Source organism: Grus americana, chromosome Z (genome assembly GCF_028858705.1).
Source record: "Grus americana isolate bGruAme1 chromosome Z, bGruAme1.mat, whole genome shotgun sequence".
NCBI classification, from domain to species: domain Eukaryota; kingdom Metazoa; phylum Chordata; class Aves; order Gruiformes; family Gruidae; genus Grus; species Grus americana.
This window is the reverse complement of record NC_072891.1, coordinates 45,103,872-45,392,229: the sequence shown is the minus strand read 5'-3', so window position 1 is coordinate 45,392,229 and position 288,358 is coordinate 45,103,872. Positions and strand designations below refer to the sequence as shown.

General features: G+C 40.9%; 1 protein-coding gene across 2 annotated transcripts; it reads right to left on the bottom strand.

Annotated features, from left to right (window-relative positions):
- Positions 1-67,465: 67,465 nt before the first annotated feature.
- NTRK2 (neurotrophic receptor tyrosine kinase 2) lies at positions 67,466-277,705 on the bottom strand. 2 transcript variants are annotated; one of them, XM_054809979.1, is made up of 17 exons: positions 276,905-277,705; positions 259,674-259,748; positions 259,365-259,436; positions 252,241-252,309; positions 250,309-250,463; positions 233,803-233,939; positions 230,679-230,811; positions 228,851-229,150; positions 223,838-223,870; positions 218,533-218,633; positions 217,543-217,642; positions 159,269-159,457; positions 122,211-122,341; positions 115,908-116,080; positions 112,055-112,289; positions 73,683-73,841; positions 67,466-72,830 (listed from the first exon to the last, which is right to left on the bottom strand). In XM_054809979.1, the coding sequence occupies exons 1-17, from the start codon at positions 277,111-277,113 to the stop codon at positions 72,645-72,647; spliced, it is 2,457 nt and encodes an 818-aa protein (XP_054665954.1). In that variant the 5' UTR covers positions 277,114-277,705; the 3' UTR covers positions 67,466-72,644. The 2 variants fall into 2 exon arrangements, with proteins under 2 accessions (XP_054665954.1, XP_054665955.1); XM_054809980.1 differs by lacking the exons at positions 67,466-72,830; positions 73,683-73,841; positions 112,055-112,289; positions 115,908-116,080; positions 122,211-122,341 and adding an exon at positions 134,703-136,867 and having other exon boundaries at positions 276,905-277,700.
- Positions 277,706-288,358: the final 10,653 nt, after the last annotated feature.

Here is a 288,358-nt window from a genome sequence, read left to right as displayed (position 1 = left end):
AGGTTCACAGTGAAAAACAGGTTCAATACTGAAGAACTTTTTTATTTTCTTGTTACATTCTCAGTTGCTTAAAGGCTCAGACATAGCCTTGGAAGGCACAATGGGCTAGCTGAAAGGTGGCAGACAATTAGAAATGGATGCCAATTGGAGTTGGTAGAGGAATTTTCTCTGAAGTAGCAAGGCAGCACAGAAGATAGGGTAGCCTCTCTATATGCAGGTTTCGCCTATTCCTGTGCCTATGTATGTATGTATATGTACATGGAAACACATAAAGTTAAGGGAAGTAGAGGTAAAACACTTCATATGGAACATAACTGTAGATGCAGAGAGGGAGTATCCATACTGAGGAGAAAAGTGGATGTTTGAAAATCAGATGAAAAGCCCATGCATTATTTTCACTGTAACGCAATTAAATTTTGCTGCAAGGCCAGTTGCTCCCCTTTCTCTTCCTCTCTGCCCAAACTGCAAGGTCTTCTGTGATCTCAGCTCAATTGCTCACATGTCACCCAATATAAGTAATACTGAATGAAAAGAAAGTACCAGTTCCCCATCTCCCTCTGGGAAGGCCAATTCTTTAGACTAACATCCTCTTGAGGAACCTCATGAAGAAACCAACAGGAAACACTATAGTCATTTGTTTTTGAGGAAGCTATAGCTACGTGGTTGTTTTGAAACAAAAGTCATTCCTCTCAAAAGAAAGATGTCTGTCAAATAGAGTTGATGGATTACCTACACTGCAGGAAACCTCAGCAGAAAGGGATATGTTCCACATGCTGCCATTTAGAAAATACATTAATTTAATCAGAAAACAAACTGCCCCTGAAAGGCTCAGCGGATCAGCTCCCTGAATCAGCCTTGCCTCACTGCTTGAAAAAGTCGCCCATCATTTCAGAAAAGCTGTGATGTTACCCCTTCCAACTCTAAGTCCGACAACCCACCACACTGGGGCAAGCTGCTGTTTTGGATGCACAGTTTTCCAGGCAAAATGTCAGCTCTCATATTTGTCAATAATGTCCTGTGCTGCTTTTAGGGAGATGCTGACCTAAAGTCATATCACCTCCTACCCATCTGAAGTAAACCTACATATCTGACTCCCACTAAGACTTTAGGCAGATGTGATGCTCTCACACTTGTAAGAATGTGATATTTTCTGGTAGTCCTTATTAAAAACCTTTTGGGAGATGCAGCTGTGTTTTAGTGCCAGTGAAGTGATTTGTGTTAGTGTCAGTCTTGAGAAAGGTGGGACACACAACAGAAAATACAGCTGTCTGCATGACCTATCCCCAACCAGAGCAGACGAGGGCAGTACTACAACCTGGCTTTGGAGCAGATGCCATTTATCTAAGCCCCTGGATTGTGTTTTGCATAAACCCTTTCTTTTTTCCTGCTTTTTTCCTTAGACGAACATAACCAAATTAACAAAATCTGTGTGGGATCTTGCATTTCAGCCAGGATCCTCAGGCACTGCTAATCTTGGCTCTCTGCTTATGCGGGAGGCAGATGTGTTCCCCTTGTCTCTAAACTCTTGTCCTAGAAAATGCAAATGAGACCCCAAATCAGGTGTCCAGGCCCATCTGCTTGGTTTTCGCCTCTGACTATTGCTTTTCTAAATTAAACTTTCAGTCCCCAGGCAGAAATGTTCTGTCAAAGAAACAGCAGAGGGTCTGAGTGCAGGGAGTGGGGGGAGCAGCTGGGGCAAGGCCAAGGGATGAAGACCCTCCTGGGACCACACTTCTTCCCCCACGCAGGGTTGGTGGTTCTGACCCTGCACAGGAGAAGGGTAGTCAGAGGGACACCCCTACCAAAACACAGCCCTTGCTCAAGAAGCAGAAGCAAAAAGCAAACAATTTGTGAGGCAGTTTGCAAAGGCCAGTTTGGGACCCAACTGAAACATTTAACCACTGAACTATTTTCTCTGGGTCATGGTGCCTTCAGCTTAGCTCATCATCCTCGTGCTGGTGACTAGGGCCAGTGTCCTCACTGATCAAATTTTCTCCTTATATTGCTGCGGAGAAAAGTTCGGGTAAAGTTGCATTTTCCAGTGCAGGGCCTTCTGAAATAGTTAACCTCTCATTTTAACCACTCTCCCCAACCAGTGAGTGGGAGAGCTGCTGCAATGAGCTTTGCTCTGCCCCTGTAGCATGAGTTATCCTATTCACTCAATCAACAAAACACATGTAAATTGTCAGGGCACAACTATTAAATTACAAGGACTATGATGCCCCAGTTAGGGCAATTTCTTGCTTTTCCTGGAGCTCTGCCACATAGGTGTTAATTACATAACCCTCCACCCCATTACCCACATCTGAGTTCCTACTGCATTACTTCTGTTACGACCATGGGAAGGTAACCCATGCCAACAAAAAATGCCAGTCAATTTTCTTCTTTCAGAAGCAACTCTTCTCCTGCCTGCCCAACATTGCTCTCTACAGATAATGAGGGGGTTACAAAGAAAAATAGAGCCAGACTTCTCAAAAACGCATGGTGAGATGGCAGAGGCTCAAAGTGGACAATGGGATATTCTGATTAGATGCAAGGAAAATCTTTTTCACCATACAGCTAGCCAAACACAGGACCAGGTGCCCAAAAGGGCTGTGGAGTTTCCATCCTTGGAGGCAAGAAAGTCAAAACTCAGCTGAACATGGCCATGAGCACCCTGCTCTATCTGGACATCTTTCAAGGTGGAAGGTTGGACTGGATGACCTCCACAATTCCCATTCAAACTAAATTATTCTACAATTCTACCATTCCATATTTTTTTCCCAAGTTTCTTTGGTAGTCAGTGTACACTTCAACATGGATTTCAGACATAAGTTTCAGAAGATTTAGCTGTTAAACTATGGTAAAGAATGTGCACAGATAGTATCGTTCCCTTCTTAAAGGTGATTTATTTCCATTTAACTTTACTTCATCAGGAAAAGATCAGTGTTGAAATTAAATGAACTGTCTTTGAGCTGAAATGCATATACACACAAGGATTTGTAGTAGTTTAGTCTTATATATACACAGACTTCCAGATACACATCCTGACTGAACTCACAGACGTCGCTATTTCATTGCATAATAATCAAAAAACTTTGGTATCTCCTGTAGTCTTTTTAAGGCATCCTGTAGGTTTTGTATCTTTTAATCTTTCAGGTTTTTTACAGGCAAGTGTTTTATGGCCTTGTCGTTTGGACTTTATGGGGATGACCCTCGCTGTAGCTACAGAAAACAGCCAAGAATCCCACATTTGTGGGGTGAATTGTATTTGCAGACCTGGTGTCTTCCAGGTCCAGGTTCCTGTTCTGAAAAAAACCCCAGACGTCTGTTTTCAATATTGCTTATATCTGTTACAAACCGCAAACAAATAACAGATTGACCTAAAATGAATCAACACAGGGCATTTTCAGTCCACAGTGTGACCATACTTTTATGGGTCTATTGTAAAGCAATTTTTTCTTGGGTATGTTTGCAGTAGAACCTCTGGCTATATTGCTACAAGGGGGCAAAACATTGCACTTTTTGTAAAGGCCGCAGGTGAAACACTGTATTAGATAAGGAAGGTGAAGAAAACTATGGAATTACAGGAAGACCTTTCAAAAACCTGAAAACCTGGTATTCTCCTTTCGTGCCTCAGAATAGAAACACTAACATGTACTACAGCTAAAAGAAGGATTTTTATGCAAATATGTCTAAGACAACACAGAAAGAGATAGATGTCACTCAATTGTATGTTACAACAGCAACATGGAAAATGCAAATAGTTCTAATTATTATAATTATATGATTACTCATACACCTAAAATTTTATTGACTTATAATGCTACTGTAAAACACTGTGCAACATGGAACCTTTGTTGCTTTAACAACATGTATAAATTGTTCCACTGAACTGATATTTGAGAAGCTGTAATCTGGACAATTTTGAGAAGAATTTCTTGACATTTGGGGATAACACCCCTGTTCGGATAATGGGGTATCTTAGACAGTTGAAATTCAGCTCGATGAAATTTCAGAGTAAAAGTGTCCAAATCAAATCTGTATCTGAGGACTTAAATAGTAACATTATTATCAATCTTGTTGTTGTGTGTGTCTGTGTTTTCTGTTGGAGAAGCTCCTGTTTCTCTGTAAAGCTGCAAATCTTACGTAGGTGGCTATACATGCCTTTAGGTATTAGACTTGAACAATCTTAGTTGAAAGTAATTGTCACAGCACTATAGTAAGGCATCTGAAAGTAGACTTGTGATGTTACACAATGCTTGGGGGGACATTGTTGTAAACAAGTGCAATATTTTTATAAGAAGGCTTTTGTCCATGCCAAAGAGCTTTTCCTAAAACCAGGCACTGGCTAAGAGACCATTTAGATTGTGAAAGGCCTTCTCCTTTAGCAAATGCACAGTGAAGTGACCTCCGCTCCAGGGCCTGATTTAATGCAGCAGTTCAGCTCATGCCTTACCCTAAACACAGCAATCCAACGGAAGTCAGAGTGACCAGAATATGTGCTTAAAAGTAGGTAGTCTTAAGTACATTGCTGGAGTCCGAAAGCCTTCAGCTGCTGAAGAATTACATTGGAGAGATGTAGTCATTTAAGGAGCAAGTCCCTGGACACTTGGAAGCTGTTTGTAAATAAACTTTTCCCAACTATAATTTATTTTATTATTCCTCCTAAATAATTTGTACTATTAGAAAATAACTGCGGTTTACCAGTACCTGAAGGGGCCTACAGGAAAGATGGAGAGGGACTGTTTATCAGGGAGTGTAGTGACAGGACAAGGGGTAATGGGTTTAAGCTGAAGGAGGGTCGATTTAGATGAGAAGTTAGAAAGAAATTATTCACTGTGAGGGTGGTGAGGCACTGGAACAGGTTGCCCAGAGAGGTTGTGGATGCCCCATCCCTGGAAGTGTCCAAGGCCAGGTTGGATGGGGCAACCTGATCTAGTGGAGGGTGTCCCTGCCCACAGCAGGGGGGTTGGATCTAGATGATCTTTAAGGTCCCTTCCAACCCAAACCATTCTATGATTCTATGATTGATTCTATAACTTCTATTTATTCAAAGCAGAGGTCAGCTGGAATGCTTTTTGTTGGCATGAGTATTCAGAGAACAACTGTTTCTTATCTTTTCATAAATATAGTGGAAACCATTCAAAATATTGTTTTGCAATTTTTTGCCTTGCAAGGTAGCAAACCCTTGAAAAAAATTGCTAATAGGTATCTCACACAGAAAATTGTGAGCCCTGTCCTGGGGGCAGGGCAGTGGGGAGGTACAAGGAAAGACAGTCGATAGAGTCTGGGACTAATGTCAGGGTTCAACTCTACTTCATTAATGGTCAGCCAGGCATGAGAGCAGAGTTGTGAAAAAAGGGCAGATCGCAGGGTAAATGCCACAGGGTGTGATTTGTAAAAGAGTTGCTGCTTCTGCTGCCTTTAAAAAGCAATGGAGAGCTCTGTAGAACAGTGTGCGAATTTTTGTGGTATCACAAAAATCTTGATTCTTTATCAGTCTTCCTGCTTCTTCTTCTACCTCCTTCTCCTAGCCTTTCAGCTCCGCTGCTGTGTGGGCTTTGGGTGAGTGATCTTTGAGGGAAACAAGACACCAGACTGGAAATAAAAGGCCCACAGCAATCTGATGTGCTCTTGACCTTCTGTTAAAGTTGTTTAAATAGGTGCCATAAATAAGCGAAGAGTTCAGAGTAAGGCTTTTCAGTCAAAAAAGGTTTTGAAATGGATCTGCAGAGAAATAAATTGTTCTTTCTGTATCCATTGCCTTTCCTTCTTTGTTGTTCACTTGTGTATTGTTTTCTTCCTTGCTCTTTTGGCACTGGCACTCAGTCGTCACCCCAGCCTGCCCGTGGAGCTGGCTGAAAGGACACGTTACTGCGTCCACCCTGCTCCTCCCCACCAGAACCTTGACACTCATGGCTTCAGGGGACGCCCCCACGCCAAAACTGCTGACCCTCTGCCGAGAATCCTCCTGGTTAGTTTAGATCAGTGTGTTAAACAGACACTGCACCACAAGTGTAAAATCAAATGGTTTTGCCCCTGAAAGGAGCCATGTAAAGCTTGCTTCCTTTCCCTGCTTTCTTCCATGCCGAATGAAATCTAACTTTAACAATAAGCGATATAATTTTGTCATGGAAATCGTGCCCACTACTCTCATAGTCTTCACTGTGAAGACTGAGAATGATTATAAAGTAAAAAACCAAACAATGGATTGACTAGAAATCTATCGCAAGTGAGATTATAAATACAGGTGATTTGTCAAACGGGAGACCCTCCAAACTGATTATTGGTTTATATTTGTCTTTAATACATTCCTGCACAGTTTCTACCATTTGTTCACTTTATGAACTGCTCGGCATTTCAAGGATAGTTTGTGGTAGAAAGACGTAAACAATCTGATATATGATCAGCATTACAAGGGCCAGTAACATTTGTTTCCTTCTTTGTAGCGAAGTATACAACCTAAAAGCCAAAGACCTGGTACTAATCTGGGTAGCTCTAGCAGCCCTTGCAGTTTTCTCAGGGCTGGGGAGGAAAAGTGATTTTTAACAGTGACTATGTACCAGCTACCAGGAACCTGCACGTGCCGATTCCCAAATCTGGTCATCTGTCCCTGTGAGGGTTGGGATGGTGGTTGAGGATGGACGTAGTTACTCATGTGGAGGGACACACACTCCAAAATTTTTTGGTTCTGCAAGCTCTTCTGATTTTACTGTGATTCACAGACTAATTTACTTTTTCGTGCTCAGAGGTCTGAGAAATGATGGTAATAGCAGGGTCTCCGCTTTGCAAATTGTTTTGAGACCCAGCCAAGGTGTAGAGAAAGAGCCAATGTTTATTTTTAAAATCTCACAGATTTTAAACAAATCTCATGATATTTAGGGGGCTCTGGAGCTTCCTCATTTTTAAGTTTTTTTGGTTGGCTGGGCTCCTCCATTTTGTTTCTTCCTTCTAGTTTGGGTTTTTTTCCCCTTCAGTCTGTAGAAGTCATCCCACTCAAAGCTGTCTTTTGTTCTTTGTATAAGGCGCTATAATGGAAAATCCACACTTGCCAGCAGTGATCTTATTTTAATTTTGGAGACAGATACTGCAATGGCTTAGTATACACACTGTGCGCTTAGCAGTTAAGGAACAGCCCTTGTGGGAGACATATGCCTGGGAAACACACACGTTGTGGTGAAATGTACAGTTGGCTGTTAGCAAGTGAGTTAAAAAGTCCTTGACCTTGACATTTGTATCCTGAGCTAAAGGTTGATAAATAGAGATTTATTTTCCATTGGAATTTCCATGATTGCAATCTGCTAGGGGAGCAAAACTTAACTGAATGCATTTAATTAAATGCAGATTCATAGCGAACTTTTCCTCCTTCTGAAACTCTCCAGCCTGCCTCTGCCTGTGGGGTGAGTGCAGGCAAGGTGATGGGCTGCACAGCTTCACCACAAGCGGTCCCATGCATTGTTATAGGAGTTTATAGGTAGGAATTTTGGACAGCCCTGCTGTGTGAAGGCCAGTGGGTAGGTACCACTTGCATGTATATGTGTGCTGGTTAGCATCCTGAGCAGAGAGCCCGGCCATCCAGCAATGCCCCGGGCATTTCCCGCTGCAGGACTCACCAAACTGCACATGATTTTAAGTAGTCAGTAGAATCTGGTCCTGCAGGTGCAGGAATGGTCATGTAGGGCAGTGTTTTGTTCATTGTTAAGAGAATTACGATATGCTTTTTATGTAGTTTAAGATAAACAACAACAAGGAACCACACGCTCAGGTGAGACCAGTGCTCAGCTGAAGTACGAGAATTCACAGCCCTGTCCAGGACCTTTGCAAGGGCAACTCCCATCACTGTCTGGACACTGACTGACAGTCCTGTTCAAGAGCTTCAATTCCTCATGAGAGCACATGCAAAACATCCCAATAAATCAAGTGGGGGTTTTTTTGTTTGTTTGCTTGTTTTTTAGCAAGCTCTCTTTCCATGAATGTCTGGGTAACACATCCAGGTTGGCTAGATCCTCCTGTTGCTCCCTGTGTTTTATAACTCTGAGTTCCCAGTGCGTACACAGGTTTACCAAAGAAGCCAATGCATTGTACATAAAGAGACAAGTCATCCTAAAGTCTGTGCAATATTTAGTACTTTACATCTCAGTTATAACGGCCCCAAGTAATGCATCTTATGTTGTATATGCCTATTATACAAACACCTTTCTTATTTGCTGTGGATGTCATTAAATGTAATTTGTGGTTTTTTTCCCTACATTCGCATCACTATGCAAAGTGAAGAGCTACAAAATGAAAAGTTAAACAAGTTTACGCAGTCAGCAAGAATTTGTTTTTGCAAGTCCTGCTAAAATGTTCTGTTCAGTGTTTCTGAAGCTCTGTAGATTACCTGCATCTCATAAAGTCTTCCAGACAAGACTGCAAAGATCAAATAAGTTCTCAGACAAGCTTCTTGTTCTGTCTGATCTCTCCCTCTTTCCTCTCCTCATTGAAGGACCCTGACTTCAATGAGCGAAAGAGCAGACCCAGACAGTTTTCTGTCTGGCAGTACTTGAATTGCTTAGGCAATTTGCCTAAGTAAGTGGTTTACCCTCACGATAATGTATTTTCATGTAGAGACTGAAATGAGAGGACTTGAGGAACATGCTATACATTAAATGCATGAAGGGCAAAGCCATATTTCTTTGTGAGACAGAGTGCTCCCTGATTATGAGGAGTCTGTATTAAAAACACATTAAAGAAATAACTTCTGTCTGGCTGGTGAACATTACAGAACTGTTAGACTTTTCTAGGGATTTGTTTTATTAATTTTTATTGGCAGAAACATGAGAAAACAAAATTAGTTATATTGCTTTCAAACTTGGTTTCACAGACTTTACCCACTGTTGGTTATTTTAAAGATTCTCAAACCTAAACAAAATTAGAGTGTGAATTATGTCATGCTGTCAAAAACAGAGCATCTTTCCCTATTTTGAAAATGCCCCTAAGAACCTGCCATGGCTCATATATCTTTTAGTGAGACTTAGGCTAACATACAAGAATTATGCTATACAGTAAAGTTGAATGTCTACATGGGGAATAAAAGTTATGCAGTTAACTGTGGATATCTATGTAAACCAAGAAGATTCTTAATTGTCAACCATTAGCCATGCTAAACACATGCAACTTCAAATCTGGCATACTTGCTAGCTTAAATGTTACCAGACTGCTTTCATGGAGGTGCTTAAATGTAGATATGGGTGCTTAAAAATCAGCAGCCACATCTGAAAATGTGACCCTTTTTGAACAGGGCAAAATAGAACACAGTGACTTCTGCCCTCTGAGGAAAAGCACATAAAAGAACCACAACCATATGCCTCAGCCATAGCCTCTTGATCTTTCTTTTTCTTGAGATGCTCTGGATAATACGCTACCTTTCAAAACCATACATGCAGCTAGAGGCATTGCTTCAGAAAGGGTTTGCCATGCCTCACTTCAGTGACAGGTCAAGATTAGGTATTTTTTTATACAAGTAATCCTGAAGTGACATGCTAACTAGGAAGGGAGAGAGATGCTTGACACTATGATCAGAAAGATTGGATGGAAATAGCCCTTCTCTAGGAGCTGGAGTCCTAAATATCTCCAACTTTTTCTACTCTGTCTGTCTGAGAGAGACGGGAATTGGAGAATTTCTGGCAAAGTTAAATTAGGGCTGTCCAGACTTTCTCCCTGCATTTCTCTATCCACAGCTTTCAAATACTAGTTTAGCTGCAAATTATTGCTGTTGTTTTTAAAACATATGAACAGCTAAAACATTTCCAAACTGGCATGCAATCTGTTCACCAGTGGCTGATGTGCTATAGAGGGCCATGTGGAAAGGACACTGTTCTGATTTTTAAAAATTATGTTTCAACAAGTATTCCTTGGTAGGACCTGGTCTACATATCTAAGGAATGAAAGAGGACTTCCAGTCTGGAAGGAAATGCCAGATCCTTTACATCTCTTGCCTCTCTGAGATTTCTGATATGCCCCTCAAAATAATTTAGAAAGCTCTGTGAACCTGTTCAGTCTAAGACTCGCTTTTCTTTGCTGTCTATAGGTGGCAATGCCATGCTGTTGGCAGTGTTATCACTAGTGATCAAGTCTTCAATACAAATAGTCTTGCAGCTATCCAATTCAGTGGAATGGGACTGAAATACAATATGTGACAGAAGTTTGGTTGTTTTTTGGGTTTTTTTTTTTTTTTTGAGTACTTGGCTCTTTCCTTAGAAGCAAGGGCACATCCTTGGCTGCCCTTCTGTAATTCTGCACTACAGAGCAGCAGTGATGCACAAACCTGTCCTACAAAAGAAGTTGCTTGTGCAATCACCTGCAGAGAAAGCGTAACAGATTTGTGTTGCCTTGTGTTTCAGCTTTCCACACAAGGGACATTTCTGGAGTATACAGAGAGCAGCCAATATGCATCAGTCTTTTCTGCTGGCATGACTCCTTGAAGCCTCACTGCTGTGTCCAGTGGAGACTTGAAGGACTGAAGAGGATACAGGCATCTTATGTACCTCAAAATGCCTTAGAGGGGAGCTCTGAAGAGCATTCAAGCCAAATTTTATTACCTGGACACTGAGTTCTGTTCTAACACACAGAAACATGTGGCCCAGAAACACACCAACATCCTTTTACATTTATATTTTCTAATTTCCAAGTTGGGCACAAAATGGAGAAAAGCTTAAACAGAACATGCAGCATCTCCTATTTCCTACAGCATTGTAACACAATATGGGATTACATACTGCACACATTGCGTATTGCAATTCTGTCTGTGCCGAAGGATCTGACTATACGCTGAAATAGCCAGCGATACAGCACGCTGTGCAAGGTCACCTCACTACAAGTGCTTAGATAAAAAAGTGACACTAGGATAAGTAAGTGTTCTCTTTAAGAGTGTGTGTCTAACATCACACCGGTGTGTTTGCATGTTAGAATAAACTTCCTATGGGTCTGTGACTCATGGCGACTCTACTGCAACTCAAGAGTCAACTTTTTGCCCCTTAATTCCAGTGCCCTCCAGTTGCATGAATATTTTAGTCTGAGTTACAGACAAATTGCAGACAAAATACCTGATGAGCGACCTCAAAAACATTTTGACAGAAGTCAATGCAGTGGAAATTACTATGGGTTAAGATTACTGATTACCCAGCTTTTTCTAGCCTGTTGATCACAGCGGGCTAGACCTTTCTGGTCCCAGCCTAAATTACAAAAGGACCAAAATGGTTAAAGCCAAGCAGTCACAGGGGGCTTCCTGATGACATTAATCTTGAAATGTTAGCATAGTTTGGAGTGATTGCAGATTTCTTTCCAATTTCCTCTAAGGCTGACATGGCACAGTGTGAGCCTCTAAAGTGTACTTTCTGAAAAGTTTTATTAGAAAATGTACCAAATTTTTGTAGTACTGTGTTCCCTGTGTGCTCTTTAGAGAGTATCCAAACTTAAATATGAGACTGACCTCTTCCACTTCAGAGATTTTGGAAGAACATTACATAACTGACCATCAAAAAAGAACTCTGTATTCTTGTTTTGAGGGAACAGTAATAATTATTTCCATAACAGAGCCTTTCCTCAACTTTAATTTGATGTCACTATATCAGAAATGGTTTATCCAGTAGTTATCTCTCAAAGAGAATTATGCTGTCCCCCAGACAGCATATGGATTTCTCCGGGGTATCATAGCATCATTTTACATTTTATGTAACACCATGCACCAATCTCCTTCAAGGCAAAGATTTATTCTAACCCCTACTCAGTTTCTTCTTGAAATGCTTAATTTTACAGTCCATAAGAAAAAGCCCTGTGTATTGACTGACAAATGACAAAACATATTTTGGGAAACTCTACCATGAGTAGCAAATGGAGCCATTAGAAACGCATAGCTCTAAAAAGAGAAAACTGTCTGACAGTATCAAAATTTTGTTTTTAAATTCTTCATGCCCCTCATAGGCAGAGAAGTTGGAGCTCTAATGGCATTCAAGCACTGCTAATCATTTTTGTAATTATTCACGTCATTATGGACTGTGATCTTGGGTCATTGGGTCTGAGTGGAGAAGATAAGGCAAAAAAATAATCTCTCTTGTCCCCTCTTTCCTTAGGTTGTAGCTCTTCTCTAAATATAACTCTCAACCATCTGTAGCCTGATGTTGGTATCTCTTTTCCGAAGTACACTGAGTACTTCTTGGAAGTGAAGGACCCCTTACATCAAAAAAACAAACCAAACCAAAAACCTACAGTGGTTGCAACCAATCTGATATGGAGTGAAAACAAGATAAGGAAATCAACACCCCAAGTAACCTTAACCTGGGAAAAATGCTGGCAGTTCAATGTGGCTTTTGGCAGAACTCTTTCTTTCTTCACAGAAGAAAAACGTGAACAAGGAAATGAAATGACCTGCTGTTTCCTTTGTCTCACTCTGTGCCTACCGCTTCCCTGGAGGATGTTCACCAGGGATACAGTTTGAAAGTGGATGTGGAGGAGATGTTCTGACAGAGGAAACGGGGCTCCTGGCAAACATGAAGATGTCTCCCTATTAACTGACAGCTGCGGTCTGAGACCGAGCTTGCTGAAAGGAGCCATTGAAACAGGTCTATGCTGTCAATCTGTGTCTCTGAATATGACATCGCTGACTCCCTCACGATGGAAAATTACTGAGACTATAATTTGTATGTTCAGTCTTTACGAAGAATTGACAGAAAAGATGAGTGTAGCGCGAGCCTGCATCTGTGCTATTACGCCAGCTGTATGTGTTTATCCCATGCACTTATGTACTAAAGTTCTTGCAAAAGGCGTAAATACAATGAAAGTAAAAATAATGATCTCTGATTCATCATGCTTCATCCTGACTGAATCAGAGCAAGAATACGCAGTTGCTTCTATCCTCATCTTAAATTATATCTTTTGAGCTTAGACAACAACCTTTACAAGGCCGAAACTGCCATTTAGGGCTTCATTGAACAAATGTACCTAAAAAATGCCAGTAACAGTAGCAATGGCAACAAAACTTAAGGAAATATGACCGAGGAGCCCATCCGGAACAATGCCTGGCCACTGCGGCCCCAGAGCCGTGGGAGTAGAATGAGATGGGACTCCGCATTCCCCTTCTGCTCTCCCTGTGTGGGCGCAGAGCTGGTTTTCTGCCTGAGAAAACCAGGCACTCTGACTTGCAGTGTCCCTGCACAATCGTGCAAGCCCAAAGCTTGTAACACACTGAATGTTGCACTTGTTGCTAAGTCTAGTCAAAGACTCAAGGCAAATCAGAGGGTTTTTTGTGTCCCCAGACAGCTGCTTTAAAGTGGTATTTACCAATAGCAGATGCTAAGCATTAACATTTGCATCTGCATTACAGAATAAGCATCCCCTTCAAAAGCTGTAGAAATTCTAAGTGAGTTTGAATTTTCACTGTCGTTATCTAAAAAAATATAGGTGTAGCTATGTTACATACAGTTTAAGAAAACTTGTCTACTTGGAGGAAATGAATACCAACAGGACTTGAAGCCATGGTAAAGTTACTGCAAGTACTGACAAGTCATAGAAAACAGTCTCATATTTTGATATATTTAAATCTTAACTAATGTCTAAACGATGGTCATAAATTATTTCCCCATTTCTTTTGTTTTCAAATCCTAAACTTAGCAGAGTGCCATTCACATAAGCAAACCATAAAATTTTTCTAGGATGACTGCAAGGTATGGGTTAAGAGACAGACAGCTGTTACCAGTGATTTATCACCAGACTGTAAGGTTGTATTGAGTGAGGTACCACAGAGGATTTGTCCCAGATCATGGATTTGCAATTAATGACCAACATGATGGAAGAGAAAGCATGTCTGCAAACATGCAACATGCAAGCAAACTGGGAGGCACTGCCACCAGCTGGGGGAACAGGATAAGAATAAAAAACAAACTGGAGAAATTGAGGAAATTACTTCAGAAAAAAAGAGAGGATGGAATATAGAAGAGTGCAAGGCAGCTTCACAAAAACAGGAGGGAGATGGAACAGCTAGGTAATATAGCTGAAATGGCATAGGAGTTACAATGGATGGGAAATCAAATACGAGTCAGTAGTGTTGTGTTATTGTGAATGAGGCAGACACCATAGAAAGTAATTTTAGTAGGCTTGTGGCAAAACGTGTGAAAGAATCCTTCCACTCCATACAGCCTTAATTGGGGCACTGTGTCTTCTTTGCACATGGCACTTCCAGAAAGTTGTGGCCTAATTAGAATGAGGCAAGAAGAGAACAACAAAAATGTTCAGAGCTTTCAGAAAAAAAAAAAAAAAAAGAAAAAAAAAGAAAAAAAGAAAGAAAGAAAAAGCTATATGCAAGAACTTGGAAGAAATTGAGATTTTTAGCTTCAAGAGATGGGGTGAATGCAGGGCCATTACAAGTCTTAAAAGATACTAAATGTTCCCCCAAAGCAGAAGCAAATTTTTTTCTCTGAGGACAGTAACACAGTGGAATCAACTGTTTGAAAGGGTTGTGTTGTGTCTGCCCAGTGGTGGTTTTTAAGCATAGAGCAGATAAACACCTCTCAAGGATGAGAAACAAGTGCTGATCCTGCTTTGGGTCAAGTGCATGGACAAGATAACCTCTTGAGAGCTTCTTCATGTCTATTTTCTAACATTCACAGACAATTTGGAGTGTGTAGCTGTGATCTCATGGAAATGGAGAGGAGCAACATGCTTATCTTCTTTGCACTTAGAGTTGGGTGTACAGTTCTTTCTGATTCCTTTCACATTTCAACCTCTTTGTTGTGGTGATTTGAATTACTGTTAGGCAAGAAAAAATATTATTTTTCTACCCTCACTAGAATTTGTCAGATTTGAATAGGGGGGAAAAAAAGTACAATGTAGGTCACAGAAAACCTTCACTCGTCTGTGAAAGAGAATGTTTTCCAGTTACCAACATAGGAATTCGTGGCGTTATAGCAAGAGTACAGATTAAGCTTCTGCTAAGTGTTCTTTTTAGAATTGTTAGGATAAAAATCATTGATCCTAGAAAATAAAGGACTAACAGATAAGAGGATAAACTATACAGTTAGGACTTTTATAAATGGAGGAGTGTTTTGTGATAAAGTGCTTTATGCTAATTCCATGTAAACTGATATAAAAGAAAACATTCATACACAAATAGGTTTACCAAGGCAAGCTAAGAAGACTGGCAAGGGTGTGCACATTGAATTTAATCCTCTGTCCCATGATTCACTGAGATATGGTTCCCTGTTTTACTACGAGCTAGCAGGTAGACATGTACCATACCACTTTGCTTACTCCTCTCCCTCACCTGCCATTTTACTTCTTTCCTCTCAGTAAGCTCTTTTCATGCCTATCCCACAGTCACTCTACTGTTCCCTTTAGACACCTGAGCTTGCCAAGCCTTGCTGGAGGTAGTGAGGAGTGAGGGTGAAGAAATGCTCCAGTGCTGCTTCTTTCCAGAACCTGCCACATTTTTGGTTTGCTTGTCTTCAGGTCAGAGGATTGTCTGGAGCAGGGTGTCATGAAATGACCATACCACAGGGATGAACCAGCTCCTTTGTGCTTCTGCTACCCTCTCTAAGGTAGCAAGGCCACCAAAAGGGAAAGGATAGCACTCAATTTGCAGAGCCGCATGGTACAGCTCCATTTTCCCTGCACTGTGCCTCCTGCTCCATCCTTTTCCCTTGGAAAAGACTGGTACCTTTTCAGGGTCCTTTTTCCTCTGAAATGAACATATTGGAAGTGAATGAGCTATTCATGAAGGCAGGGCTCATGTCACTTAAGGACACATCCAGAAGAATGGCTGTAGAGGACTAAGGTATGACAAGGTAGGCTTTCATTTGCATAACACCTCCCCATTTACTTATGGCTTTTGAAGCCTCTGCTTTCTGGAGGGGTCAGCCTAGACCATTTTATTTTATTTAAACAATGGTCTGACTTTGCTGTATTTTTGTTAAAACTGCATAACAATTAAAATGAATTATTTTTTCAGATGATCTACTCAAGTGTGCCCAGTGAGGCCAAGGCAGTGCTATGTAAAAGATGTTTGTTTGATGTGATTCATGGTTGAAGGCAAGATGTGAGCAATATCCTTAATGAGACATTACAGACACCTTCATTTCCACAAGAAGAGCTTCAGATTATCTAGTCTATCAGAGAAAACCACAAGCAAATCAATGGTATTTATGTTTTCTGGCTTGTAAATATAAGGACATGTCTCCATGTAACATCACAGTTTCCTAACGAAGGATGAGTACTGGGTCCCCATCCATTATGTCACTGTTGCTATTAATATTGTTCTTGCTAACACTAGGTTGGAAATGTTTATAGTCATTTAGGATATATATATGATTCCTCTAGCACGAGTTGATGTCAGTGTTCATTATGTTTCATAGCTCATTGCTTCTGAATCAATGTTTCTATTGCATACAAAATCATATGCTTTGCACTGGACCCACTGCACCAAAACCATGCAGGTGTCGGTAAGGAATCTCAGTGCTCCATTGATTTAGATTTGCTTGCTACCTGGCTTCTTCAGACTTTGGTGAGGTCCTCATCGCACATGGGATGCCCAAGCTGCATCACAGGAAGAAATCTCCCGCGTGTGAGGAGAGGGGAGCTATCCAGGTCCACAGACTGTGCTCAGCTGTACAACTCTCCAGGCTAAATGCAACCATTCTCACGCAGGTGCAAATCTGTATCATCTGAAACCATACCTCTTAGTAAATTTCATCAGGAAGTCCTGTAGACTTTAGCCTCCCCATCCAGCTCCTGCTGGTTCCCCACCTCCTGGTAAACCTCCTCAGTGACTTCTGTGTGGCTCCTTTTTTGCCTGTTTTACAGAGTTTTTCTACTTTACCTATGAGGGCACCAACCAAATTAAACCATGAGATTACAGCACTAGGGGGCATGTCTTGATGCCAAAATGTAGCTCCAGGGGTCCCTGGTAGATCTTCTCAGCCCACAGCGTGTTGTGCAAAGCCCAAGCCGGTGGAAACGAGCAATTGCTCTGACCTGTGCTTGTCTATCAGTACTGCAAAATTGAATCACAGGATGAACATATGTCAAGACTACAAAGGGAGACAGTGATATTCAGAAAGTAGGTTATCAGCTTGTTCTCCACAGTGGTATGGAGCAGACCTCCTCTCCAAATCCACAGCAGCTCTGCCTTTACTTATACAAGAAAGAACTAACCATCCCCTGCACCGAGGACATTCCTGAACCACCTAGAACTCTTGAAAAGATCCCCTTTTTCCAAGATTTCCTTTCCCTGATTCACCAGCCATCTCTCAGTCCCCTCTGGGGACATGCTTTTCACGTCTTTTTCACTCTAGTCTGTGCTGAAGAAAGATATTGTATTTCCTGTGAGCCCTCATGCCATCCATCCACCACAGCCTGTATACACAGGCAAGGTAATTGCTAACAGAAGGCCACATCCGTGACGGGCGCTACATTCACAAAGGTGGGGCTTTGATTTCCATTCCCTTTCTTAATTGTCAGTGTTTGGTAACTACAGAAATTAATGCTGCCATCCAAAGAGTGCTCTTGGGATTGCTCTGGGCAGACTCCGACTGTCTTACCTCCCAAAGACCTTTCATTACTTAGCCCTGGAGTGGTTGTCTCCCAGCATTGATTTTTTTGTGTGCCCCCACTAAATGCAATTGCAGCTAAATTACAGGATTTTAATGAATGCATAATGGGAGCTTGTTCTTTTGTTCCTATGTGTGTGTATGTGTGCATGGAAGCAACAGAGAAAGATGGAATGGGAGAGAGCAAGTGTGAAGCTTGTGTTATTAAACAAAAAGCATGTAAAAATCAGCGCTGCTGCTTTCATGAACCAAGTGCATGGATGAGGAAACACACACAATGCTCTGCCCTCCTTGTATCTACACCAGAACTCAGATTTATGTTCAATTTGTTGTAGGCCTTCAGCCCAGCTACATGGCAGGGACCAAAATCAACAGTGGTAGACACAGCTATACCTCCAAAGCTCAGGAGCTCTGGTTTTACTTTAGTTTTTTTCTACGTAAGAAAATGACTATAGGCTAGATGTGCTCTTCTGGGTAGAAAAGGCCAGAACACCAGCCAGTGACCCTCATGTGATAACCCACGGTATGGTGCTGGTACCTGCAGACTGTCCTCAGTCCTTAAACAAAGATGTAAGCGTCTGAAGTCTGATATCAGCTACTTGCACATACAAAGAAAAAGCAAACACTTTTGCATTCAGTCTGTCAGAACAAAGCAAGACAAAGGGTTTTCAATGCATCCTCCAGGCCAGATGGGACCCTTACCATCCGTTCCACCTGAAGCGGTGGGGAAGCCCTCAGCAGCCATCCTGGGGAGAGACCCAGACGCTTGCGAACTCAACTTCATCACTTGCGCTCACCTGTTGAGCACTGGGCTGGAAGCATCTGCACTAGAAAGGAGAGCACTACAGCCTCACACTTTGACACCTACATGCGATCCCCTAAAAGCCTATCATTTAGGATTTATGTGAGTGAAGTGAAATTCATCCCATGTGGAACATTAGCCAAATCCTCATTGCTTTCTCTCCAAGTTTTACATAAATCCAGATGTTCCGACACACTGAGAAGAACAGGCTCAGTCTGTTGTACAGCACATATGTGCACCCTCTTTATTCCTTTGAAACTTCAGAGGTAAGACTGGATTTTAGACTAGCATGATATGGATCTGTACAGAGATAAGGGCATGCAAGAAATCCTACTTTCCTCTCTCGTTTGTGCTGTTGGCTCATCTGAGCCACCTGCCTTGCACTGTGAGAGCCCCCAAACTCCTCCTGGGAGGTCTGGCTCCTCGGGCATTTCTACAGCGAGCTGCAGCTCATCCACCGGACTGTCTTGAAACTAAATTACTATGTGGCTTAGATTGCAAGATATTCCAGTGAAGAGGGAATCTGGTTTTGACTTTTAGGTAAGCACATAGATTACATTCATTAAAGCATTATGAGGCAACTTAGACGAAATGCCTTGGAGGTCAGTGTGGACTCTTTCTCTCTGGCTGTTGTGTTGTGACTAGAAGTGGATTACACCATTTCCTACTGAGCTAAAAGGTACAGAAATAATGGTGGGATAATCAGAGCAATTTGGCTTTAGCAGAGTCAGAGCCTTAGTCAGACATGAAAATTACAAGGCAAGAAATTGCCTCTATGGGAGTTCAGTCTCCCAGTGGTATCTGTCAAACAATGTCACTGCCCACCCGTCTTTCCAACCACACTCCCTGCTTCAGATGCCCTGCCGCTGACCACGGAGGTCACACCATACCTTCCAGACAGCCTCGTAAGTTGTCTGCACAGCTGGGGACACCTCACAAAGCTTGACTTGAAGCCTGTCGTCAGTCCAGATAGCTCAGGATGATAGGAAACAAAAGATATATTTTTTTAACCTCTTCCTTGAAAATTTGCAATTCAAAATTGGATCCAGATTCTAAAGTATGAGCCTTGTTGCCTATTTTCTGTGTGCCCTACCAGAGTGAAACAGGGATGCAGTTGTAGAGAAGTAAATAGAAGCCTAAGGAATCATTTGAGCTTTTGTTATCATTGCCTGTCACAAGTCTTTTCTTCCTGAGGATTTGGGGGATTTTTCCCCATTCGCTTTCATCTCAAGTCAGTCCATCAAAAGCATTCTCCCTCACTCTACTAAAGCATTAATGCTGAAAACATCATCAAATATATACAGTTTTTTGTATGTTTCACATGTAAACATTTCATAAAGGCATTTATGAAGAAAAGCTAATCACACCTCAAATGCAGACCACAGACTGAAGTACATCCATGTGCTTTGGAAAGGTCCTAAACCTTTAAGAAGGATCCCAGAAACCTCTGTAATCAGACCAAGACCTCTGGATTATATTCTCAGAATACATGGGGAAGAGCATGATTTAGATTTGAAGCCATAGTTTCAGAGTTTCTCTAGGAGATGCATCACAGTCAGCAATAGTTACACATTTATCATAGGCTGAATATAGTTCTTTGAATCATCCTTGTATGTGAATTACCTTTGGCAGGTCACTGTATCTCACAAGAAGGCCGTTGGTGAGGTTATTCCATGGTTAGTGAGAGTTTGTCCTGCTGGGTCCGAACAAAATTCAACACAATTTAGCTGTTTTGCATACATGCATCCCAAACATTTTCACAACAATCTCCATGTAAGGAATAGAAGCCATACGGGGATAACTGCAACGTAATTTTCCCTGACCTGGATTTCCTTATTCTCTATTAAAACCCAAAATGCTGCTTCTGGATGCTCCTCCTTGAGTCTGTCCTCAGACCCCTACCCCAAAAGCATCACTGTGACTGCTGGGACTGCTGTCCCCAGGGTACAAGTACTGCCCTCTTTGTCACAGCTGACAGCTCCGGAGTCTGCTTCTAAGCCCACTGCTCGAGGACTGGACACTCTCAGCTGGGCTCAGGCATCCAAAAAGATGCTGCACAGGTTCATCACACAGGTTTCTTTGTCCATACCTAGTTTCAGACATGGTCCATGTACTCCCCCAAAAGCTGAAGACAGAGTCCGGTTCTTGCTGACACCCTCCTGCAGCATCACAAGTCTTGCCTAGCCCTGGTTAATCCTTCGATGGATTACAGACTTCCTGTTCATTAGTCTATGCTCAATTAAACTCTCACGCTACTCATTAGTGTGATTGTCCAGCTACAGCAATTAAATTTCATATTTTTTAGACTTTTGTAGCACTGCTTTAATTTACAATTGCAATGAAATTTGTGGAGCAAGGACAAGAGACAGAGAGAGAAAATGAACTGTTTTCTCTGTAAATGCTACTGTTAGCTGCTCTCCTGGTAGCTGGAAGGAGTAGAGATAAGTGCTCCAATGATTTTTAAGGCTTTTAGTGTCCTGGACAGAATTTCATCTACCTTTAACACTGTCACATGTCTTACTAGAAAGTTTTGCTTTTTGTGATCCATAAAGTAAAATAGCTTATGTGTTTGAAAGTTCAACCGCAATACCTCTGATTTAAACATGTTAATATCTGTATAATGTAATAACAGTGGGGAAAAGTTACCAGCTATGCAAGAATAACAATAATCTGTTTCTGAGCAATTTCAGATGCTGTTTGTGAATTGTTATGAAAGTCATGAGGACATGACGATGACAGCTTAAATGCTGAACTCTTTATACCCTTTTCTGTCCTTTCGAAGTTAAATCAAAATTAAATTATACAAATGAATCTCAGAAATCAGCAACATAAAAGTGGATATTTCTCATCTCTGGGACTGACTTCTCAAGTTAGTCCATCAGCCCCAGGCAGCAGATAATATGTTCTGCCTGAGTGCATGTAAGTGAGCAAATGTTTTGGGTTTAAAATCTTTTTATTTTCAGACACATGATTTTTAGGAAAAAATAATCCTGGTTCCTACAAACTGTCTTTGACCAGGTCTGCTGAGAGAGACGACAATGCAAGCAGCCAAACTATATCTTGTCTGCAAGGAGAAGAGTGATTACTCTTAAGCAAGTCTATGATTGAGAGATCTCTCCAGCCTAGATGATGTTATTATGTAAGTTTAATTTCGCCTCACTTGGTTGTGTGAAGTCCTTAAGTGATAATTGTGTATGAGAAGTCCTCTCATTATATTCTGTACAGAAATTCTGACTGTGAAAGAATATTTGAGGATAAATCACTGCAAAAGATCCCATTACTCTTTGGAACAGTATGAATAAGAGGCTGATAACTGTGCTCTAATGCCATCAGTATAGATTTCTCATAGTTACATTATCATCAAGGGAACAATTTTGAGACTGTTTTCCCGATCAAAAGGAAAATTTTAAATTGCAAAAATATTATAGCTCGTTAAATAAGAATGTGAATGTCACTTTAATATAACCAAACTTAGTTCATTTTAAAGCCACAGTTGTCATTTGGTGTACAATCCTCTCAAAATGGTAATAATACATGACAAGAATTAGCAAAACCATCTTGAAAGCCCTTTATCTATGTCCTTTTTCTCTCAATCCTGCAAGTGAACCATTACAAGCACATGCCAAACTTATATATATGCAAATAAGGAAGGTACCAATAGATGACACTTGATAAGAGTTGGTATCATTTTTAGGTTTTGTAAGACCAATGCATATAGCAGCTGTGCACAGCAAACAGCATCCTCCAGCTGCTCTTTGCATTAACATTTAACAGTATACTCTGATTTTTGGCTCCAGTCCTGCAAGTTGCTGCATATACATGTTGAGTGAGTGAGTGAGTGTGTTCATTTGTGCTTGCTTTTGCACGAGTCCATCAGACCGAAATTGGAAGATATCTGTGCAGTGCTATCAAATTTAGAAAGTGAATGTGGTGGCACAGTTCCTACCTAAAACAAAAAATAGCATACATTTCAACCAAAAGGCCTCTGTCACTAATAATATTCCGTTGCACAAGTCTATGCCTTTTTATTCAGAGGATCAAAATAATTTTTCAAATAAAATAAACCAATGGCTGTTTTCCATGGGCCCTTGTGTATATAGCTATGACACATCAAGGGGTTTCAAAAGAGAGGAAGAGCGCCTCAAGATCTTGCTGTAAAGACACAGAGAATTAGACAATCTTAATAATTGTCTTAAATAGCCAGCTTCATTTTGGAATAGACCTCCATTTGCTAAGACAGAAAACTTGAACATAGAGGAGTTCTTTCCTGTCACAAATCTTAGGGATGTTCCTGTGGTTTAATTGTCCACTGCCCCCATGCTAACTAGGTTTATACTTTGGTATGCTAACAGTTTGCCTATTGTTACTATCTCACTTTGTTTGCCAGTTTTTCCTCTCATATATTGAACCTTTATTCTCCACAAATAGTTTATGGTACACACTCCAAGCGATGCAGTTACAGAAGATTTGCAGAAAACCCCCAAACCCTTTGAATGGACATTTTATCCCTTGCCACACTGGCTGGCACACCTGCCTAATCAGGGCACAATCCTTTTCTGAGTGGAGGAATTGAGAGTCTCACAGGTTGGAACTAGAAATATCAATACGCCTGTATCTATGTCTTTCATGTCTATGATATGCTGTAACTATACGTTTATATACTACAAATATTTCTGTTTATCCAATATGCATTTATTCAATGTATTTATATCTATTTTATGTTTATCCTAAATATTTTTCTATTTACGTACAAGATTTTTCTTTCTTCTCATCCAGTTATTGCTCCCAGTTTTGACCACTGGTAGTATGGATTACTGGAACTGGCAGAACTATTTGGTTATAACAATTGATACAAGTAAAGAAGAAGCAGGGACATTCTTCTTGATTATTAGAACAAGCTGCACCTTCAATTTCATAGCTATTTTTAATTTCAGCCTCTTTCCCTTCATTTTGCTGCCTTTATTCTAGTTCCTCCCTGCTGCATGGCTGGTACACTGATGCCTGTGATTCTATCACAGCTCCCATCCTATTGCATGCTTATCTTTCAGGAAGAGCAGATGTTCCTGTATGTGTCCTATCTTTATCCTCTGGTGCTTTTGCTTTGCAGACAGAAGATTGTATTTCCATTGCCCTCTGTGTCTGGAGAAAAAGATACAGCACTACGGAGTTTTTCTGTGTTCCTAATCGATGGGGTTTGTAGGCAACCAGGCTGATCCCTTTCCTACCTTGTCCCCATTACTGCTATTCCCAGGTATTTTTCCTTGGCATTTGTTCTTTATCTCCTCTCCCCTCCTCTCCTCTTCTTACCCCCTGGTTTTTCCTTTCAGCTTCTCAGTGTGATGAAGTAACAACAACTTGCAAAGGTGCACAAAAGTTATGACCCACTTTCCCCTTTTTTTCCCCTTTTTTCCCCCCGCCTTTTCGGCATTGCCTCCTACCAACACCTGCTGCTGCAGGAAAGCTCTGGGCAGAACCTTGTGGATAAGCTGCAGGTGCCACATGGGATTAACTCCTGCCTGATCTCCACACAGGCAGATCCGTGGCTGGGGAGTGTGGAACTGTGTGCCACAGTTTTTTGGAGGTGAATATAAGCACGACTCCTTTGGGATGCACCTGCAGTCAAGATGTGACTCAGTGCTCAGTGTTTGGTGGTCCAGTGTTCCCTGTATCCAAAAACAGTCCCTGCCCCTCCTTGTGCTCCTCAAAACCATTCCCAGCACTGCTCTGCACTGAAGCCTTGTCAGCAGAAATCCAGAGTTTGTTCCTAAGCAAGCTTAGATTAAACCTTTACTTCCACATCCCAGGTATCTCTTCTCCTTCGGCACATGGGAGCTAAGCTCTGAAAGATCTCCTGATACAGACTATCTCTATGACAACACGTTTCCTCACCTGTTAGTAGAGACAGTGTTGGGAGACATTTTCATGTGAGTAAAGTTGATCATAATTGTAAGTTATGGGATGTTTTGGGCCTTTGGTTCAGCTACTTGAATGCATTGGCCATCTGACAGTGGCAAGGAGTACAGCACAACAGGACTGTGTCTGCAGAGGACCTGAAGTCCACACTTCGTACATTACAGTGGTTTTATTTTGTACTAGCTGCAGTCTGGGGCCGTGGGCCGGACACCCATTAGTGGCTGAGACTTCTTGCTTCATGTGCTTGATGAGAATGCCCTGCCATGAGAATAAAACTGGGGTAAATAGGGGCAAACAGGAAACTCACTTCAAAGCACACGCACCAGCTGAAATATTATGAGAATACAGACTCATTTAGCAACTTACAGCAACCAAAGGTTTCTCTTGGACTGTATGGGAGTTTGAGGTCTAAACATTCTTCCAGATCTATCTTTAGCTTCTATTTCTCACTGGCATTATTTACTATAGAATCCTTTTGTTCTGATATTTATTCCATAAAGCATTTCCAGATACAGCTGGCATCAGGAATGCTGCACAAAATAAAGTCGTATTGGAGATTTCTTTCATAAATAGAACACAAGCCCAATATTATTCCTGCCTAGACCATTATGAAAAGTTAGGCCTTTTATGAAATTTCCATAACATAACAGCTTAAAATGACTTCTGCTCTTTGTGTACGGCAGGGAATACACATAGATGGCAGGGCCTCATCTGGTATTCAACTACTGCACCCAGCACCCCCTCCCACAAAGGATATTGCAGAATTAGACAGGGGTCAGGCTAGGGCACTGAAAATTATTAAGCACATGAGAAAACTGTTTAGGAAGATAGATTAGAAAGACTGGGATTGTTTATTTGTGAAAGGCTGTGAATAAGAGGAGACATGATAAGAGCATACAAAATAATGAATGTTGCAGAGAAAGCAGAGCAGAAACCTCTGTCCTTCTTATCTCATAACTCATGTGACAATGAAGCATTCAAAGAAATCAAAAGGTGGCAAATTCAGACCTGATAAAAGGAAATATTATCCCATACAAAACATAATTAGACTGTGGAAGATATTACCACTGACTGCCCTGCTGGCCATGAATGTAGTTCAAAGTTAAAGTTCAAAAAGAAAAGACAATATGTTCTTTGTATAATAAGTATATAATAGTAATGCAAAAGGGGTAAAAAAAAAGGTGTCAGAAAATCTGAAGTATTTCAGAGATGCACACCACTCAGTAACTAATAGGACTAGGATGAGACGGGCTATACTGTTTCCTATCTGCTTTTCACTGGATTTCGTTAGCCTTCCTCAAAGCACATGGATTGGCCTCTCTCACAGTGCATCCATCTGGCATCACATATGGAAAACAAAACACAGGGCACCTGAAATTAATACATCAGGCTGTGAACTTCAGTGCTAAGGAACCTGTGGTTACTACTGTCTTTGACTGCTTATCCGCAGTGAGGGTAACTGCCAGCACGCCAAGCACAGCATCTTAAATTGCCTTGGCTCGATTTACCACAGCTTATCTGTACACACTCTGAGACAATATGAGGCAAAATGCTGTCATACTTATCTGGTTGTCGCTTCATGCATATTTCATGGTCACGGAAAAGGTCTTTTCTGCTCTTCCTGCAGATATCTGTTGGAGAAGAAACAGATCTGGTTTTTACAGCTTGAGATTCTTCATTACAAGGAACCCTGTAACAGCCTCTCCAACATCAGGTCGTAGCCTTCCACACCTCGCAGACATGCAACAGTAGTTACAAGTAAGAAAAACAAGGCCCTAAAGCTATAGCAGAAGACAAAAGTTGCAGTTATTTTGGCATGGAACTTAAAGATTTTTATCAATTCAGAATCCTGAAGGCAGGATGTTACAATTTAGCTATCCCTATAGTTTGCTTTGTACACAGGAATTTGTTCCATTATCACCTTAAATAAACCTTTTATTTAATACCATGCAATGCTGATGGTCTTTCAGCTCTTCCAATATTTCTCTGGTTTTCTTATTCACTGGTTGCCTGATTTCTAGGCAGAGAACCAGCCTCAGGAGGATGTGTGGAAAGAGACAGATGTGCCTTGGGAGAAGGGAGGAAAACTTTTGTGGTTTAGAAAAGAAAGAGTAAGAATGAGAGCAAGTGTCCTATGGGGACAACTCAGCTCCTTGGGAAGATTCCCCATTGTTGAGATGAAGACTCCCTTGAGATCAATATAGGCCTATATATGAACAAGAATCACACATTTCTCTTATGTGTGAAAAAGGCATTTATGATCCGAACTATGGATTTTGGATGAGACAGCAACTCAATGGTGATCTTGACGCAGTGCTTTGGGAAAAGATAGGGACGTAAGCAATGACTTGTGCCTGCACAGTGTACGTTAAAGCTAGAGTCAGCAGGACTCTATCAAACAATTTCATTGATGTCAGCATGCAGATTGCCTGGTGACCACAGTGCAATTAAATATGTGTCTGGGAACAGAGGAGCGGAATAATAAGGTAAATAATCCTTTGCTTCTTCCACCATGGATGCATGAAACAGCTTGAGACAACTAAAGCTACTTGAGACTACTGAGTCTTTCCCTCAATCATTGTTGAGGGATTATTCATTTTAGAAAAATACAGTGGAGGCCCTTGATATATTTTAGATCATTCCATATATTATATTTATGTACGTTATACATTAGTGATAACTTCAGTACAATTTATTTTGATCTGTAGCAGAATAATTAAGAGTTACTGAGCTACTTAAACTTTTTTTCTAAATATGGTTCATTTTTTTAACCTGCCTCTCACTTTGGAGCATGTTTTAGTGATTATTAAGTATTTAGTTTATAGGTTTTGTAAATGAAAAACTCCAGGAAGTCATGATTGCTTTTATAAGAGAAATCAGTATATATTTAAAAAATCATAACATAGACAATATGAGCACTATTTGATTTAGAATATTTAGAATTACTTGTTTTCAACTCCAATTTTAACTGGAATTTCTTTTTCATGTCAGAAACAAAAATGCCACTTTAATCTTTGGACTGGCGCTGAATGAAAGACAAGTAGACATGGAAAATTGGTTTAAATCAACCATATGGTACAGTTGAAATAGAGTAATTTTCCAAATCAGCCTAAGAATCTTGGGCTGAAATTCAGGAGCTGTCAAAGTACAGGATCAAATGAGGATGTGAGCATGTTAGACAAATGCTTCTTACAATCTCTGTTCCTCCTTTTTATTATAGAACAGAACAGAACAGAATAGAAGGGAATAGAATAGAATATTTCACTTGGAAGGTACCTACAATGGTCCTCTAGTCCAACTGCCTGACCACTTCAAGACTGACCAAGTTAAAGCATGGTATTAAGGGCATTGTCCAAATGCCTTTTGAACACTGACAGGCTTGGGGCATCAACCATCTCCCTAGGAAGCCTGTTCCAGTGTTTGACCACTCTATTGGTAAAGAAGTGCTTCCTAATGTCCAACCCAGAGTCCTCAGCTGCTCGTCACAGTCCTCAGCCGCTCCTCACAGGACATGCCTTCCAGCCCTTCCACCAGCTGTGTTGCCCTCCTCTGGATGTGTTCAAGGACCTTCACATCCTTCTTAATTGGTGGGGCCCAGAACCGCACACAGTACTCGAGGTGAGGCCGCACCAACATTGAATACAGCAGGACAATCCCCTCTTTTGACCTGCTGGTCACGCTGTGTTTGGTGTACCCCAGGATGCGATTTGCCCTCCTGGCTGCCAGGGCACACTGCTGACTCTCACTGAGCTGCTGCCACCAGCACCCCCAGATCCCTTTCTGCAGGGCTGCTCTCCAGCCATTTGTCTTCCAATTTGTATTTGTGCCTGGCATTACTCCTTCCCAGGTGCAGAATCCAGCATTTGGGCTTGTTAAATTTCATCCCATTAATCATTGCCCAATGGCCCAATCTGTCTAGATCCCTCTGCAAGGCCCTCAGGAGAGTAAACAGCACCTCCCAGTTTGGTGCCATCAGCAAATTTGCTAACAGTGCATTCAACTCCTGCATTCAGATTATTGATAAATATATTGAACAGAACTGTCCCTAGAATTGAGCCCTGAGGAACACTGCTGGTGACTGGTCACCAGCCAGATGCAGCCCCATTCACCACAACAATTTGAGCTCTGCTCCTCAGCCAGTTCTTCAGTGTGTATCTGCTCATCTCACAGTTGGACAACTTGTCCAGAAGGATGCTGTGAGGGACAGTATCAAAAGCCTTACTAAAATCCAGGAAAACTACGTCCACCACCTTCCCTTCATCCACTAGGCAGGTGACCTTATCATAGAAGGATAACAAATTGGTTAGACAGGACTTTCCCTTTGTGAACCCATGTTGACTGTGCCTGATGACTGCATTATTCTTTAAATAATATTCTCCATAATTTTACCTGGAACTGAGGTTAGACTAACAGGTAATAATTTATTTTTTAAAAATGTTCAAATAAGTGAGGAGAGAATGTACTTACAGTCTATCATTTATGATAAGTAGATATCACAGACTGTTTCCAAGAGTGGCATTGACATGTTTTCTTACCAGTGAATGATAAGCTCTTCTACAGAAGTGGACTCCACATAATGTTGGTGGAAAAACTAAATGACTGTTGCTTATTTCAAATGAATCAGGGAAGGCTTCTGCGTGCTGTATGCTGGGTAGTCTGCTCTGCCTTTCCATCTGAATTAAACTGAGCTCCACCATCCCTATCCAAATTAGTATTTGTTGCAATTAATGAGTAGAACTTCATATATGGGGTTATTTTTTCTCCTGATTCACAGAAAGGTTCATTTTATTAGAATATCATATCCCATATAAATGAACACAATGATATTCTGTTCTTTAAAGCCAACACTTTAACTATCATCTCTTGAAAGAAGAGAGAGAGGGAGAGAGGGAGAATTCCCATTCATAGCAGTTTTTTTCACACTCAGCTCTTTCTAAAACAAAATCAAATTGTTGATCTCAAGCCACCTGGTAGTATTCTTTAAAGAAATCTTCTCAGTATATTTTCATACCCACCCAGAGAGATGGAGTTCCTGGAACACTTTATCAGTTCAATGGGAACTGGGAGGCTATGGAATATAAAAGACACAGTGTTCTTTCAGTCAAATTCTTCCTGTTTTGATAACACCATCCTTTACGAAAATAAAAGGTCTTCAGTTTCTGCTGATTCAGATTCTTCGTCTGGCTGTGTAATTCAGACTCCAGTTTGAAAGAGACATCTCCACCTGCGTACACAGACAGTGAAAATATATGGGAAGAGGGGCTGGTTCTTATATATCGTGTAAACATTTTGATAACTTTGGGGAAAGTTAGTCTTGAATTAAGTCAGGAAGTGACATGAAAAGCAGCTCAGATCTTGCTGTATGTCTCTGATTTATTTATATATGGGGTTGCCAAAGCTAGTAAAATAATGTCAAGCATGTAATGATAAGCTTTAATAAGATATCTCTGACAAAGGAATAGCGCCTAAAACAATGAAATATCATAGTTAAGTGCATTATGTGCTATAATGCACCATTAACAGCTGTTATATGCCAGCTACACAAAGAGATGCTATGGATTATCAAAGCAATGCTTTCAAGCACTCAAGAGGACTGCTTCACCTCAGACTTGTACCAGTCAGCCGCTTCAGGGACAGCCAGGCATTTTCATCACACCAGATGATTACCTCCTGGGGCGAGGGATAAGGGATGGGAGTAAACTCTTGTTATATGAAAATTTCATCTGGAAATGTGGCTTTTTCCTTACAGATCTGGCTCAGGACTTTATTTATATATCTTTTTGTATGTAGCAAGCACTGAAGTTATCTGAAGCACCTGGACACTTGCTTTACTGCAGAGTAAGATTTCAATACCACTGAAACAAGAGTGCATATATCTTTTCTGTCTATCTGAAATGTGTGACTTACAAGATTTTTTTTTAATATACTAGGTTTAGCACATAATCAGAAAAAAGCTGAAAGCCACTGGCCCCATTCTTATATGACTCTCACTTCCACCTTCCTGGTGAACAGCTTCGATCTCTTGCAGATCTCCTCATCATATATATAAAGTATGGATTATCTTATGTCAGATCTCTGCCTTAGGGGGGGGAAAAAAACCCCAGCAACTTGCTTTTGGAAGTACCTGAGATAGCAACAAGTACTGCAAATATGAATCTTAGAATCTGAACAGCAGGTCTTCAATTTAGCTTAAAAAGGATTAAAAGTGTCATTGAGGCAGTATATGCCCTTTACTGATAATGCATTTGGAAATTAGACCAAGCTAGGCATTCTTCACAGCAAGTTCCCTCCTCCTCCTCTCCAAAGCCCTCCATGATTCTGCCCTGTCCACCTATGAGGTGTTGTTCTTGCCCAAATCCTTTCCCATGCCAGAGCTGACATCCCTACTTGGTCACCTGAAGGTCCACAAGCCCTGTTTGCTCCGGTGACCCCCATGCAGCACTGCTTCGTCACCAAGGGGGTCTCTGAGCTCAACTTCTTCATGGCTCTCCTCATCCCCCTGCCTACATCAGTGGAGAGACCCACCTATGAGGGAAGAACATTGCTGGCACTATGCAGTACTGAAAAGTTTGCACATAAACCTATACGCAGAAAGTCTGTACGCAGTGGATTGCAACCTTCCCTCCCTCCTGTGACAGCATTTATTTCCCAAAGCTTTGCAAAGTGCTTGGCACAGCAAGCTCCCATCCTTCAGGGCAGCTGTAAATACAAAGGGGGGTGGAGGGAAATTTTCATAAGAATTTAGGATTGGATTAATTAGTATGTAATGAAAGATGAGGGCAAGCTCAATTATTCATGTCTCATTTTACTGCACCATTTTTTCCTGCCCATGTCTGATCTCCATGAAGGCGGAGGCCCTTTCCAGAGTGCAGAATGCTCTCCAGATTTGCCCTACACCTCCTGGGTTCAGGGTCTTGCCGTACCTCATGCGGGAATAAGACCAAGGTTGGCAAGAAAGTGCACTCAAGGAAGCCATTGGGGTTCTTCTGTTACTTGCTTTGAAAGATAATTTGGCTGACTGGCCTTCCAGCACTAGAGATATTTAATTTGATTCACATACAATTCCAGTATTTCTATTTCCCATACACAGTGTGGTTCAAGTGCCAGTATAGTCAGTGCTACCTCCTAGAAGATGATGATATGCGTGGGAGCAAGTGGATTAAATCCTTTGAAGGCAACCGTGATAAACACAGCCAGGGTTTATAAGTGAAATAAGTCTGTGGGGTTAGCTTAGTCTCATTAAAGGAGCAGTCACATCCGAAAAACATCTCTTGGAATGATCTGTAGTCTCTAATCATGAAAGCCCAAGGGAAGGAAGATTGACAAAAACTGAAAGATTCAGAGAATTTGAGCAGTAAGAATTGCCCAGCATCTGGTCTCATTCTAGCTAGCTTCATCAGTCCCTAATCCATACAAGCAGCAGAGCTGAACCTAAATTTTGAACCGACAGTGTTTCTCTTAAGAGAAAAGAAAAAGCCATATAGCACTTAACAGCTATTCAGATCAACTGTGTAAGTGCATTTTCTTCAAATGTGGCCAAATAGCAAAGCAGTGACGTTTGTTAATAGAAACATGTTTTAAACTCTACAAAGAATGTAAATAATCACAAGGGTGAATTTGCCATAAACGACATACTATAGTCACACAGTAAGTGGGCCTTTGAACAATAGGGTATTAACGTTTAGGTCTAAAATACTATGTCCCAGATTTCCCTTGAAGGTACAGGATATACCACGTAATTTGTTTTTCTGAAGTACTTGATCTTATCAAACAGGTGGCATTTTGCACTCCTGTTGTCTTATAATGTGCTTTTGAGTTTTGGTAACCATCATGTGAAACATAAGAACATAGGCTTCAGAAACCATCTTGTTTTAAATAAAAATCAAGGCAAGAATGGATGGTTGAAGTGAAAGTTTCATTTCACCCTAAATATGCAATCTGAGGAGTTGAAGCTTCATTTGCTAATTTTTTTTGTTTCACTGTAGCTCATTCACATATGATGCTACATTAAGTAGTTCAATCTGTCATGACAATACTGGGAATAAATGGCAGCTAAAAAGGAAAAGTTGGGTTATTCTTTCCTCATGGGAACAAAGGTGCTCAGGGAAGAAACGAGGGTGAAAAAGCATGTCTGCAGACATTCCTGTTTCTTAGGTCAGATTTGCAAAAGGTCTTCCCAGCACTTTTAGAAGCCTCAGCACTGTTTTTATGGAGAGGTATGGGATTATCCCAATGTAAGACAGTAATGTCAGGGATTTGGCATAAAACTTCCTGCAGTTCTCTCACCCCACACACTTCTAAGTTACTGTCACAAAAACTGTCCAGATTTCCCTCCAGCTTTCCCTTAAGGCAAGGAAAAATTCCCCAACTGCATACCTCTGTGATTGTCAGGGGACAAGCTAGCTACCCATGGCCTGCAGGAGTAACATCATGGAAATAACTGATATTTTAAGGATAAAGGATTGTGAATTGAACAAGGAGCTTTTCTTGACCTGAAACAAAATGTTTAGCTCAATCCTGGGTATTTGAATGTTTTTCAAGTATCATTGCTAGATAAGTTTTGAAACAAAATGTTGTTCTAGAGTGAAAAATCGAAACATCTCACTTTGAAAATGTCAAAACACTGTGTTCCAGAAAAGATTTCTTTCAGCTTGAGCTACTTGACAAACTAGACACAAATTCAAGAATTATTTTGGACATTCCAAACCTTCATTTTTTTGGCAGACCTAATTCCAACCCTAATATTTCACATAACCAGAGACAGCAGTATAAGCACAGCAACATTTGAGTTTATAAGCTTTGAGCTCCCCTGAGTGCCCCTCAAATTTTGGGGCCAGATTTTCTGATGCCAGCAGACATATTTAAATTATCTTTTCCTATTTTTTTTTTTTTTCTCGTTGGACAAGTGAAAGAATGTAAGGTAATGTAATTTAAATGTCAATTAATGTACTCAGGCTGGAAATTGCTTCATGTCTTCAACAATTAGATTAAATAGCTCTTGTCAGCACTATGAGGGAAGAGCTTTCTTGTTCTAAATATGGCTCGGCAAAAACTGCTGGAAGTAAAAGTTCTCAGCCTAACTCTTTTGTTTTCCCTCACCAAGCTCACTTGTGTTTCTCTGAAGAGGAACAACCCCATCCCCCTCAACGAAACAGTCCCAAACAGCCGGTTCCCTGACGGTATCTTTGGATGCAGCAGCTATCTGGCAGCTCCAGCGCTGGTATGGGCAGCAGAAACTTTTCACGCTTGTTCACAGCACTGGCAGTTTCCCCGGGACGCCTCCGGCAGCACCAACTAGTCTCCTCCCTGCCTGTGCAAGACGGTCAGAAGATCCAGCGCGGATCCCACAAAATCTAATGCATCTGCTTGAATTCTTTCAGGAGAAAACTCCGATTCACCAGTAATTAACTTTTTGGAAGCTGTAAGAAGGACCCTGCAGACATGTATTCTTAATGACTATTTCAAGAATTAATTTGCTAAAATCATCCATGAAATACCAAAGCTTTGCTACTTCCAGTCATGAGTTCTTGTTAGTCACATGTTTTAGGCTTGCCTTCTGTAACTCATGCATTTCTTTAGAAATTATTCCACTTCTAAACTGTCAAAGGTGAAGGCTTATATGTGTGCTTGATTTTGTAGTTCATCAAGCCCATTGAAAGTGAGAGGCATAGAAGTAAACTCTGGCAATTCTTTGGAGGATGAAGGCGTGCAGAAATAAAACACAGTCCAGTAGCTCCAATCTTAACTGAGATTCAGAAAGTTCCAGTTTCAACTTTCTGATCCTTTGTGGACTTTCCCTTTGGCGAGGGAGAAGTTATGATAGCCCAGACTCCAACAGTATTGGCCTGTGTCTTTTTTCTGGTAGCCGTGTCTTTGAATGACATGACAGTAAGAGTAGGTCTCGATTTACAAGGGTTTTGTGAAGATGAGTGGATAAAAATGTGTGAAATGTTCCAACACTAAAATAGAGAGAATTACACAAAAACCTAAGATGGGTGGCTATGCAGGTCTGGCAGATTTGCATGACTTCTACCAGCTGCAACCTGCTTCAGCAGCTACACCTATTCCGACACCTTATGTGAGTCTGGCAGATGTGGAAATCATTACAAACCCACAGGAATACGCAAACAAATCTGAACAAGCATGATGCTTACAGTGACCCTTGCATATGAGCTTTGCTTCCTTCTGACATTAAGAACTGATTTAATAAATGTAAAACATTGCTCTGATTTTAGTTTTCAGGTCCCCTAATGCCACAGAAGTTATTAAAGCTACTTCTTGGGAATTTTATTCTTGGATCAGTTTGCAAATTATTTTGTTGTCTGGGGTTTTTTCTATCGATTGGGAAATACCTGCATGCCTTCATTGTTGCTTTCTCATAGCTGACATGATATAAATGTAAAGTTACAATCCATTTAATGAATAATATCAACAGGAAATGAAAAATACACTTGCTGATGCTATTCCAGATATATGCACTGCAGCCAGGAGGCACAGATTGCACTTAGTCTTCATGCTTCACAAAGAGTGAAAAAACTCCTTCCATATATTTGTCTTTTGGAACAGAAATTTGACATCATCTTCTACTCATTATTCCTGATGTGAGAAAAGCCATTATTTTCCTTTCAGAACACAAAGAAAGTACAGAGCTGGCGCTAGAGAAGCTGGGACTTTTGAAATTCACACAAAGGGGACATAGTTTCACCCAATATCTTAAAGATAATTCTCTGGAAAGAACAGCAGCTTTTCTTCAAAGTCTTTTGTGCAAACCATTGAAGGTATTTAATTACAAGCATATTGTGAATGCAGTTACATACACATATATAAGTTCACACCACAGACACATAAAACTTGTGCTTTTATGTATTTGAAATCATACTCAACTGTACTGTTGGAACATATCTACTTCACTCTACTAATATTTCCATGACTGCAGGCTTAAAAGTGAATTTCTGAGAAGAGAATATGTGCCATTGTAATGACAATGTTTATCTTCTGAAGTACATTTTTGTGTCCCCTTCAAAATAGTTAGGACTTTGCCATGCCTTTGCAGCACTTGGCTAAAACCACTGCAGCTTGTTAGGACGCCAAACACAGTTAGACACAGATTTTCCTGGAGGTGGTAGGTGTCTAGCCTACAACTGGGGACAGCAAAAATATTAATTAACCTCCATGAAGCTAGCTGCTTTGTTTATAAACAATAAGTTTTTACGTTGGGTGGGCTAGCTGATCTGCTTCATCAACTTGTTTCTTTAATTGTAGTGATATGTCAGTATTTGCCATCACACTAATCCTTGTCGGAACTAATGCTTATATGGAAGTTGCAATTTTTACTAGAACAGAAGCCACATAGTTCTGTCTATACTATTCCACATAATTGTGAATAATGCATTTTCCTATCACTCTCTGTCCTTTCCTCTCCCCCCACCTCCCATTCTGGTCTCTTACTTTGCTTCACCCCCTGCCCCCACATGTTACGTACACAGAATAACAGTAATTTCTGTGTAGAGGAGAGCCCTGGATACTCTATGTATATCATATACACATAGTGAAGTAAAAGTGAAACATCTTAAAAGTGTTTTGCTGTTTCTTAGTACACGGGTGAATTTTCAGACATTGGCCATTTCTTATGTAGCTGAAGACCAACCAAAAAATAGTTACCCAGACTGTTCTTTATGACAGGTATTTTCTCTGATCCTGGCACATCTTCCTCCTCCTGTTACCACAAAACATGAAAATCCCATTTTCCCTATCTTTGGAGCCCAGTCCAAAGCTACAGTGGGTCCTGATGCAGCAAATGTAGTTAATCACTGGCCAGACTTTGGACAGGAGTAGCCTCGCTGAAATCAGTGGCGCTGCTCACACGCCACAGGTGGGCACGTAACTCGGTGTAATGCCTTGGGCCGCTGCAAGCGCGTTTTGTGTCAGGAAGCTGCATACAGCAATGTACCACTCTAAGACAGTTCTGTGCTAACCACCTCTGAAACCTAGGCTTCACATCAGGACAGGAAAGCTGGAAGTTTCAAGAAAGTCCTCTGGTAATTTTTTCAAAATTTATTTTCAATCTCCAGTTAATAACTGTATTCTGGAAGAAAACACAGACGGGTTCCTTTCCTGCTTCAAAATACTGTATGCCTCTAATCCTAGAAATACAGTTGACTGGAGCAGATAATATCAAGACTGAAATTAAGTTGAATTGTCTCCTTCCAGCTTGGTCCATTTACTTAATATATCCCAGGTACAGGTTTGAGTGTAGTTGAAAGACACATTTTTTGAAGACAAAATGCACTCCTTCCTGCAATTACATGGAGTGCTTTTTGATTAAAGTAAAGAAGTGGGAAGGAAGGTCTCTTGCCACATTGTCCTTGTTTTAGTTAGGAACATTATTTACTGAGTACTTGTTCACATTTTTAGAGAGGCGGTCTTCCTCCTATGCTTATTACCAAACATTGCTTTAGCACTACAGTGATAGAGTGAGACAGATGCTAGATTGCAATGGTCTTCAACACTGTGATCAGCTGTGTAATGGCAATATTGGGGTACCCTTAGAGCATTAGCATTCACTATTATATTCAGGTTATAACTTGAAGTCCCTTTGTTTTCTGGGAATGGGAAATTTCCGGTAGAAAATCTGTTTTTAAATTGCTAATCAAAGTGGAGAAAAAAAATTAGGAATGGATTGTGGATTTGCACTGGTTTAAGAATCATCAGAAACTCATTAGGATGACTTACAGGTGCTCATTTTAGTGAATTATGTATGTGTGTGTGCATCTATGTGTGTCTATAAATATGTACATAAAATACATAACATGAAAATGTTCACATATATATGTACATACATATATATGTCTGTATAGACATATATACATAAATAATGAGAATGTCTACTGACAGATGTAAAGGAGGTGCTGTACTCTAAGTGCTTCACTACAGTTGGCATTTAGGAGTTGTTGGGCATCTATGCATCCTAGCCCACTCTTTAGTTCCAAAGAGAACTACTAGGATTTTCAGAGGTTCACCTAAGGTAGAACATTATAAACTCATACACAAGATGACCAGGTTTAATTTCCGTACTTGACAGAAATACAACAAATTGTGCTTGAAATGGGTGTCATCACAGTCTGATGGTGACCCACTTCTCTCTTGGTAAAAAGAAGTCAGTTGAGTCACCAAGATGTGCCAAGTGCTCCAAGTGAACAGCTGCCAAGAAGTGTCAACCTGCATGAAATCACCATGAGACGGTCTCTCTCCAAAGGAGTTGTTAGACTCAAAGGCTGAAGCTGCTGGAAGGGACTGCAGGGGGCTGCCTGGACCCCAGGGGTTGAGGACTCAGGGCTTTTAGTCATTCACTAACAAGAAGAAGGGCTTAGGGGAGCTTATTGATGGGGATTTCACCTTCCAAAGATGCCTGCCTTTCCCTGTCTCCCTGAAGACGGCAATGTTTCTGGAACATATTTAACATTTTCAAACACGGTTGCATACAGACACATGCATGCATATGTTAAGACAAAGTGTTCCTCTGGGGCTCATAACTTTGGTATTAGACATATAGATCATTAAGAGAAATTTTTGTTTGTTTGGGGTTTTTTTATTGCTGGTAATAGGGCCAAATTTCATAGATTTGCTTTTACATATTATAGTTGTCCAAAACTGTAATTTCTTATTATTGTTCCCTGTGTTATGCAGATCAGAGGACTACCCTATATCAGATCTCGCTTCCATTACCATATAACTTCTAGAAATTAATCTCAACACTAGTTTAACTTACCAGCAATCAAGAATCTACTTCAGCTTTTCACAGATTCTTTCAATTCTGTCAATAACATTCAGTGGACTAATTTTCCTTTTCATTTTTAACGTTGGCTTGGCCAGTTAGCTTCCAGGCATTGAGACATACACTTTTCTCCAAAGGACCAAACCCATCAAATGCACATTCCTCACGCGGGCAGTCAGCGGTTCCGTAGCAGGTCAATCCTCAACCTTCTTTTCAATACAGTAAATAGATGACAGTCCTCGATGTTTCTGCTGTCTTTGATCACACCATTAGCTCATCTCTGATCCCTTCCAGAGCTGGATGTAGTATTGCAGGAATGACTTTATGGGAGTCAAACACAAAGGCTGAACCGTTTGTCTACTGTGGCTGCTGAAACATTTCCCCTGATCTGCCCCCACCTGCAGGCTCAGGCTGGGTTTTGGCTCTGTGACTATGAATTTGGCTCTGCTTAAATGCATTTGTTTGGATGAACAAGTTTACCGAGTGAGTAAGCTCGCTCCCTCTCTCAGTGATTTGTCTTCTACACTATTTAGTTCTCCCCAATATTTGTGTCATCTGCTGTCTCTGTTGGTAAAGATTTTCATTTTTCTTCCAAGTAATTAATAAATAGTATAGCTAGCTTTTAATTCACTTAATGTGGGCCATGTTGATTTTGTATTGTTCTAATTTCTTAATCAAAATGTCATGTGGTATCAGACCAATTGTTTTACAGAAGTCTAAATACATTACATTAACATTATTACCTTTAACAGTCAAACCTGTAACCCCAGCAGAAAAGATATCAAGCTAGCTTTACATGTATTTTTTTAAATAAGCTTACGTTGATTGTACTACAGCCCTCTACTCCTCTGGATGCCCACACCAATGATTTCCACATGTATAAGTGACCCTAAATAATGTAATTGTGGTTTTGCTAGCACATAAAAGGAAAACTGAGAAAAATGTATTTCCTACAGATATCATTTTAATGCATGTATCTCTTTCCCACATTAGTTGCTTTATTACATGAGGTTTTAAGAAGCTTATTTTTAAATGGACTATAATTTAGCCCAGAGGGATTTGGGGATGGGGAGTGGTGGGGGCTCATGTAGAATAGCTAGAGATCTATGTGCCAGCATTTGTATTTACAAATTAATGTACTTTCAGTGTTTTAAAAAGAAATCAAATCTAGAATTCAATTTTTCTTTTTTTTTTTTTAATGCACAAGATAGTTTGAATAGATTTTTTGATATCTAGATAACTTTGGAGGCTGATCTGTACACATTCACAAAGAAGGTATGTGACAGGGTAAGTTTGTCCCATTGTAGGACAGTAGAACATTCTCAACACCACAAGAGAGTATTTTCATAGCAACATGATGCATAGGCTACTACAGCCAAGGAATAAGCAACTATTTATAATCAAAGGAAGTTAAGGATTTGTATTTTCCATACAATCTTTCCTGAAGGAATCATAATAAGAACGTAACACTTACAAACAAGGGCACAGTTAAGACATTCATTATTAGTTGTGAACAAGATTCATTTTAATGATAATTCCACTTGCCCACATAGTGTTCTTAGATGTGAAAAAAAGCCATGGGATTAGGCCAAATATTGTCATGGTAACAGAAAGAAAGGGAAATAATTCTAAAAGGGTTTCCAATAAGCAAGAGCAGCTAGCATTCAGTAAGTAGCCTTCAATAGAAGTTGACATCTGTTATTCATTTGTTGTTTCTAGGTTTGAAGAAAAGCAGGATAATTGGAAATAGTACAGTGTTCTGGGAACATATTGAGTGAAAGGGCTCTTAGTGCTTTTTAAATATTGGTCTATTTATCCTTAAAACATTTAGTACGTACGTTCTTTGTCCATTTATAAATTGGACAAGCTAGTTGGAAGGTTGTCTAGACTCAATTATGCTTAAGCCGTAGAAGATCAAAGCAAGCTTCTTGCTTTTAATAAAAGGAACTACCCTTTCAGCTGAGCAGGGAACACCTATTTTTGGAAACTGAGAAGATGAGAATGAATAAATTGTATAAATTTATGTGTTTACCTCATATTGAGGATATACTGGGAGGCATATTAACCTGCACAAGAAACATGCACCTGTACTGGTGTTTTCCACTTCTTTTGTTCAAGCACACCACTGTGTCTTACACACCAATGTAAGATAATCCTCACGACTCTACTGGTAAGAAAGAAGCAGATCAAAATCCAGTTGTGGAACTTGAAGGAAAAAAGTAGAAATCAAAAGTCAGCCATGTTGTTAGCACCGAGGGTGGTTACCAGTGAAAAAGTGTACCACTGGATTTTCCCATACTTGGAGTTTTTCAGATGCTCTTTTCAACATTTCTAAGAGGTTGATCATGGGCCATTGAAGATGCTCCAACATCAGAAACCTTGTTTGCTCACCTAGACTAGACAATGAATCAAAAAAAGCACCCTTTTGTCCAATGAATCCATGAGACATTTATACACCAACTTCCTGGGGAAGTTGTTGATTTGAGGCAAACACAGCTTTTGCAGGAGCTTGCAAGTTAGTTTATGGTTAAAACCCCAAATATTTGGTAGGAGTGAAAGAAAGGCAAGCATCAATGATTTTATTTTATTTATCCTGAATATTATCTCCTTACCTATTCATAACAATGGGGCGGGGGGGGGGGGGGCGGGGAGGAGGCAATAATATAAGATTAACTCTTACCTGATGCTACCTAAACCAGAAGTCTGGAAGGGTACTGCTGTACAAATTATTTGTTGATATATTCTTAGAGAAATACAGTCTAGTTAAACTTCATACACTTCTGCCTGTACTAGAAGTATTTTGGAGTTTTCAAGGTAAGTAAAAATACTTATGTTGAACAAAGTAATTAATGAGTACTTCAGAAATGGCTGTGCAATCTGATATTTTAATAATTTGATGTTAAGATTACCTTTTCTGTCCTCAGGGATAGATACTGTGTAAACACAAGAGAAGACACATAGACAGATTTGTAAAATGTACCTAAGCGTCTGTGGAAGCACCCTGGCACCCAGTGTTGCCAGAAAGGCTTTTAGTACCCACCAGAATGACTAATTTTTAATTATCTTGGCATTGTGGCCAAAAGTTCTTTCAGTAAAGAATCTAAAATCAATACTGACTGAGCTTTTGTTATTTTAATTATTTTTACAACTTGCAAACAATCATAAATTTTTCTGGCAAAATGAATATGTTCGTTACTGTCTCACAAACCAGTGCTACTAAACTAGTGCTACTAAATTAGCCGTGAAATCAAGCAATAAAAGGTGCCAATAAATGCATGTAACCACCTGACCAAACTTCTATTATTCATCCCTTTTCATGCTTTCTACACAACGTGCAGGGGTCTCAGAGGTCCAAGGTCATGTGATGGAGTGATGGATCTGTACAGAAGACATCAGATTGCTTGGATTATTTTTTTATTTTTTTATTTTTTTAATTTGGTTGGCTCTGCTAATAAAATCAACAAGTACCTGTGACAGCTGATAAGCCAGACAATGTGTGCCTGCAAAATAGCTCCAACAGCTCTCTACTATGTGATAGCGTGTGTACACATACACATAGAGTTGTACTCCCACACACCCATTGAAAAGCCCCAAACCAAAGAATTAAATGTATAGTGGCCATATAAAATAAGATGCAAGCCTAGAAAGGTAGTGAAGTTCTGCTTCAAAGCTATAAGTATTTTTTTCAATGTGTATTCAGAGAAATAGGTTTCTGACTCAGGGCTGCAACGCACTGCCTGCCCTGAAGCTCTGATTATCTCTGCAACAGTCTGAACCACCACGTTTCAGGCTCTGTTAAGGATCAGTACAATAGGTGTCACTTCACTTGTTTGTTATTTTCCCTAAGAAGGCAACAGAACATAAAACACTCAAGTCAAGAACCAACAAAGAGCCATAAACAAACACCTTTCAGTTTATAAGATTAAAACAAACCAAAACACAAAAAGAATAAAAAAACCCCCAACAACCGAGCACCCAGATAAAAACGCACATGGACCATTTCCAAAACTATTTAAACTAAAAGATAACTGCAGCGTGGCCCCAGTTTCACCTGCAATGTGCCACTCATACTGGTTTTTTCTCTCCAGACTGGCAAAATGCATCTATAAATTATTGTTAATATCAACTTTCCCGATCCTACTCATTCAGGCAACCTCTGGGGCAACACTAAGATGGCAAATAGCCATGATAATGTGCTAGATGCAGTTTCCAATTTAAAAGCAGATGGTTGGAGCACTTTTCCAAAAAGCACCTGAGTTTCACAGCCATTTCATTTCAGGCTGCACCCTGTGTACGCAATTATATGCAATTATATTGCCTTATGCACGCTTCGGCACCTTATTTCAGTGTTACAATAGTGTGTCCCGATACCTTTGACCTAGCCTCCAGCTGAATTGTGCATGACACGGCTCATGTTTTTTGCATTCCCTGCCTCAAGATCAGGTTGCCCACGTGTGTAATTCATGTTGTCCCCAGATCTTCTCCAGCTAGGGATGACAGGGAAGATCTGTGCTGCTCAGCCCAGAGTCACCGTCCTGCCCGGCTGCCGAGGAGCTACATTTACTGGCTTTTCAGCAGCTGGGAAATCCTTGACATTAGGGCAGTTTGGGTACAGTCGTGTCTTATTTGTGTGCTTAAGAGCAAAAAACCCCCACAAAACATAAAAATGATTGAGTGTGGGGGTCTTTGTTTATGGAGACATTTTGAAAATACAGCTCCTACTTATTCTTGTGACTATTTGTCACAGCAAGGCCAGCCTTCTTTTTTTCTTTTTTTTTTCTTTTTCTTTTTCTTTTTTCTTTTTCTTTTTCTTTTTCTTTTTCTTTTTCTTTTTCTTTTTCTTTTTCTTTTTCTTTTTCTTTTTCTTTTTCTTTTTCTTTTTCTTTTTCTTTTTCTTTTTCTTTTTCTTTTTCTACTTTTCCTTTTCTTTTTCTTTTTCTACTTTTCCTTTTCCTTTTCCTTTTCCTTTTTTCTTTTTTCTTTGCTTTTGCTTTTCCTTTTTTCTTTTTTCTTTCCTTTTCCTTTTCCTTTTCCTTTTCCTTTTCCTTTTCCTTTTCCTTTTCCTTTTCCTTTTCCTTTTCCTTTTCCTTTTCCTTTCTCTTTCTCTTTCTCTTTCTCTTTCTCTTTCTCTTTCTCTTTCTCTTTCTCTTTCTCTTTCTCTCTTTCTCTTTCTTTCTTCTCTTTCTCTTTCTCTTTCTCTTTCTCTTTCTCTTTCTCTTTCTCTTTCTCTTTCTCTTTCTCTTTCTCTTTCTCTTTCTCTTTCTCTTTCTCTTTCTCTTTCTCTTTCTCTTTCCCTTTCCCTTTCCCTTTCCCTTTTCCTTTTCCTTTTTTTCTTTTGCTTTTCCTTTTCCTTTTGCTTTTCCTTTTCCTTTTGCTTTTGCTTTTGCTTTTGCTTTTCCTTTTCCTTTTCCTTTTCCTTTTCATTGCCTGCATAGCAATTTCATACACTGAAAAGACTGCTATGAAGCAGTGACCATTACAAATGAAGGGCAAACCCTGAGGAATTTCATTCTTGCTGATTCACCCTCAGGGACGTATGGTTTTGCGACCTCACGCTAATGTCAGACTCCATGAGTCTGACCCACTTGGCTGAGAGCAGGTGGGAATTAGTCAGGACGTGGCAGCCTGCAAATGGGTCAGGTTCCTGATGGAACTCTGTCCCATCGCCCCTCTCGCAGCTCCCATCGCTCACCATTGGAGCAACCACATTGTCTCCAGGGGTCAGAAACGGGGATGGGGAAAGCAGATGGACCTTCTCAAGGACTGCTGCTTCAGCTCCCGGGGCTGCTGGTGCTGGGTTTGCTGTGGAAAGGGAGGGCAGGGTTTCAGAGAGCAGAAGCCACTGATGTTGCAGTAGCCTTTACTGCTGTGTTGAAGAGATTACCAACTTCAATACATAACCAGGGGTAATCACTGTAGTCTGCCAGCTGTGGAAATCACCTCAGATAGCTGGAGATTATATAATAGGGCTCGAAATGAAATAGGAAACTGATTTATTCTCATTGTCCATTACTGCAATTCAGTGCAATTTATTTAAGGCCACTATCTCTCACTCTAAGGGAAAATGCAAACATTAATCTTCATAGACTGTATCTTGGATACCAGTGGTCTGGATAATTAGTTTGTTACCCTCTGTGCATGTGCGTCTTTTCATGTTCAGCAAGAAAGATAGCGGTCTAATCAAGCTCTGGTGTAGATGTCGGCTTGTGTACACATCACAGCTTAAGCAAACAGGAGGTGGCTGTTACCTTCAAATCAGCAGTGCCCTCAGTATTCATTTAGAGCCAGTTTTTATTTCTTTTGAACAGTATTTACATTCTTACATCTAAAACCTCAATGGTTCTACAGAAATCTCGTTTCTCTTGCTTGGGTTATCCAGAAATCTTTGTGGCAGGAGCAAGATGGAGATGACTACAGGCTAAAGTATCAGTGTTTGCCTTGGTTTCAGGACAGATTCTGCTCTTAATTGGTGCACCCCTAGCTTACCTGTCCCATGCAACACCCTTCTGGTGCATTTCAAGGTGCAGCCACATTTATGACTATGGTGTGCATATCCCATGTACTATGACCCTGAACACCCAACCATTGCTTTATGAAGACATATAGATTCAACCAGCAGGAGCCCATCCTACTTTACATGGAACTAAAATAAACACCACCAGTGGGCAAATGCTCAGGGACAGTGAGGTAAGCAAAACCCACTGAATTCTGATTTCCTCTTGACCCTATGAAAATATCTGTCCTCCTAATACTGGCTGGGGGGGGGGTGTGGTATCAATCTGTGTGAACTCTCACACTGTCAAAGACAAAGCTATGAGAAGAGAAGACATCCTGCAATACAAAGACAGACAAAAAGCTCAGGTTTTGCCAGTTCTGCTGAAACTGGAGGAAGTCACCAATATTTTCAACTTGTTGGACTGTGAGATTTTGCCTCCTTTATATTATTCACAGTTCCTCCTTAACTGCCTTAGGGCTAGGATGAGAGGAAGTTGGTTTTGATCTGCTGGAGATGGTGTAATGGGAAGGGGAAGTCAAGCCACCCAAGGGCAGAGACTTTGCTCAAATAGGATGATGACACTAGCATGATTGTCTCCTTGCCTTTAACAGTCTCCAGCCTTGTGCAAAGCCAGGCCTGATCACACCAATGGTGTCAGAGGAGGGCCCCCCATGGGCAGCCAGCATTTGTAACAACGAGTTAACTACCCCCAGTCACTGTAAGCAGCATCTTTATGAGTATCCCTTATCCAAATATTTATAAAAGGCTGAACTTTGAGCAACCCTTTGTAAGTGTAAGTGAAACTGTCCCATAGACAGCAATGGCCCCGGACTTGTGTAGATTAGGACTGCTGGAGAATCCCAGGAGACCTTGACAGCTGCAGTAAGATACATGCAGCTTGGATCAATTTAGGATTACTCTCTGTCCTCTCTTAACATTTAACTATAGCCAGGCAAAAGAGCTCACTCTCAACTTTTGGATGACAGAAGTGAAAGTCTGTGCCTGGCCTGCCTCTACGCTTTCCTGCACAGAGCTACTACCCACAGAAAACTAAGTCCAGGGCCATGTTGGCTTTGCCTTGTGGCACCCACTTGGCATGTGCAAATAGGACCAGGGAAATAGCAGGAACCAGACCATAAAGCTGACGTCTACCCCCATTGGCTGTTGACTTAAATGGAGGGTCAGTGATTGATACCAACTGGAGATTTGGCCACTGGTCTGCTTCATGTAGCACTGCACAGATTAACTTTTGGATCAGCCAAAGTGACTTGTGAAGTTAGGTCTATTTTGTTGAGCGATGCTGGCTGAAGAAAAAGAAAATAAAGAAACGTTTCTGGAAGCACAAAAATGCTTTGTTTTGCATTTGGACTTAAAAATCACAAGAACAGGCAGGATCTGCATGCAGTGAGAATTTTATAGGCTTTGCACTTGTCTCTAATCCAAGCTCTGAATGTTGTTGAGATGGGACTTCAGGCCAGGTCTCCTGCATCCAAGCATGCTATTTAATCCCTGGCTCAGCAGCAGGAGACCACCAGCGCTTTCTCCTCACCATCTTTGTGAGTGGCAGCTGAAAACAGAAGAGAAACGTCAGTCTGTGCCAGTTGACAGGACTTGCGTGCCCTTTTATGGTTTGGGTTTGGGTTTTTTTTCTTGACAAATCAAAGAGAACAAGCAGGATGATCCAGAAGGATGAGTAATTATTCAGGTAGAGTTTCCATAGGTGCCCATAGGGAGGCATCAAGAGGCATAAGAACAAGCTGCCAAGCAACAAACAAGGTGAAAGGCTGCAGGGAACCAGGAGGAGGTTGGAGGGCAGCATTCCTCCCTTGCACTCTGCTCCCCCACACCTCCCGGTACTTCTCTGTGGCAGGAAATCAGACGGTATCAGCCCTCATGTGCACTGTCTAGACGTGGTTCCCTGTCACAGCGCTTTTCTTAAGTTGTTCACCAAATGTATCTTTGTTATGGGTTGGGGGCAGAGGTTTCCTTCTTGCACGTATAAAGATTTTTGCAGCTTTTTTTGATGCCAAAACCTTGAGAGAACAGCCTGTCTGCAGTAGGTGTGCATAACCATGGGGTATTCAGAGTAATGCACATTGGTAGTAGTGGTTTTTACCCCAAAGTACATGGGGTACATCTACCCAATTGACAGCACGTGCATCAATCACTCTTGCTCCATCCCTTTGTCTGGCATCATGAGTTTCTCTGGTGATGTGTCCTGGGAGCAGTGCACTGAGGAAAGCATCCATCCATCACAGAAAAAAGCTGTTCTGCTGCCTCTGCTTTGCCAAGGCCTCGCACGCTGGGGCAGAAAGCAGGCTGACCCCGTACCTGCACCCTCCATCCCAGGCCCATCACCTGGAGAGGTGAAAGAGAAACTTGGTGGGAGTGGGGAAAAGAGATTTCTCTTGAGAAGGAGAACTGAAAGAGTTCAGGAAATGCTGCCCTGCGGTCTGTTAGCTAAACACCAGGATTTATTACCAAGTATGGGAGTGCAGCTTGTAACTAGCCCTAAGAGAGACACTGAAGATTGCGAGAAGATGACAATTATTTGGATGCGTCTCAATTAATTTGTTGCTTTGCAGACTGAAGGCTGGTGAGCCGACAACCTGGGAAAACATGCGAGGCACAGACTAATCTCTCCAACACTCACATTAGAAAGCAAAGCAAAGCCATCACTTCTGTGAAGTCAATGGGAGTTTTTCCACTGACTCCAATGGAGCCAGGATTTCACCCTGAGTTTTCCATAATGAAGGCCAGATTGTCCCCTTGATTTATGAAGCATGGGATTTTTCCAGCTTCAGTGCACATTGTCTCTTGTTTTCCAGCAATGCATTCAAAAGCTGATGTACACCTCTGTGAAACAAAGGGGGATACACAAATGCATTGAAATAAAATAAGCTTTATAGCAATGGGACATGATGTTGACTGAGTTTGCTAATTCCACTTTGTGACCAATATAAATGCAAACTACAGCATCTCTTGTTTTCACAGGAGAGTGCTGTAGTCTTAGAAAAAGGAGGATCGTGGCATTGACCTTATGTTCAGGATGAACAAACTGACATGGACAAAGAAATCCCACAGTGCCTATCTTCAGTTAACTGTTTGTTTATCATGTTGGCCTTGCTAACTGTACTTGAGAAAATAGTAGCTTTTAAGAAAAAGCATTTCATTAACTTTTTGTAGTTCTGCTGACTTCTGCGAGTCCATCAAGGTCTGCAATTCAATAGGGTAGTAGTTTCATTATTAAGAACTTCTAATTTGAATAAGCAGTTGTTGTCTTTTTCTCCTTTGCATGTTTTCAGTCTTAATGGAAATAGCATGGAAAATGTGATCTCACAGACCTGGAGGATTCAAAATTAAGAATGGTAATAACACTTCTTAGGATCTTGATTTTTGTGTCCAGCCTTAAGCTTTGCAATGCAAATGCTTGAGGTCGCCAAGACCACGCACACAAATAGGTCTTGAATTGAGGGAACTCAGAGTTACTTTGCGTGTGCATTAGCACTTTCATTTTTAATGTGATCGTCAGGTTTCATGAGGCTGAAAGATGCCATTTATGGGAGGGGTCTATACAGTTTGATAGTTTGCTCACCAGGGAAAGGAGTGAAGTGATAAAAAAAAATAAAAATCCATACAGCAGGGCCCTGGACCTATTAAACAAAATGTATGGTAAGTGCTGGATTGCATGCTTAGGAGCAAAGAAGGCAGGCAGTCCTGAGAGCATGTGGAAACATATCCTTGGGCTCAGTGGCCCTGAATGGGCATTAGGGCAGACTATGCAAAAAGCAATTGAACATGAGAAATTCCACTGATGTGATAACAAAGTTAGTAAGAGCATTGAGTGTAGGAACAAGGAGGAAGTGAATAGGAGAGGAGATTAAGGTAATTTTACCTCTCCGTACAGTACAAAGCTGACTACTAGGAGAATCCTGCACAATTGTAAAATGATGCTGAAAAAACCCAAAGAAACACAAAACTGATCCTAGGGCTGAAACAAGTAGGGCATTTTCCAGACAGAAAAGTAATAAATTCAGCTTATCTTATCAGAAAACAACTGAAGCGAATAAACAAGAAATAATCTGATGATGGAAGGAAAACAGGTATTGCTCACAGGATCTTTAATTTAGTGCAGAAAGGCACAACAAAGCCAGAACCTAGAAGAAGGTCTGATATATTTAGATGAAAACTGAGAATACACCTTTCCTTACTTGATCCAAGAGGGACCAGCTGTTAGACACACTTCCAAGGGAAGTGACAAGTATCCACCTCTCCCTGCCCCGACTTTAAGTCTAGCTGCCTTACAGGAAAGCACACATAAATAAAACAAAGTTAATGGAGCACAATACAGCCATAACTAGATGAAATGTAATGGCCTGTGATGTACAGAAGGTCAAACTAGATGATCTAATGGTCCCTTCTGGACTTAAACTTCATAAATCGTTTCTCACAAGCTGCCCTAATGAGCTGGCTCCCTGTTTAGACCAGAGTGGGCTCTGTGTTTCCCGCTCCAGTTTCGCTGCCATGGCAGTGTCCAGGACACTTGCAGGGCCAGGAGCAGTGCAGGTGGCTGGGAAGAAGAGGTTCATACCTGTCATCCCACGCATGTCAGGAGCAGCACAATGCAGCGGCTTTCAGGCTTTTTGTTTGTTTGTTTCTGGAGCTGGTCTTTGAGATTTCAGTATCCTGGCTAGCTTATCCCAAAAAAGTGCATCGGCCAAAGGACCTTATTTTCCAAACTCAGTGTTAGAAAAGCCCGTAAGCTGGTACCCACATCTGTGGAGCCACACATGGACCCGAGTGTGGCATTGCTCCAGCTCCATGCTGAATGGGCCACAAGTTCCTGTTGAACCCCTATGGAACAATACTGGAAAAATAGGCATTTCGGGTAGAAGGACACTCTGCCTGAAGGCTGTTTGTGTCATTTGAAAATCGTTTGGTTCATCAGAGGCTACTCCTTGCTTCAGGGGCTTTGCGCAATGGAGAATATGCTTTTCTTCTTCATCCTGCCAAGCTCTCCCATGTATTAGCATTTCTGTATAGAGTTGATTGACTTGTTAAGAGATTCAATTTCTGTAGGCATCACAACAAAGACAGACGTCCATCAAGTTTGTTAGAAATTAGCGATCTCCTTTCATTCAAATTTAATCACAAGTGAAGTTTAACTTGTGTTTGTGAAGGATGAGGCATTCCGATATGGCTTTATGGTTACAAAAAAACATAATGATTTTGATACTGGAGCCAAAAGGAGATCATCAGACAGGAAGAAAAGTGTCTCCTTGGTAATATTTAAAATACTTTCAGAACCAAGTGCCTTGAATTGATGCTTTCCCAGCTCTTGAAGGGCATAGTAAATTCTCTAATGTATTGGAAATTATATCTAAATGTAATCAGCAAAAGCACTGGTTCAGTTTATTTCCAGATGAGACCTTGAAATTCTGCCCTATTGTTCAGATATCTTTGTTACACTTTCATCCTGTTAATTAATTATTTAAAGCAATTATCCTTTCTTGCTCTCCATTTGAGTAAGTAGGTGACTTCTTAGTTATATTCAAAATCACAGTCCAATGCAGTGTGCAGACCACAAAAGTCACTGCTAGAGTGTTGTATTTATACGTGTAGAAGTACATACATGCAGACATAGTTGCTCATATATTATAGCTGATAAATTATCTTTCACTTAAAAAGAAATTAACTTGTTATTTTAGCCTTCACATGCCATTACATTGAATGCATGCTGAACGCAACAAGGAGCAGAAAAATTTCAGTAGTACTTATTTATACACACTTATAGAGTACATGTGTATATGTGTGTGTGGTTACCTGTGCTGGTACAAAATGCACCTTTCCCCCCCCCCCCCAATTGACAAAATTTACTGCAACTAAAAATTTAAAGTATTAAAATGAAGCAAAAGTAAAATAATGGTTATTTTCTTTCATGAGTGATTGGAAAAATATTTAGTTCTAAATTTATGTGACATAGCACCATTCCAAAATACTTATATGTATATAATGTAACCACTAAACCATCCTTAAATACCTTTTTGATTACTAATGTCTCATTTGATTTGAGGCTTGACTTCAGGCCAGTCAGCTAATTGCAAATACTCCTATGGAATTCCCTGGGCTTTGGACAAATTAACACTGTTTAATACAAAAAAGAAACATCTTAGGCTTTGGCATAAACTCTGCACCATAGCAGAATGAGACAACAGACTTAAGTCTAGTTTTGTTCTGCTTTCTTCTCCCTACAGTATGAAAGCATGTACGAATGGAAGTAAGACTGTGTTAGTTGTCTCCAAGTTTTTTGAATGGTGTGCAGTAGCAATTGAATTGCACCCTAAAATGTTGATGAGCTTTTCACTAGAAGAAAGTGGATCTTCCTTAAATGTATCCTTTGCCATCAACAAAATACAATTTTAAAAAATCTAATCAGGGAAATGCACCACATTTCAGAAGCTCTTCACATCCTTTTGAAAATCATAGTCCTGCACTTGAATCCACATGTATGGAGTCCTGTTCTTGAGCAAAAGTGGGTGAAATTGATTGGTTTACCATTACTAGATGCACTTCTTTCAATCAACCTGGAATATTTTTGGAAAATAAAAGCAAGGAAGAAACTTATTTCGTTGTGAATTATGCTGCTGGAAAAATTACACATCTCTGCAAAATTTGTTATTAGTCCATTTTTAAGCGAATGATATAAAACCAACTGGAAATTCAATCTGTTCTGTTTTATGGATTTAATTACTCTTTAAATAGTTACTTTCCAGTGGCTTTAATAATTTGCAAATATTGAGAAGGAATTATTATATGCTCAGAATAATTTTGCTGTTTTTCTTAAATCAGTATTTTCCATTAGCAATGTTCTTTTCCCTCTGCTCTGTACAGAGACATTTCTGACTGACATGAAGCAGATGAACTCAGCAGGCTGTTCCTACATCCTCAGGAGCAAACAAAAACAAAAGGCCAAAACAGAGAAGAAGAAGAAGAAAAAAAAAAAAAAAAGATTTCAAACTGTCTTAAAACAAAATGAAGCTCTTGGCAAGAATTTATGTAATGTGTCTAGCAGAGACCTCTCAAGATTACCAATCAAACTTAGATGCTTCTGCTAATCTAGTATTAACCTTTGTCTTTTTGGTGAGACTTTTTCAGATTCTGCGAACAAAGCATTGAGATTTTAATGAGGGCCAGTGTCCTCTTGAAGATGATTACACAGATTGTTACAGCCTTATTGTTAATTAGAGGGAGCCAACGGATAAAGATTAAAATACGGTTATTGCTTGGAAAATGAGTGGTTTTCTCAGTGTACCAAATATTTTGGTAGGAAATTTTCACTTGCTGCAGGTACAACTGATGTTTTCTCTTCAGTTCAGTTTTCATTTCATTTTCTTCTACAGTGTTTCCGGTAATGTTCTAAACTGTTATTTTGATGACAGATGAATGACATCTAAGAAAAATTAGTTGGCACTACAACATTTTTAAATGTGCTTATTTTTTTCATCTACCTCCCACCTCCCCTCTCCCCATTTAAAAGCAGTGTTCTAAACCCTAGGCCCCTTCTGGGCTGGGCAAAAGATAAAATTGGCAGGAAAGGCTGTAGACAGCTTTGTGATTATTTTGACAAAAGATGCTCCAAAAGATGCAGTATGATTTGGGAGTCAATGTGCTAACTGGTTCCAGATGTTTGTGTTGTATTGCTGTTGAAGAATGGGTGTACAGCTGTGCATGATATCCCCATTTCCCTGCTCCTACTGGTGTCGTTCTGCCTCTACATCAATCTGTCCTTATTTTCTGGTGATAGCTAGGAGAGGCAAATCAACACATACACCACAACAAATGATAGCATGCAAAACACAGGAATAAATATATAAGGGTTTAAAGGAAGCATTAGTTTAAAAAAGTGTGTCAAATGTGAAGCTGTCCTGCTCATAGCTTCAGAGGCGTGTCACCATTTTTTCTGTTTTAGGTACTGTGGGTACCGGCATTTAGAAAAGCTGTTAATTCTAGTTATTAAGTAATTTTGCTCTAGCACCCTTGCCACCCAGTAAAGAGGGCTATTGCTGAGTATGAATGACAAAGGAATCTGGATATGCTTCACTTTGTAATGGCAGTGCAGTCCTGAACTGCAGCACCATCTCACTGTGCTGAAAAAGTTTCTAGGGACGGTCTTGGAAGATTACGGGCTGGTTACTTGTTGGTGATTGCTACGGCCAATACCCCACCCGGCAGCATTTCCGCATGGAGCTCTGCTTATGGGAAGGGGAGTCAATGCTCACGTGCTTGGGATGAATTACAGCTTCCCAAACTCAAGTGGGAATGAATTAGTTGTCTGCCACATACGATGTAGGTGGCATGTAATACATGTGTAGTGCACAGCATAAGGAAACTCTTAGCACAATTATCTCCCTATTCAGAGCATTATCACTGTATAAATAGCTTAACAGGGGGAATTGTGGCTTTTTAAAATAGGGAACATACAAGCTGGTTGTCTTATGCCTGTGTCAGATTGCCTCTGTTAGTGCTATCTACAAATACTCTTGATCCCTTGCTGCCTTGAACACAGGTGACCTGCACAGTGTAGAACATCCTGCAACTTTCCAGTCACTTAATCAAGTGCCTCTTCACAGAAACATGATTTCTGACATTACTGGTCATTTTTTTTCCTCAGGCTTTTTCTCACCCTTTCTGCCTGATTCACCCTTTAAGTCCTGCTAAGATGGACTATCCCATCTGCAATCCTCTGCATCTACATCCTCCAGTTCTTCTGAATCTTCATGCACTCTTACACGTGCTTTTTTGTTTCCTCAGAGCTCCTCCCCGACTTCAGAGCTCAACACAAGTGAACAGAGAAGCAAAAGGGCAAATTAGAAGAACAGAAGACCACAAAAGCATCAAGAATAAACAATGCTCTTGCTCAACAGTGTTTCTGAAGAGAAACAGACAAACATCAGGCTACATGAGCATCAGACTCCATCTTCCTTAGAAAGAAGATACATGTTTTGCAGACAGAACTAGTGGGATTTACTGTTCATTTGTGTTGACCCAATCCTTTAAATAATTTCTTGTAAATAGGTGATTTTAAAATGTTCTTCAGTAGCATAAGGCTCACTAGCCCTCACTCTCTTCTATTATTTATTAATTACATTATCCCAAATAAGCAGTCTAGGATCCATTACAGGCTAAAATCTTTGCTCATTTATAAAGTGTGTTTGTTTCTGTCTGATGCACTGAGATAAACATCATCCTCACCAGAGGAGCAACTATCCTCAATGTAAACCTCTGCTTGAAGTTCTTATCCAAAGAACATCTTCAGAAACACCAGTGAAGTGGCTGTTATATATTACTTGGGGATTTTTCAGTTTTATTTTCATTTTTAAAGATGATTATGAGTATTTTTTACTCACTGTGGTTTGTACTGCATGGCAGAAATACCCAGGCAAGAAACAGAAGCAAATTTGTTTTGTTTTGTTCTTGGGTGGGGTGTTTTTGGTTTTGGTTTGGTTTTTTTTTTTAGTTTTCCCCCTTTTCTTTATTGTTTCTCTAAACCCTTAACTATTTAATAATTGGGAAGATAATTTACTTTGGAATTAATGTCTCAAATATTTCTTTCTATTCCAGACTTATCAGCTTTCAGGCAAAGACAGTGTTTTGTTTATTTTGGTGTAGAGATGAACACGCAGTGGCATACAAAACACATGAATAAACATGTAAGAGTTTAAAAGAAACCTTAGTTCTAGTTAAAATGTCACAAGGGAAGAAGATGGTGAGTTGTCCTGCTCATTGCTTCAGAGGAACATCACCGTTTTCCCATTTTACATACTACGGAGACAGGCATATAGAGTATGTTAGCAACCAGCTCCCCACACATAATCTACAGGTTTGAAAGCTTTGGGACGTGATCCCCTGGCTGCGTAAGAGGTCTGGGATGGTATTGACGGTAACCACCTGGAGCAGAGACCATTTCCTGCTCCCTGCAGCCTCGGAGGTTCAGGGGACTGCAGCCAAGCAGCACAGGGATCTGAATGGAGATCACACAATGTGCAGCTTTTTTTTTCACTTGGCTTTTAATAGGGGAAATATTCACTCGATGTCACTTCCATCTGAGGACTTTAACCTGTCATTGGTACAACAAACACCTGGCTGAGATTTTTTTTTAAGTCACCTAGGGGATAAGACTTCAGTGTCTGGGTAATCTCAGGGAAAATGAATAGATGATAACTGAAAAGCATATGAGCAAAAATTTTTCTCTTCCATCACTTTGTTTCCTTTGTGTACACTTGTTGGTAATTTACATATTGCTACAGCCACTTTCACTACAGATTCCAGTTGCTGCTAAGCACGTTTCACATGAGAAAAACAAGTAGAAAATAGGAAAACAGTTATATAAAAATCATTAAAAATGTAAAGAATGCTCATGAGCAAGAGAAAGAAGTAAAAATATGGACTCTGTTTTAATGAGGTTGTGTACTTACTGTGTCTGAGGACATTTCACATTTAAGATTGAGTTTGCTGGAATACAGAGGCATTGTTTTGTAATTAGTCAACCTGAAATTTCAGTGTCGGATCTCTTTGATTCATCACCAAAATTATGTTTAAAAAAAAAAATAAATCTAATTTCACTTCAGAAACAGTATTGTCAAATATCAATGACGTTAAGGAATATTGTTAGTATTGCAACTCATACTTTGTAATTCATGCAAAACTCCTATTGTCAGAAATTATACTGCTGAAAGCCATGGCTGCAGTCATTCCAACACACCTCTTTCTTAGAAATTAGCTCAGGAAGTGTGGGTTGGATGAGTGGACAGTGAGGTGGGTTGAGAACTGACTGAATGGCAGAGCTCAGAGGGTTGTGGTAAGTGGCACAGAGTTTAGTTGGAGGCCTGCAGCTAGTGGTGTGTCCCAGGGGTCAGTACTGGGTCCTGTCTTCAACATATTCATCAATGACCCAGACGAGGGGGCAGAGCGTACCCTCAGCAAGTTCACTGACGATACAAAACTGGGAGGAGTGGGCGACACACCAGAAGGCTGTGCTGCCATTCAGCAAGACCTGGACAGGCTGGAGAGGTGGGCAGAGAGGAACCTGATGAAATTCAACAAGGGCAAGTGCAGAGTCCTGCACCTAGAGAGGAATAACCCCAAGCACCAGCACAGGTTAGGGGTTGACCTGCTGGGAAGCAGCTCTGCAGAGAAGGACCTGGGAGTCCTGGCGGACAACAAGCTCTCCATGAGCCAGCAATGTGCCCACGTGGCCAAGAAGGCCAATGGTACCCTGGGGTGCATTAAGAAGAGCATGGCCAGCAGGTCGAGGGAGGTTCTCCTCCCCCTCTGCTCTGCCCTGGTGAGGCCACGCCTGGAGTTCTGTGTCCAGTTCTGGGGTCCCCAGTTCAATAAAGACAGGGAACTACTGGAGAGAGTCCAGTGGAGGGCTACAAGGATGATTGGGGGACTGCAGCATCTGTCCTGTGAGGAAAGGCTGTGAGAGCTGGGTCTGTTTAGTCTGGAGAAGAGAAGGCTGAGAGGGGATCTCATCAATACTTATAAATATCTAAAGAGTGGATGTCAAGAGGATGGGGCCAGACTCTTTTCAGTGGTGCCCAGTGACAGGACAGGGGGCAATGGGCACAAACTGGAACACAGGAAGTTCCATCTGAACATGAGGGAAAACTTCTTCACTTTCAGAGCACCAGAGCACTGGAAGAGGCTGCCCAGAGAGGTTGTGGGGTGTCCTTCTCTGGAGATATCAACACCTGCCTGGACGCGATCCTGTGCAACCTGCTCTAGGTGATCCTGCTTTAGCAGGGGGGTTGGACTAGATGATCTCCAGAGGTCCCTTCCAACCCCTACCTGTCTGAGATTCTGTGATAATCAGGTGAGAGTGGTTGTACCCTGACAGACCGACAGCCTCCCCGTCCCAGGAGCTGCTTGTGGCAGGTGCCTGGAGAAGGATACAGGGACAGGAGGAACACACAGTGATAAGTAGAATCTTTCCCCAGTCTCATGTGGGCTGTAAACTGATCACTGTGGGACCTCCCCAGTCAGAAATGATGTCTTACTTAAAGTTTTTTGGTAGATTTTTTTCCAATTAATTTGTCCAGTAACCTTTGAACACTCTTTCATTCCTGGTGCCCATAAGAAGCTTTGGCCATGTTACGCAGCTAAACTGCAGATGTGGAGGGGTATCTTCTCTTGTTGCCTCCAGAATATCCTCTTATTTGTTTTTTTATGGCTCTCAGCACTAGTATCTGAAAAAAAGGATGAATAATCGTGCTGTACTCCCCCATGCCACTTGGGATTTGACAATTTTTCACTGTAACGTCCCTCAAAGTCTGAAGACTTAGGACTGTATTAGGATGGTACTGAGGCATTTCTTGCATATTAACTGCTGACATAAGCTGAATTTGCTCTGTGGGCCTTTTTTGAATTGTCTCCAGTCCTACAGCACTGTTTAAGATACAAGCAGCATTTAAGAAGTAAAGATTTACTCAGGGACACAATGATATTTTCTGTTCATTCTCTATTCTTCTCATATTAATTCCTATCTACATTGGTGCTAACATGGCTGATGAAGTGGGCAACAAAACGGTCATTATCTCAGATTTAGAGAGAAACATATGTTTATCTCCAGAGCATCTCAGAATTTCTCTCTGGTGGAAGACTTGTATTGATTGGGAGCTTTTTGCAGGCATAGGGTATGTGAAAGCATCATATTCACAATAGTCAGATTAAGAGCCCTCTGAAATCAACAGGAAGATTTCCACTGCAGAATTAAATTAAAGCTCTGCCAGGCCTTAAGGCACTGCCTGGACACCACTTTAATCATCAGAAAACACCAGTGGATGGTTCACTTTTCTTGAAGACTAAGCACAGGCTATGAACTTTCACTGGTAGAATAAAAGTAACTATTCCACAACTAAACAGCTCTGCAAGCAGTTTTTCATCTTGAATACCAGATTCTCTTTCATCCTGTATTGTCTTCATCAAGTCAATGGCCAAAGTAGAGGGAAAAGTCAACTATGTCCACATTGTTTTTATTCTTTTATGACCGAGATACCTCGAGGCAACTGTGTTGTAGCTTTTGTTTGTTGTTTGGTTTTTTTTTTTTAATTCTGAAAGTATAAAGATTTCGCACCGTTATACTTTCCTGCATATTTCATCTTTCCACCTCCCTTCTTCTCTCCCCCATACTTCCCTGACCTTGCTTGTTTTATTTTTCCATAGAGCTACTGGATGGCACCCATTGCAGATTTATCTGTACTCTTTACAGTGCTCAGTCATCCCAAGCACCCAGAAGTGTCTGCTACTTGGAGGTCTCTCCCATGCACTTCCTACCTCCACTATCAGAGCTTTTCCAAATTCAGGAAGATTTGAAAAAGTGCAGAACAGAAGCTAAAAAAAAGAGGTGATCAAAAAAATAAATTATGCATGTGCATATATCAATATATAGAGAGAAACTAAAGTAACAATTACACTTTTAAAAGAGATTTCTTGTAGATACACACACACACACACATATATATGTATGTTTTTAGGAGTATTAGTCCTGAAGAAATTCTGTATCTCAACAGAGAAATGTTAATGAACAACTAGCCAATTTTGCTTCTAGACTGTGATTGGTTTCTTGTATGAGGACTTTCACCAGAACATATTTTAGGTGTTAAAAAAAAAAAAAATTAAATTGCCCTTAAGAGCTGGACAGTCTGTAATAAAGAACAAGAAATAGTCTGTCACTAGTAAGTTCAAATCATGTTATGAAATGTTACAAAGGCAACATGGATTCTTCTATCCACTTTTTTGTGAATAACGTTGAAACAATTCACTTGTGTTTTGTTGAAACTTGTTTTGTTGTTCTTAGAGTAAGCCTGTATTTTGCTATATTTCATAGAGCTGCATTTTTTTTCTGTTATACAAACACATGGAAGTGACTTATTTTTTCTCAGAAATAATGCATTTTTTAACACCAGCAAATGCTGTCTTGATGTCGAGATGCAATTTAACAGCAGCACTAATACTTCTTTTTCACATATTAATTTATTTAAAATCCTCTTCATAATTCATTGGTTTTTTACAGAATATCATTACTATGTTGCAGCAGTTCAAAAATGTAACTACCAAACTCCAGTCGTAACTGCATGAACTGTTAGAATAATGGGAGGAACGAGCACATGAGAAGACAATCTTTTCCCGAGCATGCTGCTGTGGCAGGTATCAGTGGGGATGCAAGAGGCAGAGGTCCTTGTGGTCCTTGTGGTCCTGGCTCACCGACCTCCTTCAGTGGCACCACATGCAACAGTAAATGCTATTCACTGTGAATATAGCAGAAAGAATTGGGTTCAAAAGTACTGCCAGGAAAATTGCCCTGCCTTCAGGATTACAAGTTTATATGAGTGTGTTAGTATCAGTGCAACAGTTGCTTAGATGAAGAATGAGGAAATGAATGGAAAATTTGTTGAACAGCACCCCCACGTTCATTCAATCAAATCATTCAGGCTGGCATCGGAGAGTCTGAACATAAATTCACCTCTTACAAGTCTCACCCACTGCATCAAAGGAAGTTTTACCACTTATTTCTGGAGGGAGGGAAAAGGTTTCCCATTACAGACCTTCCACTGTTCGCAGTCAACTAGAGCAGCAAACCACTTGAACCATAAAGACAGTTTATCAGGATTTCTAAAAGTATCAAAGTATGATACAAAGAAGATGACACAAAGTCTTCTTTACAAAAAAAAAAAATTAAAAAAAATTAAAATTATAACACTCAACTAAGCAAAGCAATGTAGCAGCTTGGTCTGGACTGGCTTGCGAAGATCACTTTGAATGTGAAAGCCTCATGGTGTCAGAGGCAATCGAGCACGGAATAACAAGGCTGGAAGACCCCGCACTGCGTCACATACTCCAGCCTGAGGCACCCGTGCAGAACAGTTATTCCCTTGCTCTAGGAGAAATCCAAACCTGGACATTTTCTGTGAGCTTTTCTTGGCAGCCCAGCATGGCTGTGGCATGTGCAGCCCAAACCAGGACGACCCACGCCTTGGTGGGAAACACATCACGTCACAGCCTTCGTCTCACACCTGCACAGACGTAGGCAGCGTTGCAGCTGCCTTTGAATGCCTCCCGTCGCAGGGCAGGGAACCTGGCTGAGCTCCCTCTGCCTCTGCCGGGCTTACGGCCGTCTGTCCTGACCCGCTGAGATCTTTGCCCCAGCCTGCAGCGATCGGGAATACCAACCACGATCCCTTGCAAAACAAAACACAGCCTTGTTAAAAACCCTTAAAAGCCTGCACTTCTCTGAGAGTATGGGCCTGATCCAGCACCCTGTATGGTCAAGGGGAGATAGATCAGCCTCTCCATGAAGAACAACCTTGTTAGCGGCTCTAATTTAGCAGCCGGAGCTCTGTCGTTTTAATCACTCGGCGGTTCTGCTTTGTTCCTTCCCAAGCACAGAGCATTTCCGATTTGAAGAGTTGCTTTCCCATAATTAAATGAAAAAGAGTTAGTTGCAGCCCTCTGCACAAATTACTACCCAGTGAATGCAAAATAATGCATTATAAGTAGCACTTTATTCTATTTATTGTACAGGTATTGATGTGTGTTGGATTTGTTCTATTTTAGAGGCACTGCCATGGTAACTCATCTCTCTTGACAAAGGCTCTATGTCAGAGCAGAAGTGGAAGACGCAGAAACTGAACTTCGGGTAGCCAGTGAGATGAAGGCTGCCAGAATTAACCTCAACAAAGCATCACTAGAAAACAAGCTGGTGTGTCCGTCTGCTGTTGAGTGACCCTCTCACCAGGGATTTACTGACTGCAGGGCAAGAACGGAGGCAAGGTAGTAGCTGGCAGCGTCTTTTTAAGGTAAAACACAACAAATCCGTGCTGCATTAGTTTCCGAGATGCCAGCTGCCCACATAGATTTAATCACTGGCATGTTTTTAAAGAGAAAATAACAACACGGAAGGGTTACCTTCATCCGACACTGTTAGTCATTGCCGTCAGTAATTCGGCAGGTAACCAAACAGTTGGAAAGATGAATGTATCTCCAGGTGCACTTTGCTGCTTTTCACCACTACTGTTAGTCTCACTTTGCATGTAACAGCTTTGTTACCATTTCAACGTACTGCTACAGACTGTCAATTTTAGGGGTTTGGGGCTGGCCCTGGCTTGATTTTTTAGTCTGGCATGAGATTACCTAAACCCTTCCCAAGTCCTTTCTCATCACACCCACTCCCCCGAGCACCCCAGGTTTTGACCTCTCAAAGGCAAAACAGCAGCAGGGTTTGATCCATGGGCAGGGTCACAGAAGACATCCCTGTTGCTCACGCTGCAGCCCACGCTCTCTGATGGTTTGGGTTTTACAGCCCCCACCACCAGCAGCTCTGCAGTTGTATGCTACTGTCGTGGTTTTACCCCAGCCAGCAGCTGAGCCCCATGCAGCTGGTCGCTCGCTCTCCTCACAGTAGGATGGGGGAGAGAATCAGAAGAGTAGAAGTGAGAAAACTCCTGGGTTGAGATGGAGTTTAATAGGTAAGGGAAAAGCCATGCACACAAGCAAAGCAAGACAAGGAATTCCTTCCCCACTGCCCACGGGCAGGCAGGTGTTCAGCCATCTCCAGGGCAGCAGGGCTCCATCACGCATAACGGTGACTTGGGAACACAAACACCACCACTCCAAAAGTCCCCCCACGCTTCCTCTTTCCCCAGCTTTATATGCTGAGCATGACATCGTATGGTATGGGATATCCCTTTGGTCAGTTGGGGTCAGCTGTCCCAGTGGTGTCCCCTCCCAACTTCTTGTGCACCCCCAGCCTCCTCACTGGTGGGGCGGTGTGAGGAGCAGAAAAGGCCTCAATGCCATGTAAGCACTGCTCAGCAATAATGAAAATATCTGTATAACAAAACCATTTCTGTATCGTCAACACTGGTTTTGGCACAAATGCAAACCATAGCCCCATACCAGCCACTGTGAAGAAAATGAACTCTACCCCAGCCAAAACCAGCACAGCTGCTAATGGTGGTGAAAGCCAGGTTGGGCATGTTGGTGCCATAGACTCGAAATCAAGAATTTTCATGTCCATTGGTTGTATTTTTGGCTTTCTAAAAATAACATTGACTTTGTCCAAAAAGAGCTGACAGCTGAGCTCGCCTCATGTACCATTCTGGCTTGGGAAAGCCATCTTTGAACCCTGCTCTGAGTCACATTCACAAGTAGGTGTTTAGTAGCAAATCTAGTCTGAAAATAACCACTAAGTGATATGTATGGCAGTGTGATGGGATTTTGCACACCTTGGGAAAACAGCGTCACCTGTGGTTTATATTGCAAACTTCGCTGATCCCCAGCTGGTTGCCTAGAATGGAAGTCAGTGAGGTTGTACAACACAAGGCGAGCCAAAAGAGCACTGGAACAGCTTGCAGAGCACCTAGCTCTTGCCAGAGTTATTAATCCCCCACTGGTAAAAAAACCTAACAACATTTACTGCCAATAGGTGTTATTTTAACCAAGCAAAGTGCATGTCTGTTTAGTGGCCTCTGTGGTATCAGAGGCACCATCTTTATGCTCCGTATGCTTCCCCTCATCCAAGGCTCTTTAGATTCTGGGTTGCTAAAAACAACTGGTGCTAATGACATTTGTCAACATAACTCCCCAAATCACAAAGCAGTGCAAAAAGAACCCCGTAAGTGGAAAGAGATGACCCAAGTTTACAATGGATTGCTTGCAGACACTTTTATTCTTGTGTAACAGCTTGGAGGAACTGGAAGACAAACAGACTCTGAGCCGAAACCCCTGTGTTTGGGGACGAGGGGGAAGAGGTGAGCAGGGATATGAGATCCATATGTTTGTCTTATTTTGTCTCCTAAAGACTTGCTGTTCCTGGCTGTGATTTTTCTTGAAACATTAATTATAGGAGCTGGGGATGTCAGCAGTGCTCTTAATAGACTAACTTAAGTGCTGAAAAAAAATTGCCTGATGAACAAAAAGCCAGTTTTAGAAATAGCGATCAGCTGCAGCAACAGCAAAATGCACCAGTGACTCACGTGAGGAGCGCAGGACTGCACCTCTGCCTGCCCTGCGCTGTGCTGGCTGGAGCACCCGGCTCAGCAGTGGGTTTGTCCATGTGCCTGCGTGCTTGCTCCCAAAACTGACCTCTGCAAGAGCGGTGGGAACGCGTGGGGCCAAGGAGGGTGCGCCCAGAGCCAGCAGTGGTGAGGCACACAGGTGCAAATACTGCTGGTGCCATCCAGGGATGAAACACCTTGATGAGACAAATGAGTGAAAGGTGATGTGACTACTGTGTGCCTCCAAGGACTGCTCAAATAGGCTCTGGGACAAGGTAAATCAGTTCTCCTTTTGTGAGCAGATTTAATTGGTGCAATAAACCCGGGAAAGGTATTTCGGTGTTTCAATCTCAAGATCATTAAAGCTACAAAGCTACGCTGCTGGGTGATTTTATCAGCTGCTGTGCCATGGAGAAGCTGGCCAGTGCCTCAGGGAGAGAGGATGAGTGGCTGGGGCCAGGGGAGCTGGTACCCTCCTGGCGCAGGGCTGCGACACAGCCGGTTCTCTGCTACCAGACCCTTGGCCGGGGGCAAGGCAAGCAGGTGCACAAGGCAACCAAAAAATGGCCAAGACCAAGATACAAGGCCAAGTCCAGTCACCAGCGCTCTGCGTGGCAAACAACACAGGGCTGCCCAAGCGGCAATGAGTGGCATCCCCCAGCCAGCTGGTCCACCCAAAACAGAGTGTGTATTCCTGAGGAGATGCGCCACAGTCACAACACCAGCCTATACCAAGAAAGGGGAGCTCTGCAGCCCTCGCAGCCACTTGCACGCTCAGCCCTTTGCCTGTCTTGGTGAAACTGTGGTCCCTCTCTCCTCCTCTCCAGTGTCGGCCCTGGGATGCTCCAGAGGCCACAGGAAAGAGTCGAGTAGGATTACAGGCTGCAGGCTGTCCACAGCGACATGTACCCTGCTCACACTGGAGATATGCCACGCTACCTCCACAAGCATCCCGTGGGACCGCACCAACTCACCGCAAATGGACCGGAGGCTTGTTGTCAGCATCGGACCCAGCATTTGCCAGCAAATGGCAATCATGCCCGTCACCTCTATCAGGATGTGGACACGCAGAAACCAAATCAGTGCAGGCACCTGGGGACAGGGACTTTTTGATTACCAGGACTCTCCCCAAAGCCCACATGAGCCTGAGGGCCAAGGCTGTGCTCTTTCCTGTGGGGATACCCATGCTGTGGCTGGTATATTCCTGCCGTACCACGGGGTATGAGGGAAACATTTGTGTTGGGGGGGGGGGGGTTAAGACATTAAGACACAAGCATGCTGAGAAGAAACCTTCCCATGTTGCTCCTTGGTAGATACCACTGACCTCTTGGCACTGCTTAGGGACTGGAGGCCACAAGTTCAGCTTCTGTCAGCTTTGCAGGCTGGGCTGGTTCCCACTTACACGTTTTTTCTCCTCTCTGTTGCATGGACAATAAATACTGTTCACCTACCCTTACACATATTGAGAGCATCTGCTATCTCCACAGTGTCAGGGCACAGAAATTAAAGGACACTTACAGGTGTGAAGACCAACTGGCAAGGAACCATCTGCTTTGAGGGTGAAGTTGATCGCCTCTGCCAAATTTGAATGGTCTCCTGTGGTAGTGCATGCTGGGCAAGAAAAAAGGTTCAGTTTAAATTTTACCCAGGATCAAGGCTGGTAGCGCCAGCTAGAAGGGCATACAGAAAGGTGCTCTAGTAAGGAGATTTTGTTCCCTTTGATCAGCTACCACAAACCACTTGTAAATTGATTTCAGACTGTGAATGAGAAGGTGCTAAATGCCTTGTCATTCCTGTTGCAGCCCCAGCCTTCCAGAGAAGGTCCTGGTTACCCCGAGCAGGAGCCTGACCTGGGAATTATGTGTGTCAATATTCACATTCTCTGCTAATCACCAATAAATTACTTAGTCATTCCCAACAGGCTTGCTGGCAAACTCAGATTAATTAACCCTGGAGCTGGCTCTGCCCATGCTGTGACACCCTGAACAGCAGTATCAGTTTTTATGAATTTAAACAAACTGTTTCAGGAAAGAAAAAAAAAAATATGCAAAAATCAGGATGATAGGGTGGCAGATCTGGACCTTCTATGAGATTTTTCATAACAAAGCACTGCTAGGCCTGGAAATGTCTTCGGTATTGGAAGTGCTCAAAATATGTGTAGATAATTTCTCAAGTGTCTGTTTTACTTGTCTTTAAGGTCAGACATTGGGACAGCAAAACTACATGTCTAATATTTACATCACATTTCAAGCAATGGTTTGCTCACTCATTCTCTGATCTTCTCCCATCCATCTCTTCTCTCCTTGCGTACCATTTAATACAGACACCAGCCAGAAAGAGCACAAGCTCTTCTGTTCTGAGCATCCTTATTAATCCCTGGTCTAGGCTGAGTTTTAGCTCAAATTGTGATAATTTGTGGTAGTACATATTTTTTGCATGATTTGACTATCAGCTCAAGAAAGTAAAGCAATTGTTTTTCCACACCTCTCTTGTTCTGCTTATGGTCTTTTTTATTAGCATTCTTCACTGCAGCACTGATAAAAATAGACCCAAACGCTAAAATCTTCAACTCTCAAAAGGTAGGAGCTGCTGAAGGAACTCATGTTGTGAAGATCAAACCATCCTCAAGAAATTGAAGCACAGGGCTCTTAATGTAAAAATGAGTTGGGTGATTGTTCAGATGATGACTTCAAATATTTTTATTTCTTGCATGAAGTTTTGCCTGTCAGAACCTGTGGTTTATGACAAATATTAATAAGCTGCTTTGGTAAGCTAACTTGTGAGCTGGTTTAGTAGAGTCTGTCTGACTCTGTCCTAATGACATCCAAGGGTTTGTTTGTTTTTGTTTTTTTTTTTTTTTGTCCTTTCCAGGGCCATCACTCTTCTTTGTAACATAAACTTCCTCACTGATTTAAAAATAAATTATTATAGCCATTAAAAAATACTAATGGAAGTAATCAACAGGCACCATGAATGACTTTTAAAATAATACAGCGATCAAGATGATTGATTTTCCAGTTATATGAAGCATTTAGCACAAAGACTTGTTCATCATGAAATCAGCTGTGGAAGTTTGTTGAGCCGTGGCAGAAGCAGGCGCGGGAGTTGCGTTGCCTGTCCCCTCCTGGCCTGTTGGGGATTGCACAACTCTCTGTGCATTTTATGCGGAAGGCAGGCGTGGGGCGAGCTGGCTGATCTTGGGCTGCTGCGAGGCTGTGTAAGGCTGTCGTGAGCAGCAAACGGGAGCGTGCTCGGCTGGCGGTGCACCTTGCAGCAGAAACCCGTGGCCTAAAACAAGCTACCAAGTCTGACACGTTTTGGAGCATCGGAAAGCTCGTCAGCCTCATTAAAGGTCTTCTGCAAGCCCCTTGTGCAGCCTGAACTAGTACCTTTCCCCTTAGAGTACCAGTGAACAGAAGGCAATAAAAATGGCACCAGTCATTACTTTTAAGTTGAGCCTGTGCTCTGTGACACGGTGCACGCTGTGGGGCAAGACGTGCCCAGGTAGGGAAGACGGGAAAACACACAAAACTCTTCCTCCCTTACCCAGAGACGAGCAAGGGTATCAATGTATCGACACCTCCTGCCTGCCCGAGGGCCCACCCGGGAAGGCTGGGAAGAGCTGGGAAGGAGCTATGGGACGCCGTGGGTAGGCAGGAGGGCTGCTGGGGAGAAGAACCGCTAACCTGCCCTGTTGCAGTGCTGCAAAGTTACTGAGTGTCCTGCTGAGGCTGTCCGTGGGCCCTGCCGGCTCCTCTGGCTTTGGGTCTGGTGACGGAGCGTAGCCATGAGGAGTGGCAATCTCCAGCCCTGCTGCTGCTACGTGCTCCTGGCCTTGAAAATCCCCGGAGAAAGGGAACGGTGGGGAAGGTGTTTGGGGTGTCTTGCCGGTGCTGCTGGGGCTGCAGGGCGATGCTGGGAGTTTCTGCAGCTCTCGCTGCTGCCAAACACACTTCATTGCAACCAGTTGTCTGCAGCGAGGTGTTTCATTTCGGGATGGCAACACAACCCACTGACTCTGGAAGGCATCCGGATTTTTCCACAAAAGCAGGTAAGGCATTTCTAAGTCACTGGATGAATACGAACTGCCAACAAATCTTTTTAGTGTTGTTCAAGGATATTTTCACAGCTTTGGACAAACTTTATGCTGAGGCTTCTTGACCTTTTGAATGCTTGTAGTCAACTCGTCTAATCTCAGAGAGGTCTCTTCGCAGAGGGAAGCAGATGCCGCCATAAAGTGGCTTTCATATTGTTTTACTCTAGCTTTGAAGGGCTTGGTTTAGATCAATAGCTTTTGGAGGGATCTTTAATCAAGCTGCTGAACCCTCCTTTGGATGTCTAAGTACTCTGTGTTCTGAATCTTAATTATGTTCTTCAAGGACTTGGATTTAAGGCTATACTTGTTCACAATATATTCATTCCAGACTGACATGAGTTAAAAAGAACAAACTACATTTTTAACGGGGCTGTGGTTTGGGAGACACTTTTAGCAAAAAGCCAGAAAATATCTGAAGGCCTGTTTCTACTAGAAGATAAACAAGTATTGGCTAAGCCAGGTCCCCAAATGAACAAGCATTCAAATTGGATCTTCATATGGAAAACAAAGAATTAAAAAAGAGTCTCTCATCACATTCAGATTGGATATTCCTTTTCCTTATTACTATGGGTCTCCTCTTTCATCAACTACGACTTCAGTTACCTGTTTTTTATTCAGGGTTTTAGAGTGCATATATAATCATAGAATGATATGTTTGTAAGCATACCAAACTGTTCCTTAATTTCATCCTTTTAAAAAAGAATGGAGGTAAACAAAGGCATTCAAACAAAAGAAAATAGCACACAACACTTCGTGAAACTTTTAGGGTTTTTAAAGTAATCATTTTATCTTTCTTATGGATGACATTGTTTATTGTAAGACATCATTTTTATTAAATACACTGTAATACAAGAGACTTTCCATGTCATGTTGAGAGAAGCTGGTCACATGATTCACAAACAAAACTTTAACACTGATACCTAGGCGTCACTTTGAAATCAGCCAAGATGCAATGAAAGTTTTAAAGCAATGACTTGTTATAACAAACTGCAAAACAAGAACCACTAAATATTTCCACGGAGACATCACATTAAAAAAAAAAAAAAGAAAAAGAAAAAAGAAAGGAGAAAGATAGCTCTACACACCAGGTCACAGTTTGGTGACAATATAGAGATTTATATTTATATGTAGATATCTTCCTCTTTATCTTAACTGACAAAGAGAGGGATATCTAGAAATATATACATACATAAAATATAGGTGGAGAGCAGGGCCGGGACAAATATTTCATAATTAATTGATTCTCTCTCTATTGGTGATGCAATCAAACATCAATGTTGAATTAAATTACTGTATATAAAACATTCTTAGCTGCTTTTCTTTAAGTTACAGAAAGATACATATAAGCTGCAAGATATAGGCCTCCGGAAAGATTTGATTTGACCTTTGTTTTCTCACATATTCCAATCAAACGGCCTCACTACTAGCAGCTTCTATTATCCTTGCCCAAAGTATTCAGTGTTTATAAAATCACTCAGAACCTTCTACAAGCAAACAAAAAAACCCCCCACAGACCTGGTCTAAAATGCATAGACAGTAAAATAACACACCCATCGTCTCCCATTTCTTCTCCTGAGACATATGTTTAAAAGATGGCAAAATAGTCACTTGGTTGCTATTGTGAAATTCACAGTGTTTTCCCTGCAACATGTAGACTTTTTTTTTTTTTTTGCTTCATATTTGTGATTAATGTAGCCTATCCCCCCACCCAAATACAGGTATTTTAACTAAGGCTGTAAAGGACTTCTTGATTCAAAGCAGCAGTGGTTCATCCCAGCCACCACAACAAGAAAATACAACTTCCTGTGCTATCAAAACCTTCATCTTTGATTAGAAACCCCGATCTGTTCCCCAGCCCCTCCCCACCCCCCTCTCTCACATTTTACAGCAGTATTTGAAATTCAGTTACAGGCTGCAACAACCCAGACACAGACTTGTTCTAACACATGTGCACTGTACCTTAGTCATCCAGTGACCTAATCATTTTATTGGGTTATTTAATTTCTTTTTAAAGTGTTTTTTCATAAAAGTCTACATCAACCACAACAAAAACAATCTCTCACACAGGTGGGGAAAGGGGTACAGAGAGAGAAAGAGAGGGAAAGAGAAAAAGGAAGAGGAAAGTAGAAGGAAAGGAGAAAAGGAAAGAAAGGAAAAGAGAAAGAAGGAAAGTGACAAAGAAATAGCAAGAAAGGATGAAAAAGAAAGAAAAAGAGAAAAATAGGCAGTTACTTATTAAACTGTAGACAATATATATTGTGTTACAAATCAAAATGAATGAAGTCCTTCTAAAAAGGGCACAGTCCATCATGCATCATGGGGTGCTGTTGCTTTACAAGTATCTGTTCTCCACGGCCAGCTCCAAGTTCTGCAGATCTATTGAGAGTGAAGGACCTAGTGTGGCGAGTGCTGCTGTTATTACTGCTGAATTTTGACGTTTGCATTGTCCGACAAGTTGTGTTGCAGTCTGAATAGTCCAGCTCCTTCCTGGAATTATTTTGTTACTGCAGACGAGTATAAAATGCGAATGGAGCTGCACTGTTATTCTAGGACAATAAAACAATAGCACAAACCCAGAAATGACAGTAAAACAAACTGTTTTCTGAGCTTGGAAGCTTGTCTGTTCATTTCATTGTGAGAAATCAACAAGTGAGATGGGAATGGAAGAAATGTTTTTATGCAATCATCTGGGGGAAAATAGTGCTTGTTGTTATATCTCTGGCATTCTAGCACTGCCTCTGCTGCACACCAGTTAAAAAGTTGAATCTTACAAACATAGAAAAAGAAATATCAAAAGAAAAAAAAATTTTGGTTACTCAGCAGACTTTATCAATTTATTAATAGCACTCTAATCATCATTTGTAATAACGTAGGTGTATGTAAATTTATACATATACACACAGCCCATACATAATGTGCATGCATGTCTGCACATATATAAATAAAATACAACAGACATAGGCATACATGTATATGCTATGTGTGTGTATATATATATGCCATATGCAAACACACATATATAATATATATTATATATATGATCAGTTCATAGCACAGTCCAGAACGACTTTTTAAATGAGCCTGATTGTCATATTTACTCAGTGTACACCATTTAGCTGACAGTGCAAGCATGATGAATATGCACATATACTCACCCTTCATTGTAATTTGAACACATTTCTTCCTCTTCTCTGCTCATTCTGCTACTCTTACCCACCTTTTCATGAACAAACACAAACTATGTATAGCTACAGGTTATAGCTTGTCTACTGTGATTATACATTTTATGCACTATCAAGAACATTAATGATATAGGTCAAGGTTATCCATATCAGTGGCTCTGTAGAACATTTGGTCCTTTAGAAGTTTAACATACTGCTATGTTATTGCACAATGCATTGTAACACTATTTATTCTCTGAAATGACTCTAATAGTCTCACGAGTAAATCAAAAAGAAGATGCCACTAAGTACATTTTCAGGGTTTTGTGGTTCTTTTTGGTATACATTCTTTCAGTGCTTGCAAAACCCACCTTTTTGCTTTCAGGCTGGAGCCTGCTTTCCAATAGAAGAAGCATCTCAGATGCCTTTTTCTTCAGCTCATAAGAAACTAAGACAGAATACAGCAGGTAGAAACTTAGCACCCCCTCCACCACATGCAGCCTCCTCCCACTGCACAGTAAGAGAGGACTCTGACGCCTTTCTTTCCCACCACTGTTATTTTGAAAATCAATTTCAATTTCCTTTAAAACACAACATTCAGATTCTCAAGAGAATGGGTTTCACCGGATGCTTAGTCTTTATCTAGCTTTCTGTGTGAACCTCCAAGACAGTCTAGATAAAATCTTAAGGCCCATTTTGTAGGAATCTTCCTCTGGCTTTTTGTGTGTTTCCAGTTCAGTAGTGGTTAAGAAATAACATCTAGTTTATTAAAGAAATACTGAGTATGGCTTTATAGTTACACTGTCATGTTTATTTGTAATGCTGCCTTTTCAATGACATTGAGAAGGGTAAAATTTCATCACTGTCCAGTGAACTGTTTTCTTTTGAAAATGTTCAGAATCTTTATGAGCTAGCTCTAAAAGCTTCTGAAGGAAAAACCTAAAGTGCCTCAATAAATAATATATGCGAGCAAATTATATATTAAATGTGCTATGGGAACACTTACAAAAATAAAATGCTTAATTTATTAAATAAAATATCCCCAACACAAAGATGAAGGCCTATTTTGATCTGGCTCATATCAATAAGAAATAACAAAAAGAGAAAATGGAAAGAAAAATCACTTTTTTGCAGTAACGCCCCCTCACAGAGGGAGGCAAAAGTCTTGAGGAACAAGTAAGGTAGGTTTTCATTTGTAAGAATTCATATTAAAAATAAACCTAACTCTAAATTTGAAATCGTCACTTCTGGTTTGAAAAATAACAGGTATCCTCATGCAGCTGTCATCAACACAGTGGCCATGCAGATGTAGTACACATACAATGCCTATCCAACTAAAAATAAATTATTTAAGAAAGTGTGGATGTTAGTAATGACAGCACTAGCACCAAACATGGTGCTGAGCTCAGGCTTTTTGTACTCTGAATACTAAGCCATAACCTCAGAGTAATTAATTTTCTCTAGAGATCTCTATCCCCTGCCATGGCTCAAACATAACCAGTGATCTCCGTGCTTTAGATTATTCATGTTATGTCAGCCTATTGTATAACATTGTAAAGACATTTTAACATGGCTAATGTCCGCCATTAGCCCCTTCTAATGAAATATAAGTTACATTGTTATGAGTTCGCTATGCCTACTACGGTGTACTACAAGATGAGTGATAGTTTCTGCACAAAGGGCATTAACCGACAAAGACCATGCACAGTTTTGCTTGCACGGTTAAAAAAAAAGAAAAAGGATTGAGGAAGGAAGGAATACGCTGCTGGACAAGCACAGTATAGGATACACCTGCCCCAGCATCTATAGCTTGTCCTATCTTATCAAAATCCTTAGATTCAACATGTGATCCTGAAATTAATACTGTACATTAATAAGCCTAGCTTCAGCCTTTAATAAAAAGACTAGCTGGAGAACATTTTTATACCAGTGGCATGACAACATCCTTCCAGAAGACAAAATAAGGGCATGTGTTTAGTTTATCATACTGTAACGTAATTGTGTGCAGTGCAGGCAGCATCTTCTTCCCTTTTACTTGTATCTGGCAATGAAAGGTGCTGGCAAAGCACCTCCTTGAACAATCCCTTTAGTCCTCAGAAAGACTCTTCAGGGAAAGTGCTATACTCCCTCTTGCCTTCCATCAAATCATTTCAGTTTTTTTTTTTCTTTTGTGGGGTTGGATGCCATCTGATCCCCTAGTTCCTCCAGATAGTGTATCACACAAGACTGTCTTCTTTCCATCTGGCTTTATCTCCACAAGGAATATGCTTCATATAGAGAACACCAGTCTTCTTTTTCCACCCACATGCCGAAGCAAAAAAATTGAGGTGAATCCATAGAAACTCCCCGTAGCTGTACAGTGAAATCACAAAGTTCGAGTCAAATATATTTTTCCCTTTTTTTCATCCACATCAAAGGCATGAATACAACAAGGCATTGTTAGTTGTGGTGGGCAAACTGAAGAGTCTGCTGATATAACACATCAGATTTTTAAGGCCTTTGTCTATGCAGAGTTACAATGATGCAGAAGCCAAATTGATTAGAAAGACAGGAGAGAAGAAAAAAATGATAGAAACTGAAAGAGAGAGAGAGAGAAGATACGTCTCAGTAATGTCTAAAAAGTCAATACTGTGTCTACAGATGGAGAAGTGCACATTGCTTGCCCTTTGAAAGCTTCTCCGCAACTCTGTCATTAATACTGTCAAAGTTAAGAATACATTTTAATGGAGTTCAGCGGCAGTTGAACACATTCATTCCCACAGCCCATAAGAAGAAATGCTAGGAGACTTTAGCCTAAAATATCCAAGTAGACTGGAGATGCCTTGGCCAAGTTCTGGAGGAGGGAATAGATATCTTTGATGTTGAGCCTCATGTGAGGCTCCCGTTGCCAACAGCCCAGCATCAAGTCATACACTTCCTTGGGGCATGTGCGAGGTCGCTGCAGGACTCGGCCCTGAGTGATGCACTCAATCACCTACGAGAAATCACAAGGAAAGGATCAGCTGTGCCAACTATGTGGGCGTCATCCATGGAAGAGTTAACTGCTAATTGCCACAGCAGCCTCACTGGTGGCAGTCACCCAGCCAACTCTGCCAAGGGCTGTGTTTCTAGGTAGATGCATGAGCAGCAGGATGCAATCTGGAAAAATCACTGTAATGTAAGTTGTGAAGGAACAATAACTTCACTGATGTTAAGTTCACCCATGTTGCCACTTCCACTCATGAAGGAATGATGGCCAGGAAGTAATCCCATACCTCCCCTCTCTACTCGTCTATCAATCTCACGTCATCTTAGAAGGATGCTAAGTTTTCACCCTGCTCACGCAGAGCATCAGTGCCTCTCCCTCCCTCCTTAAACTTACGAGTATCCCTGTGGCTAATCTCTGGAAAGGGGTTACTTGTGACTGCCTGGAAGTCAGGAGATCTCCAGATTACTTCAATCTATTCAAGAATGGTTTTTGACAACCACTCTGCAGCAATGGCATGTACGATATGGAATTGATATCACCCAAAGCCTGTTCAGGAGATAGCTAAGCTCCTTTTCATTGTTTCATGGTCTTTCTCAATACCCAGATCAGACTCTATCCTATCCAAAGGAAAAATTCCAACTGGTATAGTTCTGCTTGGACAACTTCCATCCATCCTGGCTAGAAAAGGGTGAAAAGGAAGAAATTCACCTACAAAGTTCATGACAATACCATAAATGCCTGATATCAGGAGGTTTGCCTTTACTAAATAAATTCGTTGCTGTCCCTTCTCCAGATAAGCTATAGCAACAGTTAATGTGCCAGCCTTCCCATTACAGTTTGAGAATGTATTACACACACCTCATTGTTTGAGAGCTGATACCATGGCTGTTTGCCATAGGTAAAGATTTCCCACAATACAACCCCCAGGCTCCAGACATCGCTTTCTGTGGTGAACTTCCTGTACATGATACTCTCTGGAGGCATCCAACGAATGGGCAGCATGGTGTGACCCCCAACCTGAGAAAAAGAATTAAAGAGTCAGAGACAATTCCTCCAGACCCTCACAAGGAAGACTGTCAAGAAGTTAAATAAGGAGAATCCATGGTTTCTTTTTTTCCCATCTTATACCATTCACTTTGAGGAGCTTTTAAGAACTAGGGATTCATGATCCAAACTCCTTTCCCCCCAACAATGACTACCATGATAGGTTTCTCAACAGAATCTCCAAAGACGTTGTTTCTGAAATGTAAACTCATCTTTAACATTTAGTTGGCTCACCCTAGCCAAGGAACAGGAAGTTCTATAAAATCATTAATTAATTTAGCCTACCAACCCACTTTAAATTAGGCCAGTTTTACTCTCCATTTTGACACTCAGGAAACTAGAAAAGATTTATGAAATGAAATCTGCACCCATGATTCTCCTAGAAACTGAGTGATATCAACTGAAATCCATGAAGACACAATGGTCTGACTGCATGACACTTGCGGATCACGATCTGTATGGTTTAATATCCTAATTTTGAGTGAATTAAAGCAATGCTATTTTCTGTTGATAATTTCCAAAGTTAATGCATCAAATTATTTTGTTCCACATGAACTACTCAGTCCTACATAGCTTTAAAAAAATTTTCAGTCCTTTGGATATATTCCCTTGATAATAAACTTGTAAGACACGGACTCCCATCCCAAATCAACTCATGTTGAATGGGATCTTTCACTAAATTAATGCCTTTCTGAAAGCCTATTAGAATATTTTTCATTTCCTGCAGAATGCTATACTTCCTTAAAACTAGGTTTCCTAACCTTAATATAAATTTTTAAAAAGTTATTTCCAGTTTCTAAACAATTTATTGTTCCTGATATGTCCCATTCTAACAGGATCACACCAATAAAGAGATCCACTCAAGTACATTTACAATAGTGTAACTGCTGAGATGCTGTGATACAGATATATAGATATTCTGATTTCTTTTGCATCAAGACAGCTGCAAATATTTTGAATGAAGTTTAGAAAAAAAGGGGGGGGAAGCTTTTTTTAAGGACATCTAACTTTTGGTTAACTCTCATTTTCCTGTCTGAAAATGTATTTAGTTATGAAACCACATTTGCACTTTCAAGATTTTGTCAATTCAAAGTATCATTTCTCCTTGTGGGACTTTACATTTGCTGTTATAAATAATGCCCTGCTTGTTCTCATGTTTAAACAGCAAATGGAAGGAAAGCCCAATAGAAGGTCAGTCAGGGTTCACATTATTTCTAAATCACTCAGAACATCTATTTCCAGCTATTTGTCAGTAATTCAGTGTTAGCGCAGCATAGCAAAAACACAGCTATGGCTGTGAGAGCTCAACCCTGTTCTGTGCATCACCACAAGTCAACACTTGCTACTGACTCCATAAAAACAGAAAGTCATGCTAAAAGTTTCACAAACTTGGTCTATTACTAGGCTTTCCTTCTCCTCTCCCTACATGAGATGTCATGCAAGCGATGGAGGAACATTTTTTGTCAGGATGCTGAATGAAAGGCAGGGGTCCCGAGTTCAGTTCCTGGCTACATTGCAGATTTGCTTCTGACTCAATGCAGGTTGCTGTGCACAGGTTTCAGAAAAGGGGACCAATTCCTGCGGCTTTCCGCCTAACTTAAAAACATACACGTGAGCACTCCATGGACAGAGGATGGATACACATTTTTAAGTGCTTTGCTCAATTCAGCCTATTTGTGTTACAGTTTACCCCTCTGGCAGGGAGACTGGCTGTAAGGCTCTGTACATCAGTATTTTTAATCATCTTTGATTAAGAAGTCACTCAATGATGTGGAGAGCTTGAAGTAAGGCACACACATGCTGATATGCAAATGAAGATTCAGTTTCCTACCTCAGTTTCATAACCTAAACTAACACAGCAACCAAACAGCTCCAAACCACCACTTTCACCCCTATCTCGAGAGGTATTTTATTAGAAAGTCAAAAAAGTCAGTCCCTTTGAAACATGCTGCCACATACACCTGGACAACGAGCAAGTGCCATTAAAAGATGGTTAGTGATGAGAACCTTTTGTCTCATCAAATATTAAAATGGCTCTTAGATCTGTTCATCATACAGCTTCTGCTACTGGTTGTTTTCAGCAATTTATTTGCCTCATTCCTTAAAAATTAATGAAAGCTATAAACAATAAAATATATGTCTCTATTTTTTCATATTTGTCACATCTTACATCAAGAGATTTTGAGAAAGCAATTCAAAAACCCCTACTCTCAAAATCTACTTTTCCCATGGTTCCTTGCTGCCCAACCACAGTGTATTTGTGGTAGCACTCTGTGCTGAGTTTCCAGAGTCATTCAGTAAAATGAATGACACACCTCTAGAGTGATGATGATAAATTGCTACCAAATGATGGCTCTGTGATGAACTGATCTGTAACATCACAGACCTAGCTGTCTCTCTTTGCAGTCATAGCAAAACTGACTCATCAGTATGGACATCAAGAATTCAATTTACAGATAAGCATGAGCCACAGGGCTCTTTGGTGTTCTTCCTGTATCATCCTGCCTGGAGCTGTGTCCATTTCTGTCCCTGAAGGCAGAAGACTTCACTGGGCAGAGTACTTACCCAGGACTGAGAAGTCCTGAGGTCTCTCCATCTCTATCATTGCCAATATCAATCATTTTAGGCAAAGTTACTTCCAATGCCTCAGCATTATCTTTGTGAAGATATTATTTAATGCCTTGCAAAGTATCAACAGACTTATAAGGGGTGCTTTTCTTGCCAGACAGGATTGCATTGAAGGCAGGGTACCTGTGCAACACTGAGCATCACCTGTGCCAGGCTGAGCATCTACCTGTGGTCCAAGAGCACCTTCAATTCCAACTCAGATTTCAGTTCAGCCACATCAAAATTACAGTTCAGAGCCTGCCCAACGGCACTTTTTCTAAATGCACATTTTCTTCTCTACTAATGATCAGTGGTTAGTGAGTCAACACTCACTCAGCTCAGAAAAGCATTAAGGGCAGTGTTACGTATATACTTAAAATGAAGCACATGCTTCAGAGCTTTCTTAAACTGACGCCTGGGACTTGACAGCACTGTTCGCAGGATGCCTGAAAAAAATTGCCAGTCAGTTGTGAGCTGCTTTCGACCTTTATTGGACTGTGGAGTCCAAGCACCCACAGTTGTGCCATAATAGCAGTGGAGTGCCTTTTTGCTGTTGTTGCCAAACTCTCAGCAAGGCTAAGAGGTGTTTTCCAAGAAGGACCAAAGAAGGAAAACATGACTACACTGACCAGACCTTAAAGGTGCTGAGTGCTTCAAAGGAATGCCTTCCGTGTATTCTTTAATAAGACACGCAACTATTACACAGCTCTCAGATATCATCAGCATTCTGCAGGATGAAGTCCCTGCAATGCACACTGTAATTGCAGTGCTGCTCGATACACATAATTTTAAAATGGTTGTGTGCTAAGCAGACTAAATAACACAGGTAAATAGCACCTCTATATTCAGTCTAGCTAAGGTTATGACAGGTTTAAAAACATTACAGTTTTAACTTAATATGCTATCACTTTAAAATCCATGCTTTAGCTGTAAAAATGACCGCTTTGTGGCTATAAATCAGGGTATACTTTCTTGATGTTTACCTGAAAGCATTATGATGGTTCATTTTTATTTAGAATTGCACTTCTCCAGATCCCTTCTGGGACTTAAGTACAGGCTTCCAAATGTCAGTTTATGGAAGCATACACTCCCTAGCCAAGTTGTAGCCTACTATTATGTTCAAAGTTCCTTTTACTAGCAATATTGGCCTAGAATCTAAACCAGAAAGCCTGGACAATTAGCTTCTGCAATGTCTAAACTATCCACAGGGAGGAGACTACTATGCCAGATCCGTGAACTATGATGCTTTCCAAAGAGCCACTTCCAAGGGGAAACCCCCACACTGTTCCACGTATGAAATGTTGCACTTTACACAATACAGTATCATTCCACTTGTCACCACTTTCAGCACTCATCAGTTAAATGAATTTAGCACTTTGAAAGGTGCCAGATAAGCCAACCTTGAACATTGTTTTCATCTACTTGCAAACATCAATCTGCAAGGATTGCTAGAGAAGCACCAAGTCTTAGCCTTAAAGCAGGGCATCTAATTCTAGAGTTTGCTAAAGTTTGTTCACTTTCTGGCTGTTCCATATCCTGCCTCACAGGCACTAGGAAATGGTGAGGCTTGTCTAATGCAGAAATTTCAGTTTTAAGAAGGAACCTAGGCCTGTAGTACAACATTCTGTGGAAGGTGATTTTTGTTGTCCAAGGGTCTGCATCCATCCATCCATCCATCCATCCATCCAATGTAAACCCAGTTTTCTTGCACATTAATATTACTGCTACAGAGAAGAGCCCTCAGCTGATTGTTGTCCAGCTAAAGGCAGGCAATCACTGCAATTTCCCTATGCCAATTAAAAATGCATCTGTTGATACCCTGTCCTGCTCACTGTGTCAACTTCTACTGCCCAACTGCCATGGGAACTCAAAGCCCTGTTACCTGATGTTTGTGAGCAAATGGCTATGCTGTCTTACAAAGAATGAGCGAATGAAGCCTTGTGCTCCTGCTGGGAACAGGAGGCTGTGGGCAGAGCTGGGGGAAGCCAACCTACAGAGATATGGAAGAAATAGGCTGCATGCGGGGCTGCACAGATGAGGCACAAGCCACAGGCTGGGAAAGACACAAGAAATAATGCTGCTAAGATGACCACTCAATAATTTCACACCAGGTCTACACCTTACTCATTTGTACCATGAAGAGGGAGGGCTGAATGGATTTGCCATACTTTTGCAATGCATGCCAGCTGCAACCTGGTCTTACCATAGCAGCACTGGGGGCTGTGCTGCTGCGGGTATGACAGAGGGCTTTGGCACTCCAGAGCCATGCCTCGGGTGCTCCACGGGCTAACCAAAGGACAGGACAGGGACTAGCTGGAACAGGGAGCAATCTCTTTTCCCACTAAATGCTGGTTGCCATATTTGGAGAGGCTCCAGCACTGCTGGAGAGGACGTCAAATCCAACCCCCAGTTTTTGCAGGCATTGTATTACATAACCCTTTCCCCACTTTTTTAAACTTCTGGCTTTAAGTAGTTGATTACTCTGAATTCATGCAGTAAAAAGCACAGCAACCAATTGCATAGCCTTGGAAAACAGACTTCCTCATTTACGTTCAGCGTTCCCCAGTTCCCACGATTCCCACAGAGTGACATTGCAGTAATGCGTCACAGCGCTTTGTATATTCTCTAAAGACTAGTGATGCTTTTTCTGCCAACAGGATAAAAGTAATCTTTTTACTTTGTGAGGCCAATGAACCTGAATGACTAACCCACGGGCTTCAGCCCTGATCCTGCCGAATGCCCCGTCTGGCTTGACTGCTGCATCTTTCCAGAGCCCTGCTGATCTCAGACCTTTTGCAGTTCAGGGTGGTAGTCTTGAAAACAGCAACATAGTTCAGCATATGATTAAATTAAATGTCATGTGACAAGTATATACTCTGTCTCTAACGCAACTGGATCTTAGTTCGTCAAACTGGAACCAAGCTATACCTTTTGATTCATTTGTTCACTCCCTCCTAAAAAAGCATTCTATATACTTGAGGAACTACAGCATTTCAAGGTAGTTTTTGCTATTTATGTTTTGATCTTCGGACTTGTTTCCCCATCGCGGGATGATATAACTGCAAAGAAATGTTCTCTGCAAAAATTATCATGTCTTATTGCTAAAACTGAAAACCTCTCCTCTCTTGGTGAACATCTGCTCTTTCCCCCTCATAAAATGCTGGCAAATGTTTCAGCACAAGAAAAAAATCAATAATTGTTATTTTCATTTCTTCCATGCCCTGGCCTTGCAGACAAAGTCAATGTCTCTTCTTAAAATATCAGTCCTGCCATGTCCACTTGCAGAAAAGCAATATGTTATTTTCACAGTCATAACAAGCCATACCACTCCAGCACATGAGGTTACTGAATTATGAAATAAGACAGATTATTATTAGCCAATAGCTAAAGACGTGGCCTTTCATTTTCACTTTTAGCCCTGCTTTAGTTCATCTCTATTCAAAAGGGGCTTATATCTGAAGTTCTTAATTAATTCTACCAGTGGTCTTGTCAGAGAACTGAAATAATGTCTAGAACAACATTTATTACACTGTAAATTCCCTCTTCAGCTGTGCAACATCAGTTCAAAATTGTGTGTCAACTTTGTGTGGCTGGAGATAAAATTCTTCTCATCAGTCTCCACGAAACCATGAGCAGTATGGAGAAGATGAGGAAAGACCCATTACTCAGGGCATCACATAATGCAAGAACCAGAAATGAAATTTGTAAATGGCAGGTTCATAACAAAGAAAAAAGAAGCAACCTGTCACATAACATACAGTTGCTTGTGGAACTCATTGCTGCAAGATACCGCCAACCCCCAAGGCATGCCTGGGATCAAAAAGTGATTAAACACACCCATGGAGGATAAAATCTGACAAGGCCTATCAAACACAAAGATACCATCTCTGGCCCAGGAAGTGCCTGAGCAGCAGAGTGCTGGAGGATATGAGAGTACATGAGGGAAATATTAATATAAGCTTAACCTGTTTTCATACTATTCCGCAGGCACTGGTTACTCACAGTGACAGGATACTGGACTAGAGGGGGCCTGTGGAGAAGCGATTTCTATGTTCCCATGTTGACAGGCCACACATTGCAATATGCAGTGCTTATCAAACTTCTTAGCAATGCTTGTGGAGGGCTAGAAACAATTCTGCCAAAAGGGTGGAATGAAGGAGAGACACCACATGGAATTAAAATATGTGAATGACCTACCATATCTTACAATTCGGCATCTTCCAAAGACCTTTTCAAATGCTAAGTTGAAAGGATATAGAAACTGTATCTATTATTGTATTTCATAAAACACAATATCATATTGTGTCAGCCAAATATACAGGATAATTAATAAACTGTAGTAGTTACTGCATTACAGAGCACCTACTCTTCCAAGAAAGGAAGATGAGGTGCCCTGGAGGTAAGATCAGATGAGTGTTATGAAGAAGATGACATGATTCACATCTCTGATTAGAAGAAATGTCCCCTATCAGAGGGACAAAAGGAAAGTTAACTGAGTAGAAATCTGCAGCACTGACAAGTAATGGATTACAGCTCTTCGGCATCCCAGGATGAAGTGTGTATGAATGAAATTAAGAACTCTATTCCTTTAAAGTATCATTTCTTTTACTTTAAAATGAGAAAAATTTCTAGTGTTAAACGATAAATGATAATCTAAGTGAACAAAAAGGCAGGTGTACTGTGGTAAATTGAAAAGAAAGATAACTTGAACGGTGTACTTCAATTAATTCAGTGGACATCTAGATTTGTTTCTGAAGATGGGAATTCAGGAAGCTGGTGAAAGAGCATGGAGATGGGATTACTACAAATCAGAGAAGACTTGGCACATTGAACCACATGGCCTCTCCTTTCTAAACCACCTTGTAGTCTCCTAATCTGTCATATCAAGTTATGCCATAGCATACGGTTACTGATCACTCCAGTGGCACAACTTGCAACTCAGAATACTGAGCTCATGTGAAGTCTTGGGTTTTCCTTTACAAAAAGTTGTTGCTATATCACTTGTAACCTATCCCTATTTCCACACCTGAATGTCTGCTGGTTGTACCAGTGGATGAAGAGATGTATCAGGTACCAGCAGACAAGCAGCTGCAACAACTCATGTTAAAATCCTCACAGGCTCTGGGATGATCATCTAATGTGTCCAAGCCAACAGCAAAACAATTTTGCAATGCAATATTAACGAACTACAGCTACTGCCTTCCTGAATTCTGATGCAAACAGTTTACAAAATATCAAATTCCACTTTTATATTAATCCCAAGTAGTCTGGGCTACCAGGGCCTAGGTGGTTTTTAAAATAACCTTTAATATGCATTGGAAAACTGGCTTCTGTAAGTCTGTACTATAGTTGAAATCCCAATTTCTGTTTGCTTTTTAAAAAGGGGGTTTGAGGTGTAATGTGATGAGATGTTAGCTGAACTGCACAGTCAATATCAACAAGTAGCAGTTACTCGAGGGCAGACTCTGAAAGCCAAGTATCATACCACATAAGCCAGTTTGGGTTCACTAGGAAACCTCGACTCCTGATGTCAAGTCTGAAAGCTGTTTCTCAAGTACTAGAGATCACAACCTTTTCCCATACTTCTTTTACTGAAAACCATTTTTTTTTCCAAATTTACTGTAGGTTAACACAGCATGTCTGGCTCTATAGGTCATGTCAAATTACATCACAGGAGAAGAGGGGAGCAACACAACTTGGTTTGTAGCTTTACTTCTCTCGTGAGCCATGAAAGTGTTTCTATAATGCACATCGCATGGGAGCACCAAAACTTTTAGTTGAAATGTCTCAGATGTTACAGTTCTTTGAATTTTGTTAGATAGTCTCTTCCCCTTTCCCTGGGTGGTTAATTTATCAAATGGCTTACAAATAGCAAGATTAACAAACTGCCATACATATGTGAGGCAACAAAATGAGTAGAGTTTTTAGTTTCACAAATCCTAAGAATATGGGCAAATCTACTGAGTTCCTGCATCTTTCCCACAAGTGAAAGAGGTTGCTTTGAACCATCAGTGCAAAAGAGAAATAAGCCAACCATTTTACGTCAACTCTTTTGGCTTGTTCACAGACTACCTGTATGATGCTGGGCAAGTCACGTCAGATCAAATCTGTCAACTACTGACTGCCTGAAGAGAGTTCAGAGATGTACTCTCTCTAGCCAGAAGCATCACCAAGGCAGAGCAAGGTTTCATGAATTCAAAGGAAGACCAATAATCTTACTATTTCAGAGAATTAGCAATTGCTCTTTTCTGTGAAGACTTATGTCTACTTACCTAAAGAGCAAAGGAGAAGTATAATCACAATCCTTATCTGTCTTCAGTGCTCGCACTGGGAATGTCTACACTGATAGCATAAACAGGCTAATCTAAGTCTATGCACATAGACAGTCACATTGGCAGGGACCTGAGAGAGCCTAAATTACACTGGTCCTCAGCCAGATGCTAATAAACAAGGCGATGGTGAGGTCCTTGTGCTCATTTTCCTTCTCTTCTGCAGTCTTAATGATGTTGTCTGCTTCTCACTTTCTCTGGGCCATAATTTGTTTACATTAAGTGGAAACACAAGATAAAAGTTTCACTAAAATAGAAAAAATTCTAAAATTCTCTGTTGTTTTCCTTCCATGAATTCTAGTTTTTGTCTCCTCACTTGTACCATGACACCATTCTGTGAGTTGAAACTGGCATTTCCTCTGAAATGAGGCATCCATCAAACAACACGCAAAATGGTCATTAAAAATATCAGTAACTGCTATTACAAAAACAAAACAACAAAAAAAATTACTCATTCCTATGGAGCTTTCAAAATTCTAAATTGTTCTTATCAAATTCATATGCTGAATTATTCCTCAAGCCATGCTTAAAATATTGTTCTTGGACACAAGAGCCAAAGTGTAGCCCAAGCAGTGATGAAATCATTTTAGAGCTCTTGGCTGAATTTCTACACTAGAGTAAAGGGAGAATTTACACCAGCCGAGGGCTTGGAACTACAAATTTGGGTTTTGGTTTTGTATTTGGGTTTGAGTTTTTTTCTTAATTCTTTTCAGTGTCTGTCTCTACCCACAGCACTGTCATTTTCCATTTGGGAAACATTATACTGCATTGTGTATACAATGGCTCTTGGAATTCACATGACTGCATTTGTTTAACACCAACACTGAGCTGTAAATTCTGCCTGTGATACTGAAGCATCTTTCCTTCTGCCTCTAAAATGAGGCCAGACAATCTCCTGATGTGCAAGCATTCACAGAAGGTGTCAGTCTACTAAGAAATGCCCCCTAAAATTTCCCTGGATGGGCCCATTCCCTGATGGCATATCATTAGGTTGGAGAATTGGCTTTCTGACATAAAGCCTGTTGAACTTGCTCATTACTAGGTGATCCTGGGGAATACAGGAAGATCACAGAGATCTTCGAAAGGATTTAGGTCTCTGCACCAGCATTGCTGCATGTCAGGTAAGGGCTCTCTGAAGATTTAACACATACGGATTTCCACGCCACACGATGGATTGTGCAACGTACTCCTCACACCCTTCACCAAATGCTAGTGGCGTGTGGACAAAGGAGAAGAGGTGGGTGGGAAAGAAACCCACAACTACACCTACTCTCTCTGCTTTTCCCTCATGCATTTTGAAGTGCCCCAAGGGAGCATTCTGGAAAATTTTCTACCTCCTCCTAGGATGAAGCTTCTCGTTACTGTAACGATGCAGCACTGAGGTGGTTCCTTCCTCATGCATGCTCACCTTCCTCTATGGATGAATAAGAATCCTATTAAACATTTAGTCCTCTGGTTGCTGCACTACTGTAATACTATAATTAATCCAAAATCAACGCATAAATGTGATTTTAGTTTCACTGCCTAAATAGAAGTGGGATCTGAAGTAAAACTGAGAGGTCAAAGGTTGGAAGCCCCATTTTTTTAAAACAAAAGGCTGCAATTTTACACCAAAGTAGTTAGGACAGTAATTTCATTTTTTGAGATCTCTGGTTTTAAAAGTGCATGTCACTTGTACGACCTTCAATATAGATGTTACATGCAGCATTCCCAGCCTCCAGAGTTGCCTAGATTCAAGGAGGTCAGAGAGACATTCAAAATAATCCAAGTGGGAAATGAATGTCTCATATTGTTAAGACAACATATTTCAATTTGTTTGGGGTTTTCTGAGATTGTCTACAGTTCAGGAATACTTTGGTCTAGGACTCCCAAATCAACCTCTCTGAAAATCTGGTACTAAACCAAGAAATTTTTAAATTAGGCTGGCACTAGTTTTTTGACCTATGTTTGTATAATGCCTAGGTCAATGAAGTCCTGACCTACATGAGGTTCCTACACACCCTTGCAATACATGTCATACATAATAATAACGACATTCTTTTTTAGCCACTCAAATGGGCTCACCATAGCAGCTGCATTTTAACTTGGTTATATGGTAGTAGGTTACTATAGCCCTAATACTGTTTGTGAGTCTTTGTACTTCAGAATATTTTTCATCTGCTTCAGATGAAAACTTTTGAAATATTGTTCTATAAAGCCTGCATTTCCTTTTAAAGTCATGCTACTTTATAATACTCTTTGGACATGTTTAGGATGATCCACACAGAGTATTATCAAATGCACTCAATGATGTTCTTATTAAAATGTTATGTGCTTCAGGCCTTACTGTATAGTTTTCTTTGTTTTCTTGCCAGGCAAATCTATTATTCCTTCTGTGTATTAGGCTGTCACCCTCACCTAACCCTGCATCCTGGCCTCTGTAGTTATTTCCTTTGAAAATGTCCCTGGATCTTGTATCCATCAGGATATTTTCATTTTATGGTTCACCGTGGCCTACAGGAAGGGGGTGGTTCTGGGGTTCCCATTAGCCTTGACCCCATACTTAGGCTGCAGCCCCATTTTATTTTCCTTCCTTCTCTGCCAGACAGGAGTTCCTCTTCAAGATACTTCAGTCATTGAGCTTTTGTTAACAAAAAGCAGACGCACCACTAAGTTTTCTCCTGAAAGGATCTTCCTCCTACCATAATGATTTGAGTTTGGAAACCCACTGTACAAGATCTATCCTGTATGAATGCTCCAGCCTTCCAGGACATCCGAAATGAGTGTTATACAAATCTCATGTTCATTTTATCAGTTGACTTATCACTGACTAACTAACACTGACAAAGGAGGGTGACTTTCTAGCATGGCAATTGCATGTGAATACTGACATTTTAAATTAATTTCCTCGAATACACAGTTCATATTTGGTCTGTTTTAATTTGCTTTTCCATTCTTTTGAACACTTTGCATAGTTATTCCTGTATGAGTGACTGGGTGCTCTGTTGCTCAGAACCATGAACTAGGTAGTGGAAGAACAGGATTAATGCAATGTCATGAAGACTCCATCACAATATGTATGCCACTTAATTTTGACACGTTACTTACATCTAGTTATACAGGATAGTATTTATAGCATGATAGTAAATGCACTACAGTGTATTTGGTAAGGGTACTTAAGTCTTACTGAGATCTCACTGTTATGGTCAATATGACACCTTTGCTGGGAAGTAAGAGGTGGCTCCAGTTTTCTGTGAGAATTGTCGAGCTAGGGAAACAGCCAACTGGGAGTTTAGCCATTTGAAACCCAAAAATAATGCTACATGTACTTTCTTTGCCTGTTTTGAAGTGACAGCAATGAGTATTATATGTGAGCCAATACAGACCATGCTTCTATCAGGTAGGAATTAAGTCTGACAATTCCTGAACAAAATTCAATCCAACTTCTTAATGTCTAAGGACAGACAGCTTCCCAGCATCCATATCCTCCTGTGACAGGCCTGACACAGTAACGGCAGAAGGAAGTTACTGTCTTCCAAGGCTGTCTTGGCTCTAGAAAAAGCAGGGGAGAACTTTCCCTGTTAAATGAACCTAATACGTGTTACTCCCCCTGATGGGCACTTACTCAAGTAAGGGCCTATTTATGGTCAGCCAGGGCACTTAAATGAAGAAGCATCTACTAAATGAAGCCAACAACTCAACAGCCTAGTCCTGGGAAATGGGGAAAGGAATCAAGATGAATACCAACAGAAAAGAGGGTGTGGGGATGGGAGGAACACAGAGGGTGAACAGGAGCTGGGAAAAGCAAAAAGGTCACAACCATAGACCAGGGCATGCACAAACAGATGACCATTCAGCCTTCTATTGCAAAGCGTCTCCAATAAGCAAACACACAAGCAGTCATCAGTGAGCACTGATGTCCCCTTATGGATGGGCTGAAGCTTGGGAAGACCCTTTCAGCCCTCATCTTGCATATGCCTTTCAATTATCTCAGTAAGTACCCAATAACGTTAACAGCCTGCTGCATAAGGTGAACTATGGTCAAAACACTGCCAAGTTATGAGAAGCCTCAACCGCTTTCTGCTTCAGCGAAAGGAATGCAATATTCAGAATGAACAGTGCTGATAATAACACAATATTCAGAATAAGTATAATAAATATAATTGCACCTCTCCAGCATGTAGGACAAAACCTGCTGTGTCCTTCCTCATTTGTTTTTCCTCCACAAGAGAGGGTTAGGGAATAAAAGAGAGTAAGGCAGAACCAGTACCTTCTCTAAGAGAACACAGAGACAGCTTTCCACTGCCCTGCAGGACCCCACAGGCCCTTACTGGCAGGAGACAAGGCAACTTCCATTGGGTCCTGGGGGATTTCACAGGTTGTGCACGGCTGTCAGAAAGTGACTGATGAAACTGTGCTTTGCAGCTGTCACCACCAGAAATAGGGCTTTTCCCTGAGTCAGGGAGCACAGCCTCTTGGGGCAAGCCTCTGGGCTCTCCCTAGGTGAAGCTTAGGCAGAGGTTTGGGGAAAGAACCACAACATGCAGACTGACCCCAAATTTCTAGGGGTCTTGGGATTATGTCTGCCACCACAGGGAGTTATCCCCTCCAGAACAGTTTAGAGGGTGCATTTAGAAGATAAGTACAGCTTTTGGTTATTCTGCATTTGCACCAGGAATTTCTTCTGCAATGTCTAACACCAGGCCAATGGTCCTTTATCATTACTACCAATGTCCTTGTTCTCTGAGAAGTCTACGTTGAAATACACAACTGGCAAGTTCAGCACCTGTAAATAGCTTTATTATTTCTGTCCAAGACTTACATTCTGTGATTAAGCTTTAGCACTAAGGCTGAAATTAATCTCTGTGGGGCCATGCCAAGACCATGCCATGCAAGTCGCTCACGATGCTCTCAGCTGGAGGGCAAGAGAAGAACTACTATACAGTTTCTGCTGATTATTAGCACTGGGATGGATGCCAATCACTACAACGTATCTGCCACAAATTCATCTCCACAATAATTAATTTTAACATGATATAATAATGGAAAAATCTTCTTATCATTAATATTGTCAAGATTGTTAATGTTTAAAGGTATTTAAAATTTAATATTTGATGTTAATAATATGCTATGTATTGCATTGAGCTGCAACTTCATGCCTCTGCCAGCCTCTCACCATGCCAAACTGCCCGGGGCCTGAGATACCCTGGGAATTCCCTGGATACTGGGCTCCCTTATGCTCAAGGAGGGGCCACTGTCTGCCCGAAGTTGCCCTCCCAAAGCATAATGTTCCCCTCCCAAAGCATAATGTTCCCTTACACCTCCTGGTGCTCCAGCCGCAGTAACAGCTGAGATTTTTATTAACAGACCTCTGTAGGTCTTTGCTTCACTTCAGAACCAATTTAAAGGATGCACAATGTCAAAAATCATGCTGTAGAACATGTGACCTAAATTGAGTATCAGTCACATTTTATTTTTAATTATCTAAGTACATTTTGTTTTAAACTTCCGCTCAAACTGAAATCTTTTGGGAGCATCTGGCTGTTTTACTGGAAAACACCAACATTTTTCATTTCAAAATTTCTTGCTCAAAACTGTTCCAAGTACTTCATTTTGTGAAAATGTTCAGTACTTTTGCCTGATACAGAATCAAAGGCATTTCAAAACATCAGTGATTCTCACAAAGAGCAGACTTGTTCAATAGACTAATAAGGTGACTGTAAGTAGCCTAAGAAGTTCATGTAAATCAGTTTGGATTTCTTGGGAAAAAGAAGCTTAAGGGGAGACGTTCTCAGGTCAGGAGAAGTAAAAGGTGAACTTTGCTACTGCCTTGTTGAATCTTACTCTCTTTATCCCATCCTCACACTCCACTGCTTCTGATACTTCTGAATCACAGTGTATTAACATGATAGTAAAAAGTTATTGTGATTATTCTATCAATTAGTCCTTATACAACCATTTCTTACTTTACAGAGATAATCTAAATTATTTCCATTATCACTTCCAGGAGGAATTCCTAGAGGAATTCCTCCCCTGCTCAAATCTGCTCCATGTACAACTCAGATACTCAAGATCTGCACTGAAGGAAGGCACATTTTACAGAGATTCACCGGAAAAACCAAACAAACAAAACTTCAGACAAGATCAATAAACCATGTCTTAAAACAACTGGATTCCAGATAAAGCACTAAAACATAGTATAGGGAAAAACATATATTGGAAAGGGAATAGATTATCTTATGGCCTAAAAAAACCCAAGCAACAACAAAATTATTATTTAATAGGCAAATCTTTCTGAAATTTCTCTAGGCAGATTCCTTCCATGAAAGTGAAATGATGAGAGAAAGTGATCAGCAGTTGTTAAAAAGAAAATCAAAATCCAAAATAGCACTAGTCAATGTGCTATTAAGATACTTAGAATGTTTTCCTTTTAGACATTAAATATTTTAGCATGTCTGTATCACAACAGAATTAATCCCTCTAACAATCTCCAACTGTCACATTCCATTGTTTATTCAGAAACATCGCAAAACATTTACAGCTCCTGTACAAATGCATAAAATACATGCAGCTCTGAAATACTGTCAACCCAGGACAAAATATTGCAACCATTTAACAGAACCGAGAAAGCTAAAAAAAAAAACCTCAAACAGACTAGGCCAAGAAATGAAGAAAAAGACCACAGCCACCGGAACCTGGATGCTTTATAGGAGGGGGCAGCATGTTGCTCGGCATCACAACTGGAATCTAGCAGACCCTGTTGTCTGTTCCCATGAAAATTAACTCTGGTCTCCAAGCTGCAGCTTTTCTAAAAAAGTCTAAAAGTCACATCCTGCCATGCGCTACAAGCTAAGTGGCAGCACAGCAAATATTCTATCCTCATATGAGTTAAGCTCCCCTTCTCCTTCCCCTCTCTGCAGTTCTCCAGCTGAATGTCACCATGATATCTGACTGGTTATCAAATGCACAAATTTCAGAATGCTGCTGCCTGCTGTAGCCAAATGCCTGTGACTCTATCTTCCCCTGGTCCGCCGTGCAGCCAGGGCACCCCTATGGCTGCCCGGCTTTTTGTGAGCACTGCCTGCCACGGCAGCCCTGGCCCTGCATACTAATTGGCACAATTAATGACTTTCTCTTGCTCTTCCTCCTGTCTCCTCCTGAGCGGCTGTCTGGGAGCAGAGGATCCTGCTGCCATGGAAACCGATGTACCAACCTTTGGAGGAGATTCCGGTGGTGAAGCTCAAAAAAGTGGATGCTTGAGGGGGTGTAAAGGCGGAGGACTGAGAAGGGGTAATGCTGACCTTGGCGAGAGCGGGTCTGGGTTGTTCTGCCAAGGCATTGCACAAGCTGAGTGTATACTGGGCATAAGAAAGCAGACATTCAGGGGAAAAGCAGATTAACTCTCTATTACCTACATTTTTCTTTAAAATGTTTCAAATGCTTCTTAACCCCCTCCCTCCCATCCACTTACAGTCTGGATCAGATACCCCTATTGCATGCACAGGCCATGCAATTCAAAGGGGTTTTGACAATCCCAAATGTGACTGACAAAGCCGAGGAGCTGTTTGTACCCAGAAAAAGTGCTGATCATGGCGAGCAGAAGGTTCAAGGGGACCTCAGGCCCTCCACAGCACAAGTCGGCAGAGGACGAACACCTGCCAAGGCAATAAGGCTCTGATCCCGTGCCCAGCCTTTCAGTCCTGCCTCCCTTTCCCAGGCTAGCCGCAGGACTGCAGTCGCATGGAAACGCAGCCTTTGTGGCACCGTCTGTGTGTGCTGATGCCTTTTCTGGGCAGGCACCTCATTCAACTCCAGCTCAGTGTCCAAAAACATTCTGGACCCCACTCCAGGCCATGTGGCAATGGGAACTGCACTTTTGTCCTCAGTTCTGCCTCCTGAGGATTTCTGGGCATATAATGGGAGTAAGATGAGTGTACACTTAAATCTGACTTAGCACCCAAATTTCAGCCTTTGAAGGACGCCATCACTTACAGTCAATATCCTTGTAAGCTTTCAGGCCAGCAATGGACAATCTCCTTGGGTGTCTTTTTCCTAAGCAAAGTTCCCCATGATATGATTTATTCATGCAGGGAGCCCTCAGAAGGTCAATAAAACTGGCGTGCTCCCAAAAATACACAAACAAACAAAACAAGGAAGAAAAAAGCCCCACTGTTCTTTTAGTGGAACATTCACAAAATTTTAGACTGGGTCAGCACTTTTCTGAAGACTAGATGGAGCTGATTATGTCCCAGGCAGACCTTCTCATACAAGGGACATAACAAATGTTTCCACTCTCATTCTCTGTCCCAACCACTCAAACAACCAGCTTAATGCAGGGACTTTACTTCAGATGCAAGTCAGAATGTGTTGTGCCGTGAAGCGGTGCAGGGTTTTGGAGCTGAAGTACCCAAAACACCCAACAAAGGCCCTGCTTGGTATTCCCGTGAGGCAGGGGGATCTACTGCAGCACAGGCTGGGGAGCACAGCGAGACAGGTCTTAGGCATGACAACTAAGGAGAGCGCAACCTGCTCCCACAGGGATACTGCCTCTTTAGCTAAGACTAGCAAAAGGAGACTTCTGCTTGGATTTCTTCTTTCAGGGACTTTATGTTGTTTTGCACCCTATTGTGCCATTAAGGAGACAGAATTCCCACTGACTTGAAAAGGAAGAGAACTGTCCCATTATAAATTTCAATACACTACGTCTGTCACACATGAGTTGCTACTACAGCACAAATTGGTGCATAAAAGATGAAGTAGTGAAGAAGGAGTGTTTGCACGTGTCCCAGTTTTTGGCTGGGATAGAGTTAATTTTCACAAGAAGCTGGGAGGGGGCACAGCCAGGGCAGGTGACCCTAACTAGCCAAAAGGGTATTCCATACCATAGGATGTCATGCTCTGTATATAAAGGGAGAAGCTGGCCAGGGATCAGGGATGGGATGGGCATCGGGTTCTGGGCAGTAAGCAAATTGCATTGCCTATCACCCATTTTGTATATTCATTTATTAGTACTATTGTTGTTATTTTCCTCTTCCTCTGCTGTCCTAGTAAACTGTCCTTAGCCCAGCCCATGAGTTTTACCTCTTTCTTCCAGTTCTCTTCCCCATCCCACCGGGGGAGGGAGGAGTGAGCACGGAGCTGCATGTGGTGCTCGGTTGCCAGCTGAGTTTAAACCACAACAGCAAGTCACTTACAAGAATGCCCAGCCTAAGAGAGAAAACTGTTTTACAGGGTTTGTGGCATTTGTGTAAGCCTCCACTCTCACATAACAGAGTGATTTTATTAAAGAAGAAATAATGTTTGAAACAGAAAATGTTAGAGGATTACACGAAGGGAAAACCAGGTTTTTTTCAAGCAAAAAGAGAAGTTGGTTGTTAATGTTACGAGGACCAAATGGCATTCATCTGAGTCTGAAGGTATGCAGGTGGGAAACCGCAGGTGTATGACTATCATTAAAAAGAGCAACTATGCCAGAGAGCTGATTCATGGATAAAAACTGTCTGTCTGTATCTGAGCAGAGTGGGAAATAAAAGCCTCTGTAGAAAGGGATCCCACTCCACCAGTCTAGTGGTGGCCCACAGGGGAGTCAGGATGAATGTGAACACAGGTGATCCAGCAGACGAAGCATATGTGGATTTTCAAAACACCTTTGATAAGGCCCTACATCAAAGGTTATTAAAAAACCTAAGCTGCTACAACGTTTAGGAAAGGCCTTTTTATGGACTGAAGGCTGGTTAAAGGACAAGAAGCAGCAAGTAGGACTTCAGGATCGCTTCTCAAGATAGACAGAAGGCAGTTGTGGAGTCCCTAGAGGTCAGTTTCAGGACCAGCTACATTCAACATCTTCATCAACAGCCTGGAGATGGGAAGACATTGTCAATTACTCCAAGTGTGGGAGTGATACTAAGCTCTTGAAGAGGCTTTTGGAGAAGGATCTCACAAAACAGACAGAGTGGGCAGCAGCTGAGCGCCAATGCAGTTAACTACATGCATGATAAATAGGTGTAATAAGCTAGTAACCTATGTTTACACCCAGCAACCTATGTTTACACACAGCACTTGCAGCTACAACTTGGGGAGAAAGATTTTGGAGCTATCTCTGACACCAATAGCTCAGTGAGCAGCAGCAGCCAGAAAAACTCAAGACATTGAGCATCAGCAGCACAGGTACTAACAACATGGCACAGAGCATAATTTTGCCACTTTACACAGCCATGGGTGCCCACGTGCCTTTAGTGCTGTGTACAGTTCTGGGCTCCACAGCTCAGGGAAGATGTAATGTAATTGGAGAGGCAAAGAAAAGGAGAACTAAAATGCTTAAGTTGTGGCTTACAAAATCATTAAAGTAATGGACAAAATGAGGTCAATCAGCAACAACTGCAGAACTGTTACTAGCAAAGTCTGATATACTGTCACAAGAGGACACTCAATGAAATTAGTAGGAGGTAAGTTCAGAACAGATAAAAGTAATTTTTTTTACATAATGGGTATTAAACTTCTGGAACTTGCTGCCACAGTCATGAAAGTAGATGCTATCAGTAGGTACAAACAAGGATTAGACAAATTCATGAACAACTGGTTCAGAAACAGATAGTAATGGTAACTGGCAGGAATGCAGCCTAACATCCCTCACCCACAGATTATAGATTCTGGAACAGCATAAGAAAATGCCCACAAAAAATGGCCAGAGATAGGGCAGATAGGTTACAAGCAAATGTGATTTACACTTAAGAACAGGCTCAGTCATTTCTTAGAAAGGCTGAAGAGTCACATGCATATTGACCTTGCTTGGGCAAGTCAGGACAATCAGGACAGTATCTGCTTTGTCAGAGAGAATTAGGCCAGAATGGACCAGTGTATCTATGAGATGTCTAATTTTGAAGATGGGCGCAGTTTGCACCTCACTTTATTGCTTATTGTCATGTAGCATGTGCACTTCACATCAGAAGGACTGGTTTAAACCTTCCATTTGGTAGGTAAATGAAAAATCACCTTTGCCTGTTGAATTAAAATGTAATGAAATGTTAAAAGATCTTTGGCATTTTACAACAAGTGCTGGGGAGCTGGGTTTCTGAACGGGCAAGCATGATTATGGGTATGGGATAAAGGCAGAAGCATTTGTGAATGTACTTAATCAGTGCACCTGATCACATGTTTACATCTGTACAATTTCTGTATATTTTTTTATATCACATATATGATATATAAGGGGTATTTTTGTTCTGGAGTGAAAGATTCCAGTGCCACTAGCAATCTAAATATGCATTATGGTAAACAATTTTAATTACAGGATCTAATAATGTTTTTCCATAGAACCTCTGTTTAATTCTGTACATTTGCTAGATTCTGCTCAGCAAATGAGGCAACTGTTGAATATTTCTTAATGTCACCACTCAGTGTGTGGCCAGCTGCCTAACTCCTTCCACATCTAACTTTATGCAAACATAACAGTTCCCCGCAATGTGTCAGCAACAGGATTTGACCATGGAAGGTTCAAATTGCAGCAGACACACCTGGCTCCTCATCTACTGGAGTAACTATGCTGTCTCTGAACTGCTATACTAGAAGAATGTAGGTCAGCACTGGCACCAAGCGTTGGCATAACGGTTACAGCAAACCTGTTGCCTCTTTGCTGACTTAAAGAACAGATGCTCATCTCACTTGTGGGATGCCCAGGAGGAGGATACTCTGCAGGTAGGAATACAATGGGAGAGCTGTGGCAGGAGGGAACATAGCCCATGTTTCTCCAGATACTAATGTGGCAGCCAAACCCGTCTCAGCAGTGCGCTGGAGTGGCTTGGGCAGTCACACAAACCCAATCTTAAGCAATGCAGTGCAGAAGGCTGTGAGGACCTTTTATGTTGCAAAGTGTTTAACAACCCACCCCATGAAAACCACAACAATGTACAGATTCGGGTATGCACACCCCCCTGCTCTTTCATGCACATGAAAGAACACATTTTAGCATTTACATATCAAAACCTACTGAAACCAAATGAGTACCTGTGTCTTTTAATTTCAGAACCTTAGTCTGACATACTGGAAACTATAATGATTAGGTTTTTTTCTACAAAGCAGAAGAAAGTATTCAGGTGGCGGGCTGGAAATTGCAAGTTAGGAGTTGAATGCCAGAAGAATTCTGGAAGGACAAGTAAACTTTTTGTTTTGTTTGTGTTTCACAGGGGTGGGGGATTTGCTATTCAGAGGGTAGTAATCTTGAAATAGCTGCCTGGTAATAACTGTAATTTAACCTGCCTGTCCCCAGAAGTCTCCAGACTCCTTTTAAATTCTGAGTACAGTTGCTCTGTAAAAGGCAGAGGATCATCCTATATAATTAAAATTACAGCTGCAGAAAGATACTCTCTGGGATTTCAATGTGGAGCAAAAGCTCCACTGCTATCCTGGGACTTGTGGTTCCTGCTACTCAAGGCTCCCAATGCTTGCAACGAAGAGCAAGACCAGAACAATGCACCCAGATATCTGCTGGAAATCAAGCAACTGATCTTGATGCTATTCAGACTGGGCAAAGCCTCAGCAACAGAAGAAAGGATGAACCATTAAGTGAACTTTAAGGTAACTTCCATTGGACCCTTTCTAACACAATACTTTTTTCTAGGTGTTGTAGGGAAAGATGGAGTCAGACAAAAATACCATTCACCTTCTGAGAATAACAGGTATAGGTTTGCCTTGTGACATCTTCTGCTATTATATCTGAGAAGAAAATTAGCCTTTGACCATTTCTCCATCTCCACCATGCAAGACTCAGGAAGACTGCCATAGGGGTGTCCTGTTTGTCATATCAGTGTTAGACTGCTGCTCCCCTCATCATCATATTGGCGATCTCCAGGAGGTTGCAATGGCTTCATGCTCTCAGTGAAAGAATGGAGCAGGGCATATAATATGTAATAATGAATGTGATGAATCTGCTATACGTTAAACTCCAGTGAGAACCTAGCATAGTCCAGCATGAAAGCCCCTATCCTGTTACTATTTTGCATGTGAAAATGTAGCTTTTTGACCTAAGGGGCAGCTTGCACGTTGCTGAACCAGCAAGAGTCATAATAAACCTTGTCACAAATAGAAACCACTCATGTTTTTGAGATGGGCATGGGCTGAAAAGGTAAGTTCAAATTGCCACCCTCCTTGAAAACAAATGAAAGCATGAGGAAAATAGAAGGGAGATACAGATGAAGCAGAAGAAAAACTATTTACATGTTTTCATCCTTTAAAATCTCCTTCTGAATTTACCTAATAACAAATGGAGGACACTGGGAAACAACAAGGTCAAAGCAATATTTGCTCTGCCTATGGTCAGACAGAAGCATCTGTAAAACTAGAACCCAACCTGCCTGGAATGTGCAGGGTTAAAGTCTAATTAAACCTAATCAAAGTCAAGGGAGGGGAGACTGCATGCAGAATTAAAGAATAGATTATTCCAAAGTGATAGAGAGGATACAAAGTCAGGCCTGATTTTCTGTCGTGTGTGTGGTTTCGTAAACAGTGAGAGAAGCTAAGAAGTTACAAGTGAGAGTTGCAGAGCTATGGCAAGTATTTTCATAAATTAGAGATATTTGGTCTCAAAACTTTTTCCTTGCCATGAAAAATCAGCCACCTTAAGCTGTCTTTCACAAATGCCAGTAACTCTATTTTGAATATTCCATGCAAACTAAAGATGGGGTGAACTGATCCAGACAAAATGAAGTATCTATGCTTCAAACTGCTACTCATGTTGGCACTCTGGTGAACCAGATACTTCTGACACAATCAGTAGTTTTGGTTATGTGCTTCAAGCTACAGCTAAGAATTGTGAGTGGCACGCTGAGTCCTCTGGTTCTCTTGCACCCTGTCACATAGTTCCCCTACATCACATCATTCTCTTCATAAATTACACAGTACCACCTTAAAATGAGACAGTTTTCTTCCCAGTTCACAGGCCTCCAAGAACCTCATTCCTCTGATGGTTAGAAACCTTTTTCTAGTCTCTTGCTTAAATTCTTTCATTGCCAGCTTGTACTCATTTGTTCTTATGGAAACACTGTCCTTTATTTTAAATAGTACTTTTCCTTCCCCGATGGTTTTTTTCAATCTTCCTTCAACAAAGACTTCAAGCTGGAATGCCCTGGTACTGTACTTCGGTTTGGAAAAGTATTCTGTCTTCCCCACAACCAGGAAAAAAAGTGCTTGTTTTTCAGCTGGATTGATTCATCAATACAGTTTGTCCAGTGGCTGCAGAAACATCTGTGCTGGTGCAGAAAAGCAGATGATGCAGGAATTAGCTGTTGAGACTAGCAGGAGGGCAGGACCTTTTCTTTAGGCAGCAGGGCTGGCTTATGCTGCTTAAAGAGTTTGCTGAACTCTTTGTCTCCCATCATAAAACAGGTTGTCCATGTCCTATATTGCTTGACAATCTCTCCTCTATGCCTGTTCCAGGTTTAGCCTTCATGTTCTCAATCCCATTAGCCACTTTGCCTATATCTTCATATTCATGTTAAAAATTAATTTTGCTTCCAGGCCAAACTAACTCTCCTTCCCATACCATCATGTCTGCAGTGGGTACACTTTCCTCCTCATTCTCTTTACGTGTAAACAGCCAAGAGACCTTCTCTTGTTTATTTTAATATTCTTTTCAAAGCCAATCTCAAATGCTTTTTGACACTTTTCACTGTATCCCTCTTTGTCCATTAGCCTTTCCTTCTTGCATGGTTTTGCTTACTCCCACTGTGCTTTATGAGATGAAATCACAGATAGTTCTGCAACCTATTGCTCCCCATCTTCTCCTGTGATTTAAAACCACAATTTCCAACTACTTTCTACACCTTTATTTAAAGAAAATCCACATTTCCCCAATACTTAAGCTGATCCTAACAGCTAGTTCCCTCCGTTTCTCAGAGTTGACCCTCTGAAACAGCAGTAGAAGGGCAGCAGAAAACAGGTACTCCTAAAATTTTGAGGTCACAATCATTCCAAAGCTAGGAGTTCTGAGGATCCCGGGGAGTTTTCAAATCTATCACTACTCCTGTGAACTTTACTTACAACAGGAAATTATTCAACTACAGGTGCAAAGTAATTGTCTACTTTATGTAATCTGAAGGCTAAACAGATCCAGATCTATTCCTTTTTAGTTTTCTACTTTTGATGCCTTTTATCTTGAAGAAATTTATGAAGATGATGTAAAATACTGTAAAATTAAAAGGCAGAGAAAGGAAAGAAGCATTATTTACTTTTTTCCTGATTAGTTGTGTTAATTAACACAATGCTGTTTTCCATATCCCTAAGAACATGACTGAGAACATATAAACACAGGCTACCTTTTAAAGCACCTAGCCTGGACTTCGTAAGTAGCACAGAGATAGAAGTGTATGCCCCAGAAAAGGAGCATTGGCCCTGCTTCTGAATAGTTTAGCAGTTTGCATCAAGCTCGTGTCACATTTTTAGAGCTAGCAGTGCCTGCAGCCTAGACATACATTCAGTCTCACATTGTACAGTGGAGCGGCATAAACCTCTCTGTGAAATTCCTTTGTATTTCCTAGTTTATGCCATTTTAGCTGTGCTTAAAGCTGTATTTGAACGGCTTCTTACTGTGTGTAGTACACACATTGCCTTCAGTTCCCTCCTTTTCTATTTGGTGTTTTATTCTACTAACTAAAGCTGATCGGGACAGGAAACAAGAAGGTTAATATTGCATAATATGTAGGCATGTACAAGCTGGCTCAGCTCCAAACCCACCATTTAGTCCCCCTCTAAACTGCCATGGAAACGTTTGTTGGTCAAAACTGTATGTTCCTCTAAGCATGACTGATGTAAAAAAATCACAACTGTGTGTCTCTAAGCAAACAGGTAGGAGTTGTGTAAGATGGATCTTTCGATTGCTTTCAACAGAATTCCCCTCTGCAGAAAATGGCAATATTGGGCCTGTATATCTTAAACAATATATAAGCTTTACTTTCTATATTCAAGTAGTATCTATCAGCTTTCTGCTGAGGGGCACATTCCACTCACTGTGTACTGGCATTGAGCTGTATTTTAATGCAGTTATGCTTTTCCCACACAAGTACTCAACACTAAATTCTTTTCTCTAAAAAAAGGCTGATATGTCATGAGAGGCCAGGCCTAGAATATGTGAGGATTCTCAAGGAGCACGGAAAAGTCACTCGACTGAAAACTGCAGAATTCCCTTTTTCATTGGTGCTTTCAATGTAGAAGACAAGATGAGGCGTGCTGCCAAAATTATGACATGAAATATTCAGCTCTATTTTGATCTCTCTTTTTTCTCTGTGTCTTGTTTTGCTAAAGATGATTTAAAACTCTGCTTGCTGAATCCAAAAAACAAACAGCTCATGCATATGACAGGCTGCCAAGAATGCAGGACCCTGCCCTTCGCTTAGCTCACGAGCAAGAAAAATCTCCTACAAGGATACTGCCAGCCAGCTATGCTGCACTAAATCTTACTGTCAGAAAATAACACTGGCAGCATAATCAGCTGCAAAAGGACTGCATGCAGAGCAGTAACTTGCAAAGAGCCCAGCCTATCAGTTAGCTTTTCAAAGTGACTTGGTGGTGACAGGCATCTGGTAAATCACTCTGGAAAGAATCTATATTCTCCAGATAACAACACATTTTTATTTTGTGGGACTGGGCTGAGGCAGTATGAGGAAGGTAGATGACAAAAACATTAGGACAAATTATTTGTAATTGTCATGACTGTCATTCACGTTGACTCTTGGTTTTTTCCCCTTCATATTTACACTGGCAGTGAAACAATTGTAACACTGATATGTTATTAAAGAGTATCTGGCAATAAATTTAATGAACAGTTCTTTATCTTCCTAAAATTCTATGATCCAAAAAAAAAAAAAAAGAGAAAGAAAAAGAAAAAGAAAAGGAGAAGGGAAATGAGAAAATTATTTGCCCTGATAAGATTTCTCCCTTTCTGTGTACACCATTAAAAACAGATTTATAGACACATAATCTTGCAGTTCATAAAATAATTTGAAGGACTCCCTTCACACACACAAACCTTGGAATGGGCTAAATGATGTTATAAAATAATCTCCTAAGTGAGGCTCAGACTGCATCACAATTTCCATGTCAGTTATAAAAAAAACCCACTTACATTTCCAGCAAAACATTGGTTTGCTTCATGGTGTGGCATGCAAGGATTGGATCTCAGGCTGATGTGATTTTTTTTTTCACCCTTTAGATGCAGCAGTGAACACAGAAGTGAAAACAGATGTAAAGCCATTAAAATTTGCAGTTAATGAGGATAAAGGTAAAAATACTGTCCCCAGTGATGTCAATGCCAGTTTGCTCATAGGTCTGGAAGCTAGACAAGTTTTCATTCTTTGAATATGTCTGTCTTCTATAAAAATTGTATAGGCTACAAAACTAACTGCTTAGATCATATTAATTTTCAATAGCAACAGAAAAAGCTTTTTTTTGTGCTTTAAAGTATCACAATCTCTGTCTCTAGATAGAGATCCTTTATCTCTAAATGGTTTTTAATCTATTTTATTTTCACTGTGTACTCCTTTATTACAATGGCTCATTATTTTTTGTAGATGTAGATTTGCAGCCTTTTACACTATTCTCAAAAGTCTCGCACTATAGCTTTTCCTTAAAGTCATGGCTTCTAGGCCTGTGATAATGTGAATAGTTGAAATGACATTCATTTTAAAATGTTCACTTCCAGGACTCGCAGTTGTGGAGAAAAGCATGAACACAGCTATGTGGAACAGAGGACTGAAGTAGGGTTTGATGAGCCTCAAGTATCATGGGTGACTATCATTTAAACTTCTTCCAAAGTGTATCCATCTCTACCTTGAAAGTAGTTGGGCTTCTCTGTGCTCCGTGTTGCTCCTGCTGAAAGGGCTTTTCCAGACTTCTTATATTCTAAAAATTCTCACTTACACTCTCAATTATGCCAGTGCATACACATTTGTTTCTGAGACAGTAATAACCTTTTGCTTGAATAGCTCTTTAGCCTCCTGATTATATACATCTTGCCACATTATATTTCTTGTCCACAATTCTTGCCCTTAGAAAAAGGGCCCAGGAAGGAAAAGACAATTTACAGAATCCAGCATTTGTTCAAGTGTAAGATTTAAGCTGTTTTTCTGAGTTGGTGCACAGGGAAGTGATTAAACTAATGATTTTTTTTAATAATTAGAGCTAGCAATGTTGTAGCATTCCTGGTGTGGAAAAAAATGGCAGCGCATGTATTTTCTGTGATATTGCTGAAAATGGTTCAGTCTCGTGTACATCAGCAAGGGTACAGATTCTTGAAAATCTTTGCTGTTCATTCATTAGTTGCCCGTCTAACCTGTGGCCTACCACATTACTATTCGTCATGATTCAACTCTGAACAAAGCAATTTAGCCAAATTCCTCAGAAGTTAAATTAATGACAAAAAGCACTCTGATTTCAATACGTTTTGCTACCTATTCAGATCAGTTTCAAGCAATTTTGCAGAGTTTCTGGTCACATAATGCATATGGGAATGTAGCTCCACAAACAAAACCAAACTCAAGCAATCTCTCCTCATAATTGTCACAAAGGAAAAAATGCCACAGCAAATTAAAAACATGATTATTCCAGGTCAAATCAAGAGTTAAAATACAATTTAAAAGGTAACTACATCGATCAGCAAAGACAGAAGATGTAACTTGAGCAAAGTTAAGCTTCCTTAGGCTTTAAACTAAGGCTTATCTACTCAGCGTGTTAAACTTTTGACAAACATAAATATGCATTGGGGAATAGCTTGAAAACAGACAAGATATAAGACTAAATAAAACTCCATAGTTTTGAAACTTCATTTGCATCACCTCTCAGGGTTGGTACCTGTGTCTGACGTTCTGACTGCTCCCAAACCAAAGACTTGAGACATCACTATTGCAGTATCAAGCCCTGGATGAGATGAACTGGAGGAGAGAGGTGGAACTGATCGTGTATCAAATTTAATTCAAGCCCTTCAAATCCTCAAGGGCTGAACAGCAGCTTTGCAAGGGTACTGTTAAGAGACAAATAAATAGTAACTTCTGAAAGTAAATTAAAGAGTATAAAGCTAGGTATGCTTATTGAAAGCATTTCAGTACATTGGGCAGAACAAAGTTACTTCCCACTTGTGGGTTTTCTTCTGCAGTTTTGTTTACTCACCTGATGGAGACAGAGGCATTTGGTCACCATGATATTTTCTGATTTTTTTATCCGTCCTTGATATCAGATACATATTCCCTCACTCACCTTAAGTCAGGCCTTCATTGCTTCCTAAAGTCAGGCCACAGCTAGAAGTTTGACACCATTTTGTAAGTGTTTTGGCTCCGTTTTATGTAAGATTAGATTAATGCAAAGCCAAGTTATCTCTGAAGTCTAGTTGTAAAGCTCCTGAGCCTGCAAGATGCTAAATCATCCTAATTCTGGGGTCCTCACCTTTTGGGAAGCTTGGAGAGCTGTTCCTGACAACTTGTCAAAAACTTCAATACTGTTCATGATGTCTGATACTGAAAAGGCTTCACAAAGGCATATGCATTACAACTGCATAGGTAACCTAAAGCATGTCCAAGTTCTCTGTCACCAATGCCAACAGGCTCAGATTGCCCCAAGTCTTTGCTAATGACTTCCCTTCCATATTGGAGTGGTCCCATTCAAGGTGCCTGGCTGGCCAGGTGCTCCATCAGACAGCCGAAGGACCCAGAGAGCAGTGAAGATCTAAATGACCTGCTCGTTCCCCATTTCCATTCACCGTCAGTAGTTCTTTGCTACGCACATACCAATCTACAGAGCCAGATTTGTAGGCTCTGCTCTATTACAAGCTGAAGCTGTCCTCTCATCCTCTTGATCCATCCTGTTACACATAGCACTTCATAGTCTAGTTGTCTAGTTCTTCCTTTCTGTGCTTCCTGAGTTCTGTGAGCCAAAAGAGTGCCCATTGTTCTTAGGGCCCAGGAAAAAAAATGCATATTTAGGAAAACTCCCTAGCAACTGCTTTCCTTATGGCAAGGAGAGAGGCCATTTGCATAAGAAAACCTTCCAGCTAGAAGCCTGCAAAGACACTAGTGGGAGCTGATTCTGTGACCAGTCCTCAAAGGAGAACTCCTGTTTAGTCCTGCTCCCTCTGGGTGGCCTTTCTGTGCTGTCCCCACCATCAGTGGGGCGGCGGTGTGGTCACACAAGGTGCACCAGTGCTCTGCAGCAGACAGGAGCTGCCGCTCCAGTTTCTGACTGTGCTCACAGTGGTCCCAGAGATCCTTTTCTCATTTTGTTCTCACATCATCTTTTCCTCACACTGCGCGCATCGCAAAGGCAACGGCTTCAGCTGCTAACCTTTGGAATTATGTCACTTGCTTTGCAGATTTCCTGCCAAAAGTGACAATCTGTAGCACTACAGTACAGTATCTCTCTCTCCAGATATTTACACACGGCTCCTCCCCACAATTACTAAATGGCATTAATGGTCTGCACAGAGACCTGGCCCAGGAAGAAAAACTACAGAAATCACTTCATTTGTCTTGCCATTCTGTGCCTGGTCTCTAGAAAATGTTGCCTGTAAACTTTTCACTTTCTAAAGCCCTGGACAAAACATTGACTCTAGTAAAGTCAAGGGAAGAAGACTCCATCAATACTGCAACTACAATCCAGCAAATTGTGAACAGGGTTGGGATTGAGGACATGGTCCTCTTATGTGCTAAACATCTAAACAGTGGTCAAATCCTTTCAGCACCTACAAAAATGGCTTTGTAGGACTGTGCTGCTACTTAACGGATGCACCGATTTCAATCGGAGTTCTGCAAAGCTCTCCAAATTGCAGTTCGTAAAACTAATTTCAATGTGTGAATCATTGCTTTCCTGCAATTTATATCCATATGTGTGGTTATTTTTGAGAATGATTCACTTTTGTATATATAATTTTAAAAGGACTTTTAAAGTTAATGAACATCTGTGCTAAAAACCCCTCAACAGAAAAGCTTGTGTCAGCCACCAGTGATGCTGACTGTGTAAACTTCCTGCTATTCTATAGGTATGCATATGGATCCTAGGGCTCTTACCGACTGCATACAGCAGGAGTAACCCCGCTGAAAACTACACCATTAAAATGCCTTAAAAATGGAGTGGGAACCCCAAAATTTCCATCCATTTGAAAACTGTAATATCTGTTTTATAACCAAAATGGGACCAAACAGTAAATTCTCAAAGCTCTTAACAGAAGCAAACAGAGGGAAAATTTCCATTTGAAAATTTCCAAACACTATGATTAAGTTTTTGATTGACATACATTCAGAGCTTTTAGCTATAGTGTTGTTTAACAGGATTTCTGCATTTGCTGGTATATATTTCTACATGCTGCTTCCTCACTGAACTTATTTTCTCCAGATGAACCATTTTCTTTACATCCTGCATGAGAACCACGCTGGTGTAAATCTAGTGGTGGTGGATTTACAAAGGAATAATTAGACACCCAAATTCAGTGGGTAATCAAGTAACTGGTGACAGAAGCAAGGTGACTCTGCTCTAGTTTGTCTTTTAAGTAACTCCATTTTTCAACCTAGTCATGATGCTTTTCTGTTTTTGCCCTCTCTACACTCTTTGATCTCACAGACTGAAGGAGAATGTGCTCCAGGAGCTGTGGAGCTGGCTTCCCACTTGTGCATATCATGTGAGAGGGGGCTTAAATCTGACAAAACAAATTATGCCATAATCTCCTAGTTAAAAATCTCATTTGCTGTATTACTGTCTCATCATTAACCCTGCAAGATGGAGTTTTGTAAGAACTCACTGTTAAATGCAGCACACTACACATGCTGGGCATCGGATGTTCCTTCTACTAGCACTAATATGAAAACTTCCTTGGACTCCTCTCATAGGTTCTGTGTCAGTGAAAACTGATGGAAACAAAACTGTAAGATGAATGACCCTGGTGTGAAGATGATGAGAAAACGTCACTTGGGAAGTGACTACATCTATAGCCATGCTAAAAAAGTTGGAACTGTACTTGCTTGAGACAAAGCTGAATTTGGCCTCTTCGTGTAGCACTGAGCAGGTTAGAAAACTGCAATTCCAGCCAAAACACCAGCCGTCAGGGATGTGTAAGTAAGAGCTGGGGAAAGAGCATGCTACCTGCACACAACAGAATATACTCTGGCATAGGCAGGTAGTAACAGGCATCAAACCATGCTGCTAATTGTTTAGCATCTGGATAATGCCATGTCCTGGTGCATGCAGGTTTCTAAATTGCTGACATTGTGGTGACCTTTAGGAAGCTCCTAAAAGCCCTCTAAAATCATTAGGCCTATTCTACTTGTGATTATGTTACTTTAAGTTCAGAGTTACTGTGCTGCCTTCAAGGCAGCGAGTTCGGATGTACGTCTCTCTAGCTGGCCCATTATTTCCTGTATTGTTTCCAGTTGCATGAAATCATCTGTGCACGTCCTCCAGGGCTGCTGGAACCCTCTGTCCTCCCCAGCACTACACATGATGCAATCAGCCTCTGACGGAGGAGGAGAGCCGAGAAGTCCATGTAGGGAAGCAGATAATTTCCTTTTGAGCAATGGATGCAAAAATAGCAGCTAATAAAAAGCCTTCAAACTGTGCCTTCAAACTGTGACAATTCAATACACACACCTACGAGGATGCCTTGACAAGCTGCTTGACTTCTCAGTAACTCTTTCTTGTTTTCTTTAGTGCAACCTCCTCCAAACTCCCCCACACAGGTACTCATCTCTGTAGTGACAGCTGAGACCTGCAGGTGTTTGCTGCTATTGGCCTTTCAGAATAGACAGACACTTGTTCCTTACTGTAAACATTTGTATCGTGGTGCTTGCCTGGCTAGTTATGGCCCAAATAATGATAAACACGCCTTTTCTTTTTTTAGCCCCTTGCTGTCATGCATTAATTCTCTTTGCAAATAGGCATTTGGTACTGGAAATAGCTTAAGCGAGATCACTCTCTGGTGATTATTTTACTAGCACTATATTTTAGCAAATGTTTCATATAGAGAGTCACCAGAAAAGTGAATTATGCAGTTGCCAGAAATACTGCACTCTACAATATTAGGCTCACAAACGAAGGAAGGACTGTGCCTAGCAGGCAAGATGCTCTTTGCCATTTCACTACTCAAATACTAATGCTATTTCACTGTCTTCAAACTGCTGCTCTGGCTTTGCTAAGCAACAGTGGAGATCAGAATTGGGACTGTTAGCTGAGGACTATAATACTCCCAAGTGTCAAAATGGTTTCTCAAAAGAGTTTTTGACCTTTTTATGTAGAGAGAAGATCTGAAAGCTGGGTATTTTTAAAATTGGCCTGGAATAGTGAATTGTGTAATCCTTAGTTTTTCTGGAAGTCTTCCTGGGAGGCTAAGAAGTGTAATAACTTCTCACGTCTTAACTGAAAGCACATGGGAACTCTATGTTTTAAAAAGACATCTTTTCCCAAAATACTCACTTAACGTTAACATTAAATAGAAGTGATCAAGAAACATAACATTAAGAAACAAAGCCACAAAAATCTAGGAAACTTCCTTACAAATCTTTCTCATTCCCTCAGCTGTTTACTTTTTTGGTACCATAATTCTGTTTCTTTAGTTCTTTACTCACCACCAAATTAGACAAGACCTGAATTTTAATTTTTTTAAAAAAGCAGCCCCCAAGGAGGCTAAAAATAAAAGAGAGACAACAGTCTTTCTCAACCATTAGAGGTACAAAATGTGCCAGTGTGAACTGCAAAGTCATTCACTGAGGGATTGAAACCAAAAAACTTCAAAAAAAGGGGGATGTTCTTCATTTGGAAGGAGTGGAAGATGAGAGTGGCCCATGGCACTGTTTGACAAAACAGTGAGTGTGTGCCAGTGACACAGGTTATGCGAGTCTAGGATGTACTGTGCAGCGTGTTTTCATTAGAGGCTGGGAAGTACCTCTGATCCAAGAATGGACAAAATCTCATTTGGAAAATACTGCTCACAGTTCCAGTGATGTCTGTACCAGAAAGAGACACTGAAATGGCTGTTTCACACACTGAAAGTCAAGGGGGAAGGCTACTACAAGGAGAAGAAAAATAAAGAACCTTTTCTTCCGACAGAGTGCCGCCTTTAACGCTCAAAAACAGTCTGGAAGGGGACAGGAGTACTTTTTCTAAATATACTTGAGATGTAAAGGCTAGGAAAGGAGAATAATGTGATCAAGTGGGTGTACTTTGGTCATGAGTTAATTCAGGCTGTTGATAAAAGAGAAAATTTGCAGCCGTTAGGACAACAAGGTTGTGGAGTAGCCTTCCAGGGAAAGCCCTAGCAGCAGGATCCTACTTATTTGTAACATCCACTTTGATGGAAGGGGCTGTGTGACAGGGCAGGAGTGATCCAGGAGTTAGAAATTCAAGCTTCAGAAACACAAGATTGCTGCTGTCCAATTTTGTGGTATACCTGAGAGACATTTGAGAAGCAGCCTGTCAGCCTTTTGCAGGCTGCTCTGTATCTGTTTATTTCACTAAAGCCTTTCTTCACAACTTGCATTTGTTGCCTGCATTTTTGTTTCCCCTCTTGATGTGTGATCTGGCTCTGGGTCAGCTTCGGTTTCCACACTGCCCCGAGGCACTGAGGACAGGCGACAGGGCCAGAGGTGCTCTGAGGGGCGACACCAAACCCCCGTAATGCCACAGGCTGCTGCAGCTGGCTCGTGCACTCATAGTGTTACACAGTTTGCTAGCTCAGAAGGTAATTCTGACTGAGACAGACTGGTGGCGATTGCTGTCGCCTCCTGTTGTGTGTTGGGTGTGAATGACTTCCTAAGATATCTCAGGAATTTTTGCCAAACATAATTTCTTTTTAGGGGCTTAGGACACTGTTGATACCTTGACATCTCCTCTTTTTCCCTGGCAGACTGGAATTTTTATGGGGTTTGATGCCTTATATTGAAGGGGCTAAAGTGTTAATGAGTGTTGGCATTTTCCATATGACTTGAGGAGGTCTCAGATTCTTGTAGCTCCTCCTACCCTTAACACCTAATGTGTGGCTTCCTGCAAGAGTGGAAGGCTTGGGCTCAGTAACCTATGTTGCTTCTTACAATCCTACATGGTATGCTCTCTTTAAATAGCAACACATGGTACAAAATATGCAGAAGATTTTAAAGAGAAATCAGGTCACTGGACTTTATACTGAAACACATCCTCTTGGGTTCTTCTGCCTCATCTGTGCCAGAAATGGAGGAAACTAATTTATGACTGCTCTCTGTTCCTTTGGGGTGAGTTGGACCTGAAGGAAGATGGAAATCTTACTAATAGCCCCAGTCTTTTGACAGATCCTTGCACGGTTTGTACAACTGGAGGACAGGAGTCCTTATTTTCTCCACTGTTCCTTGTGCTGTTGCATAAAGGCAAGTAAGTTATACAATAGCTAAATAGGGATTACACAACTGAGCTCCATAAATCTAAATCAGAAACAGAGTCTGTATCCTGCACTGGACAAACATAAAAGTGTGGAAGGGTGAAATTCTGATCCTAATGAAGTTAATGGCAAAGCTCTTGCTTACTCTGGTGAGATCACGGTTTCATCCAAAATCTTGGCTCAAGCCTGTAGTTGGCTGACCAGGCTGGATATTTAAAGCATATCCCTGTTAAGTTTTCCAAGTACTGGGATAAGATGACCTTACTTTTTTTTAAAAAAAAAAAAAAAAAAAAAAAAAGCTTTTTTCTTATTATAAAGAAATGCAGAAAAGCATTTTAAGACTGAGCAACCACTTGCAAACCTGAACTGGAAGCCTAAATAGGCTAATAAACTATCTCTGAGTGCAAAAAACAAATATTAGGAAAGTGGTTGTTCCCATGCTTCAGTGTCAATACTTTAAGCCATTGAAAGCTGCTGCTGAGTCACGCTACTTGGGTATCAGAGGGAAAGATGGGAAACCCTGACCTGTGGGGGTTGGGAGTCCAAACAACAAAAACCAGACATCAGCAAAACAAATAAAAGCCTGTAATGATCCTGAGACCTAAGCTCTGCAAGTAAATAACTTTATGAAATGATCCACTGTGCTACAAGGACTGCAGTGCAGCAGAGTGTTGCTGGAGCTGTTTGTCACACAGACCACACTAATTACTTGACAGTTGTTTCAGTTTGGCCTGGCGTGGACAGCAGTGCTGGGTAAGAAAAGCCATCAAAGTTTCTTCATGTCCCCGGGTTCATCTGGTCTGACTATTGAAAACTATTGCTGTTGCACTGAATGTTAGCATGTACACCAGGGCTCCCCTCACCCACGGGACTTCTACCTGACGAAAAAGAAAGGAAAAGCGAATGGAAGAGAAAAAGGAAAGCTTGTGCAATCAGCGCCACGCATCACATGCATTCCCAGCCCAAGGGTTATTTCTCTCCCCCTCTTCCCTGAAGCATCTCTTAACAACTGAGCTGATTCAATGCAGAATGTCATTAACAATCTAACAAGGATTGGGGATCAACCTTATCTTACAGAAGCAAGCTATACATAATCATCTTGGACAAATCTAACATCCTGACAGGGTAGTAGGATCCCCCCAAAAAATTATTCCAGTGTATTAATAAATGCAAATGCTGAACCTTTTCTTGCAGAGCTTTTTGCAGCTGTGTAAATCCTTCCAACAAGCATCAGATAAAGCTGTCAAGATTGGGTAAGAATTGCTTCTATGTATGTGTTTAAGCCTGAGCAGTTGCAAAGACTTAGCCTGCTATCAACAATTAGGTATGGTAGGTCAGTGCCATCCCAGTGTCACTGCTGACAGTTTCATTACTTAGGCCTGCCATGGATATAATTCTCCAGGCAACTGTCTGGAAAGTCATCATAGTCTTGACTGTTTCATGACCAGCTTCTGACCAGCCCACAAATGGCCCAAGCAGGGCAGGCCAGAGCCTCACAGGCTCAACTGTAACTTCCAGCTTTCATCACTGTGATACATGGTGGCACTGCAGGCAGTGGCTCTGTCCCTCTTCTGCATCAGCTAGAAGCCAGCTAGAACATGAGGGGCCAGAGAAATGCTCCTTGGTTTTCTCACTGTGCAGAACAAACAACTACTCAACTTTAAGTTCCATACCCATCTATCATACTGTAAGCTTACACCATCAATTTGGATGGAGCCTTGCTACTTTACATCTTCACTCACCCCCTCTGACACTTGCCTACCTCTTTCTCCCTTCATTCACACTTGTGTCTTTTACAAACACCTCTCTCCAGTTACCTTTCCTGCCTTTTTCGTTCCCTTTCTCACATCCATGATTGCACCCTCTTCAGACTACTCCCTCTTTCTTCTCCTTTGTTACACCCTGGACCCCACAGATCCTCCCTTGGCCTCAAAAAAAGTGATGAAGAGGGAGAGAAGAAGGAAAGAAGAGAGTGATTCTGTATAAGAGGCATTGAGAAATGCAGTGAATCCCTTGAATGAGGTCCTTTGAGACGTACCCAAGGACTATGCAGGTTACCCAGAATTTCCTTTGGTGAACCCCTGCTTTCTGCAGGTCATGGGTCTTGTTCTAAGTTTGTGCTTCATTGGGTGGAAGCTTTGCTTGAATGCTCACGTGTAAGAATCAAGGATTAAGCCCAGAGGTACATGAGCAGGTAAGATGAGTCAGTACACTATCACATGCCTATGCCAGGTTTCAGTCATTCCCAGGAAGTCCGTACGATTACTTGGCTTCCATCCCTTTTTGCAGGTAGTTTTTCTACAGCAGGGAGTTACTCATTTTTTCCAAAAATAAGCAGAGCATTTATTGCTCAAAAATGCTGCCTCTGACTGTCAAGGCCTTTGCAAACACTTACTGTTAAGCGTGGACATTCATTCTTAAGTGTAATGACGAACATGGTAAACAAATCCTAACAAGTATTGCTCACACTTCAGATGCAAAATCAGGAAACCCTGGGCTTTGGTACTCACTGGTGTCCTCGCAAACACAAATAGAAGCAGTGATACCATTCTGTGTATTTTTCCAAGTTCTGAAGTGCGGTCATGCTTGTTTTACATTGACCAAATAGCTTGAAGTGCCAAGTTTCCAAAACAACAAAATATAAGAGGAATCTGGCTCGTACGTTTACTAAATACTAGGTTTGCCTTTTGAAAGAAAAGACAAAGAAGAGAGGATACTGTTACTTCTCAGCTGTTAAGTAAAACAACACGCAACAAGAATTCTTGTGTGTGGGTTCCTCTGCCCTGTCCAGCCTCAGCTGGACATAGAGACAATCTCTTTCCAGGCATCCCACAAACACTGACGCTGAAGTAACACTCTCCTTTATGGACACAGCAGCCCAGATTGGGTGGCTAGGGAAGAGGCCTTTATTTTATCTATAAGGAATTCACTGGCACCAAGTCATGTGAGAGGCAGGCACAGAAAATGTGTTTGAAGATGCTGAGTGGCTTGCCTTACGGGATGAACTCTAAGGTTTATAAACTAACAGCTTGGCTGTGGATTGCTTTCCCCAAGCCTGATAGCTTCAGTTCCAACCATGAAATTACAAACATGGTTGCAAACAGCAAATGCTGTCAACTACGTGGCTTGCCGCATAGTACAAAGACAACATCAACAACAGTAATTGATGTACACAGTCTGGTTTATCCTAGTGATCCTAGAAGACCTTTGCAAAATTCAGAGATCATTTTAATGCAACCAAGCTCAGGGAAAACAGCCTGGGCCAGAATGAACAAGCATGATGAACTACTCTTACCCACCACAAAACAACTCTTCAGCCATCAGCAGTAGGACTAATAACTTGGTTTAAGGCAGGAAAAACTTACTGACAGCCTTTCGGGTCATGAGTATATAACAATTTCTCACCTAGTCTCTTCCTGAGTAAAATAACTGGTCCAGTGCTGCTGTCCAGTACTTACACCTCCACTAGTATACTGAAACATTATACCATACCCAAAAGTTACAATTTCCATTTGTCTTAGCAATATATAAGAACATATTTTAATAACTTCAAAGTGTTATGCCAAATTTGATTATCCGCTCTTCCTTTTTATCTGCTGCTGCTTCTTCTTCACTAAAGCCAAGAAAACATGCAAAATTTCTACCCAGAGAAAAAGATCTTTCTGTGATTTATTATTAGAACATAAAGCCAACATACATAAACAGGACATGCCAATCTCATTCTGATTAACTCTCTCCAAATTTACCAAAACCTTGTAACTCAAAACCAGGTTGTCCATATGCCAGCCTCTAAATTACCTGACAGACAGATGGCCGAGTATAAAAGCAGGATCAGTCACATCAATGTGGTAAGATGACTGAACAAAGACGTAGGTTATTACCAATTACAGCAGTTCACTTACCCTATAGTAGTCCGTGCTGTACACATCTCTAGACATCCCAAAATCCCCAATCTTCACCAGTAGGTTCTCACCAACCAGGCAATTCCGGGTAGCAAGATCCCGATGCACGAAGTGCTGTGACGCCAGGTAAACCATACCAGATGCAATCTGCTGGGCAATGTAAAGCATCTGGGATTGGGTCAGCTCAGCAGGACGGTTGGCTTCTGCCATCAGTACTGCATCTGGTCCATGTGACCTGCACCAAAATACAAGATGATTAAGTGATGGGTCAATTGTAAGCTGAAGAGGTGAAAGGCATTAGTGAGCCTAAAACCACACAACTGACTCTCAAATACAATAACGAAAAGGGCTACAAATTCATTGGTGAAATCAGGGAAAATTTTTATCCTGGCTTTTTTCATTTACTGTTTTCCTTCATTGTGTGAAAGACAGGTGGTGTGAAGAGCATTACACAACAGGTGATATATTACTCATATAAATAAGGCCTGTGCATTCACAATACCCCTCTGTCCAAAACCACCACCTTTCTCCTGTTCCATCCTCATAATCTTTTCTGGATAAAGGCTGGCAAATGTAGCTCTTTGGTATCTGAGGAAAACCTTATCACTCTGTAAGAGTGAAAGGCAATGGAGTGAAAGGCAATGAAATGGCATGCACAGCATCACTTTTCCTATGACTGGCATGCTTTGATTTCTACAGGGAGACAGGCCATCGACCCTTCCTTCTTTTCTTAAAGAACAAAGAGCTAACTTCCTTCTGAGATGCCATCTGAGAAACAAGGGCAGCAATTTTAGATTTACACTTCTAATTTCCTATCCGAAAGCACAGCAGTAAACCATTTTTGCTTATTTCATCAGCAAGGGTAAGTCCTGCCTGAAATGGGAATTCTTGACAATAGGAAGAGGACACAAACCACACACTATCTGTAACAACTAAACAGGTTCAGAAATACAAACTTTTCAAGACCTAGTGAGTCCCTAAGATGCAATAATCAACTGATTAATGAGAAACTTGTATACACTCCAGCAGGAGAGCCGTTTTGCATTTGGAAAGCCCAGCAAAGTACTGGAACACACGTGCTTCACCCATCTTAACTAGGTCTGTTAGCTCTGGTATACATATGTAACATCCTAGTATCCTGAAGATACAGATGTAAACAATCCTACACACAACATTTTATAGTAAGCATTACTAGCTAATCCTTATCCAATTAATGAGGTCATCTGGCAATCATTCCTCATTTGATACATCTTATAAAATTCTGAGTATCCCTTTCCATCCATGCCATTATTTGGGGTTCAGTGGCCTTTTTTATTCCATTCCTGAAGATTATTCTTTCTGAGCCCACCTTTCCTCTTCCCTCCTCAACTTTTCTTTTTTTTTAAATACTCTAGACCCGATTTTTATTTTCTCTCAGAAGTCCTTCCTTCCTACAAAGAGGAGTTTCAGAGAATCACCTTTCTAAACAATAGAGGTGAGGCCTTAATTCATCCCTAGGGGGAGGGCACAGGAGTTTGGAAAAGAGTTGCAAATTAATCAAAATCTGTGAGATCAAATCTGACACTACCTATTAGAAATATGATATTAAAATTGCCCTAAGGGAAGAACTTCATGAGCAAAGTGACAGATGTGAGAAAGAAACAAAGGAGGGTGCATAGCATTTCTGGGACTGCATCTGGTACCAGGCAAAGAAGCTCTCTGCCACAGGGTACATACAGGAAGCTATTCGAACTGGTCTGGGTTGGGGGAAATAAAGGGGATAATATGAAATCTCCAGCCAAGACTCACAGGTAAATTCCTACTGAAAAGCATTGTATCTTTTCATTGCATGGATTTTTTTTAATGACTGCTCTCAGACATGAATCTCTCAGTTGCTAAATCAGAGAACACATCATGTTTTGCTAGCTTCCTTGAGGACATGGTCTGTACCCAATGAAACTTTTGGATTATTCTTAACACTCTATCCACCTTGCTTGTCCTCCTGGTGCTGGGTGTAAATGCTCCTTAGTGTTTGCCACAGCCAGGAACATTGACAGATTCTTTGGATTCACATCAGCCTCCACTAGCCAGAACAAGCACAGGGCAGGCATGACTTTGAGGCTTCAGTCCTAGATCTGAAACAGCCTTTGGCTGCATGCAGACAGCAAGGCTCATTTGGGTTAAATTTCAGATTAATTTTTCCCCAACAGCCTTTGGTGGCGCTGCAGGGTAAGAAATATAGGCTCTTACAGCCCACTTACCACTAACCTCTGATCTGCAGCACAAGCTGCAGCAAATGTGAGAGGAATGACAAATTGGAGCTTCGGTTTAACAGCTTGTCCCAGCATAATCATTTTATGTTCTAAAGACAAGGGCTGATTAATAATTAAAAAAGGAGAAGACCTGAAGTAGGAAATACACTGTCTGCTAAACTACCTTTCTGTACAGTAATTCAAAATCAGCACTAGGATGTAGGAAAAGGCCAATCAAAATGAATCAACGAATAAGTATTTCTTATGAAATAAGAAATTATTTCTTTTCAGGTATGATTCTAGCTTCTTCTAATAGAAATTCAATGTTCTGAAAACGTACTGGGATGGCATCTTAGGAAACTGCAGTTCTCTCCTGATCCACGGCAGAGGTCCAAGCAGGCAAATGTAAATGTCCTGACATGGCTCTGACGATATACTTAAATCCTCTGCCAGAGAGACAATCAGTCTGGGAAAAGTAGTAGCATTTGCTCTGCATCCCCAGTTCAGGCCCCAGTCTCCCTGCCTAACCTGGCAGCCCTTCCAATAAGGGAGGATGCTAGTTGATGTCATTTGCTTTTATGGTGAGGCTATTTGTTCAGTGGAGATTAGAAAGACAGCAAACTCATTTCGCATACGCTATCAAAAATGCATAAAAGGAGACACTAGCAGTCACTAGCCATTTCAGTCAGATAGAAAATCTGAAGCCATTTAAAGGGACATCAGTTCTGATTGTTTTACAGCTTTGTCACAAATATCTTGCCAAAATGGTGGTACCCCTAGTTATCTTCAGCAGGAGAGATCTCAGTACATTGAAATGCCTTTGTGATATCCTTTGATGAAAATCACATGGAAGACCTTGAAAGTACAGGCCCTTATGCAAATTTTTTGTACATAGGAGCAAAAGCTGTCTCTTAACTGCTTATTTTTATGTCAATGAATGCAGGCTAGTGGAAATGGCACAGACATAAGGCCACTTTTCATAACTTCCTGGTTCATCAGTTACCTACTAATAGCGAACCTTAGGTATCATCTACTTATTTATGACTGCTTTACTGCCAAATTTCAATTTCTGATGTAAATTCCTGAATAGCTTTATGAAATAAAGCCCTAATCCAGACCCCAAGATGTAGCATTTTCCATTGCACTGAAGTTTCCATGGCTCACAGTTTTCTTGCTCCAGATTAATGGCAGTCTTTCCAAAACACTGAGAGGAGGGAAGAGAAAAGGGGTTAAATTTCAAAAGCTCTTAGACGCCTACAGTTAGCTATAGGTGTTGAGTGGGATCTTCCCAAGTGCTACCAGAAAGCCTGCAAGAAAATTATTCCTACTGTAAGATTTATAACCAAACATTTCAGAATACACTGGAATATATTGAAAACAATGGTTTTTTGGTTCCCACTCCTTTGGTGCAAAGCATAAGGCTTGACTTAATGGTACTTCCAAATAGGCAAAGAAACAATGAGCCCCACAGCCCAGTACAGAAGACGAGAGTTGCACAGGTTTGCACTCCTAGGTGTTGGTATTTTCCAGTGGTAGTAGTTAATTTGGCATTAAGTATCAGTAACGCCTACCTTCTCTGCCCACTTCTGGCTCTCCTGCACAGTATATGTTCATGGATTTACCTGAGGAATTTGTTAAGATCTCCGTGCTTCATATACTCAAAGACCATGATGAGTGGATCACCCTCAACACAGACACCGTAGAACTTGACGATGTGCTCGTGTTGCAGGTTGGTCAGCAGCTCTGCCTCGCGGTGGAAGTCCTTGCGAGCGTTGTCACTGGCATCCTTCAGTGTCTGGTGGGGAAAACAAAAATGTAAGGGGAAATGTTCGCAGAAGGTAGTGAACATGTGGGATGGCACTGTAAGGGTAAGGTAAAGACACTCTGCTGCATAAAGGATGGAGGAAGGACTTTCTTAATAACTCTTTTAGAAATGCAGATGTGATTTTAAGTGCAATTCAATAACAGCAGTACAATTTTCATTCTCCTGCCACATGTCATCCCAAACAAAGATTTTCCTTGTAAGAGGATGTAGGAATACTCATGATCTTACTGTGCCAAACACAGAACAAATAAACTGATCTTATCCAAAAAATATACTAGTACACAGCTGGTTCATATTCTTTAGCATTTAACTCAGGCAAACCCTAGTATCCTGTTAGTATTTACCTTTCTTGTAAGTTCTTTAAAATAAAACTCTGCTTGCTTAAAATACTTAGTGGGAATGTAGATGCATTCTTTATGTATTACTAACGTCGCTGTTGCTGTTGTTGGCCCCTATGGTGTGCTATACATTAGGTAGATTTATGCAAGGGTACGTCCCTGGACCAGAACTTACAACCTGAGACTTCAGCCAGAAACTCCTTTGAAATTCAGTAAATCTAATCACATGCCTAAGATTAAGCATATGTATAAGTAACTGGAGGATAAATCCTAAACTGATAGACAGAGAGGAAATAAATGCAGATCACAATTCTGGGGTGTCAATTTTTCTCACCTCCTTTTATTTATACAGCTCTAAACTCTTGCATGTTTTCATTCTGAAGGAAATATATCAACACTGGATCAAATAGGAGGCTTCAATGTTATATAATGAAATAATGCTAAGTTAGCTGCCAGGCATAGGCAGTTTCAGATCTCTTCTTAAGAACTACACTTCCTGAGCAAGGAAGCACTTCCGTGCACCAAAAAAAGCAAATTCTGACACCGATTAAATGAGGAATAATTATAATTGACAATAAACCACTACTAGGCTCTACCCTCAAAAGGTACAGTGGTTGCATTATACTAATTTGAACAATATTTTGGAAACAGTAAGAGAAAGATAGCAGGTTACCAATGTTCACAAAAGATTATTCACAGAAATTGATGTTTGGGCTCTGCACCACCGGATTTTAAAAACATCTAGGCTTAATAAAAAGGAAGATGAGACAGAAAAGTAGTAGCATTGTTTTAACTAAAAATGCTTCTTTTCAGGCCATCTAATCACTGTATTTTTTACCCTTAATTCATATACATAGCATGGGGACCAACCACACTCATCAGAACAGACACAGAACAAGTTGACACTATGCAATCATTCTGCCAACAAACCCACATTTTAGCTGCAGTAGTCATGGTTTGCTCAAGGTTTTTCTTTAACAGAGAAAATTCTGTCCACTTTTCTAGTGTGTGAAGAAGGGACTAAAAGATGACCGTGAGAGAAAACACTTGCTTTACTTGTGAAACTGTAATCACAGGTCTTGAAAAATGAACAGCTACTATAATAAGATCCAGATGGCGGGACAAGGAGCCGGGCAGACTGGATAGCCATCTACCAAGTTCAGGGGCTTTTCCCTGTGGATTTCAGGGTCTATAGATCCTACAGGCAATAGAAATCACTCATGCCACAGATGCCCCTTCCCTGAGGTACCTACTTGCGAATCTCATGTGTCTTCAGGCCCAGAACTCTACTTCCGCTAGTTTTACCAATAACGTTGCAACAAGAATATTGCATCATCAGAGCTTCACAAGCTATGATAAATTAGTATACACAGCTGTATCATCTAGGGGGGATATCAAATTGGCTCCCCACTATGGATCCTGCACAATAACCTCTGAACCGAGCAAGGACTAAAATTGAAATGTCTTCCAATGCTTCCCAGCTCTGGGATGATGCTTTAACATGATACAGGCACCAACCCACAGTCCAATCTACGCTATGCAATGAAATCACTGGGAACAATTCTCCTGTCACTTGAATTTCCTCTGGTGGTTTCATGTATAAAGCAATTTGACTGTAATTCTTCTCAACAACAGAATTAGAAAAACAATTCCTATAAAAACCATTTTTAAATAATAGCAACCTGGAAAAAGTGACAGGGAGAAGCATAGGTTGATACTCTTTCCAGCAGGATCTAGCTGGAAAGACAGTAAAAATGCTGACAGCTCTGCCCTGTGAGGATGGCATGTTGTATACTCCAGAAGACGCTTTTTATCTCACAGAAACAGCAAATTATCATATGACAGAGAAGTTGCCATGGCAATTACACATTTTCTGTCAAACAACAAAATGCAGAAAGGTCTAAAAACCAGGTAAAACTCAGGCAGGGTTTCTGCTACCAAGCAGCAACTTGAATTTTTGTCACCCACCATTGCAAAACCCCCTTTTCATTATTTCATGCAGTGCATAGAATAGATGTGATGCATGAGAGATAGCTGACACCATCAGGAAAGGAGAAGACTGGAAAGTGAAAAAATTAATAAGTATGTAGAATTTACATAGAAATGACATTGACTAATGCATTTAGCTTGTTCTCAGTGCAAGAGAGAAAATAAAACCAAAATAAAACCTTAAGAGCACAAAGAGACAAAAAGACATATTCATTATTATTATCATTACTGACAAGTACACCAAAGCTCTGCATACCGAGCACTCTCACCAGTCTATAGTTTTTCCCAAGTAGGAACTGAGATACAACCACATGTACTTTTCAGCCACCCAGGCCAGCAGCTAAGGAGGAGGAACAGGCTCCCTTGGGCAACAGAGAGCTGCCCTGGCTGTTACAGGCACTCCACACCTGCTGAGTTCACCTGACAGCTGGATGCCACCCCATGCTTATTCTCCTCCACAGAGTCCCTGCCCAGGTATCCACATACCATCTGGTCTCTGCAGACATGTGCTCTGCAGTGAGTGCAAACCACCAGCTCCCTAGTCCAAGCGTGACTTGGTAATGAAACTCCAACCACAGTTATCTTTTATACTGTTTCAGCCTTCTCCCTATGAAATCCTTACTACTGCTGCCCATTACCATACAAGAGCTGATTGGTATATTTCCTCAAGAAATGAAGGGGTGGTTTTGATCCTTCTCTGAACTGGAGACCCAAAGAGATGGAAGCCTCTGGTTTTCCTCTGCAGGTGCTGTGGGAATGTTCCTCACCTTACACACATAGCAGTCTGCTAGCTGAGCACAACCCTGGAGCAACACAGGGTGAATCCCCCTCCAACCTCCCAGGGGAGCCAAAGGCAGCTGCCAACCTGTGCCATGGGAGTCATCCTCACCTCCAGCTCCAGCCAAGTTAAACTAGTGCAAGACTATGCCTAGGGATCCAACCTTATGAAGACCCAGTACTGATCCAGGCCTGAACAAGCACTGTGGCATGGAAAAATGGCCTGCAAGGAAATGATAACTTTTCCTTCCTCCACCCTCTGTTCTTTAAAAGTGCACGCAGCAAATGATGTACTGATGTGACATACAAACTCATCTGGGGGGAAGGATAGTACAATGCCCATGCAACCAGCTTAACCTGTGATTAAGCTCTCTGCTCACAGGGTTTGACCCACAGAAAGCATTTCTGAACACTCAGTGCTCCCCACAAAAAGCCTGCTGGTCAAACCCAATTTAAATGGACTGTCTTTCTCCTCTTCCAAGGAGTAAAAGTTCAAGCACTTTAGGTTGTTTATGCTAAGCCTGATTTTATATCTTCCCAGATTTTTCTGGGCCTCTTAGCTCTTAAATAATTTGCTGCAGCAACATCAGCATTTTGGATACTGGCCGGCCCAAAAAGGCGAAGGATGCATGTTGAGTCAAGACAGTGATGCTCAGGGCCAGGCGTGAGCCGTGCAGTTGCCCAGCAACCAGCAGGCACAGGCAGCCATTGGGGACCACCAGCCATCCTGATCCACCCCGTGCAGGTGAGACCCTGCCTCCCCGTTCCCCTTCGCACCACTTTACTTCTCACCAAGTACATATTCCCACTGGGCTCACCAAATCTATTTCACAGAGACAGGTGTGTTGTGGTTTTGCTCAGGGGGGTGAAGCTCTCTAAAGCCCTTGCTGTGTGCCAGGATGAGCTGCCCTCCGCTGCTGGCATCCAGGTCTCCTCCTATAAGACTAGAAAAAAAATAACAAACCACGCATTTTCACTGCCAAACCCTGTGTTCAGCGGTGGGTTGCGGACACGGTCCTCTGGCTAGCTCTCTGCACATTGGTGCAGTGCCATCCCTTGACCTCCACTGTGACTGAAGGACACCTGTGAGCTACGGTTGGTACCACAGTGAAAGAGAGAAGTGCCAGGCAATTAACACCTCAGTTATATGGAGATCAATCCAATGGCACAGTTTGCCAAAAAATTCTCTCTTTGATGGTAGCCAGACACATCTTCAGGAGCCAATGTGAGAAACATAAAATGGGCACAACCTATCCCCTGAGCTAATTCTTCCCACAGCTGTCTGCAAGATCTTTATTAAAAACAATACAAAGAGTGGGTTTGTTAAAAAAAAAAAAAAGTATGACAATTGGTCCAGAAAACTGATATATTTGTCATCTAAACCCATGGACACATTTCTTCCTTTAAAGGCTGAATGCTCTTCCTTGTGAATTACACTGAGAAAGAGCAGCAGAAAGTGAGTGTGGCACAGCATTTAACAGCAAAAGTGCTATGCTCCATTTGGTCAGGATTTTCAAAGGGAGCAAGTGAATGGAAAGACTTTTTTTTGCTATCAAGCAGTTCCCTGAAGTGATAAAGGAAAGGCAGTTTCCACTCTAGCTTCACCAAAATACAATAGAAAATTCATTCAGATCTAGTTTTGTCATCTCCTATCTCTTACTTTCTCCTGTCTATGATATATCCCTTCAGGGCTTAATTTTTTCTCTCTCAGTCAACGCAACTGAACAACTCCCAAGTATCAAAAAGCTTGTAACCTTAGTAAACCCCAAAAACTTGTTATTTTTGGTGGAGCAAGAAAGCACTTTACAAGTCCATCCTCCTTTCATGTTCTCTCACTGCCAGATCCAAAACTATTTCTTGTTTCCAAATTCAAGACGATGATCTACTCAATTTCTTTTACTGTATGCTTTGATCCAAAATGTACACATGGTTGCCTAATTGTGACTAGTCAGATAAAATTATTTTCTGATCCCTAGGCACAGCCCAAATTCTAAATGTGTATTCCCCCTGAATTCAATGAGATACTTCAAATGAGATACTTTTGGCAGAACACACATGGAGATAAGAGATTGTTGCCAGGGAGACTTTGCAAATTCTTAGAGTGTAGTTTCACCGGTATTGTTTTCTAGTGTACATCCATAGCTGAAGTTGACAACCAACCTCAGCCTTTCCATGTTGGAGAGTGAAAAGGCTTGGTACAGCAAAGCAAGCTTGGTGTCTGAGCTCTGAGATCAAGCTGGAAATCTTGTTATTCCTTTGTAGATTCCCAAGGTACCACGTAGTCTGTGCCCAAACAAATGTCTCTTTTTTTTTCTTCCCCAGAAATGTGAGAACTATTCTGTATACTTGAAACGCCAAGGTTATGGCTGTTTTCATGTAGTTTCCTCCTCCTCTGAACTGTATTTTGTGAGAGTTGACTGGATCAAGAATCACTCCTCCAGGTCTGACATATCATGACTTCTAGATTTCCATACAGCCGGCGTGTAACAGCACATGACAACATTATCCACAAAATCATTATACCATTCCTATCAGCTATATTAATGACAATTACCCACAGATCATTTCAGTGGCTGACTAAAAGAATGGCACAATCCTGAAAAAGAGGGGCCTTCTTTGACTAGCAATTATACACATAACCTATTCACTTCACTAGTAATAGATAATTTTTTGAGACATGCATATATGCCACATGTATTTTTAATGACCTAGACATTCTTTTTCACTAATTATATTTTAGATAGATGGTAAAAGATTCTGCCCCTTTATGACACAGTGTTTTTCCCCCCTTTTCCTTATGAAATTAAGCTCTCATTTTATAATCCACAGCAAGATCAAATATCGCATTCTCTTAACACTCCATTAGCCTTGTGAACCCTTCCACATACATCAAAGCAGTTACAGTGGGCTACAGAATAGGCAAACACAATCATTTACAAATAAAATAGCATTAGTTGCAACCATGAATTAATAATGGAAACCCTAGACACTTTTACCTTCACTGCCACCAGGATCTTGTCCTGCTCAGGAGAGAGGTTATAGCATTCTGCAAGAAAGACTTTCCCAAAGGCTCCTTCTCCCAGTTCTCTTTTAAGAACAATATTGTGGCGCTTGATGTGCTGCACAACTGTGAAGAGAAGACAAAACGGAGGTCAGAAGTGAGCTGCAAGGCCAGGACGGGACGGGATCTGTGCTTACAGCCACACAAAGGGGGTTGCCTGTAGAGTGGGGCGATGTTGTGGAAAGAATCAAAGTGCCCATGTGTCATTCATTAATGCTTTGTCCAAAAAGATCAAGTTAATATATTTATATTTAGAGAGTAGTGCATTTGCTGGATAAGAAGACATGGAATTAAAAATCACCTGGGAAAAGGACATTTATCATTGTGCTAGGATGACTGCTGCAGAACATACATAACAGCCAATGCTGCTTTTTTTAAAACATGAAAACAAAGAATCAGAAAACAAACCAAACCTTTCTCACACCACTTCTATTTTTATACCTCTAACAATAGCTGAACTCTCTCATCCAAAGCCAAAAAGTTTTAAAATTAACCTAATCCAAGAAAACAATATGTGCCCTCTTTCAACTAAATCCAACATACTCTCTCGTTCTCTTACCACTTGTTCAACTGCTATACTACAGTTATAAGAAGATAGAAACTTCGTTCTCATGAACAATTTACAGTATTACTCTGAAGTAAAAGAAATAAAAGATGGACATTGGTTTTAGACAGCGTAGTGGACAGAGCCTTAGTTGAATTGCTGCCCAGAATCAATTGATTCAGACATTAAAGTCCTTGAACATTTTTGTTCAACTCATTTTACATTTTCTTTTCAGCACAAGCTTCCATTAAAAGATTTAATATTTAAAAGACTGTACCAAATTTTGTAGAATACATTATCAATTTGCAATGTTCAAGCTAAATAAAGCAGCTGTAAAGGTAGTTTAACTGGCCAACTGAACAGGGTTGACAGCTTGTGTTGCTGAAATTGTACAACACAGTCAGGACCTACTGATGAATTTAACCTCAATGCATTTAGCTGCTTTTGCAAACACCAAAATTTAACCCTGCCTGGACAAAGCCTATTTGCAACTTACTTAAATCCTAAACACAGTGAAGTAAATAGCGGTGCACAGGCATCAGACCAGCTTCTGCAAAGGCATGAATCTCACCTTGGCTGCGTAACTGCAGGGACCGGGACTGAACCCTGCCAATAATTTAGGATATATTCAGCTGCAAAACAACCCCTGCTTCCAAGCTGCCATACAGCTGTGGGAAATGGAGTGCTGTTGGTAACAGCAGTGGGGAGACATGGCACAGCCTGTCCCCATTGCTGTCACCAGCATTTGGAGAAAGGGCCTATGGTCTACATGAGAAAAAGACATGTCCCACACCCTGAGCCTATGGCGACATAACCCAAGTGCACTGCATATAAATACACTTTGTACCCATGTGAGTGCATGCATGGGGAGCCCAATGCTGAAGCAAGCCAGAAAAGCGAGAGATGTACCCAGGCACCTCCATCACTAGTCTGCCAGGTGGGCAGTGCACCTGAGGAGTGGACCTCCACCAGACCCAGATGGCACCTGCCAGAAACCCTCAGGCCATCATGCAAGCAAGCCCACCGTGCTCTGGAAGCAGAGTGAGGAAAGCCAGCTTCTCCCCATGCCACACCAGACCCATCAGGGCTTGCTCCTGTCCCCGCAGATGGCAGCTGCAGGGGCGGCATTGCTTGCCCACTCCTCTGATGATGGGCTTCCCAGCAGAGGCCACACGTCCTATTAATAGCCAAGTACACATGAAATGAGACTGCAAGGTACCAATGCTTTTCACTCTTGTCAAACTCTGGTCTAGCATAAGATTAAGTTTTATCATAGTGATGCATTTATATGAGTATGCTTTGTTTGGCCAGCTACCCGAGCAGTCCCTTGCAGTCAGTAGGAATTTGCTTTTTATTTTCATTTCCTCCTCAATTAAAGCACAAAATGCAGTCAGTACAAGACAAGCCTGAACCAAAACACACCTTTTCCCCATGGACACAAGTTAACTGGCATCCCTCACCTCTGCTAATACCAGTCACAAGGCAGACACGTGGGGCAGACTGCTGCCTGGCATGCTGCCAGAGCACAGCAGCCTGGCACACCTTGAGATCTGTACTTTAAAACATGCTTACTAATAAATGAGTACTCCCCCCTACCCCCTGCCAAACCTGCCATTCAACACTGCCTCCTAGGGAACTCTTCTGTTTCCCTCTGCTTGAGCAGTATCACCAGGAGGATGCCTCTCTTCCTTTCCGAGAGAGAGAAGTTCAGCTCCACATTACCAGTTTCATCACCTTAAAATGTCCCCAAGTCCCACAGACAGGGAGTAGGGCTCAGAACCTGTCCTGCTGGTAACAGCAGCAGAACTCCAGCAGAGCCAGTTTTTTCGCTTGGTTCCCTCCACAGATGCCAAAGACCTGGTGAGCAACACAGTCGATTTGCTGAATTTTGTGTGGGTCCTCTCCAGTTTGAACCTACCACACCCCCAATGCTGGCACTAGCAGTACAAAGTTCTTTTGTGAAGTTTCTGGAGGACATCACAAACAATAGAGTAAAATTAAACACAAAACTGATCAACTACTTCTCTATAGTACACTTACAGCTGCTGCTAAATGCTCTTATATAAACCAAGCACTTGAATAAACAACCCATCCCATAAACCAAACTGTTGAAACCGAAACGCAGCCAGCCCCAGAACAGATCTGCGCAGAACATATTTGCAACTTGTCATGCTTTATCCGTCCCCGTTACCTTTCTGAGCTGCACCAAGTTACTAAACAAATAAAAAATGACAGTAAATGTGACTAAATGGGAAGAGATTAAATATAAGAACAATGCAAGCAAATCAAACACATATGATGTGATGGAAATATGAGCTAAGGAAAAAAACTGTTTAGCACACTCAGGGCCCCAGCCATAATGACACCGTCTTCAGTGGGAGGAGATTTCAGCAGGAGATACACTGAAAAAATTCAGGTCAAAATCTGCTTTCAGTTAATATCAGGATAAAGCCAATTATCTCTGTGGAAGTCCAAGAGATTATCCTGGATTTACATTGAAGAAACAAAGCAGAATTTGGCCAAAGTGGTGGCATAAGTGAATTACCAAACAAGTGGTCTCATAACATTGTCTCACAGGCAAAGATACACAAACATCCAAAGGCGGCTATGTATTTTCCTCCTTTTGACTGTAAATGGCGATTGCCTTTGAGCTGTCGTTTCTGCTTTTAAAAGCACATCATGCCTGGTTTAAAAGATCTTGTCTGATTACTGTAACAAATATGTTACATTAAGCTAAAAGCTATGTTAGAGTTGAAACACTTAAGAGAAAAATGAAACAAAATATGATGTGAGACCAAACTAAACAGGGGTAAATGCTGAAAAGAGGCTGTGGTGTTCAATAATAACCACACGGCCATGCCCATATAAGCAGGGGGTCCCACGGATGACTGCAGGGAATCAGCTGGCAACAGGGAGCACAACTGCAGAAAAGGGCTCTCTTCTCATCTCGAGGTCTGACAGGCATCCCACCAACAGAGCTGGACTTCTAGGTATTTCACTCTCTAAAAAACCAGCATGTCACACTTGAAATGATGAATCATTTCTCCTGCAAACATTTTCTGCAGGCATGGGATTGCACTCCCCAGGTAACCTACCTACCTTTGATGGTGAGGCTCAACAGAGAGGGTCACACCATGTTCTGGAGTAGGTCCCAGCAAAACGGGCAACTCGGGATCACCTCACCACGTTGAATTCACTGAGCTGGATGTGACTGATTCCAGTCACAGACAGCAGGACACTCAGCAGTATAAATTATTAAAATTCTGCACGTAATTAAAAAGTGAAATGCTGTGACAGAGTGAAAGTGTTTTCCCCTTGGTCACAAACAATAATTCTGAACATTTTACTGCATATGACCATTAGACCATCTAAGCTGACCTTCTACACAGCACAGAGCACAGTATTGAGTTAAATGACCTGTGCTTGGCAGGAGGCTGCCTCCAAAAAGCAGCTGTGCCAGTCTTGATTTGAAAGTCTGAGCTATTCACTTGCCCTAACGTGTGATCATTTTCATTGCTAATAAAAATGCATGCCTTTTTCTTTGCCTCTTAATTTTTAGCTTGTCTGGCTTGCATCTCCCTCCCTTGGCTTTTAGGAGGCTTTCTCTGCTAGATTGAGCAGCCTTTTAAGGTCTGGTATTAAATATACATAATCAACACTCTTCTTGCTCTTCTTGGTAAGGCAAAGAGATGGAAGTCTCTCTCAGGAAAACATTTTCTCCTGTTTGCCAGTCATTTTAATGGCTCTTTTCTGGAAAAATTTTCAACAACCTTTCAAAAGAAGTTGTTTCCAGTTGTTTGTCCCAACTGGAAGAAACATTCTTGTTTCACTCTCCACAGGTTGTGATAAAAACATAAAAACAGCTCCCTATATCTCTGGATGTCCAAAGATCACACTAGTCCTTTTAAGGGTGAGTTTCCTAAAGAGCACAGAAATTACTTACTTAGGTGGTAGGCATGAGTGTGTCTCATCTTGAACACCCCACCCAATTACAATATCACAAGTGCTGTAAGTTTCAGATGTGTTCCCATATGCCTTATGAGAACAGCAGAGCAGAGGAAAGATCTGTCCCTATGAAGAGGCTGCAACACAGACTCACTGCTTGATGGACAGTAAGAGCCACAGCAGACAGGCTCCATCATCACTGCTCACTCAGCTACCAACACTGGAAGATCCTGGTGTGTTGCACGCCCACTTAACTCATCTGCTGAGTCTGCTTTCTAGGATACTGTTTAAAATTTTGCTAGCGGTACACACGTGGAACACTCCTGATGAAATGTGTTGTGCCAGGACTCTCAGAAGAGAATGAAGATCTGCAAGATGCCAAGTAACCAGGCAAGGTAAAATTATACACATATTTACAGGTGCATAACACAAAAGCAGCAGCAGAAAAGACTCAGCTTGTGATGTGACATGAGGTGCTACAGAAAGACATTTTGCAAGTTTCTTCGTTTCTTCTCCCACCATTTCTCTTAGAATTGTGAAGACTCAACTATTTCTAAGATCTTGCTAGAAAAGACAGGTGTAAATGGCTGAATGATTGTTAAGATAGTATACCAACTTTGTACAGCATTTGTCATTCACATAAAAAGAGGGGTGGTATTTCAGAGAGAATCCCATAGCAGGAGGATACAAAATCACTACAAACAGCAGACAGCAAGTCTAGCCCAATGGCCAATGGATTCTGCAGTAGCAGCATCTCTACAGTTCCGCATGCTATTGCCAGAGTAGAAATTTCAGCACATGGAGATATCTACTCTCCAATATGGCAATTAAAGCCACCACCAACTACTTTTCTGGGTTTTTAACCTTTTAACCTGTCAGCATTTCCTGGATGCAGAAACAGGCCAGCTCAGTTCTGAGTGTGTATTTCTGATTATTTGATGTATTTATCCCACATGACATTCACTACTTATTATTCTCTACATATTTTTGTGTAGTGCTATTGTTGTTTAATTTTTACCATACAGCAGGAACAAATTCTCATGCAAGGCTGGTGCCCAGCTGTTGTAGGTGTAAACAAACAAGCAGCATGTTTTTATATATATTATTCACAGCTGAGATTCAACTCACACCTCTTTAACACAAGGAAAGGAAATTATTTTAAGGAAAATAAGCCAACAGAAAAATTCCTCCTCAGGTACTCTGCTCTAAACCAAAGGTGCTGGTACAGTCAATAGAAAACTGAGTATGGAGGATGCACAGAAGAACTAGGTCAGAAAGGCACTTGGGCCTTGTCACATTACCTGTACAAGTATGGCTTCTGAATCACTTTGAATTTAGTTTTGTTTCTATGAAAAAGAACAGTTTAATTCAACAGTTGTGAACCAGTTATCCCTGAGTGGTCATCAGTGATTTGCCAGATTTTTCACAGGCATCAGACCCCAAGTGGGCCTTGAGGAGACATTTAGTGGGCAACCTGAATAGGCAGTGGTCTTCCCAGAAGAGCTGGAGACATTTATGAAAGGCAAACCTGTGAGCACTCACAGGAATGGCATAATTCCCAGGGAATTCCCAGCTGTCAGGAGCTACATCTGATGATAAATCCAATAAATCTGTGATTGCTGCAGCTTAACCTTTCAGTTGCTTCATTTACAACTTACATCCTCTCAGGATCTATATTTTAAACCCCAGAGTTTCTATTGCCTTGGCTGCGTGTTAGGTTTCCCTTCGTGACATAGTGCCACAGCTCCTGGGAGGGTGCCCAGTCCTTCCCCACCTGCCTGCAGCAGCAGGGGCACCACATCTCTTGCCCACTGTAAACTCATTTTGCTGTAGCTGGCATGGCTGTTCTCTGACTGAAACTCAAGTGTTTGCTATCTTTTGGGGTTAATATTTGATTTCTGGTGAGGTTTTTTATCTTACTCTTTTGTTACAGTAATTGATTTGTTTTAACTGGCCAAGATCCTCTCAGTTTGGCTACAGATAGCCATATTGCCATACCTGATTAGATCCTTGTATTAAAATAAGAACTACTTAATAATAAATTATAATAACAATGCTATCATTGTTTTAAATGCATAAGCCTTATGAGCTAAATTCACCCTTCAGGAAAACAAGAATAATGAAGTTGAGTTTTTCCAGGCATGAATTTGGCCTTGCATAGAAAAACTAAGGTACACAAGGCCCTCAAGCCTTAGCAACCTGAAACTGGTTTTTATTTCAATTACAAATACGTATTAACTATGGATTTGATCTGTTATGTGCTAAAACAATTGGGATATATCAGAAAAACTGAACGCTAAATTTGGTGCTCTATGTTCAGAATACATAGCAGATATTAATTGCTCTGTGTTTCTCCTTCTATGCTGCTTCCAGCCTACTAACAACTTTTCAGCACAGTATGGTAAATCAACTTTAAGCAGAAAACTGTGGTGGAATTTTGACCAAACATTGCCTTTGTGAATGTGCATACACTTAATTTGTAAATGCCAATCTCAATGCACTTCTTCCAAAAGATTAATGATTGTAAAACTTAAAGGCTCTCATGCATGAGTTGCTGTATAAAACCTCTGCTAGTATTATTTGATTGTGGCAAATCGGGTGCGTCTTTCATGTTTAAGTTAACTGGAGACAATGATCTCACCACCACCACCCCCCGCTCCGTTCTCTTAGCTCAGACCAGGAAATCCTTTCCCTCAGTACGATACTAATCTTTAGGGATCTGCTGTGCTGCAGAAACAGAAGCACTCAGCAAAGGCTGGGGAAGTACCATGTAGCATATCTCATATAACAGAGGTTTGCAGGGGAGAAGGGCTAATAAACATAGTGTCTTCAAAGCATTAACTCTTTTCTATCTCTGTTTTCAGAAACAGGCATCATCTGAAAAGCATCCCAGGATGCCAGTCGGAGAAGCAGGACCTGAAAGAAACATCATATATTCAGAGACTGAGCCATATTCAAGCTTGGCCTAAGCGGGTATAATGGTGAAATTCAAAGGAGATTGCCCTATCTTTGATGTAGGTTTCTCTGCTTTGCTTTTTCTCATTTTAAAAGTAAAAGGAAATAATTTTGTACCTCAATATAAAGGAGAACAGAAGGGTTTTACTGGTGGCCTTTCAAAAGGAAATATGAAAAGTAAATTCAGCTTTTAAGCCTGTGAGTGAATAAACCATGTGCTTAGCTCACAGTCCCAAATTCTATCCCCTTATATAAAAGTTAAGCACATACTTAATCTTTCCTTTTTCTAAACTATTTTACTAAAAGATAGCATAGCATCCGATCTGCCATGTTAGATGGGTAGGTCTGCCCTGTTGCAGCTAATTGTGCATGGAAAAAGGTAACAATAGAGAAAAAAATCGCATGATCAGTACAGAACCCAGTCTTTTATATGTCATTTTTAAGCACATTAATTACTCTTTTCCTAGTAATTTTTGTCCTGCTTCAGAGCACCTTTTACAGTTTTATCATGGTGCAGCACACTCCATGAGGAAAGCTGAATCTTATACATGCCTATGTTTTGCTTTCTTTGGGCCAGCTGAGGTAAACTCCTCTCCCAGAGGAAGGTTCAGTCTCTGCCTGCTTCCTTAACTGCACATAGTTAAGTCTTCACCACTATGTGATTACTTGCTCTTACCATTCTGTGGGTACCACCCCCTTTCCTGGGTTTTGTCTGAGTGGCCTTTAAATGCAGCGAAAAGTTACAGGTTTTGTTTTCTCCGAGGAGGACCCACAAAAGGCACAGGGCACTGCAAACAAACAAAAGAAGAAACAACCTTCCTCACCCTTTAATCAGATCCCTGTATTATTCACTGAGAAACTAAATCAGCAGGGAGGAGAGAAAACAAGTCTTGAGTCTTCCTATACACTGAAAAGGAAAGAACCTCAGTTTGTCCTCTGCCCTCTGGGGATGCAGAAGGGGTTAGCACCAACCATTATCCTGCCCCGAAGTCCCATGCCACAGGAGAAGCGAGCAAAACCATCATAAAAGGTGAACGGACCTGAAAAAGAGGCTATTCCTTTTTACAGACGTGCATTCATTCAGCATTTCTCTGTCCTTCCATGGTGAGGCATTTGTTGCCCTGCTTCTGTTTCACTGACAGGCTGGCACACCTCTTTGCTAGGGCATGCCATCTACAGAGGCTTATGTTTCCATAGGGCATTTCCCCCCGCCAGCCCCTGTTACACTTTTGGAATCCCAGCGCTTATGGGTAACAAAGGCAGTTGTAACTGGCAGCATATGCACACAAGGTATACCCAGCAAATTGGTCTTTACTGCTGGGCTGTGCCAGATACCTCTACTGCAGCCACAAAGCAGTCAAAAGATTATTACATTGTACTAGCTTCAAAGAAAAGCTCTACAAGTTCTCACTTACAGGTCATCCAAATGAAGTCACAAAGGGTTTGCAGGACTGAACATGCTGAGGGTTTTTCAGGATCAGATTCTCAACAACTGCAAAGAAAAGATGACTTTTCTTTTGTCTTGTTGCACATGCACTGGAAAAAATTCTTCGGCTGTTTGCATATGAACGTAGCACGTACTTCATTTTTCAAGCTCAAGAAGATCTGCTTATTGTAGACCACGCATCACCTCCTCTGCTAACCTGGTTCTTCTGTCCTGCATCCTCTGAAGGACCAAGACCATAAAGTGTATGTTTGTTGTATGATAACAACACAAATTATTCCATGTGTAAACGTCATGAGGTTTCTACAGCCTGGGTGACTTCTCATCATTCTCCAGGGTCTGACAACCTCCCCACATCCTAGGGAAGGATGCGAATGAGACTGTCATGCCCCTTGCACTGAGCTTTGCTTAAGCAAACAGTGGTACTCCTACTTGGAACTGGTCTGTAAATTACACTAAACTGTAGCCCAGCAGGATTTGAGAACACTTCAAAGTCTTTTTAATAGCCACAGGATAGGTGCCTATTCTAATCGTCCTGACAGAAAACTCAACCTGCCCCATGGATATAGTGAGGAAAGAAAAGCTGTGGCTTGACAATGGGAACAACAGGACTTCCCCAGATCATTTCTCTTGCAAAATATGTCATGTATTTTCTCTTCTCCCCTCTTGGATCTGCATGTTATTTTCATGTAACATGAAAACTGACACATCTAGCTAACAGATCTAGCAGAGAATGAGAGAAATCTCCTTCCACTCACTTGAGCTCTGAACTGTACATTTCAGACAAACAAGGAGGAGTCCTTCTTTGCTAAAACAAGCTTGGTGAGGGAGCAAAAGTCTCAACTATACATAGTTCCTTGCAACTGGTCTGCACAACATACAGCTCTTTAGTGGATCAGAAGCAATGCCATGCTCTGTATGCCCCCATGGCTGCGGACAGCTAGGCACCAGTTGCACCGTCAGCATGCCAAAAGGAGGTGGGCTTAAAGGAGGACCAAAGAGTGCCTCAGTTCCTCTCTACAGATGACAAAACAACAGGTCTGTTTCTCAGGAAAGTTCCCTTCAGACATCTGTTTAAATAAGGGCTTCATAAATGTTCACTAACACATGTAAATCCCCTCCCACATATCAATAAAACTTTATTTTAGAGAAAGGGAATGAACACAGATACATTAATCAAAAGTTAAGCATATGGTATGTCAGCAGCTAATGAAAAACAAAGACCTGTGCTCCTTTAGGGTAAGGACAGCTTCCCACAGGATATACTGTTATAATGAACAGTCAGAGCGCCAGTACCAACAGCAGCAACACAACCAAACAACCACTAAATGGGATCTTTTAAAGCTGTGGCCCATGACAAGGTTGAGGACAAGTTCAGTGTCTGCCAATATGCTTTCAGCACCTAAAAGCATCTTGGTTTCAAGTTGATAATTACAGTGTGCTGAGCCAAGCAGCTGTCACTAAGGAACAGGAACTGCCCAAACGCAGCAAAATGCATAGAAGTTTACTGGCTGATTTATCACATAATAATGAACCCAGTTACAGCCTTTTGAGGCATGGAAGTGAAAGACAGAAAGAGGGAGAAAACAAAAGAGGAAAGGGAGGAAGAAAGAGCTTTGAACATTTTGTTCCAGTCAGTTTCCAAGAAAGAGCACAACACCAGGCGTGATTCAATCAAAGGATGCCCTCCCACAGCCCCACTGCTGCTGGAGAAGTGGCCACTGGGCAGATACCCGAGACACGTATTTCCCAAAGCACACAGACCCAGTCTTTGCCGAGACGTGAACTCTTGCTGATGGCAGCACACACACATAGCAGGGCAAACAAGAAGAAGAACGGCAGAAATGACTGAATGAACTTTATTCAGGATCTGACATACGATGTCAGTATAATGAACATGACCTAAAGAAGAGTGTTACACTCATAAGCAGACTGAGTTGGCAGCTCTGACCAATTAGTACCAGTTAATTTTATGTTGATAGCTAATACACACGTATGATATTCTGTAAAAGCTTAATAGATGTCACCATAAATCATAGTCACCTTTCTCCCCTAAGCTCTTTATATCTGGAAAGTACTTACAGTTGAATCTTCTGTAATACTTGTTGTAGACTGAAGTGAGTGCAAATGTAATTCTGGCAGTCTCTGCAAGAAACCAAAAACGCATGGACCAGAAAAGTTCTCTTCTCACCTACCATCTGTATGACTCTTGCTTTCAAAAAGCAAAACTGTTTTGTTCCAACTACTGTACACCATGATATTTAGAGCAACTATAGTTTGCACAGAACAAAGATAGGCAAAATGTAGGTTTTTTTCTCCTCTTCCTTCTGAAGTTCAAATTCCCTCCCAGAGCAATAAATAACCAGCTGCCTACATACTCACGTACTTGGAAAGCATTTTCAGCAGCAGTAACCAGCACAAATGGCTGCTACATTTGTTGAACTATAATGGCAGAATATCCCATTTGCTTATCAGTAGAGAAAATATTAAAAATTACCATCATTTTTATTGTTACCAGTAAAACAGCTGGATTTTTGTCTCAAGTTGCTTGGAACTGGCACTTGCATCTAAGGAAATGGGTGTTGTCCGTTGATACACATGCCATCTGCTCTTAACTAAAACACTGATGTACACAAAGCGTTATTGTTAGCTCTACAGACAAGATGTCACCACGGTAGATTAACAGACCACTTTACAAGCAGTGTTGGTTAACTGCTGCCTCCTGCAAGACCACCACCAGCAGGAGGGCAAGCACAGACCTGCTTTTGGGAGGGACTGGTCTGAAGCCTGTTATGGAGGTGGAGGGTTGCTTTGCCTTTTGGCAGTCCAACATCCACAAAATGGTCCTCAAGCAATTTCCAGGACTCTGTGTTTCTAGCCTGCCCTTCTGGGCAGAATTTTAAGGAGAACAGGAAGGATCGGAAGCTAGCATAATTATTTAGAAACCAATTTCAAGATTTATCGGGTAGTTTTTTCCAATGTTTTCCCACATACAGCTCTCAACTAACTTAGCGGCTATTGTGTTGCTTTCACCATTGCTTCTGCCACATTTATTCTTCCCTTGTACATTTTCTTTGATATGAGAATGGTTTTTCAACCACGTTACAAGAATATAACAGGCTCTAACTGCAAAAATAACCATTACTGATATGCATTTTTCCTTACAGAGAAACTACAAAGAGGTAACATCATTTGCTTCTGACACCTATACGCACACACACACACACAGATGAAAAGGTATTTGTTATCAGCGCTTTGGCAAACAACTCTTACAAGGCTTCTGCTGAGTGAATCCCTTTATCACTGTTTCCCCCACTTAGAAAATAAGGCTAGAAATGCTTACCTAGCTCTTGCATAATTTTTAAAAAATATTTATTACTTTCTATTTGGACAGTGCCACGAAGCTATAAAATGTAAGTTTTGTATTCATCAAAGTTCTTATTTGGTATATTTTGAAAACAATCACCCAAACTCTTCACTGCCATCACTCTCTTAATTTCAAAATCTCAAGTGGAAACTCTCAGATATGGATTTTGCTGCAATGAATACATTCTTTTATTTTTACAGATTCTAGCCACCTTAAAGTTTAAGTGCATTATAACACAATCAAAAATAAAAGCAACTGGATAGAAAAAAACACATTTGGAAAAAAGATTTTACAACACTGTTTCTCTTGCTTTGCCTTCAGTGTTATCTTGCATGCCATCAAACTAATCCTGCTCTCATTCACAAAATGTAAACTGGTAAACTCAGTGGAGTCCTCCCAAATTAACAGTCACAAAGAGAAGCTGCTGAAGAAAGCAATTAAGAAACCCACGGCATCCCCTAATTTAAGGAAAAACCAAACAAAACCAAACAAAACCAAAACAGACTTGCCATGAACAAAAGAAAATGTGAGGTCTGCTGCTTAGCTAGCTGCCCTAATTCTTTTCTTACTCCAGTCTGTATGTTGTTAGTTTACAGTCTCTTATGTACCATCCTGCATAAAAATAAACAGGCCCTTAGGGATTAACATACCACAACCAGCACTTCAAAACTCCTTGCTGTAGCTCCCTTTCCACACCTTCATAAATGTAAACAAATAAAGACTTCTGAACAGGAGCTACTGGAATAATTTTCCTTCATACTGTGTCAAGCAGGCATCAGAAATGCCAGTTGTTGTAAAAACTGGTGAAAATGGTAAATTGCATCCTAGAGAGGGCTGTTCTAGCTAAGCATCTGAACATCACTGGGAAAAATCTCTTCTCAAGACTATTTTTAAAAGTATTTTTGCCCATAATTAACCCAGTTGAAAGCTAGCTACAATACCTAGGAGCAGGTGGTTCAAGAACCTGCATTACCCCTGCTACTGCACAAAAAGTACTGTGCTTTCATGTATGGACCTTAGTTAAGGACAGCCGTGCCGACTCCTCCTCCAGTACAGCGATTTTTGTCCAAGCCCAGCTCTGCAGGAGTCTGATAGAACTTTCCCAAATCAGTGACAGAGTTGTCACTGAAACATGCAGTCTCTCAGGAAAGAGGTACATCTTGCCTCAGAAATACCTCAGAAATTGGACAGGTTGCGAGTTTGAATGAAAAGGCAGTATATACACAGCAAATGTGCTATATGCTGCAGCTTTTCACCCAGTAATTAATATCTGTAGATATATAGGAGAGGAGGATCATCCATACCATGGAGTTTATTGTTTCTGTGAGAAGGGCAAGACTGAAGTGCTGATGGGCTTGAGAAGGGCACAAAGGAGAGATTAAATATTGGCAGGGTGCAGTATGAACTCTGCAAAAAAGAAAAGGAAGATGACTAAACTGCTCCAGTTCAAAAGAAAGAGAATCTCCAGACCTCAGCTGATTAGTAGTGCTAATCAGATTTTCTCTTGTTTTCTCACTTAAGCATTTTAGGTCCTGTTAATTTAGATTTCTTCATCCTGAACAGCCTGTTACAGCTGCTCAGGAACAAACTAGACATCTGCCCTGAAAAGACTTCCCTTAAAGATTTTATACAATGTTTTAATTAAATGCTGTCCCTAGTACAGCAAGAATTTGTCCATATCCAAGCCAATGTCATAGCCACTTGTTTCTGCAAAGTGATGTTTTCTTCTGTTACACTAGGCAATCATATTTGGGGTATGCTTAGAAAAAAACACAGAAACTTTTGCTAGCTTATTTATCACTACTTCTTAGTGACTCAACTTTATTTCCATGCCACATATTGCACAGCTGCCAGCCTGTTGGAAATATTTCTGCATCCCATTTAGTTAGTTATCCTACAATTTCAATAGCTTGTGATCTCTTATGGAAGTTTGCAGATGTAGTTCCATCACCCTCCCCAGCTATAGCATGACAATGCATGCCAGAACACAGGCTCTGGCACAGACTTTGGAGACGGATGTGGAAAGGTTACACAATTTTGCAATAAATTCATTATGATCAAGCAGGACCAGTTAAAGCAATCACTCTCCTGGCCAAAGAAATAAGTGAGGAAAAGAAAAACAAAAAACCCAAGTCTTCATTTTTCTGATGTCCTGTTGCATCAAAGCACAGGTTGAAACAAGCTGAGAAAGTGTAATGTGCTTCAACGTCTTTTTCAGTTGCTATGGTACAGTTTCTTATGGAAAATTCCTCGTTCTGCGTGATGTTTTTCCTGCCTCATTTGGGATGGCAGAACCGTTCCTTGTGTCACCTGAGAAACCGGGCTGTCAGTTTCCACCTATTGGTGAGAAAGAAACTCATCAGCAGCAGAACTCAATGGAAAATTCCTCGGGTAGAAGTTTCTGCGCTGGAGGCCAACACGACACCAGGGAGGAAGGATGGATGGGGTCAGGGGCTGAGGACGCCACGCAGGAGATCTGGCTTCCACCTTAGGGTTGGCCACAGATTTCCTGCGTGAGCTGGGGCAAGGGATTTAATCCCTGGGACTCTGTTCGAGCAGGCAGGACAACGAAGCATCCTTCCCCCATTCTTCACCCCGTGCGCGAAGTCCCAGGAGTACAACCTGCCCACAGGCCAACCAACTAGCTCCAGGTTGGAGGAGCAAGGCCATAGCCCAAAAGCTCTTCAGGCAGGGGTTATTTGCAGCTGCAGAGTCACACAATGTTTTGCACCGTGAGGTCTTGTTTGGACCTTGGCGCTATAAAGTAACGCACACAAACAAAAATACATAATTGCATTGTGCTCTCCTCTTAAGGAAAAATATCAACATAGGCAAGGAGGGAAAACTCCAGCTTTACTGTAAAGCCAAGCAGGAGAAAACATTTGGCTTTTAGAGGAGATCTGCAATCTACTTTCTGCATAGATAATACCAAAAATTTCCAGAAACATGGTATAAAAATGGTATTATAGCATCACACTAGTGATACAAAGCAATCAGGGACAGGGCCTTTTCAGTAGGGGAATTTCTTTCATGGATTAGTTGGAAGTAATCTGATTTTAATGTGACATTTTTCCTGCTGGAATGCTTCTCCTTCCAATCAAAAATAATTTGTTTCCACCACATTTGATTCATGACAAAACCAAAGCATGGTTTAAAAAAAACCCCAACAACAAAGGCGTTAACACTTTAATGCAGTTGGATACCTGCTGTACTTCAGAATGCCAAAGTTCCCATGGGCTCCCTATGGTGATGAGAAGAGCTTTTGACCTCTCTGAGGAAATGGGTTTTGAAAATAATAAATGCATAAGTGCTTGAAAAGGGACTCCTTTAGTAATGTCTATCATGAGAATGAAGAGCATTCAAGATGTGACAATGCAATTGCACTCTGTGGGACAAATTTTCTGTTGGTGCCAATATTTAAAGCTCCATTGACTTCAGTGGAGTTTCACCCTTTAATCCAAAAAGGTTTAGACTTGTTGGATACCACTTGCAGCTACATACAACCACTTTTGTTTTTTAGAGTCCCTCCCCTTCCCAGATAAGTTCCACAAGAAAATTAATGGAAACAGGTGCGGGAAAGTAAGAAAATGTGCCAAATATTAACTGAACACAAATCAGGACATTCAAAATTTTGATTCTCACAGCACTGACTTCAGCATAAAGCCAGTCAAAAAATTTCACTGAAAAATGTTAATGGTGTAAAATAAAGTTTCAAAGATTCAGCAGCAGGAAAATGTTGATTTTCAGTTACCTTTTTGGCTTTCTAACACAAAGGATCAAATTCAACGTTCCAAAGTGGAAAAAACCTTTTTTCTTTCCCCTTCCCCAAAAAATCTTACCCATAATTTTGAAATGTTTGCCCAAATAAACTTTTCATTTTAAAATACCAAATTATTTAAATTTTGTTGAAGATGCACATTTTTCCATTTCAAATTTCAATTCAAAACTTGAGACAAATTGAATCAAGTGTCCTCTGCTTTAATTTACATTCTGATTTTAAAGCAGCAAGTAATTTTGAAATGCTGAAATCTCCCATGGGAGGAAAATTCTATTTTTGAACAGCTTTACTTCTGTGCATTTAAATCTCAGCTATTACCCTGGAACTTTGGAAGGGGAGGAGTTGTACTGAAGATGGAATAATTCAGTAAAGGCTGCATTATCCTGTTTGTACAAAGTGGTAAAGTCACTAGGACCTTCCTCTCTCACTTTGCATTATGGTGGAGGAACCACTCTTTCAAGGCTATCATCAGATGAAGAACTGGATGCTAATCTCATACAGAAGCCTGTGCAGGATGTCTGCATATCAGCACGTTGCTCCACTGATCATTATCTTCATTCTTATCCAGAGGCTACCAAATTTGACTCTCAAGAAACTTATCCAGTAAAAATCATGAGCAAATGGAAAGGATGCAGAGAATGGAAGTTAAAACTCAGCTTTAAGCATGGCAAAGTTGTAAGCAAGATCTAATGAAGTTACAGAAGTTTGAAGCAAACCCCAAGATTTGAATACAACTGACTTTTGAAAAACTTTGCATCCTGATCTGAATGCTGTGAGTTAAAAGTAATTTTTCAGAAAATCTCTCCCAGACTGAACAAAATTATAATCATCAAAGGAGGATTCTGCAATGTAATTCCTATGCTACTGCAAATACTCATCAACGCACAAAACCTTTGGAAGAGCAAAAGTTTTGAATACAGCAGTATTTTTGTGCTAGAACCCACCATTTGGATTATGATGGGCCATCTCATCTTCAGTAAGGTTGGTGCTGTTATACCAATATTCCTAATACAAAGGAAATCCACAGAATGGCTCCTGTGCTTTCCAGCAAATCATGCTGTCTCTTAAATATGAAGTCTCTTTGATAATCACAAGCACTGCTGTTACATTTCCATTATCCCAGCACCCTAATAATCCTTCTCCTTGTATCTCCAGCAGCACAAGTGGCAGCTGGGGTCTGAACATGGTGGGGGACATGGATGAGTACAGAAATAAACGGTGACACAGAAGAGCTTTTTGTTCTTCAGCAGTCTATTGATGCTTTCACACTCCCCAAAGATATGAGACATTTTATAATTATGACCATAATGAAATGCCATCAGGGATTCAAGAGGGCTTCCCTCCTGAAGATCTAGACAAGCAATAAACTTCAGTTTAAAAGCTATAAAACCAAATCAACAAATGGTTAAAGCTGCAGATACAAGGTCCTGCCATGCAGACCTTCAGTTCTCTTCACTGAGGCTCCAGAGGAGTATGGATAAAATTCCCTTCCCATCTCAATCCGGACATTCAATTAGTTGGCTGTCAGGACGAAATGCATAAAAGAGGGAAAGCTCAATGAACACACTGGCCTAGTGAAAGGCAATTTAAAGGATCCTTAAATCAAATACCGCTGCTTTTAATAAGTCAAGTAATGTATCAAAAGCAAAGCCTACTTGCCCAAATACTTTTGCTCCCTGAATCCAAATCCTGAAGTCACACTGTCAGGGAGGGCAAAACCTAGCTAGTGACTCTAATTGCTTGAACATTAGAACAGCACAGCTGCAAAATACTGGCTTAATTGGAGTAATGACCAACAGGCCTACCCTTCTGTCTTTCTTATCTTTTATTTCACTTTTCCTCTCCCACCCTCTCCTTCCTTCTCTCTGTCTGGGAGAAGCAGATTTGTACACATCACTGTCTCAGAGGGTGCCACTTCTTACTGGAGCCTTCTCTGGTTATAGTTTGGATACATGCAAGATGCAGGTTTTTTGTATTTTCCCTGCTGTTTCTCAATTGTCTGAGCATGATTTATCTGCTTCATCTTTGTGATGCTGGTTCGGTTTTGTCCCATCTAATGAGTTTTATTAGTATTGTTTTTATGAGTTTTATTAGTATTGTATTATTACAGGTAACGGACCAAAGCCAAAGTGAAGAGGACCCTGTATCCTCTCCTCGCCAGGTAGAAGGCAGCAGCCTCAAAGAGGGGAGTGAATGGAAACAAGTCCACGTGTGGCACGGCAGGTGAACCTTCCCCCTCACCCACCTCGCCATCCCACGTACCCCTGTGCAACAGGTACCAGGCTCTGGCTGTGGAAGGCCACTTGAGTGAGGACATGGATGACAGTCAAGCTACTCCAGAGGTAGCACCTAAGCCCAAAAGGCCCATGCCTTGGGTCGTGACCACGCCAACAAAGAAGAAAAGGGGAGTTATAGCTGTAGGGGACTCCCTTCTGAAGGGTACAGAGGGCCCAATATGCAGGGCAGACCCTCCTTTCAGAGATGTCTGCTGCCTCCCCAGGGCCCGTGTCAAGGACATTGCTAGGAAACTCCCCAGCCTGATACAGCCCTCTGACTATTACCCACTGCTGCTCCTCCATGTGGGTGGGGATGAAGCAGAGACACGCACCACGAAAGCAATCAAAAGGGACTTCAGGCTCTTAGGACAGTCACTGAAGGATTCAGGGGTGCAGGTAATATTCTCCTCCCTCCTTCCAGTTGAGGGCAGCAACGGTAGGTGGAAGAGGCGGACGCAGTCCATAAATGCATGGCTCCGTGGCTGGTGCCAATGCCACAACTTTGGGTTCTTTGGCAATGGGACGGCCTACACAGCACCAGGCCTGTTGAACCCTGATGGGATTCATCTCTCTCAAAGGGGGAAGAGGATCTTTGCCCAGGAACTAGCGGGGCTCATCGACAGAGCTTTAAACGAGGCTCGAAGGGGGAGGGGGATAACATCAGGCTTGCCAGCAACATGTTGTGGGATGATGTGCCCAGGTTGGAGGGACAGGGTGCTGGTCAGGGCCCTCAGCCTACTGCTCAGAGACGTGCTGGATGCACTAGAGCACCCTCGAAGCCTAGAGGAGATGAGCCGCGGGCTCTGCATGCAACAGGAACCAACAGGGTAACACTGGGAGAATACATCAAAAGAATGCCAGCCACCCCAGGCCAATAAGTCAGCCTCATCGGGGGCACAACTGAAATGCCTCTACGCAAACACACGGAGCATGGGGAATAAACAAGAGGAGCTGGAGACATGTGTGTGCCTGCAAGGCTATGACATTATTGGCATTACAGAGACGTGGTGGGACAGCTCCTGTGACTGGAGTGTTGGGATGGAAGGGTACAGGCTCTTTAGGAAGGACAGGCAGGGCTGGCAAAGAGGGGGCATTGCCCTCTATGTCAATGACCAGCTGGAGTGCATGGAGCTCCACCTGGGGATGGATGAGGAGATGACCGAGAGCCTATGGGTCAGGATTAAAGGGAGGGCTGGGGCAGGGGACATCATAATGGGGGTCTGCTACAGGCCACCTGACCAGGGGGACTGAGCAGATGAAGCCCTCTATAGGCAGATAGGAGCAGCCGCATGCTCACAAGCCCTGGTCCTTATGGGGGACTTCAACCACCCTGACATCTGCTGGAGGGACAATGCAGCTGAGCGCAAGCAATCCAGGAAGTTCCTGGAATGTGTCAATGACAACTTTCTCCTCCAAGTGACAGAGGAGCCCACAAGGAGAGGTGCCATGCTGGACCTTATTCGCACCAATAAGGAGGGCCTGGTAGGGGACATCAAGCTCAAGGGCAGCCTTGGCTGCAGTGACCATGAAATGGTGGCATTCAGGATCCTCAGGGCAGTGAGGAGGGCGCACAGCAAGCTCACTACCCTGGACTTCAGGAGAGCAGACTTTGGCCTCTTCAGAGATCTGCTTGGTAGAATACCATGGGACAAAGCCCTGGAAGGAAGAGGGGCCCAAGACAGCTGGCTAATATTCAAGCGTCACCTCCAAGCTCAAGAGCGATGCATCCCAACAAAGAGGAAGTCAAGCAAAAACACCAAGAGGCCCCCGTGGATGAACAAGGGAACTGCTGGGCAAAGTCAAACACAAAAAGGGAGCCTACAGAGGGTGGAAGCAAGGACAGGTAGCCTGGGAAGAATACAGAGAAACTGTCTGAGCAGCCAGGGAGCAGGTTAGGAAAGCCAAAGCCCTGATAGAAATTAGTCTGGCCAGGGATGCCAAGGACAACAAGAAAAGCTTCTATAGGTATGTCAGTGAGAAAAGGAGGATGAGGGAAAATGTGGGTCCCCTCTGGAATGAAACGGGTGACCTGGTTACCCAGGATGTGGAGAAGGCTGAGGTACTCAATGACTTCTTTGCCTCAGTCTTCACTGGCAAATGCTTGAGCCACACTGCCCAGGTCACAGAAGGCAAAGGCAGGGACTGGGAGAATGCAGAACTGCCCACTGTAGCAGAAGATTGGGTTTGAGAATATCTAAGGAACCTAATGTTGGACAAGTCTATGGGACCTGATGAGTTGCCTCTGCGGGTCTTGAGGGAACTGGCGGATGAAGTGGCCAGGCCACTCGCCATCATATTTGAGAAGTCCTGGCAGTCTGGCGAAGTTCCCACCGACTGGAAGAGGGGGAATATAACCCCCATTTTTAAGAAGGGTAAAAAGGAAGACCCAGGGAACTACAGGCTGGTCAGTCTCACCTCCGTGCCTGGCAAGATCATGGAGCAGACCTTCCTGGAGACTATGCTCGGGCACATGGAAAATAAGGAGGTGACTGGTGACAGCCAACACGGCTTCACTAAGGGTAAATCGTGCCTGACAAACTGGGTGGCCTTCTATGATGGGGTTATAGCGTCAGTGGATAAGGGAAGGGCAGCTGACGTCATCTACCTGGACTTGTGCAAGGCATTTGACACTGTCCCGCACGACATCCTTGTCTCTAAACTGGAGAGACATGGATTCGATGGATGGACCACTCGGTGGATAAGGAATTGGCTGGATGGTCGCACTCAAAGAGTGGTGGTCAATGGCTCAATGTCCAAGTGGAGAACAGTGATGAGTGGCGTTCCTCAGGGGTCGGTACTGGGACCGGCACTGTTCAACATCTTTGTCAGCAACATGGACAGTGGGATTGAGTGCACCCTTAGCAAGTTTGCTGACGACACCAAGCTGTCGACACACTGGAGGGAAGGGATGCCATCAAGAGGGACCTTGACAGGCTGGAGAGGTGGGCCCGTGCAAACCGCATGAAGTTTAACAAGGTCAAGTGCAAGGTCCTGCACGTAGGTCAGCGCAATCCCAAAGCACAACTACAGGCTGGGTGAGGAATGGATTGAAAGCAGCCCTGAAGAGAAGGACTTGGGGGTAGTGATTGATGAAAACTTCAGCATGACCTGGCAATGCACGCTTGCAGCCCAGAAAGCCAACCGTGTCCTGGGCTGCATCAAAAGAGGTGTGACCAGCAGGTCAAGGGAGGTGATCCTGCCCCTCTACTCTGCTCTTGTGAGACCCCACCTGGAGTACTGCATCCAGCTCTGGGGGCCCCAGTACAGAAAAGACATGGAGCTGTTGGAGCGAGTCCAGAGGAGGCCACGAAGGTGATCAGAGGGCTGGAGCACCTCTCCTATGAGGACAGGCTGAGAGAGTTGGGGTTGTTCAGCCTGGAGAAGAGAAGGCTCCGGGGAAATCTAATTGTGGCCTTCCAGTACCTGAAGGGGCCTACAGGAAAGATGGTGAGGGACTGTTTATCAGGGAATGTAGTGACAGGACAAGGGGTAATGGGTTCAAGCTGAAGGAGGGTCGATTTAGATTAGATGTCAGGAAGAAATTCTTTACTGTTAGAGTGGTGAGGTACTGGAACAGGTTGCCCAGAGAGGTTGTGGCAGCCCCATCCGTGGAAGTGTTTAAGACCAGGTTGGATGGGGCTTTGGGCAATGTGGTCTAGTGGAGGGTGTCCCTGCCCATGGCAGGGGGGTTGGAACTAGATGATCTTTGAGGTCCCTTCCAACCCAAACCATTCTATGATTCTATGATTGTGTCTCAGAATTTATATTTATGATACCACGTGCAGAACATCATGGTTGCTGGCTTAAACAACACCCAGACATAAGAATATTTTCTCCATGTTTGCAACATGGAGGTATTCCCTGTAGCAAAGCCTGATGACATACAGTGAATTCTGTGCATACAGAGCAACTACCTGTTAAAGGTAACAAGCAAAACATTAAAGAGTCTGCATTGCCTTTCCTTTGCTCTGTAATCTTGCTGTAAGAGAGCACCAAGTTAGGAGACTGAATATATTCATATACTTCACATTTTTTGCATTCATGGGTACAGTGTGCATTTCATAAGTCTTTATACTAGTTTTCCCTGATGCTTTGCTACACTGGCTTTCATTGGGTTGAAGAGGAGGGGAAAAGAAGCTTTTGTCTCCTATGAATCAAACCCTCACCTTCTGTGAATCAGACTGAGTACTAGATGCCCACAAGCGCAGCTTTATTTGCAGTCATCCTACAGCTTGCACAACTTTTAAACAAAAACATGCACCAAGAACCTCAATAATTCAAGTGTGTCAGGATGCAGAAATGCTTAGCTTGCACAGTATTAAATGGCTCGTTAGTTTACTTAAAAGTAACAACCTAAAACCTAATTCCAAATACACTCTTGTCAGAGGCAATGAGGTTTGTCACAGATGAGGTTAGATAAAGCTTGTTTCATCACAGAATCTGAGATACAAAGAAAACAGTGCTGGCTGCTTTTGGCTCGACTGTGTTCAAACAGGCTTTGATCTATGGCCGCCTTAGCCTGATTAGCCAGTTAGTTAACATGCCGTGCAAAACTCCAAGTCCAGCTCAGCACTGACGCAGCTTCTAAGGATCTGCAAGCAGAAAGCAGCACCAGGAATGATGGGCAGCTTGTGCCCATAGAGGTTTTATACCCACACTTGTAAACCAATTTCCTTACTATAACAGCATGGAGATCTAGGAAAGATTTAAACCCAGGATTGCTATCTTTCCTTAGACTGCATTTCCATTTAAATAATTGCTCTTCTTTCTTAAAAAATCGAAACTTCTGGCATCGAGATGTCTCTGCAGCAGCTTTGTTCTTAGCATTTCTCTGAATTCATCTTGTCTTTCTGAGGAGGATACCTAAAAAAGCCCTCTGTAATAGAAGAGAAATTCAGGGGACTACTCTGACACAGAGAGTCTGCTGCTGTATTTCTTTATCGTAGGGCAGATAGTAGTCTCTCAGCCATTAAAATGTCTCCCAGCAAAGCCTTTGGCTGCAGTTGTGGAAGAATCAGTTTCAGGAAGACAGCTCTTGAGATGGTTTAGCTAAGAAATACTGTGGATTTTAACATGTATGCTTGCATACAGTGTACCCTGTCCTGGTAGAGAAAGGTCAGAGAAAGTGTAACAAAATGTTTCTTAAAAGCTTTTATGGACATTTGGATGGGACAACTGGTCTCATGAGGCCAAAAACTCACTGTGGGTGGGCACAGCCTTTTATATATGATGAAAAATAAATATCGCATGCTCAGGCAGAAAGCCTGTCCCAAGACTAGAACAAAACAAATACAATTCAAAGATTTCTCTGTACGCTTTCTCTTCATTATTAAGAAAAACACTTGATGTTTTTCTGTGCTCTACATATTTCTGTGTACATTATTCTGTCAATAAACACAAGCTGCAAAGTTGAAATGGCAAAGCTGTCTTCTGCAGGAGCAATGCACACCTGGGTGCTTTGTTCTATGTTGAAACCATCCTATCTTGCAGTCAAGACAATTTACCAGTCCAAGATAAATCCTTTACCAGTTTGTTTAATGTTGCCATTTACCACAGTCCTATTTCAGATGCTGAGGCCAAACTCAAAACACACAGAGATCAACAGGCTGGAAAGACTCATGTTGATTAAAATGGGAAATCAATTCTGGATTGGGCCTCTAGAGGAAAGCTATCACTGCAAAGAAAAGTTGAAATTGCTCTCTTCTTTGGCATTTCTGAAAGACATACTTTATTTTGCACTGTGTTTATTCCTCAATGTGGTACAATTTCAGGGTTCTCTAAAATGCTGCCATTAAAAGAGGCAAAAAATTGTAACCTTAAAGTGCAATAGAACATTGTGATAAATGCGTGAAACCAATTCCAGTGAGGAAACGTGCGACAATGAATGCATAATGTGAAAGACTTCAATTAGTTGGGGAATAGTCACCTTCTAGTAACATAAGGATTGTTGCAAACAGCTGAATTCAGATTAACTTTCAGAAGGATTCACTGCATCTGCACGGAATGCAAAAAGCTTGTGCCTTCCTCTCCAGATGCAAAAGTTAAGACAAAAAGGAAATACATTCTCCAAGAAGGACCGTGTGAATATGAGGCTCAAGTCTGTGCTCCTATACCACATCTTCAGGATGAGAACTGTGATTTACTGTGTCTGAAACCACACCTCACTGAAAACCTGCACCTGATGTCTCCTCTCAGGGTTAGGCACAAGACTGACAGGACCCTTCCCACAAGGTTGAGCTGAGCTCAGAGCTTTTGCGCTTCACATCTGATGCCTGCTGGGGCTGGCTGTGGCAACTGAAGGGTTCCAGCCTGTGAATCCAGCCTCCCCAGTGGTGGCCAGAGAACTGATGGAACTTTAAGTCAAAGGCAGTTTACACCTTTGCCATGGTGTCAGCCATGGGCTGCAGGAGCTGCAGGATGGCGAACTTGCCTCTGCCCTTCCCCTGCTGCAGAGGGGTGGGCAGCAGTCCCTTCTCCAAGCACACTGTGAATGCAGTGGGGGTTCAGTGCCCTCAGGGCAGTACCAAGGCTCACCCCAGTCATTACATAGCATGCAGGACATTAACGCACCTCTGGTGATGCTAACACTGTTTCATGTCATTGCCTGCCAGGACAGATGAGCGTCAGCTCTCTGCTGCAATGGCTGGGGGTGCCAGCAAGCTGTGAGTCTCTGGCCTTTTAGCTTCTTATGATTCCTCTTCTTCTCTGCTCTCCTGGTCTTGAGGGTTTCAGCCACAGGAGGGTATAAATATGTTGCTGTTAAGGTCAGGGAAGCTGCTACATACCATACAGGGAATATATGCTGGCCTATTAGACAGGATTTGTATTTAAAAAATGACATCAATCTTTATGTCACAGAGCATAAACCAGTATCTATGTGTTGGAAGACCTGGAAGAAATATACTCCTTAAGGTTTATTAGATACATATTTGATGAACAGTTTCTAATAGGTACAGTACCAGCCATTTTTAGGTACCAGAAAAGTTACTACTGAGATCCACCGTAGCAATTTGTCCATCTCCAAACTGAGCAGATACAGTATGCAAAATGAAGTGAGAATTTACCATCAACACAGACAGGAACAGCATTGCTGGACAATGATAACACAAATCATCTTACTCTCACCTGATGATACAGCACCTTTGTGCACTCCCTGTTGCACAAATGAACTTCACGGACCAAAGCATCACAAGCACATGACAACACGGACAGTCCTGGAAAGAGCAACCCTGTGTAACGGGGTACTTCCACTTCTAAGTCAGACGATCAAGAATAAGCCCATAAGCTTTTGCCTTGCGCTTTACCACCCAAGAAGTTGCTTTTCAAGCTTTCCCACACAGTGCTGGTCAATGCATTTCTGTCTGGAGACAATCCCATTGCTATTCCAGTCTCCACAGCCTCGTGAGTGGAGACTTGCAAATACTGTGAACCAGTTGCTTTTTTTCTGATGAGAATAAAGCAGGGACAAGACAAATCATGTCCTACTGCGCAAGGGTTGGAGCAAATCAGTCATGTATTGTTCTTTCTTTGCCAAAGGCTGAGACTAGGGTTCTTTTGTTTCTTCTCAATTTGTTTCTCCCTTTTTCTGTTCCTTCCTACTTTGTGTGGGACATGTTCCCCTTGATGGGTATTGTTTTCAGCTATTTCTTTTCTTTTTGTTAAGGCAGCCACAGGCCTTCCAAGCTTTAGGCACCAAAAAAATGAGAGCACATCCTTGAAAGATGCCTAAGAAACCAAATCTAAACAAATCCTAAGCAACACTCAGAAATGAGAGGAGCTGTGTGGGAATGGCTTCAGTTCAGAAAGTTTCTAACTGAAACTGTAGCTCAAAGAAGTATTCATAATGGCAGTTGAAAATTCTGTCAGATCTGTATTTCCCTCAAAATTATATAAATTGGAGATTGTCTGAAGTTAGGTATGGCTTCTCACTATCCAATCTTGGGAATAAACCACCATGTGATCGAGACAACCACCTCATTTTCCATTCTTTCTTTCCAGTGCTGTGGGAAACAACCAAGGTGACAGGAGGGAAGAGGGGAAGGAAGTACCTCTGTGAAGACAGCTTTGCTTCCCATCTCCTTAACTCTGACTCCAAACCTCCAATACAACTCAGTGCAGCTCAAGTGATCCTCTTGGAGACTAAAGCCTTTTCCTGCACCCTGTGACCTGTACCATTACTGACTTTCAACAGAGTTTCCAGCAACTAGTTTTCAAAGGCATTTAGGTCGCTAAAGGCAAAGCAATCATTTACTGGAATTGTCCAAAGCACTAAGCTGACTAACATTCTGATTTCTATTAACCAGACTTTACATTTCCAAGCTGTTCAGGAGCTTTTTAGAAAACCAGTTAGTTGTTGATTTAGCATCTGAATGCCTTTGAGATGCTCCTTTCATGTGCCTGGCTGACATCTGAGAATGGAATTTAGATTCCCCAAATGCAGAAATTAAAAAAAAAAAATCTCTAGAGAGATTATTAGTTATACAGAGATACGCTGCAATTTAGAGAAACAGGCGATAATTGGTATGCATACACCACATATTTTTTCTAAATGCAAACAATACTGCCATGCAATATGGTTTCCATTTAAATGTTTCATTGCCCCCAAAAGCTAATAAGCAAGTTCCTAGCCAGAGGTACTGCACAACGTTTCATCAACAGAATTTTAACAATTTCAGACCTTGTTGCAGGGTCTTAACTTAGGTTATTTGAAACTTTTTTCCCCTGCAAGGGTTTAATACTTCAATCACAGTGATTCCCCCGCAATCTGCAAATAATAGTCTTCAAGTATTATGGGCATTGATGGGCTAGACATAAGACCAAGTGAGTGTTCACCTCATACCAGATCTGTACGCCTCATGACTTAATCCACATACTGGCCTTTGAAGAGCGATAACCTGTTCTCTGTGGAATGTCCTGGTCGACCTCAGATTGTGAAATTCGTGCCAACCATCACAGTCCAGGAACTACCAAGCTCAAGGGCTGCCTGTCTCTCCTTGCACCCCTCAGTTCCACTAAGCAGAGGTACCTTCCACATCCTTGGCAGAGAGAGCAGCTAGTACTGAAAGGTGCTCTCACTTCTGTCCAATGAACCAAAAGAAAACTAGCTTAAGGGAAAGAGAGAAAGAGAGGACTCTAAAAGATGATCATAAAGATAGGTTTCAGCAGCTAGGCTTTTATTTGTGTTAATTAATGACAGAAGCGTGTTCCTGGAATTGTCTACCTGTGTAATCATATTTTTTAAATGAGTCAAAAATGCTGAGCTCAGGTATTATAAAGAATATATGTCTAAACTAAAACACCTACATTAATTAAACACCTTCCAGTGAGAAAAAAACAGTCTTATTATTTTTCCCCAAGTGCTGCTGTGGAAAATGAGAAGCCTGTTGAGAGGCTTAATTAACAAGTTAATGCTGAAAAAAAAAAATTGAAGAATATTACAGAATATTACCAGCTGTGTTACTTTTATCTCTGACAATATTTTAAATGGCTGTCAGGTTCCACTTGCTGCTGGCCAACCCCATGCCCATAACACACATGCAGCTAAACCTGATAAAGTTTGGAGTTCCCCAGAAAAACCCTGTCAAAACCAAATCAAATGTACTTGGACCTTAGGAACCTTGGTGGCATTTTTGCTGGGAAAGGTTTCTCAAGACAGAATGATAATCGAGCTGCACAGACCACAGAATAAAAAAGGTTTGGAAGATTAGCCACCCCAGAGCAGTTGACAAGCGGTCCTGCTTGCAGGGGCAGGAGCATGAGCTTTCCGCATCCCAGCTGCGTGGATCCACCACCAGTGGGATGCAGTGAGGAAAGCACCTCTCTCGTAGAATCCGACAGCCAGAGTACAAATGATGTAGGAAAGGGAGGGACGGAGCAAGTGAACTCCTGTTGGGTGCGTGGGCTGCCATGCAAGCCAATATACCCTCATTCATACACAGAAACACATAAATGGGAGGGACATGCATATATTCAGTGGGCTGTGGACTCTTCTGCAGTTCTGATGGCTCCAGGCATAACATAACCCATTGCAACCTGGGGCCTCCCTGCACTGGGCAGATCTACAAACTTGCAAAGCCAACTGCATGGTCTTCTCCAGGACACAAGTGCTAAGCCGCTCTCAAAAGTCACAGTCTCAAAGCACTGATAGCCTTAATTCCTCAGAGACAGCTGCCTGTGAGAACTGTGAAGATGTTATACACAGCTGAAAACCAACATGGCTCACACTACAACTGCAATAAATACTACCCTATTTTAACTGATGCTTATTGTGGACAACAGTATTCCAGATAATTTTCTGCCAAAATTCATATTTGGGTGAGCTTCTGCTCAGGGCTAACTGCATTTTACACACTCTTTTTTCTTAATACGATGCCCTCGCTTGGTGATGAACTGAAGACAATTACAAGTAGGGTTTATGAAATAATTTTGTCTACAAAGTTATTTGATTTTCTTCTGATTTTCTTGTACTTCAGTATTTGTTAGACTTCAAATTTCTTATTTTATTCTTATTTATACTACCTTGCTTCCCTGGGATTTGTATTTCTTATTTAGCCAAAACTCTCACTGACACAAAGGAATAAATCTAAGGCCCAATCCTGCTCCCCTGCTTAGGCTCACAATAACAAGGTTTTCACAATGGATTACTTTTTTTTCCCATTCAGCTTAAATATAAGTACTACCCATTTAACCTCTGTCACGTTATTTTCCCATTACACTTCTACATACATATGCAGGTTTCTGTATATAAAATCAACATCCATAGAACTTAGTATGCAGCACAGAGTCTGAAAGGCATAATTTAATCATTACAATATAAAAGGTGCTATTTGTCATTTACATATTACTGATTTAGCTACATATTTTGGTGTTAAAATAGTGTATGTATTTCTGATACAGATGTATTGTCAAATGACAAACTGAATATAGTGATGCCACTTGAGATTACACCTACTAAAAATGCACCATGTTGGGGTTTTTCGATCTTGACTAATACCCTAATTGCAGAGAATACTTGCACATGTGTTTAACTTCACTTCATCTTTCATAAAGTCCTTAAGTGTGCTCTTCACACAAAGCCCATGTAGGGCTTGATGTTGACAGTGAATTTCAGTGCTCTGCTGAAGAAGAATAGTGTGCTTATCTGAAGTTTACCTGACAAATTTACACAAGAAGGTACATGGTCTACCTGAATTTTGACACTGAACACTTTCCTGAGAATGTATGTGTCACACTGTCCTTCCTCATACTGTCTCTGTAGTTGAAATGCATACTTTGGATATTCATTGCTCACGTCTCCTTATAACATCCACTATTTAGGCCAGAACTATGTTTCACATGCTGTATTTCCAGGTGATAAAACACTCATGTTTTTCATAAATTAAAGATCAGGGTCCAAGCTGTTCTTGCAGTTTCATTTCCAGCATTTGGACTCTTAGAGCAAGTAGTTTACCAAATAATTCAGGTCACAGAACAACATTCTGTGTGATGAAATGCAAATATTTTGTTGAAAGCATGATTTCTTGCCTTTTTTATTAGATGTAAATGGACTTCATGGACAGATCAAGACTGCAACACAAGTAACTTCTGGGGACAAAAGTGATTCGTTAGGTTTACCTCTACACCAAATGTGGAAATATTCCTTTCTTTCCAATTCTGAATTTTTAAGGATGTAGAAACCCATGCTTTTCAAGTTAAAGGCTTCTGCCTTTGGGAGAATTTCTTCCATCTGGTTGGAAAACAAAAAAAAAACCCCAAAACAAAACAAAAAAAAGCAGGTCTGCTGAGTCTCAGAATGAGCAGCAGGAGTTAAAAAATCTAATTTCTCATTAATTTATTTATTCCCTGTTACATTTTATTTGTTGGGCAAAGGAAATATGTGACCCAATTATTGGGAAAAATATCTGACACTCAATATGCTATGGTCTGGAAGACAAATCTCTCACCCAGTTAACAAAAGTCAAATGCAACTAATGAAATATACCACAGATGTTTATGGCTGACTCTTCTGACATATGTATGACTTGATGAACAATTGCAAAAATACCTATTTGAAATGGTAACTGCAATCAGGGATTAAAACATGCAATCAAACTACAGAACGTATTTTGTCAAGATGATACAATATACTTCCATATATCTTTTTATCTTTATTCAGCCAATATCTCGCTTACACATTTACCTAGCCAATAAAATATCTCCAGCATAAAGCGAACAATGGGATCAGGACACGCAATAAATATAATATATATAATTTTATATATATATTATATATATTATATTATATATATTTTTTTTTAATATATATATATCCCTCCTTGTAATCTCAACCTCATTCATGTTTGTCTTTCAGCATCTAAAGCATTTTGGTTTTCAGCATCTGAAGAACCTGAAGGGAGTGCCCTGTTAAGCCACCCAGCCTCTGAATCCTGACTACCGATAAATGTTGACTGGCAAGTTCAGCCTGGACAGCGACATTTTTCCTCCCAGTCTGGATTTCACTAAGATTGATCAGTTTTGTTCTCTGTGTTCTGGCTGTTGAGGTCATGGTGTCTTTTACAGGCAAATGAGCTGCTTAGAAATTTTCAGCTCTGCAAAGTTTGGGAGTTGATGGAAAATCTCCAGGTTTAGGGCTTAGCTGGCTAAGAAATCACTACAGCCACCTTTCTTTTGTGGTCACTCAGATATAAAAGCTTTTCAAAAGAGATGGAAATGCTGATAGCACGTTTCTCTTGGGAGAACCTTCTGTGCACAGGGACCAACTCAGTCTATTTTTTACCCTGTAATGCGTGCCAATTATTAGCCCTATTCCTCAAAACTGTAGGAGAGTGTAGGGTGACAGATAGAACCTGGAACATGCCATAATCTGCAGCTTTCATATCACCAGGCTCTCACGTTCCCACTCTGCAGTGAGAGCCCACGCACCCAGCGAGGAAACACATGTGCTGGGGCCCAGCTCTGCTGTGGGGCTCCTGGGGCAAGGATGCCTGAGAAATACATGCTGAGTGACCACATCCCCTCATTCTGTTGAACCTAGCCTGGAAATACAACTACTTCTTTTTTCATATCAAATGGCCTGCTGCTAGTGATCCAAGGGCTGGAGAGAAGGTTGTCAGCCTAATCCAAAATGAAGAGAAACCAATCTGCCTTGCGGGGTGTGAGTGGTCAGAGCCACTGAAACGAGTGGGTATTGAATGACAAGCAGCTGCACCCTTCCACAAATGGCCTGGGAGAGGAGAAGTAACTCAGTGGGTTCAGGTATCTGGCTGCTCCCCTCTGCTCTCTGCAGTGGCTGAGCCAGAGCCATCTTCCAGGCTGGCAGAGTGGGGCCAGCTCTGCACCCTCACATGCTGCTGCCACGCTCAAATGCTCCCAAATCATGAAACTGAGTTTAAAAAGAACCACAATGTAATAAACAGAAGAAAAAAAAAAAATCCAGATTTTTTTTCTGTTTCCTCAGCCTTCTAGGGTCTCACATTCTCAAGGTTTTCTTCACATTTTTTTTATTCTAAAATGAAATCTGACATCATCACCAGATTCTAGAACCTATGGCTTTACAGAGAAAAGTCCAGTACTGTGGGAGTCATGATAAAATGGTAAGAATAACACTCCTAATTCTTGTCTCCCTTATAAGTCATTCAAGAAGGTGGTGGGCTGAAGCAGAGTATTTCTACAATATTCCCGCCTAACAGGGACAACCAAAGTCTGGCTCTGTATATATTAAAAAGAAATCTATAGTTAAAGAACAAGGAAAGTCAGAAAAAGGCTGAGAGCACTTTAACTAATTGGTGTAACAATCCCTAAAATGTAAATTAAAATCCCTAACCATAAATTGAAAAGTTCAAAATGGGATAGTAGAGGGATGTTCTCAAAACCTCTGCCTTTAAAATTAACATCACACATGCAATTAGCAATTTCACTGTGCAACTGGAGCAATACACTTTAAATTCATTTTTTCAGATCAGCAAAATAAATACAAATTAATTTACAAAAATTATTTCTACTAACATGTAATCAGCTGCAGACTTTCCCTAACAGAGGCCAACTGGAAGTACAGTAATTATTACCCAAACTGAACATTCACACTCCTGTACTTGAAGGAACACAATCCCAAAGTGCAGAAATATAGACCAAATATGAATACACCCAAATTTCCTGTATGAAAGCCACAATCCACACCACATCAACTGAAACGCAATGGCTATATGCATGGCCAGCCACTGAAAAAATGTCACTAAACCACGCACTGACTAATCAACAAGCCTGCCCAGTACGCTGTTTTCCATCACTGATAATATCTTTAGGGATGAAATTGAGTGAGTTGCAAGTACGCATTGGCTGGGAAGCGCCAACTGATGTCATTGCAGCTGCTATTTATCCAACCTAGGGGACGTGAAACCCAGAGCTTGCAAACCTCTCCATGAAAGGGCAAAGCTCCAGCCTTCCTTTCAGTTGCACTCAAACAAGCAAGCTAACTTCGTGGGGCAGAGGTGGGGATTACTGGGGTGAGACTCAGAGAACAATTTGATTCCCAAAATCCCAAAACCACCTGCAAGCAGCTGCTTACAGAACCCAAGTTCTGCCCTGAGAGTCTCAACCTGGGCACTTTCACCGATGTTTTATGCATCCCCTCTCCTCACGTTTTGTTTTTCACATTACTACCAAAACACCAATGTTATTTACTGACTGTGTTTACACCATTAATCATGGAAATGTAATAGTAATGGTCTGATATATTCCAAGCCCTGGGCTGCAAGCTAAGTGATGAATGAAGAAAGTCCATAGCCATTCATGAGGAAAATGGCTTTGTTTCTTCCATCCTGTTTCAACAGGTCTGGTAGGCTTGGTTGGCAACTTTAGCAAGTACAATTTCTGTGCAGAGATGTAGAAGACTAATTTTTGAAATACCATGGTATTAATGAAAATAGCAAATAGCTTAGAGACTGTGACAGCTCATACGATTAGTGAAGGTAACCATCTAGCAATAGTTAGCATCTATGCCCACAAGATCTTATCGTCCAATTGATTTCAGGGGACAAAAATCTTTGCAAGGTTTGCCATTCATGCAACTTTTCTGCACCTGGTGATGTTACTTCACTACAAAGTTATGGCCCAATTTTCAACAGCAACAACTGAACACTGTTGGTAATTCCCAGGCAAGAGCTTTTCAGGCTGATGCTAATACAGTACAACCTGGTTTATAATGACTTAAGTGCAAAGAGCATTCCACCATGTCCAGGCTGCAGACTCTTTCTCACATCTAAAATCAGAGTTGTCACTGTCAGCTAAGTACTGCCAAAGAGGAAATATCTTTTGATTTCACACAAAAAGGAACCAAAAAATCTGGTATGTGTCTGACGCATGTCTGTGTACCACAGACTGAAAACTTTCAAGGTGGAACTATTCAAGAAGCTGGAGTGGCAGATGAGCCCACTAGCCAGCAGCAACCAAGAGTACATGGCAGGGAAAGGAAAAGCCAGGAGTGCTAGGATAGGGTGTCAGACAGACAAGTGCTGAAGAAGCATCAGTGGGTTTGCTGGCAAGGAAAATGGGTAGTTAAAATGATGAACAGCTGGAGTGGGAGATATTAGTCAATCCCAGTTGGATGATGAAGAGTAATTTTCTACTGTTATGTCAATTAAAGGTACAGATGAGCACTTGTGCTGCAACCTGGGACAGAAATTCAGTCCTTCTGAGTGATGAATGGAACCCAGCCCCTCAAATGCATGGGTCTTCAGTCTTCATCAGTTTGCTTTTCCCACCTTGAAAGCTGTCTCTCAAGAAGAGGAAAGTGTTATAACTTTTCGCCTGAGATTGACTCTTTAGGAGCCATCACTCTTTGGGATTTAGTTATTCAGTAGCAAAAGTACCAATTTACTGATACAGTGATGGAATTTCAAACTAAATTGATCACAATTAACTTTTTAATTTTCTTTTAAACACATACATTTCTAATACTTTGCAATGGAGCTTGAAACACTGTAGTCAGAAATGGTTATATGTAGACCAGTCAAAATATGGCTTAAGTCGATAACAAAAGAGAAACTCCACTTGCTACTCACAGCAGACATACTCCTTCAATTTCTATGAAAACCGCAATATGATTTGTGTACAGTTTCACCTAGCTCAAAGTCTCACCTCCTTCCACAGACCAACATATGCTAAATACATAAGCATCTTTTCCAGCATGACTGTCAGTGATTGCTCTGTTTAATGCTAGCAGAAAACAGTACTTAGACCAGATAGGAAATAAACATAAATGTTAATTATCTTGCTGGAGATGAGAAACCAGATGACATCTGGAGCTGGCATTATTGTAAACAGGAAAAAGGTATGAGAGCTACTTAGCTTAGAGGTTTATAAATACCAGATATACACATCAGGAGGAGGTTGGCAGGTTAAGAAAGGGCAAGTGCAGCTCTGCAATAATAAGCGAGTGAGAGAGACAGAAAGAGAGGGTATGTGAAATTATTTATGGGAAGAACATTTTTCATTTTTGTCTGAGAAAATTTTAATTATGCTCTTTATTGGACAGCTGCTCAATGTGGTGGGAGAAATCTGCCTTGGTTTATATACTGCCACAGTTTACCTGATTCTCTTTGCTAAAGCACTAAAAACACAAAGACTGGGACCACCATGGCAGTGTGGCAGAGTGCAGAGCATCAGCTCCACAACCCTCCCCAGAGCACCACAGCAAAGTCTTAAGCCGCATCCTGCAAGCATTTATGCACAAACTGAACTTTATGCACTGTGATTAATTTTTCTCACATCATGTGGGTTTCATTCCAGTACACAAAACCAAACACAGACTTATGTATTTTTAGGATCAGGACCTACTTAGCACTAGTCGGCTGTGATTTAATGCATCTGTACTTAATGTGCAACTTACTAAATGTGAGAGAAGTGTGTGTTTTGGTACAGTTGGGTTTTTCCCCAGAACAGCATGTATGTTGTTTCATCATTAATGCTGAAAGTTAAATACTCTGCAGTCACTGATGTTTATTTAAACAATTACAATGTTGTCTAATGCAGCTGGGAATAGAGGTACAGTAGCCTCATATTTAAAAGCATGGCCTTTTATATAACATTAGAGAGCTCCAGTGGGCATGTTGCCCATTTCTGATTCCCTAGCGGCTTCTATTCTTCACAGGAATTAATGTTCTAATCAAAATGCATCTGTATAACAATTTCCTTGTGCTGATCAAGTATCAGCAATTCAGTGATTACCTTATGCATCCCACTGCATATGCCAAGCCAGATTATTTAAATATCCTCTGGTAGAAGAGACAATGGGGCATTTCTAATCACAAAATAGCACGACACAAAAAAGCTAAGGTAAGAGTGAACATCAACGATGTACAATAAAAAGGCAGAAAAAAGACCACCTGTTGCATTGCAGGAACATCCTTCTGTGGATTGTGCTTAGTGCACTAATCTAGATGTAAATGAGCATTAATATTCACTACTTAGGTAGTCCATGCATCAGTCTTTGCAACCTTAGAAGTTATGTGTATGCATATGCATATGCATATGCATGCATGCCCTCATGCACAGGTCAAGAAAGATTATGACATTTAAGCTTTATAAAGTTGGAAGCAAAGGTTTCTGACCTTGGCAGTAAGCGCCTAGACTACAGTTTGTGCTACGAAGCAATATCATTCAGGTAGGATACAGATAAGACGTAGCGTCCCTTAGTTGCAAGCCCAATGCTCACCAGCTAGACTGGGAATCTCTGGAGTGAGTTTGCAGAGAAACAGTTCAGACTTCCAGTGACACTTCAGATATGTACATTCATACCAAAAAAACAGGAAAAAAAAGGCAGGAACAACTTTCTCTGAAACACTTGAAGACCTTAACGTACTGATGAAAAATAGTAAGCAGTGCAGTTACTATTAATCATAATATCCTTTAGGTATTTTTTCAGTTACCTGCTGCAATGCTAATCATCATTGGTTCAAAAATCAACATTTTGCACATCCAATTCTAAAACTTTTACTAGGTTTGAAGAGTAGTAGCTGAAGTTAGGGATACAGTTTTTTAACTATTCATAGTTAATTATGTTTATCTCTTCCTATTTTTTCACATTTCACCTGCTTCTAACTGAACGTGAAAGAATTTATATGTGACATTTATAGTCCATCATGCAATCTTCCGCTCTACTTTTAAATATTCAACATGTTCTCTGGCTATAGAGCTTGAATTATACAATGACATTAAAAAAATTGAAGTTTTAACTCTTATCATTCTTATCACTTTACAAATATTGAGATTTCAAAGCTAGGTTATGTTCATTGCCAATACAATAAATTTAAAAGCAGCACATATGTGACAATACTGAGTCCTGCTTCTGACCCAGGATTTGTTTTCTCCCAAGAACACATTCAGTGCACAGGACTGGCCAAAGACCACTGAAATCAATGGAAAAGCTACTAATGACTTTGATGGAATATGGATCGGGCTTTGAGTGTAACACTACTGACTTCATTTACTCATCACAAGAGCTGAATTTGGCTTTGACAGACGTAAAGCGGTTCATCCCATGTACCTTTAACAAATTGCATACATTTTAACCCCACCCTTCCACTCCCAGGAATTCAGAGCGTTTTGTTCTGCTAGCTCTGTTAAGGAGCCCCAGCACTTGCACAGGTAAAATGAGTGACTGAAACACATACAATTGTTTGTACTTACAGGTGTCTGTCTTGAGCTGATTGTTAGTAATTCCGAAATACTGGGGATTTTCAATGACAGGAATCTTCGTCATCCCAATGATGACTGTGTCAGGACCCCCCTCAGAAGAAGACGGAGTGTTACTGCCATTTGAGATGTGGTGGAGGGGACTGGCTGAATCATCGTCATTGCTGATAACTGAAGAAGGACCTGGAGTTAGAAACAAAGATTTTCCTTTAACTCAGCACATGGTTGCCTACCTTCAGACAATTGCTTTTTTTTTTTTTTTTTTGACCAGCTTGTCCTCCATCCCCATAGTCAACAGCTCTCTTCGTGTGCCTTGTTGACCTTACCTCAGAAATTTTGTGTATCTTGGTGCAAATGGAGAACAGTGGGGTTTTTCCATTAGGAGTTGGAATGTGAAGTAAATTTTTGTACCCAGCATAGTCTGTCACTGGGAAAGATCTCTAAATTTGTTGAACTCCTTCTGTCATTCTCAGAAATAAGCTATGAAATTCATTCATTAACTTTTTTATCTTATGCCCTATTTAGATCACACAGCAGGAATTGCCACAAATCTGGAGAATATCTGCCGTCATTTTGAGGTGGCATTATAACAAGAAAAAGACACAGAGGAGATGGGCTCATCCTGATGTGGGAAGCTGGTAATTTCTCAAAGACAACATGGTTGAGAGCCAAAATTCAGGGGACAATTTGAACAGTCACAGAAGGTGTGGAGCAGACACTGAGAAGACTGATGGGAAAGACACATCCCACCTTACTGCAAAATCTGGGATCACTGCAGAGGGGCTCATTCAGCCCAGAGGAACATCCCACTAGCTTCCCCACCCATACCTGAGTCCAGTCACCTTCCAGAAAGAGGTGTATTTTGATCAGTAATTCAGTGACAGTTCTTGTTTTGTTTTCCCTCTGTGCTTTATATTTTTAATGAAAGTGCCACAGAGATAAAACCTTGTAAATGGGTAAAAAATATTCCTGTTTAGCACAGTATCCCACCTCTGTGAGCTGCAAGGGCCTTTGATGTAACAGGAAGATCAGTGCAGGTAACATTTGAACTCTCACTATCTAACCCTTCCATTTAAATTCCACATTACATCTTCCAGTTTACGTCCAGTATTCAAAGAAAAACAGAATCACCATTTAACAGCGACAACATTTTGCCTAATATGCCCACTGAAGAGCCAGCAGAGATCACACACGTCACATTTCACTTCCGTCTCCATCCATGTTAACCAGGGGTTTTGGGGTGGTGTTCACATCTTCTAATTGTAACAATCAGAGGATGATGCTAGAAACAGATGGAAAAATTCGCCCTCTGAAGTTCCTATACTGGAACAGCATCCTCAGATGACGCCTGCCTTTACCCTGTGGGCAGCAGTGACAGGTGGGGTGAATGTGCTCCTGAAGAAGGGGGCAGCAGAGAGGACTTTGAGGACAATGAAAAGCTATGTTTACTCCAAGTCGCTAGTCACCCAATTGCAAAATGCTGGAGCCCCAGACTGAGTTTTAGGTTGGACAGAAGGAACAATGCAGAGGCAAGACAGAGCTGAGTAACCCGCCACACAGATGGCATCTGTGTCTGCAGGAGAGATAGGGGCAGCAGAGAGACAGAGAATGGGGACCAGCAGGAGGTCCTGTAGACACATCACTGAGGATGTGAGAGAAGCTGGGCAGGATCCACCACAGCACACACAGAATTAAGGAACAAGATGAGAACTAGGACAGTCCCAGACACAGCAGCCAAGAAAAGGGCAGCTTTATAGAAAAGAAACTCTTACTCTTTTGTGGTTCACTGTATGGCTAGCAAAACCACTTTATCATTACATGGCGTGGCTCATAGGAATAAATCTTAAATAATTTGGCATGTGGCTATTCAACCCCGCATTTAGTGACTCAAGTGTACTCCCACCCCTGTCCTGCTTTCCTCTCTCCCCAGTTGGTTTAATGGTGCATGAGGGAAATGTTCTCATAGTCTGAAAAAGTACTTCCCCCCATAGCCTGAAACATTAGAGGTAATTTTTCAAATACCTTGCACTTCACTGGAAAGTCACTGTTGACAAATGTAACTGAAGCCTAGATCTCTGCAATTTATCAAGTGAAATACTAATACCAAGGCTGGTTTTGTCGTTACTGATCACTGAGATCCTCAAAAGATTGATTCTACTAGGAAAGCTGCCAGGATTAAGAGGTTTTGGTGAAGATTTCTCTAATGAAGTGCAGAGCCTAACAAACTGTGGGAAAGGGTCCCTCAGATGGCACGCAAGATACGTGAAGTCACAACACATTTTTCAGGTGCATGACAGTTGTGTGCAGTAGCATTAGAGTACAAACCCATTTAAAACCATATTCAATTTTTTCTAGGCATCATCCTCATGTCTCTAAACTTTCTGAAAGTCAAGCTAATGACTCCAAAAGGCAGGCCTACAAATGTACATTTTCTTCGGAAAATAAAGTCCCTTTATACTAATATAGCTTTAGTATGAGGGTCAAATCCCTTCTCTTACAGCAAAAGGGCAAATTCTCTTGGCTCTGTACTTTAATAGAGGCATGTCTCTAAGTTCTTTTCAGCCCTGCTGTTCTCTGCTGCACAGAAAGAGGCTCTTTTGTCATTGTTTGCTTCCACCACACATGTGGTGATGGCAAGGAAAAGTGACCATTACACATTTCTTGATGTTAAAGTGAGATAATGACTAGAAACTCATTCTATTCATCAAATCATTTCTCCACTGGAGCACTACTCTAAGACTCAATTTTTTATGGTGAACTATTTTTTTCAATCAGTAGAAACCACAAAGTGCTGCAGGTGAAAAGTAGACAATTGTTCTATAAATCTCTTTACTCAATTAGGCTAATTAGTGAAAACTAGTCCTCCCTGTGGTATGAAGCAGGTTCCAAGTATATTCAGCTCTCTGATGCAGGTGAGGAAAACCTGGAAAATGAGGTAATTTCCAAAGCAGCGCCTGGCAGTACGAAACAGTTTAAGAAAAATTCAACTCTGGGAACTTTGTACTGTGTCAGTGATCCCTCTCACTTATTAGCAAAGTAATCAACTCATGCAATGGTCTTTGGAAGTAGTTGTTTGGGTTTAAAAATCTTATTTCCTGTATATTTCTTCTCTAATTAAGACAATGAGAACTCACAGATGGAAATTTTTGTATATCAGAGGCAGTTGAGCTCACATCCTTCCAAACTTCCCCTTTTCTGGACCTTTTTGTCAACATGAGCAAACTGGTACATAAACTCTTTCCACACTTGCTTATTTGCCAGAATATGCACTTACCGTAAAGTTACATTTAATTGTTTGAATGCACTAAGCTACATTACAATTACAGGCAAGCACTGCAGCTGGCTATGACTGATATTCTAGTAACGCAAAACCATTTTCTGTGACGAAGGTGAGGCCACCACCTGTGCTGAACTCAAATTGAAGGGTAATTTCTTAAAGCACCTTTAAGTACAGTTTTGTCCAGATGAGATGGGGTCACTGAATTACTTGTCAAAGGCAGAATGAGTATGATAATTACTGTCAGTCACGTATTACTGATTTAGTTTTTTATAAATCTGCTGATGGTTTCACACCTGAAATCTGAAAATTTTAGACAAAATGTCATTGGTGGGAGTGAAAATCATGGGTTGTCAATAGTCATTAGCTATTGCCAATAGCTGACTCACAGTCAGGTTGAACTGTTAAGAAAACTTCAGAAGCCTTCTCCACCTTCAAATGTGCTGCCCAACATCTTCACTTGATTTCATTTTTAGACTGTATTTCTTATCTTAAGAAGATACAAGCTGGAGGCAGATAAGAAATGGTAGCCTGCCTTGGAGAAGAAACATGAGAGCTATGCACTGCAGGGCTGAATTTCTCCTCTCTTTGATGCTGAGCTAAAAACCTCTCCATTCTGCATCACCTGGGCCCAAGAAAAATCCCTTCTGTACACAAAAAACAGCAGTTCTCTGAAAAAGTGGTGACATATAAGAAAACCAATTATATTTGAAACTGACCAGCTATAATAAAACCAAAATACCTCCCACATTCCTAGGTTGTTAATGACCTGTGGCACATGATATGGGGAGAGGCAGAAACAGCAAACTTCTCTTACGGAAAACTGGAGACAATCAAACACTGCTGGGGTGGGGTCATGGTTTGCCTTCACTAGTGCCAGCACTCCCCTCTGAAATATAACCCACTTCTGAGCTACCTCTTGAATGGCGCATCTCTGCACTGTCCTTAACCTTGGTGGTGCCAACAAATGTGAGTTTCCTTAGGTTTAGAAATAAAATTTAATAAAAGTATTTCCAAGGCATGCTGCTATTTCTGGCCAGAAGGAGTTTCATTATTATGAAACACAGACTTTCCTGCTGCTCCAATCACCATCAGAGTTAATGCAGTTTTAACATGCATGCTATCAAGACTTATCTACACTGCTACTTGTTGAGGCTACGTTTTGCTTTGCTAATACTTAGGTAGTATTCCACTTAGCAGTATTTCTGCTAATACTTAGGTAGTTGGCTGTGGCAACATATCTGACTACCGGCTGCCACTGGAATAATCCACATGGCAGGGGGGTTGGAACTAGATGATCTTTAAGGTCCCTTCCAACCCAAACCATTCTGTGATTCTATGACCGACCTGTGTATCAAAGTACAGACAGAGTCACAAAATGAATAATAGCATGAGTCAGCTAAGCAGGCTCAGACAAAAAAATAAAAAGGAGATGCTCTCAAATGCAGAATCAGAAAGAACATATGGGTTTAGTTTGCACCTGGCATGGCCTTGCAAGCACATATACTCAGACTTTAGTTTAGATGGTCACAAACAAGCACTGTGTCCATCTACTTCTCCCTCTACCTACTGTGTCAAAGATAAAAGCAATTTACTCTGCATGTTTGCTCTCCAAGCTCTAACAAGATCTCTTGGAGGCTACAGTATCCTGCATCCTCCTTGCAACACAGTTCTGTGCATCGCACATCACTCCAATTACCCCTGAAGTCACTACTAATGGCTCAGGCACTCTGGGAAACAATAATTATCAAAAAACCAGCCAATTTTAGTTTTGCCATTATAGCTGTGTAGTTACAAGGATGCATCTGCTTAGTCAAGTGTTATGAGGCAGCTCAGGTAAGGAGGATTGTTTATAAAGATGATTTTGTGCTGTGATGCCTTAATAACCATGGCTCCTTCCACGAAAAATGACATTGACTGCTAGGAAGATTTCTCAGCTGACCTTGCACTAGCATTGGCTCTTCTTACTTCCTCTGGGAACAGGGGTCAGTCTGTGCTCGGACATGCTAATAGCACACCATCAAGTCAAAAAAAGGACAGTGAGTACATGTCACATCAGTCAGCATCACCTCTGCTGAATTTCAAGGTCATACTGAATCTTCTCTCTTTTTCCTTTTGGGAGGGCTGTATTTTTTCACTAGTTAAATACCTTGTTCTGAGAAAGCAATTACACAAGATTTCTTTTCCCATGAGACTCCTGTATTTGCTGTAGATTCTAAATTCTTCTTTTCTGCATGATTAAAAGGTAAGTTTTATGCTTCAGCAAGAACAGACATTCAATTTTTCCTGTTATCAAGCTAGGATCCAGCTTTCTTACCAGAACAGACATCTTTTTAGCTTAACTCTTGAATCACTATCTTATCTTTCACTCCCTCTGGAAGACAACTCATCAATCACAGCTTGGCACACTTTTTTCTGACTAAGGTGCTGTAAGCTTTACTTTGAATATTCTTTTGCGTTCCTAAGTTCGACAACTGTATGGAACAGTGATATCAAATCATGTTTATGCAATTATATTAGAATGTATAAGAGAGCCCAGTATAATAGAAAGTAATACAATTATAGAAACATTATTTTATATTATTGGTCTCTTAAAATGCTGCATGCTGAATACAGGGAATTGAATTAAAAGGCATAAATAGAACACAAGGAAAAAAAATCAAAGCTGGCTGAATAAGCTTCCCAAAGAAAAGAGTTTAGTCTCACTTTGCTTGGTGGAGCTGTTCAAAGTCAAGTCAGAATCTTCTGCAAATCTAGAGTGGTCTTATCAAAATGATTGTCTTTGTTTTGCAGCTGCTGATGCTTTTAATGAGGAAAGTTCAAGGCAAGGTGCTCCTATGCTTTCTCAGCAGTTCAGCTGTGTAGAGCGATAGCACTTCTTGCCTCTCCCCTCCTTCTTGTCTCATATCCCCATCCCTGACAGCTCCCCAGAAACAAGCCATCAGTCTTAGCCTCAGTGAAGTCATCTCAATAGTCACTTGTCACCCTCAGCTGCGAAACGCGTATTATGCGATTAATCGTCCTTTGCTTGTAGTGGAGAAAACACAAGAATAAGATCACCCCAAGCAACGTTATACTCAAGTCCATCCTGCTGAAGCACCCTGCTCTTCACACCTCGAACGGTGCATGTCCTTCTATCCTGGTGCAGCACACCGAGCCAAAAATCACACTGTAGACATTAAGTCTGTGACTCAGAAAACAGACTTGCCAGGCTTGGGTGTTTAGAGGATAAATAATTTCACATCTTCTGACAGGTATCATTAATCTGTTTAACTGATTTGCACCCACCAGTGCTTGTTTAAGCTTGTACTCAGTTGCTTCTTGATATATGAGATGAGAAAAACTTTCTGACACTATCCAAGTTGTTCAGTTCTCATCCAAGAGCATGCTCCTAGGAAGTCAGGGGAACCAGAATAGAGAGCTGGAGAACCCCACACACGCACCCAGCAGGCAAATGCCTCTGTTCCCTATCAGCGTGCACTTTTAACAGTCTCTGAATAACAGAAGAAAGGGGGCTCCTTGGAGGTCTCTTGCAGGAGTAAGTGGCTTAAAATAAAGGTTTAAACTCAAGAAACAGCCCTTAGGAGTCTGTACACTTACAACCATTACAAAGCAAAGTGGGCGCACTTGTTTGAAAATCATGATGAAGCCACACCACTTTGACCTAAGGTTTCATTTGGGTGATCAAGAATCCAAGATGGTTTGCTTTTGTTTTCATGTGAAAAATCAATGTTTTGTCTTTTCTTGTTTGTTGCAGCCTCACAAGATGACTAAATTGTGTTGTTATCACTGTATTGCTTTCATGCAGAGCAAATAAATTACAGTGCCAGATGATTTCCTTTCCTATGTAGAATAATTTAAGTAATGCATACCTTTCAGTCTAATGAAATAATAGGTATGTTATTCAGCTTTACAGTACCAAATTTACAGTTTTACTATGTGTCAAAAGGTCAGTCACACTGAATTAAATGCCTTTCCCCTAAAATGCATGTTTCTCTTGCTGGAAAACTTATTCCAAATGCCTAACTCCTGTAGAGAGCAAAAAACAGGCAAACTGGTAATTTCCTCTGAAATGACTGCACACAGATTTTAGCCACTCAAGTATTTCATCAGGCCTTTTTGTTGTGGCTTTGAATCTAAGAGCCACAGCTGCATATTTGTTTGCTTCGGTTTAATTCTGGAGTATGATTGTGAAAGAATCCCAGCCAGTTTCTTTCAGCTGCCTTTCTTCTCACAACCTTGCCTATATTCCCCTGTATGCATGCATTCACACATCCTTTTATGCACAAGCCTAGAGCATTCCAGAGGTCATAGTTGCTGCAAGGGAGGTTTCCAAATAGGGAGGACTCCCTAGAATAGCCTAGGGGAAGCCTTTATAACGCTAGTCACTCCTGAAAAGCCATGCGACCTACAGGATGCAGGGATAAAGACACGGGTATCTAGGTCTGGGACAGACTGGCGAGGCAGTTCACCCAAGAAACCTCCTTTGCAGCACTGCAAAACCCTGTAGGAAAAAGGATGAGGTCTCTAATACACACTGGATTTGCCTGGACTGTCTGTGCAGGACAAAAGGTGCTTGACCCCTCTCTGCCCTGGCCTCACTCCAGGGCCAGCTCTCCCCAGAGATGCCATCAGCAAAGCCTCAGTCTGCGGCACAAAGGTTGCCAATTTCTTTCTCCTTTCAGCTAAAATGGGAGGCATTTGTGGAACAGATCTCACAACTGCAATCTGGTACACATCTTCAAACTCTTAATCACCATAACCAATAAATCCTTACAGTTCGTCCTCGGTCAGGTACGTGCTACTATTACTCCTAATTTGGAGCCAAGAGGAGGAGCTCTGCGCAGCTTGCTGATTTGCCCAGCACTGCAGGTGGGATCTTTGTCAAAGTCATGACCAGGACCCAGGAGTCACTGCCAGCCCCGGCTATTGAACTACAGGGCCCTTTGGGACTTATCGCCCACCTTCAGCTGCAGGATAAATGGTGGCCATACAGCTGCCCACTGCTTTGCGGACACGTTTGCAGTATCTGCAGCTCAGATGATGTGCTCTGTCATAAAGAATGAGGAATTTATGGCCTCTCATTATTGGTAGTCAAATGAAACACAGACCTGAGACAAAAATATAACAGGGATGTAGTATATTAATCAATACGAATATGTGAGCCAGAGAAGTAAGGATACAAGGCAGCAGAAAATGTGAAAGAAGGAAAGAAAAAATGATTTATCTTTTTTAATATAGATCACCAAGACCATTCATTATAGCCACCTGCAGGTTTGGATATCTCGGAAACGTGGGTAAAATTACAATCCTTCAAAAATTCTACAGTGAAAAATCACTGCAATAAGAAAAAAGATCAGCTGGAATGTGCTTGTTGGCATCAAGTAAAAAAGAATAATTCACCCAAAATTAAATCCTTGTTGCCTTTCATTTAATTTAAAAACTATTTAATTAACAATCACTTCCCTTCACACTTCTCATAAATAATCCAAATGTTAGCATTCCCATACCTAGGGCTGGGAATGAGGTCCTCTGCTGTCTAGAAGATAAATACAATGTGTACAGAAGCAACAAAAGTTCCCCCATGCTGCTTTGGCAGTCAGTCTTTACCTGAGAGAACAGCAAAGCTATTTGGAGTAGTCAACTTGAACAATTTTCCAAATTCTGTTTAGTTGGACATGGTTAGATGATATGGCAGACACACTGGAGAAATGTTCCCTGATATTAAACTTGTATTTGGTGTTTGGGTACTTTTTTTTTAAAAAAAAAAAAGCATTACTAATGAAACTACTTCCCTTCTTTAAGCCCTCCAATTATTTCTTGGGAGTACAGTGATGCTATCTACAGGTCTCTCCCATCCAAGCAAATCAGCTGAAAACATGATATGGAAAAATCTAGAAATACTCAAGGACCTGAGGAAAAACTAAAGAACTGGGAATTCTTTTATTCTAAACAGAAGTCTGAGGAGGTACACGAGCATAGCCTTATAATGGAAGGGAACAATCTTTATTTCATGCCTATGCTGGATAGGAAGGAAACGTTGCATTACAAAAGTGCATCAAGAAAGACTGAGGTAAAATGTTAGGAAAACATCCTCAGGTACTGGAATTGCTCATAAAAGACTCAGAAATCTCCACTTCTGAAGATCTTGAAGCCACATACGGAAAATATCTGTTGGGAAAGATAGCTGGTACAGGCTTAGGACAGAGAAGAATCTCCCAGGTCCCCTTTCTGCCCTAATCTTCCATCATGACAAAATGATAGACCTTGAATGGTCTTATGGAAAACACTTTGGGTTCTTCAGATGTTGACTTATGTCTATTCCAAACTGAATGAGAACTGTAGCTCAACAAATACATAGCATATATCAATATCAGTATATACATTTCACTGTATTAGCAGGTTACTTTTCCAGGCTGCAGAATGAAGACAGGTTTTGTCAGGTGAGAAACACACCAGTGATGTACAAATCCAGTCTACAGTGGGTTACTCCGCTAGAACACAATTTAACTGCATTCTTTACATAAAATTGTTTTAGTGGGGTTTTTCCCCTTAATTGTGTCTGAAGTTTTCATTAGTGGAAGTGACACTATACCACAAATTCTTGTATCATTTTCCACTCTTTGTGAGTGGAAGATTTTTATAGGTCCCCAAAACTGTACGAATTACGAAGTCAAAACTGTCCTACATCGAAATATACCTCTCAATTTGTTCTCAACAAGCATTCCAGCACAATAGTTTCCAATTCATTTTTTCATTTACAGCCGACTAGCTAACCTTAACATGACAATCTGCAAAGAAGCAGAACTAAATGATTATACATAATCAACCCAAACATTATGCTCAAATTATAAACAACATCTGCAGAAATCTGGTATTGCTGTTTACTCAGCTTTTACTGAGATGATCTTGCAGCCCAACTAAAGTTTTCTTGGACTGGCACTGACTTGGACTGGTTCCTCTTCATGTCCAAACATTCCTCATCCTTGAAAAAAAAGGTTTTGAAAACAAAATTCAAAGGCCCACCTACACCTGAAGAGAAGGGCATGGGAAGATGGTGAACTAACACTCGACTATCTATCTCTTGTCAAGTAGTTCACTTTCTCCTTGGGTGAACAGGCTTTGGGTCCTCATGGCCCACATTTTGCATGTGCTTGGGAGGCAGTAGAAGGCTCTGGCCTTTGAAAGAGGGCTGCTGGAAAGGCAGGAGGCTTCAGCACAGAAGACAGGCTGCCCAAAACTGGCCCTCCGTGAGCACAAAGCAAGCAATAGCTTACTTTCCTTCCTAAGCATCAATGCCTGACATTTTATTCAAATTTATATTAAGACTATTTAGCAATAATGAAACTGATTCCTTTTGTATCTCTGCCACAGCAGCCATTTCAGTGGCTTTCTCTACAGTCCCTGTCCTTGTTCCTAGGGCACTCAGCAACTATACATCTCCCCGGCCTTCAAACAGACATCACTGCCTGTGCTCAGAAAACCTTGCTGGCTGGCAAAAGACTGGCCAGAACCTTCTTCTGGAAAGATTTTTCATGCTCAGCAATCATGTATCACTAGAAATTCTTGTGATACCCAGCCAAAGCATCTGCCATGTTCTGCAATGTGGAATAGCCTTAGCAACAGACTCTAGCATCTGGAGGTTTTGTGCATCTCTAAGAAATCATAAGGAAAAGCAATCACTTTCCATTAATCACTTTCCATTTCCACAGTTATAGACTTCTGGATTATGTTCAGTTAGATCTTTTGGGGCATTATTTAAAAACCAATTCACCTTTGGAGATGGGAGGGAGCTGAACAGACTGGAGGAATATCCCTGCCAGTACAGCATCAGATCAAAGATGACGAATTGCCTCCGAACAACACGCTACTTTCCCCAAGCACAGATTCCTAAGGCAATGAAGCCTTACATACTCAAAACCCTCTTCAAATGTAGATCTAAAAATTACTGCAGTGGAGCAAATGACATGCATGCATAGAAAGGCAACAAGTCAAATTTATGTCCCAGCAACATCACTCACAAGCTATGGAATTAGCTGCATAAGTTGACTGACTTGCCTCTAGATGTTCATCCTCTACTGCCATTTACCAACACCTCCTCCTCCCTGCCACATGATGCCTCATCTGCTGGAGATTCCTCCTGTCACCTCTCTTCTGCCAGCTTTCCTTGAAATTGTTTCTATGGAAAGCAGGAAAATGCCCCACGCTCAAAGCTATTTGCACCATACCAGCCGGCTCGTCCATCCCAGAGGTGGCTGCGCTACAAACTAACCTCTGTTTTGCTACAGCAGATTTGAAAATGGACACATTAATTGTAAAACTGATCACAAAACTGGTCACAAAACCATAATGAGGTTTTGCTAAAATACTGGAAGCATCACTGTTTCTAGTCTGCAGGGCTCTAAATAAAACAGTGTTTCTCTTTTTCAGGATGCCACACATAATATTTTCATAAATTACTTCTGCTGCTTCTACTACTTCTGAATACTTTACCAAGTATTCTCCTCTAGCTTTTTTCTGATGTGCCACCTCTGCTTATTTACTCACCTCCTCCTTAATGAAGAGTTTTGCCTCTCTCTTCCTTAATGATTCTCTCTTGACCACCTGGCTAATCTATCCTCTCTTTTTCTAACATCTCCCTGGATTTCTTAACTCTGCAGCTTCCTATCACCTTGTAATATTCAATTCCCAATTGTCCACATGGTCTCCTGTGATGTTATAATTTATATGTTAGCATTAAATAGCATTAGTACTTGTTAGACTCAAGAATTTCAGGGTGACACTCATTTATTCTCAGTGTAACTTCCTCTTTTACCAAAAATTCAGTCATGGCTGTTTCTTAGCAACAGATTTATCAGAACAGATTTGCATGGATATCAAATACTCTCAAAAAGAAACTGCTAAAGGAAGCTGGTAACATAGCCTTATTCCTGACCACCATTAGAAGCAAATACTATAAAGCAGAATAAAATGGTTTTGTAATTCTGTATGAATCTAATGAACACGTGTAGAACATTAGCACCAACTCAAGAAGAACATATAAACTTCCCTAATTAGTGTATCTCTAAGCTGATCTGCAAAAATAATCTTCTTGCCTTCAGAGACTGCAAACCAAAACAAAGCATGCACAGCCACAGTCCTCTTGCACTGGACTAGATTCAAAATTGGAGTCTGCAATGGTCACATACAAACAGGTCTCAAAGGACCAGACTGCAAAAGGCAGACACATGCGCTTCCCACGTGCATGAAAAATGCACACCCTCACTTCAAGCGCACCAGTACTAAATAACAAAGGATTGGACTTCAGCGCAGAAATGCAATCACTTAATATTTAATTCTCTGGAGTCCCCACATTTAAGCCATAATTTCAGTAAATTGAAAGTTTTTCATTTTCACAGTCTTCAGAAAGAAACCATTTGTCCCAGAGATTATTCTACACATTACTTGACTTTGCCAGATAAGGTTCTTTTTTTTTCTTTTTTTTTTTTTACCCAAAATAATGTGCTAAGCTTCAACTAGCTAGTTCATCAAAAATGTAGAGAAAAACAAATCTGAGAATAGGGTGAAAGAGTGAAATCAAACATGAAGCATGAAATCCTATAAACAAAAAAAGTGAAATAGCAATATTGAGAGTCTAATTCCCTTCATCTTAACATAAACTGAGAGTAATTTATTAAATTGACAATGGTGCAAAAATCCCTATGAACGACATTGAAATCAGGACTGCTGTCTTTGTATTAAGAATGATGACAACCTTTTCGGCAAAAGAAGTCTTGCGCTGCTGTGGCACTTGGTTGTGTCACTAAAAGGCAGCATCTATAATATATGGCTGGACATGAATTATGTTACCAATGGGTTAAAGTAATAGATCTGTATTATTCCCAAGAGGCAATGCCAAAAAGGTAATCGCCCATATTTGTACCACTACATTATAGAGAATGACAGTTTCATGTCTTCCTAATGTTTAACTGAAAATCTATAAAATCCATTTCTCTTTCTCGCTGAGAAATTAATATAGGACCAAAACCTGAAATTCCAACTCCAGTCATGCTCAGACAAAACTCCCACTGAAGTCAGTGGGAGTTTTGCCAGGGAAAGGATTAAAGACGGTATGATTTGCTGCATGCTACCAGAAATATAAAAGCCACAGAGCTAGGTTTTCATTACAGTGCTACGGGGATTGCTAAAATTAGCAAGATTTTGGTCTTTCACCTTTCAGTCACGCAGTCGCGTGGACTTGCAGAGGAGGGATGGATGCGAGGCGGACAAGCCAGCTTGCTGGAGAGCGCTTAGTGCTGGGCTGGGAGCCAGCAGACGTGAATCCCTCTTGCAGTATCTCCCTTCCCTCCTCCTCTTCAAGGCCCAACAAGAAGCAGAAAAGGGGCAAAGAAGCAAGCCTGGATCCTTAGCAAACGGCACTAGTTGGAGGCAGTGCAGCACGCCCATCATCACAAAAACCTACTGAAGCCATCCACCCTATCTGTGCCATTCCAGCACTGGGAGCACACCTGGGCGCACACCCCTTTGGGAGGCTTTAGGCTGTGCTCTGTGCCACAGAGATAAGACACCTCTGAAGAGAGATGGCAGGAAGCAGCCAACACATTAACAGCTTCATTTGGTTTCTGCCGGGGTGGCTGGACTGCACCAGTAACCAGAGGAGCCCGTTACCCCTAGGGGGGTAGCCTTGCTCTGCAGCGAGGGGATGCCACACTGCCTTCGGGTCCTCGGGTTTTGCTGGCTGCTCCCTCCAGCTGGTCATATCCACTTGGTCATATTACCTTAGATAGATATAGAGACTCACTTAAAATATGAACTCATGGTTCATCCACTGAGTGGCTGGGATGGCTTTGTTCTCCAATACAGTTTCCAGAGGCATTAGAATTTGGTTTGTTAAGACAGTACCAACTTTCCTTCCTTTACCAACCAATTTCTCCATGTTTTTGTGATGTGGTAGCAAAACCCAAGGAACAAAGAAGGTATGACAACTTCAAACAGCTAAGTTATCTAACTAGCCTGCTAAATGAAGCAAAAATTGAGTCCTGAGTTACTCACTCATTTAATTTTTTTATAAGAAAGCAAGAATGACATAGGATCTCAGTACAGATGTCGTTTTTAAAATAAAACTTCAAGAGTTTACAACAGATTTCTGATGTTTGGTATCACCAGCAATGCCATCTGGCACCAATTTCATTTCAAATTGCTAAGCAATTATTGCTAAAAAAAATTTACTAATATTCACATCCAGGGATATTTCTTAAAATGCTTAATGAAAAAATATATATTTAAGGACCACCATCACTTGTAAAATAAAGATCAATGCAGTACTAATGATTCAAACACCAGCATAAAGACACTGGGGTCCTGAATTTAAAATAAGTTAGCCATGTTGAATTAAACTCACTGAGCTGGGTTCTAAAGCAAGTTCCAAGGTATATATCATACATAAACTCATTCAATACTAGTAGTAAAAAATGAGATTACTTTATTCACTCTGTTAGTAAAGCATGACTAAAACTGTAATATATAGCACTGTTTTACACTTACATAATCCCCTAACAGATCACAGAATCACAGAATGGTTTGGGTTGGAAGGGACCTCAAAGACCATCTAGTTCCAACCCCCCTGCCATGGGCAGGGACACCCTCCACTAGACCACATTGCCCAAAGCCCCATCCAACCTGGTCTTAAACACTTCCAGGGAGGGGACATCCACAACCTCTCTGGGCAACCTGTTCCAGTGCCGCACGACCCTCACAGTGAAGAATTTCTTCCTGACATCTAATCTAAATCGACCTTTCTTCAGCTTAAACCCATTACCCCTTGTCCTGTCACTACACTCCCTGATAAACAGTCCCTCACCATCTTTCCTGTAGGCCCCTTCAGGTACTGGTAAGCCACAATTAGATCTCCCCGGAGCCTTCTCTTCTCCAGGCTGAACAACCCCAACTTTCTCAGCCTGTCCTCACAGGAGAGGTGCTCCAGCCCTCTGATCAGCTTCGTGGCCCTCCTCCAGATCATTTTGTAGAAAAAATGAAACTACAGGTAATACAGATCTTACACAAAATCTGGCTATTATGGATTAACCACCACAAAAACTTACAGTTTTGGAATTAAAATTGCATTCCTTAGTTTTGTAGGCATTTTCTTTCTATGTTAAATGTCTGGCAAGACCTAAGATGTTTACTCCTACAAATGTTGACAGACAGTGAATTTCAAGCTTTAAAATTTACCATTCCCAAATAGTAGGGAGTAGTAGTACTTACGAATGGCAAATACTTAAATTGGTCTCTTAGCTGATGTGAATTGGTTAAAGGATCTGACTCATACCTTTCTCAGTCTCTACTGATTTTGAGTTCCTCGTGGTTTTGCATCCCATGCAGATATATTCATTGCTGGACAGATTGATCTGTTAGCATTTTACAGTCACATGACATAAACATAAACGCAACGCAAGGAAAGACATGGGAGAATCAGGCTGCACAAGCTGTGCACTTGCTATTGCAATGTGTAGGTAGCAATGACAAAAAATTTCAGAATTCTAACGAAAGCAGTTGCACATTACTCAGGGACAATTTAATGTGGTACACTAACAACCCTCCCTAGAATCCTGAAAAAGATGAAATTACTTGAGTAAGAGAAGGATGTGACTCCAGGCAGGACCACACACGCATGTACAATTTCTCCTGTCTGTAAATGCAGCGATGACAAAAATCTCAGATGAATAAATGCCCCTGATTTATTTTATAGGGGAATACAGTGCTGTGCTCTATCTGGGGTCAGAGCCAGGGCTCTGGTGTAACCAGGCAAGCATCTGCACAGACTTTTTGCATTCTGCAACATGCAGATGGAATTCCTTATGAATGCAGTGAGTTAAAACTACATTTATATTCTATATTAAACAAATAAATCTCACAGTAGCCTGATTTATGGCACCCGAAGCAAGACCTGCATGTCTCCAAATGGGGAAAAAAAACATCAGTAGTTTTTCAGAGTTTCTGCTCCCCTCCTAGAGATGATCAAACCCTTTGTAATTAGACTGATGACAGGATAACTCAGTCTCTCTGCCATCAATCCTCAGCCTCTCTGCTTCATCTGCCAAAGGTTGCCCTTTCCTGGCACAAGTATCTGTCCCCTGGCAATGACTGATCAAACTGCTATCATGGGGGCCATCTACAAATCACTAGCTGCTCTCACCATGGGCAAAGTTCAGACCAGAACCATGAGCAAAAAATGTTAGAGCCCCACAGATAGCAACAACTGCCCCCAGAGGCAACACCATCACCTCCTAACCACAGGTAACAACTTCACCTGGGTCCCAGGGTAGTTGATTTCAATAGCAACAGGGTTATATATACATTTAGGTTCCAATGAACTGTGAAGTAGCAGCAGGGAATGGAAACTTGGCATCCTTGTTAGAAAGGAAAAGCACTTATAATAAATCTTTGCCTTCCTCTTGAAGAGGCACGTGGCCCTTCACACTTTTTTTAACACAGTGATGAGGAGTGATAAAGTGCGAGTCTTTACCTAGATAGAGATTATGCCAACTCCCAAGGGAAAACCAATGCTGACATATGGGAAAAGGTAACCTCTTATACCACACAGCAAGTAGAAAGCTGGTCTCCGTGCGTTCTGCTTCAAAAAACATACCTCAAATAGCTGGTGGTTACTGGAGAAAGGAAATGCTCGGGCAATTCACAGTCAGCTTACCTGGTTTTGATACATACTTTCATAAGGAAACAATTGCAGAGTTGATGATTTTGGTTGTATTTAAAAAAACATTACATGTATTGAAAAATGAGACAGCTGAGCAATTAGTAATAACACAGAGTTACTGCTTGTGTGGCAGAAGCTTTCACAAGACCCATAAGGCACTGAGATACCTATCCCTGGGCTACTTGGGAACCAGAAGACAGACTTCACCAAGACAGGCAGACAGCTGTATTACAACACAGAGGTAGTACGTCAGACTGCCAAAAAAATATTTTTGGCTTATAAAAGATAAAACTAAGAGAGAAACTAACTTCCTAGGTCTTTCATCTAACCATCTGACATTAATAGAAAAATCAAAGAGCAGGGCTTACCATGAGGAAGCCAACACTGATATTCTTTCACACTTTAACTTTTGTCTCTCTCATTTAAGGCAACATACACTGTTTTCAATCTGAATGAAAATGGGAGTCTTATGTAAATATTTTCTTCTACAAAGCACAAACCTATCAAGACTTCACATTTTGTTCTAATAGTTAACTTGTACAGGTACATATAGCCCTTGGATTTTTCCTAGGAGTCTGAAGACATTTAACAGAAGTGAACCAACTTTTTATGACTATGCATTACAAGTGCACTAGGAATTTCTGACATGGCTGCCCTATTGACCATCTGGGGCTGAAAAGTGTGAGCTAACTTAAGCTCTAACCTCAGCATCATGCTAGGTCTCACGAGGAAGCATTAAAATTGGTTACGTGGCATGCATCTTTAGAAAAAGGGGAATTATGGTTTAGGCAGCAAGGTCTATGCCGGGATGTCTGCTGGAGTAAAGACATTAGAAAAACTCAGCATGTTCTGACAACAAACTGAAAGAAATGCTACCCAGCCCTCGGACAAAGGTTTATATAGAACTAGCTGTTTTCTTGGATCGTGTTCTCTGAGGCAGGGATGATGCATCCATTCCTGAGGCATCATCGACTTCCATGCTGTAGACACTGAAATTGTGCTAAAACCCTTCTGGGGAAAACGTGGTGACTCTTCAGTGGGATCATACCAATCATCAAGAAACTGCACAACCAATTGCCCATCTGGCTGCAAAGAGTTTCACCACTTTCTATTCTTGAACATCTCATACCTAATATTAACTATTAAGAGTTATTGAGAAAATATGATCTGTGGTGTCATTGATATGTGGTTCCCAACACACACTGACATCTTTTGCTTTTGCCTATCAGCTCTCTTGGGAAGGTGTCATGGATAGAACAGCCAGTTGCATACTTGGCTTCTTCCAAATGCGTAAATAGCACAGCACTTCCATGTGGTAAGAAAGTCATTATACTCTTACTTGTTCTGAGACACTGTTTGAGATTTTACTGATTACAGTTGCAATGTACTAGGGAACTATATCTGAAGTTTGCTACGATAAAAAATTAAGACACAATAATGGCATCATAAGAATGGCATAATGGGAATAAACTATGAATTTGGAAACAACAGTAGAAAAGCAAATTGATTAAATAGAACAAACAAGTGGCTGTTAAATTACTGTTTTTCAACTACCACAGCAAGCTGTTCATATTAAACACAGTATCAATTCATACACCAAACAAGAACTCTAATCCGAATTAATTTTCAGCTCTCTTTCAAATGCACCCTTCTATTCTCTTTACCCACTTTTGTCTTTTATCACACACTATGAACTGCAGTTTTACATTTTGAGGGGTTTATTTTAGTTGAAACCCCATTCTCTGTTTATAGACCTTAATGACATCTGGCTCCTTTACTGTTAAATCTGCTCTGATAATGAAAGTCCTAGAGCTCTGGATAGTAACTCAGAAGCCAAACAAAACTTTATCATTTAAATCTAAAGTATCTGTCACCTTTGACAACTAGCTAGAGAACACTTAGTTTAGAAACCTGCACATTATATTTGCTTTTTATAGGTAAAACACATTGCCAAAAAGGTCTTTCAATAGAATTATCTAAATATCAGAAACTAGGATTTTGTGCCTCTCTGTAACCATTCTCATGAAACTGCAATATACAAAGAACTGGTTATTATGTGCTCTGTATTGTTGCTTTAGAGCCTGATTACTAACATAATATAGGAAGAAACATAAATTACTCAACCTGCAAGGTGATCTTTAAATTAATTTTACTTTTAAAATAGTAACAGAATTATAAACTAACCTATTAAATGAACTTTTTATTCTTGCAGTATGTTAATGGAGAAATTACATGGAAATAATAATTTCTCAAGATACAAATATCTAATACATGCTAAGTTACAATTCATGTTCACTAAACAATGAACCCTTGCTTGCATCTTTACACTAATTTTCATTATCAAGAACATTAAGACTTTATGTTACTTCTTATCCTGTAGATTTCCTAATTTCCTGGGCAGTGTAAACAGCTATTTTCACTTTTGCCTTTACTCAGATTCATTTTTTGATTGTTCTCCCTAGACGATAACTTCTTGCTTTGCTGAGACTGCAAACCCTGTATCAGGGTATTTCAATGGCAAGTTTGCTACGACTCAAAAAATACCCAATACGTCACAATTTCAATATGTTCTTCTACCTGGCAAAGCATTTTCATGAATCTAATATTTTGTATTGTTTGAATACTTTCTTTAGAATAATTGTATCAACCAGCTTAATTAATATCACAATTTACCTGCAATAGCAAGACTTATTGAAAGCTTCTCTCAGGAAAAGAATGGACTTTTACATTGAGCCTGTTTCTTCTAGATAGTGAGAATATATCCAATTACCTCCAAAAGCATATTTTACATGGATGATGATAAAGAAGCGTATGTGTAAAATATACTACATGACATAACAATTGCTCCGATAAGTGAAAAATTTTAAATTCCCTACGAGCACACAAAACAGATTTGGTACAATGCTCAGAGATGCACTTGAGCTCCCAGAAGAGAAAAATCTAACCAAACATTTCAGAAGCAAGAAAATGAACATGTAATGCAATATCCACATCCGCTATACTCCAAATACAGCAATCAAATTCATGGGAAAATATTACATGCCCTAGTAAAAAAGCAAAAAAGGGAAAAACTTGGGCTTAAACTGTGACATAACCATTTCAACATTCTTGTGTACTCTGTTTCATTAGGTCTGCCAAGAAATCCAGATGGTCCAGGCCAACAAACAGAAGTCCCAAAGCAAAACACACCCTTCAAATCACAGCACTGATGTTTCCTCAAAATAGTTTGGAAAATCAGCACAGCTTACTTGAGTATTCAACCAACCAACTTTTTCTACTTTAAGTTTTGAGTAGATGAAGCATGGCCTGACATGTAAAACTTGCTGTCTTATGGCACACAGCCGAATATGTAGTCATTTGATCTGAATATATACACACCTGATTGAATGTACATGTGAAACACGTAAACATTTAAATTAAACTGAATAGAAATAAAACTATTGCAAACAGATTTTTTTCAGGGTGGAGGGTGTTTTTTAAATAGGGTATCCATTCAAGATGCTATAAAAATATAATTAAGGAGTCGAATCAAACCGTTTATCAGAAAACAAAAGCAATAATAAGCACATTTATAGCAACAGATAACAATGAGGAACTCCAAAATTCACATATTGTCCAATACACTTCACAATTACTAATGAAATACTAAATGTGATCAAATTACAGAGTGAAAGACACAATGATAATGTATTATAAAACTTTATTGGCCTGTTAAAAGTAAGTTACTCAAGTATATTTTTTGTAAGAATAGATTGTCCAAACTGTTATGGTAGTACTTGGGTATTAAAACAATGATTGTCTATTGTTCACAAGAAATGTTAAACAGTTTCAACATGAAGAGTTAGAGGGGAGAGAGAAAAGACTCACACGTTGCTGATGGATTACAGCAAACTTTTTTATGATGTGATGTTATGGTAGAAGGCATTTTTGTGCTATCATTTAGAGTATTACTTTTTTCAACATGTGAAAAATAGATTTTAGTAAAGAATGCTTAAGTTCTATACTTTGACACCAACAGAATGACTCTCTTCCTATTTTTAAGTTGAACCTGAAATCTAAGAAAAATCAAAGAACACAGGGCTCTGAATGGCAGTGGAAGACATTTCAAATGAATTTGCCAAAGACTCTGGTCTTGGGTTTTTGCAGTGGCATGGCAGCCCAATTCTGCTCTCACACTAGTAAAGCCAGTAACATCAATGAAATAGCCATGTTAAAAAAAAAAACAACCCTTGGGAAAAAAATCAGAATTTCTTTTCCTGTTTTGTGGACGTTACTGAGGAGTAAGCCCTGCACTGCTTACATCAAGGAAAAATCAAAGTCATCACAAGAAGGCCATGACTTCACCCTCTACTTGCTTGAGTATCAGATAGTTCCCTGAAATCCTATATGGTTGTTCTTGTCATTCCAGCCAAGGAACAAAGTTACAGTGAAAATGTGTATACGATGAGGAGAGTTTCCTCCTATATTAAGACATAATCTGCTTAGTAACACTGCTGTGAGTTGCTGCCTCTAGGGACTATGGGGGAATTGCCCTCTTCAAAATGAAAGCAGTCCGGCTCTACGCTGCCTGCAACTCTGCTCCAGGCCAGGACACGTGCTTATCCACCGCACTCTTTGCAGCTGCAAAAATATAGCTAATCATGGAAGGATGCTATTAAAATTAGAAGGATATGGCATGTCCATATCAAAACAATACACACTCTAATGTGGACTTTTTCAATCTATTTTTTTTTTAATGAAAATAAGTTAACCAGTTAACCTTGAGGCTTGATTAAAAGACAGTAACATCTTCTACAAGTTCAATCATACAGTCTACGTGTTTGTGGAATTGAACACCTATATTTATTTCCAAGTAATGCATCATTTTCTATTTTCACAGTAGACAATCTGTATGTACAAAAGAAAAACAGAACAAATGGAAGCCAACTTGAAAAGTTTTGAGATACATATTCCTATGGAAGTGGGACAATGAAATGGGCTATGAAACATGAAATACACAGTACCAATGTTCTCTGTGTGCCTTATAACGCTATATTTGTAGTTCTCGATACTTCCAACCATTCACGAACTCCTGCAGTCTAGGCACAACGTGGGCCTATATTATAATCTGGAATACTTTACATCATCACATAATGATGGCAAAGCCCTTCAAAAGGATATTCAAAGACCCTGCACATTTGGACCCTATGGAGAAAGCTTACCGCAGCTCATGAAGGAGGAAGAGGGAAGAAGAAGAAAACTTTCAGGTAAGCTTCTGGGGTTTTCTTTTGAAATGAACACTAATAAAATACTTAGCTGCCCAATCCATTAATAACTTACAAATTATTTCACATGTTAAATATGCAACTGGAAAAGGAGGGCTGAATTAAAAAGACATCAGAAAGGATCCATTTTTTAAATCTGTCTGATAACGGCTTCCACTTTTACAAACTATTTGCAAGTTCTGAAGCATTCAAACAGTTGCAAACAAAGTGCTAGTCTTCATGCTGATAATTAATTGTCAACTTATCATGGATGGCCAGGTGAAGGGACTGAGAACTGGACCTTCATATCAATGCTGTTGCATAAAGAGCCAGTAGGAAGTGTACTGGTCATTCCTACATGGCGAACTTCCGTAAGTTTTTTAATCTTTGAAAAACTGTGCTTAGGGATTGGCTGCACCCTAGGAAAGAAATAGATTTCTAGTGCTTCTGCCAGCAGTCAAAAAAAAGAGAGCAATTCCAGTGAGAACTATTTGAAGTGGAATTGTTTCCAACTAGCTGAAAACGGGTTTTCTTGGCACTGTCTGCTGCCTCCAAGGATCTTGCTCCCACTGAAAGGAATGGTTTTCTTCACTGCTGCATGGGAGAGATCCAGCTGGATAGTCAAAGGCAGTGGAAAGGTTGGGGACTGCTTTGCACAGGTTAGGGTGCTCAGACACACACATATTGCCATGCAAATGTGTCACAGCAGCCTCTGTCTGCCCTCGTGGTGAGATCCCATGACTCCCATCAAAAAAAACACATGGTGCCCAAACACTTTTCTTCAGGAACAGGCTTTGCAAGGTCCCCCACTTCGCCTGGCGTGGCAGGCAGCTGCAGCAAGCACAACACAGAACCCGGACTCTGCCTGGGAACAATGCACTCGTTTGCAGCACAGACCTGGCCACTAGTCAAACTTCCACCAAATTCAACGTGTACAGGTTTATTTAACAGACTGGATGTTACACCTTGCCTCACACCAAAATACCCCTACCAGTGCTTCTTCTCCAGTCCCCAACTAATCTGCCCATCAAACTGCTCAACAGCTCATCTCAGTACTTCTCTGAGTATATTAAATGTCAATTTAAAGTAAATTCTAGTATAAATAAAGCCCTTCTAGCAGAACATTAGAAATATGCTTTTATTTTAGTTTCATGTCTGGCACAGTGAAAAAATATAATAACTCTGCCTTTAGACATTTCATAGCCTTTTTTATTGCTCAGTGAAATAATATAAAAGCTTTTTAATGTCAAATCCTGGATGTTCAGCAACTTTTACCATGTTAATGGTTCCTGCATGATTCTTAGTCTGAGTCTCACTTTATTTTAAGGAGGTCAAGAATTCGTAATTAACTGAGCCCTTTGTAAACCAACACCGTTTGGGCAGATCAGAATCTCTACAGTTACAAGCAATGTCCCGTATAATCAAGCTTAAAGACAGGAGCTAGTGGGGACTACAATTTCCATGTTAAAAGTTTAGCTCCCTTAGCTTTAAGAGGCTCTGTCCACATACTGAATAGAAACCATTTTAGGAACATGTAGTCTTTTTCCATCAAGCATTAAACATCTTCGTGAAGACATTATTAGTAACAAATCATGTGCTGTAATCCATAAGGTTCTGTAAATATCTGCATCAAGTAATAGTGCACTGAGTGGCTAATATAAAAGATATAGTACAAAATATGTAAGAAAGATATTCTAATATATATAAATATATATATATTTCACTGGTGCATAAATCAGTTGTGATTTAGTAAAGTTACCTCCATGATTACATAAAATCCAAAATACTGTATCAGTACATGCTGAAATATTTGAAGGTCAAACCTACTCTGATACCATAAAGATGAACTGCAAAGTGCTACAAAATAAATTACCAAAAAATTATGTAAAATCCCCAATTAATAACTGTGCACATTTATGCATATAAATATTATGAATCAGAAAGAACTGCCTTTTAAAATTAAATATTTCAGAAATCAACTGCCAAATTCCAGCTCTGCAAGTTTGCCTTTTCCCTGCTAAAAGAAAAGGGTTCAGATTCTCACGTCATTTATTTGGCAATAAATTGTGAATGCATAACTGACATACATTGACTTTGTCCCAGCGAAGCTTAAGACTGCAATCTGGGCTACTGGGTCAAGCTCTGCTCATGATGCAACTAACGTCTGATGTAACTCCACTGACTTTAGTTCAAATATTGCTGACTTAAATGATTCTCCATTGATTTAGAATCAGCTCAATGGTATCAGATATTATTTCAACAGGAGAAGAGATTAATGGGTAAACCAGAAGTCTGAGAATAAAATTATTAAAAGGAAGTTAAAAAGAGAATCAGTAAGCCGAAGAGAAAGTTAGTATCTTTCTAAAATAAGACCATGTTCACACAGACTTAGGAAAAAAGGCAGGCATTCCTAATATTGTTTCTGAGGAACAGCAGAACACTTGTTCACATCTGACTTCAAACAGGAACTATGATGGAAATCCTTAATTGCTGCCATCCCTCTCCAAATCACCATAGTATGTGCAGGGTGACAAAGACACCACAATTCCCAGGTCATCAGTAGACTTCCAGCTCTGCCCTCTTCTTTAATGTGGGAAGAAGAACACATCTTTGGGACAGATTTTGGAGAAGTGAAGAAAGCACTTTAGGAACTGCAACTCCCCTTCCCTAGCAAGTGGCAAGAGAAAGGAAATATCTCACTACATAGGCCTAGAAGAATGCAAATGTGGACATATGTCTTGACTAATAAGGATATTTCCAAAACTTGAGCACAGCAGAAATAAAGAACTTGATGCAAGAGACTGTAGAGAACACAAGAAAAATGTCAAAGGACTAAGAGTGTTAAAAGGCAAAAAGCGAGTAAGTATATGGAGATAGAACAAAGAGTCAAGACAGTATTGTAGAAAGAGAGGGATGGTGTATGCTGTAAAAGACTGCAGCAAAAGAAAAGACAACAGTGTTTCAATGAAGAGTGAAAATGCCTGAAATTAAAAAGTAAAAATAATGAAAATCAAATACAGGAGAGACAAAACAATACTATCTCTTTGTTTTTACTAAACATAATTGTAATTACAATCAAACCATAGGTCAAAACTGTGATCAAAATGCATAGAAATGTAAGCATCTGTATCAGTCTTTTGCTGCTAGTCTTTGTAGCTAGCTCTCAGTTGAAAAACCAGAAACTTCTACCTTAGATTCCCTAAACTGAAAAGATCAAATTATAAACTCTGGATTTGATAGGTAAATAGCATGAAAATGAATGCCTAGCACTAAATTTTAATGCAGTCCCTGCTCTTGCAAAATGTTCGTGCCTTCGCTTAGCTTTACTTGTGAACTCTTCTCAGAGTAGGCTCTCCTCAGAAGTATACTGAAGCATACTTCACATTTAAATATGAACAGTTAAAAAGGCCTGTAAGTATACAGTCTGAAGGACCAACTGTAGAGTGTTGTTATTCTTGCTCTTGGCTCAGAATCAGCATTCCAGCCTACTAAAGATTTGTACACTTACCCAATCTTATGGACCATATTGAATAAGCACAACCTAACTGAAGTTAAGTGTGTAAGTGATGGCACTGGTTCAGTACTCAAACACACTAAGGAACAGTATTGCCACCTTTCTGTATACAGTTCATACTCTCCATCTTCCTGGTAAAGTCAGTGGAACCACATACATAAATAAGATTTGCCAGGCCAGCTCTGCAATTTACTGCTTTAGGATTTAAGGCTATATCCTGAAACTATACAAGAACTTAACTTTAAGGATGTGAGCATTCCCATTGAAATCAATGAGTTTACACACACACTCAAATTAAGCATTTGTAGAAGTTTTGCAGAGCCACTAATGCAATAAAATACAAGCAACTTTGCAGTTCACCTTTGATAAATATTATTTATAAAACCAACATCTTTCCAGTTAAGTTCAAACAGAAAAAAAATTGACAGAGAAAACAATATAACGTAATTTCATCTCAATGTCATTTTGGAAGACACTGTGAGGACAAGGCAATAGGAAAAAGCGTGATAGCTTATTTCTGGACTTTCTTGAGTTTTATAGCTGCCTCAGGGCTTGGCTTCACCCTGCTTTTGCAAAAACAGCTACTGATTCGAATGTACTTCTACAATTCTCCAAACACAACCAATGTCTAAAAGAGAAGTCCAAGGGAGGTGGCACTTCACTGGGCAAGAGCACTGTCCACTCCCTAGTGTGCAGCATACAGCTTCCACAAGCTCAACAGCCCCTCTCTCATCTTTTCCTTATTTCATTTACCCATCCAGTGGGATCTTATGAAATAAAACAAAACCTAAAAGAAACAAAATAAAATATGAGAAATCATGCTTTAAAAAAAGTCAAATAAAAATTAATACAAAATCCAAACACAAATGAATACTTGGCAATTAAACACATAAACATAAAATGCATTTAAAGCATGCATAAAATAGTAAATAAAAACTGGACATGATTTATGAAAATGACAACATTAGCTCTATCTTGTGGCCAACAATTTTATTCATTAATTAAAAATGTATAAGGCGTGTTACTCATTTGTCTTTAACATATCAAAATACTCATATTGAGCTGTAATGCAATAAATCTATAATTCTCCAACCAGGGACTGTACTATGCATGGGTCAGAAAAACCTCAGTCAGGTGTCTTGCCTTGTGCAAAGGATTACGGTGAACAAGCCTGGGTGCACAATCAAGTTCTGTCTCTTTCATCTGGCCTATCAACTAAGTGAAGGGAACCCCGCTATACCACAGAGTAACTGTAAATACAACACCAGGTTCCTCTGTAACCTTTGTTTCATGCCTTAGCTCTGTGCACATCATCCTTTCTGCCGGCTCCAAACGGGCTTCTGCCCTTAATGTTATAAATGGCTTTGTAATGGCAGAAAAAGTGGAGCCAAGGGAAATATTAGTTAATTATCTTAAAATTTATTGTTTCTAGATATCAACAGGAACTTAAAAACTAACAACTAAATATGATGGCACATTGAAACACGAGTAAAAACCCCTGGGTCATATTCTGTTCTGAGACAAAAGAGAAACCCTGTGCATATATCCCCCAAACGTTACCTGACCATCTAAGGCTAAGAACTTTAAAGAAGGCTATGTTTCGTCCTATTTGAAATCCAACTGTTTGACTCTATAGGTTAAATACCTCCTAGAACAGCATTGTCTTACCCAGTCTGTTGTTATCTGATGCAGTTGAGTTATTATGTACATCACTGTTGACAGTCACCATTACTTGCTCTAATGACATTTGAAAAAAAACACATGAGAGTTGTACTATTATCCTGCAAACGTAAACTTCATCAGTAGTTTTTGTTTGTTTGTTTTGGGTTTGGTTTTTTTACCTTGCTTTACTAAGTTCTCAATGTTTATAAAGAGTGAAAGCTTATCTACATTCCACAGCACTTTAAACAACAATTCAGAGCCAAATCTTGATTTGCCTTAAATGAATAGGATTGAATCAGTTTCAAAAGGACTTGAATTTGACTGTTAGTAATTAACAATGACTAATTCATTTACATTGCATATTCTTGCTTGTTCTAACCTTGAGGCACTCTTAGTATTTCATACCCTGAAAGTAGCTAATGGCACATGCAGAAGCCAAACATGCTAGCTTTGAGCCAACCTCCATTTCCAAAGGGGTGTGGCAAAATTCCTTTTCTCTGAAACAATTGATACGGTTTAGTGTAAGGCTCAAGAAAAAACAAATGGACCTGGCTAATTCACAGAAAAAATGTATTATCATTTGACGTGAACATCATTTTAGAACAGCTAGGCTTCTGCACAGGGACTGTGCAGACTTTCCTGGAGAGGAAGGCTCTAAGCTAGACTGACATTGAGAAGATGAGATTCTAATGATCATATCCACATGTAGAGATGATTACCTTAAGAACTTGTAAGGAACACTACATTATTGTTGGAATCTGTGCTTTTACTGAAGCTTATGTCATTCAGGTCCTTGCTACTTCTACTGCCTCCTCCCACATACATAAAATATCTTAAAGTGAATTCATATAGTTTTGCTGTACCATGAAATTCTCAATGAGAAAATTCAAAATTGCACCAATGAAAATTCAGTTCATTACAAATTATATTAAAATCACAGACCAAAAAGCCTACTGTAATGTCAAGAAAAATGCACAGTTGTAAAATATGTTGACCTTCATGACCGTATATACATGTTGCAAACTCTGTCTAACAGAGTTTGAGGAAGACTAAAGATCTGTTTCTGCATGTGGCACAAAGATGGCAGGCTTTTCCAGGCCTTTCTGCAGTATTTTTACTGAGTCACTGTAGTTAATCATTACGTCCTAAGTGATTTTCTGAAGAATGTTTGGAAATTACAGGTTAGACAGAAAAAGAGAAGTATCATCAGAATTTTGGTAGTCTAGAATTGAAAGCTACACCTCCCTTCGAATTTCCTGGCTGTTCAGATATCCTCGGTGGAGTTTTGTTTTCTTAAATCTATGAGTTGCATACGTTTTTGGACACTAAGTCAAAGGACAGATATATGTATTTATATAGAAACACACATCTAGACCACACTTTTAACACTAAAGCAAATCATTGCAAGTGAAAGCTTTCCAGCCTTTTAGTTTGTTGCTTACCTTGTCTGCTGCAATCACAGTGAATCACATTGCTGTATTTAAAGTCACCTCTGAATATTCACTTCAGAAGTTGTTAACTGAGGAACTACTATTAAGTACAGTACTATGCAAAACATGGGCACACAACAGGTATATATTCTTATATTCTGGTTATATTCTTAGTTGCATCTGCCTGTATATTAGTAACTCTAGCAGTCAACAGTGATGTCTAAAACAACCAGTATGGAAGAATACTCAGACCTAGGACTTGAGCAGTCTACAGAAGTCAAGAAGTCCACAAGGGAGTCCTGCAACTCCTACTGAAGGCACAAGAATTAATCATGATAAATACATCCTTTAAATGAAAAAAATGGTTAATAGAAGGGTGTCAAAAAAAAGAAAGGAAAGAAAAAGGTTAAAAAAAAAAACTATTGACTTTATTCACTGAAACATGGAAAACAACAAGGTAAAATATGTAGAAAAGAAAAGGACACAGAACTACAGAACAATTCTGGGGAGAGGGGTGTAGGGTGGGGGGTACTGGAAGGCTCTCACAGGACACAGGTAAAATGGAGTTACAAAAAAGGACTGAAATATAAAGATGCAGAAACTAACAGAAGTGTTTTAAAAAAATGGTTCCAGGGAAAGTAGAAAAAGCTCCAAATCCATTAAGCAGCAGGCAATCTGGACTTAATTTGTACACTAGCTCTGTGACTATTTGGAGTCATTGAGCTAGCAGAGGCAAAATATGGGCAGAAGATGATTTCTCATGTCCTAGCTGCCAACCTCTCATCTGGCTTCTCAGAGTTCAAAAGGAGTCAGTTAGGCAGGTTGAGGCAAAGCCTGATTTTGGCTTGAGTTGCTGCTGGGGTACTGGATTCTGAGTTTAATATTAGTTTTTAAAAAAAACATTGCTGTTATGTAAGCTGCCACTCAGACTTGCAGAGGAAAGTACACTGAAGAATAAAAATAAAAAACTCAAAATAAAAGTGGAAGAGCAAGAAAAAAGCTACCCATCTTCCCTGTACAAGGAATGACAGAACTTCATTCATCCTTTAAGGGAACATTATGTATGTGTCTCTCTCAGATGCAAATGTGTCCAAGACAATAAAGAAAATAATTGGTAGTTTAAAATGTAACCTGCTGATTATTTCCAATATCAGCTCTTCATTCAGAGAGTTTTGAAGTGAGCACTGTATTCGTTATTAGTCCTAAAACAAACATTATGAAGATTTTGCAATGCACTATTTTGGGGACATCGAATTTAACTCTAACTCTAATTGCTCTCCCCCAAAGAGAATGTGCTACATAAAGTGTCGTTTGAATTATGTTATTAATGTGGATTCAGTTGAGCCAGGGTGAAGATTTTTTTTAATCCTACAGTTGGCTTTCTGGAAGTACCACAGCTGACTATCTCATGAGCTTTGCAGATCTGTATCTCAGATACTGGAGGATCTGTAACTTCCTAAGAGTTTACTCTCATTGGGAGCTGCCTTTAAGACCAATTGTTTTTAGCTTTTCTATTCATTAGAGAAGAAAGCATGAAACTAAAAGTATAATAGCAAAAGAGCCATATGTTTATACATACTGAACTCATTCTGAAAGAAGAGTCTTTCATAAACACAGTCCTTTTTATATGTAAAGAAGCCTCCTTTAACCAACACACAACACAGGACTGAGCAGTTAATGGCATCACAACATGTAATGCATTGTCATATTTTGGAGCATCACTGTTATGGGGATAGTCACACATCCATGGCCTAAATTTCTACCTGTCCCAAACAATCTCGATCACACCCCTCCTCACTGGCTGTATTCCCTACAGGCCTTCACCTAAGTCATTCAGGAAGGAAAATGTTATGGCATGGTTGTCTTCTGAACTTTTTTCACAAAGTGAGATAATAAATTTTACTGGTCTGACATCCTTTTTACTCCAACAGGATTTGAAACAATATACTCCAACGAGTTGTACATAAATTGGAGGTCTGCAGGCAAACTTTATTGATGATTACAAACCTGACCTAAACTCTGCTAGTATAAATAGAAGTTTCCTGTAATGATGACTTAACTGTATTCAAAACTGTTTCATATACTCACATCCCACTGTCCAAATATATCTCTACATATGAGTTGCATAAATTTGGAGATCATTTATGTAAACCCAAGCATTCAAAGGAAAGCACAAGCAAAAGAAGTGCTGAGCAACTGAAAGTTTCTATGATGTTAAGTCTTATTACACTTCTCTCTGCATCAAGTACATATGCTTTATCCTAAGCAGAATATTACTTAGGGCCTTGATCCAAACAGAGTATTTTGAAGCAAAAATCAATTTACATTTCTACTTTTTCCAGCTTGGAGGAAATTGAGCATAACATGACACGTATCTCTGGTCTTTTTAAATGAACAGTGATTTATACGGAGAAAGCTCAAATTGCTGAGTGGAAGGGAGGAAAGCAAAGAGAAGATGTAGTTGCATTACCTAAAAAGGTATTCTTATAAAATTTGTCAGTTTCTGATTTCAAGTATAAAATTAAATGAAACAATTCATTCCTACTTTTACTTGATTCTTGGATCTGAGCCACCACTTCAAAGAGCAGTGCTCGCTAATGTTGTGGCAAAATGAGGACAAAATGTCACCTCATTTTTATTGGAAAGCAAGGAGAGGCTCCTGGATAGGTTTCTGGAGAATGTTTATTGCATGAAGAAGAATAATGTCTTGCCTCATTAGAGCAATGCCTACACAGCAGCAGAAGATAAAGTTGTCTGAAGAAATCTGTACTTTTTCTTAGGATTTTGCATGCACCAGGCTCAATACTGCCTTGTGTTTCAGAGCATAGCAACATAAGCATTTAATGCAACTTTTTATTTCTAAACATTGCTTTTACCTCATAAGGCACTAAGACAGTATTTTTCATTCATGTCATTAAGAAATCTAATGACATATGTAAATATGACTTTTTTTACCCAAAGATAACTGCATGGATATAAGATGAACAAATGAAAACCTAAGACTGAAAAACACACAGACCTGGACACAGTCTTAACTTATTAGAGGCCAGACATTCATAGAAAATCTGGATCTGAATTTCAGATTAGTCTGTCTTTCCAGATCAGATTTTCCAATAATGGAATTTATTTCATAATTGGAAAAACTAGGACCAGAAGAGATGAAGCAGTCTATCCTGTGAAGTTGTACATCAAGATAAAGAGTCTTGACCCTCTTATGTGCTCCAGTTGCTTACACGAACAGGAAGACAGTACACAATACAATATCATATTAACCTCAAGACTATTTATAGTAATTCAAAACTTTGTTTTTTCTCTCCTTTACAATTCTTCAAAATATTGCAATATCTTAGAAAGATTTCTTTTCCACTATCACTAGCTTTTCCTCCAATGTTTAAATTCATGCTCCACAGATAAGGATACATAGTTTGTCACTTTATGGATGCTGCCACCTGTATGAGATTTCCAAATGGGCTTAATAAAATTGGAGCCATTAACATTAGCGTTGCAGGCAGCATTGAATCTATTTAATGGTTTGTTTCATTGACCTACAAGTTCATAAAATGAGAAAGGGGATCAAACAGAATTATATGTACTTTAGTACAGAACCCTATAAAGCTGTTCTCAGTGTGAAATGAGTTAGAAGCAAGAGATAGTAAAACTTGATCTGTTTACTCAGCATTTTAGAGGCCAAAATATTTTGGGCTAACAGTCCTCTACGTTGCTAACAAGGATCATTTAATATCTTAACCTGTTTTTTCTTAGTCTGATTTGGAGTTTTCATTTTATTTCCCGGTATGATACATTGGAAGATGCGCTCATTTTCCAAGCAGGCAGTGGAAAATGACACATTTGTGCTCAGCACTCTTAAGGAGAAAATATTGCATCTTTCTCAAGGAGAGTCATTACCCTCATGTCTTCCAGCACAATATCCAACAGACATTTCCTTTTACAGTACTGCTGTAGTTGTTTTGCTTGCTATTGATTAGTGAGAGTCAAGGACATTAACAGCTGAAGCTCAGACCACCAGCGCTCAGAGCTAGTCTGTGCGTGTATTTTGCACAGCTTCTAATTCAGGGACAGGTTAAAGTGAATAAGAGTGTGAGAGAGTGTGAATAAGAAACAGAAGTCTGCAGTAACAGCATCTCCCCACAGAACCACAGAAAACACACATTAATAGAAACCCAGTTCATAGGAAAGGGCGTAGCAATTAGTATCTACATACACATTTTAAAACATGGACGTCTGCAGGTTATTTTACACTTAATTTGCATGAAACATTGTATGCCTTAGACATCAATGAATATATCAAGGAATGCTTTCTCAAAGCTTTCTGCAAGTACTTGAAAAGTCAAAGCTGTTAAGAAAAAAGGCTGTTTACCTTATGACAACCCTAGCTTTTGTAATTAATACGCTCATGGGTATGCATGTAAAATACAAAAATGCTACTACACAGATAAACTTTTGACAAGTGTCAGTTTACAGTCACAAGAAAGAAGATCAGAGCACATGAAGGACACAGCATAATTATGTCTTATCCTTTGAAAGAGAATCACTGTCAACTTTGAAACCATTGTGTCTCTACCTGAATACTGAAGCCAACTCTACTATCACATTAGCTTGCATAATTCCAAGGATCAATAGATATTCCACATTTTCAATATATGGCCTTTTGACAAGAACTGGCAAGCCAGTTTTTATATACAAATTGGGGAAATAATGTTGCTCATTCCAGTACAGTAAGAGTTATGGAACTATATCATATATATTCATTTATAATGGGATTATTTTGCTTATTGTTGCCTTACAACAATATTAACTCCTTTGATCATTACAGGCCTCATAGCTGTTATTGAACAATTCTCCAGCTTCCTTTCTATGACATTTTACCTTGAGTCCATGAAGTTTGAATACTTCTTACAAGATGCATATCCTAATTACTGAGTGCCTCTAGTAAAACAATTCTTTTTTTTTTACTTCATTAATCTCAACTGCCTTCCTTTACAATCACTACTATACAAGCACTGCCATGTGGCAATTAATGATCTTCCTTAAAAAAAAGATCTGCTGTGCAGGGTCAATGATCAGGATAATGGACTGACAGCAAGCAACCAAGAGCCAAATCCCAGCTAGGAAAAAGATAGGAAAATTAATACATAGGTCCTATAGGGAAAAACCCAAAATACCCCCAAAGCCCTGCTAGTTATCTCTTACCACAAATCCTATTGTCACAGCACAGGAAAGAGACAATCTTACAGTTGCCTTCCGCTGAACTTTATCTACATCAGTCCTCCTCCACAGCAACACAATGGGCTTTGAGGGAAGAGAAGGATGAGGCATGGGATGTTTTCTCATGAACCTTGTGGTCTGGATTTACACTCCTGAAAAGCCATCTCAAAGTCCGGCACACATTTTGTAGGCAGCTTGAAGTATATACATTCAGGTCCTGCACCTCTTCCAAGGCTCCAGGGACTTTTCTTTCTCCCCAGATACTGCAGTAAGTTGGAATCACACTGCTTGGCTGTGAATGTCCCTGTGATTCCTCCCAAACACAGAAGATGGAGAATATTTTTAAGGAAAAATACTGCACAACACAGTACTAAATGAAGCAGTTTGAGTCTTCTGAATCACAGCCACTTGGAGCCAAAGTGAAAACAATATGCACTTACACTAGTCTAGTCTTGGTTTGCTTCACTCTGTTCTCAGTTTTACATGGGCACAAAATGATCTCCATTCAAAGGAGCACTCTTCACAGGATACACCAAGGAATGGAGAAGGTAAATGGTCTTAGGACAAAGGGAAGCTCCCGCTCTTTATATTTATGAATGCTACCTCTTACAGCACTTTTTTGATAGAACAAAACAAATACTATATTTAAAAGGCTAATTACAGCCAAAAAGCCCCATCTGAAGACTCAGCGACTTTGCAGGAGAAAGTAAACAATTTTACTAAATGATACCATGTAATTATAAACTTAATTAACATGAAACACATTAGACATGAGTCTATAATGGATACCACGTTTAGTTGCTTATTGCCATAACTGCCAGGGGAGGCTATTAGCAAGTAAGTGAATAAGACTGTTCTCTTATTTGAAACTGTGTTCCTGCACCTGGAGCTGCTGGGTTTCTCATCCACGTCTGCCACAAAGTACGCTAAATATCCTATTCAAATCCTATTTGTCTGCTACCACTGATGTACTAGGAATGTAACTTTCCAAGCTGTGTGAACAGCTTTCCTTTTCCTCTCTGCACATGTGGAACAAGCTCCTGTTCTGTTACCCATCCAAAGAAAACCACTCCCAAGCGTATTGCTGTCATCTAACTTTGTAGGGGCAGAACCAGGAAAGGAATGGTGTTATTGCTCAATTATTTCTGTAGCATTAGCAAAGTGTGCCTTCTGATTTTCCCTTTTTCTGTGGAGAGAATGGTGTTGCAGCTGCATTAAGGTTAACAAAATGCTTGAAATGCATTTGAAATACAATACATTTCTTCTGAAAGAAGAGAGATTGATGCTTTAATTGGTGACAATTCCCCCTAAAGGCACTGTTTCAGAAATCCAGAGTCACCAGGCTTCATAGTCAAACCTCCTTGCCTTTTCAATCAATAAATAGACAATACAATAAACTTGGCTCTTCTTTGGTCAGGCAAACAGAATGACTGCCTACCTTTGGGCTCCAGAAGCCAGAGGTCCTATCCTGCAACCATCACAGGTCAGGAGTCCCTGGAACCTGGCAATGCTTTGGCCATGATGCTGCCAGAATTGGCCACAGTGGTGCTCTCTACTTGTGCTACTGCCACTGCAGAAAGAATCAGCAACAGGGCTTACACCTGCCTTCCTTTCATGAGATGGGGTTCTCATCTCATGCCCACCCTCCCAACTACCTCCCAGAAAATAAGCTCAGGCTTACTTAGAGCAAGGCTGCTACAAACTCGAACTTAAATGACTCCACCCTATCAGAGTAATCATGTGAATTCAGATGTGGAACAGACACACAACAAGATCCAAACAGTATTTAACAAGCCAAAAACTCTTTAGTTTAGGATATGCAAGACAAGTTGCTTCCAGACCCATCTACTAAGCTAGACACTTCAAAGACAAAGAGGTTCAGGGCACATTTGTATCAGTAAATAAAAAAAGGTCAGAGCCTAGGCTTGAATAAGGGTGTATCTTCTTTTCTATCCACAATTATTTAATCTATGTAAGATAGATAACACTCTCCCAGACAATGTCCCAGTATGGTTCAAAGAAGATCATAGTTCAGGAATTATTTCCAATACACAGTATGTATGAGGCCATCTTATTTGAGGGATGAGGGAGAAAAGAGTTTTAAATGTGTGGACTTGATCTATGCCTTTCCCTAAGGGACAGAGAATGTACCCTAGCCCCATATTGGTAGCTTCAAACACTGCTGTGCTTTGCCCCAGAACTGAGTGAAATTATACAGCACATGCAAACCACACACTGTGCCTACTCTCCAGGGAGACCACTTAACAGATAATACAGAATTGAGTCATTTCTGATTACTTGAAGTACAATGGAAGAGGTGAGTCAGTTAAGTGAAATGCATGCTAGTATTGCAACTGGTTAAATAATTTTCAAAATAATTGTACCCATTTTGTTAATGTATGACACAAAAGCCTGGTATTTGGCCAGTTCTAATTATTTAGGCTTGGTGCCATGAATCAATATTGATGGAACAGAAAGCAATTTTTGACATTCTGTCTGAAAAAAGTATTAACAGGTACTTGAGGGCTCTTGTGATTTTACTTTTTTCTGGACTGGAGAATAAGTTGATGATTGAAAACATGTTAGCAGACTTAAAAACAACAAAAAAAACCACCCACAAAAAAATCCCCCAAATCCACTCATCTAAAGGCACTAGTCTAAACATGATATTTGGTACTTTTCCCTACATATACAGCTGGGTTTGCTTACACCAAATGGATTCTTACCAATTGCTTCACAATGTATTTGTAATGAGCAAAACAAGACAGCAAGTTACCCTCTCACACTGTTACTTAGTCCATACCAATTTATCAATATTTCAATAAAATCCCTTTCAAACCATATTCAAAGCCCTGACACTTACACAAAAAGAATTTCCCAGATTCATAAGGGAACCTAACATGCATCATTAATAATTCTGACTGCATATATATTTTTTCAACCAAAAAAGTATACACGTACATATACATAATAGGATAGATACATCCCAGAAATATAAATGAAAACAAATGTAGTAATATAAAATTACATCTGTTCTTAGAATAAATAATTCTGTAAATTCACCATGTATATTTAAAAACAATACAGTCTTTGCTCTTTATAGGTTAGGACTCTGAATAGCTTTATCATCTCACCTTCATTGTCGAAGTCTTGCAATGAAAGCCATATTTGATCTACCAGACCAACTCCTTTTACTTCACCATGAACTGGAATGGAATGCATTATCATTAATGCAATTGTCAAGGGTTTGGTTCGCAATTGCCAATTCTACTCTTTTTTTATATTTTTATTTCTTCACCAATTGCTTTATTTTCCATCCTACTCTGCAGGAGAGAAAACATCCATCGTGATACTTCTAGATTGTTCCCAGTTCACATTTTTCACAGTTAACAATCTATACCATGAGGACGGCTGTCACTATTAACTGATATTTTTTGGACTGGACTCTACCAGATTGTACATGTGTTTTAGAGCTATAGAAATATGCATGGCTTGAAAATATTTATGAAAAAATTTTAATATCATGCTTTATGATAAGCAGTGAGGAGATATTCTTCAGTCACTGGCCAAATTCTTCTTGGTGTAGATCCTTGGCTTGCAAAGACGAACTTAATGTACAGATAGTCCCCACTGAAGTTAAGGGTCAATACTTAGTCATACTGCATGGAGCACTTTTTTGCTTGGGGTTTATGGGTTTTGTCTGGAACTTTCGCTTTTCTTGGGGATCATATACAGACAAAAACTCACTTCACTAACAGCCAAGTCAGTAATCCACTGCATTAAAGAATCCTCAGAAGACCTAACATCAAAATAGCTTGTTCAACACCTGGCCCTACTCCTTATTCCCAGAACTGAAATTAATCTCTAACCAGCTTGCACTGCCTAAAGCTTCCACAAGTTGCTGTCTGTTGTGCCAGAGACCCTGGTGTTCCCTCGCTGCTTCCTGTAAGGCAGGAGGTACAAATGCAGCAAAACAACAGGTTTCCATGTCTCCTCCTGTTCTAGTCCAAGGTAGTTCAGCGTGAGGCATCAGAATGAATATAAACAAAAGATTTGCAAATTCAAGCCTCTCTGTCCTGAGTTTTCAGACTATCAGTGCTAAGCATTATTTACAACATGAAAAAATTAATTTCACTTGCAAAGGCAACAAATCTGTGGCCAGCAGACCTAGACATACATTATGAATTCAATATAGGGACAAACATCTAAAAATAAAAAAACATATAAAAGCAAACCCCAGCCAAATGGTAGGGCTCAACTTAAATCATCTACTTAAATTATACCGCTTGAAAATTTGTGTAGCTGCACATTTATATATATGTACATACAAATTCCCTCCAACATATTTCACATGAGTCACTGAACAGCTTTTCCCTTGGAAATTATATTAACATGAAGGTACTAGTCCTACACAAAAAAGCAACAGAAATAGATTTGCTATTGCTAGCATGTCATGAACAGCATAAAATCAATAGAATACATATAAAACTGATTTGAGCCGTATTAAGTACGATGTCAGTAGAATGAGCAAAGTGAACTGTGGACATTTGTTGACTGATTAGGGATTACGACCCACAGCAAATTTTAATCCATTGTGTTCAACAAGCATGATTAACTGGGTTCATAATATTCTACAATAAAGCTGACCTCCAGGATCATGCTCCTGAAATTATTATGATAAATCCAAATTCTGTCATGACTTCAGACCTTTACCCTTTTTTTCCAAAAAAGCAGGAAAAGGAAAAAATTGTGCCCTAAATTTAATTATTTTTTAGCCAACATAAAAAAATTATACTGGACCAACTTTTTTAGCTCCTACAAATACATCCAGCTCATTCTACTCAAGTTAACAGATCTTAAATATAAATTTTAAACTATAGAATTTAAATTTAAAAAAGCAGACCCTGTTCAGCAGGGTCTATATGAAAACTGAAGCATGTAAGTAAGGATAGGCAGCCTTGCTTGCCTCTTGACAAAGTATCAAACCTTTATTTTAGCAGCCTGTTCAGGAAGAAAGTGCTTGGCTGAGAGAATACTCTACCAGGATTCCAAACAAAAGATATTAAGATATCAAGATATTCTTCTGTATTTGTGAGTGACTGCTTATGATACTTCTCAAAACAGGAAAGCTATTTTACAGGGACAAAGGTTTCCACCCCCATTAGAGGAACATTGTTTCCTTTCCTGCAATTAAAATACTAATCTGGTATTCCCCTTAGGATTTACAATGTAACTTCAGGAAGTGAGGTTAGTTATTGAGTATGTAACAAGTTTACTTAGTCTACATTGAACCGATTTCTAAATAACAGAAAAAAATGTACCCAAAATGTACACAAAAAACCTTATTAATGTTTTTTTTAAAATACACTTTTCACTTGCAGTTCTGGAAAACAAATTGACAAAGCACATTAAGAAGTATCATTGCCCATGCAGTGGAAAAATCCTTTCCCTCACAAAGACAGAAATTTAATTTTCTCAACTCTATTTTACAAATCTGGCAAAATCAAATATCTGAGATATGCTGTACCACTGTTTCACAGCTTTCCTGTCCATAAAGGGAGTGGAAAAGCCTCTTTCATGACTGACATGAAGCCATTTACAACACAGCACCCCTGTACTTGGATCAGGGCAGAGCCCTCGCCTGTAATAAATAATATGGCTTGCTTTCTGAGTCTGACTTTGCTAAGAGTTACTGATGACAACCTCGATTAAATTGGTAATTAAATCCTCAAAAAAACCTCATATGGTTGGGCAAGGGTTGTGAGAAGGACAGAGACCAAGCAGCAGTTGTGACCTTGAAGGAAAAGTATCGATTGGATTTTGCCTTGTGAAAGGAAGGAGGGGAAACTGACACCAATCATCCTGAATCATTAATGAGCTCCCACAGCATGCTCCTAACTCCAGTTTTTTACGTATCCAAGTGGATCTTGCTTCAGGCTTCCTCAAAAACAGCACATTTACAAACTATTCATGAAAAGAAACTGCAAATTGATTCAAGACAACATGAAGTACCTCTAGGCAACAACTCAAAGGTGTTACTTTCTGTGTATTTTACGTAATATGTAACAACATGTATGTTACATATATTTTTAAATATACATATATATGTGTGTGTTTATACATATTATGTTCATTACTGTGAGCAACTAAAAGATGCTATTGATTGCCTGTGCCACTACCTAGGCTTTCATTAGTACCCACTGATGCAGATGATGAGTTTCCAGTCTCTGGATCCTTCCTAGGACTGAAAGTCCTTTGAGCATACTTTCTATCAGGACTATCCATTTGGCCCTAAAAAATGAGAAGGTGGTTGGTTTTTCTTAAAAAAAGAGAAATAAATTAAATGTATATGAAAAGTTATAATTTGTGAAAAATCCAAGTAACTGCTGTTTTGTATTGAGTAGCTCTAAAGCAATGTAGAAGTGGAAACGGGGAGCAGAAAGCCAACCATTACATGAGACAAAGGGAGATGTATGATAATTTTCTCTTTATTTATCTTACATATCACTAGATCTTCCTTCTTAGTGAGTTTTCCTTCCTCAATACATTCTTCGGTTTTTCTTCTAAGTCTCCTTTCCTACAAATTCTTTCCAATAGCTTTTCTTTGGGTAGGTCCAGCTACTGTGCTACTTACCGCAACACAAAGGAAGTGTCCTCCTTCAGTCTTGGCTCATCTAGCAGTCCTACTGCAAATCATTCTCTAACTATTAAGGGATTTCTACAGAGAAGCCATAATTTAGGTTATAGGACTGCTTTTCTGATTTTAAAATGCCTTTATTAAACAAATCAACATGTTAAAAGATTGGAAAATTATTACGCTGAGATATTATTTTTTAAATGTGATCAAACCAAGAGAACTTGAAGAAAACCATCAAAGTACCAAGTGATCATTGACTGTAGATAGTTCCTCTCAGAGACATGCTACTCAACAAAGAAAGGTATACCAACAAGGTGCAAATATGAAAAGATTTTTCTGTTTACCATCCACTACAGGAAGGAACAAATGCAACAACTTCTATCCACCCTGCCACACAGCAGTGCATTGGCAGAAGTCTATAGGCTGTATCTGCACAAAGGAGTGCCCTGTGCTGTCAAAGACAGTGAGTTCATGTGTGTAGGACGCTGGCCATTTTAAAAAAATCCATGTGATTAATTTCCCTTCAATTGTCTATTTAATTACCAGTATTTCCACTGTCTAGAGATTAGAAATCTTCCTTAGAAATAACCTCTTTTTCAAGGACAATATGGTAATGTTGACAAAGGTAAGAATTACTACTACTAGAATTAAATACAAGTACCTTCTATAGTAATAGGACATAAAAAACCACTAGAGTAACAGTGCTGCTTCTATACTTAATGATTACTGAATTTATGTCATAAAATAAAATGCTAACCATTACGTTATACAAAGCGTATAGGTGATTAAAAATTCTGTACAGCAAAATCACACTCAAAATAAGATTATCCATTTTGCCCTAAACTCTGCTCACTATGAAAATTTACGTTTTTGTATGCTAGTGAAAAGACATCCAAACAAGATTAAAAGATCATAGGTAAGGAACAAGCGAGCTAGTCAGTCGTAAGGACACTCATTTAAGTAACAGAGAAAGACAGACTGCACGTGAAGGACAATGTGCAAACCTACGTTATAACAAAACCAGAAATCAATGAGTCTTCAGTGTTAATCCAAAACGGCAGTATGACTGCACAGTAAGTTTATAAAGAATCTGGCGATGGACAGCTTTACATCAGGAATTACATGATGCTATACAAGAAGAGAAGAATCATTCATAATGTTATTATCCAGTTTACATTCTCACTCTACCAGTGTCTGTTCCATAAGATACAGGTAATGAACTGAACACTGAAGGTGTTTCAGTGCCATGAACTGGACAATATCTAAATGCCACACCCAAGGCTCTGTAAGACCTATGAGTTAGTTCTTTTTGATAAAAAGAGAAAAAGAATATTCCAAATCAGAAGACCATCATTAAATATCTTGTTCCCTTTACATTTCAAAGAGTTACAAACCTTCCCACTTTTGGTTATGTAGATGTGTTCAGTTCCATGGCTCTTCTGTAGACTTTATACAAAATCAAGGAGGAATAAAATGCAGTGGAACATTCCTCTGTTAAAAAAATTTACAATCTTGGCTATAACTACTAGAGCCACCTAACATGAGAGAGGACCTGTAATGATTTTTTAAGAATGAGCTGCATACAATCCTATGCATAAGTCTGTAATTTACAGGCCAAGGGCAAAATTCTCCTCTTCCATGCACACTACAAATGTACTGCCTGTGGAGTCTATCACAGTGCTTTTTCTACACTGACAGGTAACTCCTATTTCCATCAGTGCCATTTCCGGTGCTGAAAAAACCAATAGGACGTGGCAGCCAGGGTAGGGCAGAGATGTTTAGTCTCACTGCTGCCTGAACCCTGCAGCACCAATCACCATGACAGAACTAGCCATCCTTCTGATTTAACAGAGCTGGTCTACAGTTCTAATCGGCTGCTTCTGTGCACACAATTATTTGCATGTGGTGGGTGGGAGAGGCCTCTTTTTTTTTTTTTGCATTATTTTTATTGTACATACTGCACACACTAAAATTCACTGTATTTCTTGAAATATCCAGAGAAAGTCTGCCTGCTGCTTGCATTTGTTACTGTATTTTTTGATGTGTTCACATTCAATCTTGTGACGACATGTGAATAGCACAGGTTAGATTAAGTAAAGCTTTGACAACAGAAGTGTCCTGGCTAGGGTCCAGGCTGAGTGCCACTGTACAGAGTTTTGCAAAATAACCTTTCTCATCTTTCTACCTTTTTTGATCCTGTAGTGGCTGTGGCACAAGAAGCACATTCCTTGGCCCTGGCTGTCTGATTTTCAGTGTCAGTGGTATGGCCTTGGTTCATTCCAAGTTGCAGTTTAAATATTTTCATTTTTTCATTTTGTTTTCTTAAAAAGGTACAGTGGAATTCATGGCTATGTGGACTCAGTGAGGGGCACCACAAAAGACAAGTGACTGCAGGACGCTATTATTAACTAAGGAGCAGAACATCTCTCACAACAGAAGCATAGATTTCTTCCTCTGGTCCCATGATGTTATTTTGAAACATACACACCTTCTGGTATCAAATTCCACACTAACAAACCAGCCTCACAACCATACAGTTTCACTGACTGCAAGAGCTTGATTTCAGGTTGGCAGCAGTTAGAGGGAGAGAAAAGCCGGCTTCCCAAGCTTTCACCCATCTTTTACAGAGCTCACAGCAGCTCCTGGCCCAGCTATGGTGACTGGAGTAGGTCTGGCAACCTTTGCAAGATACCTGTAAAGGATGCATTCCCAATACTGGCCTGACCTACAACAAACTCTTACGCTGTTGTTCTGGGACACATCATCTGGCCTTTCTCTCACTTCATCAGAGTTCACCAGAGCTGATATTCCACAGGTCTCAGTTCTCCCCCCTCACTGCCTTTTCTCTTGCTTTCATCAGATAGGGTTACCAATTCATTCCTTTCTTCATACACTTTCCCACTGATTTCTTTGCTCCTCTCCATGACATCAGGGGCCATCCTTTCAAAGTCAGGTTGGGACCTCCCCCAGATGAACAAGAAATGACACTACCCACCTTTGTCATCGTAATTAACTATTCCATCTTCAATCCCAGCAACTTGTCCACAACTTTGGGCTCCTATCTTAATCCCTTCCCACTCTTCTCTTTCTACTCAGAATATTATCAATCCTTCCAGTACAAAACTGGAAAAGGGTGCCATTTTTGCCTTCTTTAGCTTGCTTTTACTTAGTTATATGACAATATTTTCCCTAACTATACTACAACCTTTTCCTTTTTCCCTATCACAGTTTAAGAAATACCCTACTTACTCACCTCTTCTAGTCTTCTCACTTGGACCTGAAGATCTCCCGTCCCAGTTTCCCTTACCTCTTTTTTCATCCATCCCTTGCTCTTCTCTATCACTTCTTACTTAGCCCATCTTCTCCTGCAATGAAGGCAGGCTTTGATCTTGCCTTTTCATTAAAAAAATGTAATCCCCATTTGTCTCTCAAACTATTACCTGTATTTCTCATTCAGCTCACTGAATGAATTGCAAGAGGTTCATCTGGTCTTATTCTCGGACTATCAGCCCTCTGGCTACAATCTCCCTGGTCTGCATCCAAGACCTTAGTCAGTGTAGTCCTGATCCATGACTGTATTTCCTGTTACCCTTACATAAGATATCATTCACCTTCTGTGCTAAGAGTTTTGCATGACTCATGGTTCAGAGCTATTTGTTCAATCCAAACTGCCACACACTACACTCATTTACAAAACTATCCTTGAATTCCTCACAGTCAGTCTCAGATTCATAGAATCATAGAATGGTTTGGGTTGGAAGGGACCTTAAGATCATCTAGTTCCAACCCCCCTGCCATGGGCAGGGACACCCTCCACTAGACCAGGTTGCTCAAAGCCCCATCCAACCTGGCCTTGAACACTTCCAGGGGTGAGGCCTCCACAACTTCTCTGGGCAACCTGTTCCAGTGCCTCATCACCCTCACTGTGAAGAATTTCTTTCTAATATCTGATCTAAATCTACCCTCCTTCAGCTTAAACCCATTACCCTTTGTCCTATCATTACATGCCCTTGTAAAAAGTCCCTCTCCAGATTTTTTGTAGGCCTCCTTTAGGTGCTGGAAGGCGGCTCTAAGGTCTCCCCGGAGCCTTCTCTTCTCCAGGCTGAACAACCCCAACTCTCTCAGCCTGTCCTCATAGGAGAGGTGCTCCAGCCCTCTGATCACCTTTGTGGCCCTTCTCTGGACTTGCTCCAACAGCTCCATGTCCTTATTATGTTGGGGACCCCAGACACATGCAGTTTTCTTACTGGCATCAGCAAAATACTTTTTGCTGCACCTTTTTTGCGTTGCACACACACCAGACAATGCAGTCAGGTACATCTGAAGTGCAGCCAAGTGCACCCTCTGCAATTTCAGTTCCTTAAACTCCCTCTTCCATAACCTTTTTGTAGCCAAGCCTCACCTAGGAGAATTGGGCCTTGTCCAGAGCAGATTCAGGAGAGACCTTATTAGCTGGGGTTCTTTTCTGACACCTTTAACTCCTGCCACTTTAGCTGGAAGCAGTATTCCAGCAAAACATTGACATTTCATCCCCTCTTTAAGAAGCTATTTAAGAACCACTCTAAGATGCCTCCCTCATCCAGAGCCCAGTGTGTTACAGTGCCAAGGTTAATCAAGGAGCTAAAGGCCAAGATTAGGTTCCACCTATTCTCTGGGAGGATTTAGTTTCCCATGTTACTATATTTTCCTAGATGCACATAGAAGCTGACACAGCCAACCGCAGGACCTCTGCCTGCTGTACTTCTCTCCCCAAAGAAATACTAACCCCCATCAATCTAAACAAGTCCAATTCCCATCTACATTCATTTACTGGCAGGGTAGTATAAAGGGGCCATTGTGTAAAAAAAGAGTCAGGCTCACTGACCTTTTTTTTTTTTTTTCAAACGAAGGATGCCATCAGCATACCAACATCTTTAGATATCAACAATCCATTCTATGCAGCCCACTTCCTCATCCCCTTTTCAAAATCCCCCTACTTAGCAAGGACACTACTTCAGTTTTAAAAATTGAGACAGCTCTTTGACAAGGTAACAGAAATAAACACTGAATTCTGAAGCCCCCACTGTAGCTGAAGTTCTTTTTTTTCCCCTCACACTGAAGCAAAACAAACTGGTGACCAAATTGTTGAACTGGAAGAAAACATTTCAATTAAAGCATTTGCATAATATTGCTCGCTGTCTTGAATGCATTTTCAGGACTGTAACAGAGGAGAAAGGTTATAAGTAATCAGCTGCAATGGAATGAGTTGGAAAAAGATAGGGTATCTAACTAGCTATTCTAATTAAAATATAAGTAAACTTGGCAGTTAGGACAGCTGGAAGAGGCATTGGGAAAATCTCAAAAGCTCTATGCCTTGTACTTAAAAGAAAGTAATAAATGACAGGAATTATTTTAGTGTGCACAAAATATGGGAGTTCAGTGGCAAAGAGATCACTGTTCTAAGGCCAGCTGGTGTACGCAACAGCGCACAGGAACATCCTTTTTGTACAGGTAGTGGTCAGTGAGAACAGTGCTCAGCTTTATACCTTATGCAATCAAAGCACCTGTTTGTGGAAGCACAGCTTGTACTTAGCGAAAATGCTGTCCTGGCTGCTGGGAGCAAGTCAAAGTTTGCCAAAGTTACCATCACTGCAGTACCTAAGCACTTAAATGCTAGGCGATGCCGTTGTGATTAATAGTGAATTTTTATTGTGGCATGACCATTTTTCAAAGTTCACAGATGGGTCACACCCAATTGCATAAAGACAGCAAATACATGGTAGGAATTCCTCTCCCTTTGGCACCACAAGGGTACAACTGTCAGCCCAGAGCTGTCACAGGCATCATCAGCATTTCTGCCCCAGAGGGAAGGTACAGGAAGGCAGAATAAGACAATATCTCATCCCTTCCTCAGGAATATCACTTCTCATAATTCAAGTTTGTCACATTTGGGCCAAATGCCTGAACCATGCAACTGGATAGATGTTTCCAGTCCCTGCAGGAACACATAGACTCTGATCTGAGCTCAGGAACTGTCGTACCACACCAAAGGGAAAAGCAGGGGTTCAAACTATCCAAGTCTCTTTGTGGCCTCAGGACAGTATGGTCCAACAGCCTGAAAGCATAAGCACTCCTCAGTTTCTCTGAGAAACAGAGAGAAGGAAACTTTCTCTCCCGTGACAGTTGTCTTGTGTGTAGCAGGCACAGAATGCAAGAACAGCCATGTTGGTTCAACCAAATGAGCATCTATTGCCCTGCCTCTGACAGAAACCGAAAGTATCTGCCCAAGGGATCATGTAAGCACAGAACAAGCACACAGTCACACTTATCCAGAATACCTTTGCGGCCCAAAGATTTCATGTGCCCGAGGTGATATCTTCGTGCTTAATAGCTGTATCACTCAAACTCACAGCCTCTGGGTAGGGAACAGGCCCTGTGCCATTCACCTGGTTCACAACCTGCACCCACAGGGCACCCGGGGTTTACTGTGCCACTGGCAGGTTGCATGACTTCTTCCGATGGCAGCAGAATAGCCTGCATTAATGTTTGCCTGGAGCACGCAGTGAGAAGCCATTGCCAAGAGCAGCTGCAATGCACAAGCTTCAGGCACCATGTGAAGCAGTTACAATACCTGGCAAGATGGCACTAAGAAACACAGAAAAAGATACATTTAGCAGGAGAGGCTATCTACTGCTCTCCAAAGTAACTGAGGGCTGTGAGAGGTCACAGGGAACCTCAAAGAGGATGGCGATAGGCAGAAATATTTAGCTGGCAGTAGCCACAAACACAGAATTTGACTGCCGGTTTTAATTTGACCCTCAAGTAGCTAGAGTGTGGGAGACATTCAACAAATAAGCACCTGCATCAGAGTCAGCCGAAGACCTAAAACATGGGCTGCTTTAAGTACATTAGTACATATCCCCATGTGCCACAGGGAAAAAAAGGCAGATAACAGTGCAGCTCCAGAGGTCATGGGTGGGAACACAGCAATGGCCCTCTACAAAAAAATTAAGGGATGTCAAGAAATTCTGGTTCAGACACTATGGCTGAAAAAAGAATATTTCTGTGAGGTACATTGCTGCTGCTGTCTAGTTCTACAAATCACAGAAATGCAACTTTTTGAAAGGGCACAAACATAGAGATATTAGGTCACAAACCTTTCTTGGAAGCCCTTTGGGAACAAACATTTCAGCAGCGGCCACCAGCTCCCGTGCCTGAGTGCTCCCAGGTGAAACAAAGGGTTATTGTAACTCAATTCACTAATTTTTAAGGAGTGTTCCTCTCCAAGTTTGAATTACTCAAAACATCTTCCAAACAGAACCAAAGTTAAAATTTCTCCGACTTTACAAGGCCATATAGGCCATGTCTCCTTGAGGGGCTGGCCCTGTCAAATGTGGAGGCAAATCCATGAACACTGGCACTCCTCACAAGGGTTACGAATTAACTCCTCCAGCTGCGGGGGAGTTGCGGCAGTGCAGAGATTGTGCCATGACCGCAGGTTATCTTCTTCTCTCCTGTTACTTCATGAGGATGACACATTTAAAGTCCAAAATCGACCTGAGGGAAAAGGCCTGAGTTCTCAAACATGCCAGCTCTCTATTATCATACCATCAATGCTCAGAGAAGGCAAGAAGGAAAGGGGCTGGTAATGGGGGGAGGACCATAGTCAGACTCACTGGCCAAACTGGCAGGGAGAAATGAAGCTTCACGACAAATTGTCATCTATCAGGGGACACATGAAAGGCATTTTAGAAATACTTCTTGCATGTTAGCATTACTCCACCTTGTGCTCCAGGGCATTCAGCTACACTGGGCAGTTAAAGAAACAGTGGCATTAACCTTTAACACTAAAAATAAAACTGACCTAGAATAAATAGTAGTTACTAAATGGTTTGTCCATTTTACTTCATTATAAAAGACCCTGTTACATTGCTCTCATCCACCACCTTTTTTAAGGAGCTCCAAAATTATCAAACAGAACAAACCAGAAAGATTCTCAACCTCGCCTTAATTTTTGTAAAAAAACTTCAAGGAAATAAGGTTGATCTCATTTTGCCAGATCCGGTTTCTCATTTCCATACTGGAAGTGCCATAAATTCTTCCTGGTTTTTGGTATTGGCAAAATGAACAGCATTAAATGGGACAAAACAGGGCAGAGAACAAAAAAGGAGAATGAGAGACTCTTGCTTAAAAAGGCATTTCTGATTTTTATGTAGGATACAGAACAGGTGTTAGGAGAAAATGGGCTTTCAGGGCAGCACAAAAAGTTACTTTGAAACAGAGAGGACAATTCCTATTTCACCTCTTCACTCATTTATGGGGAAAAAGGCGTTGTTCATAATATATTCTGATCCTTACACTGGATTATCATCCAGGCTGAGGACTGAATATAGCCTTAATGTTTTAAGCAAATAAATGTGAAAGGCTAAAACAGTGGCCATTGTGAGGCAGAGAGGCACACTTATATTACACCAGTGAGGAAGCACTAGGGAGGCACAGTATCTCCAGGAAGAGAACAACTGAGAACAGCTACGAGTCACTTGGAAAAGGTGTGTTCAGCTACCCATAAAGAAAACACCTTGGGGAATTCATGGGCTGCAGTGGTGGGGCTGCATCAACAGCTAATATACAAAGCTGCTCCCAGGTTACGGATATCCTGGGAGACAATAAACATGCATCAGTGTGTTTGTGTGATATCCTGGGAGACAATAAACATGCATCAGTGTGTTTGTGTGACAAAGAGATATAAAAAGGACCCATTCATTCAAATAAAACAATCTTATTTGAACCTTTGCCCAGAACTAAAATAAAACCTAAAGTGTTCCTTTTACTAGATATTTGAGCAGATTGCCTACCTTTTGTCTTAATTTTTCTTAATCCCTGTGAACTTCTGTACTTCCTTATTTCTTCCTAAGTAGCAACAGCATTGCTACAACAATGGCTTTACAACACTTCTTGTTCATTCTGAAAGACGAAACGCCACGAACCTGGCAAAAAAATCTGTCCTTGATGCTTTTTTCCAAATATTCAGATCCAAAGAGTGTAATGCCATGAGTTTGTATAAACAAAACAAAGGCATCTTTAGATGCATTAAAGGAAGCTGTTGATCAAAGTTGTTGATGTGTTTTTGCAAAACCGGGCAAGAAAGAACACGCAGTTTTCCTGATTTGGGGAAAATTCAAATAAGCATTAGAAAACTTTAAAAATCATATTCAATCTCTGAGCAGTGGGACTTTTTTAGACACATACATTTTCCTGGAACATACTTAAACGAGTCTTCATTTTTCGTGATTCCATCCATGCTACTTTAAGACACAGCTCCACTGCAGGAGGCAGAATGACAACAGCTGTGAGGAGAGATACAGCACAGCGGTCTGTGCCTGCCAGGCTCTGAGCCCATGGTGAATCTTCCCCTGTTGTGCAAAATTCAATACTGAATGCTTTTACAGGAATGAAACAAAAAAGGGCACTCCAAGATCTCAGCATCAGCTAACAGAATTGCTAAGTAGCTAACATGGCCAGGCATTTAAAAACAGGACTTTATGAAGCAGAGTAATTGTATTATTTACTATTCAGGACAAACACAAGCTCAGAGGGGAAAAAAAAGGGGAGGGGGGGTGTTTGAACTTCAGAGTCTTTAACAGAAATCAATGCAACTCCATCAGAGGAGGGATCCTACATCAGTCTTTGAAAGCAAATGGAAGGAAACTCACATAAAATCCAACAGGTATTGTAAAAGGAGTGGAGCAAAGTCCTAAGCACCATATACTTGGTAAGCCCCTGTAGCGTTATTCAACTGAGACTCACATACATAAGCCAAATAATTTCCCTGAAAAAGATGTTGTAGTACTGTAAACAGCATGCAGTCTACTGTAACTGTTTGGCATTTCCCTGTCTTCACAATTAAGGCAGCATTCAAAGGCAACACATAAAAGCTAAGAAAGTGTCTTTGTCCACATGCCACCTTTATGAACCCGTTTTTGTTCTTCTGCAGCCTGAATCAACATGTCCAGTGACAGGACAAGCAGCAATGGGCACAAGCTGAAATAGACTAAATTTAATTTAAACATAAGGAAAAAAAAATATATTGTAAGGGTGATTGAACACTGGCATACATTTCTCAGAGAGGTTGTGGAGTCTCCGTCCTTGAAGATATTCAACCCTAGCTTGCCACAGCCCTGAGCAATCTGCAGAAGCCCACCCTGCTTTGAGCAGGGGCTTGGACTAGACACTCTCAGAGGGCCTGCCAGCCTTAGCTGTTAGCTGTTCTGTGGCAAGTTGGTACAAGCTGTACCAGCATCCAGAAGCAACCTCTAACAGCCCCTCTGCTGGCAGCCCCTTCGGTATTAGCCTTTTTCCTGGCTGAAGATCATATAATGGACCTCATCTCTACGAGGACTACCTTCTTTTTTTCTACTATTCATACTCCCACCTATGTTGTTTAAGAACTGCTTGTTTTTTAGCATCTAGTTTGCTATCATCACCTCAACATTTCCTCAAATGGCAATCACAACCAAGCACATAAGTATTTTGAAGTAAATGGTGAGAACTGGGGCCACTCTAAAAATAAATAATAATGGTGATGATGATGATGATAACAACAACCACCACCACCACCACAGGCTGGTTTTGCTATTCATTGCTCCTTTTCTTTCTTCCCATTCACTCCCCACTTCCGAATACTTCTTCCAACCTATCTTTGTGCATGATCTTACTCTGATTATAAGTAAACATTTAATTATTATGACCCACCTTCTCTCCCACCTCCCATTCCTCTTGTCCTCATATTTCCTCCTACGTCCAGTCTCATTTCTCTCTAAAATTCTTCATGGGCTAAACCACAATTTGCCTAACAACTAATGCATTCCCCAAACAGCATGACCTGCATATGGGCAAAAGTTCATATAAAAGCAGATAAGTGTTCACCTTTTGCACATAAGAAACTAAAGGAGAAACTCTAGGCTCTGTAAAATAAAGACCTGTGAAGCAAATGTGGATGTCAACCGAACACAGGATTGGGTCTCTGCAGTTTACACCTTTAAGACTGACTCTTCCACCACTACCTTGATCTAGCAACTGCGCTATTCCTATAAGCCTTGGCCCATGTCAAGGTAGAGCCCTGGCAACTATGATTTTCAGTTCTCCTCACTTCCACTGCATCTATTATTAGTCTCATTTCAGTCTCTTTCCATTTTTTCTCTAAGCTGTCCTCTTGTCTTCAACTCCCTAGATCTCCAGTTCATCTCACTTCACACACCCCACATACACGTGCACTCCTTCGTCCCATCACCTACTTGTATTTTTTTTTTTTTGGGGGGGGGGGGTGGAATACAACAGGTACTTGTTTATGCTTGCTTTCCATATATTTTTACTAGTAACAGATATGAGGCCTCATATAATTTTCCTGTGTTCATAATATCCAGCAGTATAGTAGTCCAAATCATGTAAAGCTCTCAACCAGTTAGTAATTCTTTTTCTGCCTCAGTCATTAAAACTGAATTGGATTTTTGCAACCAAAGAAGATCATAGTCAAATGCACCATCTCGTCATTAAAAATTTCCCAGCTTCAGATTTGAGATGTGTCCCTAAATCCTTTGTTATATATGGACCATGTCATCCACTGGCTTGTTCCTACTACAGAATCAGAGCTACATTCCTCTCTTCTATCTTGCACTTTAAGATCAGACTCAGGAAAACTAGTAGCAGACAGAAACAATGGAAACCATAACAATGGAAAGCTAGAAATGCCTAACAGTATGTTCTGATAGGGTGACATGGCCCCAAAACAATGCTTTAAGATACACTTCCTTTCTTTATTGGAACACAAGAGAATGGTGGTTTAAATAGTTTAAGATCTTTGTAAAATCCTTTACACAAAATTATTTTCACAGATCAGTTTATAAGAACTCTCACTTTTTCAAGTACTTACAGCAACTTGCTTCTTCAGAGTAAGGTACTTAAAAGCATTAACAACTCTATCTTCCAAACGTTCACGTGATAAGCAAATATTACTACCCCCCATTAAAAAAGTCATGCACCTGAGACAGACAATATGTACGATCTGCCCATGACTGCAGGGACTGGAATGCCAATGTCAAACAATAAAAATAGCTTCTTGTGTGTGGTTCAGATGAGCAATATCATCATTGCCTTTACATGTCTACTCACTAAAAATACTGCGGATTTGAGCACATTCATTTTTTTCTGCATCTTACCTTACAACACTGACTCACATGAATTAATCCCTCTTTTATATTCTGCTCATTGACTAAATAATGAAATGTTCTAAAGACATTAAAAGATCAACGCCCACAGAATCAGCATTTGGGTAGGTACAACACAGCACAAAATCACTTCTATAGGTACAAATGGAAACTCAAAACATTCAGGATTTCAGTGACTTGATGAAGGTCAAACAGTAAGCGTGTTTCCAAGCTACAAACTGATCTTCTTAATTTTCGGGCAAACAAAGCAAAACTGTCCAGGAAGCCCTTACTGAAAGCTTATTGCAGACCAATTTGAACATTAGATTGCATTTGTCAAACTGCAGGCCTTTGCTGAAGATGCAAAGTTTTTATTTTGTAGTCAGTTTAGAATTAATAGGAATAAAATTTCTTCTATTCTAAGTGCATGTCATTGTTTTCCTAGTCTATAAGCAACCCAATTGCTTAAGCAAGAAATGTTAATAATAAGCACAAGTTAATAATAAACAGAACAGCCCTCTGTTTTCTCAGCTACTTCAAACAACTTGCTTAGAGTCATCTAGACTCTCCAAACTCTGAACTCTTCAATTCACAACTAATGTGAATGAAGCAGGGTTTGTTTTGAAGTACCTTGCAATCACCCCCTGTCCCACAACATCATGGAGTCAAGTAAAATGTATCAAAGCAGAGAATACAATGACCATTTGTTATATGCTTACAGCCGAATAAGACAGGAAAGATTTTTCCTGCTGGTTCTAAAGTTACATCCAAAAGAATATGCAAAAGCCTCAATAAATGGTCATGTAGAGACAGAACAATAAAGCACTCCACTCTTACCTGGACAGCAGTGTATATAAAGCCATGTAAATATGATTACTTGGGTAAATGAGTGTTAAAGACTTTAATGTCATCGTGGATGTATTTTGTCAGAATGACAATATTGCTTTCTAAGGAGGCTTTTATCATGCAGTTGTACTGTGTTTCTTACTCCAACTAAAATACTGTAAGACAACTGAGAAACATGCTGCAACTGAAGACAAGTTCTAAGCTGCCCTCTCCTGTACTGTATTTTGGATGAAAGCTCAAAATGTAAGAAGAGTTTACAAGTAAAACCAATATACTGAGAAGAAAAAATATTTGTTATGCTGCAAGTAGTTGTTTATTTACATTTATTTTTCAACACAGGAGGTAGAAAGAAACAGCACTAGAATTATTCTTCCACAAATCCTCTCAGGGAGTTCATAAACCATCCCCTGTCCTCTCTACTTCAGTTCCCTCGTTATTTTTCAGTTTCATAAGCTGGTTAGGTGAAGTCAGAAATATACACAAAATGGTAAGAGCTGTCTTGGCAGCCTTCAGTGAATTCCCACCATAAGCACTTTCACATCCTCCAGCAAGCAAGCAAGCCAAGGTGTTTCATAAGAGCAACCCACAAATCTTAACTGATACATTGAAGAGCTAACTGAAGCTTTCACCGTTTATGCTGCAGCATCTTGCAGGGGTCTAAAAACCTCACCTCCAGATTCAAGCAATCAAAAGCAGCTTTTCACACAAAGCTGTTATCAACAGACCCTATATAAGAAGGTGTTTAAAATGTACACAAGCAGAGAAATAGGGAGAATTATCCTTCACCAGTTACTCTGATGAATTTTGCAATGGAAGTCTGGAAGTCTAGCACAACATGAGAGTTTATCCACAGAGTAGAAAGAACAGTATTGGTTTTTTGCACTAACCTTATTTTAAGTCTCTTCTAGCACAGATCACAGACCAGTTCTGTACTAATACTGTTCCTGAAGTTTATCATCAGAACCTGCTATTTCCCCTACCTCTAAAAGACAGAGTGAAAAGAAGCAAGGCAAGAATTAAAAAAATTGCCTTGTATGGTGCAACCCAACTTCAACCAGAATCGAAAACATCACAAACAAAATGTTTTTGTTTTGTTACTGGTGGTAAACAAGTGCTTTGCTTGTCCTCCCCACCCGCAAAAACACTCTATTACTACAATTTGGAAAGGTAACTGACTGAAATAAACATATCCCAAGTTGTCCCCTCAATTTAGATATACAAAATGAAGAGAGAAGCCAAAAGATAGGGTAAGTTATTTTTATACGGCTCTTCAACAGATCTGAGCAAGAGATTGATCAGTACTGCCAAAGTACTGGAAGCTCCCAGAGGACCTGGTGCTCCCTGTCACATAAACTGGACTCTTTTCTGCCCAGTACAGTAATGGAAAGAAGACAATGGGGGCATGTGAGCTCGGTGGCAGTTTCTGTGGCTCTTCAGCACATGCAGTGCTTCCAGGTACAGGCAGTTCTGATGCAGCATAGATCAGACACAACTAACTGCCCACTCTGCATCTCTTTCTGGAGACACTATCACTGTCAGTCTCATACTCCAACCATGCTCCAGCTCTTTAAGTGCAGAAGGACTCAGCAAGGGCACAGTCTAAGAAGCGGGCAGATGATACCCATGCAAAAGATGGGATAAACTGACATTTAAAAATATGATGCATAAAACAATGTCTTCAGGAAGCTGGAGATGCCTGCTGTGAACCCAAATGGGGTGAAAATTTCATCCCTTACATAATGACATTTCCTCAGGACACATAGTGCTGATTGCCTATTTACACATTTCTTTTTCCGATTATCAGTGGAACATTTTTTCCATGTATACAGTTACATGAAAAATACCATTGAGTGTCAGTTTGACTGCTCCAGTTACTGAGTGACTATTCTATTTTTTCCCAAACTGCTTGCTGAAAAAGGGTGGGGAGACGTTTAATGACAGGTGTCTGACGTGACCGTGTTGTATTCTCACAAGATAACAGAAAAATGAAACACAGCTTTTTGTGCATTTCTGCCTGATGTAAATCAGGAAGTTCCTTCTTATGAATGCAAAATATTCATTAATATTTTGGGGAAGATTTGAAAAGAAGATTATTTTTATCTTGTTTTCTAAATATTTTCAATGGCAATCTGGATATTTTACTTCTTCCCACTTACCTACTGTTTATTAAACCACCAACTATAAATACGATGTCTGTACACTAAGTTGGGACTAATTGTGCTGTCGCTGAATTCAATGGCAGACAACTCAAGGAATTCATATGTAGCTGGCTTGATCCTTTTATTCAAAATTTCCAAGATACACATTTTGAATGTATTGTACTGATCAATACTGACTGCAAAAAATTTCTCCTCACCTTTGCCTTATTTTCCTCATGCTCAAATACCCCAGGTTGTTTATCTTCATTTATGAATTCTCAATATATACTTATGCTGCAGGCTTTTCAAAGCAGGTAATATTTTTTTATTTGTCTGGGCATTACATATCGATTTGGTGTTGTAATCTCAAGTCTTTAAACATTGCTTTATATAAATTCAGTGATACTGATGACGATAAATGAAGAGAGTGTTTCTGGAACTTTGGACTATGGATAGATCCAGACTGTGAAGCTCAGATGTGAATGCAAAGTTTGAGGTTCACTTCAGGGTTAACTGAAGGTCACTCCTTTCTAATGAAACATTCAAGAGTTATTTGTAGCTGAGAGTGACATTTCACCATTACCACACATATCATGCCCGTACTTCGTTTTTGAAGGAGTGTACCAGAACTGTGAACTCATTTTACTGATATTCCTGACCATCACTGGTCAAATTTAAACAATAAAATAAACATCATATATGAGAGGTTGCTGCCTCTTCATAATTTCATGTAGTCATTTCCCCAAAAGTATATCCTTACTAAAATATCATCTACAGCGACAATTCTGCAATAAAAAACTACTGAGGTCAAACTTACTGATCAGGCAAGAGCATTACTTCTGTGAGAAAAGTTGTACCTGATGATACTAAAAAACATCCACACAGGAGCTTCCTGGAAGGTAACTTAACATGGTACTGCACAAAATGCAACTTTGCACATTCTCCCTCAGGGTAGAGTTTACTTCCTAGTTCCTCCACTAATGTTGTGTTGAAATATTTAATGCAAATTTTGAAAAAAAATAGCAATCATTCAGTTTTGAAGAGCTAACATCAGACATTTCTCATCGTTGCTCTCATTTAGCTTCCACCTACTTCAGCTCTCTAATTCAGAAAGCTTCATACACAAATAAAATCTTGTTCAGTCACTGAAAGTTTTTTCTAGTCTTTGGCCAAAACTCTGCAGCTCTATCCTGCTGGCTCCATGTTGCTATTAGGATATTTCACAATGACTGTCCTTTTTTAAAGCTACCCCAAAGAGCAGAGACAATGTCATATTAGAAGGAGGTGAGAGAAAAGGTTACCATCCCAGCAAGCTAATCTGCACCAACTACATTTCTGCTCTGCTCAAATCTCATCTGTTCCAGGAACTTTCCTCTTAAACAGAATATAGAACCACAAATTATACAGTAGCTACCTTTGAAAAGAGCACTTGTCAAGAGCAAGTAAGGGTTACCAAAATATACATCCATGTGGTACGATGTCATCAGCACTGCTGATAGGAAGGACATGCAGTTAATGGGAGCCTACCAAAAGATTACTTACCCCTCCCTCCACACATCCTCCTCTACACATCTTAAAAACAACAGCTCATCTCCTTTAGCACACAGCAAAGCAAGCACCTTCTAGTTCTCACAGCAAGACAGTAAGTGTTTGATTCTTTTTCTCTTTTTTAAAAAATACAATTTCACCCATACACCCAGAGACAGAATGATGATATCACTAAATTATACGGTAATGGAGTTGTTGCAAGTACCTCTGTGTTAAACATACCTCCATCTAACTGCAAATAAAATAAATGAATAAATAGAAAGGCTGAGATTTCCCCCTTCCACAGGGGCACAAGCACCTGTTGCTCTCTCCAGCTGCTACTTCCCAAGATACAAACAGAAGCTCAAGAAAATGCATCTGTCAGAAAGGACCAGCATGACAGGATTCACTGGAAATGCATCTTCCACTCTTGCCATTGTTTCACCTTGAATCTATCACCTTAACATGACATTGTAGTATGGTCTGAAGTACCTCTTACATACAGCATAGATTCTCATCAAACTGTTGTAATGAAACTCATATCAGAATACGTTTCATTTTGTATCTTCTTCCTACCTACACTGACTCAAGCAATATTTTACTCCAGGAAGTGTCCCAGAGGGCTCTGCAGCAGAAAGGAGAGAAATGTGTTTTGTCATGAGAAAAAAAAGAGAAGTAGAAGAGTCTGATCCAAAATTCTACACTTTGTTGACATCTGCCTCTGCCCTCACTTACCTGATGAATAATCGAAACACTAAATGTGATGTCCCTGAAGTCTAGTTATTTTGACTGCTCTCAGTGCAAAAGCCTATAGTATCAGCTTATAACAATCCACAGTAATTCTGGAATGTAGAAAAAACAACCCCGCTTACCTTTCATCCCAAACTTAGAGTGTCTTCCAAACTTCAGAATAACGAGCATTATGACTAAACCAGTGCACACCAGTGCTGCAATTCCCACCACAACATACACCTAAAAAGAGGACACAGACAGGTATGCTTGTTTTGTTCTCATGAACTACCTTCAAAGACACTCAGCATACTTTCAGATAAACCCAGTTAGGTAAGGAGATTCATTTCAACTGAGAAACATCTGCACTCAGATCAAAGAGTACAGAAAACAGCCACTTGTTGAGGTTTCTTCCATCCTGCAGAGAACAGAGATTCAGACACCTCTGAGAACAACTTTTCAATATCATATACATTCAAGGCAGGTGGGAGGGAGTGCACATCACCCCTTTCCCTTTCAGCAGAGCGGCACGTTACAAGAAAACACGTAAGAAAAGCACATAGGAAAAAAATTTTACTGTGAGGGTGGTTTTACACTGGTGCAGATTGCCCAGAGTGGCTGTGCAGTCTCCATCCCTGGAGATACCAAAACTGGAGTGGACACAACCCTGAGCAACCACGCTGGCCCCACTTTAAGCAGGAGGACCAGAGGATTTGCAGAGGTCCCTTCCAACCTCAGCCATTCAATGATTCTGTTACCAGACGAGACAAGACTGGGATCCTCCCAATTTTTCAGCACAGTGTCCCAACTCACAGTCTGCTCTCTGCTTCATGAACGCACACACTCTCCACTGTCAGCTGCTTTATGGAGTCACTGATGCAGGGAGGCTGCAATATCAACCACCGCTACCTGTTTCCAACAATTCAGTTCAGGAGAGCATGAGAGGCAAGGCAGCAAAGGAAAAGGTGTACCAATTCATCTACTTATACTAAAATCTACTGCAAATTCACAACACAGTAATAGCTCTGGTGTTCTGGTAGCTCAGGGTCCTATTACGATCTCCACAGTTCTGTGAGTTCTATAGGCAGAAATTCCACCAAGATTACAGATCAGGAAACAATGTATATACTTACAGTGATGCTATCTTCATTCTCCTTGTTGGAAACATCCGTAGAAGTGATTTGATTACTGTTATTTGTGGTGTCTCCAAGATCATTAGGTGTGGTTTCATACTCTTAGGAAAGGAGAAAAAGATTGCTTTTATAATTTTGTAACCTTAGTGGCGAAAGCGTTGTCTTTACTATTTCTGCTTTCTAAGGCAGTAAGGCCACTAACAACTCTCAGGACTCTGAGCTCTTTGGACACAATACATAATTGCTAGTGTAGTTGGAACATTTTGGGGGGGGATCTCTGTGGTAGATAATCGAACAGATGTGTTGTGACTGACACACTTGAAAAGAGAAGCAATCTACACTATAATGTGTATCTCTACTGGAAAAACTAGAGTTAAGAACTCCATCCATAAAGCTATTTTTATGTGCTTCTGACTTCCCATTAAAAATGGAAGACTGCCCTCTGTACTGAACTTCTCCAGCCTTGTATTCAGCCAAATATAGGACAGTTAGAAATCAGCTTGGGGACTTTTGTTTAGCTGAGACGAACTTGGCAGATGGGTTTTTTAGCTACATAGTTTATTACTATCAAATGTGAAACAGCTGTTTTTCTTCATTTAAAAAACAATAACAAATACTGTTGTGTGCACAGAGGTTACAGTCTAGCATCATAAACTGTCATACAGGTAAATTTTTAAAAAATTAAGTGCCTGAGATGGTATGATGAAATTTGATTTATCAAAATAATCCCACTGATAGGTCTGCAGGGTGAATCCAGAACCATCAAAAAGAATGAACATGGCTTAATTATTTACAATTATTTTAAAATTAAACAAAGGTATTTACAGTCCATGATTTCCTGTCAAATTATTCAAATGGGATAAAAAGAATTAAATAATATACATATGACCTTAGAGAAATGTGCATTAAAATAAAATAAATGCTTATTTTATGATTACATCTGGAAATATACCTAACATTTCAATTTTATGTCTCTAATGTGTGCAGATGAAAGAAACAAACAAGGGTAATAACTGCATCTATTACAAAATGCACCTCCAGCATTGTAATTTAAATTTGCAATTAACTGCATATTTCTTTATACATTTTTATTAAAATCAGTGCCATAAGCTTTCAGATGAAATTTTAACTGTGTAGCTGAAAAAGCAGAGCACAGAGGCATAGCTCTTACTAACTACAGGGGCAGGAACCCTTGCAACTGCAAAGCTGATGCCGAACAAGGGCAGGGAGTGCCTGCGCCTCAGTAGAGTTTATCTTCTTTAGCTTCCAGGGCCATTTTGGAGAACTCAGCAAGCAATGCCAGCAACAAGCTGCACTGGGCTTTTGATCTTCATGCATGCATGAACACATTTGCTTTCTGCAAAGCACTCAGCAGGGTGCAGATTTTTTTGGTATATGAAGCTACGCAGCTATCCCTGGCACCAGTGCTACAGTCAGTACAGTAAGTTGTCTAATCAGCTCACGTAGTCTATTTTGGCTCTACACCATGCATGCATCTTTCAAACCAAAACATTTATTAAGTATACAGAGCTATCATGAGAAACAAAATTTAATTTCCCATGTCTTTTACCATTTGAATTGTCCGACTCAGCACTGCATCTCTATGCTTATAGCTTCCTATACAGCAAGGTTAGAACAGTAGCAAGAGGCAAACAAACAGCACTCCCTACTCTGGGCAGCACAAACCCTGCCTGCTTGGCTCACCTGGACACTTGGACAAGGTGCTGTGTAGACCATCCGCGACCATGACTACATGCTTTGCCACATGCAAAGGGGTGACTTCTGCTTCATTCATTTGCAGGCAGAACCTGCTTTATAACAAGTATCTCAGCTTACAAGATTGGGCTTCCTTTGCAATTAACGGGAAAATCATCACAAAGATAGATTTGACCAACCCTGTATTTATTTACAGTAGCTTTATTAGACCAATATATAAAACAAACATTTAGAGCCTTCACTGCTCTGGCTCTGTAACACAAACTTCCAAGAGGGAAATTTTTTTGCTTTTAATTTTACCTGTATATAGCGGTGGGCAAAAGCTGATGCTATTTGCAGTTCTGTTTGTGCTCACATCTGTACTAAGCTACAGGAAATCACAGAACTATGCAGAGTGATTCAGGTCTGGTCTGTGAATCCTCTGAATGCACTTTTATATTAAAATGGGCAAGAGCTAAAGTAGGCCACATCGGTACACTGGTGTTACGTTGCCATTCCCAGCTGTATAACTGTGAAGCGCTTGCATTTGAACTGGTGCCAGATCTTCAAAGCCTCTTGAAACGGGTGACCCAGGCAAGGAAAACATGTGCAACAGCTACCCAGCCAAAACCAGGCAATTCTGAGTTAAATTCCTGTTCACTTCACCATGAAATCCTGACATAGACACCGAGCACTCTGATACAGACAGGGTCACACCTCTTGACTCATGCTATGTGGGACTTCTATCGCTTCAGGGCCAGGTTCTCCAATGTTGCGTAGCTCACGCAGCCACCTGTGACTACGCCAACTGCGGTGAATCGCAACTGGGGCTGGGCAGCATTTTGCAGCCATTTTACAAACAAGGTGCATGGCGGCTGGGATACACACAACAGCACAGTCACACCAGCACGGGGCGGGGGGTGGGGGAAGAGGGGGGTGTCACTGCACCGTCCCCTGGGGGCTTGGGTGATGTGGGGCATGTTGTGGAGGTTGTGGATGCTCCATCCCTGGAAGTGTTGAAGACCAGGTTGGAGGAGGCTTTGGGCAACCTGGTCTAGTGGAGGGTGTCCCTGCCCATGGCAGGGGGGTTGGAACTAGATGGTCTTTGAGGTCCCTTCCAACCCAAACCATTCCATGATTCTATGATTCTATGTTGGCACTCACCACCATGTTAGAAGCAGCGTGGCACAAAGACATGAACTCAGAGCCAAAGAAGCTGTATTTGCATTTGGTTTCCTGCTCAGCCCCGGGTGAGTCCCTTTAATTCTCTCAGTTACTTCCCAGACAGGGCCAGGACAGCCACTCCTCTCTGCCTTTTCAGAGAGGTGCCACAGAGGTGAGATGGAGGTACTAGCGACTGCTCTGCGCCTGCAGTGTGCCCTGTGCAGCTGGGGCACACCAGGACTCCCCTTGGCAAACACGACATCACGCAGCCTGCTGTGACCTCATCAGTTCTGTTTCCCGTTAAGTGTTTCACGGAAAACATTTGGAAATCACCTCACGTGGAGCACAGGGCACAGAAGGTCAATTCCCAAGGGAGAGAGGGAATCCAGTCCTGAAGGGCTTTGCTCTGCACAGAGGGGTACTCAATGCTGGGGTCCGCTGCCCTCCGTCGCCTCTGTCTCTATCTCCTCCCTCACAGCCTGGTGCTGGCCAAAAATGGGTCCTGCTGAGCTGGGCCCACCTGCGGGCCAATGCCTGGGGCTGTGGCTGCCCATGGACCTCCAGGTTACCCCGCTCCTGGCTGGGGCAGTGGGACGGCCCCGGCTGCCAGGCCCTGCCCTGATGGACCTCCATGGGGAGCCCCCAGCCCTGCAGCACCCCGACACTTCCCAGGAAGCACCTTGCAGCTCCCATTAACTTTACCTGAGGCCAACAGACTGACAGATAAATAGCTAGTCCCAGTGCCCAGCAGGATCAAATCCTCTGCCGCTGCCTTTACCTTTTACACTGGGCACATTCGCACATGATTAGCACTGGCCTCTGAAAAATGCATTTTAAAGGGAAGCCTGGGGGTAGCGGGGTGTGCTTTAAATCTTCCTTCCAACACAACCTGAGTTGTGGGTAAACAGGTTAGCACAGAGGGAAAGCGGTCTGAAAAAATATCATGAAATCCACTCAGTCTCTGGGGGAAGCTCATCCCAGGGGTCCTCTCATCAGCCATGTAGGCAGTGGTTCTCCGAAAAAGTGTGGCAGTTCCTAGACTTTCCACCCAGCCTCATTTATTCACCTCACTAAGTGGACTTGTAAATTTGGAATAATTAGGAAAACACTCTGGACTACAAAGAGTTTCTCAAAACAAGCACTGAGTCACTGAAACAAAGATCAAAGACAGCCATTTCAAACAGCAGAAAGAAAAGCCAGGAGTAAAAAAGGAAGGCTGCTTTCATCAGGACTAGGTCTTGCAGGCTGTGATCCACTAGCACAACTTGAAGCACACATCTCAGCAGAAACCTACCCACGTCAATTGAAGCACAGTACTGATATGGTTAAAGCCATACACGGGCATCAGGACCTTGATCAACAGCTCAGAATCAAAATCTTCATGCATGCAGCTTATATAATACAACACATGCAAGAAATTGTGCAAACCATCACCTCCTTCCCACCCCCTACCCCCCCAAAAAAAACCCCAAAAAACCAAGCATTTGGAAGAGAGGGAGGGGAAGCTATCCTTTAGCACTTAAAGCCAAATTGATGCTTCAATTGCACATTTGCTAAAGTTTAATGACATGGAATGGAATCAAAGCAATAACATTTAAATCAGCTTAAGGAAACTTGAGTCATGGGCCATTTCATCCAAATAAAAAGTACTGCAAACACGATCCAGCTTTGTCTGGAAGATAAAGGGTGTTTCGGTATGTTGGTTAGGATGGACTTTCCCACTCACCATAAGTATACCAGAAGTATTATGTAAAACTAGCCAGTTGCTTTTCATTCTGCAGCTTCTATTCTAGTGCACTCCGGCTTTCACTAGGAACAGACCAAAATATTTTGCCTAACTAAAAAACTAATGTGAACACTGTGTCATCAAATCTTCTGGCACACACTCAGGTATCACTGAGTTGATGGTCTGCTTATGCAAGAGAGATTAAGGGAAGGTAGAAATGAGCGGACAGAGCAAAATAAATTGCCTACAGGAAAACTTACTTGTGCCAACCTCATTTTTAAGTGGGATTTAGGGGTACATTTTTGGAGGCAAAACAAGTATGGAATCATCCCTGAAAAAAATAAATAAAGTTATATAAGGAGAAATCACAAACTCTCGTTCCTCCAAGAAATGCCTCCAAAAGGTTCACAAAATCTCACGCCTGTGAGCTACATCAGACAGCTATCACCCTACAGGATCAAGTGCAACAATTTGTAGCAGTGGATTTATGCTTCTCCTACTGTGAAGCAAAAGCAGCAGAGTAAGTAAAATGTCATATTACCCTCATGTATCTTAAATAATATAAGGCAGGAGAAGAACCAAAAATACAAAGTACCTTTTAGAATTGTGTTATAATATGTGCCATTTCAATCTAACTGAGCCTGACATTCAATCTTTTAATGGTTTCAGTTCCTTCATTTCTATCATTAAAAGAAAAGGAAAAGGAAATCAAATATATACCATAAACGTCTGGATCCACAATTGGGCCACTACCTGCACATGAAAAAGAGAAGAAAAAAAAAAAAAAAAAGAGAAAAAGCTTTTGTAAATAGATTGCAAATGCTGGAAGACTAAGAGTTTCTTTAGGAATTTTTTAAGAGTTGACAAGTTATTTGCAATAGCAATGATCAGTACCTTTAGAAATGCAAAGCAACATCACTATATTGCAGTACCTGTTTATCAGATTACATTTACAACCATTTTAGAGCTATCCCAAAGGTTAGTATTTTGCTTCAAGGCTATTATTTTGCTTCATGTGAAACAGCTAATGCACAGGGCACTAGCTCTGGTAAAGGCAGGCGTATTTCCCAACTGGGCAAAATTCTGCTTTCTGCTGGTAATGTATATCTGGAATAAGTGCAACAATAACTATTCTTCTTGAAAAATCAATGGTAAAATTCTCCCTGACCTTAAGTGGAAGCAGACTTCAGTGAGTATTGACAATCACTGACTTTTTTACTAGGTTAAAAAATGTTGCTATTAAATCACTGTGAGAGCAAACCGATTTAGCTGTGAGCTGGCAAACTAAGGGCTAGAGGTAGCAATGACCTAAGCAGCACCATTTCATTCGCTCTGTAAAAGGATGCTTCCAAGAAGCCAGCTGCACAGCTGATACACAGACAGAACTCTTACCAAAAGAGTCAGATGTCTCAGAAGCCAGCCTTTACACAAGCAAATTGGATACTCGTCTAGTCTACACTTTTTAAAATTTTACTAGTTCCAGTTTGCAGCTTTTTCTAATTACTGCACATATGTAAGGCTGAGCACATATATGAGCATATTGCACAGAGCGCCCACTGAAATTAGCGTACTATTAGACTATTCACACTTTGAAAGATACTTGTGTTGTGTTTCAACTTACTTGTTCATTTTGGTCTATAATGTATTTATAGCATAGCTGATGTAGTAGGCTCCTAATCATCTCTTCCATACTTTTACTCTTTCTTTTTGTTGGTTTGGTAATAAAATTAACAGATAGTTAAAATCTCTAAAGATGAAACAAACTTCAAAAAGCATAATTCTGTTTATAGTACTATACAGTAAATCCATAGCAGTGGCATTACACTGGCATAAAGCCACTATGAAGTATGACCAGAACACGATTGTTTCTGCTTATGTCAACAGTGTGAGAATCTCTGCTGAAAATACTAAACCAAGTTTCAACCTATTTGCAGAATGGCAGCAGATAATTAGGTTTATTTTTAAATGCATTTGAAGATATTCTGGTATCCAGAGATATACGTTAATAGACCCCAGGAGAACTGTCATGTCAATCTGCAGAAATAAATAACAAGTGAAGAAAGCTTGTACTATCTGTCCTCAAGCAACTTCTGACCATGGTTTTCTGTCCATAAAAGCTCAGGGATTCATTTTTTCCAGTATAAAACATCCATCTGCTGAAAGACAGTATTTCTAATTTACCTATTTTAATTTGAAGGAAAAAAAAAAATTCCCAGGCCTTTATTCCTGAGTTACTGGCAACATTTTTGTTACTGTTTACTGGAATTGGGGTAAAGTAATCAGATTAGTTTAACCCCCTAACTCCTGCCAGGGATATAAACTAGGAAGTCATCAACTCCATTCAAGTATCTTTTATATAACTAAATTCTTCACTTCAAATAAAGTTGCAAAAATCAAGATGCTGGATAAAACTCAAATTTCTATTTAGTATTCCATACATAAAAACATATCTACTCAATCATCAAAACATCAGATGAAGCTATTTTAACATTAAACTTCACCACAGTAATTTTGCATGTTTAGACACAATTATTTTTAAGGCAAACACAGAACAGCATTGTTGGTTTGGTCCCTGTTAGAACAGGTTGTTGTGTAAATAAATTATTAAGAGGCTTATCCTATTCACTCATCTTTATAAACTACATTGACCACACTTGGTTTGCTTGCTTTTTTCTTTCTAAAGTTGACATTTTCAAAACAAAGCAGCAGCAAAAGACTCAATCCAAAAACATACTTCTGCAAAACAGCCCATGTTGTTATGCTGCACAAGCAAGATGCTATTTCTAAGGCATATTTAACATATTCTTTTACTTTGATAAGACACTATGTGACTTGGATTCCTTCAGCTGAATTTTAGAGCAGAGAGCTAGTAGATGAATAAGCTTAATTAAAAATACTTACTATTGGTAAAAATCTCTCCCACATTCATTAGCTGATTTGGATCAACTATGGGAACAGCCTCCAGAATAAAACATGAATGTGTCTTGCTTACTGTTTGCTGCAGTGTAGTCTCAAATAATCAAGTCATCCTCAGCAAGAACAGCTTCACAGGAATCCAAGAACTTTAGCAGATTAAAGCCAGTTAAAAATCCAGCTAATAGAATATGAAATTTATTCTTCTGGGTCTTTGTATTTAAAACAAAGTCTTAATCTACAACATTAACTGTGTTATCATTAACTCAGTAGAAATCCCACTGTGGTACATGCTTTCCTCTCCTTTATGCCTGCATCCTCAGACCAGTGAAAAATATCCTACGAGTAGTGTGCTGGAAGTTGAAAGCATCTTAGCACAAATCATGTCTTCATCACATTTGATGCAACTTTGAAAATGGAGTATTACACTGTTGATGATAGAACATGCTTCAGACTTAGTTGTATTTAATTTAGACAGACATATGGATTATAGGTGAGGGGGTTTTTTTTATTTTCTTTTGTTTTTACCTTCAGAGCATTTGCCCGTAAGTGATGCAATAACCAGACAATCAGTTTAAAGCTCAGTGAGTACACCCCACCCCGTGAAACATCAGGGTTGGTATTTAATTCAGTCATGAAGACATGGAAATGAACATAATACCAGGGCGTGGGCCTTAATCTTTATGCTTCATTGTACAATATGTGGGCCAAAAGAAGAAACTACACAGTAACGACAGCACTGAAAAAGCCTTTTAAGGGTTTGAAAAAGCCTGACAGTGCTTTAAATAGTAATAGTTCAAAACAAAAATTGTAATACAATGCACAGAGGATTCTAGTTTTTTAACATTTTCTTTTATGTCAGCTTCACTGGAGGAAACAACAATGTTGTGACATTTTCAAAAGCTCAATGCCATGATTCTTATAGGAAAAAAATAAAAACAATATTGAGGAGGCTAAGTAGATAAGCAATTTCCCCGGTTGTTAATTTTTAAGACTGGTTTGGTGCCATCCACGATGCATAAGCTGATTTCTAATGCAGTTACATCCTGTCTACACATAGTCCAGCTTCCTCTATACCCTTTTTGTGAAGCTTAATCCACCACAGAGCTTGGGAAATGCTTAAAGAACACAGCATAGATTATGTTGGGAGACTTACATTCCTTATGAGTATAAAGAGGATGGAACAAATAAATTGTGCTGTCTTTCTAATTTGGAGGATACCTACAGTTCTATTTACTGATTTAAATGGCCACAGCTCGGAAATTTTCAATGTACAGGGGAGAAGCATAAGGGAAAACCAGAAAAGTAAAAGGGATTTGGACCAAAGGCAAAAAATTATAAATTCACCTAAATGTATTAGAGAAACTGTTATTCTGTTAAGAAAATGAAGCCAGGTTAATATTAAATAACCAGGGTGTAAAAGAACTTCCATTGTACACAGAGTATCAATGAGGTGAACTGTTTTACGGAACTGTTATAATGCAGTATTAGAGGATGCCAGTAGTTGAAACCATGGCATGTTTCTGTAATGAGTCTATTTAAGGAAGAACTCCAGAGAAAAAAAGAGGAGAGGATCACTATGGACAGCAGGAGTAAATAAAGCCTGGTTGTATCAGCTCTTCACCTTCGCCTTCTAAGGACGGGAAAGCAAAAGACCTGCCATTTCTCTCCCTACAGCAGACTGAGCTGAGAGGGAAAAACACTAAATACAGACCATATTTTTGCTGTCTGTAGCCTGCAATGCAGGAGAGAGAATTTAAATATTCACTTTTTTTTTTTTCTGCCAGATAACATTAGCACTGCACATTGCTGTTTCAAAAAAAGGCGGCTATTTATATCCCATGGCTAAAAAGCCAAAGGTACACATATGCTCATATTTTCAGATATGACTGTGCAATTATTTGTGCAAAAACATGCCTTTATTTCCACTCCAGCTGTGCAAGGTCCACTCAGAGTTTTTTTCCACATACAGCAATTGCTTACATGTATGCCTTCAGTCACTTCACATATGGTTTTGAAGATGTGGGAAAACATCAAACCACACTGAACATCAAGCACTTACAGTAGTCCCTGCAGCTCAACAAGTTAGTCCACGTTGAGCCTGCTCACACAGCATTTAGGAGGGCTGAGGCAGAGCCTTTAGAGCAACTGAAGATGCAAATACTTAACAGCAACCATCTTGAGCATGGATATTCCTAGGCATGTAGGTGCCCAACCTCCATGGAAACAAATGGGAATTGGACATCGAAATGCCTGTGAGGACCTGAGACCTTGTCCATCCTGCCTCTGGGTTACTTGTTTTCTCTCCAGCTCCCTCTGGTGTCCTAAACAACATATTATCATCAACTCTCTGGACTGCACTATTGATTTTCCAGCAAGGCACTAGATGCTACATAGGCATCCCCCATGTCCTTGGATACACTGTCTAGTCGCATTCATATGCAATGCAGAAAACTTACAGAGTGGCTGAACTGGCACCCAGTGCTTTCCAGGATCAGAACTGAGGCTTGAGGAAACACTTCAGACACAGGAACCTTTTACTAGCCTTATCTGGCACTAAGGATAGTTACTCAAAGGGAAGATTTACAGAGTACTAGCATGGCCTCCCTTGAGAAGCAATAAACAAGAAAATGCTCAAGAAAAACATTATTTTACAACTAATCTTGAAGACATTCATTGGGGGCAGGGGGGGAGGGGGAAGGGTGCAGGGAGCATATAAAAAGCTTCCTCCAAACCTACAAAACAGTTAAACTGGCCAGGACCACTGTCTCCACAGTCGCATCCATTTGCAATTGCTAACATAAAAAAAAATATACTCACCATCTCCAGGCACTGACATAAAATGAGCATCAACCCTTTTTTCATCCTCTCCATACTCGTTCTTTGCCAGTAAGGTATAAGCACCATTATTCAGGTGGGTAGGATTGTCCAGCTGAAGGCAGCCATGGTATTCACTTTGATTGATAACATGTATTTTAGTACAGATGTATTCGGACTCATTCAGTATAGCGCCTTCATAGAACCACTGCAATGTGGGCTTAGGGTTCCCTTTCACAGTGAATGGAATACACCAGTGGTGGTCCGGGGTTGGAGATTCAATAAATGTGATATTTGGTGCAACTATATCGGGGAAAAAAGAGCGAAGAACATCAGAATATTCTCAACATGTCTTTCCTCCCTTCCTTCCCTCCCTCCCCCCAAAGTTACCAGGGAAGTATTTTTCTTTCATCAGTATAAAAGAATGTTATTGATAAGAATGATACCTATTTGGAGGGTACTCACACAGGAACCCACCTGTTCTGCCTAGGGTACTATGCTCACAACTGAAATGAAGCCGTTCTTTAGAAAGAAACAAAACAAACTAGTTTCAGACAAAGACTTAACGCCTGTTAAATCACTTAAACCCTATAAGTTCAGTTACTAGATCACTCAGAAGGGGGAGAGAGACATTTTAGCTTTACTCTGCTGAAAAAATGGTGCAGAGGAGTGCTGAAAGAACACAACAGTACTGAAAATATTTAAAAGTTGGCCAAAAGCAAGTAGTACTGGAAATATATTAAGCTAGGAATCCAAACTTTCAGATTATTTTCTTCACAGAATCAAAGCCAGAACAGATGACTTAATTCCCTGGATTCTTCTGTCAGGGAAAGATGCTTTTCTACCATACATTTTCTGATTCTTTGTTCAAACCTGCTAAACGCCTGAAGTTTACAGACTTGTTCTGTTTCCCTCAGGAGATTACTCCAACACCTTGCCCATTATTTCACTATTGGGAAATTTTCCTTGATATTTATTCTTAACTGCATCCAATTTTATCTAGTTATACTCTCTTTTATCACTCATAACAGTGCCAAACTCAGAATCTCATTTACACTGTTCAAACATTTCTAGTTTATGTCCCTTCCCATTGCTATTACATATCCAATTTCAACCTACAAACCTACATCTACAGTGATTTTTCTAGTTTACTCTGTCATGAGCACATGCTGAACAAAGTTTGCCATCTACAAAGCGTTCCATTCCCATCTTCAATTAAACAGAGGGTTGCAACTTGTGAAAACATGCTGTCTAGTTCACACAAAATGAATTCAGGCTGGAGCTTAGATCTAAGAAGCCAGTGCCTCTACACTACATGTCCCTTCCCCCTTCCTTGGCCCTGACAAATAAGTACATTATTCAAAGTTATGACAAATAAATTTACATCTGGCAGTACAAATGTTGCAAGTGTGTTATTTTTTGAACAAAGCAGTTGTTGCTTTACATAACAAGAACTTAAACATTTGTAGTCTCTTATAATTAATTCTACGAGCCTTTTGATGCATTCACACGTCTTAATTCCTAAGACAGTGTGTACGTACATGCACACCATTACAAACCTTCCCACACTGACACTGCCTTTGAGTATTTTGGGTTTCAGACCTTTACTTACAGACCGTTCTAACTGGAAGATAATTTGCAGTATGCAGGGCTGAAAAAGATAAATACAACTGCTGGTTGGGCTACTCCCAGCATTAATTGCAGTAGATAGTTCACATGCCTTAATGGGTTTTGTTTTGACAACCTGTGTGCCCAAAAAATATTTATACTCAAAACAGTTGCTGCCAACGCAGTTTGGCCTTGGGAACTGTATGAAGGCCTGCATACGTACATAATACCGTGAGCTCGGCAGAGGCTTGGTCCTCTCCCACAATGTTCTCTGCTACGCAGGAAATCCACAGTCCACTGTCCATGGATGAAACGTTCTTTATGGTGAGCGAGGCAGGGTTCTTACTTGTGTCACTCTACAAGCCATCAGAAAAACATGTATGTGTCAACCGCAGTGTAAAAAACAAGGGAGAGGGAGGGAGTCATTGGCCACAGCCAAATGGCATTTTTCATTTTCCCTTCCTTTTAGCTGAATCAGTCTACAAGTAATCAAAGTCTTATTTAGTGTCTTATCCAAACAGACACAAGACACCTACGGAACCAGTTGTAACTGTCAGTGGCAGTGGATTCAAAGCTCCAAAAGTCCTGCTACAAACACTGCACTCAACCATTTTTCTGTCCTGTCACTTTCAGTTTCTCCCTGTTTTTCTAAACACTTCTTCCCCTCTACAAAAATATTTCTTTCTATACTCTTACCCGTGCTCATCCCTCTCTTCAACTTCATGACTGATTTCTACAGTCTATTTCTGCTCCCCTTGAACTCCTTCCTTCCTTCCTTCCTTCCTTTCCTTCCTTCCCATATTCTGTTCAATCCTTGCTTTACTCTTCCTTTTGTCTCTTTCCTTCACGCTTACACTTGACATCTCTTCCACAGCTGCCTTCTGAGCTCTACTGTACCTTGACAACGTGTCTCCTCCATCCTCCTTAGCCAAATTTTTCTTGAAAGCTTGTTCTTCTCAAGAAATCTTCCATGAGAAATTACATACCTTCTACTACCTAAGCTACTGCCCAAGTACTGTTTTATGTGTTTAAGCACAGGCTAATTAAGGTAAGAATTATGATTCTTAGAACTATTGATTCTTAGGATTTTTAGAAAGCTCAGTGCCCATTTACAGTCTTAAATGCCATATTGAATACGCAGCTATGCAACACTGAATAAAGCAAATAGGGCTGAATTACCAAAAGAAAAAAAGAAAAAAAAAAACCCTAGCAAAGCTAGTTGTTAAAGACTCTGGTTTTCTTAAATCATTCATTATGATCTCCAAATAATTACTCTTTCCATATTGGACTTCTTCAAAAAGTGCAAGACTGTTTTCTTAAAAAAGAAAAGAACTGAAACACATTGAGAAAATAAACAATAATTAGGATCATTTTTAAAAACTACTTTTGAGGTACTTTTCTTAGTGTACACATACACACTTCAGTGCTGCACAGAACACAAACAAGTAACACACTGCATCCATAAAACCATAGTGACTTTCAGCGGTGGTCAATGAAGACATGTGGGAACAGTCCTGCATACAGTCCTGTGGGACCAGAATTTTGAACCTCGAGGTGACACCTTAACTCCACTTAAGTTAAATGTCCCTTTGATTTGAGTGTGACACTAGGCGAGGTGAGCAGAAAAGCAAACACCCATTACACATCTCTCTATGTGCAGCTCTCAGAGGTCAGCATTGCTCAAAGCTGGACTGAAAGCAGCAGGGCTCAATCACAGGCTCAGGGCTGAAATCTAGAGCAAGAAAAATCTAACTAACATCAATTGGATTACACATCAGCACAGACACTGAGAGCATACAGTTAGCTTTGCAGGACTAGAGTTTAGTTCAGTTTAACGTCTCTCTTTGTAAAACAGGAAAGAGAGAGAAAACAGGCAAAAGCAGCATAGGAGGTGAAGAAAAGGGAGGCAGAAACTGAGATATGGAAGTGGGAGAAAGGAAACCAAAAACAACACTCACAGAAAAGGGAAGGATAGTTGTGAATGGCAAATGAGGTTTAAAAGGCACTCATTCTTCTGCTACTGAAAAGACTACCGTGCTCCATGGCTAAGGTTGTAGTTAGCCTATATTATGAGCCCTTCTGAAATCTCAAGATGAAGTTATGCCAGGACAGAATATTTCTGGAAAGCTTGAAGCAAACTGACCATGGCATTTTAAAGATAGGAGGGTTAAAAAATGAAGTGATCTCACTTTTTGAACAGCATCCCACATTTGTTTTGGCTTATAACTCAAAAAAAGAAAAAGCACAACTTGGCATAGGTTCCCCAAACTGTTTTAATTTCTTGTTCTTGATGACGACTGATGTCTTTGGGTAGTTTTACAGATTAGAGAAAATTTTAAAAATAAAACTAGAGCTCTGCAGAGCTCTTACTGATGAGAGCTGGAAGATAGGCTAGTCAATTTCTATACAGCCCTAATATCATGACCTCAGGGAAGAAAGTACAAAGATTATGAGACCTCAGAGGTTCTGTCTCTTACACACTGCAGGAACAGTTTTGGAAGTACACACCCCGCACTTTGTACAGACCAGGAAGCTTTAGGCAGTCTGCACCATCATGAATGTAGGAAAGCCAATGCCATAAAATTGTAAATAACAGAGGGTCTTGCCCACTGTGTAAATAATGGTAATTTAAGAGGTCAGCAGCCACATGTTGAAGATCTGCTTCTGTTTATCAACAATTCCATCAGAAATTACTTAATCTTTCTATCTCCCATGTGCACACAGTCTAAGGTACAGACACAGAATACAAAGATCTCAGGAAACAAAATTCCCCCTGCCTAGATGATTTTACTGAGGAAACATCTTCATATTTCACTATAAAAAAACCCTGCCATTCTTTTTAGTAAAACCTTCACTTCAGTTTCCAAGGCTTCCTCTTGTTGCTTTGTTTGTTGAAGGAAAATTAAACAAGCCACAAAATAATATTTACAACCAAATTCCAACACACCATGCTTTTGGCATTAAAATGTAATATAATTAGAGATAGAAAGCTTTTTTCTTTATTAGGGTAGATTAGATTTATTCTCCATATGCAGGTATCAGTGATAATAAGAAAGCCCTTACGTTTCAGTATCCTCATTCACCACATTACTTCCAAAAAATCACAGTACTCATCTACAAGTGAACATCCAAAAACCCAAGTGCATGAATGTCTGCCATTCTCCAAAGGCACTGTGGCAGTCACCCTGATTTGAAAGTAACTGGAAAACAATTGTAATCCTGCCATTAATTTTCTATTTCATCTTTTTAATAAAACGTTAACTAAAGCTGGACATGAAAGCTTCATTCCATCCTTCAGCAGGTATCTTCTGTACCTGAATTGTCACGTCTTTGAATATGAAACTTACCTCATGGTTTGAAACAAGATTAGTGAGCACCCAGGACACATTAGGGGGTGGCCCGCCAGTGGTATCACAGTACAATGTAACACTCTTTCCTTCCACCACGGTGATGTTGTAATTGCTTAAGTTCGCTGAGGGCAAGTCTAGGATAGAAACAACAAAAAAAGCCCACATGCATTTGTATTTGACAGAAAGACATCACTTAATTATAAGCAAGTTGTATAAATGCAAGCAAAACCGCCATTAAATCAGATATTTACTGTGGTCAATTACTATTCAGTCAGGAAGTACAAACAGCATCTTTGGAAACACATAACTACAATCTTTAAGTTGCAATGTAACATTCTTCTGCACCTCCTCCACCTGACATCCTAAGAAAATATTACTGTCTGTGGAAATACATTAACTCAATTACATAGGGAAATATTTCAAGTGGGCTAACAGAAGTTATCCTAACTTCAGTTTTTAACTTCAAATGCAAAAACCCTTCCCTTATTCTTTAAAACAGGAAATTTAATCTGTCTCTTCATAACAGCTGCAAAGAAACCTCTGTTTTCCGCGAACTCACATTGTGATATTCCTACTCTTCTCCACAACACTAACAGGAAAATCCCATTAGCTCCCAGTATCACCCAAGGGATTGCAGCCCACCCTCTCATCCAGAGACACAGCTCACAGAGAGCAGGGCAAAACCTAGATCTTAAGTACAAAGTGAGGGAAACGGAGCACTGAACAGATCAAACCTGAGGAGAGGGTTAGCAATTGCACAGAGCTGCTATCCAAGGCACCTCAGGCAGACTTCACTATTGCCTTTAGGAAAGCAGAAAAGCAGTGACACGGTACCACTCATCAGGAAACAAGCCCAGATTTTGCAGGAATCAGGACTCCCCCTCCATCTCGCAGAGCTATAAATCACTCTCTATGTCATTTTTCAGCACCTAAAGCAATGGGAGCTTCCCGAAGAGTAAATATACACTGAATGTTTACAAAAGCACAAGGAATTATAGACTGATCGTCTCAAAAAATAGTGCCAGCAAGATAAATAGACTTTAGGTACAGAGGACCTCACATTTCATATTTATTTACATAGCAAATAATTATGCAACATGCTAGAAATATCATATCTGTCTTAAAAGATACTGTGCCATCATTTGGAGCTGCAACACTCTGTAAAAAGCCTTGGCCTGCTTTATGAGGCACTTCTCATCAACTGTTCCAAGCAAGTTTTACTTGCAATTTATCATCTCAAATAATCAAGCTTATCGGCTGTGCTGGGTATGTCATTGCAATGACTTTTCTTTTTCTGAAACAACGGTTCTCTTTTTCGTTGTTGTTATTTGTTTTTTGGTTAAGAGTGTAGTAGTTTCATCATGGATTTGCAGGTATAGCAGTTTAGCAGAGACTTTTTTGCCTGCGTAAAATGTCCCATACAAAGAGTTAACTATCAAATCAGTGTGAACGCATTAATATGTTCGCTAGAACTTCACTAGAAGCTGTATGTATTGGAAATCTCCCTTTAAGTTTAATTAGTTCAATAAAAATTAAATGAGAGGAAGTAATATCAAAGAGAAGACAATTTTCCAGGCAATGCTTTCTTGCCTAGTAAGATCTGAAGATCAGCACAAGTATACAATAACTGCTAAAGCAATTCTCCCAGTGTTTTAAGTGCTGTAATACGATTCCCGTTATAGGCATCATGGATTTCTTCTGTTATGTTCACTTTATAAATCATATGTTGAAGTTTATTGAGACAGAGCTGGACAGTTTGTACGCTTTGATGCAGTAATCTGTTAGCGAAGGTAGCCATCTGCTCTCGCCTGCTGTGAATTCAAATCTCAGCAGTGTCTGTCAACTATCTGGGCAGGAAATAAAACTAATCTTAGGGAACATTCAGATATTAATTATGCTGGTTAGGGAAGAAGGAGAAAAGTAATGAGATCATTTTCTTTATAAAGTTACTTTTCCACACCACCTCTGAAAACCATTCCAACCACTCTTGCCAGACCTGAATGTGTGAAGGGATTAAAGCTACCCACTTCTTCCCGGCCCTAGCACTTGGGACAAGGTCTACATGACAGACTAGTGTTTCACTGTGCAAGCCTGCACAGTTCCTACTAACACATCATTTCACATGAAACCTCTCATGTAAGCAAAAATAAAAACAACTTTGGTCCCTTAGAGCCCTCCTTTAATAGCTGTTAAGTCTGAAACAACTTCTTCTGGAGAAAGTTTATTTACAGGATAGGCAACTGAAGTTTAAATCCTCTGGTACTGGTTCTGGTTTCCATCCAGAATTAGATCTAGTTCTGTCTATTTCCAAAAGTCTGCACACGCCATGTTAGTGTTATATCTCTGAGGGAAATAGCTACATCATGCTTGTATCCTGCCAGAAGGCTATAAAATAATAGTGCTTATTATTCTATAGATTCCAAAAGTTGCACTAAAAACCAGTTGCAAGACCCAGCAGAAAACATTGCAGAAAAAAGGAGTAAGTGGCACAGGACGGGACGGGAGGGGACGGAATAGAATAGAATAGAATAGAATAGAATAGAATAGAATAGAATAGAATAGAATAGAATAGAATAGAATAATCACAATCACATTATCGTGTATGTTTTCTTTTACTCCCTTTCCCAGTCATAAGAGGTGGGTGGGAAACACATACAAGAATTGCCTTGGGATTCATTTTTTGTGGTTGGATATCCTGAGTTAGTGAACTTTAACTGCAAGGTCATTTTGGCTTTTATTTCCAGTGGCACCCAGAGTGCTCCACAGCAGAATACACACTAATTGAGAAGTGGTTCTGTTTGGAAAAAGCAGACAGACCTTGTATCTAGAAAACATGATACCCTGGACTTACCAATAAAGCAATGAGACTAAGCAGGAAAACCTGTACTGAAAAATAACTGTTTCTAAAAAATCACAATGCAGCCTAACAGACACATATGCTCAGTATGTATGCTCAGTGTAGTGTGAGACCATTTATACCAGTCAGTAGCATTTTGACACCTACACAATCACAAAGATATCCAACCATGCTGCATTTACTCCTGACAATTTGATTAAATACAGTGTTTTAGATGACTATCACGTCTGTTGATACGGATGTATATTTTAAAGGATTTTGTATACAGTAATTGATACAAGCAATCAGACAACAGGTTCACATACTTTTGCAGCATAGAAGTTTAGACTGTAGCATAAGAGCCCATGCAAGGTAGACATGACATCATCTTTCCACAAGTCTCATCTTCATATCTGTCAGACAGAGATTACCCTGTGCCCCAAAGCTCGAAACACAATATCTCTTTCAAACTTTGATAACATTAATTATTATAATTTTGGATATCAGTAGTAACTCTGCTAGTATCCGATTTCTTTTTCAGCTTTGCCATATTCTTGGCCTTACTAGCCTTTGCAGCAATGAGTTTCACAGACGTACTGTTCAGGCTGTATACAAGAACCATTGCCTTTTACCAGTTCTGAAATTTGTCTGTGACATTCAAATTCATTGAGTGCTCTCCTGTTCTGACGGGACAGAGAAAAGAGAGTTTCTGAATTATCTTCTTAAGACCACTCTGTTTTATTTCGTTTCCTCAAGTCCCCTTTCTTCTCAATAATCTATCCAAAGCTTTTCAACCTCTACAAAAATGAGAGGACAGAACCTGCTACTGAGAATTTTAAACTGTAATGTAGTGAGTTACAGTTCTATAGAAGAAAGCATACACTAAAATCTGTGTGTTTCATTACGCATGGGTGTATAACAGGTATGTTATTTCATCACATCCAGAATATCTGTTCTCATATTCAATTTGATAACACTTTATTCCTGGGAATAGGCAGCTCTGGGTTAGAATACGCAGCTACCTCCCTCACGCCAGCACAACTGGACACAACAGAGACAAGCAGGAGGAACTCATTTCTATCAGCTGAGTCTCTCCAAATATCTTCTCACAATTTAGAAGAAAAAACCTTCCCTTAAGAGGTGGGGGGGTGCCCACTATTTACCTTCACAGACCATCATTAGCGCAAACCAATGGCCTGAGGCCATCAGACAGTGGAACTGTCAAGCATCACTAGGGAATGACTCATATCTTCACTGTGTGTAGCTGGGACTTCAGCAATCAAAACCAAATACTTTGGATGAAATTTTCAAAGGTTACTACAGCATTTGGCTACACAATTGTCAATGCAAATTAATAAAAAGAATGTGCCTAAATTCCTAGAGGGCTTTCAAAGTCTTCCTGCTGCTCCTTACTACTTTCTACAGAAAACTTACACTGGCCTTGATAGAGCCAGACTGTCACTATATGTCAAAGAAAGGATATGACCTAATTAAGAAATAACTGAGTATTAAAACAAACTGCAGTCTGTAACTCAACTCTCAGCACCAAGCTAATGCTCTAGCTAGTACACTACAGCAACTTTTAGAAGAAGAAGGTCTTTAGAAAGGAGAAAAGAATCCACCAATACACCCAAGATGTTGTTTCACTGGTTAACTATCTTCACAGTCACAAAATTTTTTACAAAATTATTTCCAGATTTACTTTTTCAGCTTCAGCTTTCATCTGTTCAGTTCTGGGATTTGTTCAGCTGCTCAAAAACCTTTACCAAAAAATTCTCACAACATGGTAAATTAGCCTCAGTAATACCTAAGAAATGACATGATGAAGAAATGAGCACCTGAGAGAATATCGTAAATCCAATATTGAATTCATTTATGCCATCCTTTGTACATTAAGCCCCTGATTTTCATCGACCTGTCGACAAACTCCCAGGAGTCTACCCATAATGCTGTGTCACTAATTGGTTTTCAATGTGGCCCACGACATCTCTTTTTAGCTTGGCACTTTTTTGCAGGTCAAGCTGTTCTGTGAGAAGAACAAGGAGTTACCAAGAAAAAACTGACAATTTCTTTCTCAAAACTGGCCAACTGCATCTGAATTTCAGTAAGATCATTTTATTCCTTACCTGAAATCCTTAATCATCTTTTTAATAAATAGATCAGATCCAGAATGATTAAACTTATACTGAGCTAGCAATCATCTATCAAACTGAATGATGTAAAGGCAGACTACCAGAAACACTGATTTATAAAATATCCCCTATAATTCTTAAGATACAGTGGCCCAAATACAGTCTGCTTGTCTCATATAAGGTTTCAATGCAGTCCTAGGTTCTTGGCTCCCCTGGTTTTGCTTTTTTTCTCTATGGAGAAAACATACAACTCATTACAGCACTACAATACAACTTGGTAACACATACTATTTGTATTGTCTGGAGCCAGAAAACAGGATGGTTGACAATGCAATTTGTTAAGAACTGCGCACATGGATATGCAGATTTCAGAGGTCTTACTGGCTCCAAACAGATTGTATCAATGTAAGATGTAAGAAAAACAGAGTTTTCTTATTTCATTCTATTAAAATTCTGCCTTGTTTGAAAATACAGCAATGTTTACAAATTCCAAGGGTCTTTTCCTATAGGAAGAAACTTTCTAGTAATTCTAGCTATAAAGCTGGGAGCTGTTGGATATGTGATACACCTCCTGTGTTTCACTTAGCAGCTGTCTGCAGCCAACAAGCTCTGAGCCAACTTTCAGCCATGGGCTAAGTGGGCATGTTTCCACCCAAGTCTGCAGAGCAACAGGGCCAAAAATCAGTCTGGCTGCATCTTTAGAGCACTATAAAGAGGATACCCGAAAAGTTTACATGCAAAAAATGAATTAAAGAAACATAAATAATTGTTTCCGTTTCCCGTTGTATCACAACCACAGAATCAAAATTCTCAATACATAGAGATAATTGCAGAAATCTCACAGAAGTTATACCAAGATGACAAACAGTCTACACAGTGGTGGTGAGGACATTATCCCCCAATGTTGTACTTTAGATTCCTGAACTGAACCTGCATCAAGGGAAGGGTGACAGAATCTCCTCCCGTAACCACTACCTCTTTTTTAATCTTAAAAAAAAAAAAAAAAAGAAAGAGTAGCTCTTGTTATGCCCTTCTGAAAGGAAAAGCACAAATTCCTACCGTTGGGAGAGACTGAGTCCAAACGTAGAGGCTCCTTGCCAAAGCCCTGAGAAGAGTCACTCAGACCAGAATTTAGGACTATCCCATGCCGTCAGCATTTCCTAATGAGCAGTTGGAAGGCATATGCACACTGAACAAGCTCATTTCAGACCTCTTCTTGCTAGATGTGCTTGCTGCTTCAGTATAACTTCTAAGAAGTCCAACTCTCATTTTCTTACCACACCAGATCTGATACTCACAACACCCACCTCGTTAATCTATGGAGGAACGTCTTTCTGTCGGGAAGCAGAATGAGTGATGTGGCAGCTCACTGAGCCACCCAAATATTTTAAAAGACTAAAAGAAATCTGCCTCCAATCACGACACGCCTGATTGTCACATTCAGCTGGGAATCTTTACAGAAAATAATTAAACAAGTACAGCCTCTACCGGAAGATGATGAGTCTTTAAAGTACGCTTTCCCAGAGCCAATACAGCCTTACTTTGCCTTTAAATACTCCATCACTCCCTGCTTAACTGAAATTATCACTAAAACAAACTTCTGTAACAACAGCCAGCGTGTGCCGCAGCAAAGACCACAAAACTTGCTAACTCATCTTCATGAGTACAGCAACAAACACAACCTCCACAGAACTGTCAGCCCATCCAGGGCTTCAAATGCCATCATGAATGCCATGCAGGCAAAAACCACAGACAGCCATGCACCAGAACAAATTCACTCGGACAGCGAGCTGTCTTCTACACTCAACCTGTACAGAAGCTTTGAGGGCTGCTGCTAACATTTCAAACCAGATGAAGGCCTTATGTTTCCAAGGTTTACATCAGCTCCTGAACTTCTGCCCAGGAACTTTCTCTTAAGGTCCCTAGGCCTGACCAGGGTTCTAGTTGGAAGGTGCTGAATAAGAAAGGATCTTGCAGCACCTGCATCGTTTAATTGACCTCATCCCCAGTATCAATATTAAGAGTTTGTCTGCAAGAATTTTCAGATCACGTGTTTCTATAGAGACTATCAACCTTATCATCACTTCCCTTGCCAGCGGTCTCCTGAAGGTACCCAGCCATGTTTTCTCTCAAATTCTCTGAATTGTTAGGGAAATTAAATTACATCTGGAGAAATTGTTCTTAACTCGTATTTAAGGTTCAGTTTATCCACAACAACTTTCAAAAGAAAACCCAATACATTCAGTGCAGTTGGGCTGAATACAGCAGCCACAAGTTTAACAGATGAACCAAGAGCTAAACAGCCTTTGTAATGCAAGTTAATGAAGCCTAAATGAGCTTATGCAAACCTCTAACAAATGGCTTCTTATTCACTAACTGCATGTAATGCAGTTGCAATTCCTATATCTTTATCAGGCAATACTGAAAATAATGCCAACCTGTCAAATACTGCAACATGATAAACACGATCCTGGAACAGGAACATTCTCCGAGAACTACATAAATGAGTAAAATGATAGGTTTTACTGTTGATACCAAGTATACTGTAGACCAAGTATATGGCTGAAGTAATGCCTTCATGAAATGTCTCCACCTTCAAAGTGAAAAAAGTACTTGAATACAGTTAGGTAGTTGTCAGTCTTCACCTAGCTACACTGTAAGAGCAAAGGAAGAATACCACCAGCCAAGAGATAGCTGTTTTGCACAGTAGATCAGTACTCCACACTTGTGCAGATGCATCAAATCAGGCATAGAGAGTACCTCTGCAAACCTGCACAATACACCGTGTTCGAGAACAATACTTGAGTGATCAAGACACGTTTCTTTCCCTTAGATACTGCCTTACTTCTAGTAGTAACCAGCTTTGTATTATAAACTTGCTTTATTCAAGTTAAAGCAGAAATTGAATCAGAATTATAAAATAAAATTCTCCTTTTTTTAAATATGAGATATTCACATACATCACAGACACACAAATATCACCATTCACAAGCCTCGATTTACGTATCATATGTCTAGACATCTGTATGAAAGTTATTGGTTGATTCATGAACAGATAGAAGTGTGCATGCTCACAAGGAAGTTATGCACATGTCTTTGAGATTCCTGTTGCCTTTTCAAACATCCATAAATTATTGGGTATTTTCACTTAAAAGCTGCAATAATGCAAATTGTTTTAATTAAGTTTGGAATATTCTAACTCAGCTTTTGAAGAACAGTGAAACTCCACTACTATCAAAACTCCCATAAAAAAACATTTTTCATGCAGCCCATGATCACAGATAAGAATTAAAGCTCTTACAGAGAAAATAAGAACAGTTTGCACCATACATCATGCATAACATCTAGTTCTTGAGCCAAAATAAACAACACAGGCTAGAGAGCCCATGAATATTCTGAAAGGTAAACACGGAGAATGTTTAAGGCTTTTTTTAAACTCACTTCATTCTGCCTGTAATGTTCTCCTTCTGATAGTCTTATCTGTGAAGTCTGACTGATAATGGAAAAAAATGTCAACACCCACTGGGTTATGCCTTTGCTTGTGGTTTTAGACTGCATTTTACTGTGATTGCCTAAGATCTAACGCTTATTTTATTGACTCACTAATACTACAAATCTTTTCTGTAAATTCAAAGAAATAAATGTGTCAATCCTTCATTTTGCCTTTTTTCCCCCTTAGAATTTATAACCACCTGCCTTTAGTCTGATATTACCATTTGCTTATTTACCTTTAGGACAAAAATCTATCACCAGAAACAGGTTGAAATGAAGCCAGATCCAGTCCAGTCCATTAGTAGTCATCAAAACAATTGCCTGTAAAAATTCATGACTTCCCCAACCAAGCAAGAAATGGGCAACCCATCTCTTTAGATTGTAATTCTACATTACAATGACTTCTAAAATGTTGTCAGTCATACACAAGAAGCAGCACTAAGAGCAATGCCACAGTACTTCATGCACAAGGGAAGAGACAGACAAAAAAATCTAGCATTCATAAAATCCCATAATTCTCAGGTCAGACACATTTCCGCTGCCTGGCTGCATACATAAAAAACCAGCTAGTCTGAGCATACCTTTGTTATATGTACAACAAATTAGTACATGAGACTAATCTGCCACATTTTTCAGTAGACTTTAGCTAGCATGCATGACCAGTGACAAGAAAGAAAACATCTGCAGAAACAATATATGACAAATAAGATTATAAAACTGGGACACTAAGCAAAACTGAAAGCCAGATGAAGCACCACACCAGCATATATAAATCACAGAACCATAGAATATCCTGAGCTGGAAGGGACCCATCACAATCATCGAGTCCAACTCCTGGCTCCACACAGGACCAGCCGAATCACTGCATATAACTGACAGCATTGTCCAGATGCTTCTTGAACTCAGTCAAGCTCCGTGCTGTGGCCACTTCCCTGGGGAGCCTGTTCCAGTGCCCAGCCACCCTCTCAGTGAAGAACCTCTTCCTGATATCCAACCTAAACCTCCCCCATCACAGCTTCATGCTTTTCCCTTGGGTTCTATCACTGGTCACCAGAGGGAGGAAATCAGCACCTGCCCCTTCACTCTGCCTTGTCAGGAAGCTGTAGGCTGCGATGAGGTCTCCCCTCAGTCTTCTCTTCTCTAGGCTGAACAAACCAAGGGACTTCAGCCTCTCCTTATACGTCTTCCCCTCTAGACCCTTCACCATCTTTGTTGCCCTCCTTTGGACACCCTCAATAGTTTTATGTCCTTTTTGTATTGTGGCACCCAAAACTGCATGCAGTACTCGAGGTGAGGCCGCACCAGTGCAGTGTAGAGTGGGACAATCACTTCCCTAGACCGGCTAGCAATGCCGTGCTTGATGCACCCCAGGATACGGTTGGCCTTCCTGGCAGCCTGGGCACACTGTTGACTCATGTTCAACTTGCTGTTGACCAAGACCCCCAAGTCCCTTTCAGCATGGCAGGTCTCCAGCATCTCATCGCCCAGTCTGTATGTATAGCCAGGGTTGCCCCTTCCCAGGTGCAGAATCCAGCACTTGCCCTTGTTAAACCTCATGCGGTTGGCGATTGCCCAGTTGTCCAATCTATCCAGATCTCTCTGCAAGGCCTCTCCACCCTCGATGGAATCGACAGCTCCTCCCAATTTGGTGTCATCTGCAAACTTGCTCACAACACCTCCTAGTCCTACATCCAAGCCGTTTATGAAAACATTAAACAGAACTGGCCCTAAAATGGAGCCCTGGGGAACCCCACTCGTGACTGGCTGCCAGCCTGATGTAACCCCATTTACCATAACTCTTTGGACCCGACCCATCAGCCAGTTGCTCACCCATCTCACTATGTTTTTGTCAAACTGTATGCTGGACATTTTGTCCAGGAGGATACTGTGAGAGACAGCATTGAAAGCTTTACTGAAATCTAAAAAAATGACATCAACTGGCTTCCCTTGGTCAACTAGATGGGTGACCTTGTTGTAAAAGGAAACTAAGTTTGTTAAACAGGCCCTTCCTCTCACGAACCTGTGTTGGCTGTGACCAATGACCGTGTTGTCCTTCAGGTGTTTTTCAGTAACTCCCAGCATAATTTTCTCCATAATTTTACCAGGCACTGAAGTGAGAATGACACGCCTGTAGTTACCAGGGTCTTCTTTCTTGCCCTTCTAGAAGATTGGAACAATGTTTGCTAGCTTCCAGTCAACTGGGACCTCTCCAGATTCCCAAGACCATTGAAAAATAATTGAGACAGGTCTCGCAATGACATCAGCCAGCTCTCTGAGCACCCTGGGATGAATCCCATCGGGCCCCATGGACTTATATGCATCCAGGTGCTTGCAGCAGCAAGTCCTGCACAAGTTCGGGGTCAGCTGGGAGTTTATCGTTACCGCAGTCACAGTCCTCCAACTCGGGGCAACTGGGGTCCCAGAGCCCGTCATCAGTGTTGATGACAGAGGCGAAGAAGGCATTAAACATCTCTGCTTTGTCTATGTCCCTGTTTGTAAGGTGACCATTCTCGTCACATAACAAGCCAATATTCTCTCTGCTCCTCCTTTTGTTACTGACATATTTAAAAAAGATAAAAAAGACAAAACAATCTCATTAACCTATTTGGCCAGATAAGGCAAAATGCTATTACCAGACTGAGATCCAGAGCAACAAAAAATCCACACAGGACTGCAGAGGCAGCTGTAGCAGCCATGCCTCTCCCAAAGATACCACAAGAAAAAAGGACTTATTTTTGTATCAGTGAGTTGAATGATAGCAGCGGAGTAACTGAATGCCTACTCAAGGGAGCAACCAACACCTTAATAACCAGTCCCAAGGACATGGTTTTGCCTCCTTGGCATTCAGTGAGCTCCAGCTGATCTGCAGACTGCTGGACTTTTGAGTGACCTGCCCCCAAGAAGAGGACATGCCTTGCTTCCAGGGACTTAATACACCAGTGGCAACTGCCACCAGAGATTACAGAGGTAGTAATAAACACAAAGTGTTTACTTATTCAGTTCTCTTTCTTGATTTTCTAATGCTATTTATCAGGTGGAAACAAAAAAAAAAAAAAAAAAAAGGATGGCCTAGGTGGTGATGCTGGCCATATGGCACAGACAACCAGCAAATGCTGTGAAAAGGGCAAAAGTAAACACCACCATTCCTCTACACAGAAGGCTCTACTAATACTGTGGTAGGTGCAACTTAAAAACCTTTGACATAGTAATTAAGTGTGAATTTAAAACTTAAAAGAATCTGACAATTTTCATCACACATAAATACATTTCAAATGCAGTAGAAAAAATAATTCTGCAAACATCGTAACAATTGCTTGACACTTTTAATATTGCAGCTGGAAAGGATCTTCTAGATACGAGTTTAAACCTCAAGAAAAGAAATCGCAATGCTGATGGCATCTAAATTGCAGCCAGTCTTTAATCAACACATTAATGACCACTTCCACCATATAAACAATAAGTACCACAGAACTTTGCTAATTTTCACATTAATTATCTACAAACCAAAGCCTTATAATCAAGAAACCACAGAGGCCTCTTCCAACTTCCCAGCAAGACATGTATTAACAGCACACAGTAGCGAGACGTCCTATTACTAAGACATTTACCACATACTGTACAGGCCACTTACTATAATATTATGAAGTAATTAATAACACCTGCACACAAAGAAGAGAGCATGTTTGCTGTGTTTCTAAATCAAAAAAAATTAACAAACCAGAGAGATGGGATGAAGCCATTTCATCAGCAGAGAAAATTAGAATATGTTTTATTAACAAAATTCAAAGGCTTGCATGATCAAAACTTTCTCTTGACATCAAAAGCAGCTAAAAAGGTCACACACTTCACAGGAAAAAAAGTTCATATATGTCAAAAGCTGAATTCTTCTTCTATTCCATTTCTACCTATTAGCCTCTCAGAAAGTTCTGGAAATGAAATAAACCAGTCTCATCAGTGGGGTCTTGTCCTTTTTAAAAAAGGAAGCCTACAGAGGGTGGAAGCAATGGCAGGTAGCCTGGGAAGAATACAGAGAAACTGTCCCAGCAGCCAGGGAGCAGGTTAGGAAAGCCAAAGCCCTGACAGAAATTAGTCTGGCCAGGGATGCCAAGGACAACAAGAAAAGCTTCTATAGGTATGTTAGTGATAAAAGGAGGATGAGGGAAAATGTGGGTCCCCTCTGGAATGGAACGGGTGACCTGGTTACCCAGGATGTGGAGAAGGCTGAGGTACTCAACGACTTCTTTGCCTCAGTCTTCACTGGCAAATGCTTGAGCCACACTGCCCAGGTCACAGAAGGCAGGGACTGGGAGGATGCAGAACTGCCCACTGTAGGAGAAGATCAGGTTTGAGAATATCTAAGGAACATGAAGGTGCAGAAGTCCATGGGACCTGACGAGATGCATCCACAGGTCCCGAGGGAACTGGCGGACGAAGTGGCCAGGCCGCTCGCCATCATATTTGAGAAGTCCTGGTGAAGTTCCCACTGACTGGAAAAGTGGAAACATAACCCCCATTTTTAAGAAGGGAAAAAAGGAAGACCTGAGGAACTACAGGCTGGTCAGTCTCACCTCCGTGCCTGGCAAGATTATGGAGCAGACCTTCCTGGAGACTATGCTCAGGCACATGGAAAATAAGGAGGTGACTGGTGACAGCCAATATGGCTTCACTAGGGGCAAATCATGCCTGACAAATTTGGTGGCCTTCTATGATGGGGTTACAGCATTGGTGGACAAGGGAAGAGTGACAGACGTCATCTACCTGGACTTGTGCAAGGCATTTGACACTGTCCTGCATGACATCCTTGTCTCTAAATTGGAGAGACATGGATTCAATGGATGGACCACTTGGTGGATAAGGAATTGGCTGGATAGTCGCACTCAAAGAGTTGTGGTCAACGGCTCAATGTCCAAGTGGAGAACGGTGATGAGTGGCGTTCCTCAGGGGTCGGTACTGGGACCGGCACTGTTCAACATCTTTGTCAGCAACATGGACAATGGGATCGAGTGCACCCTCAGCAAGTTTGCTGATGACACCAAGCTGTGTGGTGTGGTCGACACGCTGGAGGGAAGGGATGCCACAGGTGGGCCCGTGCGAACCACATGAAGTTCAACAAAGCCAAGTGCAAGGTCCTGCATGTGGGTTGGCGCAATCCCAAGCACAACTACAGGCTGGGTGAGGAATGGATTGAAAGCAGTCCTGAGGAGAAGGACTTGGGGGTACTGAATGATGAAAAGCTCAGCATGACCTGGCAATGCACGCTTGCAGCCCAGAAAGCCAACCGTGTCCTGGGCTGCATCAAAAGAAGCGTGACCAGCAGGTCAAGGGAGGTGATCCTGCACCTCTACTCCCCTATCATGAGACCCCACCTGGAGTACTGCATCCAGATCTGGGGCCCCAGTACAAGAAAGACATCGGAGCTGTTGTAGCAAGTCCAGAGGAGAGCCACAAAGCTGATCAGAGGGCTGGAGTACCTCTCCTATGAGGACAGGCTGAGACAGTGGGCATTGTTCAGACTGGAGAAGAGAAGGCTCCGGGGAGACCTTACAGCAACCTTCCCGTACCTGAAAGGGGCCTACAGGAAAGATGGTGAGGGACTGTTTATCAGGGAGTGTAGTGACAGGACAAGGAGTAATGGGTTTAAGCTGAAGGAGGGTCGATTTAGATTAGATGTCAGGAAGAAATTCTTCACAGTGAGGGTGGTGAGGCACTGGAACAGGTTGCCCAGAGAAGCTGTGGAGGCCCCATCCCTGGAAGTGTTCAAGGCCGGGTTGGATGAGGCTTTGGGCAACCTGGTCTAGTGGAGGGTGTCCCTGCCCATGGCAGGGGGGTTGGAGCTAGGTGATCTTTGAGGTCCCTTCCGACACAAACCATTCTATGAATCTATGATTCTATGAACTACAGAAAAATATCTGCAGAGATACTGAAAGCAAGAGCCACGCATTGGATCTTTCAGGTGTCTTCTGGAACACAGCCTGTGCTCACCAAGCATTCATTCAAATTCACCTGGGATTCTCTATTCTGTGCCTAGGAAAAGGCTATGTTGTCATCTTTATTAAAAACCCATGTCCTGAATTGGTTCATTTTGGAAAAGATAAATTAAAGGGAAAGACCCACTAATAGAAAAGAAAAAAGAAAAAAAAAAAAGGAAGAACACCAATTATGTAAAGTTTAGTCATATTTGGACTCTATAAACTAATGTAAATAATTTGCAGGCATGTGCTGACATCCACACACATCTTCAGCAAAATCCATGTTTCCCGTATGTAAATTCCACACACTGTAAATTCCAATCTGAATGTGGTATATACTCACCTTTCCTCCTCCTCTTCCTGCTCTAGTTGGAAGTACCACCTTCCCTTGTCATGGCAAGTACTTTAGTCAAGATATGCCCAGAGGACGCGTGCATGTGTACACACACATGCACCTATACAGCATCAAGAGGTCAGAGACAAGCTTGTTGTGACTGCAGATGGTCAAGAACTCACGAGAAAGAAATAATGTCTCATAAGTTGAGGTCCCTTCCAACCCAAACCATTCTATTCTATTCTAAGGTTTAATTCTGGCTATTTAGCAACAAAAGTTGTTGTAGGACAACCCTAGCTACCTCGGAGCTTCTAGATGTGCCAGCCAAGAATGTTACAAAAGACTATGCTGGAGTTCCTGGGGCTTGTATTAAGTCATCTCAGTCCAGGTCAGGAGACCTTGCTACATCCAGCAGATTAATCTACCTTCTAGTCCATCCAGCTGGAGCAGACGGTTGTGTCCATTTAGCTCAGCTCAGTATCACCTCCCACTTCAGGTAAATCAGGTCCTGCAGCACGCAAGACCAGCTATGCAGCTCATAAGACCTCCTAAACAGGTTGCTTTTTTTTTTTTGATCACACCAGACACTGGCATCATTTTTGTTATTAATACACCACCACACCTGGCCCCAGTAGAAAGCTGGACACAAGACCAACAGCATGATACATGGCCACAAAACGTATTACTGCCATTAAACGCCCACATGTTGGGTCTGCAGTAACTCCCCTCCATGGCTGTTCCTTGCTGGTAGCTGCTATGAGAGGGTGGCACAGCGTCCGTATAGGCAGTGGAGAAAAGGACACTCAATGGGCAAAGGTGGAAGGAGAAAAGGTATCATTTTTGTGTTCCTCCTGCTATTCACCTTCACTTACAGCTTTCCCAATCCAAATCAGGCTTCCAAGACAACACCCTTGCTCCCCTTCCTTCTTGCCTGCATGCTGCTGGGCACCCCAGCTCCCCACTCTGCAAAGGAAATTCCAGACTTCAGCAGGTCTCATGTCACATCAGAACCACCCAGCCTCTGCCCCTCGTACACAGAGGAGGAGAAATCTCTTCAACTAGTGGGTGAAACCTTTGACGAGCTGTCCCAGAACTATATACGTGCAGCAAAGTTGTACACAAAAAAAAGCCTTATTGTTACATCATTTTTCCACTATCTCCAGATCCATATAAGCTAACTGAAAACAATATGCTGCAAAATGCTACAGACCTAAGCTCGTTATGACTGTTTTGCATAGCCTTTACAAGTGAACTCAGTAGAGGTTTATCTATGTGAAGAAAAGGCTATTGCTAATTTGTCTCTATTAGCAGGCAGCTCTTCTGAATTTTCCTTCTATGGTCCTAGCACTAGAGTTTGTATTTTTGAAGGAAAATAAAGACTTCATTAACCACAAATGCCTGAAAAAAAATCAAGGAAGTAAAATTTTGTGTCTATTGAGCTTGGAAGCACTACTATTTAGTTTAACAAAGGCACAGGCATTTTATATAATTTTTGTGTGTTATGTATAATCAGTGTTCTGTTTTCCTCCGCTTGAATAATGGTACATTCTTAAAGGATCAAGGAAAGCTCCCCGAATTTTTCCATGTGGGGAGAAAGACCACTGAGTGGTTAATATCTCCACTGAAACCTTTTCCTTTAGCAGCGTTGCTGTCATTCTGATAGGTATTTTGTAAAAAAGCATGTTTGTTTTTCCTGTCTCACAATAATTTAGCAGTAATTTTATATTAAACAAGTATTACCGCAGTTTGGGATCTTCATATCCAGCAAGGCTGTCCTCTTGTTGTTGTCATCTATGCAATATAAATCCTGAGTTTCTGTGTAAAACTTGGTCTCTTGAAATTTCTTGATCCACATAATTTCACAGGAACACTTAAATGGATTGTCCCCCAATATCCTATAGCAAAAAAACCCAACTCTTTTAGAATGCAGAATGGGGTATAGCAAGCTCTAACAAACTCTAATCATAAAAAAGAATTTTACCTAACCTTCAAAATTCATCTGCTACAACACTCTAGAAAATCTTACAGTAAAATCCCAGGTAATGTCATGAAGAAACAGTAACTGAAAAAACAGCCCCGAAACAGAAATGTATCATCTAGGTATATGGTATGGTGAAGGGAATTTAAACCACAGGTTATTAAACTTACCAATTCTGAGTTTAAAATTTAATAAAACTACACAACAAAGTAATGCAATAACACCCAAGTAAAATATGAACATAGAAACAATATCTACATAAGAAGTGACCCAGTGTTATTTTTTTCTCCTACAGGCAGAGATGAGATACAATAAAGCATGTGCAAGTGACTGTTTAAGGCATCTCATTACAAGGAGAACAATTGTTCTTAACAAAATTTCACAGGTATTTTTGATGTACAGAAATGAAACTCAAGTTGCTCACAGAATCTACGCTCATAAATGCCTCCTGAGAACATGAAGTGTGCAAGTCACAAAAAACTCAGCTTATCAGAGCTGTAACCTGTTCCCCTAAAATCCATCTGCAGTTCTTCGAGGATTAATTGCTGCAGGGAACGTTCTCTAACCAACTGCTTAGAAAAATTAGGAGCTTCAGACCGTGCTCTGCTCTGAGTCCTGTATTTTTTTGAGGTCATGACAACTACAAAACATAGAACCTACAGCCAAGTACACACTAACAATGGCTTTTTGGCAGGAACTAGATGCAACATATGAAGAAAGAGGGACTTCAGAACCAACAGACCTATGCAGGGCAAACAGCAATGAGAGTGCTCTGCAACTAGCTAGTCTCTCCATCAGAGTGCTCAGCAAACATCAAGTTATGAAAGAAAATTGCAGTGAGCAATGTTCCCTGGACTGTAAAGGAAGTGATTATACCAACTTAATTATCAACAAAACACACCTAAGGGGCATAACCTCTTTTTCTGGCACTGGGATTTGCTAATTTCTTTTCTCACATGCTGAAGTTCACCAGAGGAGGTTGAGGATTGCAAGGCTGGTGTTGTAATTCCTGGACTGGCATTTTGGACAACTTGACTCTGCTCTGAGCTCTGTGAGAGCAATTTCCCTCTCCTCTGCAGCCCCAGCCCTCCCAAAGCTCCTGCAGGTTCTCTGCAGTCCCACAAACTAGCAAAGAATGCACAAGATGACCAAAATTTTGGAATGTATACCAATACAGAAATTCTGCTTGATGGAACAGAGGATAAAAATGTAATATTAAAACAATCAACAAAGACGTGTTTACCAGTGCTTCGTTACCAAATGATTATATAAAGCATAATGCAACTCAAAGAATTTGAGAAAATAAAAATAGTCTTCAATAGCCAACCATAAGCATAGCAGCTGTGGGGCCAATAAAGAATATGAGAGAGGCGCTTCATTTGAAGATCTGTAGAATGTTCTATTTTCACTAGCTCCAATATTTAATACAAACATCAGTAGTTTTGTGTGTAGTCTCACAATAAAATATTTTAAAGCTGAAGGGAAGAGGCTATTTTGACCTCTACATTGTTTTAAAAGATACACTTGACCTGGAATGAAAATCTCTTCTGTATTTAAGTGTCCAGCATTGCTGCTTTCTTTGGATCAGAATTTCATTCTTAATCATTGATGGACCTCTACCTTCAACAGAACAAACTTCAAATTCTTGTTCTTCCATTCCAGCCAAAAATAAACTTTAAGAAATGACAACTTACAGATCAGACAAACCCAGATGGCTAAAAGGCTTCTTGGACAAACTTGAGAGCTTGTTTCTGGATAAATTGCTATGGGAAAAGAGAAAGATTGCATTAATTAGAATTGCTTCTTCTTACACTGAAAATACAGTTTGTGCCTCTTAAAAAGAAAAAGAACTCAAACCAGCTCTAAAAAGCCCTTATTCCTTTGCCTTCAGTTGCAAGGAAATGGTGCTCAGTCTTGTTTTATAGTTTGATGGATTTCAAGGGTTTGAACCCAGTCTGCATCTAAAGTCAAATATATTCAAAATGAAACTCAGCAGGGATCAATATTTTCACTTTTAGCACTTCTATTCATTGCAGAAAAGCACTAGATTTAATTGTGTTTCAAAAGTATTTTGTAAAGTCCAGGTGTTAATTACATGCTCAATTTATTCATAAGAGAAATGGGTGTATCCCTTTCTTTGATGCTGCACCAAATTCTGTACTCACATAAGCCCTCCTCACATGCTAGCACACATCCACATCGCAGTCTTTTAGTTATTCTTTTCAAATTGCACATACAATATGCACCCACGTGGAAGATCAAAAGGAAAACTGTAAAATGCTTATATTGGGCTTTTTTATGTCAATTAAGCATTTATGGTTTCCAGTGGTAATTAAGTGAAAGGTCCTCTCCCATTATGCAGAGCAAAGAAATGTTCATCTGAATCAGAAATACTCCTCCCATTCCAGGCTTACAAAATTGCTTTCTCCACCCCAAAGCAAAATAACGCTGTTTTTCTAAAGTCTTATCAGTCCCCCAATTAAAGACAGTGAGAGCAGTAAACAGTATAACTGCCAACAGTACAGTGCAAATCAGTGTTATGAGCCAAAATACCACGAGTTTTATGTGGTATTATAAAGGCTCCATAGGGGCTCCATAGTTAAAGTTGCATTGCATTTAAAACCAGGGATTAAACCTCTTGCCCCCCCGCCCCCCGCCCCCCCAACTAAGGAACACAGTGTTTACTTCCCAGACTTTCAGTCCTTGATCTCCGAGTACAAGATAATTTTCACAGACATTAGTTGGATCTTCTACAAACATTTAGAACAGAATCTTTAAGAGATTTTATTTACTATATTTTATATTTCCTCTTTGATTCCTTCTGACAAACAGCCTGAAATTTACAAATTGACTAGTCCTAATGTGCGATAACAAAACAGATAAGCTACAATTTCATTAGTCATGTGAACTGGACTGCCGTATGGCAGATGCTGGTGGAAACATCTCATGGGCCCTGACCAGATATACCAAAATTAAAGTATAATTTGCACATAGGACAGAGGTTGCGTTTAAGTAAAAACTGCCACTATGATTTTTTCCCTAATATGGATAAGCCATACGTTGAGAGGTTGAAAGAAATAAGTTGAATCCTCATACAGACTCGGGCTTTTGTCTCCAGCGCTGAGGCAATGTGAAGCGCATCAAACCCCATGCTTCCATGGGCAACTCTTCACTCGCCATGCAGGAGAACTCCTCCAGCTCTGACAATGCCGAGCAGCACATGCGGATGCCCCTGCAGTATTACCAAACGAGGCATGCACCTGCTTCTCTTACCCACGCAGGAACTAAATCCTACTTTTCCCAAAAGCCAATCAGATATACAATGGGCTTTACCTGCAGACAGTTGCCCATGCCACTCACTATTCCAGGTCATGTGATGACCAGTTTTGACTCCTGGTTTCCACACAGCAGAGGATCCTGCTCTTCCATATCAGAAGGACTCCCTAACCATCAGCAGATGGGTTCCTCAAGGAAATCTCTGTTCAGCTGAAGCCATTTCATTTCGTGTGATCTTCCCTGGCACCTGAGAGCCAGGATCAAGCTCTGATTCCAGATCATGACAAATTAAAGGGGATTTGAAACCCTCAACCACCAACACCTTCTAAATACTAATGTATCACAACACAAATCCGAAAATGGGCCACAAACATCTTATGTAACTGCCCCAGCCATCCTCTGAGATAGTATTTCTCTTTTTTTAAGAAAATTATACCTTAAAAATAAAATTTTCAAGAACATCTTAAAAACATAAAGACTGAGTCTGGGAGAGGGTTTGCTGTTAGTAACCCAGCATGGCCCTAACAGCCCACCTACTTCACGGGCAGGACTGAAGTCCCATCTTTCCTAAAGATTTCCTCCCGGATGCTTACATGTTTCCTTGCTCAACTTACTCATGGTCATCTAACTCATCCCATCTCTTCATGAGGTGGTGAGCTGCCTGCTTCAGAGCTATGAACTCTGTCAGACAGCAGACTGTAAGAATTAGGTGCTGCCATAGCTGTATCTTCTTGTTATTTAGCCTCAGGCCAGTCACTGCTTTCGGAGGATTACTGCAAACTTAGGCAGAAGAATAGCCCTTACTTGTTTAGATTCATGAGCCAGACTTATTGCCCAAATGTCACCAGGTATGTTACTTTCTGAACACTTTGTGCAGGTATCAATGGCTCCATGTGAGCCTGTGAAAAAATGGAACTGATAATTTAAGTAAAACTATCAAAAGAATAAAGAGTCGTTGTTTTAACAACTCCAGTTTTGAAATATCAAAAGTACCTTGATAGCTTTAATTGTCTTTTCAGATTTTTACCAGTTGTGTTTGATAAGCACCAGGAAAAGGAAGAAAGAACAGTAATAAAAATTCCTGTGTCTATATTCTTGATCATGGGTTGAAACACTTAGTGCTTCCAAGACTGTAGCCTTTTCTCCCATGTAGTTTACCACTTTAAGGTTTTTCAAGTTCACAAGTAATTCAACAGAAATTTTTCAGACACACAGTTACAGATTTATCACCTTAGATGATACTTTGACAGTAAATTTAATGTTATATATATATTTGATAAACTGAGCACTTTATATTGATTATAGAGTTGCCTGATGCAGTCTCTTTAATTCATGTTAAGTGAAAAAATCACCACCAGGCTTATTATGGAGTAGTTAAGGACCGCACTTCCACTTCCATGGAAAGAGAATATAAATTAGTTCCCCAATTCAACTACACACAAAAAGATCATGGTGAGCAGCCCAAAGAAGATCCATCTGGGGTTCTAAAGCCTTTTTTACTGAAAAAAAAAAAAAAAGAACCCTCAAACTCTGGTGTACAGAGCCTGGCTCCAAAGCTATACCTAAGGAGAAGACTCTCATTCAGTCAAAAGCATGCCTATACTTTAAATACAAATATCAAGCTCACTTTAAACTTGCTATCCCTGATTCAGCTAAAAGCAAACCTGTGGCAGTATGTGAGGAGTGCAAAAGCAGCCTGAGAAGCTGCATAAATATTCACACAGCTAGCAACACAGGCACAGCTCTACTGCCTATAGCGCTCCTGGCAAGGGGAGGCAAGAAGGAAGAGGAGGGAACAGATCTAAGGAGAACTGGAGGGGGAAAAGGTGAAGAAATAGCCATTTTCCTACACTCAGTCTCCCTCCACAGGCAACTGCCTGCTCTGCCTACGGCTGGAGCCAGCCCTGTGTGCAAGCAAGGGAAAATCTGCAGCAAGGTCTCAAATGGTTTTATTTGGCTGCCTTATCTAAACCCGAACAGTGTAGAGATACAAACACATTTTAATACCTAGAGCTGTATATATACTACGGTGAGAAATCTATGATTCAGCGATGCAATTATACACAGCCTGGCATGTAACAATAGTTATTTTTTAACATTTTTGGAAATATGCACTTGCTGTGAAATGTATTTTTACGTTGAAAGGTATCGACAGTACACCATGCACCTGTATTACACAGGTCCATGAAAATTACTGTTAGCAGCAGACGAGCTTATAAATTACAACACTACTAAACTAGGACTGTTTAATAGCTTGTTAAACGTGACTTGTTAAATTTGAGTCTAAGGTCAATGAGAATACCAAAATTAGATGAGCAAGGCTATTAATTACTTTTAAGTAATACCTATTAGAGCATTTATTTTCCTGTTGTTTATGTTATTACTCAAATCTTCTCATCATACATAACTCTAGAAAGATACCTGGGCTACAGAAGTTTGGCCAAGAAAATAAGGCAATGACAGTAAAGGGCTTAAGGAAATGCATGTTAATAAGTTCCTTATAATCTGATATTCTTATGTGATTCATAAAATAAATACTACTTTCATATAATAAAGCTCTTTACATCAAAAGATTTTTCATAGAAGAAAAAGAAAATTGTAATAGTATCACTAGCAAAATTAAAGCTTATACAGTTACATCAGTCTTCAGGAAAGTGTTTGGAGTTTTTGTGTTCATTATGGGATAGTAACAAACTGTTGTTTCAAAATAAAATGCAAGACTTCTCAAAGACCTGTACTTGAAGGTTACTCTTGCAAAGTGAAAGCATTTCAGCTCTTAGTAGTTTTCACTGTCCCAACCACAACAGGGCCTGCGCTTCATTCCCAGTGCAGTCAATAGGAGTTTTATTGCTGATGACAACAAGCAGTGATTTACTGGGGCTTTCAGAAACATTTTAGTGTGCATCAAGACTTCCCAGAGAAAACAAACAAATGCATTTTTTGCAGGGATAATAGATCAGCCTCGGCAAAAAAATGTCTCCCTACTTACTGCTTTTTCACATGCATATAGAGCAGGTGGTGCCACTTAATATTTTCCATCTTATCTGGGCTTACCCTGTGTCTGCTAACATTACTAAATCCCCACCAAAAGAAAACACAGTACGAGACGGGATAAGCTCCTGGTTCATAACATAAGTATTCTGGATCAGGATTCCATGAACATCAACTGAACAGATGTCAGTCAGTCAAATTTGATCCTAACAAACAGCTTCACGATCAAGTAAAGCCTGCTTACCAACAGATACGTATTCCACGTTTGACAGTGTGCTCCAGCTGCAGCTCTTCCTGTGGTTGATGTATTTTAAAGACATCTTGTTCACGTGGATTCTGCAGTGCCTAGCAGGTCATATATGCACAATGATACTTTTCCCTTAAGTGGGAACTCTAATAGGGTCTCCCTGTTCTGTCCAATGGTCAGTTTTCAGAAAACCTGTTTACCTGTGTAAGTTTTGGTTAGAAGCAACCACTGGGGACAGAGATACTTTGTGAGTGCATGAACCCCATTTCCCTAAGGAAACAGGCAAAAAAGCCTATCAAGAGGATCCCACCAATTGTCTCCGTTACCTTTTGCAGTGTCTATTTGCCCATACAGCTGGGAAGGTCTTCCAAACATCTATTTACCTTACCTCAAATTAAATGCATTATTTCTCACTCTGTACTCATGGTCATGGAGAGAACTGATTGCTCTCCTCATAATTGCTCTTCTTTTAAAGATAAGAAGATGAATGTTCCTTTTCAGTCTTGTCTTTATTGGACTGAATATTCTTAGCCTCTGAGTCTCCATAAATTATTTGCCTTACAAGCTCCTTATAGCTCTGTTGCTCTTCTGTGTAATATCTTTCAAGATGGGTAGATTCAGTGTCCTAATCCATATACAGTATTCCAATAGATGCATTCCCAGCAGCTAAAGTAACAGGGAAAAGATGCAAAAACCTAACACAAAATTCCTTTTAATCCCAGACTGAATTCGCTTTGTTCTGCTGCATTACGCAGAGATTCTGTCCCAGCACAGCCACTGAATCTTTCTCTGCAAATGTGCCTCTCAGACAGTAAGTTCTTACTGCAAATTTCCACAGCCAGTGCATATACACTTGGCTTTACAGAGTTTCATCTTTTACAACCATAATTCACTGAGCAATTGTTACACAGGTAAACACACAAATTCACTCTAGAAGATACTTCTTTTATATTGCCAACTGATTATAGTAAAAGCTCTTTACTTTATTAATGACTATATGAAGTAATATGTAAGCCTCATAGGCCAATAAGATCTGGTTCACGCTCCTCCAGCAACTGTTCCACATTAAGGACAGCCGTTACTGTTTAAGCAGATACAGACATTTGTGTCCACTTCGTTAAATGAATTAATTGCCATTCTTTGGAAAACACAGGTGCAGAAAGTGATTCCATTTCATTAACAGAGCAATCAGCCCTGCGCTCCGTTCAACAGTTCTTCCATGTTACAAGGCTTGGCCTTAGGTCTTTCTGATCTCATTAGGATTTTAACAAAAGCAAAGGATTAAGTGCTAAATATACCTAATGAAGATGGCTGGACTGAAATACACACTTGAATGCTTGGCCAGAACAGGGTACCTGTGAGGAACTGAGCCCCTCACATGACCTCAGTGTTTTGTAGGACTAGACCCACAGTTTTCCATGTAAGCGGCAAGGCGAGCTACTCCATGTCTGTCCCACCAAAAGGCACTACAGTCCTTCAGGGACTTATACTAAAAAGAAATAAAGTCTTTCATTTTAGCTGATCATTTTTCTCTGTACTTTTATAAAGAACTTTGATCAGTTCAGCCTTTGCTAAATCTTAAGCATAAGTAGCCTATAAAACCACAGTCAAAAAGCTGCACAGGCACCAACTCTGCTTCCTGAAGTTCATGAACCACAAATTGCATTTGGGTGTGAAAGTAACTTCATTCTTACCTTCTACTTTGGGTGCATTAGTTCAGATCTTGAGTGAGCTTCCAAAGTGAACCTTCTGATCATTTCCACTTACAGGACTTAAGTTCACAGTCATGCCACAGCCTCTGGGCACGCACACTGGTCAAATCACATTAGATGTGCTCCATGCATGCACCTACTGCATTGCAGCTGCTCAAACGTGTTCAGCCCGTTGGATCAGACTAGAACTAGTCAAACCCATGTCACTGAGCGTGATGCGTAGTGTGGACTTCATACCCTCAGCACCAACTTGGCTGACAGAAGCACTCTTTGTGCTACAACACTTACCACAAAAGGCACAGCCAGAGTCCATTGTCAGAGACAGGGTAATGAACTGGATGGTCTTTTTACCATCCCATGTTATGTTCTTATGATCTGCCAGTTCCTTACCATACAGGTCCTATGTTCTGCCACTTCCTTACCATACAGATCTTATTTAGGGTCAATTAATGACAGAAGACCATTATAAGTCTGTCTTGTTAAAACATTTTATATGAAGGGAATGGCAAAAGAGAGAAATAAATTAACAATTAAATAAATTAACATGAGTTGGGCAGATTTGTCTGAGAAAGCAGATGCTATCCTTACTCACATGTACTGTAGGTTGACATTTTTCTCAAATGCCTGATGGGACACAAATCTTAAGCCTGAATCCACCACAGTCCTGTGAAAATACATAAAACTGTTAGAATATTTCATTTAAAATATAATCAAAACCATAACAATAATAATGGTTAAAATAAGAGTATGGATGAAATCTCAACAAGGCTGAACCGCAAGATCTATGACTGTCCTCTAGAACACATAAAGTTAGGCCTGCACTCTGACAAGGTCTCGACATGCTTCTGTAAAAGAAATAAAGAAAAAATAGCTTTATAAAATATGCATCCCACATACTTACAGATTTCTAAGTCCAACATAAAATCCAACTTCATTGTCATTGATACTTTCTAATTTTCGCTGGTTTGCGATGTAACTGTTGAAAAAGCAAGACAGTAGAAAGTATGAAAGTGGATCCTTCCATGGCTTTGACTGTTCAGAAATCAAGCACCGATGTCTGAAACTCAGCAGTGACTGCTGACCTATTGCAATTAACAGTAAGATCTAGTTAGAGCATCTGCAGAGCGAAAGTGCTCCTTAAGATCTTCCCCATCATTTAAATGTTACTTTGTGGGACAGGGCTGGAGGAGAAACAGTTGAGTTTTACACAGGGGAAATGAAGCCTTGTTCATCAAGGAAGCAAGTCAACCTGAAAGCACAGCAAATAACACTGCATTACAGCGTCACAGTTTTCCAAGACACACTTCCCTCCCTCAGGGATTTCACAACAGCAAAAGGGTCAACTTTAATGGTGGCAGTGGAGTTACCCCCACTTAAATTGAGAGGGGATGGGACTGCCCTAGTCTTCTCTCATGTTGTTAACTTAATCACTTGTTCAACTGATTTTCTTCCTGCTACAAAGTAATTTTACTTCTATTTACAAGGTATGGCAATAAGAAAACTGAGGAAAGGAGGCTGTACTCCATCACGTTACATGCACAAGTGGAAATGAAGAGAAACTGCCATAATAGACCAAAGCACAGAGTCTACTCAAACCCCATGAATATCCGCCTAAACCCCAAAAGGATGTGGGTATGCAAGCCGGTCCTTTTTATTATCATCATGTGAGATCTACGAATAACCAGTGACATCCCACAGACTAGAAATTAAATGTTTCACAGATAATGCATGGGATGATACACAATCTTCTATCTCTTCTGCAGCAAGAAAAAAAGTTTTACAGTGCAATTCATGCAGTCTAGGAAGAAGAAATCAGTGGAAACTGCAATTTAACTGACATTATGGGCAGAAAAGATGTATGTATGATCTAAGAGATGCCTTGCTAAAGAGTCCATACATTTCAAAAGATAACCCCAGTCCCAGAAAAACCTAAACAGAGATTGACATGCATTTTCATGAGCATCCAGCGCTAAACAAAGCTGCAGGGTTTATTAAAACGGAGTCTTTCTCTGCTAGAATAAAACTTGTTTTCACTTTAAGCATTTTTTTTTAATTTAATTAAAGGAATTCTCGTGAATTGGAAAGAAAGTGTATTGCTTTCCCAAAGCAATCCACCTACCTCAACTAGTGCGTTAAAGAAATTCACTGTGTGCCCACATCCCAACAGAAGCTCGAGGATCCCAAAAGTTGGGTTGGGCTCCACTCCAAAGCTGCAAAGCTGACTTGGGCTATGCTCTTGCCAACTACCAGGAAAAGCAAAAAGTTTCCCCTAATGGGACTCATTGTCCCCTGGGAAAAAGAAGGGCAGTAAAAAGACAATGAATGATGCTAGACAAAACACATTACTACAGCATCATATGACACTGACTGCTCTGCAGGACTTCTTAGGATAAGATGAAGACGGTGTGCCCACTACAGGATAATAGAGTCCTTCGAATTTTGTGTTTCCTTCCTTGGATTTTTTTAGGCAATCTGATTTACTCTCTTGGGGTTTATTAATCTATTTTTTTTGTTGGTTGGCTGGTGTATTTATATATTTGGCCAAGTAAACACAAGGAAGCAGTTTATAAAACACTATCAGTTCTTCCACCTGAGAGTCTTAGAAGTGAATGATCATACTTCTGCTGAACCTGCCCTGAAAAAGAACTCATGATCTAATTGTGTTACCTCCTCTGTCACTTGGACCTCGTCATGCTAAAATAAAGTTATGCAAGAGATATAAAAGATGACTTCCTCATCCTGCCCTCAGTGTTCAACCAACGAGAATCCTGTCAAGACCAGATACAGACAGGGAAAACACAGAAGAGCAGGAGTCAAGGAAAAGGGACAGAGAAACACAGAAGGAAAAGAGACTCAGAAGAGTAAAACAAAAGCAACTGAGCGACCAGTTGTACTAGCTGAAGATTAAGCCATCAAAAAAAGCCCCTGACAAACTGCCAGAACACAGATCCATCACTTAAACGTACTTATCACCCATCCAAATCTGACGTTGCAATTTTAATCACAAAAACATTTAGCAGAACCTCCCACTATGAGAAGCTTCAGAACTTGACATAACTTAATGTTGCACAAAAATATTTTAGTGTATTACATCCTGTGGTAAGCCTTACCCAGCGTAAAACAGCTGAGCTCTACTGAAGTTAATAAAGCTACCACAATTTACATCAGACGAAGATCTGAGTATGAGCACACAATCTATATAAAAAGATCAGTGTTGATCCGTTAGGGAATCAACCAAAAGGATGATATTAGGGAAGATGAATCAGCATGGAGTTCTGATCTTTTCTTTCCTTCTTATTGCATCCCTTAAAAGAAAAGCGGGGTGGGGGCCATACTTTACTAATCTTTTTATGGTGAATGATTTATGATTCCAGTTCCTAACTGAAAGAACCAAAAGAAACCACTGATTTTCCATAACCATACTTCAAGTAGGGACCCAGAAGATATTCTGGCTAAGTGCAACTAACTCAAATCAATAACTGCTCTGCAATGCATTTGTAAAAACACTCTCAGTGCAGAACAGGACAGTAAAGCAAATTTCACACAGTTGGAAATGCCTGAAGAAAGAGTGGACAGATGTAATTTACCATAAGCGGGTCACGTCCTCTTATGCTTCCTTACTTGCTTAACAAGTCTGTTTTAAGTTAAGCCTTTGCAGCTATTTTATAGCAGTGAGAAAGGAAGGAGTACGATGACTGTAGCTGTACACTGTGAGGGGAAGTTGTTCTGCTTAATTTAGAGGGAGGTTTGAAATAAAACCTCTCCCTAACTGAAGTCTATTTTTACCTTCTTCACTACTACTCTACCTTGATGTTACTTATCATCAAACATTAATACTCTAAAAGCTCTGACTTGCAGTGGGCAATGCTCAGAAACGTAATTTGCCTGTCTGCCCTTAAGAATATCCACCCTGTTCTTTAACTTAACGTTTCTACTGCAGCACAGAAGAAAAACATCCAGGCTCAGGGCGGGCTGAAGTCACGTGAAGAGCTTGGAAGCACACCACAGCAAGGCCTAGCACCGCCAAAACACGGCTGGATAGTACCCAGTCGGATCACACTCACCAGCTCACAAAATACCGACTGCTGCCTCTAAACCAAACCCCCAGCTGTCTACCATACTATTTGCTTGATTATATTATAGCATTCTGCCTCTCTTACAATGAGTCATCAGTAAACAGTATTTGTTTTCAGACCTTTAATTTCATCTCCCCTTTGTAAACTACTGATTAATTCTAATAAAGGCATTCAGAATCACACACCTACTGACTGCACTTTGCAACCTACAGTAACACGTTCATCTCAGCACACTTCAGCAGTTATTGAATAATGTCACACGCTCATACTTCACTTCTGCAACGTGCTGGAATCGATATTTTAAAAACCTATTGTAGAAGAGTTAACTCCTCCAAATAAGTTCTCCTTTAAGAGGGTGGTCTTCATTTCTGCTCATTACACATGTGAAAGCCTACGGATACAGCGTGTATAACATCAGTGAAGCAACCTCTGAGCTGCAAGAGCATAAAGAGAAAGCAGATTCTGTCCTTTAAGCAGTCTACATTATTTTGTGCCTCAATAGCTCAAAAAAAGATTTCACTCTAACGTTCAAATCTTTTCCTTAACCTGAAAAAAAACTGGTCAGCAGAAGTACGCCTTCCTAACTTATTTGATTTACTCTATTTCCTCTGGATCCTCAATAGCTCAAAAAAAGATTTCACTCTAACGTTCAAATCTTTTCCTTAACCTGAAAAAAAACTGGTCAGCAGAAGTACGCCTTCCTAACTTATTTGATTTACTCTATTTCCTCTGGATTAGCGTACATTAAGGTATACTGCTCCATTTAGAGCTATAAGGATATGCTGGAAAACCAGTGCGTACTAGTCTTAACAACGTAGATGCAAACAAATAACACTGTAATTCAGCTCCAGAAGTATTTCTGTTGCCAGAAAACTCCCTTTATGGGAAACATATTTTCTTAACACTCCAAAAAATAAATCAATTATATGTCTAGCTCTGGTTCATACAGCTGGGAAAAAAAGTTTTTAAAATTAATAAACATTCCCTGGTGAAATGTTTCTGAACTTTGGGAAAACTTTATACTCTGAATTAGTTTTTCACTAAGTCTTTAGGGAAAAAGGCAGCACACTCCAGACATTGAACTGTCAGTAGATGAATTACCATTTAATGACAGGTCATATATGTCCCTAGTCTACACTACTGTGACAGCTATATGGTAGCATCAACAATTAAACACTGCAAAGTTCCCTAGTGCTGTATTTTCTTACAAACTCACATGTCAGACCAAGTTCATCAAAAGGTATCCTAAAACTCAGGGACATTTTCAGCACACCTGGGCTGATTTATGGTTATGTATCAAAATCATGCAAAATTTGTAAGCTTGACACTATACCTGATGAAACTTGGCAGATTCAAATGCGTTTCATTTGCAGCCTCTCTGAAACCAAATTTAAAATAATGCTCGAGGGGTGCGAACTCACATAGTTTGAAAATGAAGCACACAGCTACACAATGCTGCATATCAGGAATGCCAGGTTTCAAACAGATGCAGGGACCAATGATATAACCTCTGCTCAACCAAGAAATCTTTCTATATATAGGGCCAAGCTGCCCCTAGGAAGGAAACTCTAACAGCAAACTATGAGCATGATATAGACACCTACAAGTGACAAGTTCTCTACAGTTATACAGGCTCACTCCAATTATTTTATTCTATTTTGCTGTCTCCATCTGGTACCATCAGTGCCAGATTTCATGAGCCCAACCTCAAGAAACAGAACTTCCACTGCTAAAAGAGCATGCCATAACTCAGGAAAGAGGCAGTGTGTTGAGTCAGTCCACTGTGGACTTACCTAGCATTCAGAAATTTTACAAACAGGTACTCGACTCCCTGGCTGTCTTGGTGTCTCCTGACAAATTCCGAGCAAGTCCTGTGGTGGCATTTTTTTTTAAACAGTAAATAACTCCGTATTTCTCGAAGAGTGCAAAACAGATTGCCACTATCACAGGCTCCTTAAGTCATCCTTTAGGGGGTTTTTCCCTCCAGTCTAGAGTATTTAACCATGAGTCACAGAAGACTACAGGAGGTAGCTCTCCACGTGCCAGTTCAGCAGCTCTGGAACTGCCATAACTAACTCTGGGATTGTTTTCTACAGCCACAGGCACACCCATTTTTGAGCAAATCTTTCACTCCACATATCCCACATTCAGATAATGCGCTGTTCGGGGCGATCTGGAACTCAGCAGCTCAGGGCCAAGGTCACAGATCACAGTTACCTTCAAGAATTCCCTGTTCTTGATGTGTGGCTGTGTCAACTGACAGAAGATGGCGGCACTCAGACATACTGCTCCACACCAACACGCCAACTATGATTATCCAACTAGTAGTAACCAATTAGTAGTATGCAGTTGCCATTGGGAAATGCTTCTCCAAAGCCATTATCCTGAACAATTAGTGCCAACCCACCAGCTTAAAGCATGAGATAGTGGGAATTTAGTGGAGATCCCAATCTTGTTTTGGCACTGCAGAAGCAGATCCATACTCTTGCTTATGACTACAACTCCCTGGGAAATGGAAAGTCCACGGTTTACCAGCCAACCTTAGTTCCCTCTTTACAGTATGCAAACATGAAGGCAAAAGTAAAAATACTATGTCTGCAATGCAGAGTTTAAGGAAACAGTTACTATATTTAGAGACAGAGAAAACGAAATGTAATGCACCCTCGGGCTTACTTACAGTTTCTGGTTTGGCTTCAAGGTGTTTGTTCTGTTCTCTTCAAACAGCAGACTACCAAATCAAGCAAACTCTCAAGACATTTCATGCAGCTTTCCAGATTTAAAAGTCACGCCCTTGATGAGCTCCACCTTCAGAATTACTTTCCACAAAATGCATACAAAGCTAATTTAACTATTTTCTCCATTTGGAGACCTGTGCTCCCCCTTGAGCTCCATGAACTTCATACATTTGATACTTCACCAAGACATCAATTTTTGACATTTCTCCAGAGGACAATTGACAGCTACAGTCTAGCTTTTCGTTAGCAAAGATGTTTTGGACATCTTGATATTCCTTGATACAGTCAGAAAGAAGTATCAGCTGACCAGACAATAACCTATTTATTCAAAAATATATGTCTTAATCACTGACCTTACACTTATCTACAAAACACGTTTCATCCACCATGTATGAAATCATCTCTGCAGACCGTTAGGAAGAGGCTTAAATTCCTGTACAGTCCCTTTATAATATATACACTAAAATTCACAAATTAAATAACATACAAAAGGAGAGTAGTAAATGTGGCTTTTCAATAGTTCTCAACAGAAAGCAGACATAAGACTAATCTTTTTTTATTATTATTTGACTTGCAAAGAAGAAAGAGCATCTCAAAGGAATGAATAAATGCAAACACGTATATGTGACATTTCTTTCATCCACAGAACCACTTAGCGCAGTGATTCTTCAAAGACGAGTAACACAACCACTCTCTTTTTCAGCGCTTGCACACACCACCACTGTAGCTGTCACTGGCCCCGATGCAAATCAGAACGGCACAACTTCAGTTCCACAGCAGCACAGTAAGATTGCTCCTAACCATTCTTTATATGCATCTTGTTAGGACCTTCAGTGAATCAAAACATGAAAGCATCTTGGCTGATGTCAAAACCTTTGAATTCTCTTGTTCCAGCGCCCATGCTCAGGCAGTGACTTTGTGGAAGGGATGTCTTAATTGAGTTGCACATCCTTCTGAGTTAGATAAGAACCTGTTGACAGAAATCAGTATGCTTCTTTTTCCTATCTCCAGCTTTTGACATGTTCCGTATTCCCTGACTCTTTGATTCAACGTAAGAAATTCCCTCTCAAATTCCCTCTGAGATCAGTCTTCCCCCCACATATATTATTTCCACTGTTTGACATTAATACCTGGCTTTATTCAGTTTAAAATTACTGGCTCTTGGAATGTCAAATACTCCGTTCAATCTGCTCTGATATTCACTGGATCATCAAGACACGTGTCTGTACCTGCTACACTGTCCACTGTCTGATTCACTGCATGCAATACACCTCATGCCAAAGACAGATCAAAAGGTAGTACTTCCAAACATAGGAGTGAAACTGCAAAACTTGAAGCCATCTATCCAGGAAAACCCATCTATATCCTGTTAATGCATTAAATTTGCTGAATAATTTGACTCCTGACATCTCAAACAATATTCCCCTTCCCATAAGCCAGCAAAAATTTTCCTTCTTCTGTTTTTATTTAAGTCTTGAGAGTCTACATATGGTCATAATCTCTGCCCTTTTTCTCTGCAATTACTGTATAGAGAACCCAACTGGTAGATGTTTTTCCATTCTTCAGATGATACCATCTGCTGCCATGGTTCACAATTGATTTCCTAGCCTCCTTCCCAAGACTCATGAAACATCCTTTGCAGCCCTGAACACAGATCTGTGTCTTCTCCAAGACATACCTTGTCTTTTAATGGAAGACATACATAAATACATCTTCACATGATGTTACTAAAGCATTTCAAAAGGATTATGGGTTGTCTCAATATCTTCTCATGATATTGAGTCTCTTGACATTTACTGCAGTCTTCTAGGCCCAGAACAGGTTGCCATCTTCTGTATGTCAACATCAATCTTACTATGCATATTTAACCAATGCATTTTTCAGAAAGCATTCCAACAGCCTTAAAATTGCTTTTTTGCTAAAGCCTTCAGAGGCACTCTTCACTCTTCCACACTTACGTGCTCTTCACTTTCTTTTATCACATTTATTTCCATTCTGTTCTCTGTCCTGTATAGTCCATTTCTCCTCATTTTAATTGGCCAAGCTTTTGAATTTTTAGCTTCTTCCATTAGCATTCCTAAAAAAAGCACTTTCTCTTCACCTGAGGAATCCTGTTCTTCACTTAATATAAGTAGTTTCTTACTTGCACTGCATGTATTAGCACAATGATGTGTTTATTACACCTTCTGCACATTTGTCAGTTTCCAGAGTATTTCTAATACTCATGCGGACTGCCACATTGCTGCCACTGTTTCCGTAACTTTCCATGTTGCTGTACTTGGCCAGTTTGATTTTTGGGAAATTCTCTCTTGCAATGGTACATGCAGATAAGCATCCTAGGTATTTCAGGTTTCTCTTTGTATTTCTGTTCTTCTGCTGCCTGACATATATGTATTGCCTCTTCCAGAGTGAGATCAACTTTACTTAAAAACCTGCTCATGGATGTCTTTATTGTTGTACTTTAGGAAAATACACATTAATTTTCCATTTTAACATAATTTCATGTCTCCGATCATCTTCTCTACCATTTTCCCTTCAAACTAAACTCTCACCGCATGTACCTCTCTCACAAGGTGACATCTTTTGCTACAGTAGTCTTGAAACTTCACTATTTCTGCAAAGCTGCCTTCTCCTTACCCACCGCTACGTTCACAGCATCCTTCATTTACCATTACAGTTTTTCTCCCTGCCACTGCTTATGAGTACAGTAATATTTTGCTCATCTGCCAGCCCATTTCTCCTTATGGTTCTCATGACCACACTGCACCGCTGCGCACACCTTTCAGCACTCCTCCAACGTACACACCCATGCAGCATTCCCCTTCGCCCCAGGACATGCATGGTGAAGGTGAAGTGCTCACCTGCAATTATACAAGATTGAGCAGACATTTCGATGATACCCAACTGTTAGGACTCTCATCTCCTAAACCTTCCATTCCAGATACCTACTGTGAAGAGCAAAACTGCTTCAAGTTAAATTGTTTGTTCATTAAATGTAATAAGAATATGCAGAAGTGCTCTACAGCAGGCAAAAACTACGCATAAAACCAGACCAAGCAAACCAAAGGAACAACTGCCCTGTCTCCATGCAGACAGGAATGCCATGGAGGGTTGGGAGAAACATTCAGGGCAGGGAAGATCGGCAGTGTCGTTCTTCCACCCGCACCCACCTCCAGGACAAGTGGTATCTATTTCTGCAGCTGTGCCACCTAGGTCCACATCCCCCAAATGACACAAGCTCCAGGCAACAAGACTGTTGCTGCACGCAAACATGGTCTGGGATCTGCAGTGATGTCTAGTGCAGAAGTAGTATCCAGCATTAGTATTCTTCTGTCTAGGTGCCTTGATGTCACATGTGGATTTGTGCCAAATCAAAATGTTTGTAAATCTATTCGAATCTAACTGGAGAAGTATGAAATTTTGTTTATATGTATAAATATGTGTGCAATACACAGTCTTCAAAAGATGCTTATATTGCTACCACTCTAAACTGTAAAATACTTCAGCACATGCTTAAGTACACTACATACATAGTCAGTCCCAAGAAGTCAACAGAACTGCTCTCAGCAGGAGAGAACAGTGTACATGTATACCAGGCGAGGATCACAGTATGCATTAATGTGTTCAAAAACCTGTGTCTAAAAATTAGAAAGAGGCAAGACAGGAGGGAGAGGTAGGAGATGAATATGCAATAGACTATTCACCCACCTAGTAGGCAAAAAAAAAAAAAAAGAAAAAAAAAATTCATCTTCCTGAACTAGACCCATATTCACCAAATAGATTCACCTGTTAAGAGAAAGTAAGAAAACAAAAAAAGACACATGTGTATGAGGTAGAAGACCACAGATTTGCAAGAAATGCTGGAAATAATGCTCCAGAAGCGTGCAGGAGTACCAGGTTCAATTCCTTCCTCTCCCTAAGGGAATGTAAACCCAGTCTCTCATAAGATACCATACTATAAAGCAACCTCAGAGAGGGCAGTCTCAACCCTACCTGTTCGTGCTGTTCTGATTCTTGCTGCAGTTGAACACTCAGTGGAGCAGGACCCAGCTGTCTCACTACACAAATAAGCGTCACAGTCGCTTAGCTGAAACTGACTGTCCTGCTCTCTGACCCAAAAGCACATTTAACTACTCCACGCCAAGTAAGGCGACTCAGACGGGAAGACCGGAGGCAAGCCCACATCTGTACACCATACAGGACAGTAGTTAAGCTGCTGACATGTGAGACCTTGGTTCAGACCCATGCTCAGCTTCAAGCAGAGCAGCTCCCCACATGCTCTGCTGAAATGGTTCATCTGGCACCACACAAACATCTTATTCCACAGTGACCCTACTTGCTAAAAGGAAGGTCTTGTTTTTTCCACTGCCCCCCAGTGAACTAAGTCCCCAGGGTTTTCTTACACTCCGTGGAGGAAGATGGGGACGCCTCCGTCAGATAATTTGCAGTACAAACATAATTTAGCCTCCTGAATCACTTCCTGGAAGAAGCGGGCTCTCCATTGCTAGCAGGAGAGTAGCCAGCTCAGTTAAGTGCCTTCGCTACACAGTTCGTAGGGACTTGCCAGATTTTAAATGCTGAGGCCTGGGACAGTCCCAGACATGGTTAGTAAGTCCAGCGCATGACACCCACAGCACATGCTGTGGAAAGCCGCCCAGTCCATGCCCATTAAGTCTGACATGCCCAGTATGTGCACGTGATTTATCCGCATATGCTCGCTGTGCTGTCTGGCATTCAGAAAATCAGCCAGTTGTTGCAAAAGAATGGGAAAAGTCACGTCCTATACACTCTTCATATGGAATAGAGCATCTGATTGTGCAATGTGGGACATCCACGCTTCACAGGATATCTGCTGAATACGGCCTTAATTATTTTTACATGTATGGTTAGGAAACAATAAAGGTAAAAATAATTTCATTTAAATCTAAAACTGGAAGATTTCTTTTGGCTCAACTGTCAAAGAGGAAAAATAGGTAATTTGCCCAGCCCCAACTAGAGCTCTGTCAACAGACTCTTCCAGAAGGAGCTCAGAAGTGTTGGCATTTCACTGTTTTTCTGTTTCAGCAATGGGCTAACTTTGATTAATGTATTGCCCTTCTTTTATTTATACATCACACAACTGTATACAGTGAACCATATATCCTCCATGGATATATGCACCACAAGGTGCTGTCATGACTGCAGCCGCTACTGTTTTGCACATGTAGGTGCAGGTTCATTTCAATACAGAATTATCTAAAACTTTGTAAAAGATTCCTCTAAAATAGTCAATCTCAGCTTCCTCTTGCCTCAACATATTTAGTCTTCACGCAGTAGGAGAACACTTGAGATTGAAAAGCCGCCACTCAAAACCACATCAAATAATGGAGCAACAGGCCTCTTCTCTTCCAATCTTAAAACAGGCAGGAAAATGCTTGAATCAAAGTTCTTTTCACCCTTCATGTGTGTCCTCTAAACTATTCTACCCTGGTGAAATGCTAATCTCATCCAGTTTTGCCGCTGACTTTAACAAGGCCAGAATCTCAGCTTCAGCTTCCCCTGAAATAAAAGGCATCTAAGTACCTTGTTGGACCAGGACCAGTAGGCTTGGCAAAAGGCCGGTTCAAGTCACACCAGTCAGAGATTACGATCTCTTAAAACTGCCTCTGAAAATGCCTTGGGCCTGCCTTGTTCCACTTTCTCTTACTTCTGGAAAAAAAAAAAAAAAACACCTCATTTCTTCAGCCCTTGTCTAGGAACCAAAGACTACTGACCTGAAATCTGATCTTCAAGGATTTATCCTACCGATGACAACACAAGCCAGAAACAAGAGTAGCTGAATTGGTATTAAATATATTTGAGTTTCAGCTATAAGTTCTGTCGATGATCAACACTCAATGCAGGTCATTTCTTCTTCACAGAAAATTAAAAAAAAAAAAAAATTGCATATTCACAACAGAATTTCCATAGCATGGCTCCTTTCCCATAAGCCCATTATGATTCTGCAATGTTAGTTAATAGTAGCTATGTAAGAAACAGGATCTCCATATGCATATTTCAGGAGGGGGAGTAGTTTGATCTGCTTTATGCAGTTTCTGAAAATATAGGTTCACAACTGAACAGGAATTATATTTGATTTTAATAGCTGCTATGTGCCTTCATACATTTGGATGAAGAGATCTTAGCAAATACAAACAGCATCCAGTAACAGCATATTCATATCCCAGGTAGTACAGGCATGTGGCTTTCAAAATTCTGTGATTTTGAAATGCACATAAATTAATGAATTTATACAATCAGTGCTTCACTTTTTAAAGGACAGTTTTCAAAGAGAGGTTTTTCAGATATAACAAGCTAAATATACATTTAAGATCAATAAAGCACTGAGACGGTTTTAGAGCTCTCTACTCTGTTTTTCATCTTTTATTACTCTTTCATTATCTGCTACACTCATCCAGCTTGGGCAAGGATATTTGGATGGCCACCTTCATCAACATATTGTTAGACATTCTTGCAGTGACGGATGACAAATAGGGGGTAGGGGGAAAGAACTGCAATTCAAAAAGAACAGGGTGGAGTGGGGGGTGGAGGGCAGTGGTTCCCTCTTACTTTAAAACAAAATCCAAAATGGAGAAATAAGGCCCTTGTATGGTTACGCAAAAGTTTTTGCTTTGCAATGATTTGGGATGTAGAATCTTGCTACGCTACTTTCTCCCTTACACTGTCAGCATAAAAATAATAAAGAAAAAATAGAACCTGAGCAATCTGGAAAATGCCATCCTAAAGATATCGCAGGCTGGACTGCTGGGCCTTCTGTTCTCTCATTACCATGGAAAGACGTGGAAATTTCTTGAAACCAACGTATTCAAGACCAAATCCTTGAATTCATACAAATGGCTTTCATTTTAGCATATAAATCCCAAACGTCTCTTAAAACCCTTGAGTGACCAGAGACATATAGGGAGGGGCAACATTCTGGCAGCCCAACCCTGCCCAGCGCTGGGCATCTCCTGAAGGATGCTGCTCTCCTCCAGCTTGAGCTGCCTCATCTCAGCCTGCCAGAGGCAAACCCAGTGCAGACCCCAAGGAGCCCCAGCAGTCCTCATCCACAGGAAGGACAAGGACTAAAACAAGTCACACAAAAGGTTTCCTGCAAGCAAAAAAAGAACCCCAGTATATATAAAACCCAATGCTTTGTGATATTTTCAGAGCCTAGAAATTACAAAACTGATTTTCATAACTTTCAACACACTTTAACCAATTACCTAGATTTTTAAAGGAAGATTTTTTTTTTAAAGGACAAATTCCTGAAAGTAGCTATTATATCACCACTGTCCAAAACACCTTTAATAATTTGTAGCCTGATGCCTCGTGTTTTATTGTACAATTCAAAGTCACCAGAAATAACCTTTAAATCCAGCCAAGCCATGCAATGCTGCACAGCCAAAAGGTCTTTTGAGAAGGAAGGGGCTAGAGATTGAGAAGCCTGTTAGACAGTTTCATATTATATTAAATCTACCACAGCCTACAAATCTAAAATGAAAGAGACCCAAAATACCGACAGCTCTGTGCTTCATATGAATTTAAACATGCCTTTTTTTTAGCACAAGCTCACATGACTTGTTAAATAATTTACTCTATAAATTACTTATCCTGTCTTATTTATTAACAATTCTAGAGTGCTTTATATAACTGCATTAGAAATTTATTTTGTGGTTTTGAAATGTACGCAATACACAATCACCTCTCTCTTTTAATAGGCAAGAGCTTAAAAGTCACCTACTATTTTGTTGGCAAGCAGTTCTTCCTGAAACACACCAATTAATTTCAAACCCCATTCACCTGAATAATCATAAGTCAACATATTAATGACTCAATACCAGAACTGTGAAACTAGGCCAGGAATATACTCGTACTGCAAGAAGACACTTTGAAATCAAAGTCTTTGAAGAGTCATATATACTGAGATATACTAACAAACCATTTTACTTAATGAGAAAATATTAAACCAGTCCTTTTACAAAAAAGCCCTAAGCGCTTTAAAAATTACTCATTTACTATCATATCAATAGTTTTTCTCAAGTGATCTCACCAAGGACTACTTATCTGCTATCGTGCCTACAATGCATGGATTTAACAATACTTACATACTCATTTTGCTCTCACCACTCTTGGTCATTGGCTCTTAATGTCAGCTTCAATGACTGATATCATGATTTTAATGTAGGATCTCACTCTGGAGCTCAATTTATCTCTAATGATATCAAAATTACCAATTATTATGATTAAGCTCTGTTACGATAAGCGATTCTAGCACTGGCACATGCTTTCCAGATAAAGACCAGCTCACGTCAGCACCCCAGCCAACTGGACAAATCTAAAATCTTGTTAGAGACAGAGAATTTTCAAAATCTGTCTTTTATTCACCTTACTAGAAAACTATGCAAGAACAATTAGGAAGGGAAAGAGTGAGGAAGATGACTAAGAAAAGCATCAGTCATAAATACTCTTATGCCCCCCCGCACTAAGTATCAGCAGCTGGTTCTCACAGGGCTGATGCAGAAGTGCTCCGGGCATCTCTCTGCTGCTCTCAGTGGGTTTGGATGGGGGATCCAACCAGGAATCAAGTAATAGCTGGACTTGGAGCAGAGTGTTTATTAAGCTCTAACCCACAATTTACCTACGGGCCAAAACAGAGCTGAAGCACCTGGGTGGAGGTGGAGGCTGCCCGATGCGTGGGACCGCAGCTCCATTATTCCTACCAGCACCACTTCAGCTTTTTTCTCTCCTATCTCTTGGAGCAAAGGGTAAAACCTCGCTGCCCACTCACATCCTGCTTGCTGGGTGCCATCCACCTGGCCGGCAGCCAACCTTCTGCACCACCATGCCCACCCTGACCCTGCAGCTATCCCCACACTCCCAGCGCACATGGCCCAGGTCAGGATCTTGACTCAGCCCACGCGCATCCCGGGCGCCTGTGGATGTTTTGCTTAGGACTGCGGGATACACTCCCATCAAAAGCAGGACATAAGCAACAAATGAAAGATGGGTTTCAACAGACACTCAGGAAATACATGGGAATGAATTACTAGAAATTATTGTCTTATGGTCTTCTCACTCTTATTTATACTGAGTGATTCCACCAGAGACCGATGGAATTGTCCTCCTGTATCTACAGAGCACATAAAAGGAAAATCAGGTCTGAAGTTTCCCAAGTAAAAGGCCATGCCCCGGCCTCTTAAACCTGTTTCTTAGCTAGAAGAAAGCAAGATGTGCGGTGTTAAAAATGTTTCCACAGTCTGTATCTACCACATTAGAATCACTTCCCTACATATTTACTGTTTACTGAGCTCCCACAATGAAATAACGTGACAGCTACTGCAGTCCAATTTTTAATTTATGCCTATAAACTAATTAAAGGGCCTCTGTGTTTTATGTTTAAAGTACGCATGAAAAGACCATCTAAAATATGTGCAACAGCATCTCCTGAGAAATCCATGACTCAAAATTATTTTTAGACCACTAAACACAACAACATGCAATGTCACAGAATGATACAGTAAAAACTGAAAAGAACTGTAAAGACAGTGATGCTCAAAAAGCACAGGAAAATTAAACCCAAAAGCATCAATGCAAAATGACTAGACATGTTTTTAGTTGATCATGGCTGGAATACATATTTACATATGTCTTTTCTCCTCTGGCCTTTTTAAACAGAGTTTAAATTCTAGGGGGAAATTGCCCTGTTACCTTCAAATTGAAAGTACTGAATAGTAAGGCTAGCAAAGCCTATGAAAATGAGCAGAGATGCATAGCTCAAAGAAATTTTTTTTAATGAAGCAATCCACAGAACATTAAACAAACATCTGAAACAATAACTGCCGTAACAACTCAGAAAGACTGTTTCTTTACCATCGGTCCTAAAAATATACCATTGATAGGCTATATATGAATAGTAGAAATTAATGTCTCCAGCTTTTTCCCCAAACACACACAGGGAAATGCTGCAAATTGACTTCAGCAAACTGCAGAAAGGTAGCCCAAAGGCTAGAATTTACTCTAAAATCACAGTATTTCATGGTATTTTTATATTGTTTCTAAAGGAAATTGAAAAAGAGAAGAAGGATGGAGAATGCAAACAGTGAGAAATCTGTATAGATTTTGGGGAAACTATTCTGGTATCTTTTATATTAAAAATGTCATGGAAAACAATCCAGAAACAACAGGGATTGGGAAATATAGAGATGGACAAAAAAGCCTTAGAAAGTTTTTTTCCCCAGATCTATCATCTACAAGTCCAGTATCCAAAATTTTTTGCTCAGCAAGAGCCTTTGCAGCTTTTCTCAGGCAACATACGTGGATGCCAGAGTACAGAGCTGTGAAACGATGCAGGATTGAATACGAAAAGCTACAGAACTCCCTCACCGATTATCGTCTGCCCGCAAACGAGGATGGAAGCAACGCATGGGTAAGAGAGAGAAAAAAAAAAACTTTTTGCACCTTCCTCACTGTTAATGACGGTTTCCTAATCCTCCAGCACTTGTAGAGAGACACAGCACAATGCTCATTCCTCTGCAAGCTCAGTATTTTCTCCTTCCAGCCACCTTGCTGAGAAGGGCAAAGCAGGCTCGCACGCCCAGGGCCAGGGCAGGGAAGATAGTTTGCTGGCCCTTCCACCAGAATCGGCCACATCCCCTCCTTTTTTTTTTTCCCTTCCTTTTTGTTTTTTGTTGTTGGGGTTATTTTTAACATAAAAAGATTATAGGAGAGATTGGGGGGGGGGGGGGGGGAAGATGGAAGCCATCCACCAAAACTCTCAGAATAAACCGAGGAAAAGAAAGTTAAAAACTAAACAGCTGACACACACGCCCCCCCACCCTCCCACCCCCATTCCAGATCTGCTGCCGCCGCAGAGATGAGGTCTGGGCGCTGCGCGCCCCCCGGCAGAGGAAGGGGCAGGGGCCGGGGCCGGGGCAGAAGGCAGCACCCCAGCGCGCCCACCCGCTCCCCGGCTGCCCCGCGGTCCCGCAGCGGCCAGCCCCGACCCCCGTGCCGACCTCCCGCCGCGCCGCCCGCCGCGCTCCCCGGGAACCGCATCGCGGGCAATTAGGATTCATCATCTAAATGGGCTCGCAGCGGTATCTCTGGGAAGCCGCGTCCAAATTAAATCACACCGGGCTTTTAAGCTTCCAGCCACCGCGTCTGCCCGCGGACCAAGTGCCTTTCGGCACGGGGAAGTTCCCCGCCGCCCGCCGCCCCCCCTCCCGCAGCGTCTCCCGGCTGCTCCGTCCCGCCACCCCCGCGCCCGGGTTGGGGCCGGCCCGGGCCCGGGCCATACTCACATCTCGGTGACATTGTCGTCCTCGGTGCTCCACTGCGGCACGGGGAAGGAGGCGATGCCCGGCGCCGGCTCCGCGCACCAAATCCGCCAGGAGCTGCAGCGGCAGGACTCGGGGCAGCCCAGCGCGCCCCGCCAGCAGCCCAGCACCAGGCAGCACAAGCCCCACAGCCGCGCCAGGCCGGGCCCCGGCCTCCGCCGCCAGGACACCATGCCGCCCGCGCTTACTCCAGAGCTGCTCCGACGGCCTCCTGCTACTCCCGCCGCCGCTGCCGGGGCGCACGCCCGGAGGGTGAGCAGCCTTCCGCGCCGCGGGCGGGCACCCCGCAGCCGGGACTCACATGGGCGCGCCGCGCCGCAGCCGCAGCCGACCCGCGGCGCTGCCCGCCCGGGGCTCCGCGGGGCGGCGGGAGCAGGAGCAGGAGCCGAGCGCTGGGGCGGAGAGGGGCGAGCGGGGCCGCCGGCACGGCGCGGCACCTGCCCCTGGCCCCGCGGGCGGGCGGACAGCGGCGCCGCCTGCCCCCGCGGCGGCTCCCGATGATGCTGCAAAACGCGCGGAGCGGCGGGGGCAGGTGGCGGAGGCTGCGCTCCTACCTGCGGGGGCTCGGGCTGCCGCTGCCCGCCAGAGGTAGGGCGGGCGGGGAGGGAGGCTCAGCCCGCGGCAGCGGCGGCAGGGCTCGGGGCGCCGTGCTTGCCGCTTTACGCACCGTCTCCTCCTCCCTCCAGCTGATAATAAAGCAGCCCCGGCTCCTGCTCCAGCCTAAGCCGGGGAGCTGCCGGCAAAGTGACGTGGGGCTGACGCAGAGAGGGGCAGAAACTCCACAAAATGAGCCTGAAATAAAAAAAAAAAAAAAAAAAAGACAAAAGCAGCAAGGGAGGAGGGGGGAGGGGGAGAGAAGGGAGGGTGCCGAAGAGGAGATACCAATAGGCAGCCTGCGCCTGAGCCTTCAGACGCACACACACGTATGCATACACATGCACATACACTACACGCACATACGCGCGCGCGCCCCGCGGGATGGGGAGCGCCCTGCCGTCGGTGCGGGCTGTCCGCCCCGGCGGGCGCAGTCGGGGACACCTTGCCGAGGGGCAGTGGGCATCCCCGCCAGGGCGGGATCTCGCCATCGGGTGATGAACGGGGATGCTGTAAGAGCCCCGGGAGGCGGCGGATGAACGACCCCTAAAGCGCCTTGTTCTTTCCCCAAAACGCCTTGTCCTTCCCTTAACAGCTCCGCGCTCGGGGATGTTTTGCGGTTTCCTCCCCCCCCTCCCCGGGTGCGGGTTTTCCGCAGCGATGCCCGTGCGCGGAGCCCGCCGCAGTGCCCGGCGCTGGGCGCTCCGCAGGCGCCACCGCGCGTCCCGCCGCCGCCATGCACCGCACCCCGCCCGCCCCTGCACCGCGCCCCGCGGAGAGACCGCTGCGCCGGGTCCCGCGGCGGGACGCGCGGTGACCGGCCGCAATTAGCGTGTGGGGGTAATTACCTCCCAACAGCCCTACGGACCAGTACAGTGCCCCCTTGCGGGGGGGGGGGGGGAGAAGTTAACGTTTCCGTGCATCGAGGTTGAGGCAGGTCTGGCTTACATATGCATATTACATATTCGCAGGTGCAAAGAGAGGCTGATCTGGGAAATTGGGCCCAATAATGATGTTCTTCCCTTGCCATTTCTGAGACTGTGTTCCTTCTGTCCTGCTAAGTAGACAGGCAGTCCTTGCTTCATGATGGCAGGCTGTTTTCTTACCTCTGTACCACTGTATCCAAAGATGCTGAGGTCCTTCCTGATCTAATTACTAGGGCTGAGTATTTTCAGATTAGTAAATCACAATGAATTAAAGAAAGGTTACAGAACTTTTGTTAAAAATGTACAGAACAAGTAGTCAATACACTGTTAGAAAGTGTCAGGAATCAATTTGACATCACACTTATTAATTGAAAGCACACTCCGTTCTTTTTGCATTTGCTCAGGCTATGAAAAATCGAGTTATTACTGGGTGCATTCATAGGCCTGGCATAGTCACTTGCAGGGGGTTTTGCTTTCAAAGAACATCCTGGTAAGAAAGTCATACCTAGCTGAAAAAGTGATTTATACCTTCCTATAAGGCAATGAGTGAAGACTAGATAAAGATACATAATTGAAAATATTGTCAATCATGCTGTCATATTTAAACCAAATTTGTTTGAAGTTAAAGTAAAATTGTTACATAGGTACATTTATTCTACTCAGAATATATCTCCTCCTTACCAAGTTCAGCACTTTGTCCTTTCTAAATAAAACACGAGGAAGATCAAGCGAGTCTGAAGGAGTAACAAAGCCATATGATGCAGCATAAAAACATGGAAAGACCATAAAAAATATTATTCAAGTACATGGCATTTTGTCCACATGTAATGCAAAATTGGAAAAAAGGGCACTAATAGCTTTAAAATATTTCTCTAAACCAAAATATTTGTACAAGGATAGCAAGTACAATAATTTCATGGAACAATTTTCTAAAGGCAAAATAGTTTGGGACTTTTAAAGGATTTGGAGGAAAGTGTTTAAGAGAAAAAGAGAGACAGAAAAATCAATAGCATGAACTGCAATATGATTCCATTTTCAAAAAACCTTGACAAAGGTCTCTGATGCAGGACAGAAGTAAAATTTCGAAACCCTGGAAGTTGCTGCAAAACCTGCATTACTGTTCTCCAGCCAAGTCTGCTTACAACTTTGAAAAATATGCTTAATTCCCCCTCTCTCATCTGGATGAACACAAAGACATCAGCTCTTTAAGGCAATAAATATGTATCGTGATTCTCCTACTGATTTTATAACAATAAGCTCACAGTTGTCTAATCATGTGTGGGCACATACTGGATTTTATTACTTCACAGACACCTTATGTGTCTGTTTTCTGTGATTCTGCGAAGTGGTCAAAACCATGCAGTTCGATCAAACTGGCTAATTACATAATTCAATAGTGTTGGAAGAGTAAAGTTCTGTAGGTAAGACCTTGAACTCATAAGGCTGCAGGTTAAGTGTTAAATAACACTAGAGCACACACTGGAAAGGGATACTATCACCTGTTGCAGTAAACATCAGTTTGTGTTTTCTACAACTCAAAGACATTTCCCACAAGAGTGTTGCTGAGTTCTCCAGTAATTATTTCTCAGAAGGACTGGGACTTACCTACATAGATTTCTGCATGACAACGCCAAAAATGACCAAATGTGAAAACATGTTGGTAAAATTCTCTTAAAAATATAATTTCCCTCTAAAATGAGTATGTTATCAAAATAGAATGAGAGGAGAATGTGGAAGGATAGCAAACTGAAAGTGAAGTATGCTAGGGCCACCAAAGTTGCCAAACTGAAAGCGAGGGAATGATCCGCCAAGAAATACCATTGCTGGCCTATGGGGGAACCAGCAGCTCTTTCAATAGGCACAGCTAGATGCTTTCAGTCTTTTAATTCTAGATTTGCAAAAGGATACCTGTGCAAAGAATTGCGTGATAAATTGTGACTTTATTTCTACATAAATAGGTTTTATTTATAAAGGTAACACCATTCTTCTATGTTTTTTTTCTCGCAGATTAAAGAAGGTAGGAAAGAACTGCTCAAATATTTCCTATGAACCATTACTTAGAGAACCACAACTAAACCACTGGAGACATTTCTGGTAATGCTACGAGAGCAAAAATCATCCTGAAGGTGGTAAAACTAGAACAAAGACTTGAAAGTATAACAAAGCTGTAATGTGATCAGAGGGCTAGAAAATATGAACTCTGAATGAAGATTGAAAGAATTGGCTTTCTTCTGTGCATGAAAGACTGAAGGGAAGTGCAGTAACACTCGTGAAATATGTAAAAGGGTATGCAAAGGGACAGGTAACAAGTTTTTTCCTTGTCTATGGGATAGGACAAGAAGTAATGCACTTGATTTACAGCAAGGAAGATTCATGTTCAACATTATGAAAACTTTGTATGGAAAGGACAGTTAAGCATGACAAATAGATCACCTCGGAGAACATCGGAATCTTGAGCAATAGAGCCTTCTCACAGCGGGTGAGGTGAGCACCTCTCCCAAGCAGGTGAAGTAGAGTCAGATTTGCCTTAGGCAGGTGAAAACAAATTAATGCCCTCCCAGAAATTCTATTCCCTTGCAATACACATTTCTTTGCCCATTTTTTTTTAAACTGCCATAAAGTTATGAGAACACATTAATCTGAATACATTAGAAGTAAAACCTGAAAATGCTCTTGAAATTACTGTCCTGAAATTGAGTTTGATCACTCTCAAACTTTAACTCATACACTGTGCATAAAATATCTTTGTACCATAGCATAGAAATTGTAGTAAATGTATGAAAAGGTGTGAACGTGGATTTCTGGAAAGGATGCAGGAGCTGAAACTCAGAGAATCCCTGTGAGAGTACTGTTATTTAGGTTGGAGAGTAAGAAATTGTACCCCAGAGTCTGGGAAAAGGTAAGGGACACATGTTTGTGCATGTACTAGGGTATCCTATCCTGTCCAAAGGATACAGAAAGACCAGTCTTACACGCCAGCACCAAAGCTGCATAGAAATAAACTGCTTCCAGTTTGGGGATTTTTAGCTGTTACAAGAGGGAGAGCTTGGACAGCTCACAGAAACTTCTGATTTTATCAGAAACCTTCTGTTTTCCAGACAAGTATCCTGATTCCCATGAAACTTTCCACATTAAGATTTTCTTACGTTCAAGCTAGAACTATGGTGAGAGAGACATGGCTGCACCATGACCCAGAGCAAGCATATGAATTCAAATCTCCAACATCTGCTGGTCTAACAACTAGTCTGACATGTATTTGCTTCTCTGCCCAGAGCTCCCACATCTTTTCCCCTCAATGACAGAAATCGTCTTCCGCACAGCCCTTTTCTGAATTTCCTCCAAACACAAGGCACTCTCTGAGTGTCGTAGCCTGGCTTTTCTTATTTCCAGTGTTCCACCTATTTGCAGGTTTATCTGGCTACTTGATCAGGATTTTGCATTCCTGAATAACGGAAGCGTTTTCACCTTATGTGCTTCAAGCGCTGTTCAGCGCTTATTTGCTTTAAAGGGAAGCTGAATCCTGCCACCTTGTGCTCAAGAAAATTATCACACCTCTTTATTTTGGGAAGGAGGGGAGAAGGAGGAAGGGGGAAGGAAAAGCTAACTGTTAACTACCATGTTTCTAACAAACAAGGAATTAAATGAGGGCCTGAGGATCTAATGGTTGGGTTCAATTCTGTATTGCCTGAGATATCTACCTGGGACCTCTTCACAAGTTCAATCGCTCTTCCAGGGGCACTTCACACCACAGAGTGTCATTTTTCATATCCCCACAGGGTTTCAAAGCTGTGGCCTCCTCTGTGACCTAACGATGGCAAGGCATTTAACCCAGCCTCTTGGCCCACAGCCTGTGTCTGTCTGATGGCTGGAGGTATTAATCACAGAGTTCCCAGTAGCCCTTGGTCATGTTTGTGTGCTACAAGAGCAGTGCTACGTCCTTTTCATCAATAAGCTATCACATCATAGGGTGGAGGGAAGGACCCTCCTCATTTATATTAAAAAAGATAGTATCTTTTGAGGGGGCAGTAAAAGTAATGAATGTAAGGAACATGGATCTCCCTTTTCTGCTAAATTCTAAGGCAGCACTCTTTTTCTGGCTGACTCCACAAATAGCTTTCTGGTAATGCTATGAGAGCAAACATCATCCCAAAGGTGGTAAAACCAGAACAAGGAATTTAAAAGGATGGCTTCCTTGACCCCATGTGTCACTCTCCTTGACTCTCTGTGTAACTGCAAGCTCCTACCCCTACTTCAGTCTATTTTATCCACCATTCACCAGAGTCTCTCTGCGGCCAGCCAAATGGGGCAGCTTGTTGATTCTGCAACTATCCCTTTACCACTTTCTGGACACCTCCTGACAGCATACGTAAATGGTTTACCAGTAAGACATCAACAACAGGAATCCCAAAGCAGCTGATCAGCTCTAATGTTCTGTTTTGCTGGTTTTGTCAAACAGTATTTGTTCAAGTTAAGTTTTTATCAAATGCATGGACTTGGTCAGTTCACAGAAATAATTTCTCCCTCAGATAATCCAGCTGGCTGTCTGTATACTGGTTTGCACACATGTATTTTGTTGTGGAAGACATGCTTGTCTTTCTGATTACAAGGCTTCAACAGGTGGGAAATGCCAACATAATAAAAATCTGACAGACAGCTGACAGTTTTCTCCCAGTTTAAAAGCAGTCCAAACAATGAGGATTTTTTGGCCATGATGAACTGATGATATTCTGAGTCCTCCTTTACAGCAGTAATCAGTGATAAAGAAGGGGGAAAAAAAGACTACCCAAAACCCAGCCTCCTGGATTAGATTTCTAATCTGAAAGGATTAGAAATCTGAAAATGTAGCTATTGGAACATTGCAAGCCAACTTCAGTTGGCATCAGAAGTTATTGAGTTACCACTTCTCTCATCATCTATTTTTCCCCATTCATATGGACTACATACCAGGAATATGCATTGCTTATTATTATGGGGTTAAGAACATTTCAAGGGAGAGGAGAACATGATTTTTGACTCCTTGTCCTTCTAGCCCATATGCAATACACTGATGTGGAGCCAGAAGGCTCTGTGGTTTATTGCTTAAGACAAAAATCATTTAATTTGTGATGCAGATACGCTTGTCATGACCATGCTAGCGTCTCATTCAAATGGAGGTCAAATCTTATTATATGGCCTGTTTCTCCAAGGGAAAATACTGCTTGTACAGTTGTGCTTATTGTTGATGGCACAGACAGGACACAGTAATTCTGTTCCAAAACTACTGATGATGTCTGAGTGTGCCTCTTCTCACAATGGCATAGGTAACATCCATGAGATGAGCAGTGAAACTAGTAGGGACCTAGAAGGTCAGAAATCAATTGTTTCCAACTGATCGATTTAGGACTGAGAGATCCTGGTGGTTGCTACTGCAGCTGTAAGTGGAGGAAATTCTTCCACTTATCTTATGGATAATATGCTGTGAATGGCTTGGTAAATCTAATCTCCTTCTATCTGAAAATCATGTATATGGGAGCATTCTTAATTTTTTTCTTTCGCTAAGTTAAAAGTATTGCTACTAGAGATAATACTATGTAAATGTAGTACTTGTTAGTGGTTTCTGTTTCCTTTTTGTCTTCCTGTGTCTACTGATGTTCTACAGCTGCTTCGACAGCTTCTATAAAATAGGAGACATTACATGATATTAAATATTTTTAAAACTGAGCAAGAGGAAAACAGAATTGTTATAAAAGACCTGCTAACTTCTTTACAGAACAGTAAAGAACGCTACTCTCAGAAAATGCCTGTCTTGTCCCCTGTTTATGAAATCATCTCTTGATGCTGATAAAATTCCTTGCCACCCTCTGGCATGACTTGAGAAAATATATTGACAAGTTTGCTGCTAAGCCACTCTGCTATCATCTGGAGGTTTTCCAGTTCAAGTTTAATTTCATGTTTTAGTCTAGAGTGGAAGCTATGCAGATTACTTTGATTAATATATTTTCCACCCTGCTCTCTATCTCTCTCTCTCCCTCAACTGTGGATAAAACCACCCCCACACTGATTATTTTCTGTGGCACAGCTGTTGCTGGCCACCAAGATCTTATGATCTTTTCCTCATCTCCTCCAGAGCCTTTTCTTCCCAACAACACCCAGATTTGGTCACAGGGCATGAGGGATTCTTTTACATAATGTTCTGCAAGTTTCTATGGCATTTCCACTCAGTTTCCCACAGCAACCACATGGAGCAGGCGACATTTTAATCTGTACCATTATCATAATTTTTTAATCCTTTTCACAAGATTCAGATAACATTGGTTCTTCATGCTGTCATGTCAAGCTAAGACAGAGGTATCATTAGGTGTCAGTTTTCTGAAGTTCAAACAAGCAACGTTGCCTCGTGGCTTGGCAACATCTGGATCAAAGAAATAGCTGATAGTTATCCTTCTGTTCACAGAGCATGTCATAAAAGTTCACAATCTGAGAACATTTGGGTTTTGAAAGTGTTAGCATAAACTAACCTCAGTATTTTTGGCACCTTCTCCAAATCCCTAGCTAAGGCAGTGTCCATCTGCCTCCCCCAAGCAGTCATGCTTATTTCATGAAGCACATTCCATACAATTCAGCACAGGAAGCAGTGCCTGTTTGTATTCATTTAAGGTGAATTCACCTTACGGCTTAGGTCTTGAAGCTGAAGTCAGTGAAAGATTCCTATTGCCTTAACTGAAGCTTATCTATCCTGCACAGCTTAGTCCCCAGCAGTTAAATGCCAGTTCAGTTGTACTTTTTTGCCTTGGCCTTATATTCCATCTGTTAGCAAAAGTTTATACATACTTTCAGTGCCATTTGCTTGAGGTTTTTGTAGAGATTATCTTTTTTAGATGTATGAAAATTCTTGTTAATGTGCTCTACTCATGCCCAAAATACTTGATTATGTTCTCTTCCCATGATGCTTTTTTTTTCACATTGTATGTTGATTCCTGAACTTTCACTAAATATATTTTTCACTTAACCATTTCATCCAAGAATTACAGAGCAAAAAAGGAGAGAGGGAAGGAAAGGCATGGTTCGTCCTTACTCACCTCTGTCAATGCAAATTGAAGATTAAGATTTGCTTTCTTTTGCCGTAGTTTATGCTAACATGTTCAAAACCTAAAATCAAAATCTGCATTCCAGTTAACTGCATTCCTTTTTTAAGGGCATGATCCAAATATCCATCTGTCCATCATCGATGCCTCCCTGAGTTCATCAGTCTTTGAGTTAGACTGTAATTTCGCAGAAGCCAAGAGTGATGGCTCAGTCTTTCTCTGCCCACTAGCAGATTTAACTCAGCAGATTTCTGAGAACCTGCTGCGAGCCAGCTCCAATTGCCCTTCTCCAAGCGCTGCTTTCCACTTAGTGACTCAGCTGCTCCAGCTCTTTGGCTGGATCTCTGCATCTTAGGCAGTTTCACTCATTCCAAATGGAGCCTGCAGATTTTAGTAACCTTTCTACTGGTGGCAGAAGAAATTCAGGACCTCTATTGAGGGTGCCAATATAAAGCATTTAAACTTGTTGTTCCTCCATCTTTTGCAGTTTCATTACTCATCCTACCCGAAGAGCACCTTCTATCTTCAGACACTGGTGCTTTTACTTGTCGTTTACATACGCAATGCTCTTTGGAATCTGTTCTTGTCAGAAGTACCTCTTAATGGCTTCTCTTTCTTCCTGGACCTAAACTGTTAGGTACCACACCTCACTCACATCACAGGGCTTCTCCTAAACTTTTTAGGTAAATATGAATACAGGGGTGGAGTAAATGCCAACACCAGTGACACATCATCAGCATCTCTCAGGTGTTTGCCAGATCTTCTATCTCTCCATCTATTTCAGGGATTTCAATCCAACCAGGCTGAAGAAGCAAGCAGATGAAATAACAGGAGGCAAACTCACCCCGTGACAGGGAAAGGGGAACACCTACTGTGGATGCATTGCTCCCCGCGCCTAAGAGACGAAGTCTGCTTTACACAGATTTAACTTGTTCCTCACAAGTACCACTGAGTACTCCTCTTTGCCTTGCCTCTGCAGCAAGAATTCTGTGATTTTGCTGGAAATTTGGTCCTGCACCTAGGAAAGAAGCTGAAAGCAAGCCAGATGTTTTAAACCTGTTGATACGAAACAAACACAGCCTTTCTTAGCTGTGCCTATTTTATCTGGTTTTGAACACCTCTTCTGAAGAATGATCGTCTTCTGTAGGAGATACACATTCTTTAGCAGCAATGGCAGGATTCATCGTATTGCATGTAGACATTCACAGCATAATTGTATGTTCCTTTTATATATAATAGGGAGAAATGGACAATGCCTGACATATCTCATCCTACAGTAATATCTGAATAGGTCAGATGTATCATATCCTGAAAGTGCCTATTTCTCTACTGACTGCAAGGTGACTATCTAGATGCGGAGGTTTTTATCTCAGATTTATGTATTTAAGTGGACACTGATCCTGGAGAGATTTCTGCCTTTGAATAATCCATTGGGGAAATCTGTTGATGTTCCTGTAAATATTTAGAGACAACAAGCATTACAGACAAAACTACCTTGACTCCTTGATCATACAAAAAGACATTGCTTGATTACAAGCCTTGGCTGTCTTTTATTTCTGACAATAAAGTATAAAAGGCTTGGAAGAGCATTCTCCAGAAAAACAGTGAGCAAAATCCCCCACAATTTCAAGTGTATCATATTGCAATACAGTTTGTGTATCTACAGGGTTAATTTCATTGACTAATAGCAAGTAGCACTTAGTTTTCATCTTGATTCAAGCAGATGCTTGTTTCTTCAGCATGTCTATATGTAGTGGAACTACTTTGCCAGCTGTGCAGCTGTTCAATAACAGCAAGTGTCTGTTTCCCAAGACACACACCCCCATGCACCCCACACCCCCACACCCCCTTGAATTCAGCCCAGTTTTTGCCTTTGGTATCTGCCCTGGGGGGCTCTGATGCTTTTGGAGTAATTGATTGGATTTTTCCTGCTGAACCCTAGCTATTCAAATCCTTCACTCTCTCCTGATCAATGGCTGAAGATACTATATACCCTCAGGAAGTAAAGCCAGTTCTGAAATCCATGTACAGCATCTAGTCCTAAAGCTCATACTCTTGTAACCCACTCCTGTTTTATTAATTTACCTACCACAGTAATCTTTTCTTCAAAATCCTAAAATTCTTGCATTTTCTTTTAGCTCCTATAGTCAGGATGAGACACCTCCCGTGCAGCATTCTTCTTGCTGGTACACAACTGCGCCTCATCAGAGTTTTGTGCAGTCATGTCAGCCAGGGATTCCCCAGGTATTTTGTAGCTAAGAATAACTTCCTATAGTCATGGTTCACACAAGGCCAAACCCAATTTATGTCCTGGTTTTGCCCTTTAATGCAGATACAGGTTATTCACAGTTGGATGTACTCTCACTTTCGGGATAGCCAGTTGCTAGGCCAGTCTAGATCCTGCTGCAGCTACAGGGCTTCCACCAAGCCTGGGACAGTTGTGTGACTAGGCTTGGAAGCTAGGGTGTTTATGTTCAAAACCAGCAATTTTTTTTTCCCATCCTTTCTTTAAGTAAAAGGCTCTCATGTCCTACTTCATGTTGCATATATACCCACAATAGGTCTGCTGGGGAGGCTCAGGAGGGCTCAGTGAGACCCAGCTTAGTCTTCCTTCCCATCACTCATTATCAGATTGTGTGGATTTGTTTCATGGGATGGCTCTTGCATAGTAGGCCCTACAATTCAATTTTTTTTTTACATGAGAGTGTCGCTGAAACCCAAGAATAAACCTCATAACACCAATGTAGTGTTAAAAGGCAGGCATTCTTTATCGCAGCACTGGATGCACGGGGGATAGCTCCACCCAACATGCATGCCAGGTGATCACCAACACA

Coding starts and splice junctions, on each gene's coding strand:
- NTRK2 (XM_054809979.1), bottom strand. CDS start 277,113: ATGGTGTCCTGGCGGCGGAGGCCGGGGCCCGGCCTGGCGCGGCTGTGG. Junction 233,940..250,308: donor TATGAAGATCCCAAACTGCG/GTAATACTTGTT, acceptor TTTCTATCCTAG/ACTTGCCCTCAGCGAACTTA. Junction 218,634..223,837: donor TGTGGATCCAGACGTTTATG/GTATATATTTGA, acceptor TCCTTTCCTAAG/AGTATGAAACCACACCTAAT.